This window comes from Aedes aegypti, chromosome 2, assembly GCF_002204515.2.
Source record: "Aedes aegypti strain LVP_AGWG chromosome 2, AaegL5.0 Primary Assembly, whole genome shotgun sequence".
In the NCBI taxonomy this organism is placed as follows: Eukaryota; Metazoa; Arthropoda; class Insecta; order Diptera; family Culicidae; genus Aedes; species Aedes aegypti.
In genome coordinates this window covers 318,275,533-318,505,211 of record NC_035108.1, presented here as the reverse complement: position 1 = coordinate 318,505,211, position 229,679 = coordinate 318,275,533, and the positions used below count along the sequence as shown (strand labels likewise).

Genomic DNA, 229,679 nt, shown 5'->3' with positions numbered 1-229,679 from the left:
ACACAACGGTATCTACATTACATTTTCAATACTTTCAATACGTCGTGACCCATTGGAAGCCCACACAATAGAAACCTCAGCCAGCGCAGTTGTTGACTAGTGTAGTGTGCTATTTCCATACATAAAAAACAATGCGCTCTCAGGCTAGGCATTGGATATATAGAAAGCGTTGTGTTTGGATGGGCATCTAATTCTTCCGAAAGAGGTGCACTTTGCGAAAGAGGACCTCGTGATTATTGAGCTGAAATCGAATTCAGGTTAACTTCTGCGTTCATGGGTCCTCTCATGGCGTAGTGGTAACGCGCCCTAACTAGAGATCAGGGAGTCGTGAGTTCGATTCTCACTGAGAAGACGTGTAACTTTTTCGCAAAGCTTCACATCAATTTGTCCATTTAATCCAATTGCAAAATATATGTAATGTTTAGCTTTCGGTAGTTGTTAAACTTCCACTCGGCTGGTTAGCCGTAAACCACGATTCTTAATTAAAAAACAAATACTTTTGTGTAAAATTGTAAGGTCCGCGTAATTAAACTGATTAGTTTACAAACCAGTTTTTATATATTTTTTGTTAAAATTTGGAATTTCATTTCTTTTAATATATATAAGGTCTTGTTAAAATTTCATCGAAATTGTTTTATAGGTGACTTAGATCTGCCCTGTAGAGTTGGGCATTTTGTGTCAATTGTCGAGAGAGTTTTAAATGTATAGTCCAATGTACTGCCAAAAATTAATGAATATTACTGAAAAAAGGTAACAATTTTCGTAAACACAGAAATTTGTTGAAAATATTAAATTATCACAACAATCTTGTATTTTAACTTCAAATTAATTGAGTATTAAGACTTGAAGTTTTATAAAAATAAAAACAGTTTTCATACAATCACTGGCATGTATTTAAAACTTATTGTTTAACTATCCGCATCTTATTAACAAAAAAAAAAAACAATATTTTTAGCAACATTATTTTTAAAACAATATGGTGGTGTTCGCCTATCCATGTATGTAAGTATAGTTGCAAGCTAGGCACTACCATTTATTGAAATGCACGGTTTTTTATAAAAAATATATTGAAGTATTGATGACAAATAAACTTCGAGTGATATTGTTGAATACGATTTTCTCCAAGAAAAACTCGAATTATTGGATTTTTCCGCTTTTGCCTTTTTTTAGTGTTGACAGGAATCCGTATACCTACCGTATTTTTGTCTTGCTCAATTGTAGATACCTTAAGATAAGGCGAAAATAATCACTTAGTACCATTAAAAACTAGTTTTTGATCGAGCACGTTTACGCATTTTTAATAATGAGTTGTAAATATGCAAATGAAACAGTTTTTTTAGGCGCGGATTGGAGTTCCTAGGCGCGGATCAAATTCCTGAAGTCGCGATTTTCGCGGATACGATTTTAAGATTCTTGTAACAGCCCTGTAAAAGCACTCAGAAAAAAACTGGCGCACGACCCGAAAAGGAAAAACAAACTGACAACAGCTCGGGCTTTCTTAACGCACTGCCCAGGAGCAAGCGTCAAGGTCGAAGGATCAAAAAGAACTAACCGATCGCGGCACTTTTCACTTATTCTAATAGAACTAACTGATCACGTCACTTTTTCTCTTACTAGACCGACGCGCGACATGTTTGATCCTGTCCTAGGTTTGAAAGCGAGAATGTTTAGAAAACTAAGCAAAAATTAATGTTATAAATAGAGTATAGCTGATACTTGACTAATAGTATATCTTATTTTCTAACATAGAATAAAACTTTTCAAGTACTGGAATAAGTCAACTAGCGTTTTACATTGAAATTGTGACTATTTATTATTTATTTCTTCCATCTTTTACTGTGACTTGTGACTGTTATATTGAACAAAATCAATTAAGTTGTTTTAGCTATCCCAATTTACGAAATAAATTCTCGAATGACCCTTTATCATGAAAAGATTTAGAGTCATATGCAAAAATCTTTCTTGGACGTTCGTATTGTCGAAAAGTGACACATTTACGTAATAACTTTTTGATTTCTAGAGGAAAACGAATTAGCATCAAAATCAGTTATATTTTTATGTCTAATGAGGACATTAATGAATATGACATGTGAAGTAAATTGTACGATGTCTATTGTTTGAATATAAATGGGTAATTCTTAAAATTTAACTTCTTGGGAAATCCTGGGAAACAGAAAATTATTTGCCGGGAAATACTTCCCGGGATTGAAAACTTTAGTTGCAGTTGAATTTAAAAACAACTAGCTTGAATACTCACAGAAATCGTAAAGGAAGTCCTGGAGCACTGTCCATAGAAATCCCCCTGTAAAACGCTTGGCAAAATTACTGTGAAAATTTCTTAAGGTATCCCAGAATTTTCGAGATAAATTTGTGGAAGAATCTCAAGAGGTACGTTTGGTGTATTCCATGAAACAGTTCTTGTTCTGTAAAAAGTTCTTGGACATTTTTTTTAGATAAACTACTGCGGTAATCTCTTTTTTAAGATTAGGAGGAATCGTGACAAGATTTTTGGAACAATCCTGGATTTCAATAAATAATCGATGTACCACTGAAAAAACATGGTATAGTCTATGAAATATTTCATGAAGTGATGTCTGTAAAAATATCGGTAGTTATTTTGGAAAAGTTCTGAAAGAATCTAAAGTAGAATTTCTCAAAAAGTCATAATGTGACCCTTTGAAAATTCCGGAAAAAAAATATTTGAGTGATTCTAGAAGAAACAGTTAGTGCACTTCTTTCAAATATTTGCAAAGCAATTCAAGGAAAAATCATTAAAACCCCCCTAGAGAACTCTTGGAAAAAGTTTCTAGATAAAAACCAAATGAAATTCTTGCTGAAATCCGTTTTGGATTTGCTGAATAATCTCCGAATCGAATTCTTCAACAATTTCATGGAGTAAATTCTCAAGGGAACTTTGTGGAATGCCCTTGAAAAGTTTCTGAAAAAAAAAAATCCTCAAGGAATCCTTTCCTCTCAGAAATTATTAGAGGAATATCTGTATGAATTCATTTTTAGACAGAGTTCTTTGTTTTATTTATAGAATAAATACTTCATAAATCTGTGGAACACCATGCTTGTCAAATTTGTTAAAATTTCTGAAACAGCCTCTGTTGCGGCGTGGAAGTGGGATTTTTGCTCGGGTGAGCGTCCGTCAACCTGTTGCAATAGGGGACAGGACCGATAGCTCGACTGGAGGGGGCTCTAATGACTCTAGCCATGGTGGAGGGAAAGGCGGTTTGGAATTTTTACTCTCTAGTACTTAATGGTATAAAGGTTGAATGAAAACTGAAATACGCGGCGGCTCGAAGTTAGACGGAACAGGGGTGTGAAGGACTTACACGCTATGTCTGAACCAGACGATTATAAAAATCGAATGTACATCGGATTTTTTCTTGCTAGAGATCAGTATTTGGTCTATTTTTTCATAATCGGAAGGTTTTAAAATATTCTATCGGTGAAATTTTTTCCATACATTTTGTATGGGAAGAAATGCGTCAAAAACTTGATTTTCATGGGATTTAGTATGGAAAATGGCTAAAAAGTGGAAAAAAAAATCAATATTTTATCGATGAAATATTTTAAAACTTTCCTATTATGAAAATATAACCCAAATATTAAACTCTAGCGAGAAAAAATCCGATGTACATTCGATTTCTATAATCGTCTGGTTCAGACATAGCGTGACTTATAAATAACACGGAAACTTCGCTTTGGCGTGAACAGCCTCTGAAGGTTGCTAGAAACTTGGATGTGAACGATAAAATCCTACCAAATATTCAAGGACAAATCCAAGCAGAAATTATTGAATGAATCGCTGCTGAAACTCCTGGAATGGTTTCCGTGAAATTCTCGGGAAGAATTCTCAATCGATCTACGGCTCCTGGTATCTAGGATTTCTTAGAAATATCTTTTCAATAATAGATATTATCCTTGTAAGAACTTCAAACGTAAGGCTTTTTTTTTTTCATAAAAATAATATCAATTTTTTCGAGATGGATACCCTATTCGGCGTCCGCGTGACGTAAAACGAATCAGCAGCGGCGCAGAGGTATAGTACCTTGATCATTGACCAGACACCCCTGCCCCTCCCCCATAAATGACCACGTTGTTTATGAACGACCCCTTATGTAAGTATGGAATTGATAAAAAAAACATGATTAAATAATGAATGATAATGCTGGAATACACCAAAATAAAAGCGAACTCCTGGACCTTCACCAATAAAAATGTTTCCCCCATATAAAGTCTCCTCTTTTTCTAATCTTTCTCCCAGTCGAACAGCCTTCAATACGGGCAAAACCTTTGACCACCAAGGTTGAGCCTATTCACCTCACTGGATTAAATCTTATCTGCACCTTCAAAGTCATTCATTACTCTTCTTTTTTGAGAAGTCCCTTCTGTCACATTGCTGCAAACGCACCGGTATAGCTGTAGATAAGTTTCCAGATGACCGCATCGGTAAATATCCAGCTGTTCAGCAATATCAAGCTGCGAGTCGTAGGTTTGAATCACACCGGTCGAAGATCTTTTCGTAATGGAAATTTTCTCTACTTTCAAGAGTGTATAGTATCTTCGTACCTGGAATACGATAAACGAATACAAAAATAATTAATAGGCAAATAAAGTTAATAACTGTGGAAGTGCTGATAAGAACACTAAGCTGAGAGGCAGGGTCTGTCCCAGTTGGGATGTAACGCCAGAAAGAAGGAAGGAGATGTGGGATTCCTAACAATGCCTATAAGTAGAATCGGCACTGATAACAGACTCATCTAAAAAAAATGTGTATGGTTTTGCGAACAATTCGTGGAAGTCTTGGTGAAGCTCTCTAGTACGGTAATGCAACCACGCATTTCAGCGTGTGTAAACGTAAACGAGGGGTAACTCAATGGAATACCTGCTGGCTTTCGAAGATTTATTAGACTTCGATGTTCGGACCGAGCTCGATTCATCAGCTGTGATCTAGTTTTAGAATATTTATGTTTTTACTATAGTTACAAACAAGCTGAACCGCGATTTGGTTCATAGTCTTGGTTGCAACAAAGAATGGTTATCAATTGCCGTCGAAGAGACTCGTTCCTACTACGACTGTTACAATTAAAACGTACGTAGGTACTTGAACCGGGTTTGATAACGCCTGCTGGCTTGGTAAGACACTACATAGTCGTCGTTTTCGAAGCCGGGCCCGATGAGCGTATTGGGAGGAGGGATCAGCCTGGTCCGTAGACCAGCTACTTCAATCGTTTGGTGAAAGTCTTACGGTGCGGTTGCAAATCAGCTCCGGTTTTCCGAAGTGTTGCTCGAAGTGTTCTACGCGTGGCGAGGCGTGATTACATTCACTGGCAGTTGCACACCGGTTTCCGGCGCTTTGGCGTGAACGAGTCTAAGTTTAAGTTTGTGGGCATTTGTGGTGTGGTGATTTGTTGGAAAAGTGGGAACTAGTGGCGGTTTTGGATACTTGCTGTTGTCGTACCTGTGTGACGAAGAATTATTTGTGAAGAAACAGTGCGTTAATTAGTGATTTGGAAGATCTGAGAGATCGTCAAAGGTAAAAAAGATCTGTATGATCGTTAGTGATTCAGTGTATTTTAAGAAGTCATCTGGAAAAGATCGTTGACCCAATTATCGCTTTGATTTGTGCTTAGTGTTCCTACTAACAGGTCTTATCTGGTTAAACCGGTAAGTACACCCACTCCATAAGATAACAAATATACACACTCGTCCGGCAAATAGCAGCATTTGAGTCATGCAGAAGATGCGTGATCCACCGAACGAATCGTCCCTGGAACTCACATTCAAAGAAAAAGGTAATTAGCCAAGGTTTTTGGGGATCGAAGTCTCGAGCATAGACTTCAATTGCCCCGACTGATAACTAGGTATCATTTCTCTTTCTCTCCAACGATAACACAAAAATGTTTTATTTATTCCTTCGAAAACGCAAACAACGATCCCGTAAGTGAACCTGTGTCAACCGGCTTCCGATGCGGTTAGAACTGGTTATGGGCTGTTTTCAGAAAGTACACAACACTCACAAGAAATTATAGATTGCTGTTTGCCCTCCGTTCGATATCCCCACGTCGTCTATGACTTCGTCGGTCCACAAGAGTGGTTGTTTTGATGATGCAGTCTGTAAGGAAGATTGTAGCCATTTAATTACAACGGTGACGCTTGTGGTGTTTATTCGAATTTTTCGGCTGATATCTGGATGGTTCGACCAGCTTATTCAACCGAAGCGACTTGATGTCTGCACTAAACAGCTAGGGTTATTTGAGATAATTTGGAACCTTTGATGAAAAATATGTTACAAAACTGCACTTAAGGCTCAAGAATCCATTGTTGAAATCATCAAAACTTCAAAAGCAATTTTACGGTTCAAAATTGAAATTTATTCGATTCAAGTATGTGCACCGGTTGGAGAATACAATAAATGAACACTTATTTTTTAAACTTGCTTCAATGAAAAAACTGCTATTTGAAATTTTAAAATAAATGATGGATTTTGTCCTCTTTATGTCTAGAAAATTTGTACATTGTGATTTTCATTAAGTTTAAAAACTCTTTCAGATTCCAAAATCTTTTTAAATACCATGAATACTTCTAAATGTCTGTTTGAGATGAATGATGGACATATTGTGAGGTTTCAGACGAATTATTCATTGTTACATCTAGCTGGATTACAAATTCGAATAGCAGAAAACTTAAAGATCATTACCAAATCGCTATTCACTGATTAAAACACCAGTGCTTCCTACCCCAGATGAACACATTATACCCTAAATCACCCTATGAACTAAATATTTACCATTGATATACATGAGTATAGATTGGTTGCACGTGTGTGTAACGAAAACAACTAGTTGTGAAATTGATACCTAATCTCCAGACGAATTGTATAACGGTGTACCAGACGGTCTGCGCCATGATGATCTTGACCTCTTTCTGGAAAACAAGGAAGGACATCGGAATGTTGTCGAAAAGTAACATTTCAAAGACGCTACAACGTACATATGTTGTAAATTACTGCGTTTTATGATCTTTTACGCGATCTCGCCGAATTATCCAAGGAATTATTAAACAGAGGACACAAAAACGATTTGAAGCAATTGCAAAGATCTAAATATATTTCTAAAGATTATTGAATCTCTTCAATTCGGTCGCACAAAATGAGGTATTTCTCCAATAGAAAAAAAAACTGTACAAAGAATCGAAGCGCATATTGGGCTTCAAGGAAAACATATAAAAAAGTATTCGGCACCTTCCGGTTGTTTTTTTTTTTACTTTTTTGATTTCCATCCAAACTTTCGCACATTTCTATTGTCTGTTGTATCAGCTATCTTTAATTATAGAATTTCTCTAAATCAGATGGTGTTTCAAGGGGTCGTCCATTACGTACGTCACGCAAAAATAGGGCCCTAAAGACCTCTCCCAATTTTAGTATCAAACGTTTAAGTTTAGGCCAAAAACACATGTTTACTCTATTTTTGAATGCTTCTCGTTGAGTACAAACATATTTTTTTCCGAAAAGCTAAACATTACATATCATTTGCAATTGGATTAGATGGACAAATTGATGTGAAGATTTGCGAAAAAGTTACACGTCTTCTGAGTGAGAATCGAACTCACGACTCCCCGATCTCTAGTTGGGGCGCGTTTCCACTACGCTATGAAAGGACTCATGAACGCAGAAGTTAACCTGAATTCGATTTCAGCTCAATAATCACGTGGTCCTTTTTCGCAAAGTGCACCTCTTTCGGAAGAATTAGATGCCCATCCAAACACAACGCTTTCTATATATCCAATGCCTAGCCCGAGAGCGCATTGTTTTTTAGGTATAGGAATAGCACACTACACTAGCCAGCAACTGCGCTGGCTGAGATTTCTATTGTGTGGGCTTCCAATGGGTCGCGACGTTCTCAAACGACCGGTTACGGAACATGAGTCCGAGGAGAGGACATGGCGTAGTGGTAACGCGCCCCAACTATAGATCGGGGAGTCGTGAGTTCGATTCTCACTGAGAAGACGTGTAACTTTTTCGCAAATCTTCACATCAATTTGTCCATCTAATCCAATTGCAAATTATATGTAATGTTTAGCTTTTCGGTAGTTGTTAAACTTCCACTCGGCTGGTTAGCCGTAAACCACGATTCATAATTAAAAACAAGTATATTTTTTCCGTTTTTTTTCAACTTTTGTCACACTCTTTGGCTTGAACTTAAATTTAATCGTGTCCCCTCCGAAAAGTCAGATAGGAACAACCCTAGTTTTAAAAAGGCGTTTTTAACGACTAGTGAATGTCAAACATGATCAAAAGGTGATTTCGTTATACGTACATTTTGGTTGTCTGGGTAGACAATGGGGTCCTAAAATTTTTAATGAAATTTTGTTTTTATTTTACAAGACGAAAGAGTATGTTGCAACCACTTTAGCAATTTTTCCTGATCAAATAACGGTTATATCACATTTAAAATTAAATTTTAAAAATAGGTTCAATTTTGAACCTTGACACTTAAGATCATGTTTGACATTCACTGAGTCGGCAAAAACGCCACAGGGGCTCATCTTTTTAACACTGGGGTTGTTCCTATTTGACATTTTGGAAGGGACACGGAAAACAAAATACACCCAAAATTTGAGTTTAAACCAAAGGGTGTGACAAAATCTGAAAAAAATGTTTTTTGGCCGTAAACCAACGAAAATCATTTAAAAATTAAGTAAACATGTGATTCTGGCCTAAACTCAATCGTTTGGTACTAAAATTAGGACAGGGCTTTAGGACCCTATTCACTAAATCGGTCGAGATAAATATCATTTACGAATTACTGTCTAGAGGGGGACGGACCTGGTGTAGTGGTTAGAACACACGCATCTCACGCCGAGGACCTGGGATCGAATCCCATCCCCGAGATAGTCACCGACAAAAAAGTTATAGTGACGACTTCCTTCGGAAGGGAAGTAAACACGTAGTAAGTAAAGTAAAGTAAATATAGAATATAATGCAAACTTGTGTTGGTAGTTTTTAGCGTGCTTGCAATCCAACCGAACATTTTAGTTTGTCCGGAAGAAAGAAAAAGACTATATGAACGATAGATGGCAAACGGAGAAATAGAGAGTGAGAGAGAGAACATTATTTTGGATTGGATTTGGATTGGATTTGGATTAGATTTGTATTAGGATTTGGATTGGATTTGGATTGGATTTTGATTGGATTTCACACACGGCATGGCAGCAGTCGGCCGTTCTGGTCTATCACGTTGACGACTGCGGTTTTGGAGGACGTACGTAGTTGCATTGAAGCGATGAACCTAAGTTTTCACTCGACACTACTAGATTGCTGGACATTGTATTCTGGTGCGGGGATACTCGGGTTTCCATAGTTGGATTGGACACGTTGTTTTTTAGGCCTTAGGTTGCTTTATCGTTGTGAAGTGGTATATGATGTCGCTTATGGCATCTCTGGTAAATGGTTGATCAAGATCACTTGCTGGAAGTGTTCCCTTTTCGAAAACAGTTGAAGCAGGCACCAAATGTCTATACCAGTGGTTCTCAACCTTTCTGCAGCTACGACCCCCTTTGAAGTTCCACAAACATCTCGCGGACCCCTGAAGTGGATGATCTCGACATGAAAATTTATGGAAGCTTTCCAAAGATCTCATAATGAACCAGCAGATATCCTTAGCAGGCACACCCAAAAGTCACGTCTGTAATTAGTTAAAAATAGAATTGAAACTATGATTGAGCATTGATGGCTGCTTGGGCACGTCAGGAGTTAATCATCAATATTAACCTCCTTTTCCCGAGCAGCCTAGATAGCCGCGTAGTGTCGGTAGCGGTTGTTTCAACTGGCTAAGAATTAACACTACGGACTGTCTGTTCCGGTGGTAAAAGTCCACCTCACAGGTGACCCTTAATTTATGGTGTGATGCGTACCGTGCCTAAGAATGAATGGTTAGGGGGGTCTAAATAAAACCTAACCGCAAACGGAGCCTGTGGGGTACCAGGGCGCCCTCCACAGTATTGAGTCCTTCCTGTGCTACCCGGAGCAATGGTGCAGGTGACCTTGTGTTTCTCCGAGATAATCGGCTGCCCTTCTTCAGTCTCTATCTTGAGGCTTAATAAGGGTGGGATTATGAATATGTTGACATTTAATTTAAATTATCACCTATATGGATTCGCATTATGCGTTTTACACAGTGTATTCTGTGCTCTTTCGCCTTTGGCGACTTTAAATAGATACCGATCTGGTTTTGTCGTTGCTGGTCTTTTTCGTGCTGAGATTGCAAAAAGCTTAATCCTGCCTAGTTTGGGTAGTGGCTACGGTTAGGTTAGCTCAGATCAATCTTCAGCATAAAAGAACAGCAACGATCAATCTTTGCAGACTCATGCAAAATGGTGCAGCCCAAGTGGCGCTAGTTCAAGAACCCTACTTTCGTAGAGGGAACTTCTATCTAGGTAACCTTGTGGACCCAGTTTTTGCTACTTTTAGCAAGCTTGAAATGGCAAACTCGCGCTCCATGCCCCGCGCATGCGTGCTCGTTAATAAAGCAATCGTTGCTACATTCACTTCTGAGTTATCTACCAGAGATGTATGTGCTGTCACAATCGATGTTTCTGTTGGTGACCTCAACAGGAAATACGTCTATTGTTCGGTATATTTACCACATGATGAACCATCCCCAACGGATGACTTCAAACGAGTTGTCGTACACTGCGTAACAAAAGGCCTTCCGCTGATTGTGGGCAGTGATGCCAATGCTCATCACATCATCTGGGGCAGCTCGGATATCAATTTGAGAGGCTCCAGTCTGATGGAATACTTAAGTAGTACAGACCTTGGACTACTTAACATAGGCAATCGCCCAACCTTCATGGTTTCTAATAGAGAAGAAGTGTTAGACATAACGCTCTGCTCGAATAGAATCAGTCACGAGTTGACGAATTGGCATGTATCAGATGAGGAATCATTATCTGATCATCGCTACATCTTCTTTGAACATTCAAATGTAACTGCGCAGACTTTGCGTTTTAGGAATCCCCGGTCAACAAACTGGGAACTCTACATTGAATTGGTTGCGACCAAATTTCATGGATATTCTCCGTCCATTGAAAATCCAAGTGATCTGGATGATGCCGTTGATACTACAACATCCTACATTATGGAAGCTTTTGAAGAAGCATGTCCTCTGCGGTCTGTAAAGACTACAAGAGGGACCCCATGGTGGAATTCCGATCTGACTAGACTCAGGAAACAATGTAGAAGGAGTTGGAACAGACGCCGTTCAGCTGGATCAGAGTCGTTCAAGTCAGCTCGCAAGGCTTACAAGAAGGCTCTTCGTTCTGCTGAACGATCCGGCTGGAAAAACCTTTGTACAAATGTTTCCAGTTTGAGTGAAGTCAGTCGGTTGAACAAAATTCTTGCAAAATCTAAGGATTTCCAAGTGAACGAAATTCGCTTACCTAATGGTGACTTTACTTCTTCCGATGAAGAAGTTTTAGAATGTTTATTCAATACACACTTCCCCGGATGTGTGGACATAGCATCTACGGATGAACCAAATGTCTTTTCATGTAGTTACGAGTCTCTGGCCTCGGCTCGCAGTATCGTAACTACTGAATCGATTCAATGGGCACTTAATAGTTTTGCTCCTTTCAAATCTCCAGGAGCGGATGGGATTTATCCTGTTCTGCTCCAAAAGGGATTTGAGTCTATCAAACATGTTTTGAAAAAGCTACTTGTAAGCAGTTTTGCTACCGGGTACATTCCCAAATCCTGGCGTGATATTACTGTAAAGTTTATCCCAAAAGGAGGACGTGCGTCGTATGAGGAAGCGAAGAGTTTTAGACCAATCAGTCTGACCTCTTTTCTTCTGAAATGTCTGGAACGCATTATCGATCATCACATCCGTGATGTTTATTTGGCAAACATGCCTCTTCATGTGAATCAACATGCTTACCAATCTGGAAAGTCCACTGTGACTCTTTTACACAAAGTTGTATACGATATCGAGAAAGCATTCGCTCAGAAGCAATCGTGCTTGGGTGTTTTCTTGGATATTGAGGGTGCCTTTGATAACGTGTCTTTCGATGCCATATTGGAAGCAGCACGAAACCATGGGCTACCTACAATGATTACCAATTGGATTCATCAAATGCTCAAAAACCGACATCTCTTCTCGACATTGCGTCAAGCAGCGATTCGAAAATTGAGTGTTTGCGGATGCCCCCAAGGGGGAGTCTTGTCACCACTTTTGTGGAATCTCGTAGCAGATACGCTATTGAGGCAACTCAATAATTGCGGTTTTCCAACTTATGGATTTGCCGACGACTATCTAGCTCTGATAGTTGGTATGTGCATAAGCACCCTATTCGACCTGATGCAAAGTGCTCTTCAGGTAGTCGAGAGTTGGTGTCGCCAATATGGCCTTTCGGTTAACCCGAATAAAACATCTATTGTTCTTTTTACGGAAAGACGAAACCGCGATGGAATTCGACCTTTACGTCTTTTTGGCACTGAGATTAATGTGACTGATCAAGTAAAGTATGTCGGAGTCATTCTAGATTCCAAACTTTTATGGACAGCTCACATTGATTTCAGAGTCAAGAAAGCTTGTATGGCCTTCGGTCAATGCCGGCGAACCTTTGGTATAACTTGGGGCCTCAAACCCAAATATATCAAATGGATTTACACAACAGTTGTTCGACCAATATTGGCATATGGATGTCTTGTGTGGTGGCAAAAGGGCGAAGTGAGAACAATCCAATCAAAATTGGGCCATCTCCAAAGGATGTGCTTGATGGCGATGTCTGGTGCGTTCTCTACAACTCCCACAGCAGCGCTCGAGGCCCTTTTCGACGTTGCGCCACTACACATATATCTTAAACAAGAAGCACTTTCTTGCTCTTACCGTTTATGGGTACTGGATCTACTGGAGAAAAATCCAGTGAATCGTAGATCTACACACACTTCGTTGTTTCCACTTTTGGTGAATTGGGACAAAATTGTCCTTGCTCCAAGTGATCTCACAATTGCTTGTAACTTTCCTTACAGGACATTTACCACACAATTCCCTTCACGGGAAGAGTGGACGTCTGGCTATTTGGAAAGAAGTATATCAAACAATATAGTATGTTACACTGATGGCTCCCTTCTTGAAGGTAGAGCTGGTGCAGGAGTATATTCTCGTGAGCTAAGGCTGAATCAGTTTTACTCACTTGGTAGAAACTGCACCGTTTTTCAGGCGGAAATATTTGCTCTTATGTGTGGAGTGCAATCAGCACTTCAACAGCGCGTAATGGGTAAAGTCATATACTTCTGTTCAGATAGTCAGGCTGCTATAAAAGCTCTCGCTTCGGCCAACTCAAGGTCGAAGCTTGTTATCGCATGTCGAACTCAAATTGAGGAACTGAATTCAGTCAACTCTGTAAACCTTGTATGGGTACCTGGCCATTCTTCCATCGCTGGAAATGAATTGCCTGATGAGCTAGCTCGCGATGGAGCATCGCATGACTTCATTGGCCCTGAGCCGGCTATTCCAATTTCGAAGTGCTGGGTGAAGCTTCAAATAAACTCTTGGGCGGCAACTCAGCACAAGCAATATTGGAATAGTTTGGAGTCGTGTCGTCAAACAAAATTGTACATTACTGAGCCATCTACAAGGGTGGCGAAGTATTTAACAAATCTGTCAAAGCAGAATTGCAGTCTCTTGGTCAGAGCGTTGACAGGCCACTGCCGACTCAACTATCACATGGCAAATATTCAGCGTGCTGACTCATTTGTGTGTGATAGTTGTGACTCCGATTATGGAACTTCGTATCACCTGATATGTAACTGTCCAGTTTTTGCGCAAATGCGATTCCAATTACTTGGTAAACACTTATTAAGTGAAACTGAATACAGAAGCCTGAATCTTCAGGACATCCTGTTATTCTTAACCCGCTGTGGTAATGAGCTATAGGCTCTCTTTACGCTCATGCGTTTTGCAGTGCCTTTTTTAGGGCGCTGTTCGAACCCATTGTGGTATGGAGCTACATGCTCTCATTTCGCTTATGCGATCTTCCCTCTTCAAGGGACCCTACTCCTATTTCCTCCCATCTTTCCCTTCCCTTTCCTCTCCCATCGGGTAGATGATGAAATAGGCTCAAATATGGCGATGGCACAAATCTCCCAACTGGTGGGGAACGTGCCTTTGGAGCCGGCCTTCTGATACCTGATACCTGGTGCGGGGATACTCGGGTTTCCATAGTTGGATTGGACACGTTGTTTTTTAGGCCTTAGGTTGCTTTATCGTTGTGAAGTGGTATATGATGTCGCTTATGGCATCTCTGGTAAATGGTTGATCAAGATCACTTGCTGGAAGTGTTCCCTTTTCGAAAACAGTTGAAGCAGGCACCAAATGTCTATACCAGTGGTTCTCAACCTTTCTGCAGCTACGACCCCCTTTGAAGTTCCACAAACATCTCGCGGACCCCTGAAGTGGATGATCTCGAAATGAAAATTTATGGAAGCTTTCCAAAGATCTCATAATGAACCAGCAGATATCCTTAGCAGGCACACCCAAAAGTCACGTCTGTAATTAGTTAAAAATAGAATTGAAACTACGCAACTCGCTAACATTCATAGGTGTGATACATTTTTAGACTCATTAATTAAAGTTTCCCCCTTCCCTTCCGTTTCTTAAGTCATCGATTTGGAACTAAGCCACTGACTCTCACACAAGATTGGCCTATCAACTGGCTACGTCGTTGAAAAGGCTGAGAAATAAGAAAGTGTGATCATCAACTTAAGATAGATACAGAGAATTCTACAAATTCTTATGCGTGTGTACAAACAGATAATGCAATACTTCTGCTAAAACCATCTGGAGTCACTAAATTTACTACGAATCTTGCCAAGAGTTTACTAAACATCTTTCTGAGAGTTCGATAATAAACTTTTGAGAAGGATCTTGTCAAAATCAACAGAAAATCAGTTGCTTCCAAAAAAAAAAAAATCCTGTGGTAGAAATTACTATTTTAGCTGACTACGCCCATTCATAAAACTACCATGGAATCACAGAACAAATTACTATGTTTATAGTACATCCCATAACATCACTGGTACATTTGACAGAAATCATTTCCATCAATAAGATTTCGACTACATACATGATAGAATCAAGCGCATTTGTAGTCTGCTGAAAACTGACAGTGCGACTGCTTAACCCCATAAGTTAACCCCCTAAGATGGTAGTTTCGACCGCACAATTTTTGTGCGTGTATTCTCAAGTTTTCCATCATAATTTTCGAAATTTTCGCCAAGAAATTTTCCAAAGGTTAGGTGTCCTACATGCAAGCTGCTAGGAATAATTTCATAAATTACAATGGACGAATAAGGGTGAGGTTAAATTTTGCAAAATCTATTTTGAAAACTCAAAATTGGCGTTTGCCGCATAACTTTAATTGTGATGAAAATGTGGAAAAATGCTTTTTATTAGTATCTTGACAAACATTAGGTTATTTAGGCGACAACAAGTCAGAGTTAGCTTATTCAATTTCCAAACTTCCCGAAACATAACTCAACTTTTATTCATCAATAAGTTTTTCAGAAGCTAATTGAAGGCCGTTGCAATAGTTCGTTAATTTTTTTCCAGAAATACTTTGAAAGTCTTTAAGAATCAAGAAGGTTTGCAGAAAATTATAAAGGATCCCTACGGCAGATACGAGTAAAAAATTTCACTATGCTAATAAATACGAGAAGATTGGTATGATAATTTAGAAACAAGGAAGAATTTCAAATTTCTTCAGTTTTCTCAATAGCTTGCTAATAAACTTTCAAGAAATTTTCCGGATTTCTCGCCAGGAAGCTGAAAAAACCTGCTAATAATTAAGCAAAAATTATGTCACGATAGGTCCATACCTCTAGGAACAAGATTTGGTTTGTTATCACACATGAAAAAAAAATCATGCAAAGTCAGTGAGGTTAAATTGGAATGGTAATCTCTTATTGGCAGAAAAATATTGCAAGTATTGATCAATTATTTTGTGCTTAAAATTTTACTTTATATTTTATAATTCAAATATAAATAATCTGAGCCCTGCTAGTAATGCTCTGAGCAACACAAACGATGTGAGTATTCCTTGAATTTATTTTAATTTAATTAATCAATCATGAAAAATGACGCATTTACAATGGCTTCGCGGACCCCCTGAGAAGTCGTCACGGCCCCCTAGGGGTCCGCGGACCACCGGTTGAGAAACCCTGGTCTATACCTTTTCCGTCCTCTTAACGATTGGCAGTTTTGTAAGCTACTGCATTGGTAGTTGCGATGAGGTGCTTGGAAAAAGTCGCAAACACTACTTCTGGATGGCTCGGTTGCATCTGCAGGCAGGGTCGAATCGGATGTAATCGTTTTGGACCCCTTCGGTGCTGATTGTTTGGGTGAGTGCTCTGTGTTTGAGTTGAATGCCGTCTCACAGTTTTCCAGCACTTCATATCTGGTCTGAAGAAATGAGACAGTCTGTGCATACAACGGTAGCTCACCTTTCTTTTCTGTGACTTCCAATGCCATCTTCGTTGGTTGATCCATTGCGGACGTCAGAATGTGGGCCAGAAACAGGTCGGAAACATCCAAGAACTCCTGCTCGAGGTATTTCAGACTCTCGACATGGCGGGTACATTCGTCGTGAAGCCGTCTCCTTGTAGGATCCTGAAACCATTTTCTGGATGCCTATTCGGCCACAATGTGCGTCTCTACGATGATTCTCTCAGTCCCATGCTTGGTAGTTCCTTTCGCTCGATATCAAGAACTCCAGCCACTTCGCCTACAAGTGCCTTATCAAGATGATACATCTCGATTGTATTGGAGTCTCCAGAGTTTGCCATCAAGTCCTGGAATATGGCCTTGAACTTTGGCCAATTGGCGTACATTCCATCAAAGGTGGAGATCAGAACCTTCAATGGTTGCTGGGGAGTTTGTCGCGTTGTCAAGCATCAGCTCGTCGATGGTCGTGCGGACATAGTTGCATCGCTCTTTGAATGAGATGTAGATCTCCTCTTGTTGTCGGAAGGCTTCGTGCGTCGGGAACGATGACGATGAGTTTGCACCGAAGCGTCCTGTACTCTACCGTCACTATAAGATTGCCGTCAGTATGAAAGCACATTGAAGCCTCCTCTATTTTACCTGTGTTGGTAGCAAAGCTCAAAGCTTTGCGCAAACCCTTCTCCAGTAGAGAAGCTCACGACCTTCTTTGTAGCGCACTGATCGATAGAGTACAGCATGATATTGAAGACTACAACCGCTGCGTCATTAACATAGTTATAGTTCCATTTCACGGAGGGAATGTTGAAACCGCCAAGAACCATGTCCATTTCATTGAATACCCATGAGATGGATTCTAGATGGGCACTTATTAATAAGTACTGGATCATTGGTACAATCAGATGGAAGGTACATTACGCAACGATGCGGAATCCACGATCCTTCAGCACATTGGCGGGTGTGTCGATGAAGTTGAGTTTCACTTATCAATCTTCCAATCGCTAGTTTTTTTTTACGTCGATTGTTTCTGGTCTGAAGATTTTCCTTTGCTTGATTTTTACGGTTTGTTTGCAGAACCTGACACCAAGCCTCTAGATTTTTGGATTACCATTCCCTATCACAATGTTCCAGATCAGGGATGCAGGGTCCAAGAGTTCCTCTCGTAACACACATGAACATTCTGTGAACACCTTTGCACATCTTTATCAAATAAATTGTATCTATGGAGCTACCATTCAAATGGATACAAAAAACGTATAAGTTGCTCTGTTCTTTCATTTGAACAAGGAAACGTGCAATCATGGATTCATTTATCATCCCCATCATTATTCAACGCACCGTGAAGTGTCTTATTACCATTTGTATAATATGATAATTCGTATTTCTCTGTTGACTAGCAGGCAACAAAGAAATTCTCCGATCAAAATAATAGCACCGCAAATGATGCTGTGAAATTCTCAGTCATTGCGCTATCGACGATGTCGGATTATCAGACCGCAGGATTGTTCACTGTGGAGGTTGTTTGGTTACAGGAAGCGTCTCCACCAACCATAAACCCGTCTTTGCAGGAATCATAGCGCCCACTGGTACTGAGACTCTGGTGCTGAAGGATTGTCGCGCGTCGTCTTGTACCTGATGCAAAGAGATTGAAATATTATCCCTTTCACATATTACAATACCTGGTTTCAATGTCGGTTGGTAATTCACACCATTACCGGAGATATATCGTTCGTCAGAGTCCCGCGTGTTAATATTTGCATAAACGCTTTCATCAGATCGAGCTCAATCTTCCTGGTATGGAACATTTTTATTGGGCTTATTATCATAATAAATTACCTATTGTTGAACAGTGCAAAAAGAGCAAAAGTTACTCGCTTCTTTTCAGCACCGGCACTCACTCACTCACTCACTCATTTCAATATCTCAAGCATTAATGTTGATTAATGAATGAAAATCCACTTAAGGTATGAGTCAGACTTTAGAGTTCTGCTACTCTGAGCCTTGCGTAACACTTTCGACCTTACCTTAGTTACAGCGGGGCTTAACAACTCGACCAGTAGCGTCGTCGGTACGGTTAATTATTATTACGTAAGTGATTTCAATTTAACCATTTCTGGAACATCATCATCCAATCGATCCTTTATTGTGCTTTGTGCGTGCACAGTAGGGTGGGCCAAAATCATGAAATTTCAACAATCTTATTTTACACCCACAAATTTGTTCATATGAACATATGTTTCTTTATTGTCAAAAAGACTTCCTGTTTGCTGCAGACACTTTTCTACATACATTGGAGAATCTACAAATCAACAATAAAAGAAACTATTTGACTAGCGCCATCTACAGTTGAAAATGTCATTGTAACCGTTTTTCCAATATATTTGATTAATTTTCTCCATACAAACTGCAAGCTCATTTAATTCCTTCCAAGAAATAAATAAATGAATCCTAAATAAAGTACTATACATAAAAAATAAATCCGTCCTTCCATCCGTGAACAGCAGTCATGAACTCGTGAATTAGCAAAAATACACCGTGAACTAGATCATGTTTGTATGAACGCGTTGCCCAGTTCCGAGAACGTTCATGTAAACATGATGGTGTTCGCGATGTATTTTTCACAGTTCACGTTTTCTAGAACTTTTTTGAGCGTGTAGGGGAAGACGGGGTAAGACCGCCCACCTAAGCATATTAATTCATATGTCAAAATCAAGAATTAATAAATCCTTCTTCGACGCAGCATGTCGTTTTTTGAAGCCCTAGGCATGATCAAAAAATATCACAAGTGTTGTATTTGTAAACAATTTTTTTTTCTTGACGCTTGAAAAAGTTATGTCTTATCACGATTATATTTAGCGACGGGGTAAACCCGCCCACCCACGGGGTAGAAGCGACCGCCACGATTTTCGTACACCATTTTGCGAAAAAAAAAAAATTAGTTCCCTATGATTCTGGAAAGTATAATGTTTTATGAATTCTACATTGATCTACGGGGATATTGGAACATTTTTAGGTTTACTTATTTTTACCTTGAGACATCCATATTTTGTAAAAAATATACGGATTTGGCTTGTATTTATAACAAAATTGATTTCATTTTACTTCAACAGTAATGTAAATCGTAGTTAGAACTTTCAAAATGGTTCAGACATTTTATTTGGTATAAATTAGGGGTGGTGGTCTTACCCCATCAGCAGTGGTCGGTTTTACCCCGCTAGCGCAATTTTCACAACTATGGCCTCGTTTCAAAGCTTAATATTTACAATTCATATTCTACTTCACTGAAGCATATTTCACATTTCTGTTGATGCATGGACGGGTAATTTGTTATATTTGTACAAAAAAAAAATCCTTCCGAAATGCTTAAGTAAGCATCCGTTAAATTTAGATCAAATTCAATATCGACGAGCAGAAACTTTGTTTTTGATATTTGTTATGAAAAATTGAATGTAAGTACCATCCTAAATGGTTCGGAATGTCAAAAATCTTGTGTTTATGGAAAGTGCTTGGTGAACTTTTAAGAAAACCCCCATTTTCATGCCAAACTGAAGGTCTTACCCCGGCGGGCGCTCTTACCCCGTGTTGCCCTACTATCCACTAGAGTTTTAAGTCGAGTCTAGTATACGACACGAAAGACGGCTTTACAGTTGAGGTCGAAATACTCGTATCTGTCAAAGGATGCAAACTCTAGTGCAATTAAATGGTATAGTTCCAAATTCGATTTTTATTTATTTACATATTGGTATTCCACTAAACAGTTCGAAGGTTTATTACCCTTCTTAGAGTTGACGGACTTCGCTCAAACTTTGCAGTAGCTTCTGGAAGTGCAAATGGACAATTTTAGGGGGTGTAACTTTTTTTCAAACTTGATTTCTTAATACAAAATGGGCCACCCTGGTGCACAGGTATTGGCAAACTGAGAACAACGAGTTGATCGCTTTGAATGATTCATCAATCATCTGAAGACTTAATTGCGGGATCTCAATTACGCGGACGGACGGGCCTTTTTGCCAACACTCTCCCTGAGTAAACCGAAAGTCATTCGCTTGTTGATTCATCACTTATTCCATCGAGTGATTTACACGCTTGATTTTCTCTCTGGGTGGGCGCAAAAAATAAAAGGTGGAAACATTTCATCTTCCAGCTGAAACGTAAGCAAATTGACGCGGTTTTTCCGGTCAGATGTCAAATGAAAGGCAAGTGGCACTTTATCAGGCAACGACGACGATGATAGCAAAGTCTTCTAGGTGGCGTAAGTGATAGACGATAAATGCAAATTGCAATTAAGTAGCTTCTCCAGCACCGGGCTCGAGGGTGACAACTGTGCAAATATGTACAGGAATTTAAGTTTTCTTTACGCTATAGTTGCGATCGCCGGCCGGTTAATCTTGCGGCGTGGACAAGCGCGGTTGGTTACAAACCGTTCATCATGCACTGAGAGGAGTTTGATAAAATCGCAATTCACAAAATCAGGGTTGCATCATTAGACGTTTTGACACGAGCGAATGTTTTCAACAAAGAATTTATCATCTTAGAAAATACTTGAAGAATTACTGCATATTGAAATACTTTCAGTAATTTCCCTAGGGTCTTCGATAATTCTTTTTCCAAGATTTCTTCCAGAAAAAAAATGTTTGAATTTTACTGTGCGCCCTGTTTTCAAGTTGCTCGTGAGAGATAGCGAAACAGCACCTACACACAGCGCACAGTAAAAGTCAAAAGAAAAAAAGATGTTAAGGCACGTACACAGGCTCATTTTCAACAATGGGTTGGTTCTGATTTATGGTTATTTTTATGGCATCCTTACAAAGTTGTGATATTTAAGAACGGCGTCATATGATCTTCGAACTCAAGAATGATCTGTCTATCAAGAGTTCAGCCTTTTTTACAAGGAAATCTGCAATCAGACCCCTGAGAAGGTAGGTAGCTCAAGGAGTGATAGGATGCCACACCAATGACGACCCACTAAAATCAGCCCGTACACTGTACTTGAGCAATTCTTGTTGAATTTTTCAAGTGGTGTATAGAGCACCGAAATTACCCTCGGCTCCAGATCACCCACCCTGCAATTCTAACATAATGTGAGTGACAGCCGTAGTTACTTCATTCCAGCACCCGACATCCGCACACATTCTCTCTATTATACTGCCGGGGGACGTGTTCCCCTCCGCATGTTGCGTGCATGCGATCTCTCATAACAATGAAACGGGGGCAATCGAATTCCGCTGTGTCCTCCACACCAGCACAATTGGAGCACGCAGAAGATTCTGAGTGGCCGAACCTATGTAGGTATTGTCTATAGCAACCATGTCCTGACGCGTCAGGTAGAAGTTCACTTCCCCATGGGTTCTTCCATATCAATCTGACACATTTGGTATTAGCCGATGGGTCCATCAACTTTTAGTGTCGTTATTCCAATCCTGCTGCCAACCTCTGAGCGTTGCCTCTTTACACGCGTTGCGGCCTCCTCTGGTACTCCTTTGGTTGAAGCATTGAACATCTTCCTTGATGATGAGCCCGATTGGTGTCATCCTGGCTACGATGCACACGGCCTTTTTAGAAACCGTTTAGTATGCCTTTACTACTCTTAAGCACATGATCCTATACGTGCTTCCCAACCGCTTTAGGTTTCTGTTTGTTCTAAGCGTTTTTTGACCAGATAGGTCCTCAGCATCTCAATATGAATAGCGCTACGCTTGCCATGCTTGCGTTTCCTGGCAATTACAGCAGGGTTGTTAGACATCATCCTCGATAGCGCCGCTATAGACGTAGATGCCTTTTTACGAGCATATTCAACGTGGCTAGCGAAGCTAAGCTTGTCGCTAACATGGCTAAGGATCGCTTGGACTCTATGCTACAATCACCTACCGAGATAAGAACCCGTTGCTCGGACTTGCGGTTGATGACCACCCCTACCTCCGTCTTGTGGCGGGCTAGTCCTAGCTTCCTAGACTTCATCCATTCTTCAACTATGGAAATAGAGTGCGCTGCTGTCAACTCTACTTCCTCCATCGATAGATCAATAGGATGATGTCGTCGGTAAAAGCCAACAATCTTGACACCCATCGGAAGGGGCAGTCTCAGTACGTCATCGTACATCTCATTCTATAACATCGGGCCCAGGATTGAAACTTGAGGTATTTCCGCGGTAATTCGAACGCTTTTCTGACCCTCTTCTGTGTCTTACAGTTGAATCCTGCCATCAAAATAGCTTTCTAGAAGCTTGCAAAACTTCACCGGTACTTTGAGGCGGTGAAGTGCGTGGTCTATCGCTTCCCAGCTTGCGTTGTTGGACGCATTCTTCACATCCAGAGTGATTACCGCGCAGTAACGGATGCCGCTCATTTTATGATCGATTGCCACCTCAGCTGTCTGAACGACCGACTGGATAGCGTTCAGAGTATATTTATCTTTTCTGAATCCAAACTTATTGTTGGACAGATCGTTCGCGCCTTCCGTATACGGTGCTAGCCTATTGAGGATCCACCTCTTCAACATCGAATCGTATCTAGTAGACAGATAGGTATATACGCCGACGGGTCACCTGGGGGTTTCCCCTCATTTGGTAGTAGTACACATTTACGTCGCTTCCGTACAATCTTGCGTTGCATAGCGGTTCTGTATTCACTGCCGCTTTTAGGGCAACATTCGGGGTACCATCGGGTCCCGGTGTCTTATTTGATGCGAATGATTTCACGATTTCTCACAGATCTTCGTTCATTACCCTCGCCACTTCTTCTCCTTTATCTGACACATACGGCGCTGGGGACCTTGGGCTTGTGGGGTGATGCGCGAAGAGTACATCGATGATCGATTGCAGCAGCTCGGGCAACTTTTCTTGAGGCGCATGGTACCTTTGGTCTTAGCCATTACTAGACTACCTATCAAAGCACGCCCGTTTTTGACTCTCGATTTTCTTTTCGAGAGCTAACTTTGCCTCTCTAAATGCTGCATCACGTTGTTCTTATTGTGCTTCTGTGCGTGCACGTTGCATTCTTCGTCTAGCCCGAAGGCAGATTGCTCGAAGATTCGCAATTGATTCGCACCACCAGTATACCGGCGGTCTGTTATCTCTGGGAGGGACTTTTCTCGGCATGGAAGCATCACACGCTCGTGATATCACAGCAACTAGCTCTTCACCGTTTAGGTCCAGAGTCTTCCGTACGCGCATCAGGGCTTCAATGAATACATCGCCATCGAAGCGCGATGTTTTCCAACCTCAGGGTCGAGTTAAATCGCGCTGCCTTCCGCCCCACTGATGTTATACAATGCGGGACTACGGTTTTCTGTGAGAAAAACAAGGAAAGATATATTTTTTACTTTTGTTTCACGCACACGGTGACAGTTCCTTACGAGATTTTCCATAAGTGCGAGTGCTTTGTAAAACTCTTTTTGTTTCGTAGTCGCGAATAGCGAATCGATTGATAATCACTATGAGTATAACCGTCATCAACGCGCCAGTTCATGGTACCTATAAGGCTAGGACTACAAAACGTCACGTCGATAATCGACCCTGCACCATTTCTGTGGAAGGTACTCACCGTACCCACATTTGCCAGCTCTACATTTTTTGCGGCCAGGGATTACAACAATAGTTGGTCTCTTTGGATGGTGCAGCGGCTACCCCACACCACTGTCCGTGCATTAAAGTCACCAGCTATCACTACTGGCTGCCGATTAGCTAGTTCGGCTATCATCTTGTCGATTATGTGAGAAAATTCCTCAATCGACTACCTAGGGGACGCGTAACAGTTACAATAGAACACGCCGTTGATTTTTGCTATCGCAAAACCGTCGTTCGAGATAGAGACTAATTCTTGGACTGGGTATCGTCCTGTCGTACCTATAGCTGCTAGCTATTGAGACCTATCCGTCACCTAGTTCCCGTTGTTGGCTGGTATGCGGTATGAGTCCGATAGTAATACCACGTCGGTATTTGATTCCGAGACTGACTGCCAAAGCAGCTGCTGGGCTGCATCACAGTAGTTTAAATTTAACTGTGTTACTTCCGTTTTGGCTGCTTTGATACTCCGCTTGTGCCCGGACATTTGGGTCAGCCCGTTAAGTGTCCGTTATCTACTCTGTCGACACATATTAGGCACTTAGCGATTTACTTACAATTGCTTGCCCTATGGCCTTCGGTGCCGCATTTTCTGCACATCTTACTTCTGTCGGGACCATTGCAATTCAACGACTCATGGCCCTTCCTGAAACACTTGCAGCAAACTTCAGAAGGCTGTTTTATGCTCAGCCTGCAAGCCGACCAGCCTACCTTGAGTATTCTCAAGTTTTTCGCTTTGTTGAGCTCTTTGAACCGGCAGCCTGATCGCTGCCACCTGTGTGCCCTTACTAAGGTGAAAGGCCTTAATGGCTTCGTCGATGTCACACTGCTCTTTGAGGGCAGCCGAGACCTCCGCTGCATCGGTGACCTCATCCAGATGTTTACACGGGAGAGTCGCTTCTGTAATGAGGGATCTTACATCAACCTCGCCGCCAAATACTTCTTGTGCCAGGGGCTTATAGACTGCCTCCTTTTGCTTGGCGTCCTTCTTCAAGACTAGGATCATTTCACTAATCCTAGTCTGCCTTATGCTCCGCACGTCTGCGCCCAATGGCGATAACTTCTCCGTGCTTCGCATCGCCTTTAGGACTTTGGCGTATTTCGCTTCCTCTGTTTTGATAACGAGGGCCTCGCCTAATTTCCTACGTGGCGCTGTTTTCAGTTTAGCATTCTATTTTTCTCTGTTTTCGGGTTTCTCCTTTCTTTCTTTATTCCGACTCGTATCCACGGGTTGGTGTTGCCTTGTGCCCGTGGTTCTTGTGGATGCTCTGCATGGTTCGGACTATCCCGTGGCTCTTTTTTTTTGCCTTTTTTGCCTTAGGCATGGTGTTGGTCTCTTCAAAGTTTCCGTGTCATCTTGATCGTGGAGCTTGTCTCGTGTCAGCTTTTCTGCTTTGGAGCAGTGTTGATAGACTCACACTCAAAATCTCAATCAATACGCTCTCCCGTGAGAGCAAACTCATTAGAGATCTGCTTCGCAAATCTCACGCTTGAGATTTTGATGCAAAATCAACTCAATCAACTCAAACCGTAAAAAATGATTCAGTCGCAAAACCCGTCAAAATCTCTAGAAACCCGAATGTTGTTGTTTACGTTAGAAAGGATTAACATAATTTTACCAGACCAAAAAGAATTTATTGCCGTGTGTGAGTAAACTGTGGAAATACGAGACAATGAGTTAAAAAGGTGATCCAACTCATCCATGATTTTTTGACTGCTGAGTTGCATGATTGACAACTCACGCATGATAAATCTCAAGCGTGAGTTGTGAGAAATTGAGTTTTTCTGAACACTGCTTTGGAGGACGGCCGCGTAGGTCACTTTTCCCTTACCAACCATTCGTCTTTTCGACAAGTATTCAGCATCGGAAGGTCCCCTCTTTCGCATCGCGTATGGAATAATATCATCAGATATATTCGCGTTGTCTGTGAAGGAAATACTTCGGTCTGACACGACTTAGTGTCTCTTTTGCCTTCTAACTTGCCGAGTTGTTCCTTGGCTTTCTCGTAGTCTTGCTTTGCAGCTAGGACTGATTGTCGCAATTTCAGTAGAATTGTTTTCAAGTCTTTGCTGATATTGGTTTTGCTCTTAACAAGCTAGATGATTAGATCGAGTTGCCCAGCAACTACCTGCATTTTCGGGAGGTACTCCCTAATACGATCCATGGCCTCGATTGGTCCCGGGCCATCGGTCACCTCAAATGATGCACTGGAGCGGCCAGTGCCTACCGTTATCACGGTGTCTGGTTTTTTGGCCACACTGTTCTCACTCAAGTTGATGATGGTCGCCTCTTTTCTTGGCGGGAACCTTAGCCGGTTACTGATGGGTCCAGATACCTCTCCTTCACATTCCGCTAATTCATCTCTTATGGGTCCCCCTATGAGCCACTGTCCGCATCCGCTGGAATAGTCGCCTTGATCCCATGATTATCTATGCAAGCAGGGAGACCATGCTAGGCTAGACATAGTCCTTCATGGGGTACTATGTTCAGAGCCGGATCGACGCAAGTGAGGTAATGGTATCTGGGCCTACCCCCGCCCAGCTGGAACAACCAGGCGACGGATTTGGAAAGTTCTCTAAGGCGTGCCATGGTTCTAAGGGGCCGGGAAGTGTGCGCCATTAACCCACTCGCCGTTTCGGGCGAGTAGTGGTGTCACCCGACCCTACTAAGGGAGTAGAGAGTTCTGTCCGGTTGCGGTTTGGAGCTGATGGGAAAAAGAAGAATAAGAATAGTTTATGATTGGCAACGCTGTCTTTTGCTACATTCTGTAGTAGACGCGAAATAAAAGTTTAAATTGATAGTTTTATGATGATTTGGAAGGACCAAATTGTGGACAATCGAGGCAAGGCGAGAGCAGATGGTTGACAGGAATTCAGAGTTTGTTGGTCCCTCGTTTTATTTTTATGACAGCTTCGACATTGTCTAGTCAAGTTGATTGGATTTACGGTCCCATTTATTTCGGATTAAAGTTCTTTGAACTAGTGGGATACTAGAGTTTTTTTTTGTGTTGAAAGAGTTGAAATTAGTTAGTGGAGTTTTTCGCGATTCTTTTCAAGTGATTGCGCTAGAGTTCGCTCGAGTGCTTGAGATCGAAGTAGGCTTTGCTCGCGCGTGGAAGTGTTTTCGTTTTATGACAACAACTTTTATTTCCGGGAGATTTCGTTTTATAATTCTTGAACTATGTGCTGGACCGCAAAATCTTTCTTGTGCAGTTCCGGGGAATATTGGAAGAACTCAAGAATCTACCGTGGTGTTCATCGTGAAAGATTGAATAATTTTGCAGCATGGTGCTCGAATGTTTACTTCCCGCGTCTATCTGCGGATAAACCCTGAAACCCGACTGGAATTGGAACGGTCAACTTCACCAGCCCATAACCTTTTTGATAATTCGGTGAGTTTGTTCCATATTACTTTATACAATAGCAACACTAAAATACAAATGGCAGTACTACAACAGGACGTAGAAAAAAATCCCTTTTTTTCGGTGAAGCCGTGTTTTGTCGGTCCGGTTTACGATATAACATGCAGCTCGATGCACTAGTAAAGCTTTTCCCCGTATCTCCGTGTTTTAAACTATATGATATGATGCGGATTTTAGTTTAAGTTCGGTGTTTTCGTTTTTTGTTGTTTTTTTTCTAAATATATTGTTTCGGAACAAATTGATGACCCTGGAGGGATCGATTCTGCTCATACGTATTTTTGAACAGAAATAGTCGGTTAATCTATCAGTAATACGTGAAACATAATTATACAAACAATAAGTAACTAAAATCTTTTAAATGATCAGATATCAGGAGATTAAATTTTAACTTTTAACCAACAAATGTCATGGGTCTATCGCTGGCTTTTCAGGCGAATCCTGACGTTATACCTCACCCAACCTCCAACTCCGTAGCATTTATGAGGGCGTCGCTGAGTCGGTGGCCTTTCATTAAGTTAGTGTTACATCAACATTTCCTTCCCCTATCCCAAGTTCCGGTAAAGATGGACGTGGCCGGGAATAGCGATGTTTATGCTATTGGCATTTTTGTTTAAGATTGGTGCAAGGTTTACTCCCCAGCCTTGTTCCTGAAAGCAGTCTGAATGAGAATATCAAAAGAAACATAAACATTGCTAGTATCCAATCTACGAAGTATACCGTAACTACGCTAACGCTAACGCTAACCCGACCCTACTAAGGGAGTAGAATGTCGCCGATGTCAGCCTCAAAGCATATTATCCAGTACATATACCGTTACTTATCTTTAGTCGTGCGCTACATAAATGCCACCTTTTCCATAATTGGAGCCACCTTGTCCGTTTGTATCACAACCAATATGCCATAATCAGAATCTTACTGGCATCAATCCTGATGTACTATTTGGTACTCCTGTTAGTTTGGGCTAGGGTGCTTTGATACTTTAAGCGGCACCGGACGCTTTGACAGTGTTGCATTCGGATTTTTGTGATTTTTATGAAGGTTTATCAGAGCCCACTGTGAATTTCACCACATCCTGGACAACACCCCAACTCGCTGAGATTTGACGCCGCGTAAAGGTGATCTCCCTGCGTTACGGGATAACCGAGTATAGCCTACAATCTTTAATAAGTAGTCGAGGCTCCTGGGAACCGGTAGTCAAATCGCAGACTCGACCTTGACACTTGTCCGACCAGCGTTGAGACATCGATTGGGGTAGGCACTAATCATAGCACCAGAAAATGATCATCGGGCGCATGTGAACTGGAAGTCACTCTCCATCACAGTACCGACCTCCACTACACTCGCTTTTATCAGGGTGTGAAAGTGTAGTTTCGTTAGAGCACTACGGTAAGTGTACCAGTTATAGACATACGTGTTAATTTTATAGTTTTCAATTTTTTGATTTTTTTTTATTTGTTTTAGTAATAAGATATCAATTATGTCTTCACGTTAAACTATTCAAAAAGATTCTAAATGTGAACAGACGGGGTTGGTGGTCTGATGGCTACCGCTTCTGCTTCATATGCAGAAGGTCATGGGTTCAATCCCAGACCCGTCCCTTTCCTCGTACTTTGCAGTTGTATATCTCTCACTTGCTTCTATCTTCCATTCTAAATATATCACACTCAAACTATTCGTTCATAGCAAACGCTAGAACCAGAGACGGACAAGAAACCGTTTCCCTAACGCTTCCTACTTCCACGCGCACGCCTTTCTTACGCCTGATACATAGGCAGTCTGCTAACCACAAAAGCAAACCTCTCTGCCATGCCTTTCTCCCAATCCATACACTCCCGCATGAACTGACGTGGATGCAGTGGAATATACGGTCTACGTGGGAGTCAGTTCAATGCATCATCAATTCCTCCCCCTTCCCCTCATTGGTCTGCATTGTGACGTGGCAGGTGCCATTGTTGCCTAAAAATAGAAGATCACCAGCACTTATACACTGAGGATGCCTGTTAGTCCCAAGCAGTCATTCGGTTGGTTCCTTGTGTAAGTGCAGCTGATCTGGCGATACTGGAGTGCATCCACGGGCGGCCAATCAAGCTCAAGCTCAAGCTCAAGCTCAAGCTCAAAAAGATTCTAAATGTGAATATTTTCGAAATTTCACATATGGCCAAATAGGGAACCACTATATCCATAACTGGTACATTTTTCCTATATAAAAAATCTGCCTAACAGTCAGGCATTCAATAACCCCAATGATGCAAATTTTAAATGATCTAATTTCAGAAGCAATCGATAAACCCAATGCACAAAATTGAATTGCTAGTTGGATTAGACTAAAACGACACTTGACTACATCCCCTGGCAGATATCATTAACACCTGTCTGCAGGACTTCAGCGGAAAGTGAACGTAAACTTTGCAAATATGTTGCACATACAAGCAGAAATCGCACGAATCACACGATTAGCATCTTCTGGAAATGGCTATTCCAATGCGATAGGGTGGATTTAAATAAGACGTCGTGAATGAACGTTCACTTTTATCAGTCGTGCTATCTCATCGATTTGTTTCCTGTTTCCAACCTCGCACCCAATAGCCTAAAACCGTCCTGCACCGGTATCGGAACGATATCAGCAGCGATGTAGGACTGCAGTTGGACCATGATAAAGTATGTATGGCGACAATAGCGTGTCCAGTGGCGAGAAACGCGATCAGAATTTTCATCAAGAACTTCATAAGTTTGATAATTCATATCGTCGAATTCTTGTCTGATAACGCACCGGAGTGATCAGACCCCACTGATAAAACGACACGAGTTAACATACTAGATCTAATTTCTTCCTCGTCCCCGAAGGATTAGTCTACTAATCACATCCTAGGTACTTTCTCCATTGTTCTAGACAGACAGTTTGTAGTGGCGTTTTACGACAGACGCTTATCAGTGTTTATGATTGAGTAAATATCTCTCGTGTCTCGCATTAGGTCACATTGTAGAATAAACACAGGACGGAGTCGGTACAGGGGTTCTTATGTCTTGCTTTGCTAAACATAATTAATTGATTAATTGCTAATTAGATCTGGCGTACCTTCGTTCTGTGCATGCACTAATTCTCTCTGCTCTTGTAAGTTTTTTAACCACCTTAAAGCAATAAAACAGTACTTTTCAGTGCTAAAAAATTGTACTTTTCGGTCTATTTCTTCTACTATTGATCCCTTTAAGATCCTTGTTTGGATCCGTACCGGATTTTTCATTGGACACGTTAGCGAATGCTAGCGGTTGTAATCCTTCTTGGACACCGTATTGAAAAAAAACCTGTTAGATGGTCTCGTCATCTTCCGAGGGTGAAATGGATAATGTTGATAATTGCATCGAAATGAGTGCCGTTGGTGCCATAAGTGAGGTCATGGTACAAAAAAATGTCGCAGGGATGCAAAATGCATGATTTGCGGAGGTTCTTCTCACGCCAAGGACATCTGTCCAGTGAAGGAAGATACCACAAAGTTCATATGCGCCAAATGCGGGGGCAATCATAAGTCAAATTTTTGGGCTTGCCCTTCGCGTAGGCGAGTCGTCGAGGATCGTGCTAGGCAGATGAACAGTAATGTTCGTTACGATAACGGTCGTTTCCGGAATTTCCCTGGAAGAGAATCGAACAATGCTCATTTTTCAGTTAACGATCGCTTGATTAGGAAAATCTTCTAATTTCGAATGTATCTACCCACGGAAAATCCTTTGCCGATATTGTAGCAGGTAATTTGAACTCCTCCCCTATTTGTCATATAAATACCCATTCTACTTGTTTCAAATCAAATGAAAAAAAAAAAAACCCTGCCGCCACAGGTAACTTCTACTCCGCCTCTTCTTCCACCGAAAATTCTTACGTAAAATGATCAGATAATGCACCCACTTCAAGTGATATGTCTCCTACAGATTTTAATTTTCTAACTGAACAATTGAATCTAATGATTGATGCAATGTTCAAAGCCACCACTATGACTGAAGCAGTCCAAGTTGGTGTAAAATTTACTAATCAATAAATCGTTATTAGATTTTGTTTTTCTAATGGATCCAATAAATAATAATTTAAACATTTTAAATTGAAATGCTCGTTCTTTGAATGGTAAAGAGGACGAGCTGTTTAATTTTCTTACAGCTAAAAACGTGCATATAGCAGTTATTACTGATACGTATTTGAAACCTGGACCCAACCTCAAAAGAGATCCTAACTTTTTTGTTCATGGTAATGATCGACTTGATGGGGCATGTGGGGAATTTCATGCATAGGAGTATAAAACATCAACTGTTTTCGTCATTTGAAACTATAGTTTTTGAAACTTCAGATGTTTCTGTTGAAAAATATACTTTCTTGGTAATATACTTTCATTGCTCATAGCTTGGTAAATATACTTTCATTGCTGCCTATTTGCCTTTTTAATGCTCTAGACAGCAAGTTGATTTGCTCCAAACTGACTTGCGAAAATTGACTTGCAATAAGTCAAAATTTTTTGTCATTGGTGACTTTAATGCCAAACATCGGTCATGGAATAATTCTCAAAGTAATTCCAACGGAAAAAATTTATTTTGATGAGTGCTCTTCAGGATATTTCTCAATACAATACCCTGATAGCCCTACATGTTTTTCCTCTTCTAGAAATCCATCTACGATTCATTTGGTCTTAACTGACTCTAGTTATCTTTTTAGCCAACTGAATACTCATGCTGATTTTGATTCTGATCATGTCCCTGTTACACTTCAAATATCCCATGAAGCGATTCTCAATCCTATCAGCTCCACTTTCAATTATTTTTGAGCCGACTGAAATACATATGAAACATACATCGATAGTAATCTTGATGTTTCTTTGCAAACAAAACTGGATATTGACAATGCTCTTTTAACTTTAGCGAATTATATTGTTGAAGCAAGACGCATTGAAATATCAACAAACTCTTGATTCGTCTTAAAAACGTGAGAAAAGAGCAATTTCAACGCTTTTGCGATCCTGCTATCAAAAGCATATGGCAGGATCTGCAAAAATAAATTAAAAAACTACCCAAGAAACAATTTTTGCTTTGAGAAAAGTTTCTCAGAGCTGTTATATTAAGCTGTTAGTTGCCTAGTTATTGACTTAGTTTAAAATAAACTATTATTCAAGCCTTATTCGCCCAGAAATGGAGAATCTTTTCAACAACAACCATTTTATTAACGTAATCTAGTACATGTTTATTCAATGACCTTACCTCGGCTGTTGAACAGTAGTAACATTATAAATATTCTTTATAATGTTTATTCAACATTTAATCCACCAGGTATACAGCGAACATCCAGAGATGTTTATTAGACGTTTGTTTGACAGAATTTCATGACGTGTTATTTATAAATTGTCGAAAAAAAGTTCAAGATACCATTATTACCATTTCGTACACTAATAGTAGACTTTGTTCAGCATTCGTTCAACAACAACACATGCTGAGCACGGTTTGTTTAAGTGTTTTGTTCAACTGAATTAGACATCATATTTATTTATAGAATTAATTGTATAAACGTACAAACGATGTTTCTTCAACATTTACTTTATAATGGAAATAGCAAAAACATCAATTGTTAATTGCGCACTTTGTTTAATACTCGTAACTGGATGCCTAGGAATTTGACGTTGCATTATTAAATTTCAATTAATCAAACATTGTTGCGATGTCAGGGTTCGAACTCAGGACCTTCCGATTTACAGGCGCATGCATCTCCACTACTCCAACCAAAGTTATATAGATCAGCAGGTTAAGAGCTGTATTTAAAGATAATAAGATAATCGAACAGATTATCGTACATATGTTGTTTAAACATTGTCTAAGTATTTTGCTAGCCATCGGTGTATGTAAACATCGTTGTTGAACATTGCTTGTGAAAAAGTCTCAAACGCAAGTTTCATTACAGTTTAATAAAAGATGAATAATCTCCTTATGAAAATATGTTGTTGAATTAACACTGTACAAAGGCTATTTTTGTAATGATGGTGATTATAGGTAATAAGGACTTTTTCAACTTTTCTTCCACGATTTAGTTATTACTCTTTATAAATCCCTGTTAGACAAACGCTGAACAACCATTTCTGAATGTTCGATGGATAACTGGTTGTGTGATTGTTGAATACACATTGTAGAGTCTATTCAAAATGTTATTACTGTTCAACAGCCGATGTAAGGTCATTGAATAGACATCTACTATATTACGTTATTTAAATGGTTTATTATTCAATAAATTCTCCATTTCTGGGCGATTGAAGTTTGAATAACAGTTCTATTTTTACTAAGACAATCATTAAACAACCAATAGCTGAATAAAACGGCTCTCAGAAACTTTTCTCAATGGAGAAATTGTTTCTTGGTAAGTTGAACAATACTTGTGATTAAGTATTTGAATCTTAATCGGTAATAATAGTTACTACCGCACTTCTGCAATGTTTGAACAACGATGAGCCGACAACTGTGTTTAAGAGCTTTTATATTACGGGTGGTTGAAAAGTTGAATTCAAAGCTTCTCAAAGCAAATATATCATCACTGCCGTTTCGACCCATTTAAGTATTGTTGAAAAAGTGACGAAACAAGTGTTTCTAAAAATTGTAAAAGCTTGTTATTCAATTGTATGTCGCATATGGAACAACAGAGTCCGGATCTATAGAAATATCTCATCTTCAATTATAACAGAGAGGCTTTTACACAACCAAACTAAATTATCAACCAACGTTGCTTCAACTTTAGTTCTACTTACTATTAGAATTCCATGCACTTGGAACTAAAGCGCTGCTAAGAATATATGCAACATTTGATCATCACTTTATACAACTTATGCTTTTGTTCAACTAACACGGCGAAATCTTTACGTAGTTCTGCACACCATCCATCGTTGTTCTAATCAGTGTGCATAATTCGGTGCCTCTATTTATACATACCGTTTTGTCTCAAATTCCGAACAGACTCATATTCCGAACACTCGGTTTTTATATGGCGATTTGGTTGAAATCTTTCGCTAAAATATGTCACCATATAACAAGAAAATGGCAGTCAATTGCAATTCAATTTTGACTTCTCCAATATAATTTATACCGCGGGAGTAGTGATTATTCTCTAGTTTGAGACCAGTAGAACAAGCTCAGATCAATTTATTTGCGAAAATCATTTGAATATGATTTATTCGTGCTGTTCGGAATTCGAATCAAGGTGTTCGGAATATGAGACAGAATAAACACAGTGTTCGGCATTTGAATCAAAATGTTGTTCCATACTTTTACGTAAAAATAATACTAAAACTAATTAAATCAACATTATTATTGGTACATCCAACAGATAACAGTCAGACTTTGCGAAGAAATTAAAATTTACACAAATATCAGCCAATTTATGCCAATCAGATGCATTTGAAGTCACTGTTGGCCTTAAGTGTTCGGAATATGAGTCAAAACGGTATATTGATTCTAATCTTGTTGTTAACATTTCTTTATAAACAAAACTTTATATTGACAACAGTGATGGAAAGTGGCGATCATTTCTTTTGAACTGGAATAAAAACAAAACCAAACGCTCTCGAGCGTCAGAGCGCTGGTTTACTCGCATCTATCGTGCTCCCGAGTAACCGAAGCTAAAAGTGATTCGCGAACGTGTTCGGAGCTGTTCAGAGTCAGATTGTGCTTTTGGGAAAAAAACTACTTCCCCTTCGAGATTTATGATTTCCAAGGGTTTTAGACTACAATCTAGTAGTTTACTGTCGATTTGATGGTTATACAATTAATTTGCCTGTCAAAAACATAATAAATCACACCTTGCTTGGTTACTCGCGACTAAACGTTCCCGAGCTTGTTGCTACTTCGTTTGACATGTTCTCCCGAGCAGATGGGTGCGGACTTACTCACACCTAGCTAGTTCCCGAGTCTGTGGTTTCCAGCGCGACTGGTGGTCGCGTATTTGTTATGAGCAATGACGGTGTACATCTGATACCGCGACTGGTGGTTGCAAATTTGTTCCTAGCATGTGTTATTTATGTTGCTAGCGCGACTGGTTATCGCAAATTTGTTTCAAGCAAGTGGTATTGATGTTGCTAGTTGAAAATTTGTTTCTAGCAAAAGTGATGTTCACATTCGTGCGTGACTGGTGGTCGTAAATGTATCCATAGAAAAAAAGATGTAAGCCAAATGATGTGTAAAAACTTAAATTGACAATCAAATAGAACAAGATATGTTATACTAAAACAAATAACAAAAGTCAAACAAGTCTTCGAGAGAGTATTTCCGTAAAATAAACGGCGAATTGTATGTCTAGCAAGATGATGCTACTCTGTTGAACGCGCATTGCAGTCCATTAATAAGAATACTTCGTCCAAAAATACTTTGTCTTAGATGCAGTCGTAGCATACAGTTAGCCTGTCGGTTCTAATGAGTTGAACGACATTCAAACGATTCAATAACTTCAACGCCGTTCTGATTGCGTGCGTTCCATACAGCGGAACAGTAGAGGTACTTGATGCAGAATACATCAGAGAAGTGCTTAGCGATGTGTAAGATATATTCTTAACTTCTAGAAGCTTCCACGATGATTCTTGAATGCTAGGTGGGCATCCAGAATGATACCCAAATCCTTCACATCATCAACTCTTTGAAGTATTTTTCCGAATAACTGGTAGTTGGAAGAGACATGTTCTTTTATCCGAGCGAACGATGAAACAGTACACATTTCAGAGTTCACCACCATGCAAAACTACACCATCCAGCAAAAGCATCAAATTAATTTGCAGAGTCATAGCATCACGTATGGAACGGATACGGCGATATATTTTTAACAAGTAATTATTTCAAGTAGTAAATTCAAGAATATTGCTTCGAATTTTGAAAAAAATAAACCGGTATATAAAATCCGTAAAACGATTATTTTCCTCTTGATATTAGAAAAAGATCAAAAACGAATTATATGTATACTTTTGTGAAACAAGGGTAATAAATGCACATTTGAACAATTTTTTTTTTGCATTTTAATTCCTGAGAAAAGGGAGCACACATTGAATCCGCATTATATAGCCAAAGAATATGAAGATGACATCCGGTTGTTAATCAGGCAATCAAGTAGGCATCCCGAGGAGAAACAAATAACTCGCAACAATCTATACATACCACATTTTGGTACCATACCATAAAAAGATATTTTTCAGTTGTTAATACCACATTTTGGTATTATAACGGTATTGAAAAAAAAAATGGTTAAAACAACAAATTCATTTTGGTATTCGATAGGTATTGAGGTCTGCTGGAGATATTGAACTACTACTGAAAAGTTTAATTTTTATATGAAAATCCATCATGTATTTTTTAAGTATTATAATACCAGATCTAATTATTGATTTGGTGTTTGTAGAATATGCATGAGATATTAAATGAGGTATTTTACCTCTTATGCAGGGCCCATTTATACCTCATTTAGGTTGTAAGTATTGGAAATTATCTGGCATTGAATACCTCAGTTCGGTATTCATTAGCACTTTTCTTCTGATAGGGATAGCGAACAAACCAACACTTCACTCTTCCAGTAACGTCATAAGCAAAGTGTCGAGCCAGGTCCGTCCCACTCGGGCTCAGATTGGGTACCACTTCTAGTACTGCATTTGGTCCCTCGGTAGTGCAAAAGGTACCCAAGTTTGACAAATCGCAGTACACTTTTCACGGCATTCTAGATTACCTTATGAGCCATAAAATTTGGGCAACTGCAAGGGACATGGAGGCTTTTAATTTGTCTTTGGTCGAGCTTTTGGTGGTGCTCCCGTTTGCATGCTACAATTCCAAACTCCACATATATAGCTAACAAAATGTTAATAAATGCTTTGTTTAGTTTACACAAACTAGAACGATAATGTTTTCTAGCACAAAACACCTAGATATATGTAATTAATGTAATGGTTGAAATGATATGATACTAATCAAGGATAAAAAAAATCCGTTTTACTAAAAATGTTCATCTTTACGCTCTGTACTTTGACAACCTGTTAACCAAAGCAAATTCATGTCGTAGTTCATTTACTCTAGATACATATGCAATCCTATATTATCTCGCGTAAGCGCAGTGGTATTCACGCTTCTTTGTGAGAAGAGAATAACTTTTTTCTCCATTACCATATATTTTATGATACCAATCAAACATCGATTCTACTTCCTATAATAAAATCAATTTCTTATTAGCCAACGCTGATTAATGCACATAAATAGTCAATAAAATTGTCATCATCTCTCAATCAATTGAATGCTCTAAGCACAATTCTAATTGAAACCTAACTATCCTTCACCAGAGTTATGACAGCTACTTCGCAACAACTTTCCTTATTTGACCCCGTGTGAGCGTCCGTAGGCGCAAACTAACTTATCTCAAGCGCGCCTCGGAGTCGCCTGGTCGTCTCTCGCTCTATAATCAGAACCGTAATTCCTCGCGCCTGACAGACAGAGATCAACCGTAAACGCATTCCGCTATGGGCATATGCATAGCTCTTAACAACCGTAACAACCATCGGGATCACCTTTCACGTGTCGCTATAAATCTACGCGTGACTATACGCAGCGTGTCGGACGTTTCCTTCCGAAATCGAAAAGAAAAAAGGTGCCATCGCACAGAAGTCCAGTTTTTCGATAAAGCTTTAGGTTTAGTTCAAAATCAGCTAAAACACATACGAGCCTTCAAAGAAAATAATATATCTCTTTATGTTTGGACGCTAAATAGCAAAACTTGTTATAAATTTTAGTTTTTACTTCTCTGAAAAAATCCTCCTGCAGAGCTTTCTTCCTGGTATTACAATAGCTAGTCCATATTAGTACAGCATACAAGGTGACTAGCCTGAAAATTTTAAGTTTAAATTGGTTTGAATATCAAAAGCTTGCTCTTAAGACATTTGGCGTAGAGTTCTGATTCATCCGCAAACAAAGATTTGTGACTCAGGTAAGTCAGATGTGAAAATATTATATAATGTTTGTTCCAAAATGCTGCCATGAGAAACAATAGCTCTTACAGGAAGTCTTTCAGACTTGGAGTTCTGATAATTAACCTGAAGTCTACGATTTGACAGATAACTAACATTGTATGTTGGTTTTTAAATTGATACAACCTTGGCATTTTTCTATTTGTCAGGAAAATATACCAACTGAAAACATTTGTTACAAAACGGCTTAGATTCAGGGTCCAATTGAGAAATATTATTTTCAAATTGATGTTTCTCAATTAATATAAACGTATTTTAAAGTCTTTTTGGCAGATTATGCTATATAATTCAAATTTAAAATAAACATAAAATAAATAAATACCAATAATGTTAAATATTCGACAAGATTTTTCAAATCTCGACCACTGTGCACCGGTATCTTCTGGAAGATCCCGCCAGAAACGACCTTCGGAGCCCTTTGCCGATGTCAATCACCTTCCAGCTCTCGGCGTTACTCTTGTTACTTTTTTGTTTGTTTTGATCCCATTTTGCTCGATGTGACTCAAATCGGTGCTTCTACGTTATATATTTTTTTGCGGTTCCACATTTGCAAAGGACTTTGAACTTGTGCACTTATCGCATACGGTTGTTTTCTTCGATTGTTCGTTCAATCACAACTCGTAGATTGGTACCGCAGAACCTTCCGCGAATAAACTTTAAGAGATTAAAATAAATAAATTCAGAAAAAGGCTCAAGTTTCTAAATTGCATCAGATTTCTGCGAGTGGTTTAGAATAACGTTTTTTAAATTATAGGAAAGTTGACTGAAAGTAAAGATGGGATGCATCTTGTAATATGAGTTGGCGAGTTTTGTTTTTCAAAAATTTCGACTTTCTTTCTGATATATCAGTAAATAATTAGGTATTTAAATTCGAATTCCTTTTCGCCGAAAAGAATTGTTCTCCTTATCTCTATAACTCACATCGGTACAAACAGTCAGTCTGACGGGTCGATTTGATCTTTGGAAACACGCGCGTCTGTCCCGGCTCTGGGTAATCGGAATTTGCGCCATTAAGTATTGCGCATTCGATTTATTCTGACTCCCTATTGACACTGGATCTGCTGACCCGAAATGGTTCCCATGCTAATAATAATCTGGACGCGAACGTTGGCTATAATCTGTGTCGTGCGCCGCCGGTGATTACCTACTTCACGGCAAGTCATTCAATTTGAACAGTATTAATTTAGAACAGTTAGTTTGCTTCGAACGATAATGTCTTGGAGGTCATTGGGGGAGGGGATCGTGGGACTTGTTACTATTATTGACAGGTATTTTTGAGCTGCGATGATATTGTTTGGATGGAAAACTCTAGTAAATGTATATTCCATACCCAGAGTATTTCAATCAATTCAGCTACGTCTCTATTAATTTTTAATTATTAAAATACAGTTGTTTTGATTCGAATTTTAAGCAAACCTACAAGAAAACACATTATTACTCTCATTGTCGAAGTTTGCTTCGACCGAGATGTACCGTTCATTACTTTGACTGATAGGGTAATTCTTCCGTTTTGGTAACCTCCGGAGCAGGGATTATTTAGTTAGCTCTTTTTTCGGGAGATTCCTTATTTCCTGTACAAGTGTGACAAAAGTGTATATAATATTTCAAAGATTAGTTTCAAAACTTTTACAAGCATATGTTTGAAGAGAAAATTCTGATATCATTATATAATAGATATTAGGCACATACAAATTTATTTTTGACATTTTGTCCCATCGGACCAATTTTAATCGGGGGGGTAGGAGGTTTCAAAAAATGAAAAAAACATTTTTTTTTCGCAAATATTTGTTTTTATTGATTGAAATTCCTTTTGGTAAAAAACATTGTATATCCATCGAGTATTTTACCGGTTTTCAATGTATCTATGTTTTCTTTGGCCTCCCTCGCGGTCGTCGCTCAGCTTTTGGCTCAGTAGTTGGAGTATTTATTAGCTGACTTGATTTTGAACAACATTTTGCGCAGAAGAGCAGCTTAACTTCCTTTCTTGTTACTGTTGGATCCAGGCATTTAGCACACAAGTCTTCGTAACCTGGCAAATGTGTGCTAGCTTGGTAATAATGAAGACTGATAGGATCGAAACAGGACAGTTTAGTGTTCTGAAAAACTTCTGGAAATGATTCCAGATGAGAACCGCAAACATACAATTTATCTTCCAAAAATTGGCCCAACTTTGTATATTCCTTCTTATCTAAAGCATATTTGGTATATAACAGTCTCGGGAAATAGCACTCAGTGCAAGTGACTTTCATACGAGCCCTCGTGAAGGCTAAAGGGAATGTTGGTTTGGGCAGCATTTTTTCCACGCTTTCAGTAATCGCGGTTCCTTTTGCTTGGAACGTGTTCATCTAAAGGCTCGTTGCCGTATACAGAATCGAAGCTTGTATACTTCATATTCGCATCAGGCGCTGGTGTCGGAAGCCATACAATCTGATCAAATGTAGTCCTCGACGATCGTACTTTCTTGTGGTACTTACAAGATTTGTCAGCACATTTCTTAACCTGGAACGCATAAGATGTTGCCTTGACGTGCTTTTCAAAGAAATCTTTAACACGATTTTATTTCAGTAGTTGATATTTGACAATATTGGCGTTGAAATCAATTCCACCCAATGCAGTGGAAACTCTATGTTTGCACGCTTCAATCTCATCATCTGTGGCAGGGCAGCCCATTCTCACTTGCTTCCTTTGTAAGAAAGACTTTCGAATCGAGCACTCAAAAGACTGCGGGCGTCTTTCGTTTCATCAATCGCCAACTGCCGATAGTTTGTCTCTGGATGCTTTTCTTAAGCATCGCGCCATGGCTTCTTAGAAACCAACGAGCGAACTTTCTTTTCATTTTTACCAAGATCATTTCTTGCAAGAGCTACTCCAATCAAGGCAATGTTTGCAGTACTCATGAATCTTTCTGCGGGATTTATCACCGAAAAGTTTGGAGGAGTGCGAACCGCACATAAAAAATCGAGATCCAGTTCCAAAAACAAAGCCACATAACTTAGCATAACTTGAATCGATGTAACGTTGTGATCAGGTCCTCCATCAGTTCCAATAAATATTATCGGCTTCTGTGTATCTGGTTGCTCAATGTTTTTGATCAAATCCGCTACATGCCTGAATGCCGAAGATGCCTCGAATATTGCGTCTTTCAGTATAATCATCGGTTTACCTCTATACCACGTCTCAGACAGCTCTTTAGGAGGATACAGTTTTATCGCAACCGATGGAATCAAATGCTGGGGGATATTATCGTGAGCCATGGCATTAAGCTCTCTTCCGTCAAGTCCTGCCATTAAGACATGACGCTGCCTTCGAGTTGCACTTACCGGTGCATTTTCGAATCCAACAGGGATAGACGCTTTATCGTCTAGGAAAAAAAACGATGGATTCGTCAGAAAATTTTCTTAAAGAATAAAAAGTAAATCAATTTCACACAAGAAGGAACACATTTTTTGAAAGTCTTACCGGCCATGATCTTCAAGAATTCAAACTGTTTTGCTCCGTAGTGCTGGTCTACATGTGCCTTATGTAACGTACGTTTTTGAAGACCGAATTTCACATCAAAGCGTCCATAACAGCGTTCCGATACCTGAGTGTGGCTGTTTCTTGGTACGAATTGCAGACGAATATATTCGTATGATGGTATGAAATTGTCATCTGATCTAGGGAACATTTCTATCATTTTAGTTTCGCACTTGGACATCAAATCACGCATCGAAACGCACAGTGGTGATATCCAAGTCGTTTCACCATGTCGCCTTTCTTCAGCGACAGTATAATCGTTGTAGGAAAGGACCTTCGAAACTGCTGCCCAGAAGTTGGCAAACTTGTTCAGTTTTGCGGCCTGCGCTTGTTGTTCCATATGCACTGCTTCTGAAACAAAAAATCCTTCCTGCAACAACAATTAAAACCCTTCTTAGCTGTTCTGAAGTTGTTCTGGAGGGAGATCTTCATCTTCTGTAATATAAATACACAACTGGAATTTGAAAATAAAAACGATAAATGAAAAAAAAAAAATACCAGTGATGGCATTTACAATTTCACCAACTTTTTCTTTTGTCCAAGTAGAAACGCTTCCATAGGCCTGCGATAATCTTTCTGATTTGTCGGTGTAAATTCGCTCGTGTATATTTCGTTCGATATGTGATATGATCACGGCTGAAGAGGATTCATCTCCCTGGGTGATCTTCCACACAAATGACGCATTCGGTTTGAAAGTCTTATAAATTTGTATAGGGAAGTCGAAAACCAGCCCAGTTATATATTTATATTTGGCCCGTCTTTTTGAATTGGAGCAAAAAAGATCAGATTTTGCTCGGTGTAGGCCGGGACGGAATTCAATCGGTCTTCAAGAGCTTTATACAGCAATTGTACTAGGCTTGTACGATTTTGTTTCGGCGGAACTGTTTTCAATGAACGCTTATCGTCCATAATAGATGCCGGTGCTGCCTTATATTGCTCATCAGCCTTGTCCAAGTGATGTATGTAGTCCGCCAACGAAGCTTTCAGTTGCATTACATCTGCTGACACTTGTTTCCATCCATCCGATTTGAGAAACGTACATAGTTCGTCCAGCTTCTCAAAATCTCCAATCAAATCTTCTTTCTTCAAAAGTGGAAGGGTCTTTTTTTTGTGCGCGCCATGGGACAACACACGAAAGGACTCTTGGTCAACTGGTTTGAAATGGAGATTTTCTGGAGGCTTCGATACATTTGCCGCCCCTAGCAGTTTAGCCCACTGTCCATCCAAACGCCACAGAATGGATACCACAGACGACATGAAGAATTCCATATCTGACTTCTGGAAAACTTTGAATCCTGCTCCTCGAAACTGCAAATAATCCACAAGCTTGTTGTATAACGCGTCACGCCCATCATTCTCTACATTTTTATCCGGAAACGTCGTTAGAGATGCTCGCTGCATAAGCAAATCGAAAGCATTTCTTGTCTTCTCCTTTCCCGAAGTAATTTCAGCCTTTAGTATACACAGATCTTTCGTACATGTGTCAATTGCTGTGGCGACATCTCGGATAGTACACGAGGGAGAAATTATGAACATATCATGCCTTTCGAATGATTTACATCCAGCGTAAATAGCTTCGACCGCATCCGTCCCATTTACTATCGGTCCGAAGACCTGCTCAATTGTTTCCAGCAAAGAATATTCAACAGCTACTGATGTCACGGATTGGAAGAGAAGTTTTCCTTCGCGCTCGATTCTCACGGCGATAGGAGTTTTAGAGTCCTGGATGATAAGAAGAGTTTTTAACAACAAATCTTTAAACATACCATTGTTGAGGATGCTGCTGCAGATGATTTTGGTGGAACTGGTGATTATGAGGTAAACTGTACTTGCTCTAAATACAAATTTGCGATTCTGTGGAAAACAACAGACAACTCAACACTGCTAGTTAAATATGAAAATGTCAAATTCGTGCACTCGAAAGAGGTGGCTCTCTCGCTCTTTCATACATTGACATTGATGAGATAGAATGTTGTCTTGTTTACTTTTATCATGTGAGTAAATAGGAGAGATAAATACTGGCTCGGTTTTGACAATAACCATAAACATTTCCAGTGAGTGTGAAAAGTATGTATACTTTGGCTCAGATACATTCGTGAGCCAAATTTTCATATGCCCACTGGTGTTTTTCAACGCGAATGAAAATATTTGCCCCCTGCAGGTTTTTCCACTTCATGAAGGGGGGGGGGGCAAAAAGTGGAAATAAAATTTGTATCGGCCTTATTGATCAACTTAATCATCACTTACGTTTAGTTCCCCTAATTCAGATTCAGCGGGTGGTAAAGGTATTTTACTGTTATAACGGAGCTGCAATAATATGTTCAACCATTTTTTGAAGAAATTTCATAGTTTTTCATTGCCTAACCGGTTTAAGTTCAACGTTAAAATTGAACGTTATACTCTTAGGTTAGGCACTCGTCTAGGATGCTTTGTCTGGTTGTTTTAGGTTTTTATAAGTAGTTCTTATAAAAAACCTAAAAAAAACCTTAGGGGGCCCAGATAGCCGTAGCGGTTAACGCGCAGCTATTCAGCATGACCAAGCTGAGGGTCGTGGGTTCGAATCCCACCGGTCGAGGATCTTTTCGGGTTGGAAATTTTCTCGACTTCCCAGGGCATAGAGTATCTTCGTACCTGCCACACGATATACACATGCAAAAATGGTCATTGGCATAGTAAGCTCTCAGTTAATAACTGTGGAAGTGCTCATAAGAACACTAAGCTGAGAAGCAGGCTCTGTCCCTGTGGGGACGTAACGCCAGAAAGAAGAAGAAGAAGTAGTTCTTATTAGTTTTAAGCTCCGGTATAATAGATTGTAGTTTTCCTCGCAGCGCAATTTGGAATTCAATTAGTTTAGCAGTAGATTTTAAGAGTTATCACTACGAATATATTAAGTATCAAGCTAATGTCATAAACGTGTTTACAACTTTCTCATATTTTTTTTTTTTATCTTCTTCTGTACTCACGGACTGTGACAGAAGGTAGTTTTGTCACTCCTTACCAGGGTTGCTAGAACCGCAGGGGCAGGGATGCTACTGAGGTACTATCAGAAAGGGCGCGTGCTGTCCATTAGTGCAGTCCACACTCATTTTGTGTGGTCATTTTTCTGGCAATGTCCATAAAGTACGTACACGGACATAGAGTTTTCGATTCGATGTGTGTTCGAAATATGGAACAGAATGAACATAGTTTTCGGCATTTGATTCATTTAGATTTCCATACTAAATGTGTGCCTCGTGGCCGTGCGGTTAGAGTCGTCAGGCATTTAAGCGCATCGTGTCATGGGGTGTGGGTTCGATTCCTGCTTCAGCCATTGAAACTTTTCGTCAGAAATGTTTCTCGGCTGAGCCACTGGAGCATGCTTGCCCATTGTCTAGTGTTAAGTTACAGTCTGTGCAGCTAAATGGCTGAAGACGGTGTCCGTGTCTTTTTTTATACTTTTATGAGAAAAATAGTAAAAAATCATTTTTTTTAAGAAAAATTCTATTTGAATTCAAATTAGTGTCTGTATTCCTCAAGCTTTCGAAACATTATGCAAAATGGTACTTATTTTATCGACGATATTCTTGGGCATTGATGGTTATATGCACAAATTGCATAAGGTAATAAAATTAGTTATGAATTCTGGTTCATGCAGCAGTCACAATTTCAACTCAATTCAAGGTGAAGATAATGCGCCAGAATGTACCGTTTGTCAGAAAGTACCATTCTCCAGTATTATTTTTATTGTCAATTTTGATCAATTAATTCATGGGGAACCAAACCGGAATCCAAAGAAGACCGTTCCAATAGTTGACAAGTGCCCTCATTCACATCTTCAAGAGTACTAAATTGCTAATAGTACCTCTTCATTCTAAGCTTTTTGCTAGGGCACAGAGTGGAGACAATATGACACTGTTATTCTACATATCTTACAAGATTTTTGCCTATGAGGTTTTGATACAATTTTCTAAACAGTTTTACCTATTTTTGACTTCGAGAAAATTTCATTTCCTTTTACCACGAGCTGTTCTTTATGAGAATATTGTATTTCACACAATTTTTCGTACAACTACCAGGTAATGTCTCTGCGAGTACTGCTTTTCAGTGGGCATTTTCTTAGGGTTGTGCTACTTTCTCCCAAATATCGGTCTCCGAACACCAGTTTTGCGAATGTTAGTTTCCTGATTGCCACGTTTTCATAAGTGGTCTATTTCCCCGAAAAATGTTTGGCATAACTTCGTACATTTCAAGGTGATGAACGGTTCATTTGATATGCACCCTTCTTTTATGATCAGCGGTTTTTTAAAGTTTCACTGAACTCATCATTTGTTTTCTTTTCTATATCGTTCACCACTCTGTCACTGTAGATTGTTTTTTATCCATTTTGAACTGATCTATTTTAAGGCTGTCCATAAACCAGGTGGTCGTTAAAAAGGGTACAAGGGGGTTGTTCTGTCCAAATACCACGATCCATATAAATTTCGGGTCATTTGAGGGAGTAAATTTCGGGAAAAATGGTATTCGAGTTGCTGGCGTTCGAGAAAATGACATTCATGTTTAGAATTAGCACAATCGGTTGTTAGTGATGTTAGTCACTTAAATAGCAGTAGGGAAGGTGTACCAGTTTTGACCACTCTAAGAAAAAATAGTGTTTATACATAAATCAAAAGAGCTTTATTAGCACGTTAAACGCAGGAAATATATAAAAACTAATCAGAAACTTTGTTTTTATGTTAGAAATTGGGGTGGCGAATACTGGACCACTTGTATCAGTATTCGCCGCGCTTTTAATTTCGGTTCCTGAATTTACCACCTACGTTCATTTCGAATGGAGGGTAGCTAATCAGGAACATGGCGAAGTAAGGTGCAAAGGAGTAAACATTTCAAGGAAAATAATTTATTTCTATTATTTTCTGAGCAAATTTGGGGGTTTCTAAGAATATTTCCGGATCATCTTAAAGCAATTTAGCGAACACTAATGGTTGTCGTAAAACTATATATAATATATAATCCGGGGTGGCGAATAAATAATTATGATGAAAATAAGGCAGAATCTCTTGTGAAATTTTCCAAACCATAATTCTTTGTACAACTTATATTAAAAAAAAGCATTTTAATAGAGACTGAAAAATTTAGATAAAAATATTTGGAAATTGCTATTAACTATAACATAATAAATAATCTTATGGTATAATATCTCTGTTTGATATCGATAATAGTTGCAACGTATATCACAACCTCGTAAATATCCAATGAACTACTCATTAAGAAACAACAAAACTTTGAAGAACAGCTTATGATGAAAAGAAGGTAGAATCTCTTGCGAAATCTTCTAAACCATAATTGAATATCGTATCTTTACATCAGTAAGCAGTACCTTTCATACATAGTGGAGCAGCTTTCAATGAATGAAATTGTTATTCTTCTACGCTCCTTCCGGATTAAACAACGTCTGTTCAACCTCTGATAATGTTACAAATGTTGATGTTGATCACTGAATACCCGAGAAGTCGATATTTTTTAGCAGTAAGGAAGTCGTTTGTACCTAGTTAAATAATTAGAATACTAGAACCACACTACCCAAAACAGATATTCGAAGCATGCTTACTAAGAGACCATAATCTAAAAAAAAAGCTGTTAACGCTCTGATTTGGTTTCTTCTCCTAAAATTGCAAACTTGATTTATCTGGAAAAAATAAGAGGATAGTCTATTCTGGGGAATGGTTTTTTGGCGAAAGGTACATTCTGGCAAATGGTTTGCTTGCATATGGTACTTTCTGGCGGATGGCATTCTGGCGAATAGTTTTCTGGCGAATGGTTTTCTGGCAAATATCGCACAATCGATTACCCCGAATGCCATTAACTCGAACGCCATTACCTCGAATTCCAATACCATGGGGAAATGGGGAAAACCTTCGCGAATGCATTTTGACGGAAATGTAGGTGAAAACTCTTCCGATATCTGCAACCTTTTTGCAGATTTCTTCCAAGAAGTGTATACCACCTACTCAGAAGAAGACCGCGACCGCAATTTCTTTTCTTTTTTCCCAGAAATTTCTAATAGTATATCTATTGAAAAACTATCACAACAAGAAATCTTATCGGCACTAAAAAACCTGGACGCAACTAAGGGAGCAGGACCGGATGGCATTGCACCCGTGTTCTTCAAAAATCTCTCAGAAGAACTTACCCTTCCCTTAGAACGCCTTTTCAACATGTCTCTGAATAATGGAAAATTCCCAGTAGTTTGGAAATCCTCATATTTGGTGCCTGTTTTAAAATCAGGTACAAAATCTGACATCCGGAACTATCGCGGAATTGCCATTATTTCATGTATTCCCAAACTCTTCGAATCTCTCGTAAACGACAAAATTTTCCAGCAAGTAAAAAACCAAATTACTTGTAGGCAGTATGGCTTTTTTAAAGGCCGCTCAACATCTTCCAATCTGCTAGGATTTGTTTCTTTTATTCTTAACGCAATGGACAATGGCAAGCACGTAGATGCCCTCTACACTGACTTCAGTAAGGCATTTGACCGAATAGACATACTATTATTAATCTTCAAATTGCAAAAAATAGGAATGGAGCCAGGACTCTTGAGTTGGATCCAGTCATATCTATCACATAGGAAACAAATTGTGCGCTTTCAAAATAAATTATCAGCACCCATTTCTGTAACCTCTGGAGTACCTCAAGGTTCTCATTTAGGCCCACTTCTTTTTATTATGTATGTAAACGACATTTCCTTTTTACTTAGAAAAATAAAATTTCTTATATATGCAGACGACATGAAGCTCTTCATGGAAGTAAGTAATTCTAGCGAAGCAGAAGAATTCCAGAATGACATTAACTTATTCTTCACTTGGTGCCAAAAAAGTTTACTTCAGCTCAATATCAAAAAATGTAATTCAATACCACCAATTGAAGTATTTTTAGGAAATCAAGTAGTGCAGAAGTGTAAAATTGTAAGGGATTTGGGCGTAATCCTAGACTCTAAACTCACTTTTGTAGAACATTATAATTCCATAATAAACAAAGCAAACAGCATGCTTGGCTTCATTAAGAGGTTCAGCAACAATTTTCAAGACCCATATACTATTAAACTATTGTGTACTACATATGTAAGACCAATTCTGGAATACTGTCACCTAGTATGGAACCCGTATCACGTCGTACACGAAGAACGCATAGAATCAGTACAGAAGCAATTCCTTTTATACGCCCTTCGGAAATTGAATTGGACTGTACTGCCACTTCCGTCGTATGAAGCGCGCTGCATGCTCATCAACTTGGAAACACTCAAGCAACGCCGGAAATTCGCAATGATTCTCTTTATAAACAACATTATTGCGAACCGTGTAGACTCTGCTGCACTTCTTTCTCAACTAAATTTCTACACACCCTCTCGGCATTTAAGAACAAGAAAATTATTTTCAGAAAAATCATGCAGAACGCATTATGCTCAAAACGGACCAATAAACCGTATGATGCGTCAGTATAATGTACATTGCGAATTCATTGGCATTACTATGTCCAAAGAGCAGCTTAAAACACAACTAAAGAACAATAGAAGTAATCCACAGCATGTAAGAAAGTATTGTAATTATTGTATGTAGTCTACCTATGCTTGACGAAATAAATAAATAAATAATATTCTTCATCGTAAATAAATAAATGTCTTTAATATCACATGTAAAGATAATTGTAAATTCTGGGAAATAGCATTCGGGGTAATGGGGTAGAATCTAAGAAAATCTTGAATTTACACGTCGTCTGGTAAAACCTGGTCTGGTCGACCTATGCGATTTATAAGAAATGTGAGGGACGCCGATAAAAATGTCGAATTTAAACACTCAAAAATCATCATTCTGCAACTTTTTGCGTAAACTGCTATTTCAATACCTTAACTGTTTAAAACATTGTTTTTTGAATAGTTGAGGCATTAGTAGTTTACATTTGTAGTTATCAGTTTAAGCAATAGTAGTTTACGCAAAAAAGTTGCAGAATAATGATTTTTACAGCACAAGCTGTACATTTATTGCAATTTCTGAAAAATGTTGTGTAATGATTCATGATTCATCCAAGAAGGCTCTGGACATCATTCATATGTATCAACGTACTTATTTTTTACTTGAATTGGCTGCTGTGTGGTTTCTATTAAAAAATCGGATTTTCAACTTCAAAAGGGTATATTCTGGGGTTGGCTCAGTAGGCACCTTGACGAGTTCAATCGAGGTATGGGTAGAGGCAGTAGCGCAAGCAGGTTTTGGTTCGTGGGGGCCGGGGAGGGTGGTGGTGTTGCAATTTTGAAAGTTGTGCTTTTTTAATGATATGTTTTGATAAAAAAATAAGTTGTAAAGTTCCCGAGCAGCGGATTACAACAAAGTTGTTACAGATTTTGTCACTCAGTTAACGCGTTTTTTTCTAACAAAATATGTTATAATTTTGGCTGGTTGGCAGTTAAAATAACAAAAAGTATAACACAATTTCCTCTACACTAAACAAAATTGAAACAAAATATGTTATAGTTTAAACAAAAATGTAACTCATTGTGTTTTGAATCAAACAAAAATATAACTCATATTTACATAACATAACATAATTATAACAAAATTTGTTATACGCAACTGAACTAAATTTTTATAACAAATTGTGTTATAATTATGTTTTAAATTGAAACAAATGTTAAACAGACTTTGTTATTGGAACTGATTTTGTTTTAATAATGTTATATTTTCCTCCATCAACTCAATGTTCTTCTAACAAAAGTGAAACAAAATTTGTTATTTGTATCAAAACTTGATATAATTGTGCTACAATTTTGATGTAATCCACTGGTCGGGTTGAAGTACATTTAACTTTTATAACACGCATAGGAAAAAATGTATTAAACAACATTACCATATATTAGCATCGCTTCAATCGCTCCACAAATATGTTGTTCCTTAGGTTGTTCTACTATGAGCATGATTATTAAGCGCAAAAAAAATTGCTGTAGAAATCATGGACATAATTGTTGCAGTGGGTTAAAAGTAAATCAGCTTTACAAATTTCCTTTGTAAGTACAATGCTTCCATGTTACAAAACTAACATTCCAGTAAAAAAAACGTGTTTTGTTTTCATAATGATGATTTTATGACCAAAATTATGTTAACACCTTAAAATTTTCAATCTTTAAAAACCAAATGATCGCTTCCCTGGAAATCTATATAATCTGAAGGTCATAAAATTTGCCTAAATGCTGAGTCAACCAAAAAATATTTGATGCCCCAAATGCTGCATCAATTAGTTGCCAAATAAATCCCTATATATCTGAATGTCTGACTACCTTCTCAAACAAAACCTTCATTATTTTTAGAGAAGACAAGAATGTTTTAAAGTTATTATAGTAGTTATTCGCAGATTAATTTTGTTTTTGTTAAACTCTTCACTGCCGTCTGCATGTTCATTAAAATTGAGTCAATATCAGTTTTCAACATACATATTACGGTTGTTAAGAAAATTTTTCGGTTTGCGGTAGCCGCAGAGTTCAACCGCAGCTGTCAAAGTTCTACCGCAGGCTTCGATATCATTCCATCATTGAAGCAAACAGTTTAATCATAGTATGCTTGAAATAGAAAACGCTATGAAAAATAGCAACAAACAACGATCATCAAGACGGTATCCAAGGTATCATTGAAGCCTACTGATGATTCACCAGTGCAAATCAGTGATGTGACAGCTGCGGTAGCTTCTCGTTGCACCGTAAAACGGAAAGTTTTCCCTTAAATTGCAATATATTCCTCATTTTGTTCGGTAGAATTGAAAAAAAACTTACATTTTCCTGTCTTGCAAAACAACCGCATATCAATCCCACTACAGATTTGCGCACTGTGTAACATGAACATGAATCGTGTTTTGGTCATTTTTGTATTTTTCTCGGAGAGTTAAAAGCAATTTGTGAAAGCTCCATTCAAACAAACATATATCTTTCATCTGGATTTTTTTTTAAATATTCTTATGGAAAACAAGTTTGAAAACTTGTCAGCCCATTTTCGCATCTCAAAACATTTTACAGATTTTACTGACTTGCGATTCACGACAGTTCAAGGGTCGAAAAACTTTCAAAAAATACTCTTCTTCAAAATAAAGTAAAATATAAAATTACTATAAATAAACTATAAAACCCACTTAAATTCATAATGGCAAAACGGCAAAAAACTCAATAACTGATCTGCAATTGTACGATTTGTAATAATTTCAAAAAAAAAAAATGGTAAGCTTTAGCTCTGAGGGGGGGTTTGGTTGACCCCCAAAACCTCCCCTTGGTTGCTTCACTGGGTAGAGGTGAAACGATACGATCAAGGTATCGATAATTTTACTAGAAAGTAGTATTGGAAGAAAGTATCGATACCATAATAAATATCGAATCAAAAGTATCGATACCTACTAAAATCATATCAGTTATTTTGGACACAGAGAAAATATAGAAAAAAAAAATGATTTCGATTTTTTTTTTCACAGAATCACACTCTTGATGTATAATAAAATTACAATACTTTAAAACCAAAATCTATATAAATAAAAATAGCATGGTGTTTGTATGTCATAAAATAGCTCGAGAACGGATCAGCGGATTTACATGATTATTTCACAGTTAGATTCTTGAAGTGTTCCGACGTGATTGTGTGTATAAACGAATTTATGACAAAAGGTCGAAAGGACAGAAGGTCGAATAACAAAAGGTCGAAAGGACAAAAGGTTGAACATCTTTTTTCAAATAAGGTACCGCGGGGCAAGTGGGTAAATGGGGTAAGTGAAAATAATTGGTATATTTTACTGACTATGTGAATTAACGTTTTAAACTCATGCGTAAACCTTTGAGGCCATTGAAAACATTACGAAAGATAAGAAATTTCTGAAATTTTTGAGCCATTATTGCATAATAGAGCGAAATATTGTTAACCTGTCAACTATCACTCCGTAACAAGTTGGCGGCGTGCAATCTTATATTAATATTTTCAGTGCAAAAAGTTGAGGAAAATAATTTTCTGTACCATTTCAAAGTTGTTCCCTCTGACAGTTTCGAACCGCAATAAAAAAAGTTTTAGAATTAATTAGACATAGACCTAAAAATAACTAAATTGAAACATTGTCAATTTTCTAATCACGTGGGGCAAGTGAAAAGTTTCTCATTAGAGATTGAATTTGTGTTTTCTCTTTAGGTAGCTATAATTATACAATGTTAACAATTATCATAGAACAACAGAACGTGCTGATAATTCAAGAAACACTATACTCAAAGCCTTAAATGCTATTATTATGGCTAAATCATGGAATTTCTCCAAAAAAAAAGGTTACCAAATGTTACGATATTAAAATGTTCACTTTGGACAGCCGATTGAAAGGAAGACGTTGATTGAAAAGATCCAATATAAGAGAACGTACGGAAATCTTGTGGAATGTTTATGTAAAGCTAGATCAAAACATACAAAATGGGGTATAGGTGTATTCACATAAAAAAGTTTCTAAATACTTTATTGAAGGATTCCGTTTAATTTCTCTTGAAGAGTTATCCGACGTCATATCCGATTTTTTTTTAAAAACAAATGACGAGCGGTGGAAATTCTACAGAGCACAAATGCAATTGCTGTCCAATGAGGTAAGAACTATCATTGGAAATATTGCAGTTATAATGTTGTCGAATCATTTCAACAAACATAACTGAACAGAAGAAAATTCAAGTAACAATAATAAAATTTTCTTTGTTTCCATGTTACTTATGTCATTGTTCATTGGGACGCCTTAACAAATGTTAAAGGTAATAGAAATCGTAAATGCAACTGTTAGTTTTTGAATTTATTGTTCAAAACGATAAACTTTTCACTTGCCCCACCTGTGGGACAAGTGAAAAGTAAAGAGACATTTTTCAAAAACTTTTTCTGTATTTTTTTCTTCAGTTTTACATAAAAATCAATTTCAGTATACTGCTTATATTTGGTGGGAGTCATGCTAAAAAATGTACACGACCTCATTTGGTTTAATTCAAGGTCTCTAGAATTTGAAGAATCTCAACTATGTGAAATCCATTACCCACTTGCCCCACGGTACCTTATGGAAAAATTACCCGCCAAGCAAACAATTTTCGACCTTTTGTCCATAAACCGTATAAACAACTCATGATATAGGGTAAGTGTTCCCTTAGTTGTGGGTGTTCCTATAGTTGCGGTAGTACCGTTTTCACTGATTTTATTACATTAGCCACAGAGCCGACACTGACAATCGACGTATTGTCTTGTTGATACACGGAATAGTTGAAAAGAGCGTTCAAATTGCTCTAAAACTGATGAAATATCACTAAAATTGCTAAAAAATTTCTTACTTGTACCAATAGTTGCGGTGAAGTGTTCCTATAGTGGAGGATCCCATAAGAAAATCACGGATACCGCAACTATAGGAACACAAATTAAAAATATACCACAACTAAAGGAACAGTGTACCAATAGTGGAGGTATTATTTTTCACTGACATACCGTGGATTACTGCGATGAAATCATTTTTCTCATAAAGTCAATGATCGTTACTTCCCATTACAACAATAACATGTACATTAATTGCGCTTCTTGAATTTAGGCGGTTAAATGAAGTTCGATCGTGCTTAGTACCTCCACTATTGGTACATCTACCCTATACCGGGAAAGGGCAGGCAACAGTGGTACTCCTGGCGGGAAGAATAGATCAAAGTAATCCAGGCTACTATGTTCTACAGCAAAAAAGCAGTGTTGCTCTGAAAGTAGTTGAATGATCATCTCAGCATGATGTAGACTTTGTTATCAATAATAACAAATTATCCTTACGTCCCATCAAAATGTGATCTTAGGCAAAGTTGTAGCTGGGAAGTTTTCACATGAGATGAGTGTGTTCACTTCTTCATAAAATGTTATGACGAAGAGATAGAGGGCTGAACCCAAAAGATTGGCGTTTTCCATAGTAATCTCCATATAAACTTCAACTGGCGTGTGCATAGTCAATTTTTTTCCGAATCACTTCAAATTTTGGGAGGATCATTTTCATCATAATTGACATCGTTTAAGCATAGGGGAGTAAAAACTTCAAAATTTGCATCAGTCTAATGTATATAACAATCTTTTCAATCGATTCAACTAGTTTCATCCGATACGTACTTGGTATCGCACTGAAACGTATCGACTCCAATTTTACTTGGTATAAAATGAAAAGTATCAAGTATTTACTTGTATTAACTTGGACCGGTTCAACCCTAGATATGGGATGTTGATTGTAAGTGTATTTAGTAACCCTTTATATATAAAAAAAATTCCATCATATAGGTTTTTACCGATTTTCGTCAAAACCATACAGTACAAAGTACTTCAATCGTTATCAAATTCCAAAGATGAAACATAGCCTCCAATTTATGTTATCAGCGTGCATTGACCTGATTAGTTATGCTCGAACGCTAAAAATTAAATTTGCCACAGCTCAACCCCTTTCGTTGATGCTATTCCCAATCTAATTAATGAAATCCGTTCTCTGTTCATCCAACCAAAACTATCGTATTGAACAAGTTATCGCAAATATTTCAGTGCCCCATTTTTCCCTACCTTTGAAATTTTAGACGCTCTAGACCACGATCATCACATCATTAAGTGACATTTAAGCCGGTTTGAGTTGAGTTCAATTGTACAGATACAAATACAAATACAGTGTACAAATATTGTACAAATTTGTCACATCTAACTTACCACAGGAATATAAAAAATACTTATTTGCAGATAACACAGGTCTCTCTGCTAGAAAAGGAAGCCTGCGTGTCCTCTGTAGTAGGCCGGTCATGTTGTATGCTGTATAAATATGGATTAGCTGTTGCAATACCAGCTCTACAGAAAATTAAAAATAAAGCTCTCAAGATGATTCTGATGCTCCCTTCCTGTTATAGTACTAATGAATTACATAGAATATTCAATGTTGAAATATAAGAGCAAATGACGAATAAAATTAACAACAGTTTTAGACAAAAATCTTTGAAATCTTTTCTGTGTGAGCCACAACTCAAACGTGGAAAATCTCAAATGAGAATTCGAGATTTTTGCAACGTTGATTGCAACTTATTTCTTTATGGAGTATTAAACTGAAACTTTAGTTTATTGAGAAGGTTGATTCAATGTACATGTAAAAAATCTAAACTGCTAAGGCAAATTAAATGTAATATATTGTTAATAAAAAAATAATTAATTAAGTTTTAAAAAATCGCGTTGATATTTGTGCCAACAAAGAACACCGATGTAGATATAAAAAATATTTTTTAAATTAGACTAGTAAAGAAATAAAAAACGGACTGTAGTAAATTTGTGGAATGCATTTGGCTTTGAGTTTATATCAATAAAAAATCTCTTGCAAATTGTAAGATAAGCATAACAAACTTTGTTCACGAAAATTGCCGATTCTCATGACAACGAATTAGAACCTTGAAATTTTTTAATCGTCCTGTACTGAGAATCCATCCATTTATCAGGTCGCTCGTCACAAGATTAGCTAACTCATAGCATATGAAGAAATCGTCCCAGTCATATAACGTTGTTACCGACGTCGCTCACTACGCTGCCTTACGGGACGGCGTGCGCCGATCAGAACAAAATCCCAACCCGATCCAGCGGAGGTGTGTTAGTGGTGCGGTACTGACCTGCTGCCTGTGAGTGACCGATGATCGTGCCTTTTTTTGCACCTACCTTACCGACGACGACGACAATTGCTGATGCCTGGATTGCTTGCTGTTGCCTCTGTGAGCCCAGCTCAGGTCGCGCAGCTCAGCTAATTCCACATCTATACACGATAAACACAACACGTCGCGAGAGCAGTTCGGGAATAAAATCATTGCCCCGTTCTCCGTTACCAATTAGTATCAGCTCAGTGCTCGATCGAGATCGATCTCATTAGGCAAACCGAACTCGTACATCTCCGCCGAGGAATTGCTTCCAAGTGTGATCCGGAGAACTTGTTTGCTCGCGAAGTTGTTGTGCAGTTTATTTTCGTTTAACAAAAACGACCAACTATCAACCCCCCCTAATCAGAAGTGCATTTTGATCGATCAGATCGGATCGAATAGTGTGCTAAATACTCGTAGGCGATTAGAAGCTGCTGAAAACGTGCTTTATCCGTGGGCAAACGCTGCGCTGCAGGAGACGTTTATTGCCTTTGTGTGGCGCGCGGTCCTCGCAGCCTCTGGTGGTGAAGGCAGGCGGCGGGCGCTGATAGAGAGGAGACGACGCCGTGTCTCAACGTTTCTTCCGCTTTGGCGGGTACTCTTCTTTCGGTGGGACCACCGTGAATTTGAGTGAAGTTTTTTTTTATGGTAATTGTTGACAACGGGAGCAGTTTGTATCTGTTTGATCGTAAAAAAACAGTGATTCAGGTTTAAAGTGTAACGAAATTGTATAGGACGTCAAGTGACAATTGAATGTGAAGAATAAAGAGTGTAAATCTGTTTTGTGGATTGTGAAGCAGTACTAGATCATCAGATATTCGGGCCGGTTGATGTTGTTACAAATTAAAGCATACTATTGTAAGTATAATCTGTTGATATGTTTTTCATTATTGACGAGGCGCAATTTAGTAAAATCGAGTGATGTTCTTCTGATCTTAAGCACGATAATAGCTACTTCATCCATTTCAAATCTTATTATTGTGAACTCCTTTTACCAACTTGATGAGAAAGTCAAAAGAGAAAGAATTTTCTCATTCAAACGGAACAATCGTTTATCGCAGCGATTCACAAAGTGATTGAATTTGGTGAATATCTGATTTCGGGACGCAAAAGTTTGTAAAATTGAATTCGGGTCTGAATAGGCTAGAAAGGAGGTATTAGTGAAAGAAATTGAATACAAAGATTCGTAAAATTTCGATGAAGTGTCTTTCAGAATGGAAGATCATACTCTAATAATCGGACGAAGAATCATTTTCATCTCCTACTTTTTAGCTATAGTGTTTGTTCTTCTACGCATACTCCTATTCAAAAAATGATAGACGAAACTTTAACAAGCGCTCGACATAAACAAAATGTTATGCATTTAGTTTCTGCTCTTAAGCATTTAAAACATTGATCGACAAGTTGTAACATAAAATGTGATGAAATTATTGTAAGAGAATTTTATAATTGGGTAGCTAATGTCTCCAATGTTGGTATTCGATAAAAATGGATTTGATTAAGAATCTAAGTGTCTTCGGATTAAAAAATCTCGAAAAACTTAACTATGATTGCATTGAAACCGTAGAAAATCACTTAAACGGCAGCTTTTTAAACTTGGACTTACTGTTGTGGTCTAAGACCCCAAAGTTTCTAAATCATCATATTTTATTTTAATACGAAATAAAAGGTTTGGTTGGCTAATTTTTGTCAAATCGCTTGAGATTGTCACCTAACACTGCCACTGTCATCTGATTATTATGATTTTTAGTATTTGTCCAGAAGGGAAGCCCTGAAATTTAATTTTTTTTTAAATTATGTTCCTTAACCCCTCTATCGGCAGCTTCATGTTTTGTTTCATTTGATTGAGCATTTTTTTTTCAAAGTAAAAAAAATAGACATCGAAATGGACCTATATTTTGAAGCGTAAAACGTAAGCTAAGCAAAAAGTTAAGATATTTCAAGGTATACATTTTTCAAAACTGTCCTGGAGGGCTTCACCCCATTATCCCGAATGCCAATACCCCGAACAGATCTACAACTAATGTGTGGTGTATTGTTTTGTGAGCAAAAAATGTTGAAGATTCTATGACCAATTATGTATGCATCTCTAATGTAAACTGGTTATTTTGTAACACATTCATAAATAATGAATCATTCTTAGCATGAACATGAAGTGTGTAGATGTTTAGCATGCCAAATATTCATTGATATCGGTGATATATTAAATTTCTCAGAAATCGACCGTAGTTTGATATGGAATTGTGATCTAGTTAGACTGCTAAGGCCAATAACATCACAATTCCGGATCAATTTACAGAAAAGTTCGGCCTTTTAAATACCTTGACTTTTCATTAATGAATTGTGTTAACATTAAATTTCATGGTAACGCTGCAAATGCGGTCCACGCTCCTTTCCAGTGTGAAAGCAAACTGTGTGTTTTAGGTGCACTTATTCCCTGTAATTCAAGGAACAAATGCAGTGAATGAATCGGAATGATCTAATGCTAGCGTGTAGTTTTATCACACTTTTCTACACCCTGCAAATTGTGTGACCCTCCACCGTACAACGTGGGAGTGTGCAATAATTTGTACAATCACGATCATTTATCAATAAATTACTGATTCGTAAGTATTGTGCCGCTGCCTGTAAATTTCAATTCAACAAAATTCTAGTTGAATCATTGTGATTTCAGTCAGCATTACCAGTCCTCAACTTTTTTGGCTGAATGGTGTAAAAATTGTATATATTAGAAAATACATTGCTCCTCCCACTTTTCAAATACCTATGAGTGTAATCGTAATTAAAATAAATATAAACTGCTTCATTTCATGTTGGATAAATACAGTGTATACACTAAACGACAATACCCCGCCCTTAAATTCGCAAACCTGCACTTCTACCACACTTATGATGTCGCGTTCTATAAATTATTTGTTTGTGAAGAAAATAAAATGTGGGTATTGAAAATTTTATTGCAGTTTTTAATCATATAAGCTCAAAACTAGTCAAAATCTATCATTTTTGCTTGTAACGGTCATATTCGAAAGTTAATATTAGAAATGATTTCAAAGCTACTGAAAATAAACATATTTACTCCGCTTAAGGGGCTTAGTAAAGGTTATATATAAACGTGAAATGATATCGAAAATAATTAGTTTTTAATATTTTTAAGATTTTGATCAAAGGTTTATTTTTTACGTTCTCTTCATACGGAGGCCGATTGTATGTAATTGACGTAGTTAAGTATTTTCTAGTTCAAAAAACACTTATACAAACTTATTGAAAAAGTAAAAAGCAATTGCATTTGCATTGTCCCATCTAGTGAAAGCTTCAATTAATATTGGCAGGACTTCATTTAAATATCTCGTTTATATTCGTTGAGTTTTCCTTCCATTGATGGTATTTTATGGCAACGAACGAACTTTTCTGTAATTATTACGATATGAATAAAAAATAGGCATGATAAACATCTACACACTTCTTGTTCATGCTAAGAATGATTCATTATGTATGAATGTATTACAAAATGTTCGACTGTATTTGAGTTAGAATCTCAAGAAGTTGAAAAAATCTGTTTTATAAGTAAAATTAAGGGATGATTCAAAACACATGTACCGTGATTTCGGGTGAAATTGATCACTTTTCACTGTTTTCCACATCTGTTTTCTAAGATGTTGCCAATTCCAAACAACTTAATGCATGAAAACAAGTACGACGGTGAGCTTCATTGGTTTATATACTCAAATTTTCATACAGTTGTGATTTTAGTGCTGAAAATTGTCTCTAAACTAAAAAATTAAGGAATTCCATTTCGGGATGAAATTGATCACCTGTTGAAACAATTATTGTTAGTTTTGAAAACAACTTTACTTATTTAATTTGAGCCTCCTGAATCCAAATATGCTTGCCAAATTCTTAACAATGCAAAATTTATGGAAATAATTAACAATTAATTTTCAGCACTACCGCAGAAAACGCCTAAATGTAGGCAATTCCTTAAGGAATTGGATGATATCTATACAAAAATTCAATTATTACAACAAAATGAACAAATTGGTACGAATTTTGTTGATAAAATTCATTTTGGGGATATATTTCAAGCATCCTTACAAATTTTCAGGTTGACACCATGTCTAAATCCTTGTTTTAAACTATAAGTTTATTGATGTATGCCAATACCACACAGAACACGATGATGGAATTTCTTATTATTTTAATAGAAATAAACATTCCATAACACAAAAAGCTTCACAACATGCAATTTGACAACAGTTAAGACAAACAACGTTCATTTACATAGGTTGCATTGGTTTCTGTGCTCTATTAGAGGGAAATAAAATCGTGTGACACAGTGATCAATTTCACCCTACTGATCAATTTCACCCGAATTTACGGTATTAGAGAAAATCGAAAATCACCATCACTAAAGTTTCTTAAAATATACTTTAAGATATGCTTATTCAAGTAGCGGAAAAGTTTTTGATTTTCCTTGCGCCATTTTGAAATGTTACGCTTGGAAAAGTGGATGAAAAAACTACAAAAACGCTTATATCTTTTCATTCGGAATATTTAGAGGTATGACGTCTTGAGAGAAAATGTGTATTTTGCTCATATCTAAAGCTCTTTAGAACATAGTAGGCCTGAAAAAATGATATTTTCGTTAGTATTGTGGAAAAACCGATTTTTCATCATAAAGTTCTTAAGTAACCTATATCTTTAAAACTATCAGATATAGAAAAAAATGATGTTGTACAAAGTTTCCATATTTTCTATATTCTTCAATATTGTAGAAAAGTTTGGGAGCGAATTTTGAAAGCTATGAAATTTGGCGCTTAGGACACTTTTGCGTATAACGCGCCTTGACTATACAAACAAATGTTCAAAAGACACAAAAACCCTATCTCTTATATTTTTCAAGTTATTAATTTATTCCACTTAATTTTGTTCCGTGGACCAATGTGCAATGTGACAAAACAACTTGGTATTTTTTTCGAATTTTCTAGAACTGTCTCCCAAATTTAAATAAGTTGATCGAAAGTATTTGTCATTTGATGACTCTCCCCGGTATTAAATCGAAATTGTCAAAAATGTCGAATGTGACAAATATGCAGTTATGGGCAGTGTTCTCAGAAAAACTTTTTTAATTTACATTCATCCATCATGAAACCTTGTCCCAAACATCTTCTTCCTATAACGATTCGATGGTAAAAATTAAAAAGTATAAAAAATGAGCTTTTATTGTAATTTGAAATTTAAGTTTTATTCTCAATTCGTCATGATAAAAAAAAAAATTTCAGAGTATATTTTTTTGTGGTCTCAAAGGGTTTACTATAACTTCTCCATAAAACATTTTTTTTTCTAAAATCAACAATTTCGGAAAAACCTAGATATTTAAAAAATAATTAAATAATATGCAGAAATTCATAGGCTATTTTTAACCTTCACAGTACCAACATAAAATATCTTTTTTTTTTCGTTAACTTGCTACAACTTTCTCAATTTTCAACTTATTTTGATGATTCCAACACGGCTAGATCAGGAAACTAGTAAAGTTTTCAGAGAGTTGTGAATGATCTTGAAAACTGGCGTAGTTTCAAAATAGGCGTGTGGGGTACCTAAGGCAGCCAAAACAGGATACTCAATAATAAATACATCGATACAGGATACAGGATATTCAATAATACACCAACGATCAAATAATTATATGATGGACCTCTAGATATAAAGATACTATCCTGAACATCTTAGGGGGCCAGATAGCCGTAGCGGAAAACGCGCGGCTATTCAGCATGACCATGCTGAGGGTCGTGGGTTCGAATCCCACTGGTCGAGGATCTTTTCGTAATGAAATTTTCTCGATTCCCAGGGCATAGAGTATCTTCGTACCTGCCACACGATATACACATTATTATACACATGCAAAAATGGTCAATCGGCAAAGAAAGCTCTCAGTTAATAACTGTGGAAGTGCTCATAAGAACACTAATCTGAGAAGCAGGCTTTGTCCCAGTTGGGACGTAACGCCAGAAAGAAGAAAAAGAAGGCTCAAATGGGATGTTTTTCAAAACGGCCTCCACGAATACCTCAAGGAATTTCTCCAAAAATACCTCCAGAGTTTCCTTTAGGACTACTGCCAGATATTCCTCGAGGACTATCTCCAAGGATTCCTCCAAAAATACCTCCTATTTATCTAGGAATACCTCCAAAAGCTTCTCCACAAATACCTTCAAGAATTCTTCCAGTAATACCTCAACAGATCTCTCATGGAAAACCTTTTGGAGTTCCTCGAAGAATATCTCCAGAAATACCTCCAGGTATTCCTCTAGGAATACCTCAAGGGATTGTTTCAGCTTCAGTGCTTCCTCCAGGGCTTTCTCCAGGAATACCTCCAGTGATTCCACCAAGAATACCTCCAGGGATTCCTCCAGGACTACCTTCAAGGATTCCTTGAGGAATATTCCCATCAATTACTCAAGGAATATCTTCAAGGATTGCTCCTGGATTGTCTCCTACGATTCTTTCAGGAATTTTTCCAAAGATTGCTCAAGAAATACTTTCAGGCATTCCTCCTGGGATTCCGTTGAGAATTCTTCTGGGAATTTCTCCAGGGGTTTGTCTGAGGCTTTTTCCAATAACTACTCCAGGGTTTCTCTCTGCAGTAATTTCTCCAAAGATTTCTTCACTAATTCCTTCATTGATTCCTTCTGTAGTTCCTCCAAAGATTCCTCTAGGGTATCAGTGATTCCTTCTAAGGCTCCTTTAAAAAATTCTCCTATGAATTTCATCAAAAGCCTGATACTATTAAAATAAATGTTGTTATTTTCTATTGCAAATAAATTTTGGCCATTTGTGTACAAGTCGGACTCGATTATCCGGCAACTCGATTACCCGGGATTCGATTATCCGGAATTTTAGACTCGATTATCTAGAATTTGGTTTTTGATATTCATGTTTTTCAGTTTTTAATCAGCATAAATTTGAGATAATATAGTATTGCAATATACAATATAAATGGTTTTGCAGTTTTGGACATAAGTAAGAAAAAAGGGGGCTTAAAAAGGTTTTTTTTTGTGTATGACGGTAAAAACAAGTTTTTTCTTTTCGTAGCCAGAAATTATTTCTAGGAACGTTAGGGCACCACGATAGCTTGTTCAAAAAATATCCCATATGAGCCCTACCGGAACCAAATTCAGAATACCCGGATGGATCCAAGTCTGCCATTAAACTTAAGCCTGGGATTCCGTTGAGAATTCTTCTGGGAATTTCTCCAGGGGTTTGTCTGAGGCTTTTTCCAATAACTACTCAAGGGTTTCTCTCTGCAGTAATTTCTCCAAAGTTTTCTTAACTAATTCCTTCATTGATTCCTTCTGTAGTTCCTCCAAAGATTCCTCTGGGGTATCAGTGATTCCTTCTAAGGCTCCTTTAAAAAATTCTCCTATGAATTTCATCAAAAGCCTGATACTATTAAAATAAATGTTGTTATTTTCTATTGCAAATAAATTTTGGCCATTTATGTACAGGTCGGACTCGATTATCCGACAACTCGATTACCCGGGATTCGATTATCCGGAATTTTAGACTCGATTATCTGGAATTTGGTTTTTGATATTCATGTTTTTCAGTTTTTAATCAGCATAAATTTGAGATAATATAGTATTGCAATATACAATATAAATGGTTTTGCAGTTTTGGACATAAGTAAGAAAAAAGGGGGCTTAAAAAGGTTTTTTTTTGTGTATGACGGTAAAAACAAGTTTTTTCTTTTCGTAGCCAGAAATTATTTCTAGGAACGTTAGGGCACCACGATAGCTTGTTCAAAAAATATCCCATATGAGCCCTACCGGAACCGAATTCAGAATACTCGGATGGATCCAAGTCTGCCATTTAACTTAAGCCATCTTTCCTATTCAATACAACATGAAATATCATGAACTTCGAAACGTCAGAATACTCTTCGACAAGTGCCTCATTCGAGGCCTATCGGAACTGATGTCGGAACATCCGGGTATGACTATGTCTTGTTATTGGTCTATGGCACCGTGTCTATTTACTTACAATTGAAAAACCGACGAAAGCCGTCGCTACAAATATGTAAAATTCCCTAAGTGTCCCCTTGGGTTCCTTATTGGAACCTGTACCAGATAACCATGTGAAAACAATAGTCCAATATGATCCTGAGCTGATCAGCATAGTATCTTTATATCTAAGTGTCTATCATATAATAATTTGAACGATGTTTTAGAGTGATTCAATACATTTATTGTTGAGTATGCTGTTTTGGCTGTCTTAGGTACCTCACGTGACTTTGGCCCTATTTTGAAACTACGCCAGTTTTCGAAATCATTCATATTTCTCTGAAAGTTGTATTAGATTCCTGATCTAATCGTGGTCTAATCTAAAAAATGACAAAGTTATTGTAAATTAAAGAAAAACAAATGTTCGATTTTCATGTTGGTACTGTATTTTACCATATCGCAAACATGTGCAAAATTTACTGTATGATCGTCGAGATCTGTGACTGACAGATTTGACATGGAATTCGTCATTACGATTTTCAAACTTCTAAAAATTCGGAAACGAATTTCCTTCAGACAGAAATACTTCAAAAATGCTGTTTCAAAAACGAAAGACATTCTGATTTTGTTTTACATATTTTTATAATTAAACAAGTTGGCACCCGGCAAACGTGTTGCCTACTGTGATATTTTTTTTTTGCCCAAAAATCAAATGTATGAGAAAAAAAAAAAATTCAAAACTACCATAATTCGAGTGAAAATAACTATGTTTTTAATCTCTTAAACCTTCTATGCGTGAAAACTAACTTTATAAATGGACCCGGTACAAATTGGATAAGCCATTCTGAGGTTATGCGCGAACAAACGATTGACGTCCATATTAAAAAAAATAGATATAAATGAATTTTAAGACACTATAGTCTACCATTTTTAACACAGTCACGGCTTTGTTTTTCACTTGTCCCAGTTTTATCCTGTTAGCTTATGGGCAGCCCAGTTAACGATCAACGCTCCTTCATCGTAATCATCGTCATCATCGACACTTCAAAATCAGATTTTCTGTTTAAAACTAAGAATTATTCGATGAAAATGTGTTCACTGTGTTTCGGTTGGAGAACAGAATACAGTGAACACATTTTCCTGTAAATTTTCTAGTTTTTTAACGAAAAAACTGCTTTTGAAAATTACGAAATCAATGACGGATCCTGCCCCCTTAATATACTGAATACCACTGCTTAGAAATAAAAGTTTGACAATTAACTTTAAAAGTGATGTACTGTTCAAAAATATATTTTTCTCAGAACATTTTTAATGAATTTAATACTAATCTGGAGCTGGAAGCAAAAATTCAGCTAGCATGAAAACCAATAAAAAACGTGTATTACAATATAAGTAACCATTCATGCAGCACAAATGGAACGCTTTAATGATTCCATTACGCCAAAAACTCCCAAAATCGGCAACCCGAAGAACATCACTCGATTTGCATAGCACTTCTTTTCCCACGCCACGCACGCACAAAGTAACCTTCCCAATTAAGCGTATAGAAATTGTGTAGCCTAAACAAAGAACTCCATTATCTCACCAGACACCAGACCGGCTGCCAATTCCCGTTCCACTTCATCGCTGCCGACGAGCTGTTCAAGTTCGCGCCACCGGCCAAGCGGCCATTGCACCGGACATTAGAGACCAACCCAACCCAACGCAACCTCGCCAGCCTACTCGCGCACAAACGACCTTGATCTTGGGAAAGTGCACACCCCGCGGCTGCCCCCCTTTCAGCATCGGAACTTGGATTTGGCGGCACAGCTTCCCCCGAATTCGGACGATTTTCGTGATCTTCGGTCTTGGTCGGCGAATTGTGATCCCGGTTTCCCTAGTGAGGAGAGCACAGCTCTCTGAGCATCTCTCGCGTGTGCCGAGAACAAGTCGGATTTCATTTCGCGAAAGACACGCACTCCGTGTCGTCCCCATCCTCTGCTGGTAGATATACGAAAAGCCGCGAATACAAACGAAGAAACACGCGGCCGGCGAGCTCTCTAAGCAGTTGCCATTGGCCATTCGCACTCGGTCGGTGAATGAATCAGTGAGAAAGAGAGAAGACCTCCACCTTGTGTGGTTGATGATCGCCGTTTGAGTTCTGTTTGACGGCCTCACTGTTTTGATTTCGATATTTCGCGATCAGTTCAAAGTAAAAGTTGATTCGAGCAAGATATTGGTGCAACGAGTCGAAGTTGTTTGAAGAAGCCAGTCACAGGGCTGAGGTGTGAAAACAGATTCGGCTGTTGAAGTTTGTCATTAGATTATCTAAATTGTTACGCCTATTTTTGGAAGTTCGGTTTCGCTGCGATAATGATGAGTAGAGATCCGTCGTCGTTGATGGACCTGTTGTCCGAGGGACATTTCGGTATCCAACAGCAGCAGAAGCAAAAGTCGGGTCAAGTGTCGCGTATGATTTCAAATGATTCGTCGTGCGATTATCGTGATAACTGTCGCAAGGATTCTTCGAGTACCGGTGAACTGTGCGTGAGTTCGAAGAAACCCCTGGACGCCGAGTGGTTCTACGAGGATGAGGAAGTAGATCTGAGTCAGTTCGAGAACGAGCAACAAACGAGGGAGTATTTCCGCAAGAAGTTGGCGATCTTCGAGGCGTCGATGAAGACTCCGATGGCTGCGAATCGTCGACTGGCGGCACGTAGGATCGAGATGGAAGGCGGTTTTGGGGGTGAACAGGAGATGGAGAACGACGAGTGCATTCCACCGAGGCAGCTGCTGATGTACTTGGTCAGGTAGGTTTGTTGTTGTTGGAAACACATCTCTTCTTGTCAAGAGGGACAGGACAGGTGGGGTAGTTTTATAATAAGTTGTTGGTTGCCGTCGACAAGACTGGGTGAGGGTGGCGTAGATGAGCTTAAGAGTTGATTATGTAAAGCAAATCTATAACTCGCTGGTACGATGGAGATTGTGTGAATAATTAAGTTACGATCATCCAATGGTGCTGAAGATTAGTGACTTAGTTGTGGAGCTTGAGAGTACTGATGCTCACCATTGCCGGTAGACACATCCAAATCTAGGTGAATTGTTATTTACTCTTTTTGGGTTAGAAAAAACATCGAGTTGTAGCTTTAAATATCACAACAACAACAAGAGGCGAAGACTTTTAGAGATTATGGAAACTGTTCATTAGCAGGTCCATTATCACGTCACCAGCTGATGGGTATTGCAAAAAACATTCGAATGGAAGGTGTTGTTTCTTAGCGTAATTGCACGAAACCCATTGTGTTATTTAACGACACTTTTTGTTTTTGTTCTGTCGAATATTGAATTAAATCATGCGAATGTTTTACAAGGTATTTTAGGATGAATTTTTATATCCATAATATTAATATCGAAATATAGGAGGAAAAGCTTTGTTTTGATGATTGATGGTAAATTCTCCAAAAATTAATATGCTTTAGTCGAATTCTTCTTTTCCTCTAGGTTCTATATTCCCACTTCAACACTCAGTTTTTAAGTGGAAGCTCTCTTTGCTTAGCAAGGCGTTTGGCATTTGTTAGCATAGCATAGCATTGCATAGACTGGCTGTACATGCCAATGGTTGCTACTCCGTGATTCATCGGAACTGGTAAGAATTGCACTACGATCCAAATTAATAAGGGATGGGAGTTTCCGCTTACTCTCGAAGTGCAATTTTAGCAGATCTAATATTATTGATCAATAACGGCGCCGGCCAAGTCCTTACAGTCAGTTGGGATGGGGAAGGAATGTTAGGGTGTAATGATTGTTGCTTCTAGAGACCGAGAATACCTCTGCATCTCCACAATCACCACGGGAAGGGTGTTCATTAGTGAGTGAGGAAAAGATCTGGGAGTCACCTCTGGTCGGTGATGCGATCCATGGACAAGGGGGAAATATACGACTTGTATTTAAAGCTAGTTTTGTATTTTTGTCTCGAGAAGTTTCTGGAAAAAATACGTCAACATCTATAATGTCGAACAATTCAAAAGACGTTTTTATTAATGACGAAAACTGAAAATTACATGTATATATTTTAACTTATATGAAACAGGAATAATGCCGACACTTGTAGCGACGAACCATACATAGTCTGTTTGAAAATTACATATGAGTATTACTGTGCATTTTGTCTCGATATGGTAGAAGTTTTAGAAAATACGTCAACATTCACAATGTCGAACAATTCAAAAGATAATTTTTAATAATGTCAAAAAGAGAAAAATATATGTATATTCAAATTGTATAAGAAAAAAACATAATGCCGACACCTATAGTGACAAACCATTCAAAGTTTGTTTTAATATTACATAAAAGTTACGCTTTCAAGAAAATATGTGTTATCATAAGCATGAAACGAACTCACCAGTTCTCGACTGAACACAAAACTGACACTGACAGCGAAACTTCTTGGCGTCCCGAAAATAAACCGTCTTGCTTGGGCCTTCCCAAATATGTACCCAGCAAGACGCTCCAAAACAGGGGAAAAAAAACTCCGGCGACGAAAACACGCGCGAAACCGTCAGCAAAATCTATCGGACGACGCAAAACCGAACTGTCCTGCTTGGGCTTCACGAAGCACGGCGTTTGGCATTTGTTGGTGGATTATCTTGTTTAAAGTTCAATGGAATCATTAGGATGTCTAGTTTTTCGAGGAATTATCCTTGTGGGTCACTGGGTCAAATCGTGTTTAAATGTCTTCAATATTTTACCAACCAACTGGTAAAGCCTGGCTGCTACTCAATTTGTTTTTATAATTCCAACTATGGGTATCTAGTAACCCAATAAAACCAAATTGAGTAATTTTTGGGAAATTTTTTTTTGTATTTTGATCAGCATACTTTCGGAAATCCTGTCCGTAATTTCTTCCAGATATCTCAGGCAGATTTATTTAACAGTCTGTTTTATGGAAATCCATCCGACATTTTTCAAAAAAATTCTCAGGAATTCTTCCGAAAACTCCTCAGAAATTATTCGGAAACCCTCCTGACTCTGTTTTAGAAATACTTCTTCAATTCTAACAGAATCCTGCTTTAGATTTTCCAGAAATCTTTTATGGAAATTTTCAAATATCCTCTTGGAATTCTGATATTCTGATACAATCTGTTTGTGATTCTTCGGGAAATGTTCTTGATTTTTTTGTGATATATCAGTTAATTAAAAAAAAAAACACATCCGGACAGCCCTCCGGGACTCTTAAAAATTACCACTGCGATTCTTACGGAAATCTTTCTAGTACTCTTATAAAAGTTACCCTGAAATAGTTCCGGAAAATCCGTTTGTTCTTCCGTAAATCTTTCTGGAGTTCGAACATATCTCTGGATTTATTCCGGAAAATTTTCAGTAATTCATCTGGACATCTTAGTCAAATCTTCCAAAAACGCTAGGAATTTCCTGAAAATCTTGCAGGGATTCCTCCGAAATAACATCTGGGATTCATTTAAATATCACTATGAAATACATCCAAAAACCTATTCGTAAATCTTACTTAAATCCTCATGGGACTCTTTCAGATTTTTACGGAAATCCATAAGTAATTTTTCCAGAAATCCCCTCAAAATTAATTCAGAAATCTCTCTGTGATTCTTCTGCAAATTATCCCAGAATTCTTCCGGAAATCTTTCTACAATCCCAAAAAAATTCCCAGAAGAATTTTTAGAAGAATTCATGAAAGATATTCGGAAGATTCCTAGAATTATTGTCTGAAGAATATCAATGTTATTACCACAAGAATACCAGAACGATTCAAGGTAGAATCCCATTAAAACTTCCGGTAGCATCCGTGAATGATATCTGGATGATTTGGTATTTCCGGATGAATCTCAAAAGGTTTTACGGAAGAGCAGGTATAATTCCAGAAAAAAAATCCGGAAGTATCTTTCAAAGATATTATGAAGCCTTCCAGTAGGATTTCCGGAAGAATCTTAGGGAGATACTCGAAATAATAATTACACGAACATTTCTTCAAAAACCCAGGAGGAATGACCAGAAGCATCCTAGAAATAATTTTGGAAGAGTCTGGAGACGAACCAGCCACAGGCTGAAAGTCTAGATAATAAAGAGATCAATAATTTTAATAATTTTGGAAGAACTTTTGAAAGAATCTTCAAAAAAAAAATCTGGTAGGAAGTGTTCCGAGGATCCTCAGACTGATTTCTGAAAAAAATTCGTAAGATAGATATCTGGAAGAATTTCAACAGGATTTTAGGAAGAGTTCCAGAAGAATTATATTATAAGAATATTGAGGCAGAAAATTACAGAGGTTTTTCAGCAAAAGGATTTTCTAAAATATTCCAAAAGAATTTTCGTAAGTAGCGGAATTTGGGGCAAGTGTGCCAGAGGGGCAAGTGTGCCACCCCTGATTTTTGTAAAAACTACAAACTATATTTTTTAGTTGAGCTTAACAATATGTTTCCTTATAGTCCATAATACAATGGTCAAAATATGACGCAAATTGCTCTATTTTTCACATATTTTCATCGACTTTTGTGAAAACCATAAAATTTCAGTGATTTTTTATAAGATTTCGTTGTTTCTAAATAGCATGGTGAGAGGTAAATTAATAACGAATTTTTCAAACGTACTGTACATTGTGAAGCTATACAAATGTGTAAGTAATTGTGGCATTTGAACGAAAAAAATATTTAGATTTACATACAAAATCCATTTTGGTTGAAATATATACTTTTTGGGGCAAGTGTGCCACCTATTTGGTAAACAAAAATGGTTGGGGTGAAATTCATAAAAATGTAAACATCATCAACAAAATCATGATAATGAACCAAAATGAGGCACCAGTAGAGGTTTTTGAAGCGTAGAAAAGGAATAGCGAACATTTTTGCTCCCACAATGATTTTTTTCTCCAAATATTCGATAATAACATGGTTTTAGGCGTTTTAAGAACTATTTTACTTATTTTCATCAATATTTTACCTTTATTTAGTGCTGATCTAGTGTAATATTATACAGATCCTCCATAATGAAAGAGTAATTCATATATCGCATTGAATGGAGACAAAAAAAACGATTTTAGTTATTCGAATTGACTAGTAGAGAGTTCCACATGTGATGAACCTTGTTATAAAGCATCCCCTCATGACGGTAAACCTAAAAATATTTTTAAAATTGTCAATTAGGCTCTGCTTTGTTAGCAATATTAACAAGAAATAATGAAAATTTCATTACAAGTTGAATTACATGAATGTTCATTCGATGGCCGTCTTGCCCCATAAGGGTGGCACACTTGCCCCATAGTGTTGAAAATCAGGGTATTTTGGATGATATTTGAGGAGCTCCAAAACTAATACTTTTTGAAATTATTTTCTTGTTAAATGGCACAGTGCTTATGAAAAGATGTGAAACTAACATCGTGAGGCTGAATTGGCGGGTTTTTTAAGCTTTAGACAAAGTTAGAGAACAATTTGCTTAAGGTGGCACACTTGCCCCAAATCCCGCTATCTCAGATGATTTTCGTTAGAGCTCAGATACATTTTCGTATGAATCCTATGAGTTTTACTGGTAAAATCTTAGATACATTTTAGGGAGAATCTTAGAGTTCGGAGGAATTCTAGGAGAATTTCTATTGAATCCCTAGGAAATCTTTGGAAGAACCCTCTAAAAATACCTAATAGAGTTGCAACAAGATTTTCGGTAGAAACTTCTGTAATATTGCTGAAAAAACTCTAAGAATTCAATTTCCAAGATTATAAAAGAAATTCCAAGGAGATACACGCTAAAATGACAAAGAAATTCCTGCAAGAATCCCAATAACATGCCCAGAATAATCACAGAGGGATGTCTAGAAGAATCTCGGAAGTAATACCGGAAGGGTTTTATAAAATTGTTTGGAAGAATCTCAGAGTGATATCTTCAAAAATACTGAGGTTTAGAGAAAAATCTATAAATCATTTTTCAGGTGAATTTTAGCACATCCTTCAAAGAGTAGAATCACATTCTCATTAAGAATATACATATATTTGTTATTTGATGATAAATACTTGAAATATATTGTATCAAAAATTTACAATAAATATAAGTAATATTAATTATAAAAAAAATATGTATTTAGTTTGGATGATTGATTTCAGAAGGAATTTGGTTTTCTATGAAACATAATTCGATATTTTTTGCAGTAACTAAGAATTGAAAATAAGCAGCCTTCTGCAATCGAATACTTGTTGAACTGCATGTCTAGTTACACGATATTTAAAATAATATTTGTTAAGCCGAACATGTTAATCTTTCCGCATGAACCAACAACGAGCACGGCTTTAAGATAAGATTTTTTGTTTTGTTCATTCAGCAAACACCTCCTCCCCGTTCTGTTTATGTATGTAGTAACTAGAATTTCAAACCATTTCAAATAAACTAGTTTGGATGTCTACTCTTAATAATAATAACCAGTCATTTTAAATCGAGTGACAGTCTCTTTCCGTGCGCGCGCTTTCTGCGGAGCCGTCAAAAACGACTTTTTTGGCCTTCTTTCTTTCACTCTCCTTCACAACTCAAAAACTCAGCACGATCCACCTCGGGATGAATTGGTGAGCTCTCTGATTGTTGCAGATAAACAACTTATCGTGTAGCGCGACATCGCATCTCAACTCACCAAAGAAACGGCCAGTTGAGATTAACAACAGCCCTATTATTGTCCATACGATTTGACAGTTCTCGACTACCATTCTTCCATGCATTTGTGCTTAAGAAATTTGAGAATCCAGCGTAGCGCGATCAGTGAATGGAATACAAACACCAGTGACGCCGCTTGGTGGCCATTGTGAGAAACTAAATGTTCGAAAGGATGTTGTCTGTACCTTTTGCTGCTGGCGTCAACTGTTAGCGTTTAAGAACGAAATAAACAGTCGTTACCCTATTGTTGCAAAAATTTGTCTGTAAAATACTTCATAGATTTATCTAGTTTTTTTTCTTGTTTCTAGAATTCCTCTACATACTTTGCTTCAATAAAACATTCAGTTTCTCAGCAGATTTCTTCGATTATTTTTTCTTGAATTCCTTTAGGAATACCATTCAGCGTTTGGAAAATCGTGTTAACTGTGCGGTGACCTATTTCGCATAAAGACGTATCGCATAAACGTATCGCTATTTTGCGTAATAGACATTAGTCATAAAGCAGTTTCATATTCAACCAAGTAGCATTCTAAAGCAGACACATAATTCTCTTTATGCCAAACGTCCATTATGCAAAACGTACACAAACTTGAAAACGGGCCCTACGATTTATTTAAGATTTTGGTCATAACTGCTATTTGGCAAATTGCTTTTTATCAGAGGGCACCGTAGTTTATCGTTAAACCACAAGACAACCTGATACATAATGATAGAAGCATTTAGAATTGATAGATTAAAGATGATTCTAAGTCTTACGTCTGTTTTTCTACTCTGCAACGTTAGGACAAATCTCCCTCGACGCAACTCGTTCGATCAACCAAACAACACTTATTTCGAGCGTCTGCCTTCGCCTCACGCAGACGCAAAGAACTGTGCTCCAAATCGAAGTCTAATTTTCCTGCGCAGCGATTCCGTGAGAATTGAACCAAAACGGGAGAAGTTATTTGGGTTTAGGTCATTGATTCCGGCGTAGTAGTTTTATGAGTAGCGACGATCAAAAACGCACCTCAATATCATCAGCACGGGAGCAATCAAAGGCGAAGGAGCTATTAGTCAGCAATGCATGAAAAGCTCCGGCCTTTGGCAAGCTTTGCGTGATGACAGGTTTTGCCGAAAATTCGCATGTGAATTGGGGAAACTGCACAACCCTGGGCGCTCTGGCTGATTCATAGGTACCAAACGAAGGGTACAATATATTGGCAATAAGCAAACTGCTTGTCAAGTCGTTTGAAATCGGCTTGTTGTCGAGTTCATTTACACCGTCATCAGAAGTTGGTGGGTTTTTACGAGTTTGATTATGGGCAACGGAGGGTACGGAACCGTGACGGAGATCGGGTTTAATTGGCCCATCAACATGAGTGAGAGGTGCTGGTTTTTGTTACTTTAGGTTTAGAACAATATCGTTCTTCTCTTACATTGAATGGGCTATTCTTAGTCTGGATATAGCATCATAGAATCGAACACCATTTCTAAAAAATATTGTAGAAAAAGACGATGAGAGGATCCAATAAACTGGTAAGTTGAAGTTAAGTATGCAGGGCTCATGCTAGAAAAAAAATTACCTTCAAAAATCACATTGAGGGCATTCCAGTCAAATATAACAAACATGTTAAATATCTTTATCCACTAATTAATAGAAAATCAAATCTTTGTCATAAAAACAAGCTTTTGATCATCAAACAAATTTTCAGGCCAGCCATGTTGTATGCTGCTCGTAATACTAAGAAGAAAGTTCTGCAGAGGATTCAAAATAAAATTTTGAAAATGATTCTGAAGCTCCCTCCCTGGTATGGTACTAATGGATAATATTGTTGAAATATTCGAACAAATGTCGAATAAAATAATTTAAGGCAAAAATCACTGCATTCTTCTATTGCCACGATAAAAACGTCAAATATCTAGGTTAAGTTTGGTTAAGTAAATCGAAAGCGTTTTTTCTCTTATAAACAGGTGAAACTTGTAAAAAATCTGAACTGCTACGGCAAATGATATGTTGTTAACTAAATGTTAATAAATGCTTATCTTAGTTTTACTAAATTAGGATGTTAGTGTTTTCATTTTGAATGTAATGTTTGGAATGATGAAAATAAAGAATTAAAAACGAAGTGTAGAAAAATCGTTAGAAAATAAATACAAAATGAATGCCATGTCCCGATTGTACCCCGTTTGGCACAAGGTCGTTTGGCATAAAGCCGTTTGGCATAATGGTCGAGGCAAAAGATTTTCGTAGGTTCTCCAAGCTATGAATGTCAAAAATTGTAGTGACATAAAAAGCATAACTAATAAAACCCATGTCGAGTCTGATGGAAGATCTTTTCGGAATAATAATTTTCTCCACATCCCAGAGCATAGAGTATTTTTGAGCTTGTTTGAAAATAGTACATTGGCAAAAAAAGTTCACAGGTAATATAGACGGAACGCTCATAGAATATTTCGCTGCACGTAACACGTAACACTTGATGAAATTTACTTGATAAAAGGAGAGAAATTGTTTTTGCAAAATATTAAAAGCTCTTATCCAAAGATCTATTATTGCAGTATTTTGCAAATATAGCCTATATACGAAAGCAGATTATTTTTCGTATTAACTGTTTAAGGCTCTAATACAAAAAAAAACCTTCTCACAGCATAACTCAAATGAACAACACAATTTTGAAAGAAAATATGTGTGGCAAAACTTTTGAACGATTCAATATAAATTTTAATTTTGGAAGCGTACATCAAAAGCACTGTCTATTATCGAAAGAAGGGTAAATTTGTGATTGGAATAATAATTTTCCAGCATATCATGTGTTCTCAAAAAAAAAAAAGTTGAATATTGGCAGGTTCTAAAGTAATTATTATTCAAACAGCACGTCTTGTAAGAGTTGATAAAACAGCAATATATAAAAATGGTTAACATTTAGCTTAACTAGGGTCGATGTACCGATAGCCGCATAGCTAAGAACAAAAAATCGTATAAAATCGAAAAATAACGCTATCGTCATTATTTTTCATCATCTGAAAGCTTTTTATTTTGGTTTTGTTGGAAAATATGAAAACCACGAAAACTCAAATGTTTGCATTTATTATCGCGTGTGCCACTATAGGAATACATGTGCCTATAGTAGCACTATTTCTTATTTCTGTTCCTATAGTAGCACTAGCATCACGGCGTTGGCAAAATACTTATCAAAACCGTATTTTTTCAAAACTTTTATATTTTTCCTACAAAGTGTGGATCAAAAGCTCTCGTTTGATGTAAAAAAAGTTCTTAATTCATCAATTATTTTGTGAAATAAAAAATAGTTTCTCTCAGTAGTGCTACTATAGGTACAATAGGTTTACTATAGGCGCAAGGGAGCTCAAATTTTAAGCAAAACTAATTATTTCGATCATTTTTTGAACAAAACCAAGCTGTGTATCAATGGTACTTAGATAAATAGCTCCTGACCTTCATGTCAAAATATGTTTTGAAAAGGTTTATAGCAAAATGGCCGTAAAAAGCTACTAGTGCGAATATAGGGGACTGTCCACTAAGGGAACACCGACCCTAAATAATAAAATTTAAAACAGTGTAAATATAGAGAACAGCCTATTATTAAAAGAAGGCAAAATCTATGGTTGAACCAATAGAAGATTGGATGCCAAAAATTATTACGGCATAATAAAACGGAAAGACGTCAAAAATTGGGTTCAGAATCATCGAAGTGATTGTGCCACTTTCCCAGAATGTCGTTTCTCTGAATGATCCGTTTTCCAGAAAAGTGGTGCAGATTAAATAGGTGCTATAATAGTCTTCAGTGGCTGGATGGTGAACGAGAAAAAACGATAAGCAACCAAAGTAGGAGGTATTCTGTCATTCTCGGCTTTACACATGTTGGGAAAAATGCTGAGGACGGTAAAACTCGAAAGAACCGCCAATTAAAAAAAGAAGGGTACATTTCAGATTTCCAGTTCGTTCACCACCCTGAAAGCCGACAATTATGAATACCACAAACTTTCAGGGGAAGTGTGTTATTCGGGGAAGTGGGATATTCGGGGAACTGGCATTCGGTGAACTGGTGTTCGGGGTATCGATATTCGTGGAACCAACATTGGGGGAAAAATAGCACAACTCATCGAAGTAAATGCAGTAATCGATTTCGCTGATAACTTGGGTAGATCAATGTTATCGATTGCCACCATTTTGTCAGTTGGAAACAAAAAACTATCTAACAAATATAGCTCCAAAGAACAGCCTAACTTTAGAAGAAGGTAAAACTGATTTTAATTTCAAATCAACAGTTTTATACCTATAATTATGGTTACATCTTATTGTTTGAAGGAAGGGTAAATTTGTGCTCAATACAGTGCAAAAACTATTGGCAATAACTTTCGAAATATGCTCTAGTTTATTCAAGAGTATATGATTGTTGAATAAAGTGACATTTTGTAGAAAATTGACTCCACAACAAGTTTGTTATCATCAGAAAGATTCAATAGAGACGTAAAAAACAAATATCATCTTAAGAAACTCTTGGTTTCAGACTCATTATGCCAAACGACTATTATGCTAAACGACCATTATGCCAAACGACTTTATGCCAAATGACCATTATGCCAAATGACATTCAACCCCATGTCGCAACGGATTTTAGTTGGCGTGATGAAAAACAGACTATTACGATGAGAAATTGCATAAACTTTTATTCAGTGTTATCCAAAATAAGGATGGTCCTCAATATCGCATACATAATGAAACAACTTGCTTATTTGCGAATATAATGGGGTCAAAGTTGTAGAACGTCGAATTTTAATCAAGTTCGTCAAAAAAGGTTTTTTGTAGCTCAAAATTTAACCAAATTGGAGCATTTTTTCCCAATCGTGTGCGAGCAAAGAGTTTTTCAACTCTATTTTTCTAATTTTAATTTGGGCATGTTTTGGCTTAATCAGCTCCCTTTTTAAGTAGTTAACCGAACTTTACAGTTTACATGAAGTTCGTTTAAGTTTGATTGTTACCTTCAAGTACAATAGAAGTTCAGTTCGAACTTGTTCTGAACTTTCAAGTTGTTGATGAGTTCATAAGTTACTTCTCTGAGAATGAAGTTCATTTAATATCCATGGTTTCTCTTAATCAGCGAAAAAGTTTCACTGAAACTAGATTTGTACCAAAAGCGAACTCTGGAATTCACTGCTTAAGTACAATCCGAACTATTGGTTGCTTGGGGGGTTACTGAATCTAATGCCGTTCTCAGAAATGTTCCAGCACGTCAGGATTTTTAGCTACAGGTCGCCATGGTTGAATAAAACACTGGTTTAATTGATGTTTACATGAAATTTTAAGTATGGTGTATCAAAATTTTTCGTGATCTAATCCATCAAGCATGCAAAATAGGCCTTTAACTTTCATTTCAGATATAATTTGGTTGAAATTGCACGGTTAAATTTCGATTAAATCGATTTATCCAACATACTAACAGTCTCCACACAAATCTCTTAATTTCTCTTATATGGCAATATACAATACTTTTCTAAACCATCAAAAACTAACTCTTGAGCTTCAAAAATATTATGAACTTTGTTGATAAGTATTGTTATTCACATGAAGTATGAGTTCTGAAGCAAATTAAGCAAATGAATTGCCATACAAGCTGGGAAACTTGCATGCAAGTTGTCTTAAATAGTCAAATTTAATATTTTCAACATCCAATATCTCGAAACCTAGACGTGCTATGATGTTTCTGAAAACGGCAATAGATTCAACAACCCTTAATTAAGTAAATAGCGGTATTATGGTGCTTGAGAGAAAACCGTGTTCCGCAGTGTTAGTCTATGTACGAGTTTTAGAACTTAAAAAATGCAAATTTTCATGCATAAAGTATGTTGATACAGTACTGACCGGATTTTATCAGCTCCCGATTTCGTCAGCCTTTTTTAAATTGGTCAAAAAATTGTAATCGTCATGTTTTACCACGTTTACATTAAAGGTAATGATGATGTTTGATGTCATGCACGCATGGGCGTAGCCAGAGGAGGCAATGGCAATGCCTTTTATTAAAAGCGAAAAAAATCGATAAGGAAAGGGGGAGCCCCTGATAAAAAAATCTGGCTACGCTACAGGAACAAAATAAAATGACCCGATTTTGCCAGGTTCCCCAATTTGTCAGTCTAAAATTCATCGAGGGGCTGACAAAATCGGGTCTATACTGTATCTATTTTAGATCAAAAGTTATTGAAGTTATTCTGATACAAATCCTTTGTTTTCATGGCACAAAAATAGCACATCTGTAAATTTTTGTAATAATTTACAATTTCATTTTGTCTTTTGAATCAAATTTTTATTTATGATTGCCTCAATCAGAGTTATTCAAAGTCAAAGTACGCAAATTTTTGCGAGAAAAACAGCAATAAGGGAAAATCCAAATATGACGTCCATCGTTTTTCGAGATTTCTAGACCCCCCTCCCCTCTCTGTCACGCTTTTTACAATATCTAGTACACGCAGTGTCACATTTTCCTAAAACCCTCCCCCCCCTCAACCCTAGTGATGGACGTCATTTTTGAATGATCCCTAAGTCCCAAACGAAAGGGGATAACAAGTTCCTTCGCTCACCAAATTACTCATTTTTCAAAGCTCTAAAAATGGTTTAATAGACTACTTGGTCAGATATAGGAATTGAAAACGCTAGAGTAAGAAAACCAGTTTTTCTTTGGACCAGAATTTGTCACCGTAAGAAAAAAGCTCTAAATCGGTCAATTTGGAAGATACAAAAAAAAAACTTGTTCACGCAAAGATGCGCTAAATTGAATGGTCTACAGCTTTGCTGAAGCATGTATATAATAATTTCTACAAATAAGAAAGTTAGGTACACCATTTCTATAAAAATTTGAAAACCCTAAATTTGAATAACACCAATACAAACAACTTTGTAAAAGATTGTTTTCGTCTAATATTTTATTTTAAAGCCCAAATTGCATCTTTCTACGTAAAACTAAATTCTGGACCATAATGCACTGAATTTGCCCTAGGAAGCCGAGAAAACGTCCCACCCAAAAAGTTCCCTGACTGGTGAGATTCAAACCCATAGCGTGTTTGACCGCGCGTTTACCGCTACGGCTATCTGCGCTCATGGGAATTAAAGTGTATTGATTTTTTCAGTGTTAAGTATGTCTATTTTTCAGTGTTTTGGGTAGACACTTTTTATTCATTGGATGCAAATCTTCTGTTTACATTTTCGAATTCCTCGAAGCTTCCCGTATCTGTAAATCTCGCGAAACATTACTAAAGGACCTATGTACAAATGAGAGATTCTCTCCTCTCTCGCTCTCTTTCGATTATAACAGTGGAATACTAAAGCTTTTGGGAAGTTTTTCGCTACAGATCGAAAGACAGTTTCCATGACTCGCGTGTCATACAAAAAACGCAACAGAAGGGGTTAATGTGACTCAGTTATTAATCAAAGAGAAAGTAAACAAAAAAAGCCTCTCATTTGTACATAGGTCCTTTAGTAATGTTTCGCGAGAAATGTTTGCATACGAATGAAGCCTGAAAGAAAGGTGAAAATATGTTCAAAACAAACAAAAATGATAAATGTTGGCGCCTTTTTCGCACACGCCACTTGACCAGTGAAGGAAAAAGGACATGCAGACGGTGGTGGTAAGGTCAAAGAGGGGCCACCCCATGCGGAACAGAGAAACGAAAACAAAACCACGTAAACGACGATAACGTGAAATCGGTGACACCTGAGTGGAATCCGTAATAAATATCGCCACCGCACCGGGCAGTCGGAACCTGACAGGAAAGCATAAGTGAATCGACTTGCGCGAACGGTTTAGTGGAGGAAAGGTGCGCGACGCAGTAACGCACACGCCTCTTTTTCTCCAGCGAGCCTTCTCTCCATGTATGTAGTGTAATTCTGCGACACCGACCTGAAAGCCGTAAGCCGTTGTCAACGGCAGATTATGCAAATTAGGACTAATATATCGGGTTGACTGTGCGTCTATGTAAATAACCTGTTTCGCCCAGATTGTACCGGACTATGGATATCGATTCGATGTGCGGTTGTGTATTCGGGAGAAATATTGCAAAATCGTCCTAATTTTAGACATGGGGGATTCCAGTGATGTTTGTTTTGGTATATTTGGTCGTATTTTGTGTCATAGCATTATCAATTTCACAAGAGTTATGAAACTTGCTACATTCTCGCATTATCTTTGATCGTTCATTGGCTTTAAAAATGGGTTGAATCGAACGGTGTTCGCATAGGAAAGAAGGAGCGACTACCTTGCGATATCAATCTAACTGGCCTTTGCTGGAAAGGAGACAAAAGCATTGTCGTAACTAAGTTCGTGAACATATTATTGATTTGTTTTCCTGCTAAATTTATTATGATGAAAACTTTCTGAAAAACTCCTTCTGAATCTGGAACCGCATGAATCAATTTTTGGCAAATTTCGAAAAACATAGGTTTAAATAAGTATCAGCTTTTGTGGAGGAATTCTTAACAAACAGTTAACACAAATCCTAGAAGAAATTCTAACAGGAATGAACACTTCTTTGACGCAGTAGCAATTTCTGGTAATAATTCAGAGATACTCCTCCAATAAATTTCGTTAGGAAATAGTAAAAAATTCCATCTGGAACATTTCCAGTAATTCTTTGATACAGATAAATAATCTTGTCTAGTGGTACACTAGACAATATCAACTGGATATATTAACAAATTCGTCATCTAGACCAAATAAGTCGGCTTGCTCTACGAAAAACACATTGTTAGTAAGCATACGAACCAAAAGTTCCAGTTTGTTGACCGCATCCATTTAGTTGTTGATTCATCGCATCGCAAGTCGACAACCACTTGAAAAGGCGCACTAAAAGCGGGGCGCGCCTCACTCTGGCCGGAGATCAATAAATCTTGTCCCGCACAATAATCGTTTACTTCTAATAACATTGTTCGAACGCCGGCAGCAAGGTGCTTTGAGGTTTGAACCCGCGAACCGGGAATTCTCTCGACAAACAACAAAACAGTTGCCGTTTCCTCGTTGTTTGTTGTTATTATCCATCGAACCAACCAACCGAGCGAACAGCACAAATATCTTTGACGGATTGGACACGAGAGTTCAACATTTTGCGTAGCAGGATTCGGTTATCCAGAAACGGGCTGTTCCAACCGCCCTCTCGCAATTCCCGTTTCTGCCCTGACCGAGGAATCAGCTCTAAAAAACTGCTTGCTCATCCTCGCCAAAATATGTAAAAAAACAAACTCGTAAAAGTATGCAAAATCACAACGATGATCGTAGAAACGATACTACGCTTTTGAACAACTGAAAACGGTGATAATGGGTCTTGCTTGAACGCTTCTGTAGAAATGTGTCATGGATATGTGAGAAAGCTGAATCTGCAGACCGTCTCTTTGTCCAGTTGGCCGACACTGGCGTCGAGGGGATGCCAATCATGTCTCATCGTTCAAAATAATTTTATTTTAAGGTTGCTTTTGTAATACTAGATCTCTACTTACGGAATCATGTTTTTAGAAAATGTAACATCCAGATTTCAAACAGATCCAAAATATTCGACAAAGTGCAAACATGCTCCGAATGCACAGAACTTCGGCATTGGCTACACTGCTCGATTGTTATAAACAAAGCCGATCAAGATATTATCAAAATTCGCAATTGTTCAAATATTACGTAATGCAATTTTCGATACCCTCCTACTCCCATGCAACTAATCGTAACGCAAATTTTAAAAATGTTCTTGATAAAAAATCAATGATCAAACCCTTATTTTGGAAAACTTAATTGTAGACTTCTTTTCTAGGTTGAGAAAATTGAAGCTGTAAATGGGACAGAAGACAGAACCTACTTCTCAGCTAAGTGTTTTTATAAGTACTTCCACAGTTGTTAACTGAGAGCTTTCTTAGCCAATTGACCATTTTTGCATGTGTAACGGGTGTTCAATAAAAAATTGCATTTTTTTTCAATCTAGTACAAAACAATTTGTTTTCAAAATAGTTTTTTTTTGTTAAAAACATAAAGTTTATTCTTAAGAAAAACTTCAATTAATATTGAAGAAGGGGCTATGATCAGCCGTACGACGCAACTTAGATGCTCCAGGCTTTGGAAAATTTAACGATCATTGACACACGAGCCATTATTTCATCCCATTTATCCGCCTGCATTCATACAACACGCATGGCATTTATCGTTCTTGGAAGATAACGAGCCATGAACAAAAACAAGACAGCCACACACCATCCACTGTTTGGTTCAGATCACTGCGTGTCAACACTTGTAACATTCGCTGACCCACTCTCATTCTGATCAAGAAACAGAGGAGAATATTTTTTTATTTTCTGTGCTATGTTTGCAACCAAAGGTGTTCATTGGAGATTTCGGCTTTCAATCACGATTTAAGCGTTGATTGTTTTAAATCATTGCCAACGCTTAATTCGTGACTGAAAGCCGAAATCTCCAATTATCATCATAAAAGTCCAGTCAATCTTCTTCAAAGGGGTGTTCAATGGTCCAATAAATTATAATTAGGTTGTCAAAGGCTGCATTACCAGAAAATATGAAATTTATTTCCAATTTTATGAAAAACATGCTAGAATGCAGACCAATGTGGGGAAGGGGGAGGAAATTATGTTGCACTTATACTAGCCCACTGTAGACCGTGGAGTCCGACTGCATCTACGCCAGTACATGCGGAGTGTATGGATTAGGGGAAAGGCATGGCAGAGAGGTTTGCTTTTGTGGTTAGCAGACTGCCTATGTATCAGGCGTAAGGAAAGGCATGCGCGTGGAAGAATGGAAGCGTTAGGGAAACGGTTTCTTGTCCGTCTCTGGTTCTAGCGTTTGCTATGAACGAATAGTTAGAGTGTGATAGATTTAGAATGGAAGACAGAATCAGAGATAAACAACTACAAAGTACGAGGAAAGGGACGGGCCTGGGAGTGATCCCATGACCTTCTGCTTATGAAGCAGAAACGGTAGCCATCAGACCACCAACCCCGTCTCACAGCAATAACTACGTGTTTGCATTCAAAAACGGGCAATTTGTGAAAAACACATAGTGGAATGCTTCCAGTTAAGAAACCACCCCTCTACAATAAGGTTTGTAACTTCAAATACCTTTAAGTCACCGTGCAGCCTCCATTCACCGTGCACATATACAAATTCCTACAGAACATTCATACAATTTTCACAAATTATTCTTTTGTCAGCAAGATAAGATAAAACTGATGAAATGAAGTAGTTTTTGTCACGACGCGTTTTGAAAACCTAGTTTATGTAGTCAAAATCATGTGAATTTTGTTTTATAATGAAATTTTTCAACACTCTTAGTAGAAACGCCAAAAATTCACATTTTTTCATTTCAAGAAGAGAGTATGAAATTGTTCAAAATTTCAACAAGTTTTCACTGTGTATACTATTTGTAAGGAGTGTTTCATCGTATGAGCCATGAGATATTATGCAAATTAGATTTTTTTTCGAAACCTAAATGCACGGTGAATGGATCCTTTACAATATATATGGTTCCCATTACCGTACATTAGTATAAAAGGCATGAAATTATTCGGTTATATTAGATTTATTGTTATATCATCATTAAACTACTTCATACTTAGTTTTTGAGTGAATATGGAATGGTTTGGACAATACAATCAATCCTCCAACAACGATTTTAATGAAAAAATCATTATATAGCCTCACGCTATGTCTGAACCAGACGATTATAAAAATCGAATGTACATCGGATTTTTTCTCGCTAGAGTTTAGTATTTGGGTTATGTCTTTATAATCGGAAAGTTTTAAAATATTCCATCGGTGAAATTTTGATTTTTTCCAATTTTTAGCCATTTTTCATACTAAATCCCATGAAAATCAAGTTTTTGACGCATTTCCGCCCATACAAAATGTATGGAAAAAATTTCACCGATAGAATATTTTTAAACCTTCCGATTATGAAAATATAGATCAAATACTGATCTCTAGCGAGAAAAAATCCGATGTACATTTAATTTTTATAATCGTCTGGTTCAGACATAGCGTGAGCCTATTTTTAAACTTTTTATGGTTTTTATTGTAAAAGAAGATTTGAGTAGTCTTAAAAATGAGTGCGCATACTGCTAGCAACAAAGTTGCACCATCGACAACGTTTTGGGATTTTTTTTAATTTCCGTACGGGTTTGGGCCGAAAGGTCTCAGATTTTCATGAAACTTTTTCCACAGGCAGGGCTCATCAATATATGAATAAATAAAATTGAGAAAAATTCAGGGTCGCCTATTTTCCCGGAAAACTCAGTTGGAATTTTTTTTCCCTTACACTACTTACTTTGAAAAATCATAACACAAGAACGTAGCATCATAGAAAGAAAGTTTTTTAATGAAAATGAAAGCAAATTTTCTCGGGAATAAAAAAAAAATTACTGGAAAAAGTTTTCCACAAAATTTTTCACCGTTGAGAAAATTCGTAAAGAAAAGCCGGAAAAACTGTGCTCCAACTCGTTTAAAATTTTCAAAAAAATATTTTTGAGGAGATATTTTCATAAGCTTTAATCGCTGAAATTTTTGAAATGTACTTTTTTTTCGTTTTTGAGTTATGGCCAATTTTGTAAAAAATGTGCAAATGTGCCATTTTGAGCCTTTTCTTTGAAAAATCATAACTCAAGAAATAAGCATCGTAGAAACAAAGTTTTTTTTAATGAAAATGAAAGCAAATTTTCTCAGAAATAAAAAAAAAATATTAACTGGAAACAGTTTTCAACAAAATTTTCCACCGTTGAGAAAATTCGTAAAGAAAAGCCGGAAAAACTATGTTTCAATTAGTTGAAAACTTTCAAAAATATATTTTTGAGAAGGTAATTTCATAAGCTTCAATCGCTGAAATTTTTGAAATATACTTTTTTTTCGTTTTTGAGTTATGGCCAATTTTGTTGAAGATGACCATATAAGCCTTTTCTTTGAAAACCCATATTTCAATCGAAGCAACGAAAAAACAAAGATTTTTTATCAAAGCAATTGCAAATTTTCTAAAACATCTAAAAAAAGATATGGGATTGGTTTTAATGAAGTATAAGTCGGAATGGATGATATCTTTCATGAAAAATTACACCGCTAAGAAAAACTGAAAAAACTGTTTCTTACACTGAAAAGGGATTCTTTCTTTTCTATGGAACAAATAAGATTATTATTATTATTTTTAATATTATTTATTCAATTATTCAGTTTACAACTTACATTTTCATCTTAATACTATCTATTTTTTTAACCGGGAAGATTGTCTTTGGTTGCTAACACCAGAAGATTTTCGTTTCTTTGTATTATTAAGAACAAAGCATGCTGTATTTTCTTGGTTTTCATGTGCATCTGAGAATTCACTGGCAAAAATGCTTCGTTCGTCTTTTGGTATAAATTAATGATATTTTTTGTTCCAGGAATTGGAACAAGGTTAGAAAATCTTTCCTGAAGAAATTTTTCAGCCTCTGAATAGTCATTTTCAGTTGCATAGATAAATTCCCAATCTTTTTAAATTGATCTTTCACCTTTTGTGACACAGCCCAGTCGAAAAATTGTTTGGCATTATTAATTTCTGCTGACTTTCTATTACTAGCATCTCTAGCCATTCGCTTAATGTCAAATTTCAAAAATGTATGCAACCATGAAAATGATTTTAAAATTAAAGCAGAATGGCACTTTTTCCCAACTTCACATGGAAAAAGTCCTTGTGATGGTATCGGTGGCAACACTAATTATCTTCTCAAAAATAGTTTTTTGAAAATTTTCCACGAGTTGGAGCATAGTGTTTCCGGCTTTTCTTTACGAATTTTCTAAGCGGTGGAAAGTTTTGTGAAAAACTTTTTCCAGTTAATTTTCTTTTATTCCTGAGAAAATTTGCTTTCATTTTCATAAAAAAAAACTTTGTTTCTACGAAGCTTTGTTCTTGAGTTATGATTTTTCAAAGTAAGTAGTGTCAGAGGAAAACAAAAAAATTCCAACTGAGTTTTCCGGGAAAATAAGCGACCCTGAATTTTTCTCAATTTTTTTTTATTCATATATTGATGAGCCCTGCCTGTGGAAAAAGTTTCATGAAATAACAAAAAATCCCCTTCTGCAAGATACTAAATTCAATCATGCCAAACTATACGCACCGTTGATCAATAAAAAAGTTTGCCAGGTTGATCAAACTTTTCTGAGCCAGATTAAAATGTGACTAATTACTTTTCGATGGAGTCCTCAAAAATTATTTATTTTTTTAATGAAATGCTTAAGATGGTTCCTTATTTTATACCCTGATAAATGGTTTAGTAATGCATTATAGTGGTTTCATGCTTCATATAAAACCCTTATTTGAAGAGGCAGATTCACTTTTTGCAAGAACATAGAATGTCTAAGAAGAAAATCCCCATTAGAAATTAATTGTAGTTATTTAATCAATCGAATGAGGTAGAATAAAACCACTTTCGATTTCCTCAATGATCAGGAACACTGCTAGTTAATTAGAATCGACTCCATCTAGATCGCTTGAAAATGACTCTGCTATCGATGATCGATTCAGTTCCTTCCCTTTCACACCTCCGGCAGTATTCACAGCTAGTATTTGCAATGTACCCCGCAACAGTAAATGCATTTGAGCTTGATTTGATTAGCATTGCCCACGCACTTGCAAAGCCGTCAAGCCAATATTATCATTAAAAAGGCATTAGTAAACCACTCTTGGAACAAACACTCAGGTTCAGGAAGAGCATCGAAGGATCCCTTTGATTCTCGAAGTACCGATCGACGAAAACCTTTCCACCCGGCCCTCTGCTGCCTACCATTACCTACTCTAAGGTAGTACCGTACTAACTTGTAGTCTTGGGACTCCTTGCGACCCGATCGCGTATGCCACCACTCACGATTCTAATCAATAGGTTCTATCGACCCGTCACCAATCTATGATGATGGTGGTTGCTCGATTGGCAAACGGTTGTGAAACGAAAATAAATAAAATAATTTAGAATTGCGGAAGTTGTTGCGATCAGCAACGTTGTCGTTGTCGTGAGTTTTCGACCAGGAACGAGGAGGAATAAACACAACATGCGTTGCACAGAGGAGTTACACGACCAATTTCCGGGTCAAAATGTTTAGAGACCTCTGAATATCATGTTATTATCACAACCTGCTACACTTTCAATTACAGTAGAAGCTTGTTATAACGACATCGCAAGGGACTGTCGTAATAGAGAAATGTCACTATAGAGAATAGTTTTAATATTAAAATATTTTTCAAGGGATCGAAAACTGTCGCTATAGAGAGCTTTCGTCACTATAAAAGTTGTCGAGAGCTTCGCCTGTATCTCAGAAAAGTAAAAGGCGTGAAAAATTTCCAAAATAATTTTTTACTTATGGCCAGGAATATGTCCTAGTTACTCTTATGTGCGTCGTTGAACTGTTGAGAGGGCGGGCTAATGCCTGAGGCACAGACAATCAGACGTAACACTGATAAAATTTCAATTGACCACGCTTCAAACGATCATTTTAAATTTTCGAGGTTTCATATCAACCAGAAGCGCGCGCATCGTATTTCTTCGTTTTTGACGTTTCTAACCAGTTCCATCTGTAGGCCTTATTGCACATAATCGTATTTCATGCCACATGGCCACTGATGATGATGATGATGATTGGGTGAAGTCAACGTCTGCTTATCTGTGGCTAAGGTGTCATCGTCGTGGCGAGTCAAGTCTAATTGACCGTTCTACTTTTTTTTTCGGGTTTGGCTCGTGTCTAACTTTTTTACGCACCGCGTTTCGACTACTACCCATTGCGGTACAGTTTGTCGAAATGCCTGTTGCCGGAGGAGCTGTTCGAGCGAACTAGGGGATCAAGGTCTGGATCAAGTTCGAACACTTGAAAACGGCTGTCGATGACTTGGGGCTATTTAGTTGATGGGTGAATGTAGGGTTGAATGATTGTTTGTTTCGGACAACTAAACGAGATTATAAGTTGGATCGATGTATTTACATGTATGCATATTATGGGAGATAAAAGGTGCTTGAATTGGATGATTTTGAAATTTAATTTAATTAGTATTTTCGTTAAGCAGGAGGCTTGAAAACGTAAACATGATTCAGACTATCGTACAAAGTCAAATGAGACAATTTTTTTGTGTAGCTGTGAAATTCATTATAAAATCATACTATGTAATTACCGCAAAGAATTATCTAAAATCAATGGCATAAATTTATGCAAATAATTTTTACCAAGATATATATAAATGGACAGCCCCATGGTTCCATGAGTCGATATCGAGTAATGGAACATCGACTCATGGCGGGATGACTGTAACTGTAAAAGGGCTGATGAATTGTTAGAAAACATAGAAGCTTAGAAGCAGGCTCCTTGTGTGGACGTAATTCCTGGTAAACATTAGTTTAGCAATGATTTTATTGTAACAAAGTGAAAAATGCTTTTTTGCCGTCATAATTCAATATCGATCCATAGAGATTTGTTTGTAATACAAAGTAAATATTTGAATGTAATTGGATTGATGTACAAGCATAAGGTACTAGGGAAATTCTGTGCTTAGCTTGGACTGACTTCACATATCAATGGTTGCTATTTCGTGATTGACCGAAGTCAGTGAAGATGCACAATGAATCAACTAGAAGTTCGCCTGGGATTAGCCATAATCTGCTTCAGTGTGCATAATTCAGTGCCTCTATTTATACATGTTCAAAAACGGCACTGGGCACGTCCTTGCTGTTAGGTGGAATTGTGGGAAGGAAGGTTAGTGTGTAACCTATGCTATTTGGAAACCGTGTTTTCCTCTGCATCTCCACAAAGGTTATTGGGAGGGATGTTTGTTAATGGGAAGGATCGTTGGGTCACAGAATTCACTTTGATAATCAATAAGACCATTATAAACGAATATTTGTGAGACATAAACATGCTTAGGAATGTAATATTTTCAATTGATATGCAAAAAATCCAAATAGAAGAAAATAATGTCGTAACTTGAAGTGCCGAACCATTCAAAGTTTATAGCGAACTAAACTAATTCAGGAACCGAAACTACATCTCTGACCAAAATTGGTTGTGGTGGCCTATATTAACCAACGTGATTTTCAAAGCAAAAAAATGATTTCAATCCAATTCCGTATTTTTCATTCATAATATAGATTATAAGCTTGCGTTTGACATATTTGTAGTATAAATAGGACTTCCCATATAATTTTTAAACACATTTTCTCTTAGGCTGGCCAAAATTGGTGCGTTAACCCTACTGGGTACCCCAGTTGGTTTGACTGCTTTTAATCTTAACAGAGAGATCTATGTTCTTACAAAACTAGCTACATTATTTTGATTTCTTAAAAAATATCGCGAAAATTGTTGAATGGATTTTGAAGTGTTGTTCAAAAGTAAATTTCCGGTTAAAATTTGAAATAAGGATGAAAATACCATTTCTCAACCGATTCTTTTCGTTTTTCTGCGACGAACTACAAATTTTCTCAATTTTTGATAACTGTTAAAAAGTTGTGTGAAAACTATTGGTTCAAAAGTGACGGATAGATTGAATTTTGACATAAAAAATGCACCAAGACACAAAGTGATGTAGCGGAAGAACTACGCGTCGTAGCATCTTGGTGTCTTTGGCGCATTTGTTCATTGAGTGATAAGGACCAAATGCGCTAAAGACACCGAAAAGATACGACGCATTGTTTGTCTGATACATCACTTTTCGTCTTGGTGCATTTTTTATGTCAAAATTCAACCTATCTGTAACTTTTGAACCAATAGTTTTCACACAACTTTTTCAACAGTTATCGAAAATTGAGCAAATTTGTAGTTCGTCGCAGAAAAATGAAATGAATTGGTTGAGAAATGGCGGAGATATAGCTATCTGAAGTTGACCATTTTGTATGGGAAAACGGCTTCGGTGCATTTTATATGTCCGATACTGTATCTGTATTCTAGTCAATTCTACTTAATTTTTTCCTATTCTAGTCTGTTCTATTCTATGCAATTCTACTCTGCATAAATTTATTCTATATGTGTGGATATCTTACATAGTTTTCAGTTTCATGCAAAAAGCGGGTAGAGGTAATGTATAATAATCGATTTTGCGTGAAAATCGTGAATGAAATTTTAGGAACCGGTCTTCCCCCCTGACAAAAAAAATCCTGTCCACTGCCCCCTTATAAGCCCATGTAGGTTGTAAAAGCGATTCACAAGCAAAAAATAACAAAACAAAACGGAAACAAAAAAATGAACCGATTTTGTCAGGTTCCCCATTTTGTCAGCCTAAAATTCATCGAAGGGCTGACAAAATCGGGTCCCCAGATTCGAAATTCACTATGCAGTATTCTTTCCACACACTTCAAAAGGGCGTATCTAAATATCCTGCCCAAGAATTCATACATATTTGAATGCTTTGGACAATTTCCTAAAATCACTATCAAGCGTTAGATTGGTAAAAAAACAATTCGTGTATTGGCTGATTGGTAATAACTAATCATAGCATTGGTCCTTTTCAAATGTCGGTCTAGATAAATTTTAGGAAAAAGCATTTTTCAATATCCAAAACCAGATAAAATAAATAAAACTTCAAAATTTTATTATAATTTGTTTGTTTAACCAAGTTGAAGTGGCATACATCATGTGATTTCTTTCAAACTTCAATAGGGCGTAACTTATAATTCTAATTTAGAATTATTTTCAAATTCGGTCCAGAGGTGCAGAACAACGTCAGGAATCAACAGCCGACTGCCATTTGGATGGTATATTTTATTTGATAATAACGGTAATTGGAGCACCGTACGTAGCGATAATTTAAACATAATTTTGATTTAATAAATGAATAAAATGAACATTCAATGCAATTGTTTCAATGATTATTCTACTCTTCTGCTAATGTCATTTCCTCGAACGCCAGTTTCCCGAATGACCCTTTTCCCCAAATGCCATTTCCCGAAAAACGAAAACAAAAACTGCATGAACAATCTTTTGTGAAAGGGTGGTGAACTAATAAAAAGGATAAGCAATCAAAAGAAGGCGATACTGTTCTTGACTTCAGCCAAATATGCCGAGAACGAAGAAACTTGAAAGATCCGTTTATACAAAATGATGCATATATATCAGATGGACCGGTTCATCACCCTGAGATGTATCAAGTCATGACAATTATGAGTGCTAAGAGCTTTTCGGGGAAATGGGCGTTTCCGGGAAACGGGCAATTTGGCGAACTAGGATTCGGGGAACTGGCGTTCAGGGAAACGACTTTCGGGAGACACACACACTCTAGAAAAGTAGCGCAACTTTTTGAAATAGATTGAAGTGAAGCATTTAACTTGTTGCAAGTTAACTTGTTGCACGGACTACCTCTCAGTTTGAAGCAAGTTCATGATCATCATGAAAAATTCATGATCATTCCTATAAATTTTGGAAAACGGGGTTAGCAAACTTGATGGGAATTGAAAACGAGGGTTGTTGTGGAGCACTTTAAAAGAGAAACAAGTGATTCGACCACTGTCTGAAAATAGCTGACAAAAAAAGAGTCGCATTTTTTTTCAATTTAAATTAATTTGATTGGCCATTCAACATCATGGTCTTATGAAACATCTGTCTCCAATAAGTTTTTCACTCCTGGGATAATTGTTTCATCTAAAATTGGCCATTCAAATTTAAACAATATCCAATGTACATAATAGTTTTCAACTGATTTCGTCACTAGTTCTCGAAATATCATTCGTTTTGGATGTTTTTTTGTTTTGATCGCATAAAATGTTATGAAATATAGTTCGTAAGTAAGTAATCTTATGCTTATCTTGTTATTTGTTTTATAGCTGTAACGGTCATGCGAATCAAAGCTAAATGGAGTCTATAGAACCAAATGATGGAAATGAATAGGTGGATAGGCGTCGCAAGGGACCGACAAGATTGAAATTTAATTAGGTTCGGTTAGGTTCGGTTTGACTTTATTAACGAGATTTTTAGCCCTGGGCTAGTTCATCTCGGGACCAACGGCTTTACTTCCCTTCCGAAGGAAGTCGTCACTATAACTTTTTACGTCATAAGTGACTATGTCGGGGATGGGATTCGATCCCAGGTCGAAGTCACTATAACTTTTTACGTCATAAGTGACTATGTCGGGGATGGGATTCGATCCCAGGTCCTCGGCGTGAGAGGCGAGTGTTCTAACCACTACACCAGGTCCGTCCCCTTTTAATTAGATGGTGAAAATTGAGCAAACCATTTCAAAGTCAGTAAGCATCGAATCGTCATGTATTCTACCTAGCTTTTCTACTGGAAAAGGGTTGGCTCAATTTTTACAGCCATAAAACAAATAAAATGAAACAATCACGGTTGATACCTTCTCCTACTTATGTTTATCTTTTCGCGGGATTCTAGTTTATAAAAAATATGATAAAGGATCTTTAGAAGAAACTTTTTTCTGAATTAAATAAGATAATAAAATTATTTGTTCTGTTTCGTGCAGCAGTCTTAATTTCAGCACTAGTATTGCATAGATATTTTCTTATTTTAATAAACTTATATTGATCCGATATTTGATTTTTTGTCTTTTAATTTTATACAAGAGCTATATCTATATAAATAAAAATGGAGCGGTGTTTTTATGTCACGAAATGGCTAGAGAACGGATGAACGGATTGACGTAAGTTTTCCACTGTTGCACTCGACAAGAGATGCGAAGTGTTCGTGTGGAGAGAAAGGTTGAGATAGTTTGCGGAATAATTGGGAAAACTGGAGAAGACTAATGGGTAATTTTTAGGGGGGACTACATGACGTTTTACAACAGCCTACTTGATGGCAAGACGAAATTTGCCGGGACCACTAGTCTTGTATAAAATTAAAAGACAAAAAAAGCTCGAAAGGGCTGATTCTCTGATATTGGCTTCAAAACCTATTCATGAGTTAAATGGTAGCCGAGTGAGTTGAAAATAAAAACAATATTCTTCAGCGAGCCAGCATTTGACAGGCCTGTTTGCCAAAATGAAAAAAAAACTTAAATTGAGTTGAACTAGCCAAGTGCTTAACATCTTGTTAAAAGCGATGAATAGGAAAAACCAAAAAGGTGAAAAAATAGCAACCAACAAAACAGAAAAATAACTATAAATATCTACTGGAATAATATATAATGAATATAGAATTTGGAACGTTCTTCTAGAAAACTGCACTGAGCTTGTTTCGTAAAAATGAGCTTTCGAGAAATTCTAGGGAAACGTCATTTTACTTCCCGTTTCCTAAGATGCTGATTCCTAGGAAAATTGCAAAATTTAGGTTGTACTATTACTAGTTTATCAAAAATAAGTGATCGATACAAAAATTTGGTTTGTCTCCCTGATAGTGAATTTTCGCCCTTAATGGAGAGATCGCCACAAATTCCTGAAAAATTGTATAAAAAATATTAGTATAGTTGATTGTTTGAGGGTACAATAAGGAACGTTGAAATATCACATTTTTTATAATTCAAATAAATTGCTTCAATATTCTGATAAAAATTGGCAATTATAAGCACTTTTTTGGGGAAAGGCGTTCAATATCGGCAGAAAGGAATTTGTTTTCCAAATTAGGTGTAATTGTTGTAACATTTTGCTAAAAGATAATGAAGCCGGCTCCATTCAAATTGTATGGGAGCCAAATACTCTAGGCCAATTTAGTAAATCTGTAACATTGTTTATTCAAGTAATATTTGATTCGTTGAATCCGAAATCAGGATTATGTCCCGTTCGCGCAGTTACCGCACTATCGGTAATGGTCATCCGTGTTTATGCTCAAGTAGGGAGCCGGATCCTATTCTTGGCACTTTTGATTCACTTCGGCAGTGGGGTTTTTTTGAAAGGTACAGAACTCATATTTGGCCACAATATGCGTCGTGCTGATGCGCTACTTATTGCAAAGTTTCGGCCGAGAAAAACCCCCCATGCCAAAGTGAATTCTCCACCCTATTCATTTCCAATTATATCTTTGTTGTTTAACAAAACGAATTATTTCCCTTATCCAAACTTCCAGTGTTTTCTTGTGGAAGTGCAGTAACACGTCAATATTTCCCTCCCATTCCCAAATTGACCTGCATTCAGACGCAGTCGGTGCCATTATTGTTTGTTATAATGATGAGAGCTCCAGTATACTAACACATTTAAGGTGCTATTGATCCTGACTAGCGTCTGTTTATTCCCTGTGTAAGTAGGTAACGCTGTTCTTGCAACAGCTTGCATTATACTCTTGCATTATAAGAGTAAAAAGTCGAATGACTTAAGTTTTAGAAGGAATAACAGTTGGTTGAAACTGATGATTACTTTGTGGAAATTCACGCTTTTTAAGCATTGGGGTATCGACCTTTGTCTATTTACTTCTTACATCTCTACCTTTTGATTACTTTTTACATTTCGACCTTGAATGTTATGTAGTTTTACTTAAAAATCTATTTTATTTAGTTTTTTTCTTATTTCTTCATTATGTTTTTAATTTAATCAAAAGGTTCACAATATAATATTATCGTACTTAACGTCATCACATAGTCTAAGATAGATTAAAAGTTAACACACGCTTATAGCGTGCATCAAGTTTCCGAACTGGGCTAATCAATTGTCTAATCGGCAGTTAACATCTAGGGAAGGTGTACCGGTATTCGCCATGTACCAGTTATTCGCCACCCCAGATTTTATACCGTTTTACTTCATATATGGTTGCCAATTGTTTAGTGTTTGCTAAATTGCTTTGAGATGATACGGAAACATTCTTGGAAACCGCAAAATTTTCTCAGAAAATAATAGAAAAAAATCATTTTCCTTAAACTTTTTGCTCCTTTGCACCTATTTTTCGCCACCTGTTCCTGAATTCGCCACCCTCCATAAGAAATCAACGTAAGTGGCGAATTCAGGAACCGAAATTAAAATCGTGGCGAATACTGGTGCAAGTGGTCCAGTATTCGCCACCACCATTTTTAATACAAAAACAAAGTTTCTGATTAGTTTTTATATTTTCCCTGCTGAGCATGGATTGAAAGCTTTCGTTTAATGTCCAGACAGTAACCAAAGGTCTTTTGATTTATAAATAAACAATATTTTTCCTTAGGGTGGCCAAAACTGGTACACTTACCCTACTGCTAGTCGTACAAACTTGCAAAACGGGAACTTTTTTATTTCCAATCGGCAGCAGCCTGTGGTGCATACAATCTGCATCCGAACGAGATCAGTATTCATCTATCTCACGCGCGCACGCGCCCTCACCCATATACTTAAACCAGTCGTCCACACATCGCACCACCAAAACGGAAGCTCGCGTGTGCATATAAATCTCGTGAAAAATTCAAATTACAGTTACTTTTGACCTTGAGCACCGTTTGCAGTTCACGACATACGACATTTAAGTCCCGACCGACACACCGGTACCGTAGCTGGACGAATTACGGATGGGGATTTTTCCATGATGAAGACTGGTGCCGAATCTGAGACCGTGAGGTAATATAAAGTTAGAAAAAACCGTTCTTGAGGGCAAACGCTCAGAACATTAATCCGGTCCGGATTCGACTCCACACGGTAGCTTGCCAGACTGAATCCAACCGGTGCCGTACTACGTCATCACCATCATCATTCATCTTGAACGTACGACGACGTCGCGTAGGATGGATGACGACGTCTGCCGATCGAGATCATAACATTTGCGCGCTCACATTGTCGATTAGGGTGCAGTGCAGAGACGTTTCATCTCGTCTATCGGCTGATCGTCATCGCCTTAGAGCTCTCCCGAGCATGGAATGAAAACTAGCTGAAAACTTATTTTAATGTTGTGATATGATAATATGAGATCATAATAGTGTGTGAAACTTAACAGAAAACATAATTCAGAAATTGTTATTAGTTAATTAGAAAACATGTTGAAAGCTTCCTGTTCTTTTTTCTCATTATGACCTATCGTAAATTTCTAGTTTTGATACTTTTTAATTATGATTTCATCGTTTTTCGGATAACCAGCCGAATTGAAGTTCACAATTAGATTAAATGGAAAAATCGATGTGAAATTCCCGAAAAAGTTACACGTCTTCTCGGTAAGAATCGCACTAACGACTCCCTGTTCACTAGATACGGCGCGATACCCCTACACTCATGGACGCAGAAGAGAATAGGGAACCGTAATTTATATTCTCACCGAGAAGACGTAACTTTTTCGGAAATGTCACATCAATTTTTTCATTTAGTTGCATTGCGAAGTATATGTAATAATTAGTTTTACGGTAGTTGTTCATACTTTCCCTCGGTTGTTTAGCAGTTAAACCGATAAATGATAATTAAAAAGTACTTATTATTTGTTTTTATGCTAGAACAATAACAAACACTAATTATATTTGATTTTAGACAGAAATACCTACAATGCTATGGTGCACTTCCCCCACTGAAACTTATAGGTTACAAAATTTGATAAATATTATTCTAATAAAACTTTGAAATCAGATCTTGCTCGGGCTGCGACACCAGAAACAAAGTCATCGTCGATCAGTTAGCTGTTGGGCGTCCGCCTCCTGACAGCCGCGTGCGTTCGAAACGCACTGCGATACAGCGCCCAGGTCCGGTTGATTTGATTTAGATCTAGGCGTCGAATTGACGATGTTGCCTGATGATGGTGCTTGACACGACGACGAGCATCAGCTGGCACATGTTTCCAAGTGATTATTAGTTGTTGAATCACTTCGCTTGATTGAACCCGATCGAGTTGTGTGTCAGGTTCGCTAATATGACTGTTGACACCTCGCACGCTTTTGGGCTAAACGAGAGCACTTCAGGCAGAACATGACATATAGTGTGGCGCAAAAAGGTCCATATATTGTTTGTGGTCGCATATTAGACCCATTCTTGATTGACTTCCGTTTCATATGGAACAGATATGCGGTAATAGACAGCACGGATGGTCAATAGTAGCGTTGATTTAACCCGTTGTTGCGTTGATCGATCGTGTTGACATGATGAATCAACCATCTATTTTGCTCGTGCGTCATTTATCTTAAAACCCCTAAAGATAAAATCAAACTTCAGGGAAAGGAGGATATAGACATTTTTAAGGTCAATTGTATTTCATATGCGAGTATCTCTTCTTAAGGTTATTGGTTATGAGCAACTGACACAGTTTGGCAGCATTTATTAAGTAACGTTCAAATTTGAAATTTTTCAACGGTGAGAACAAAAGTGAACTTTTGTGGAATGGGACTCATTTCACTCTTTTTTTTACGAAACAGCGTATTTTTATTCATTAATCAATTTAACTTCAGCTTAGTAAAATTCATAAATATCGCCAGTTTTCTTTTCTATTTGGTAGAAAAATCTGTGAGTATAACTTAAGTCAAGCTGGTTGGACACAAGAGCTGTCTTCAATAAGTCGATCGAGATTTTCAAGACTTTTTGATTGCAGTAGGGTGCAGAGCTACTTGGGCACTTCCATGATTCACTTTGGCATGGGGGGTTTTTCTCGTCAGAATTGTCTGAAACTTTGCAATGATAAGCACTTTGGTATGACGCATATTGTGATTAAATATGAGCTCAGTAGCTTTCAAAAAAAAAAACTCACTGCGGAAGTGAATAAAAAGTGCCAAGAATGAGATCCAGCTCCCTATACTATTACACTGCGGAACACGTTTTTGTCTCTAGCACCAAAATACCGCTATTCACTTAATTAAGGGTTGCTGAATCCATTGCCGTTTTCAGAAATATCATAGCACGTCCAGTTTTTGAGATATTGACTGTTGAAAATGCAAAAAATGACTATTTCAGCCAACTTGCATGCAAGTTTCCCAGCTTGTAAGGAAATATATTGGCTTAATTTGCCACTGAATTCAAACTTTATGTGTATAACAATACTTATCATTAAAGTTTGTATTATTTTCGATACGGAAACGTTATTTTTTGATGGTTTAGAGAATTGTTGTATTTTGCCGTATAGAAGAAACGAAGAATTTTGTATGGAGACTGCAAGCATGTTGAAAAAATCGGTTTAATCGAAATTTAATCGCGCAATTTCAATCAAATTATGTCTGAAATGAAAGTTCAAGTTCTATTTTGCATGTTTGGTGGATTAGATTACAAAAAAGTATGATAAATTGTACTTTAAATTTCATGTAAACATTAATAAAAGCAGTGTTTTGTACAACTTTGTCGACCTGTAGCTAAAAATTGTGACGTGCTGGAACATTTCTGAGAACGGCATCAGATTCAGCAGCCCCAAATCTACTAGAGACACATAATTTGGTTCTTGAGACACGCAAACATGTCATTTTTGTTACGCTGTGTTATTGTATAATACAAAAAAGGGTTCCGCAATTTCTTGAAGCTCTACACATAAACAAAAAACTTCTACTGTAATTCAAAGATATTGAATTTCCTAATTACTCATACAACTTTTCCCTGCAATTTCGTACGTTTCTTACACAAGGAAATAACAAGAGTAAAATATTGATAAAAAAAAATCTTAACCTGAAGAACTAGTTACAAAACTGATGTTTTTGCAATTGTTTTTAGGCCGGAATATGTGCTTTTTGTCTAATTAGATAGAAGTTTCACCCTGAATTCCATATTCCCATATCCCACCACCCATTACCCCATATTTCAATGTCACGCGGCAATTTCCTTCAAAGTCATTGTACATTAAGGGAAAGGTATTCAATATCGGCAGCAAAATCTGCGAATAGAGATATGGTGAGGGATAAGTGTGGTATATTGGACTAGAGTGACTGTGGGGCTTGGGGATGCTACAATGGTTATTACACGGGTAGAAATCAGAATCCAAAAACAAGATTATGACTCATGATATCATGATTCCAGCGTGTTTTCGTCTTATGAAAATACACCATGATTTGGACTCATGATATCATGAGTCAGATTGCCGTAACGCAACACACGCGTTAGGTTTTTGTAGCTGATTGCTCGGAATCATGATTCAAATGCCAAAAATGCTGAGTCGCGCATCCGTTTATGACCGACAAAATAAAAAAAAAAGTTAAAAATAGCAAGCATTGAGATTCGAGCCAAGAACCTTCCAATTGTGAGCCACGTACTCTATCACTCAACCGCTTCGTCATCTTGAATTGAGCGTGATCGATACGTATGAGATGAAGCAAAGTGCGCCGCTTAGTGTTTTCACACTGGATGTTACGCTTATGAGGAATCATGATTATGACTCCAGGAACCATGATTTGTGATCCTGATATCATGACCTAACCAATTTATGAATTTCATGATTTGTAAATCATGGAGTGGGGATCAGATTTTTATCCGTGTAGCCAAATACTCCAGTTTACCGTAGCGAAGCTGTAGTATAATAGGCCACATATTTGTTCAGCATAATGTTACCACAATTACACTTAGTTTGGCATACATATCTCCATCTGCCGATATTGAATATTTTTCCCCTAAAAGTAAAAATGATTTTATGACAATTCCCGGAATGCCGTTTCCGAGAAATTATTTCCCGGAATGACCCATTTCCCGGAAACCCACTAGTTCTAACACAAACTTTTCTAGTATAAATAATAGATCCTTGCGATCTCGTCTTCAAGTCGAACACTCTACACTGAAGAAGTATATAAGTTGCAGACGAAATAGGCCTATCTATCAAGATAAGCTGCATTAGAGTTTAAAGGTATTTGCTCGCCTTACTAGTGATTTTTAGTAGTTTTTTTTCTTTTGCAAAAGTGAACTGAAGTGTTAACGTTCAATTAGTAGTTTTTTTTTCTTCGTATAGCGATTAACGCGCAACTATCCAGCAAGAACTCAGATATGCGTCGTTGAAATGCTAATTTAAACATTTAGCCGTGAAGCAGGCTCTGACCCAGTTGAAACGTCATGTCAGAAAAAAAGGAAAAAGATGATACCTTAAACAAAACCTGTCAGGTCAAAGCAGAGTTCCTCGCTGTCACTATCAACGCTTAATATTTGCTGATTTGTACAGGCCGACTGCGATACAATTCGGATCAATCTATATCACATCAACATCATGCTGTCTACTCCATCACAAGTGCATTGATGGCGATAGACAATGAATATCACTGATGGGTTAAGTTTAACCTTAAATTAAGCAGTTCAAATAGAAATTTATCAGTACGATATTTTTGACAGTGCTGCAGATAAATTGAAACTATGTGTTGTTCACTGAAAAACATTCATAGCATGGTTGGTTTGGTTGGTTTGACTTTATTAACGAGATTTTTAGCCCTGGGCTAGTTCATCTCGGGACCAACGGCTTTACTTCCCTTCCGAAGGAAGTCGTCACTATAACTTTTTACGTCATAAGTGACTATGTCGGGGATGGGATTCGATCCCAGGTCCTCGGCGTGAGAGGCGAGTGTTCTAACCACTACACCAGGTCCGTCCCCCCATTCATAGCATGGATAATTACCACGTGATCACTCATTCCGCAGTGATTATGATCTAGAGTGCGATGTCACATCACTGCTCTGCCCATAACTGCATATTTGTAACATTCGACAAAAGTAGGCATTGAGTAAATGGAATACTAAGTGTGCATTTTGTGGCAGTATGGGAGGAAACTAAAATTTCTAAAAATTACCAGGAACTCAAAAATGCTTATTTGAGGCTAATATTTTGTACAACTCATATCGCATACTAGGTGAATTGTCAGAAAATAATTCTGATAGAAATTTCATTGCTATCACATTACGAGGCTCATTTATAATCTCAGTGTGACTGTTATGCGGTTATAATTACCAATGTGACAAAACAACTTGGTATTTTTTTCGAATTTTCTAGAACAATCTCACAGATTTCAGTTAGTTGATCGAAAGTATTTATCATTTGATGACTCTCCATGGTATTAACTCCATTTTGTCAAAAATGTCGAATGTGACTGTTTTGCAGTTATGGGCAGTGCTGTTGGTTGTCAAATCAAAGTGATATTGATAGTTTGTAGCATCAGCCATCAGTTGCTATGATTGATATTAAACAACTCTGGGTCCAAGTGCAAAAATGAAACCATTTGCCTGACAAAAAAGACCACTTCTCGTTGGTCGTTTTAGCAAAGGCCTACTTCCACTTTGTTGAGTTGAATTGCAACTGGACATTTTGTTGGTATCCCAGTCGTGTTGCTAGTTTATAATCTAGAGTTTCTACAAAATGTTTTGAAATTTTTCATCAATCTATTTTATTTCTAATCCACTTGAATATAATGTTGCATAGCCAACATGAATCAGATTCCTTAAATAGCTTGCATTCTATAGCGCGCTAATTGAATGATACGTGCTCAAAAAACACCCAATTATGAGCCTCAGAATTCAAATTTGTTCATAAGATTTCTTTACTAAAATATGGGTAGCACTGGATTTTTTTTGTGTATTCGGGTGAAAAACAGGGCACTCGCAGCTGAGCTGTTACGCGCTGTCCTAGTATGATATCAATTAAAACACTATTACAGCAAAAAGCTCATGCCAATGTCTCATTCCAAAGGTGGGAAAGGTGTTGAGGGAAGTGTCACAAGCCCTGCAAAATTGACTAGGTGGGTATTTGATCAAATATGTTAAAACTATGCGTGAAATAATTTGTGTATAATCCAATGACTCAACAGAATAACTTTCTTTTTTAATTTGTTCTAATAGCATAACTCGAAAGAACAGCCTATGTATGAAAGAAGTACAATTATCATACCGTCGTTGGGGGTGACAATGGGTCAAAAAGGCATATGTACGATTTGTTTATTGAATAACTATCGCAATTTAGCTCCAATAAACTTCAAATTTGGTGTGTATGTACTTTGATGGTACATTAACAACTGTTCAAAAAATTATTGAAAAATATTTATTCACAGCGGCATTACAAGTGAATGAAAAATGACCCAATCTCACCCCATAGAGGGGGTGACATTGGGTCACTATTATTGAAATAACTTATTTTTGAGAATATGGTTGCAAAACCATTCACAGCTGAAAAATATTGATGAAATACGATGCAAACAAGACAAAAAGATATCTCAGATGTTTCACAAGTATGATAAACCCACTTAAAAGAACGATGATACCAAAAATTTGAAGAGCTATGAGAAAATATATGAGACCCAACATTTATCGTCAAGTTTACATAAATTTTTTTGTTTGTTTCCCTCAAATTATCTTCATAGTCTCATCCCCATTGCCATAAAGCCAATTCAGTTTTCCCAGAGGTGTACTGAAACAGTGATTATTTTAAACCTTCGCAAATAGTTAAATTTCGGTGCGACATTCCTCGATCAATATATTTCAGGCAGATTTTGACTCCATAGTACCGGTATTTCAGCGATCCAACTCATTCGTACTTTCGTGAGATGTTTCTGTAATATGAAAACACTAATAAATAATTAAATTTCTAAAATAAACAATTGATAAAATTTTACGATGTTGCTGTGCACGAAACACAGTTGCTGGTTTGAGAAGTTGTCAAAATTCGTTGCATTGTTATTCGGTGCACGGAATCCTCAAGTAGACTTGTTTGATGTTTCAGAGATGCTGTATTTAGAAAGAATAAACACATCTTAATGATGAATGAGAACACCCGGCACCGTAAAATGTCAAAAAAGTGGTCTTGCAACTTAATTTACTATCGTTCTTGCTTGACCCAATCTCACCCCCATTTTCAATGTTTTAGACACCGTACCGAAAAAAATATTTTTTTTGTGGAAAAATCATTTAGATTCCGGAAAATACTTGTGAAGTGTAATGAAAAGTCTTTCAACCTTCTACTAATACAACGGTAGAAGTTAAAGTACATGCGTTATACTTTGCACAGGAGAAATTTTATGCTGTATATTTTATCTAGTTTCAACGTACAAGTTTATTCATATAGTAAACAAAAACAACTATTTCTAAAAATGTATATTGTGATGAATTACGCGTTATAATATGTTCCCTAACATATGAAATATTTATTTTAGTAATATCAGCGTTATTAGCTGAAATATTTCATAAATCATATTTTTCCGTTTTGACCCAATCTCACCCCCTAGACCCATTGTCACCCCCATCGACGGTATAAAAAATGTAGACAGTATGGACAATAATAAATGTACCAGAATAACATAACAATGGAGCGACTGAAAAGTTCCTGACAGATAGACAGTTCTTTAAACCTCTATAGTCAGCTAGAAAATTTGTTTAGTAATCAGAATTCACGTGAGTCCTTGAATCACCAGTACTTACAGTCCTTGTTGAGTTAATACTCATGAGTGTTATCCTGGCTTCAAGTGTAGTCTCGGGATCGACTAACTCCGAGTCTTTAACCATCTGCTAGGTAAAATAGATTAATTTTCAGAAACTGTTGCCAGTAACAAGGACTTTGTACCGCGAAACCTTGAATTACCAGAACATATTACCCTAGCCCGACAAACAAGATGAGACTAGGGTTCAAATTGGTAACCCGTAACGCACCACGAAAAGGTGATCTACCCACGTTTCGGGTAAATATATACTTTACTACGTATATCAAAATCAACACACTTTGCGAATGTTGAATTACCTTTCAACTCAAACAGCAACTGCAAAACGTACATTTAGTTCAATTCAATATTTTTTTTTTTTGTTAATCAATAGAATCAAAATCTCTGCGGTAGTGCTCAATGAATATGGCTTGCAAGAATGTACTAGATAAATATGAACATTTGTATAGAATCAAGACAAACTCTAAACTTCGAGTGCTCTTTTAAACGTCTACTTTTTTCCACACGGAACCGTTATGCTTTTATAGGCAGCTTAATTTTTAACATTGAGTGACCGCTAATTGGTTTGAATTACTCGACTTTTTACAGCGATTTCTCAAGAAACCATAAAAATTTCTTCACCAGATGATCAATTCTTCTTTGATTCAAGTCTTCTATATATCAAAATTGTGAACATTTTAATTCTTACCTTTGAAAATGCCACTGTTTGGAATATGAGTCATGTTAGGAATTTGAGACAAAACACTACCGGTTATTGTGCTGTTTCGATTCATATTATGGTCATTCAAATGGTCAGTGAAGCATTATGATTTGAATTGTAGTTAAGAATTTGTATACCGTTTTGTCTGAAATTCCGAACAGACTCATATTCCAAATACTCGATTACGAATGAAGATTTTGTTGAGATATTTCACTGAAATGTGTTATCATATTTCTAGAAAAGATGACCAATTATATTAATTTGAGCTCAACGCATACTGAAATTCGTGCCGGCAAATATTCGGCTTATAGGTATGCGGCTGAAGAGCGTAAGAACTCAGTATCCATAAACAATTTGATCTCATTTGTAATCGGGAGATACAAACGCAAGCGTGTTGGGGGTTTGGCATCTAAGTCCGAAAGGGACGTGGATTTGCGAAAAGAGTCGGGCTAATAGTTAGTACTCGGATTCAGTTTGGCTTTTTTATCTGCAGAGTCATAAGGTGTTCTGTAGCTTAGTTGGTTAAAGCGCCGGTCTAGCGTACACGGAGTCGTGAGTTCGAGTCTCACTAGAACGCGTTTTTTTTTTCGCAAATTCATGTCCCAATTTGTCAAACAAACATACGGTGTCTTCTGATTACAAGTTCCCAAAAGTATGACCAATTATATCTTAATTTGAACGTCTTTAAAGTTATTTTGAACACAGGAAATTATTATGATTCTTACGATCGAGGCCAAAAAACTAGCTCTGCATCTGCATACCAATCATTTATGCTGTACGGAATTTGAATCAGGGATATCGGAATATGAGACAAAGTGAGGACAGTGTTCGTCATTTGAAACAAAATGTTGTTCGACAGTTTTGAATAAAAAAAAATGATGATTAATAAACATTATCCTTATTTTTATCAGCTCATCCAACAGTTTGCTGTTGAACCTAGTGAAGAAATAGAGCTTACCGCAACTAAAGGAACAGTATACCTCTACTATTGGTACATCTACCCTATGTAGGTTTCGAAAATCATTTCATAAAAAAGTCGTCAAATTGATCCGTATGATAGTATTGGAACGTGTAAATTTATATTACATTTTATTTAAGTTTGCCTTCATTTTAAAAACAAATGGAAAATTGTGGTAAATGCGATGAAGGTCATTTTGCTACATGCAACTCGATGTAACATTTTTTAATTGTGAACAATAAAAGTGGATTTAAAGTGGGACAGGGTGATGTAATAATTCATAACATTAGCTCGAAATTTACAAACTTGCGCCATGAAAACAAAATTTACTTGGGGGCGCCCAAAGGAATGTTTGCCAAGGGTGCCGTGAGGCCACGCTACGGCTCTGACTGTACCATATTTATGGAAAATACATGTGAAAACGAGACCCCGAGGAGAGAACCTTTGAATGACAAATGTTTAAACAGTGCTGCTTCCACCTTTCGATAATGGTTTGGTTTGGCCAATGCAAACATAAATTTGTGAAACAAGTTGGAGTATTTATCCCATGATGGGGTAAAATGGCTCGACAAATTGAATCATTCCTAGAACGTTTCAATTTGTGCTCTTTGCCAAACAATGTTAAAATAAGTTTACCCACGAGTTGCCACTACAAGCCCTGCAGATAAACTACTCGTAGATTTTCCTTTAATTTCCCCGCAAAATCAAATGGTCACTCACGTTTTTGCCTAAATCGTAAGCTTTCCGATGATTTTATTCACGAATAAGCGTTCTAATGCCACAGAGTAAACTCGTGGAGAAGCTTGGTTGCTGACTCTTCATTCTCCATACTAAATGACGTTCTCTCCCATTCATTAGATCATTTTGAACCACCCCCATTTTCAATCAATTTTTCGACACCATTTAGCACCGTGAAATAGCTCAAATTGAGGAAATGTTTTTATGGTCGTAGCTAGCAAATATTGTTTAGTTACTGTGCACAATGGCCTCAAAATGTGGATCTCATTACGAGAAAACAACAATGATTCCAAAAGTGTAATTTTGGACTATTTTATCCTAATAGGTTACCACAATCCTATATTTTTGTGTGAGAGATACAATATAATCTAATTATAATTTCGACATCAGAACATAAAAATTTCTTCGAACCATTAAATACTTTATTTTATAGCGTATCGCTTCTTAAATGCAATCGCCCTATGCACAAAACTATTCATGGATCACGACTGCAAACCGGAAAGCTGCTAATTGCCGGAGAGTGTGTGTATTTATTTTAAAAAGAGTAACAAGCATGTACACCATCCGAAACAAAACTGACCGTGAAAATGTTTTCTCTCTCCATCCAAATACCACCCTCTCCCACATTCGTACCCGAACCCAAAACCAAAACAAACAGTCGCTACAGCAGCTCCGTCTACGGTTGGACACCTGTTTGCTCCCCACTTAGCGGGGGCGCAAACCATCGCCACCCCACGAAACGAACACAATCAGAAGGCGCACCCGAACGGACTTTTCTCTCTCCACCGCAACCGGTCTCCGCTGAGCCATCGGCGTTTGTATTCGTACGAACACTGAGAAAGCGCGAACCAGGTGAGGCGCGACAGGGATTCAACACATCACCCACGTTACTCCAAGACACCGCCGACGGTTGCCGCTGTCATCGTCGTCGTCTCCGTTGTTGTTGCGATTGCTGACCGGTAAAGAGTGTGCGAGAGGGAGAAAGTGCCCCAAACTCACACCGCGATGGACCTATTTGTACGGACCACTTGCGTCTTCAGCACCAGGCGTTTCAAAATGCTACTACTTATTCCAAGGTAATCGTCATATTGTACGTTAGGCGGGTTCGGAACGTATATCACATTGTTAATCAACAAGATGTCATATTATATTATATGGTATCAAATATGCAATAAAAGTTAAAGGTATGAAAATTTCGGTTCTCTCGGCCGAATTGCCTGAAAGTTTCCAACAAGAAGCACAGTAATAGGGCGCATATTGTGGCCAAAGTTGAGCTCAATAGCTTTAAAAACACCCCTCTGATAAAGTGAATATGAAGAATCAATAGGATCCAGCTCCGGTTTTTGGATGGACGTCTTGTAGGCTAAGTTGAAATCAAATTTCTCATGTGAATGTTGTAGATTTTTTTGCATTGACAATGAATCACTGTTCATGGAGTGAAAACATTCAATGGTGTACATATTCAAAGAATTCAAAACGTTTCTCAATTGTATCCGGTATAGGGCACCACCCTTAAAGATTGGTTAATTTGGTATAAAAATACATCATCCAAATTCTATGTCAAAATTCGTATTTTTAAATTAATTTTTACACGTTAAAAGAATGATAGTATTTATCAAAAAATGAGTAACAAGACCGCATAGAAACAATAATGTTGGAATTATTAATTTATCGACCTTATTTTATCGGTGTCCTGTACGGGGAGATCTCTCCCCAACAACTTTTCAAACGTTGGTTCTTTCTTCGTGTAAAGCTGTGAATAAGAGTATTATCACCGGTATCATTTAAAGTGAACATAACTATTGGTCAGTTTGCTGATGGTGACCTTAGAATTCAAAACGAGCGGTGCGCTTATGGTGAAAACATGCTTTTTAACAAAATTCAATATGGCGGCAAAATTCAACATGGCCACCATTTTTAAGCTTCAAATGAAAGCTGCATCCTTCATCTATCTATACGATGCACAAATTCCTATGAACATTCATTCAGATATTTTTCAAGATTTTTCTCCTACAATTACTTTTGGTGGTGTTTCTTCGAGTACTCGTGGAGAAAGGGCCTGTTGCAATAGTAAGAGTACAAGCCGAGGACTTGGGATCGAATCCCATCCTCGAGATATTTTCTTACGACGATAAGGATATAATGAGGGCGTTGGTTCTAAGAAAAACTAGTCAAGGTATAAAAATCACTTTAATAAAGCTAGAAAAAAAGTTATTCCTATATAAATGTTAGTAAGACTTGAGGGAAGCATTAGGAAAAGCCCTAGACAAATCTTCAAAATGATTCCTTATGTATCCTTGGATGAATTTTTGTTTGAATATTTGGAATGATTTTAAGGAAAATTATTATAGCACTTTCTAGGAAAATCACATGATATATTTCTAGCGAAATCAATGCGAAATATTCTAGATAAACTTTGCTGTAATTTCTAGAGAAAGTTAAAATATTACACTTAAGATACTTCAGGGCAAATAATTCGAATATTTTAAACAGTTTAAAGCTGTAATAAACTCTGTAAGAATTTTTGTGGTACTTCAGATTTTGAAATTTTGGTGCGTCAGAAATTCTTCAATGTTTATTTTTTTAATTCTACTTCAAATACCCGGTTTTTGCATTTGAATCTAGGGAGAAACAATTAGCACACTAACAGAGAGAAATGTATTTATTAGGATATTCATAAAAAATAGCAAGGATGTTCTTTAAAACATTTAATGCAGAATCCATGTGCAATTCCATGCTGGCATTCTTATAGGCCTTCTGAAAGAATTCTGGGGAATCCAGAAGTCAAGGAAGGACTTATGCTAAATATCATGGATAATTTCTTATCAAAATTCTGATGGAACTTCTTGAGAAATTTGTTTTATTATTAATAAGAGAGGTTTTAAATATCCTGTAATCATTCACATCTAAAGAAAAAATATATTATATTATCAATAATCATTAAATTATTATTGACACGAAGGATAAATGATTTAAAAAAATATCGTTCGTCCATGTCTGTTGTTTCTACCTACTTCAACTGTTAGTTGTTTATCCTTACTTCTCATAACGTTTTCTTAAGAAACTCCGTACATTTTTTCTCCATTATTCAAAAAAGCAAAACTTCAACAAATATAAAGGAAGAAGGTAAATTGTATAAGTTTGGATAGATAGTTTAATTTTCATACGTATGATTTCCGATTCCTGAAAGTCCATCAGAAATTCCTCAAAAAATGTTCAAAGCAACACCGTTTTGACTCATATTCCGAACACTTAAGGCCAAGAGTGACTTCCAATGCATCTAATTGACATAAATTGGCTGATATTTGTGTAAATTTTAATTTATGCGCAAAGTTTGACTGTTAGCTGTTGGGTGTACCAATAATAATGTTGATTTAATTAGTTTTAGTATTGTTTTTAGGTAAAAGTATGGAACAACATTTTGATTCAAATGCCGAACACTTTGTTTATTCTGTCTCATATTCCGAACACCTTGATTCAAATTTCGAACAACACAAATAAAGCGTATTCAAATGAATAATTTCGCAAATAAATTCATCTGTGCTTTTTCTACTGGTCTCAAACTAGAGTATAATCACTACTCCTGCGGTAAAAATTATATTGGAGACGTTAAAATTGAATTGCAATTGACTGCCATTTCCTTGTTATTTGGTGACATATTTCAGCGAAACATTTCAACCAAATCGCCATACAAAAACCGAGTGTTCGGAATATGAGTCTGTTCGGAATTTGAGACAAAACGGTACAAAAATTTCTTCCTTGAGTTAAGTGTAGTAAATCTTACATTACGAATTTTGCCATATGACATCTTCGACAACGTTCTTTAAAATTACCGCCATTTTTTTCGTGTTGAGCTTCTACGGTTTTACCAGAACAATTATCCAAAAAAGTTTGTTCCGAAAACTTGTTTCTTTTTTTTTTGTTTTTTTGTTTTTTTTTTTTGAGAAGGGACACTGACACGTGAATGCTTCCAGTGGACGATTTGCCCTTTGAAGGAAGCACCACACTAGACAACGGACTAGCATGCAGCGCCCAGGGGCGCAATTGTTTTTTTTTTTTGGAAATCAATTCTCAAAAACTTATTCAAATAGTCTCAAGTCAGAAAAGTGAACAAACTTACTTTATCGACCCTACGTGTTTCGCAGACGAAATTCCACACGTTCCGCTTATACTCAACTTGATTTTTCACTTTTAGAACGATTAATACTGGAATTACAAAACGGCGATAGTTAGAATTTCAACTTTCGCAACCCAACCGCTACTTTCACCGCTCCGTTGTATGGGGAGACAAAGTGACTTAACCACGAATCAAAACAAAACACTACTTGAGCCGATTTTACACTGGTATAAAAACGTCGAAAGTAACTGAATGAAAAATAATGGAAACTACCTAGTTTTTGAACGCGAACTGATTGTATGCAAAATTTAAGCAATGTACACGGTAAAAAATGTTAAAAAAGTGATTCATTTTAAAACAGTTTTAGAAGACAGGTTGTGATTCTTGCTAATTAATTTTCTCAAAACCGTATGAAAGTTACTTACGTCGATTTGAAAAAGTAATCGAGAATTTGTTCATAATGAGGACTGTTCATTTTATAAAGTGGACACCTTGTGCATGCTGTATCTTTTCAATTTATCATTGAAATTTCAATCCATTTTCTGCACATCGTTCGACTAGTATTGTTTAATGTTGTGATAATAAAAAAATCTCCAAAATAATTAAATTTCACACGAATATGGAACAACAATTAGAACAGTCAATTTTTGGAGGTTATCAAAATCAATGATTGTTAGAAATTGGCTGGAAAATTCGACAATTAATATTTTTTATCTTCAAAAAAGGCTTGTTCTTCGAAAGCATCATGAATCAGAAGCCTGATGGAAAAAATCAAGTAAGTTTTGGAATAAGAGTTTTACAGTTATAATAAAATCATTTTTTCCCTATATTTTTTAAAACACTTTTTTAAATTTAAATGAAACTGATATGAGAAGAATGTTTTGGTTAAAAGTTTGTCCTGACGGAAATCATAATATTGTATTTATATGAAAAAAAAAATAACGCCTTCATAAAGTTACTTATTTAGTCCCCACGTCACATTTAAAGCACAATAGAAACACAATTGCTTTATTCTTAGAAGACTTTTCAAAGTACATTGACAATTATCAAAATTGGCAACACTGCTGTAATAAAATCGATTTAATTTTCCACATATTATTTTCATAATATGTTATTCTGAGATAACCAATTGAAATATTCGGAGAAAAACGTTTACAATTTGCTGTAGATCGATAAATATGCGTACACGATTTTAAAAGTATGAGCCTTTTTAGTAAAACTACCATAAACAGTAAAATTTGTACTTAAGACTATTGTTTAAATGCACGATTTCTCTAGTAAACCAAACAAGTTTTGAACACGCTTTTTCCTTTCCTTTTTTTCTGGAAGTGAAAGGATGGTGTATCAGCAAATTTGCTGAACAAGATTTTTTGTAAATCCTACTAATACCACTTAAGCTTTGCTGTGGGGTTTATTGCCAAAACTTTCGTCAAAGAGTTTTAGAAATTATCAAGAATGAACTGCTCAATCATTTAGTGCGGCTCAAAAAACAATTTCTGGAAAATGGACGAATATCTGAAGATATTTTCGGAAGATCCCAGGACAACATCTCATACGAAGCATTGATATGATTCTTTGAAGTAAGGGGATTTCTCGGGAAGTTTTTGAGTATTTTCACGGAAGACTATTTGAAAGAAAAAAATTAAGGTATTCCGCTTAAAGTTGTAAAGTATTTTTTGATTTTTTTATTTTCTTTGGTAGGCATCTATTATTATATTGTTTCGAGTGAGTATTAAAAGTATGCAGAAGAAACATAAAATTGATTTGTAGAGACATTGGAAATTCTAAGAAAAAATTCTGTTAAAAATGTAGGTTGATCTGTGAAAAATTTATGTGAGAAATCGTTAAGAACATTTTACCACTTGATTATAATTTTTTGTTGCGACTGTTTTAAGTTATCATTGACGAATTTCCGAAGATGTAGATTTCTTGGATTTTGAAATATTTGTTGAAGTTATCTGAACAGAAACTTTAAAAAGAACCTCTAAGGGAACGATGGAAAAATTATTGATGAACTCTTTGAGAGTTGTCTGGTGAGGATTCTTTGCTTGGCGGTCATGAAAACAATTTTAGTAGTATTATTTATTGAAGAAATCATCAGTAATTTCAGAAAGTCGTAATCACATTTTCAATTGAAAACTAAATTAACTTAACTTACAATTGTATTTATATGCACAAAGTACGTAGAGGGCTTTCCTGAAGAAATATTTGAAATAATGTCTAGAACAAGAGAGATTTTTCGAGAAATTTTCTGGTAAGAATTTATGGTCTTACCAGAAAATTTAAAAACTTCAGAAAAAATCTTTAAAAACTTCAGAAAAAATCTTTAAAAACTTCAGAAAAAATCTGTTGAATAATGAATACTAATTCCGGGAATGATTTTTCGTGGAAATCCTTGGAGGAACTCATTGAAAACTGGTTGAGAAGTTCTTGAAGAATTCATTGAAAAATTACCGATAATTCATGGAAAAATCTCCGAGGGAATTCTAAGAGGAATCTCTTAAAAGCACTTAGTTGAATATGTTGAAAGTTCGTAGAATAATCACAAGGAATATACTTCGTCAGTTCGCTGGAGGAATTCTAGAAGGATTTCTTATTGGATTAGACAAAAATTGAATATTTTCCCAAATGAGAATTGAAACCTACAAGTATCTCAATACAAATCTATCCAACTACGAAATTTGTGAAAATCTCGAATATCGCGACCGATAGTTTTTAAAAAAAAATCAAGATTTGCTAGCCTCCTCTACAGCAAAATCCTAGCTACGCAAATGACGATTGGTTTACGAGGAGTGGATGTTTTGGAGGATAATAGTTTTCAAACAACTTTGTAGCTGCAGCTGTTACTACTAGGCTAAGAATGGTTCTTTCAGACATTTATATATTTTTGAGTCATGCAATTTATCAACTCTCATAAAATATTTTTAGTAACCACATTGAATATGTTAAAATAATAATTTCTCCAGGTTGGACAATACCATTAACGGGTTGTTGAAAATGTTTATCATTACAAAACAGGCAATTTTCCATATGAGTATTTAATACTACTTCAATGGGAACATATTCAGTACAGTTGAAAACATTGCTACCGAGAAATTGATATAATAGTTGAGATAATGTTTTAGCACATGGCTTGACTGTATTCGGTATGTTTCGAATCTAAAATATTTTTTGGAGAACCATTCAATCATACGCCAAAATAAAAAAAAAACATTGTTCTTTGTTCAAATTGAAAGCAAACTTTATGAAAATTATTTCCCTGCATTCTAGATGACAATGATAGATTTTTACGATCATTTATTCAAATTAAACCAAAACAAAGTGATTTAGACAATTTGTAAAACCACGACGATTTCTTCCTCATAAATTCTAGTAGGATTCAAATGGGTCCTTCTATCACCAATAGTATTGATTAAGTGATTTTCTTCTTGTTGGTCCTTTATTTAAATTATGGGTTCATCATTATAGTAAATTAGTTGTACAAAGGAACTTGTACTGCTATTTTGATTGAGACAGTCCTTGTGCTTTGATGACCATTTATTGATGTTTAATATACAAAAGTTATACTCATAATGATTTTGATTCTGATCATGTCCCTTTTACGTTTCAAATATCCCATGAGGCGATTCTCAATCCTATCAGCTTCACTAAAATATATATTGACTCTAAACTTGATGTTAACATTTCTTTACAAACAAAACTTGATATTGACAATGCTCTTGAAACTTCAACAAATTCCATTGTTGAAGCCAGGAGCATTGCAATTCCAAAATGTGAAGTAAAATTTGAATCCGTGATTATGGACGATGATCTTAAACTTTTGATCCGTCTTAAAAACGTGAGGAGAAGGCAATTTCAACGCACTCGCAATCCTGCTATGAGAATTATATGGCAGGATTTGCAGAAAGAAATCAAGAAACGTTTTTTAAATAAAATTTCTCAATTTAAGCCCTTTTGGAAATTATCTAAAATTTTGAAAAAAAAAACCTCAGGAGCCAATACCGACATTGAAAGAGGAAAACAAATTATTACTAACGTATTGCGGAAAAGCTAAAAGTTTGAAAGCGCGCACAATTTTAATTTACGACTTACTAGTTCAATAGAAAATCAAGTTACTCAGTAGTAATTACTCCAAAAGTTGCTTATCATTCTTAGTTGATAAACAGTAATTTCTCGATTATATCACGGACCCAATTTTTTTTGGCGTGACATTCCAAAGCGTGATATAATGAAAATGTATTTTTCTGTCACATAATTTTCATCAAAATTTGAGCTTTATTTGCAGGCATAGAGTTAATGGCATGAAAATCATGTTAGAGATGGGTCAAAGATATATATGTTGAATGTTAAGGGTTTAATGTAATATGTGTGAATTTCATACAATTATTGTGGCGTGATAAAATTGAACAGAAAACCGTGCTTAAATCGAGAGTGAAATAATGAAGCGATATTAAAACGAGCAGTGCTAAAATTGAGAAACTACTGCATTTAACAAATGTTTTCAATTAGCATATTTCCCTGACAAATGGAAAAATGCTGATGTTGTACCAATTTAGAAATTAGACAAAAATCCTGCAGAAGATTCTACCTTTTTTTTTGTTAAAAACTTGTTTTATTGCATTAACATGTTTACATTACAACCTTAAACTAAATTTATAACTATCTAAACTTCTTTCTTCAGTTTTTGTTTCTGTTATGTATAGTAGATATTTTGACAAAAGACGCATAGTTTCTTCTTGTTTAGTACTATTCAGAAAACTTAACTCAGGAATAGCTTTCGTCCAATCAGTTTGCTTTCCTCCATCAGTGAAATTTTTGAAAAGGGCTTTTTGTGAACAGAATGATGGTCCACATCAACGAAAATTCATTTTTTGCCAATGAACAGTTCGGATTCCGCCATGGACATTCGACCACTCATCAACTTTTACGTGTAACAAATTTGATCCGTTCCAACAAATCTGAAGGCTACTCTACTGGTCTTGCTCTTCTAGACATAGAAAAAGCATTCGACAGTGCACAATGGTCGGAAAAACACGAAGTTTGGCCAAAACAAGTTTTATCGCCTCAATCGATGAAATATGTAATCTGAATATGTTATTTGGCGTTTTTATTGTTTCAGAAGGGGTTATTCACATATTACGTAACTTATATTTTTTAAGTTTTTTTATATTAAAATGCAATCAAATTTGACTGGAAGCACACAATTTGTTTGTATTTTAACGAGTTTGATCAAAATATGTATGAAGAGTGGTTAAATATATTTTATACCAACTTTGTATGAAAAATATCGTCAAAATGTATGAAAATATTGAATTATTCAAATAGCTCTAACTTGCAAATCAGCAAATTTCTGCAAAAAATTTAAACGTTTTTTGTGAGATCTAAGGATGTACTTTAAAGTGCAATATTCGAAATGGCGGCGACATGACGCGACAAGAGTTGTTTTTCATGTTCAAAATCATCAAAATTACTAAAGTGTAATATTGAATAGTATTAAAGCTTCAACCAAATATTTTTTTCCATCCTCATTCTCGATAAAAGTGTTGAACCATAAGCTTTCAGATAGTGCGTAACTTTGGGAAAATATTGCATTCCTTAAATATGAATTTTGTACCTTATTTTATTGTTACATTTTTCAATTTTTTGACTTCAGTCAGTTTGACGTCATAGAAGTCAATCAAATTTAAATTTTAGTTCAATTTCAATTTAGAATCATAATAATATAATACATGAGGTATATTTTAAAATGATAAAAACCATAAAAATCTCAAAAAAGTGTCTTGGTAGTTTTGGCCGCTCCTTTATATGGAGCCCGACCATTGTGCAGTGTTTGGCATGAAGGTTTGATTGTAAAATTAAAAAACTTCAATTTTACAACATACATAGGCCTTTTCATGTGGCAGATCTGTCTATGCATTTGTTAACATCGGTGGAGGACCGATGCTAACACGAGCCTGTCATTTTCATAGAACAACTGTCAAAGTGCTTCCCGATCAGCAGATTTGAGACTTCATGTGAATAGGCCTATTGTTAGAATAATTCAAAGTTATCTGTCAAATCGTACACTTCAGGTTAATTATCAGAACTCCAGGTCTGAAAGACTTCCTGTAAGAGCTGGTGTTCCTCAAGGCAACATTTTGGGACCAACATTATACAATATTTTCACATCTGACTTACCTGAGTTACCTCAGGGATGTCAAAAATCGTTGTTTGCGTATGACACAGGCCTCTCCACCAAGGGACGAAGCCTGCGTGTCATCTGTAGTCGATTGCAAAAAAAGTTTGGTTATATTTTCTTCATACTTGCAAAAATGGAAGATTTCTCTTAATGCTTCCAAAACTCAACTAATAATATTCCCACATAAACCAAAAGCTCTTTATTTGAAACCTTCAAGTAGACATGTTGTCACGATGAGAGGGGTTCCAATAAATTGGTCAGATGAAGTTAAGTATCTAGGACTCATGCTAGATAAGAATTTAACTTTCAAAAATCACATTGAGGGCATTCAAGCCAAATGTAATAAATATGTAAAATGTCTCTATCCCCTTATTAATATAAAATCAAAACTTTGTCTTAAGAACAAGCTTTTGATATTCAAACAAATTTTCAGGTCAGCCATGTTGTATGCTGTACCAATATGGACTAGCTGTTGTAATACCAGGAAAAAAGCTCTGCAGAGAAATCAAAATAAAATTTTGGAAATGGTTCTGAAGCTTCTTTCCTGGTATAGTTCCTATGAGTTTCATAGAATATCCAATGCTGAAACATTTGAACAAATGTTAAATCAAATAATTGATAATTTCATGCAAAAATCTTCTATTGCCATGATTGATGCGTTATATATTCAGGTTAAGTTAGGTTAAGTAAATTGAAAACGTGTTTTTTTCTCTTATGAGCAGGTGAAATCAACTCACTTGTAAAAAATATGAACTGCTACGGCAAATGAAATGCAATATTTTGTTAACAAAATGTTAATAAAATCTTAAATTTGTTTTACCAAATCAGGATGATAGTGTTGTTTAATAACACAGAACACCTAGATATAAGAAATGGATGTATTGTTTGGAATGATACTTATAAAGAAATTCATTAGTCTTCAAATATTTAAATCGTTTCAAACGTAGGAATAATTGTAATAGTAAGGAAAAATGCCATAACCGTAATTCATTATTATGTTATGAATTTATGAAGCCGGTTGGAATTTTCCACATTTCTTGATCTGATGTGAAAAGTTGATATCGTCTCATTGGTTTGAAGTTACCTCTCCAAAATTTAATCACTCATATTTTTGATGATGCAGTAGAATTTGTGCGGGCTTCGTTAAATGCGGCCCTGCCCTTAGTTCTGTTTATCGCTACGGCTATCTGGACCCCTTCACATATTTAAAAAGTTGATAATATTGAACTGAGTTGAATAAACTTTTTATTGGCGAATGTGCTGTCGTAGTTTCATTCCAAGCAGATAATAATTTAGTATTGACGGATTCCACAGAACTCGACCATCTTCGATTTGGATTAAATTTTGCACATGATTTTGGTATGGTAGAATAAGTATTTTCCATAGAAAAATTGATCATTTTGACTCAAGTGTAACTTTTGAAAATGGCCTATAATTTTTTTTGCATGCAACTTATTTGAAAAATTCTAACTCCGAAACTGTTGATTTTAGAGAAAAATGTTCTATGAAGAAGTTGTAGTGAACCGTTCGGACTAAAAGAAAAAAATATACACTGAAAAAATATTTTATTTATTTTCATAGAAAAATCAAGAATAAAACTTGAATTTTAAATTACGCAAAAACCCCATTTTTAATAATTTTTAAAATTTTACCATAGAATCTTGATAGTCAAAAGATGTTTGAGACAAAGTTTCATGATGGAGAAATTTTTAATAAAACAGTTTTTCTAAGAACAACTTTTGATCGATTTTCAAAATTTTGATTTTTTGTTAAAATAAATACGTTATGATGATACAATAAGCATCTTGAAATGATTCTTAGCCATAATGATCATATGAATAATTTCTCTAAAAGTAGCCATTTTCGAATTATATCGAGTTTAATGCAAAAAATCATGGGGTAGGACACTCATTAATATTGATATTAATATCGATTAATATATATTAATATCCGTAATATCATCAATTTACATCAAAGTGGCTGTGACTTTTTCGTACACAAAAAAAAAACTGACATATTTTAAGTTTACGGTAGAATACAAGATTTTTTCAAAGTGGTACACATAGTGAGAATTTTGTTACGATATGATCCTGATTACCACAGCAAAAAAGTGAACAGAGTTTCACCAGATGTCGATGTTAGGACACCGAGGATTAAGAATAACGATGCCTAGTCAGATAACTCAGAAACGATGGATGATAACGTCAGATAGCGATCTTAGTCGTCCTCGAAACACTCGGCCGCATCTTAGCAATTTAATACATAAAAATTCAAATAAAAACTTAACCTTGAATTAGCTGAAACATGTATGGTGGGGAGAAAAACTTATTTTGACGTCTTGTAAACAGATTTTGATAATTAAATTGCATGGTCCTTCAGTATTATCTCTTGTGGTTTTACTTATTTTCCCCGTACACCTTAAAAGCAAATTTGATTCACCATACCTATTACTTGAACAGAAGCCATTTCCTCAACTCACGGGAAATCCTTTTTAGACTAATACGTGGTCAGTACGTTCATTGTTTTCTGGATTTTAAAACACAACCAACCTGCCCCCCCTGTCTGTCGCGTATGTTCTAATACCTATTATACACTTTCGTAGGCTCAACTCATCTGAATGATGGACGCAATCGACTACATCTTTCATACTATTTTGAAAAAGCAAAAGCAGAAGTAGAGCAACTCCTAAACGGGAGCTTTGCAATTAGAAAATTTGTTTTCACATAAATAACAAGGCACCGTCAAATAGTGAACTCGTGCATTGATCCATACGTGAGGATAATTTAAGCGTTATGATTGGTGCATGCAAACATTCAGTTTGCTTTGACAACCACAATCAATAGCAAAACTCCATGCATACCTGATAATATTTTTAATACCTGTTTTAATATCATTAATATATTTTGATACCAGACCAAGTGTCCTACCCCTTGCAAAGAATATTGTTTAAAGATTAAAATAGGCCATTTCCATAAGTTATTCGCGTTTCTCCATTGATAATAATACGTTAACGAGAGTAAAGACCATATTCTTTTCAACTTACTTATTTTCCTTTATGGAGAACCACTAATAACTAATGAAAATGGCCTATTTTATTATTTAAATAATATCTTTTGCATTAAACTCGATATAATTCGATATACTTCTGGAGAAATTATTCATATAATAATTATGGCTTAGAATCATTTCAAGATGCTTACTGTATCATCATAACGTATTTATTTTAACAAAAAATCAAAATTTTGAAAATTGACCAAAAGTTGTTCTTAGAAAAACTTTTTCATTAAAAATTTCTCCATCATGAAACTTTGTCTCAAACATCTGTTTACTATCAAGATTCTATGGTAAAAATTTAAAAAATATTAAAAGTGGGGTTTTTGCGTAATTTAAAATTCAAGTTTTATTCTTGATTTTTCTATGAAAATAAATAAAATATTTTTTCAGTGTATATTTTTTTCTTATAGTCCGATCGGTTCACTACAACTTCTTCAAGGAACATTTTTCTCTAAAATCAACAGTTTCGGAGTTAGAATTTTTCAAATAAGTTGCATGCAAAAAATTATAGGCCATTTTCAAAAGTTACACTTGAGTCAAAATGATCAATTTTTCTATGGAAAATACTTATTCTACCATACCAAAAACATGTGCAAAATTTAATCCAAATCGACGGCTATCGAGCACGATTTTTATTTTTTTCGACTCATTCTGGATGGAATTCGTCTATACCCAATTTCAAAGTGCCACAACTGTAACATCAAACTGTATAATTTGTTTTATGAAGGATGTCCTCAATGCAACCGTGAACCAGTCTACTGGAGTAGTACACCAACCCGCGGCAGGCAGCTATGCTAGTCGTGTGTGCACCGCGATCGGTTGCTTGTCTACATATCCGCGTGTGTCGTTTGCTATTGCCACCCTATAAGATCATCCTATCCGTTCGGTTGGCTTCGTTGGTTGGTTGTGTCCAAAAAATAGAAACAAACGCGTGTGCCAAAAACCCTGTTCGAGGTATATCTACGTGTGTTTACCCACATCGCCACCCATCGTTGGATCCGTCATTCGGAAAGCCCTACTACCCAAAAGGGGGAGCGTGTTTTCGTGCCACGGTTCTGTGCTTTGGTGTATGTTGCTCGTTCGCCATTCATACCAGGAAGTGTCGTCCCTTCGCCCCGTACAAAAGGTGTGTGAGGTGGATCTTTTAGTGGCAGTAGTATAGTTCTATAGCTGTAATCCTCTGATCTCGCTATATCCATGTTCGCATCTTGTAGTTTATATCGATGCCAGGCATCGTCAGAGCTCGAATCCGTGAAACCAGTGCGACTTCACTCTCGGACGAGTGATGCTGTAGACGAATTTTGAAGAATCAGTGCACGAAATCTACTACGAAATTGGTGCAAGTTCATTGCATGGAAATGTTCAAGCTAATAGCTAGCAAGCTACGAGTGGTGCTGAGGACGCGGATGGCTCCCTACCGGACCAAGCGGCCCCACCCGGAAAGGTATTCCACCTGGATCCTTGCACAGGACCAGTTCCTAGAGAAAAGTGGATGACCTTACAGGTCATCATTGTCATGAGTCGCTACTTGTCGCTGAATGTCCCGCTCACTACTGTTTAGTGCTTTGTGCTCGTGTGGTGTACTAGTCATATGATTGTGTGATTAATATACGTGTGCTTAGGAAACCATACCGCACTATGGAACAACAACGTGTGGAAATCCTCCCGTAGCCTTGAGCCGATTATCATTTAGTGATTACCGCGCGCGATGTCAGACGTGATGAAAGTTGAATCAGAAATCTCAACTGGCATCTCCGGCGCGGGGTAATAATAAATGCGAAATAAAAAATCACCGAACCATTCGTGTCTCGTGCTGAGTCCGTGTCGTGAATGATTGGTTTTGGCATTGTGGAGCCAGGTTACGAATCATTGCTCTGTCACAGTGTGCGACGCTCACCCCAGTTGAGCGAATGTTGTTGCAAAAAAATCGGTGAGCGAAGGGTGAGAGAAATGCTACGCAGTGTTGCCGGCTGGATTGGAAGGATGTGCTTTCTAATTGTAGTGATAACGTTTGAACTGTTACCTTTTCGGGTATAGGGGTCTGTGTGTTTTTAAGGTAATCGGATATGGGTCCAGTGTGTATAAACTTGTTTTTCGCTATTTCTCATCAGCATTTATTGTCCTGCTCTGAATTATGTAGTGTCCTATGCGTTCATACGGAACTAATTTCAGTTACGTAATGATTTATTACGAAACGCTTTTTTACTTTGTAATTTATTGAGTTGCTTAATGAATCAATACATAATCATTATCAAAAATTGCAAAATAATTGTGAACACTTTTCGATATGATTTCTTATACTTTCAAGAGAGTTTTTTTTTACAAAAATGCAAGAATGTTGTAAATGTCGTGTTGCTGAAACGGCGTTTTTCGAATTATAAAAAAAATGTTGTATGCAACTCGTTGCAAAACTCATCATTTTGCAATTTGTTGTATAACTAACTATTTTCGTATATTTAATTTGCTCTTAATGATTTTTAAATATATATTTTTTTACTATATCATGAGAATAATAGAATTATTTAGTAATGATTAGCAAAATATTGTGTATTTTAAATGATATATATTAACGTAAACATATATCATTTTTTCTCGAAATTAAACCCTTTGTTAACGTTTGAATTATTAGGAGGTGTGTAAATTTTCTTCGCCATCTGTTCGATATTTGAAAATTTATCTCACGAAACGAGATTTTATTGACATTAAATCACCAGTCGGGGAAGTGTACCAGTTTTTGCAACCCTATGGAAAAATATTGCTTATTAGGGTATCTGCGCAGAAACAACAACTAATGTAACTTGTCCAAGAATTTCTCTAGAGATTCATCCTGGACTTTCTCCACACAAAGTTATACTAGGAACCAAAAAATATGGTTTAAAAACCTAAATAAAATTTCCAAAAACAGGTCAGCCTAGCCGTCAGAGTTTCCAATCGGGGTTGTTTGGGATTAACCCAAATTTAAGTTTGTTCAATCCACTAGAGAGATTTAGAAAGTTTCGGCTAAGTAGCCCGTCATTCATATCAAACAAAAACATCTACAGCCGGTTTGGGTGAACAGAATCCAAAATTCGGTCGGCTTGAAAAAGAAGAGATTTACTCCAGAGTTCTGTTTAGGAATTACAGCAGGGATTTCTCAAACAATTCCTTCCGTTTCTTTTATAAAACGATCGGGGTTTTATAGAGGAATTCATCGATCGAGTAATATATCCAGGAATTCATCCTGTAATATAACCAAGGCAGGGTTCTCTTCAATTACCGCTTCAGCAAATGTTTCTTCGATAATTCATCCAGTGTTTTCGTGAGAAATTCAATTTAGGATTTCATTGAGTGTATTAAGAGAATCTTTGTTCCATGGTTTCAGAAATTCTTTCTGTAATGTATCAAGATATTTTGTCAGGGCTTCCTAAAAACACTTTATATACTGATCCATGTGTTCCTCCAGGAGTTCTTCTAAAAGATCCCTAAATCTCCTGGAACTCTTTCTCAAGCTCTCAACGAAATTCTGCCAAAGGTTTCACTAGGATTGCATTTCACCAAGGATTCCTCTAGAGATGTTTTCAAGGAGTCAAAGTTTATTGCTGCTTGATTTCATCGACCTTTTTATCTAGTATTTCTATAAGAATTCCTCGATGTGACGTTTTAATATTCTTTGAAAATATTAGATAAGGCTTGTGAAACAGCTGGTGCAGTTTTTGAAAAAAGAGCCAATAGCTGATATAAGTCGGTTTATTCTGCACACGTTCTGCTGGGCAGTGCTTCGTTGAAATCCAAGCAGAACAATTCTTGTTTTAGCGTCATTGTCGAGGTTTTTTTTTCTCGTTTTAGTTTGCACGCGTTCTGAGTGCAATCGAGTTCGGGTTTTCGCGTTTTTTGTGGGATGAGCATGCTGATCAAAGTAGTTTACAGCTGCTCAGTGAACGATTGGATGATTAGTTTTGTGAGCTCGTTTCATGCTTTTATGTTAAACTAGTGGTCCCGGCAAACTTCGTCTTGCCATCAAGTAGGCTGTTGAAAAATGTCATACAATCTCCCAAACAAAATGGCACATTAGTTTCCTCCCGTTTCTAAGACTATTCCGAAGACTTACCTAAACTTTTTCTACGCACGAACACGTCAGAACCCTTGGCTAATACAACAGTGAAAGAGTTGTGACAATCCGTTGGACCGTTCTCTACCCATTTCGTGACATACAAACACCATTCCATTTTTATTTATATAGATAGATTTATATAGATATGCAATATATTATCAAACGGATTTTTATCATGACAACGGTAGGTTTATTACTTGGATGAATTAATTTAAAACATAAAAAAACAGTTCGTCTTTCTAAGTGTTGACATAATGTCTTGTATATTAACATAAAAAACCCCATACCTTTCCTTTCAGCTTATTTTTATCATTATAAAAAATAACCTTTGAATGGTTCGACGCTAAAAGTGTCGACTTACCGTATATTCACATTGTCTTTAGAGTGCTGATAGGTGATATTTTGAACTGAGGTTGCATGAATCGCATCATTTACCAAGGTGAATTTTGAACATGCAGCTATAATCCTTCCCCACTAACAAAACTCCTTCCCGTGACAACCATGGAGATGCAGAGGTGATTACGGTCTCTATTAACAATGGATGTCACACTAACATTCCTTCTCTTCCCCGATGACCGTAAGGACGTGGCCGGCGCCGTTATTGACTTTATAGTATTTGGAGTTCTCAAAAGTGTACATTGAAGATGGAAAGCTCCCAAGCTGCATTTCTCGGTTACTTGTTAAACTTCGATCATTCTGGTCAATCACGGAGTAGCAACTACGAATTGTACGGTCATCAATGCTTATGCTTAGGAATTCCATGCATTCCTCGATGTATGCTCAAATCTGTTAAGAGTATTCATGAGATCCTCTAGAATCCATACCAACATCAGTTCAAAGGCTTTAGGTTTGTTATTTTAGTATATACCATCGACAATCATGGAATTTCACCAATATAGGGGTTTGATAGGGGTATAAATGGGGTTTGATTAGTGGATTTGGTAGGACAAAAAGTTTTTAGTAAACTGTTATGTAAAGAATTTACTGAGCATGAAAAAAAAAACAGGTTTCGACCTTTTGTCCACTGCATCCGCACTTTTTGTCTCTTGCCTGTTACATAACACATAACACATAACACTTAGATAACACTGCGGAACACGTTTTTGCCTCAATCACCAAAATACCGCTTTTACCTCAAATAAGGGTTGCTGGATCCATTGCCGTTTTTAAAAATATCATACCAAGTTTAGTTTTTGAGATATTGGCTGTTGAAAATGCAATATTTGACTATTTCAGCCAACTTGCATGCAAGTTAACCATCTTGTATGGTAATTTATTGGCTTAATTTGGCATAGAATGCAAACTTCATGTGTATACAATAGTTATCAATAAAGTTCATAATACTTTCTATGCTGAAAAGTTAGTTTTTGTTGGTTTAAAAAAGTACTGTATTTCGACATGTAAGAGAAACAAATAATCTTGTATGGAGACCGCCTGTGAATATTTTGTTTGATGAAATAACCTTTAACGTTGAAATGTTTGATTTTGAAAATCAAACTGCTTTTGTGTTTTGTTGGAACTTAACTAGTAATGATTATTTTTATACAAATCCTTCGACAGTGTGAGTTCAAGTACTTTGTATCTAAGGTGGTCTACAAGAAGTGTTGTTTACAATTTTATTTGGCTTTGCTAGAAAACATTTGACAAAATGGTAAAATTCTAAAAAAAATGCTTATTTTTCTCTCCACATAAGATAGTTTCACGAAATCATAGCTTTTCAGGTATTTTTAACATGAATGAAAATAATTCATTTATAATATATTTATGTAACATATCTATACTTTTGGATACGCAACAAAAATTTTAGATTTTTACATGTTTTAACGAATATATAAGAATTTGATTTTGATCCTTTTAAAAATCGACCAAAACTGAAATCGGATTTTTAATTTCTACTCAAATTTGATGTACTGTTTATAATTTCCAATGAAATAAGTGATATTCTTATCATTTATCGTATCGGCAAAGATAAATATTTTTTTCAGATTTTTATTGTACGTTCATTATGACCTAGACAAATTTTGTAAAACAAAGTCGCCCTGAAATAACGCGAAAAATTAAATAAAATTCAAAATCTGCTCTCGATAAGTGTACTAGTTTAGGAATGTCAGTATAGAAAAGTCATTCCCATAGCTTCAGGGACACCCTATAAAATGAAAGTTCAAGTCCTATTCTGCATGTTTGGTGGATTGAATCACAAAAAAAGTTTGATAAATTATTCTTTAAATTTCATGTAAACATCAATGAAAACAGTGTTTTACACAACTTTAATGACCTGCAGCTAAAAGTGACGTGACGTGTTGGAACATTTCTGAGAACGGCATCAAATACAGCTGTTAGCGACGGTCACTCGGTGTATACTGGCCTTGAACCGATCACAAATTCTGACAGGACGACTGACATTGACAGGACAAATTATAATGATGAGACAACTGACATTGATATTGAGAAAGAAAACAGAAAAGAAAGTAGTAACTGATATCACATGTGCAAATTAAAACTTATATCTTATTAGTACATATTAGTTAAAATCTTGATTGAATTTGTATCCTAATCGTAAGTAAAAACATGAATTTATACGTCTATGAATTAGCTAAAATGAACATTTATATGAAATAGATTACATGCAGAAAGTCGATTCCATAAGACTGACACAGTGGACTTTACACGTGAAGAGGATTAAAATTTGTAAGTCTAACACATTAAAAACACTTAAAGTTAATCTAATTATCACATAATAAAACATTTCAGCTTAAAGCATTCACACACCAACGCTGGGTTTGCTAAAGAAGATCCGAAAACTCACAGAAGTCCATATCGTCAGCAACAACAGCAATTCCAGATCTACTAGAGACACATAATTTGATTCTTGCGACATGCAAAACTGTCATTTTTGTTACGCTGTGTAATAGATTTCGAACCTTACCTTAACTGAGAGCTTTTTTCGCCAAAATTTCCATTTTAGCATTCGTATATTGTATGGCATGTACAATGATATTCTTCCTCAGGGAAGTCGAGGAAATTATCATTACGAAATCTTTGTTGTTTAGCCGCATAAGATTTTTGAAGAAGCCTTTCTTAGTCGAGTGTTTAGAGTCCGCGGCTATAAAGCAAAGCCATGCTGAAGGTGTCTGAGCTCGATTCTCGGTCGATCCAAGTGTCGATGGAAGTGCTCATAAGAACACTAAGCTGAAAGGCAAGCTCTATCCCAGTGAGGACGTTATAACAAGAAAAAAGAAGAAGAAGAAGAATTTTCTTGAACTCAAAATGATTCATGAAAAATACCGGAACGTGATGCGACATAATGGAAGCATATATAAATCGTAGAGAAAAAAAAAACCGTCATACCGTAATGGACAAAAAGCAACTTTTAAATAAGGTACTGATATAGCTCCAGATCTGAATAGCGTACACTGTATAATGCATTCTCCGGAAATCTGCCATCCCTGCCCATTCTAGCTGTCGTGTCCACCCACTCTGCGCCTGACAAACAACAATTTGCAAAAATGCACGCTCCTCACCCCGGACCATGTGTTTACATTCTTTCTACCATAGAGAGGTTGTTGTTAGCAAGTGGTGATCGACCGCAGATATGCTGGCTCATGACGATAGTCACGCTTCGCTTCGGCGACTAGACGACTAGAATCATTCGCATCTGAGCTCTTTGAGTGTTGAAGCTCTCGGTTAGTTTGGCGTTCGGTCCATCGATAGGTTGCTGTGTTGAGTTTGCATAGTGGTAGATCCCAAAACTATTACAAAGTGCCGTCTCTCAGATTTTGAGTGTGTTTATGTTGTGAGCCTTCTGCTACCATCAGTGTGTAGATAACGAAGCGAGGGATTCATTTCGAAAACATATTTAAATGCTTAAAAAAATATAAACAAAAACATTGCATAAGTAGTTTTGATGCGAGTGGGGGTGCTGCCGTGATGTTGAGGCAATCATCATCATCATCATCATAGGCGAGAAAACAGAAAACAAAGTTTTGACCTCGGTTGGTCAATGTCGTTGTCGAGTGGAATTCAATGAAACCGAAGGGACAAAAATGTGAAACTCTGATAGAGTTGAGCGAATTATACGCAGTTTCTTTGCAATTTTTTTGCTGCTCGTTTCTCGTTTCCTTCCGATTGATCGATACACGTGTGGGGTGGCAAAGAATGGGGCAAAAAAGCGACGGTATTGCGTTGTACCGTTGCTGGCGAGAAGTTCGAGTCACGTTCTTTGCGATTGGAGGAGTGGTTTGTTTTCTTTTTCACATTCGTGGCACTTGTTTGTTTTGGCTTATATTTCTTCGTCATGGTATTACATTGAATCTGAAACAGAGCCTGCTTGCGGTTGAAAGTTTTAAGAGGAATTAAATTATCATTATTTAAGATTAGTCTAATCGACGCTGTGTGTTTTCAACATTCGCTTATTATCTTCTTCTTCTTCTTTGCATTACGTCATCACAAGGACAGAGTCTGCTTCTCAGCGTAGTGTTCTTATGAGCACTTCCACAGTTTCTAACTGAGTTCTTTGCCAAAGTTGCAATTTTTCGCATTTGTATATCGTGTGGCAGATACGATGATACCACAGACAAACAGACGTCACACTCTCATCATTGTCCATCGACCACCTTTTTAACGGCCGATTCAAAAATATGTTAGGTGGCCAATCCGCCACCCGCAGCGCTTGCTTCGTTTGTGTTCGTGTTTGACGTTTACACACTACCACCATCTGTTGGCCCGTCGGCCAAACACGCTGATTTTAGCACTGAGCGTACATGTCCTCGTGAGTCGTGAATATGATTTTGATCGAGATTTGTTCTAAGTGTTACGTCTGTTTGTCTGTGATGATACTCTATGCCCAGGGAAGTCAAGGAAATTTCCGTTACGAAAAGATCCTGGACCGAACGGGAATCGAGCCTAGACACCTTCAGCATGGCTTTGCTTTGTAGCCGCGGACTCTAACCACTCGGCTAAGTAAGGCCCCATTATCTAGAGATATTTAATCCAATGTAGCTTCCTTTGAAATTCCACTCATAACAACTAACTATATGTAGGAAGATTAAGGGCATAATGGACACTTTAAGCGAAGCATATTTCAAAACTACAAAATGACAACTTTTCCTCAACATTAAGTCTATTTTCAAATCGTTAATCAGTATTACAAGATTATAAAACTCATGTCGAATCTGTTTTAAAGCTCGACAGAATATTATGAGTATGAGCATGGATGACCGTTTCATAGTTGCACTCCGCGATTGACAAGAACAATCGAAGTTGCACAGAGATTTAATGAATGGGGCTTGGAATTAGCTAACCATTCTCAACGTGCACAAATCGTTAGTTCAAAATTTAAAAGTCATTATTTATTTATTTTTTTTTTTTCCACTAATGATTTTCAATTTAAAATACAAATCCGATACGATTTCTTACAGAGACATGAAATTATATTATTTTAAAGTTAGCAGTAAATTTCAAACGATTTTTATCTGAATTTTCAATAAAAATCGTTTTATAGGCCAATGGTTATATCAAAAACTTTAAATCCCTCTACAGCTTTTTCGAAAGATACTGTCAAAATGCAGCTCGCTATGTCCTGGAATGATCTTCAAAAGACGACGATAGTCGGTAATTCATACACATTCTCAATTTCACTATCAGGGTACTGAAACTACTATTTTATCGAACACATCTGAAGTTCTACCGGAAATTCGATATTTCCATATTGCGTTTACTCTTTTTGTGCCAGATTTTTATGATTTGGTATTAATATTTTCAAGGTTTTGTTTAAATATTATAATTTTTACTAAGAGCCTTGAATTTACAATAATTTTTACTCAAGTTTACATAATTTGTTTAAATTTTTCAATTTTTACTATGTGCTTAAAATTTATCGTAATTCTAACCCGAATCTACAGAATGTGAATACAATTTTATTTTTCCGATTCCTAAATTAATAGCCTAAATTAATTATCTAGGTAATTTTGTTATGGACTTCATACGATTTCAGCTTGAAATAGCCCTCGAAACTATATCATCATCTGCAAGTTGTCTAAGATGCATAGTTCTTCCAAACTGTTGTCAATATCTGGAACATGAATTATAAAGAATGAAACTAAGACATGAGCCTTGGAGAAGGCTCATATAGCTAATTCTGAAACATGTTTGTCGAACAAGAGTGAACCTACATGAATGGCCTGATTCGCTACTCACCGCACAGTAACCCACATGCGCTAGTGTCTCTGCACGAACAATCGCTAAAAGGTTACGCGAAACATTTTGTATTACGATTCGCATTCTCAAAATTGGGAACTATTTTCCAAAAAAAAATATTTGGTGCTGGTTGTACGTGACTTCGATTGATGCTTTTATTTATGAGTAATTTGAAGTTAGATATCCCCATACAAAATAACACGCGAAAACTTCTGCTGATCAACTGTGGACAAGATCTGTTTAGACAATAGGGTGCTCAGAATACTGACAAGTATTCCTCACTAGCGAACGGAACAAAGACATTAAACATTGAATGTTTTTATACTGCTTTGCAACACGAAACATGAAACCGAGTGTTTTAGATGCTTCAGAGGTTACGAAAGCAACGTGTACTTTGAAGAACAACTTAGAGTCCAATAACACACCCAGATCTTTAACCACTGATTCGGCATGAAACCATGTTGGTGTTCCCATATGAAATGAAGGCAATTGTGCAGCAAGAAGTTGTAAACCACTTTTTCGAACAACTTAGAAACAGCGCAAAGAGCAGATAAGTAGCCGGATCCAATTCTTGGCACTTTTGATTCACTTCGGCAGTGGTGTTTTTATAAAAGCTACTGAGATCATATTTGGCCACAATATGCGTTGTATCGAAGTGCTTCTTTTTGCAAAGTTTCAGATAATTCGGCCGAGAAAAACGCCTCATGCCAAAGCGAGTCATGGAAGTGCCCAAGTAACTCTACACCCTATACCGCGACAATTTTTGACATTACGTTTGTTGCATTTTTGGAACACCGGAAAGACGAACGATTTATCCAACATTCTGGGAATGATCTTGCTTGTAAAAATAGGTTGAACAGTTGTGATAGAACCACGGCTAGAATGCTGGAGCAATTCTTCAAAACTATTGCAGACCATAGCTAGTTGACGCTTTCATAACAAAGCAATTCTTGCAGACAATTTCTGACGAATTTCGACGAATGGGTGATCACCAACTGGAGGGTAATCGGGTACATTGTTCGCTGCTAAGACAATCTGTTGTTCGTCCAGATACTCCGATGTAAAGACGCTCGAAAACTGACTAAGAAAGAGATTGCAGATGCCTTCTGTACACGATTCCTAAACGCTGTCTTCGATCATGGCCGTTGGGAGACCAGATTCATTCCGCTGTTCGTTGACGTGATTCCAAAATGCCTTGGGATTTTGACGCAGTTTCTGTTGAATATTCCGTTGATGCGAAAGCTACAATTTCTCATTTAATCGTTTATAGGGAACATAGGGCGATATTCAAAACTGAAAAGGCAATAGATGGCTCTTTATCAGTGGTAGTAAAAACGAAATCCTGAAGCAAAGAAAGCACCTTGGAATATGAACTAAACACAAAAAGTTATGTATTCACATCACGCTTGATTTCTAATCACTACTTTTTCGATCCAGTTTCCTAATTGCTTGTGATTCACGTTTTTCATTGTTTTCCATACGTTTTGACAGTTCTCCACTACCATTCTTCCATGCGTTTGTGTTGGAAGTTTGAGAAATTTGAGAATCCAGCGTAGTGCGATCAGTGAGTGGAATACAAACATCAGTGTCGTGCTCGGCGGCCAGTGAGAGAAACAGCATGTTCGAAAGGTTGTTGTCTGTACTTTTTTCCACTGGCGCCAACTGTTAGCGTTTAAGTATGAAATAAACATCCGTTACCCTATTGGCGGCATGATAATCTAGCTTACAGATCAGGATTTTAAACTTCGAATAATTGTGTAAGGTAGACCGTTTCAACCTTTTCAACTGCTTCAAACGGTGATTACTCCAAGGTGGATTTGTTGGAGGTCTATGGAATCGCTTAGGAACAAATTGGCCTATAGCATTAAGAATCATGTTGGAGAATGTTGCAACTGTTAATTCGAGATCCTGATTGATAACATCCAGCCAGTTAATATTGGAGAAAAAGGTGTTCATACCAGAATAATCACCATGTTTAAAATCGTTGCAAAGCGATTCGACTGGTTCTACGAAAACACAGGGCGTTGCACCTATTACTTCGATCAGCAAGGACGGGAGATGCGTTGTCGGTTTAACAAGAGAAGAAAGGGTCTCGATCAAAGAGAAACGCACGTCTCCATCAATGCTCCTAAAGCACAAATTTAGTAATCAGTTGTTGCGGCTTAAAACGTAATTCAACTGAGATACTTGTTCTTAAACCAGGGATTGAATCCTGAGAAAATAGAGAGAATCTCTCACGTATCGCTCTCTGTAACTATCATAACATGCTGCACTTTATGAGAGACTGTTTATCGTATACTGCTACAACTTTGATCAGATTGGGGGGATAGTAGTGCATGATAAAACCCCTCAAAACATGCTCCAAGCCTGGGGTGCACTATTGCTATTGGAAGTTCGTGGATTGTTTATCGTGCAAGTAAAGAAAAACACCTATCCCCAACAGTAAACAAGCGAGAAAAATGGATTTTATCATCGCTCTCTCTTTGGGGCTCTCGCTCGCTGCTTCCATTTATCAGACTTGTTACACCTTGCGATACAATGACGATCGTGGACCGCAACAGATGGGATGTTTTTCTTTGCTTGCTTTGATCGTGCTTCATACTCAAATGAGAGCGAATTCTGCAATGCCTGTCTTAAACTATCAATGAGCGTAGCATCTGATGATCTGATTGAAGAGCTTGTAACATCTGGATAGAGATAATTTGATATGCTGAATTTCCAATTATTTCCGGGTATGTTGCAAGTTGTTCATGAAGTCGCCAAGTATCAGTAAACATTCCCTAATTTTTATCTTACCAGTGATCCAATTGAACGCGCTAACATGTATATCAATTACATTCATATCGTGAGAGCGGTCTGGGGGAATGTAAAGGACAATGCGGCAAAGTTGTATGCTCTAGGGTCATCACTGTTGATGATGACTCATCAGATGAATAAAACTCGCAAAATGTTGATCTGAATGATCCCCAGATCTGATGATACGGGTGGTAAATTCTTTAGAAACTTGGAGAATGGTTGAAAGATTCTCGGTACCATTGATGAGAGTTGTCAGATTCCCAATGAGCTGCAAATTAGCTTCACTACTTAAATTTGGTGCAGCATCATTCCTCGCTTCGGCTCGACATATACCACTGTCAAACTTACCTGGTGTAACAGGAAGTGCCGCTAAGTAGTACGCACTTGGGTTGTCAGCGGACGAGAATTTGATAAACGGTTGTGGAGACACTAGGTGGCTGCAAATTTGAAACGCGAATTAAATTTGGTACAGCATTCTTGCTCGCTTCGGCGAGACATATACCACTGTAAAACTAACTCGATAAGACAGGGAGCTTGTCTGCTTGTCTATATTGTACAACGTACAACATGGCTGGCCTGAAAATTTGTTTAAAGAACAAAAACTTTTTCTTAAGGCAAAATTTTTATTTTCTTTTAATGAGTAGTTAAAGACATTATATAAATTTGTAACATTTGGATTGAATGCCCTCAATATGATTTTTGAAAGTTAAATTTTTATCTAACGTGAGCAATAGACACTAAACTTCATCTGACCAATTTATTGAAAACCCTTTAGACGTGACAACATGTCTACTTGAAGGTTTCAAATAAAGAGTTCTTTGTTTAATGTGGGAATATTACTAGTTGAGTTTTAGAAGCATTAGGAGAAATCTTCCATTTTGGCAAGTATGATATATAAAGATATCCAAACTCTTTTGCAATCTACTACAGATGACACGCAGGCTTCGTCATTTGGCGAAGAAGCCTGTGTCAGCAATAAACAAAGATTTTTGACATCCCCGAGATAACTCAGGTAAGTCAGATGTGAAAATATTGTAAAATATTGGTCCCAAAATGCTGCCTTGGGAAACACCAGCTCTTACAGGAAGCCTTTTAGACCTGGGGTTCTGATAATTAATCTAAAGTGTACGATTTGACAGATAACTTTGAATTATTCTAACAATGTACGATGGAAAATTAAAGTTTTTTTTTAATTTTAAAATCAAGCCTTCACCCCAACCACTGTCGGATGTTTTTCTATGACTAGAATAGAAAGACCAGTAGAATAGCCTTCAGATTTGTTGGACCAAACATATCCTTCTCTTATTGGATATCCTCGATGATGACAATTCTGTCGCTCCCACGCTGACCTCGTTTCGCTGGCCACTCCTGTATGGATTAATGATGGAGCATTTACCAACACATTCATTCCCAAGAGTGGCGACATGTAACAACATTTCATATATTCTGCGATCAACTCAAACTGATAAACACCACCCTCTGTAAATGAAACAATCCTTTTTACCACACACCCCTCCCAAGTAAATTCGCTTTGCATATCGCTCCGCACAAATAGCTTTCGATGACCTCTGGCTAGAGCGTTTTTTTTCTTTCTCAAAAAGTACAATGCACTAGTTTACGTGAGAATTATTCATCGCCCTTACAGCGAGTAACCCTGAACGTGATGCAAACGAGATGTCACCTACCTAGTACCCAGTTGTGGCGGATTATTTTGTTGTGCTGATCTTTGCCTCCGTTTCTTTAAGACTGTGCACGGTGTGTCTGAAATCGTTATAATGAGAACAATCTTAACGAATTCGGCACCCACCATTCAAAAGATATAATATTCTAGCATTGGGGCCTTCCTTAGCCGAGTGGTTAGAGTCCGCGGCTACAAAGCAAAGCCAAGCTGGAGGTGTCTGGGTTTGATTCCTGGTCGGTCCAGGATCTTGTCGTAATGGATATTTCTTGACTTCCCTGGGCATAGAGTATCATCGTACTTGCCACACGATATACGAATGCAAAAATGGCAACTTTGGCACAGAAAGCTCTCAGTTAATAACTGTAAATTGCTTATAAGAACACTAAGCTGAGAAGCAGGCTCTGTCCTAGTGAGGACGTCATGCCAAGAAGAAGAAGTTGGCACGGTTATTTCTCCTACAGTTGCAAACTTGGTTTATCAGAGTAAAAAAGAAATATCGTACGTGTGTACTATAGATGCAAGGGAGCTTATATTTTGATCGAAACTATTTATTTCGATCATACTTTTGACAAAATCGAGTGGATCAATACTACTTAGATGAATAGCTCCTGACTTTTATGCAAAACATATTTTGCAACGGTTTACAGCAAAATGGCCATAAAAAGTCACTCGTGTGACTTTAGGGATCTACTACAGTCGCCTCTCCACATCTCGATATCGAAGGGACCATCGAGATAGGGAGAAATCGAGACATACAACAAATTTTTAATGAGTGCTAGATTGAAAATCACTCCGTTACCAAGTAAATTAAAAACAAACAGACGTCATTTCGTCTTCGCAAAGTATTTTGAATCCCTAAAATCTAGTCTAGTTAGGTTTAAATGACCCAATAGTGGAGATATTGAGTAAGTGCCATTCACATTTTATAATTTCTGAGATTAATTAAATTAATATTGCTAATAAATTTTACTTGTATCATGTTCAATGATGTCTTGCGCATCTTTTCTAATAATCGAACATTCAAAAAATCACTATATGTACTTGTAATTTGCAAAATATTGAACGAGCTTATTGCTCCTATAGTTGCGGTAGTGTTGCTATAGTTGCGGTATAGTGCGGTTTTGAAAACAATGAGTTCTAAAATATGATTTCAATCGATTTAATAGAGTTTTTGAAAATAGTTTATAAACATTGCTTTTTTAAAGACAACTGATGAAAAATATATTTGTTATATATTTTATTTAGTAGGTATTTGTAATACACTACAAACTGCAAAATGAGTCTTGATTTCGACAGCACGAAATCTGCAATCATTCTTGCCCATCATTCCACCAGTCCAAAAATTAGTTGAGTAATATCAATTACAGCTATAATTTTTTATCATACGTAAGCTCTAGATCAAATCGCGAGAACATGTCAATCCAGGCACTATGTAATGGTAGTGTGTTGATGCCTTCCGTTATTCAAATCGATAGTTAAAAAATATAGTCTATGAACAACAGTGACGAAAGTGTGAAGTGAAGTTTATCTGTGATTTTATGATAAACAAATAAATGGATCAAGTTTGAATCTCATCACGTTATTCGCAATAATTGCATGTCAAAGCAATCAGAACATTAACCCGGTCAACCAGTCAGTGATTTCCGATAGCGATCGATATCGATTTGTTTTGAACCGTTAGCGATCGTCATCGTTGAACAAAGATTTACAAAGAATTATGAAGACTGGTTGGTCGGGAAGCGATCAAAATAATTGTAAAGAACATATGAAGAAGTTTTTGGTAAAATTAAAGAATATGAATGCGAATGCAATCCAATTTAAAATGTCATTTATTTGAATATTGGAATACGAATAAAACGAGATGTTAACCTTAGTAAGATAAATACAAAACTTTTAACAAATAAATTCTTAACGTTTTGAGTCAGCTATTTTTCAGGCGATTTTCCTGTCAGAGGTTTCAACGTTCCTGCTTTCTAATGGCCGATTTCTCTCGGCTTTCGTCGACGTGCTCGCAATGCTGTTTTGAGCTGCTCAGCTTCTATTTATCTTTGAGCTCGCTTTTCCAACTTGCCTTTCCTCTGTTGAGCAGTAATTTCTTTTTGCTTTTCCGCTTCCTTTTCGAGCAGTTCGATTTTCAGAATTTTCCTTACGTTGTTTTATGGCATCTTGCTAATCCTCCTCCTCTCAACAAATCTCTGCCAAACGTTTGCCAGCCGTAAAATCAGGGTTAATTTTCTTCTGTAGTTGCGATGTTGGCTGCTCCGCTTAGAAGCTTCTGAGTAGTCCAGGAAGTCAGAAATGGTACAATTTCTTTTGAGATCCACTCTATCATTTACGGTACGTTTTTCCGAAAAGGATTGGGTCTGGAGGTGGTTTTGGAGTTTAAGGTTTCCTTTACAACTGGGATGCCTCTCTGTTGTCGTTCCTCCAACCACACAATGTGTGTATCCTCCTCATCTTTGGATGGCACTGTTGCAGGGCCTTTCCGAGTTTTCTTGCTACATTTACTACTTAACCTGAATCGGATTGTAGACTCCGGGATACCAAATTGACTTAGAAGCGTGGTAAATAGGCTGTCTCCTTGTTTTCATGTTCAGTATGGCACTGCACTGCATTTTCATCGTACTGGATACGCTTACCACATCGCCGCTTCATTTTTGATCCAATTTGTCTTGCGATGCCACTCCGAAATAAGCTGGAAATATATTTAATATGCAGATGAAATTAAAGCCGTAAAATTACTTACTCAAGTAACTCAAGAAAAAGCGGGTTTCACGCGAAAATCATTCACTTTAAATGCCAAACTGCAGATAACGAAAACTTAGCGCAACTAAAGGATCACAGTGTGCTGTGGTGTACCAATAGTGGAGGTACTGATTTTATCGTTATTTTGTCATTATTAGCTATGTTTCAGTTTTTAAACGATAAGCAGACATACTACTTAGGATATTGAAACATTTTCATTGAATATTTGGGCCAGAAAATTGTGATTTTCATTGTTTCGTGCAAGCTTGCCACTATGAAAATGTTAGTGAGAGGCGCGTGTTTGAACTGGCACATGGAAAATTATAGTTTTTGAAAGATACGTTCACATTTTATATAAAAACTTGTGTTCTAAACTACTTTAATTTAGAAGATTTATGAAATCCACAATGTCCCAGAAGGTCAGTTACAAATAAGTAATTTATTCCATTATAAGGCCCATACCGCAACTATTGGTGCTACCTTAACTAATGGATCATTTACCCTACCTTTGATAATGGACATATTGACATTCGGAGAGGAAGTCGAGAACGAAAATCACATCGAGATATGGAGATATCGAGATGAGGAGGATATAGAGATATGAAGAGTGAAAATGTATGCAGATTGATGGGACCGAAAAAATCATCGACATACGGAGAGATATCGAGATGTAGAACATCGAGATATGGAGAGTCGACTGTAACGGCACACCGACCGTGTACACTCCCGTGCATAAGTTTGGGTTCACCCTCTAAAAAACATACAAAAGTGTTCAGTCCATATCTCTGTGATTATACGTCCAATTGAAACTCTCTCCTGAGGAGGAATAAATAACTCCCCAATAACTTATGCATACCATATTTTGGTATCAACCAAAATTAGGTATTGTTCAGTTGTCAATACCTCAATTTGATATTATAATGGTATTGAAAAAAATCTTCAAAACAATTATAAATACAGGCATTCAAGTCATCGTGCAAAAGTTTGGGTTCACCCCTCAGTATCGTGTATCGTGCTAAAGTTTGGGTTCACCTGAACTTACTTAAAACACAAAAAATCTGTGGAATCTCAAACCAATCATGTACGCGCCATTACATGCGCTCGAAAAAGCTTTAAACTATTAAAATCGGTTGAAAAATGGCAGAGATATTGACAAAAATGATGTGCGTGCGGCCCAGGTGAACCCGAACTTTTGCACGATTTGCATCATACTGAGGAGTGAACTCAAACTTTTGTACGATGACTTGACTGACTGATTTTGACATTGATTTTGAATACTTTTCAGATTTTTTCGCCAAAATTTCGTGGGGTCTCTTTAAAGAATATAAGATTACGATTCTAATGACATTTTGATTTATAATTTTGGTCGATCCAATGCTGAGGAAAGTAGACATGATTTTTCAGTGTGTTTTTGGAAAAATACATACGAAGTAAGAATAACTCTTTGCCTTTCAAATGCGGCTAAGAGAGTATCAATTAGGACGTGTAATCACAGAGATATGAACTGAATACTTTTGTATTATTTTTGGGGGGTGAACCCAAACTTTTGCACGGGAGTGTATGTGCCAATCTTATATAATTTCTGATTCTCTCGACGAAATGATTCCGAATTCACATAGAAGATGCTTAGATATCACATATTTTACATGTTTAACGGGAACCTCATGATTACTTGTTTGGTTTACAAATTGATACAGGTGCACTGAGAGGGAATATATGAAAGCATGTGAAAATCCCATCAAAATGGCCCAACACCTTCAAATCACGATTACTCTTCAATTTTCTTGTAGAAGTATTTTCAAATTTACAGGTGAGATGCCAAAACACTATATTCTTTGAATGGTGCACATTTTTCGTTTATATCGGTTTCAGCAACACCGTGTGTGGTTATTTTACCCCATCTCGCATCTCGACTTAACGCGAAAGATGAAATGTTTTATTCACCTTTCGCTGACTGAGTAGAAGGCACGTCATTAGCTATTCTACACGTGCGCGACTATTCACCGGCCGATACCTCGGCGGTATCACTTTCTTTAGAGAGGATCAACGGATGGCTCCCGTAGGTTCTGGCAGTTGGCTGGCGCCAGTTGATGCGGGAACACTTACTTTCGAATCGAGGAATTAAGGTGAAGATGAATCGAAGCCACATCCTAAATCTTCAAGAGCGCAAACCTGGAGAGCCAGATAGTTGTTTCAAATGATTGTTTGGTTTTCCAGATTTGTGCTCTTGAAAATTTGAGGTATTCGATGCATCTTGAACTTAATTTATTTTTTTTATTTTTTCAAGCTTTAAGTTTGTTTGAAGTGTACTTGTAATAGTATGATTAAGGCAAATAGAATGTCAAGCGAGGCTCAATGTGAGGAGCAAGCTCCTACGGGCGCTAAGAAAAAGTCGCACCTGCAGCGAGTTATGCTGCAAAGGTAGTTATACGTTTGTATTAGTAAATGTGATAACTGCTAGTTCAATAACAGCTATTTTGGAGTCCAACAATCTTCAACCACTATTCTCCTCGCTTCTATCATTTCAGAATGGGCTCCTTCACGTCGGCGCCCCAGATCAAGAACGTCGACTGCCAGGATGACAAGCTGGAAATTTCGGACGGAATGTCCATTCCGGATCTGATCGAGTACTGTCGGTTTATGCGTGGCGAGGACCGGCCCCAGCTGGTGAAGCGGAAGTTTCTCCGACCGGACGAGCGAACTGGGCTGCAGCGGGACCTTGCCGAGGGGTTCCGGATGCTGAAGCTGGATGCCATTTCCAAAAGTGAGTATGACGGGGAATGGGACGTTACTTCGGGAAATTGTGAATGTATTTTGTTACCTAAAAGATGCCTACCACGTTGCAGCATGCAGTGAACCGACGAAGGCCGCCGCTGCCAATTCGGCTCAGATCAGGATTTTCCAGTGGAACATGCTCTCGCAAAGTGAGTTTATTTAGTTAGGGAAAGGGTTAAGGTTAATGCTTATTTGATGCGATTCTAGCGCTTGGTATGCACAACGATGGTTTCGTAAAATGTCCCATAGATGCGCTTACGTGGGAGTGCCGACGGTATCAAGTCATACAAGAAATAGTACAAAACGATCCAGATATTATATGTCTTCAGGTGAGTAATGATTCAGGATTTAGGTAAAAGCATCTTATTAGGATAAATGATTTTGGTACTTGTGAACCGAATAAGGTTCAGCTGATAACAAAGCATATGGTTAACTAACGTCCTGGGTTTTTAATGTTGCAGGTTTTCTCGTTGAGAGGTCATCCATAAATCCATACCTCACGCTCTTAGGGGGAAAAATGTTGATAGAAACATGACGACCCATGCAACATACTAGTCCATATACAAAGTGTGACATGGGAAGGTGGAAGGAATTTCGCGTGTCGTAATTTATAGATTTTTTTTGAAGAAAATCAATCTGTACTTTTGCTAAACAGGTTTGACATTCAGAAGTCAATTATCATGAAGAGTAATCTACAATTTATGTTATTTACTTGTATTTTCCATTGATTGCCATTGAACTGTTTTGTCGCGTTGATATGCCGGGATTTACCAAAACCGCGTTGCACCACATCAGAACTTTAGGAGTTTAAAAGTAAAAACCCATCATGACTCAGGAAAATGGAAAACACGTAGATAAACAAGGTTCAATATTGGCGAATAATTAGATGCAAGACCGTGAAACAATCTGTAATTTGTTTTGTTATTTTTTTCATAGCAACAATTGCAGTAGGGTTGAGCTATACGTGTTTATTTGGACGTTCTACAAATTACAGATATGTTTTGCGCAGTTCATGAAGAACAAATTATACTCTTAAAGATTTGTTAGTTGGCTCCTATATTAAATTAACGTTATAATTGTCCGTCATGCAACTGATAAGAAGTAGCCACAATAGTTCGTCTATCTGGGATTACTTTACACCTTAGTGGTGACGAGTACTTTTTATTTTTATTGGCATTACTTCCCACAGGGGCAAATCATACTTCTCAACTGAGTGTTCTATGAGCACTTTCTTAGTTTTTCACCTAAAGCTTCTATTATTAACACAGCAAAAAAATTATTGTCGGTCGACATAATTTTTGGCTATGTACCGATAATCGGACGTAAGAAAATTCGATCACATTCATGTTACAACACGATAAAAAGAAACAAGGTATTATATTCCGAAAAATGACATTTGGTAGTGACGTCATTCCTATCGCAATCTCGAACGAGTACAAGAGAAAGCAAAGCCTGCTCTCTTTTACTATCCTTCTAGCCCCATGCTTGGCGATAGGAATGACGACACATGCTTTTTTTTATTGAAAATCGTTGTTTACAGGTGGAAACAGCCTACCTTGTTGTGTCTACCGTGATGTTACAACAATATTCCGCTCAACACGAAAACGCAACCTAAGAAACCCGTTTCTTGTAGCAACACAAAACTTGTAGCAAATGAACTTAGCTCCCTCGATGTGGTAAGATGACCGAGAGGTATCGAACGTGACTCTCGCAAACAGGGCTGACAAGTTCTAATCTTAGTGTCCAAATTTCAAGCAATACTGAAAGACAGCTGCATTTGCATTTAGTTGCACGGGGCGAGAACCGACAGAGACCTTTCTTTTCCTTTCTGCGTCCCGGCTGGTTTGATGTTGATGCCGCATTTCGGAGTTGCTTGAATGCATCTCGTTTCAAGCACAGACGAGCCGCAGTAGCAAAGTAGAATCCGGCGAAGGAAGCATGTTTCAAACCCTTAGATTAGCAGATAATGCTCCTCCCTTTCGTGCTCTTCTCTTTCTAGTCGACCAATCTGGACAATGAGTATGTGCCAATAATGAGTTGGGCTTAGAATTACATGAAAAACACGGAAAATGATAATGCCTGATAAATTGGTCGAGCATGAATAGTTGGAAGGATTGACATTCCCTAAATATTCAATAGTTAGCTAATGACACTTAATAGTTTTCTTCATCATGAAGGTAAATTTCTAATCCATGGGTGCCAATATGATGAAAATTGTTCAATGAGAATTTCTTTTCAAAATAGCAATAGATAAATAGCATTGCGGGATGTTATCAGTTGATTTCCATGGTCAAACGGGGAATCCCCAACGCAAATGTATAAATTTGAGCAAGTTATTTGCTTATACGACGAACCAGCTGAATGTTTCGTGACGGTGATGGCGCACAACAGCAACAGGTGGCGGATCACCGGACTTGAGTGCAAATCTGGAAACGTTGCTCACTCTTGAAATCTTGAGCGTTTTCACAAGTCCGACGCTCGATTAGCAGCAGCTCATCGGATCAGCAACTTTGTTCCTAACGGGCTTGATTCTTTACTGCACTACCGACGCGGAGTCGAAATCTGGAAGGGCGGGTCAAAAGCTCTGCCAGCGATGATGGTGACTAGGGCACTTCTCCAAGCGGTAAACTGCTCCGCAAACAACCGCTCCAAGCCTGCGTCTTCCTCTTCCGATGTCTCAAACAGAACTGTGACGCAAAGCGAGAATGACTCGCCAGACCGTGTTCACAGTCCGACCGCAAAAAGAAGACTGATGGAAGAAGCAGGGATCCGTTTGCTTTTATAGTGGGAAGCGAAACCGTCGAAAAATGCTCGAACGGGAATGTTTGGATAAGAAATGGGTCAACATTTATCAATGTTTCAATAGTTTAACAACAAAATTCACTTATCGGAAGTATTACTATCGATGCGTAGATACATTTCTGATCGAATGATGCTAAAATCATAATAATTGGTTCATTAAAAACTGAGTTCTTCTTCTTCTTTTTGGCGTTACGTCCCAACTGGGACAAAGCCTGCTTCTCAGATTAGTGTTCTTATGAGCACTTCCACAGTTATTAACTGAGAGCTTTCTTTGCCGATTGACCATTTTTGCATGTGTATATCGTGTGGCAGGTACGAAGATACTCTATGCCCTGGGAATCGAGAAAATTTCCTTTACGAAAAGATCCTCGACCAGCGGGATTCGAACCCACGACCCTCAGCATGGTCATGCTGAATAGCTGCGCGTTTACCGCTACGGCTATCTGGGCCCCAAAACTGAGTTATTAACGTTCAAAATCTCCCCTAATTTCGTCACATGCCTCATTTTCCGTACTTTTAAAGTGCACCCCAATATAGAAAACAAAGACGTAGTCCTACGTCAAAAGAATAACATGAAAGGTTTTACAGAATAGGGGGCTTCCTTAGCCGAGTGGTTTGAGTCCGCGGCTACAAAACAAAGCCATGTTGAAGTTGTCTGGGTTCGATTCCCGGTCGGTTCTGCCACACGAGATACGGAAGCGAAAATGGCAACTTTGGCAAAGTAAGCTCTCAGTTAATAACTGTGGAAGTTCTCATAAGAACACTAAACTGAGAAGCAGGTTCTGTCCCAGTAACTACGTTAATGCTCTTCTTCTTGGCATTAACATCCTCACTGGGACAGAGCCTGCTTCTAATTTAAGTGTTCTTATGAACACTTCAACAGATTACAAAATACAGGTCGGACTCGGTTATCCGGAGTATCGATTTTTTCACTCAGGATAATCGAATCCTCCGGATAATCGAATCACTAAAAGAAAAATTAAAATCTGCGATAATAGAATTTAAATATTGTGTTTTCTCGTTGTTTTATTTAGATGATTCAGTGACGTAGCCAGAATTATTTCTAGGAACATTAGGGGTCTTGAGAAGAAAAATAAATTTTTGACCGTCATACATAAAAAAAACCTTTTTCGCACCCCCCTTTTCTTACCCACGTTTCAAAACTGCTAAATCAATCATATTGTATATTTAAATACTAAATTATGTCTAAAACTGCATGCATAAACTTATGCATTAAACTAAAACACAAGAATATTCAAAATAATATTCTGGATAATCAAGTCTTTAATTCCGGATAATTGAATCCCGGATAATCGAGTCCGACCTGTACTGCTTTATTTTTTTAATTTTATATTGTTTAGAGAGATTTTCAGCTAAAGGCTGGTGCATCTCTAATATTGCTTCATAACAATATAACTCAGAAACAAACTTTGTTTAAAAGAAGGCTACCGATTTCTCTTTATTGATTTTTTTTTATTGGCTGATAACTTGGGCAGATTAATGTAGTATTTTGTCAGGAAGTTCAATATCAGCTTCGAAGCCAATAATCGCTTCAAAGAACAGTCTATGTTCGAAAGAAGAATTTTTTTTTCTAATTCGAATTAACAGTTGTAACAACTATAATTGTTGTAACATCATAATTCGAAAGAGCAAACAATATTTAAAAGAAAGGTTCTTCTTCTTTCTGGCGTTACGTCCCCACTGGGACAGAGCCTGCTTCTCAGCTTAGTGTTCTTATGAGCTCTTCCACAGTTATTAAATGAGAGCTTACTATGCCAATGACCAATTTCCAACCCGAAAAGATCCTCGACCGGTGGGATTCGAACCCACGACCCTCAGCTTGGTCTTGCTGATTAGCAGCGCGTTTACCGCTACGGCTATCTGGGCCCCTAAAAAGAAAGGTAAATCTATGATAAATATATCAAACGTTTTGGTGCCAACATTTATTTCGATAGCTCAACTCAAAAGAATAATTTATATTTGAAAAAAAGGGTAATTTCTGGAAAAATAATAATATACTAGTTGCAATATTTTCTCCAATCAATTTGTTTATTCAAGAGCATGGTACTGTTGAATGAAGCATCATTTTGATTTGTACCAATTAATTACAAAATAAGCTTGATGTCGTCAGTGGCAAAAACGTTAAGACGAATATCACCACAGGAAATCCTCAATTTCAGACTCATAATAGGCATAGTCTATTTTAGGCATAGTCACAAGTTTTTAGTTCTCATAGAGCAAAATTCTAACACAAATGCTGTTTTTCATACATTTTTTGGCTCTCAACTTGTTCGAAAAACTGTCGTTAAGCCAAACTTAGGCAAGAAAAATCTTCTTTAGTCGATCCCTTAGTTTGAAAAGTGCGTTTGATCAAGATTTCTCCGCGGGGAGTGGCAGCGAGCGATTTGTACGGTATAAAGAAGCTCTTCTTTAATTATTCAAAGTACCTACAATAATAAGTATGAATTTAATAAGGTTTACCATAATTGGATATAAATTTTAACTCGAGGGTGCTGAATCTATACGCGAATGAATTGTCGATCAGAACAAAAATATTCTGCGATCCAAATTTGCACAGCTTTTGGTGAAAATGAACTAATTCTGATAGTTATAAGCAAAATTTAAGGTTCTGCTGTGCTGCATGTGCTGCTTCTTTTAAAATTATCGTAGGTATTCTTAATTATCTGATATATTAAATGAATGTTTGACTTTGTTTTTCAATTCAAAACTTAGTTTGTAAATTGGGGTTTTGCAGCTATTTCAAAATCTGGACCATTATGTACCGCTTCTTTCAACCGCTCAATCATGGAGTAGCATCTACGAATTGTACGGTCATCATTGCTTATGCTTATGAAAGATCATATCTATATGAATAAAAATGGAGTGGTGTTTGTATGTCACGAAATGGCTTGAGAACGGGCTATCGGATTTTGAAAATTCTTCCATTGTTATATTCCTAAAGTTTTACGACGTGTTCGTGTGTATAAAAAGTCCAGGATATATAATTTTTTAGTAAGAAAAACAGGAGTGCACGAAACTAACATTTTGTACGGAACGTTTCATGTCGTTTTTCATCAGCCTACTTCCCAGGTAACAACTTGAAACTGTTCAAACGCTTTTATAACTAATTCTATTCAGCATTTGTATGAACAAAAGCTGTTCATAGCCTGCCTACACTGTTGTTAAGCTGTTAAACATCTGATTCTGGCGATTTTATTCAGCCTTAAGCTTAATTGATGCTTTACAGAAGGCTGAATAAAGGTCTATCATGCGCTTGTTCAACCCCCTTTCAATTAATATATTAATAATTCTATTTTTAGAACAGATGGCAGCCTTCAAAAGCTTATCAATCGCTTATTCATCCATTATTCAACAGTAAACCAAAAAATGTTAAAATATTTACAGGTTCATAGTTTTGGATTTTATCAACGCAACTTTCAATTTCCAACACATAGGGGAGATGTGTGCTGGAATTTAAAGATGATGGATTAGCAAATATAACAATTGAGAATTGAACTGGGATCCACTGACTTATACCCACTTACCTTGACATCTGCTCCACATGAGACTGTGTTAGCATTATTAAAAGCATGGGAATAACTTGTTGACTTGTCTGAATAAAGGCTATTTTAAAGGTTGCATTGAGGCTGGAGAAGGGATATCAGTGCTATGCAAAAACACTTAAGTTAGTGTTTTGTGTGTTGGGATTTTTGTTTTAAAATTGAATTCTCGATAATTTTCAATTACTGCTGTTTAACTGTTGTCAACGAAAGTTGGTAATGATTACAATTCCGTACAATTAAATGAAAATGAAATCTTTGTGAACGAGTGTATTGTCCTATCTTGTTGTTACTCAAGCTCGTGGAAGCCGAATTCTGGCGTTTTTCTTTTTCGGCAAACGCTGGACCCGTGTGTGTTTAGGACATGTCCGCTTCGGGATGTGAAAATTTGTTGTTCGGTGAGTTCGATGAAAAAGTTTTTTAATAACTAATTTAGTGTTTTGCCCAAACGTGGTGTGTATATTTTTGTCAACCTACAGCTAGACAATTTTTCGACAATGGCTGTTGATTTGAATAAAGCTTTAAATAACCTTTAATCAATATCATTCAGGATTGCTGAACAAAAGTTAAAATTGTCGATGGAAAATAGCTTGTTCAACTTGATATTCAGCTTTGAGTATACTGCTGAATAAGAGTATTTAATAAGCTTTTCTTCAAACTATTGTTCAGCTGTCACGGTGTTCAGCCTTTTACACCATTAATCAGTCATTGTTCAGTAAATACTCTTGCTGTTCAGCTTTCAATGTGACTTGGGTTTATAGCAAGACGAAGTTTGCTGGGTCCACTAGTAATAGATAAAAATATAAAAATGGGATTTTAAATTCACAACATTTCTGTAGAAACTAAGGATGACCCCAAGATGCCTTAGCTTTCGAACCTTCTGATGAACAAATGATCGACTTATCAATTTATTAACTCTATCTCATCTCTTTCAGGAAGTGGATCACTTCAAATTTCTCCAGAAAATTTTGGCCACACAAAACTACGAAGGAGTGTTCTTTCCCAAACCAGACTCCCCTTGTCTGTACATAAACGACAACAACGGTCCGGATGGGTGTGCCGTTTTCTACAAAAAGGACCGACTCGAGCTACTGAACCATTTCACCCGGATATTGGAGGTGTGGCGGGTTCAGAGCAATCAGGTGGCGATAGCTGCCCTCTTCCGGACACGTGACACTAACCAGGAGATCTGTGTCACCACCACTCACCTGAAAGCCCGCAAAGGAGCTCTGCTTTCAAAGCTGCGCAACGAACAGGGTAAAGATTTGCTGTATTTCATTGACGGAGTGGCCGAGAAACGCCCGGTGATCCTTTGCGGAGACTTCAATGCGGAGCCCATAGAACCCGTTTACAGCACGGTGTTAAACTACAAACCATTAGGACTAGGAAGTGCCTATTCTGATCTGCTGGCTCAGGAATTTCCTCAACTGGCGCAGGAAAACGACCAGAACGTAGTGAACATGGTTCCCGTTGTGCAGCACCGAACCAGCATAGATTCGAATCACAGCGTCGAAGACGACTGCAGTGTAAGCTGCTCGGAAAGGACTAAGGCCGAACTGTCGGCTGCTTACGAACCACCCTACACAACGTGGAAAATACGCGAAGAAGGCGAGGTGTGTCATACAATTGACTACGTTTTCTATTCCAAAGATCAAATCACGGTGAGTAGTTTTCTTCGAAGCAATAAGATAGTAGTTTGTTATCTAACAATTCTTCCCACACAGGTCAAGAACTGCCTTATGTTCCCCGCGGGTGAGGAAATCAGCCCAGACCGGACGCCATGCTATCAATACCCTTCTGATCACTTTTCGTTAGTCTGTGACTTTGAGCTGCAGTCAACGAGTAGCAGTAGTGAAGCCACCCAACAGGACGGTGAAAGTGGACAGTCACAGCTCTAAGAGACGCTTGCCCAGTTTAACTAAAAAGCACGTGAGAAGAACCGTTCGGTGGACGCTAACAGGAACACAGACATCACTTACAACCGTACCGAAAGTATCAAATTAGCATATAAGTTTATTCGATGAGGATGTAGTTTAAGCTACGCTTAAAAGCCTAAATCCAGATTTTAACGAAGAAACATTTTAAAATCTTCCACGATGGACGTGAATGCAGGAAGCTTAGATTTAGATTACCTTACAAACAACGCACGGAAGAGATGTAGCAGTCGAATCGAGCGGATCGGTTTGAGGCTGTTTAAACTAATCGCATGATCCAAGGAAGGAGAAAACATACATTTGTACAGTTTGTGATATACATTGTTGTGATATTAAAAGAATGGAGTGCTTCCCCCTGGATGGGCAGGCTAGACGAGCAGGAGGGAGAAATGAATCCCGATAGATTTTTTCTTTAGGTTTAAGAAGTGACTCGACTTACTGAGCAGCAGGACGATTTTCTACCAACAAAGCTGGCATACTTTAGTTGTAAGAGATTGCAGCCCTGAGTTTTATTTTTAATGTGAGCCATCAAAATCATAAGGTTTTAGGTTAGCAGGTTTGAAATGAAATCTAAGATTTTACTAATGGTTGAACAATGTTAAAGCTGGGCTATGAACATACTTGACACGTGTCAATTTAACTGGTAGATAGATAGAATCGTCAATTTGGAGGAAGGTATAATTAAGACAATGAAAACTATTGTAGGACGTCTTGAACAAATAAATGTGACAAATTGAGGTGAATGTGTTGTTAATATTAGAAGAACTCCTACTTTTTCATGTTCATGATCGTCGTTGCTCATAAATAATATAGACGAGCTGTTTTTACCATACACTTTTAAATAATTAATGGGTGGCCCCTACGAGTTGGAATGGGGATACCGTTGCGCCTTTCATTCAGATGTATCATCTATCGCCTACAGGTATAAAACTTGCTTGTAACTTGTATGCAAGTTATCCCATATTGTTTACAAGGCATTGCAGATAGAGTCATAAACAGATAGATAGGCAGACATGACGACATTCCACGACTTTTATATGTAGTAGATTTTACATAAAATTTAAAGACGGGTTATGGAATATATGTAGGCAATAGGCAAATATTTTTTTGTCTTCGTCCATCGTAATGTTGTAACGAGTTTCCCGTTAGCTCCAAAACGGACAAAACTGAAACGCAGTACTGAGACTTGTGCACCAACAAAACAGAAAACAAATAAATCATTTTGAACAATTTTATTAATAATCCATCCCTCCAATTGCAAGCTAATGATCCCTCATGAGTTTCTCTATCTCCTAGCTCTATCGCAACATAAACGGTTTTACAATCAATGGCTTACATCTAATTTGGGTTTACTAAGCAGTTGTCCCAAATTTTTAACCTTTGGGCTGTCGCGCTGTAGTACTTTGTACAACAGAAGTGATTTATAGGCTATGATTTTGTAACAAAGATATCTATCGACAGCAAACCGAAATGTATTTCTCAATAATCTTCTTAAGAACTATACTCAATAGTTTTTGTTTACAGTATGGCCCTTTATAATGCGTTAAAATCAATAAATGTACAAAGAAGTCGCATAATAATGAACGCACTATATACGGTTTGAGTAGACCACAATTTAAAATCGGTGTATCTCGAAATCCAGAAAATTTCGAAACAGTTTCTTCAGTAAAGTTGTTCTGGAGGTATAACGCTATCTGATGGTATCTAATTTAATTCGGAATTTTACCGCTAGGTGGCACTAGTGGGCATGGAACTTTGACTTTTGTTTGCAGATATTTCAGGATCCTGACCATTTTGACGGATGGCATCTTCGGCAAAGTTGTTCAGTAAGTTAAGGACTATCATTGTTCTTGCTAGTAGATTCAAAATATTGCCACCAGGCAGCGCTAGTGAGCATGAATCTTTTGTTTTGCGGATATTTCAGGATCCTGACTGTAGTATCCGAATCCGATCTTTCACTTCTACTTTCAGCCGATTCCGCCATCGACCGAATACGGATGTGCTAGGTACAAGCCAGCACAACCGCTCGCCACAAAATCTTTCACTAAACTGACTTCTCGACCACGCGATGAAGTTCAAATCAGTTTTCGCGCTCTATTCTCTTTCGAGCTGTCAATAGTGGAGAACACGCTCAAAAGATTCTTATCAGATGAAATATATTGTGCACTGATAAACGAATCTTATACACTGAAATAAATGCATGACGTAATATAATCTTCACTGACATAAATTATTCAACATTTAAACTCTAGCTACCACATTGACCTTTTAGAAAGATGTCATCTTCGACAAACTGGATGCGTCGCTCAAGGGCTATCATTATTTAAGCTAATCGTGAACTTCAAAGATTAAACAAAGAAAGCATTTGAGCTACTGAACAACTTTGCCAACGATGTCATCATTCTAAGTGGTCAAGATCCTGAGATCTGCAAAACAAATGTTTCATTGTCACTAGCGTCACCTGGTGGCCAAATTAAGAATCAACTAACTCGATCAATGATAGTCCTTGAGCTACTGAATAACTTTGCCGAAGACGCCATCTTTCTAAGTAGTCAGGCTCCTGGCATATTCGTAGAACCAAGGGTGTTGTACAAAGTACAAAGCGCGACTACTCGCGTTACAAAAATTCGCGCGAAAACCAAAAGGTTAAGGTCGCCAGGTCATCTTGCCTACCTCAACCTGGTTCTCTGATGAATATTATTTTCGCGAGTCTGTCTTCCGATATTCGCACTGAGTGACCAGCCCACTGCCGTATTTCATAAGGATATGCGAAATACCGAATGATTCCGTCAAACACGCTTCCAAACGAAATTCCGCGGAATTCCACGGAACTCATACAAGCGGAATTTTTATTTTACGATTTCGATTCGTTTCGCTAAATTGTAAAAATATTTCCGCGGAAAATTGAATACAAACGGAATAAAACGGAATTTCGCGAAATTTCGAGTTTTATTTTGAAAAAAAACGGCATAGTAGCACGCATCGAAGATGTGTGCCACCTGAGTAAATCCAGAACATTGATCAAAGACAAAAAGTGCCAGTGAAGTGCAAGTCGGTACGGTTGGAATTCGCGAATAAGATTCCGGGGGATTTGTATAGTATCTTATAAAAAAAAATAAAAGTTATTATGAAAACCCGTTCGATGTCTATGATCGTGTTAACTTATGACGATATGATGGAGCCGTTGGTTTTGCAGCCAACAGAACAGATGAATGTAAGTTTTTACATTGTGGTATCAGGACTCTTTGAAATTAAGGTGGAGGTGAATCAAAGCCACACTTCAAATCTTCAATAGCACAAATCTAGGGAGCCAGACGTCCATTCAAGCTGTAAACTAAATCTTGGCCATTCCCTGGCCATTCGACAATTTTTCAACATGTGTCCTGACAACCTACTCCACCCTCCCCTCTTTTAGCATAACACAATTATCACAATCGCAATACAATTACTTATTATTACAAGTATTGGATGCAAAATACCGCAAAGCATGCCATACCATTGCAATGGTTTTATCCTTTACAATACTAAGTACCGACATTAAAGTTTCCAAATTTTCTAGTTTAGCCGATTTTGATCGATTTTGATGAAATTTTTAGGAGTTATATTTTTGATTTTTGAATTTGTAATTTTGAATACGATGATGTTTTCGGATTAAGGTCCAAATTTGTTGAGGTAACTAGGATATTTCGAAATGGAAAAAACGCCGCTCTAAGGGGAGGGAAGTAGGGTCAAGCGTTACGGCTCACGGTGTGCTGGAACACACATATTATCGAACTTGCATGAACCTCCGATCTTTTTTCACTAAAAGTTAGCCTTTATAGTCAAGAAAAGCTTGCAGAATATTAAAAAATCTTTCATCGCCAAAAAATTGAAAAAAGTTGATTTTTGTATTTTTACCCTTCTTCCATATATGAGTTCATAGGAGAATATTAGAGTTACACTAATTTTGATGCATTGCAGACTTATTTGATATACCTAGATCACGAATCGATTACAAGACGTTTCAAATTGAGCATAATTTCTACTTACATTCACACAATGTGACCAGCCCATGGTGGTATGCCGTTTATTAACGACATCGCATTTTTACATAAATTTATTAAGGTAAACATACTACAACTTATCAAGTTTCAATCAATGTTTCCTATTCTACTGAATAATTGAAATTATTGGAGTTCGTTATTGAACATGAAGCTTTTTTAAGATAACAGACAATTGTATAATTACATGCAACCATTAAATAAACCGCCATACAATTATATAGGGCAATGTACTGTTTCAATTCTGTATGCTATGTTCACTCTAGCTGATCTTGTTATTCACATTTGTTTTGATTGAAAGATATTCCTTGTATGAGTAACTTTTCAAATATTATATAATATATATTTGAAAAGTTGTCATGCCGATTTATATTTAAATCTTGCAGCCGCTGGTTGGGTGCGTTTGCTAAAACCTCACATCATTAACATATCCTTAGTTACCTTCATATACTTAAAACTAAATACATACCATAAAACGGGGTAACTTTGATAGTTTTTTGAGAGAAAATCGATTTTTTTTTTATTTGTAAAACAAGCACTGGTTTGTTAGTTATCGATTGTACATGAAAGATTGCATAACGGTTCGATCTTAATGAATCTATAGTTTTTCATATACAGTCGGAGCTTGTTATAACGACATCGCAAGGGACCGTCGTAATAGAGAAATGTCACTATAGAGAATAGTTATAATATTAAAATATTTTTCAAAGGAACAAAAAATGTCGCTATAGAGAGCTTTTGTCGCAATAAAAGTTGTCGTTATAACGAGCTTCGACTGTAATCGAAAGTCAGTTTTTGGTAATGGGGTAACATTGGTAATGAGTAGATAAGCACATGAAAATCCAAAACAAACTATTGTTTGACATCATCACAGTTTGAATTGGATTGGAGAATGTTAATAGAGAAACTGGATTAGATTTTATCAATTAAAGTACAGAATATGTTGAACAAAAAACACCTTTAAAAGGGTTTTCAGTCAAAACAAACATAATAAACATCATTATAAGTTGATAATAATGGGTATAAAAATATATCTCTGAATAGATATCTATCGATAATCATGTTTCGACATTGAATTCACCATAAATCAATCGTTTTTGGAACATGAATGAGTATAAATCGACTGAATCCCGTGAAGTACATGAGGCGTTGCATACCTCTAGGTTTTTAATGTTGTATGGGAATTTGTGACTTTGATTACAAAAATGATTCCAAATTGTAAAACTGTTTTTCGCTATGAGGTTTGATACCGGATTCATGTTCTACTATAGCTAGGCCATCAAGCATACGTACCGAACTCATTATAGTTTCATGAAATAGTGATAGTAAAACAGATTGTTTGTGAGCGTTTTGAAAGTACCAAAATCTCATCATTTTTTAATATTCGAGTATAAAGCCTCACATACTCTTGATTGGCACGAAAACAGCTCAGAGGTGAAGTGTCACACTGATACTCCTTAGTTTCGTATTCGTTTTGCTTAACTGAATAACATAATTTTGGTTATTTTGTTTAGTGTACGTTGCGGACCCCGCACTATCAAAGTAACCCGCATTTTCAAAGATACCTCGTTTTACGATAATAAAATTTATGTGTCCATGTTGGTTATTGAAATTGTTGTGTCTATTTCGCAAAATGTGCCCTCCATAAGTGCGATGTCGTGAATAAAAGGGCTGGATTACGTTGGATCGATTTGTTACCGTCGCCACATATATCCGAAGTAATCCAGCCCTTTTACTCAAAATCAGGCACTTCAAACCCCAAATATAATGTGCGCATTGCATATGAGTAGATTAGTGACTGCACAAAACTTGTATCACGATGAGCTTGAGACCACCTTAAGGCTATATAAGCCATTCACTGTTAATCATGTTATAGTGAACCCGCTTTCAAGAAGTTTGCGCGTATAAGCACATGAATACAGCTTATACTGCCATGTGTATCAATTTCTGGGAATTCCTATTCTGATTAGAAAACTATACCACATACGTAAAATATTACTGATTTGATTCAGAAAGAAGAATTCAAAGCGTTCGTATGAGCATTTCTGAAGTGAAAAATGAAATTTCCATTATATAAAATACGGCATACCACCATGGGCTGGTCATATTATGTCAGTGTATGTAGGAAATGATGCTTAAATCTAAGAATTCATTCATGTTAAAGATATGTCATGTCAAATTGGTCATTAGGTCGTTAAAAGTCATCATATTAGTGTATCTCTAATATTCTCCTATGAACTCATATATGGAAAAAGGGTAAAAATACAAAAATCGTCTTTTTTCAATTTTTTGCCGATGAAAGATTTTTTAATATTCAGCAAGCTTTTTTTGACTACCAAGGCTAACATTTAGTGAAAAAAGATCGGAGGTTCATGCAAGTCCGATAATATGTGTGTTCCAGCACACCGTGCGGCTCTAGCTTAGCTTAGCTTAGCTTAGACTGACTACACATATCAATGGTTGCTATTCCGTGATTGACCGAAGTCAGTGAAAATGCACAAAGAATCAACTAGAAGTTCGGCTGGGATTGGCCATAATCTTCTTCAGTGTGCATAATTCAGTGCCTCTATTTATACATGGTCAATAACGGCGCCGGCCACGTCCTTGCAGTCAGGTGGGATTGGGGGAAGGAATGTTAGTGTGTAACCTTTGCTATTTGGAGACCGTGTTTGCCTCTGCATCTCCACAAAGGTTACTGGGAGGGATGTTTGTTAATGGGAAGGATCGTTGGGTCACAGGATTTACTTTGATAAGCGATTAGACCATGATAAATAATTATTTGTGAGATATAAACATGCTTATATGTTTTGTGATTTGCTCTCGACTGTAATTCATCAGTATTTTAACGGTTTTCGGCTCTTTCATCTACTTTGAAAAAGGCGTTTTAGCTGCTTATCTAGACTGAAAGAGCCGAAAACCGTTAAAATACATGCTTATATGTAAATATAATATTTCCATTTGATATGAACAATATTTATGTAGAAAAAAATTATGCCGACACTTGAGGTGACGAACCTTTCAAAGTTTGTTGAATAAAGTGAACCTTTCGGAAGTCTACACTTGAAGGGTCGAACCATTCAAAGTTTTATTTTTAATTAAAAAAAATAAAGGTAAAAAGAAGAAGGTGTATTGAATAAAAAAAAATTTAGACATAAATAATTTATGAATCAGAGTTTATGTCGACACTCACAGTGACGAACCATTCATATTTTTTTGAAACATCATATTTACATATCACCGTTGTAACGATTAAAGGTACAGTCATACATATTTTATAGATTAGGAACAGTAGCATGAAACGAGCTCACCAATTGATCCGTCATCATTGAGCAGCAACAATCCTCTTTCAGCTTCAGTCGTTTGCTCGGCTATATAAAAGCACTCAGAGAAAATAGGCGCGCGACCCGTGAGGGAAAACAACTGACGACTACTCGGGCTTTCTTGAAGCACTGCCCAGGAGCAATCGTCAATGTCGGAAGATCGTAAAGAACTAATCGAAAGCGGCACTTTTTCACTTTACTCGATCGACGCGCGACATGTTTGATCCTGCCCTCATCGCCGGCCCCCGCAGGAGCAAGCGTCAAGGTCGAAGGATCAAACACAACTCAGTAGGGTCAAGCGTTACGGCTCATACAAAAATGTGAAATTGTTCATACAAAAAGCGTTACGTAATAAATGGACGCTGCCGAAGCATAATAGTTTTTTTTTTTCGATTTTTCGCACATCTAAATCGCGAGAAAACAACAAACAAGGCAAAAATGAAATTTCGCTCATAGACAGATGGATTGTCTGAACGAACATAAATGAACTTTTCAATCTATTTTGCAGTTCCTCTGCGCTATGTTGTTCAGGTTCGAAACTGTTTTCAAAACTTTCAAATATTTTTTAAATACTTTCTAGGCTATTGAAACCTTGATTTTGTAGGCAGTTTTAAGCCAAGAATCTGAAAAAAACTACACTCCACAAAAACTCAATTCTCTTAGAAGTCGTCCAGATATTCGTTCACAGGTTTTTTGAAAGGATCATTTCTCTAGTATTAGCTTGAGAAAACTAACAGAAATAGCTCCAGTGATTTCTAATTTGTTTGTTTCAATCATTAATCCAATAATATTTACGTGGATATGGATATTCTTGGATTCCTCCATCAATTGATCCACAGTTTCTTCAGGGATTTTTCCTAGGAAATTTATTAGGAACTACCAAATAAACTCGACCAGGATATCTTTGTTAAGTTTCTCCAGCAATATCTCTAGGAATTTATTACTCTAGCAGTTTTTCCAAATTAATCTCGATCGACTTCTCATTATACTTCATAGATTCTTTAAAATGTAGTTTAATTTAGGGATCTACTTTGTAAATCGAGCAGATTCATGTGATTCATCTGTAATCAATGTCGATCAAAGTAAGCAGGTATATTTCAGATGCCACACGTCGACTGCCATAGTAATCCAGTCACATAGAGTGACAACTGTCGGGAAACTCGAGTGACAGAGCTGTGTCGAGCGATTTTTTTGGTCGACAGTGATTCCAGTCGAGTTATTTTGATCGACTCGACTTATAAAATAGGGCCCTTAATACTCTAGCAGATACTAGAGCAACTATTTCGGTAATTCCTCCTTTCTTCGTCTTTTTCTTTTTAAAATTGTCAACTGGCTGTATGTTCCTACTGGGACAGGGCCTGCTGCTCAGCTCAGTGTTTTCATTGGGTGTTTTCATCCACTTGTGCCCCTAATAACATTCTTTCAAGCCACAAAGCATACAGCCAATAAAAAAATCGAAAACCATCATTTCTCGCGGAACATTACTAAAGGACCTATGTACAAATGAGAGATTCTCTCCTCTCTCGTTCTCTTTCGATTATAACAGTGGAACACTAAAGATTTTGGGAAGTTTTTCACTATAGATCGAAAGTCAATTTCCTTGACTAGCGTTTCATACAAAAAACGCAACAGAAGAGATTAATGTGACTCAGTTATTAATGAAAGAGAAAGTAAACAAAGAGAGCCTCTCAATGTTAGATAGGTCCTTTAGTAATGTTCCGCGAGATTTAGTGTTTTGTTGTGGCTATTGACATAACGTCACCACTACATGATTTTTAGATACATTGTAAAGCACTTTTAAAAGTGTACACACTTAAAAACGATATCGCTGTTCGGTAAATTATTTTACGGTTCTTGTTCAGTAAATCACAAAAACTACTGAGATTCCAGTATTTCTTGATAAAAATACTGATTTTTCAGTAATATATTTTTTTATTTACTGAACACGGTAAACGCTTGTGCTGATAACACCGTGAAATTACAAATTACCGAGAAAATGTGAAAAGTCAGTAAATGTTACTACTGACTTACCAGTACCGCATATTTTTTACCGAGTTTTCATTAAAACGCAACGAAAACAAATACCTAACCAAATTTGCAATATGTCAAGCGAAAATTTTATTTTTGTGTGAAGCTCCTGCAACAGAATACCTCTCGATGAGGATTTTCTCGGAATGGACGGACGGAAATTCCATTTTATTAGTGTTCTGCCCTATCAAACGATCGCCCTATCGCTGCTCACATCGAACTGGCGGGAAAGACAGCACATCTGTTATTGTATAGATGTATCATCTTCCTTGAGATCACACCAGCAGGTTATAAGCCTTCAATTCCATATATGGTATACTTCCGAAAGACCGTTCCGATTCCGGTGGAAATATTAAATACATTCGCAATGAATTTTCGATCTTTTCTTGTATGCCTGCACATCCCAAACTTTTAGCGGCGATCCAGCTCGTCGGAGGCTAGTTTAGTCTGCATAATTGAGCGAACTTCCGACAAGCCAAACGTCGTGAAAATGGAGTTGTAGGCACCAGATTCCAATCACGAGCAGTCGACAGAGGCGAAATATGAGTATTGTGGAAATATTGTGGAAATTAATGAAATTATGGTCAAGTTTGGGACAATCGGAATGGGATTGGGGCTGTCGAAAGAGCTGAAAAAATCAGCAATAAAAAGTAAACAAAAATAACTTTACCGAAAAAGACAGTAAAGTTTTTGGAAGATTGTTACTGGCTTTATCGGTAATGTTTTGACAGCTCAATATTTTATAGTTTGCGGAGTTTTCGGTACTCACAAAGTATTACCGACTTATCTCTGCTGTTCAAAAACCCAGTAAAATTTTACCGACTTCGGTAATAAAATCTTAGTGTGTAATTGCTTGTGGGTTCAACTCAATATTTTTGAGATTGTGTTAAATGTTTGCGATTACTTTCCGATCCACTTCTCAGTTGTAACCTTTTAGAAACACTCACCTATCCCATTGAGCGTTATGAAATTTGTGAATGGGCATTTATCAAACAAGACATAAGGTTTGTTATTGAAAGTTAAAAATGAAAATGAAATGAAAGATCCAAAATCAGATCGGGATTCAAACCTGTCACCATCAGCAAGGTTTTGCTGAATACCTTTGCGCAGCGACAAACATTGCGCATTTAGCAGAAGCAGTAAATATAATGTTGCAATATTTTCTTTGATTGAAATTTTCATAGTTGCTTATTTTTCTTGCAAGAAGTGCGCAAAGTTGGGCCCTAGAGACGCAACGTATAGCGCGTACATGGTAATTTAGATAAAAACGTACGGAATGTTTATTACAGATGGAGGAACTAGTGTATTTTTTGCAGTTTAGTTCTCTTCTTCACTGCCCATAACTGCATATTTTTCACATTAGAAATTTTTAATAATTTTGAGTTAACACCGAGGAGAGTCATTAAATGACAAATACTTTCCATCAACTTACTAAAATCTGTGAGATTATTCTAAACAAATTCGTAAAAATACCAAGTTGATTTGTCACATTGGCACATTTGGGACACAAATTGTAACCGCATAAAAGTCACATTGAGCTTATACTTGAGTCTCGTAATGTAGTAGCAATGATATTTCTATCAGACTTATTTTCTGACTATTCACCCAACATGCGATATAAGGTGTACAAAATTTCAGCCTGAGTTCTTAGTCATTTTTAGGAAATTTAGTTTCCTGCCATACAGCAATAAAATGCACACTTGGAATCCCATTTACTCAATGCCTACTTTTGTCGAATACAAATATGCAGTTATGGGCAGTTCATGCGACAAACTAAAAATAAGATGCACTTAATATAATAAAAATATTTCAAGTCCGATGGGTCACAAAGCAACCCCCCCCCCTCCCATGTTTCTGACAAATTGAATAGAGCTGTCAAAAGTACACGAAGCTGTCAAAAGTACACGAAGTCACTCTACGGGTGTGTATACCAAAATTCTGGACAAACATTTGAAAAGGGCCCAAGAGGTCTTGAGCCTTTTTTCAGAAACGTTGCTGTAGAGCCCTTTTTAGCCCGCCCACGCAAACTAACACCACTATCAGCAAGATTGATGTTGGCACTTCCTGATAGTAGTATTGGTGAGCGTGATCGAGTTAAATTGGGCTCAACAACGACTTGCAAAGCTAATGTTTACCAATGTCGATGTGCCCTTTTGAAATGTTTGTCCAGAATTATCACTACACAACAAAATTTCGCGGAATATTCAGAAAAAAATCGTTTCGTTTCGAAACATTTCGTGAGAATTACAATTGCGTTTCGGTTTTACGGAATATTTCAATTATTCGTTTCGTTTCGCTACGAGTGGTGCTGAAAATTCTGCATATCGTTTCGTTTCGTATCGCCATGGAAAATACTCATATCGCATACCCTTAGTATTTCACAAGCTCAAAACAATTCGCATCTTAATACATCGCTTGATTAATATGTCTGCGCCACAAACCATTGTCTAGCTTCACACCGAGTATTGTCCACAGCACTTAAAGCTCGAAAACACTGAAAGCTTTTCGGTCTGCCTCTTCCAACGTCCCCGCTTCGTGCCAGTAGAGAGCCACCGGAAAAATCAGTGTTTTATACAAGGCGAATTTTGTTTCCGTTTGCCAGTTGCAGGATCTAAGCTGGATAGTCCGTAAAAAGTTCTATTCGCAGCCGCAACATGTCTTTTAACTTTACGAGAAACGTCGTTGTCATATGTCACAAATGTTCCAAGATTAACAAATTATTCAACGACCTCAAACATCATCAACATCAAACCCTACCTCAGCACCTACACCATCAAACCTACCTATATATCTACCTGCAATGATGTACTTCTTTTTGGTAGAATTATTGGGCAGGCCTATTCTCGCTGTCTCCCTCTTCATAAGCGCTCGTCCCCACCAGCTAGCATGTACTTTGGCTTGGTCGCATCCACCACCAGCCCAACTTTCGCTGCCTCGCGTTTCAGGTGGTACAGGTCTGCCACCTTTTCAAATGTTAGGCAGACAATGTCCATATAATCCGCGAAGCAAACAAATTAACTGGATCTCGGAAAATTGTACCCTCTCTGCATAACACCTTCCAGCGCAATATTGAACAACAGGCACAAGAGTCAATCACCTTGTCGTTGTCCTCGGCGGGATCCAAACGAACTGGAGTGTTCGACTGAAACCTTCACACAATTTTGCAGACCTTATCAGTCTCGTGAGCTTCTCGGGAAAGCTGTTCTCGTCCATGATTTTCCCTAGCTCTACGTGATCGATACTATTGTATGCCGCCTTGAAATTGATGAAAAGGTGATGCGTTGGGACTTGGTATCCACGACATTTTTGGAAGATTTGGCGTACAGTAAAAATCTGGTCCGTTGTCGATTGGCCGTCCACGAAACCGGCTTGATAACTTCCCATGAACTCGTTTACTACAGCTGAAAGACGACGGAAAATGATCTGGTAATTCCTTGTAGGCTGCATTTAGAATGGTTATCGCTCGATAGTTCTCAAAATCTAACTTATCGCCTTCTTTGTAGATGGAGCATATTACCCTTTCCTTCCAATCATCCGGTAGCTGTTCTGTTTCCCAGATTGTGCTCCGATACCATCCTTACCAGCAGCTTTATTATTCTTTAGCTGGTGAATGGCATTTTTAAAGACACGGACACCGTCTTCGGCCATTTACCTGCAAAGACTGTAACTTAACACTATACAACGGACAAGCATGCTCCAGTGGCACAGCCGAGAAACATTCCTGATGAAAGTTTCAATGACTGAAGGGGGAATCGAACCCACATTCTATGACATGATGCGCCTAAATGCCTGACGACACAAAACGCACGGCCACGAGGCCCACGATAGGTCCTGACGTTGATAATGTCGGAAAAGTGCCGTCCATCAATCAGAACGTGGTCGATTTGTAATTCTGTCTGCTGTAATGATCTACAGGTGTATCGGTATGGAAGGCTTTGCTGGAAGTAGGTGCTACGAATAGCGATGGACGATTTTGAATCGATGTTCCGAAAATCGATGTTTTCATTCCGATTAATCGATGTTTGGGGCATCTGAAATCGAGTGAATCGATTCTCTTAATTCGATTTTTTGATTTGATTCATTTTGTTGAAAATTATGAATATTTCTGAATGGCATGATGAAAAATAATTCAAATTTTTAATAAGCCTTTTGCAATAGTAAATCTGTTCTATTGAGTTTCAGAACTGATTTAATTGAGGTATATTAAAATTGAATGTAATTGCATTTGGTCTTATTTCAAACTATATTTTAAATTTCAATTCGATTAGAAACGATTCAAAAAACATCGATTCAAGAGATTCGATTAAATCGGTGAATCGATTCAGCAGTTCAAATGTGAATCGATTCAATAACATCGATATTATAGACAATTTTGCCCAACGCTAGCTACGAATAGTCATATTCTTGGAGGCGGCGAAATCAATTACTCGTTTTCGTTCGTCAGCCGGTGAGCGCTAAACTTTGCAATAGTCGCTTTAAATTTGTCCTCCTGTCCAACCTGAGCGTTTAGATTTCCTATGACGATTTCGACGTCGTGCCTTGGGCAGCTGTCGTACTCGAACTCTGGCACTCGGACGATAATCAGCCGCCTTTGACAAAGGCAACAGACGCTGTTGTGAGCCGCTTCTAACATGGAGTACAGACGCTCCAGGTTTGCAAAAGCAAAAACAAAAGCAAACTCCCCCTTCCCTGTCAGCATAAGGCCAGAGTTCCCACCGGGGTTGATTACTCCATCTTACCTAAGGTTACTCGTACCACGAAAAGATGGGGATAGGAGTTTCTGGGCAAGAGGCTAAGGACCACACAAAGGGGTCTATTTTATTCCTGCAGGTACCAATGGTACGTCATGCCCAGCCATTTACAGTGCCAGTTTCCTCCCGTCTGGAAGGGTAATTCAGTTGGGTATGGGCCTACCTGTACTCACCAAGTCCTTATTTGGGTGGATAGTGACAGGCGAAGTCATTTCGGCAAGTCTAGGTACCAATTACACACATGGCAGTTTCAGATCATCTATTAGGAATTAATGGAACGGTTTTGGTCCTGCGAGAAAGTGGGAGCCGTCAGCAAATGTAGAAGAAGGGCACTGCGAAGAGCAGTACGAGCGAGACTCGGAAGGACAATACACCATTCCTCTTTCCAAGGACAACGAAGTTATGGCAAAACTTGGTGAATCGAAGGAAATCGCTCGGCTGCAAACGGTGGATCGAAGGTTGTCAAGAGACGTACAGTTGTGTTCAGAATAATAGTAGTGAAAGCCGATTTTCATACAAAATGCTCAACTTTGGCATGCTGTAACTTTGTTTCCATGTTATCAATCGGTATGAAATTTTGGCAGTAAACTACAAATATACTCAACTTCATTATTACAAGATTTGAAAATTTTCACACTACCGGCTAAAAAGTTAAGCACCAGGTGAAATCGCTCAGTAATAGTAGTTTTAATAATTTAAATATCTGCTGTATTTTGAGTTTTTGATTTTTTCTTTATTCATCGATTCAAGCATTTCCACCCAAGCTATAAATGTATAAACAAACCAATTTTTTATAAAATTGTTGCTGAACAAAAATTTACAAAAGAAAAACTACTATTAATTTGAGCGATTTCACCTGGTGCTTAACTTTTTAGCAGGTAGTGTGAAATTTTTCAAATTTTGTGATAATAAAATTGAGTATATTTGTAATTCACTGTCAAAATTTCATGCTCATAAGGAAACAAAGTTACAGCATGCCAAAGTTGAGCATTTTGTATGAAAATCGGCTTTCACTACTATTATTCTGAACACAACTGTACGTCTTCGGAAACAGTATAACATCGATTTCATGACCAAATATCTTGAGCTCGGTAACATGCGAATGGTAGACGAAAGCGAGGAAAGGGCAGCTAAACGGTGTTTTCTGCTCCATTAATTAGTTATCGAAGAGTTGAGTACCACAACGAATGTGGTCTTCAGGTGTAACGTTGAACTACGCACTGTATGTATGCTGGATCAATCATTCAGCAAGATTTGAGATGGATTGTTCTCCGCAGTAGAATTGGTCAGGAGATGGTAGTAGCTGATATCAAGAGAATTTTTCGGCAAAAATGGACGAGTTTGGAGGACACGCCGCTACAATGCTACAACAACAACTGGTATTAGATGAGCAAGAAAGGTTTCCATTAGCGACAATCGAAGAGGACGTGTACATGGACGACGTTATCTCTGGAGCTGACGACGTCCAATCTACGATTGAATTGAGGCGACTAGTCGACGCAATGATGAACAGCGGTAGATTCAAATTGCGAAAGTGGGCTTCCAACCTTGAAGTAGCGTAATCCGGGGGCAAATTGATCACTGGGGTGAATTTGATCAGGTTGGTACCAAATAGCATTTCCTTTCAAGGATGCTTAATACTTCGTTGGCATAACAAACATTCCATATTTTCTTGTTTATAATGTCTAATGATAATTTTAAACTATTTCATTTTTATTAAGTTCAGTTTTGCATAGAAATATTCATATTCACATCACAGGTGTCAGCAATACTGTTGAAAATGTCGGTACTAAACAATCCGCTAGTGCTAAGCCTTCATACGAACTTTGAGTGCTAAAAATGTTGTGTAAGCTTCAGTGTGAACTGCTGAACTCATTTTTGAAATCGTACAGCATTACAAGAACAGTTGTTTGCTTATAAAAGCGTTTATTGTTCAAGAACATGCTTATTTCAAGGGAAATTGCATACATTTAGGCGTATTATGCAGATTTACAAAGTTTAATTTTGCAATAACATGATGAGATACACAAGTTGTAAGAATTTTGACATCATTTTCAGATTCAGGAGACTCAAATTTAGTAGATAGGGAAATTTTACTTTCTAAAATATGTGATCAATGTCGCCCCAATGTGTCATTTTCAATTATTGATATAAAAACTAATTTTATGAAATGTTAAAATTTATTTCATCAAAAAACGATTACATAATGTGATAGAGATCAATGAAGTACAAGTTTTACCGAAATAAATTTGACAATATTTGAATTCCCAAGAAAAACATGACAAAAAGTTGCGAAAAAGTGATCAATTTGCCCCCGGATTACGGTACTTGAAAGTATTCCAGCATGCAAAAGTGAAGGCATTGAGCCTAACGTGGTTTCCCAAACTTTGATCATTTTCGTTTCAAATTTAAGATACCTCCTATTATAGAAAATCGAATACGTATAAAGCGACAGGTGTTGTACTACATAGCTAGGCTTGTCGACACGCTGGACCTGCTAAAAGCGACGATCACATCAGCAAAGGTCTTCATGCAGTGACTCTGGTGTCTGAAGAATTAAACAGGCAGCGTAATCAGTCCAGGCTCAGTATCTGTAGAATATCACTGCTTCTCGGACGCTTCGATAGCTGCGTACGGTGCGATAATCTACGTTCAGAGGGAGGATGGTTAAGTTTCGGTACACCTGCTCACTTCGAAATCAAAAGTGGCACCACCACTAAGGAATCAATCTCTACCACGGTTGGAGCTTTGCGGCTAAAGTGGCAGAATCGCTAAAGCAGAAGATCAATATCATTTTTGGACGGATTTGACCTGTGTGCTTTACTGGATCAAAAAGCCACCTGGAATGTAAACCTTGATTTCGTCGCAAACAGAGTAGCAAAAATTCTAGGTATGACCGAAGCTGGTCAATGCATATTGGCCACTCTTTGTCAAAAATGTGGCGAAAAGGATAATACCGTAAAATCGGGTGTAATTGATCAGAAGGGTGAAATTGATCATCGTATCACACGATTTTATTTAGTCGTAATGGAGCACAAATATCAATGTAAGCTGCAGTGAATGCACGGTGCTTGTCGTAACTATTATAGAATTGTGTGTTGTGAAGTTTTTTGCGTTAAAGAATGTTTATTACTATGAAAATAACGTAAAATTTCAAAATCATGCAAGGTGCAGTATTGACAAACAGCTATGAACTTCTATTTAAAAGCAAGGATTTGAACATGGTATAAACCTGAAAGTTTGTGAGGATGCTTGAGATATATCCCCAAACCAGATTTCATCACCAAAACTCGTACCAATTAGCTCATATGGTTGAAATAATTGAATTTCTGTTAGATATCATTGAATTCCTTAGGAAATTGCATACATTTAGGCGTTTTCCGCGTAATTCTTGAAATTTAACTATTCGTTATTTATATAAATATTGCATTGTTAAGAATTTTACAAGCATAATCGGATTCAGGGAGCTCAAATTTATCATATAGAGTTGTTTTGGAAACTAACAATAATGGCATTGACAAGTGATCAATTTTTTTTTTGTATGGTATTCAGTTGGAGCTGCCTGACAGCTTAACTTGTCAAGGCTGAACCCTCGGTCTGGCTTTTGCCAAGTTTCCCCTCTACCAGGACCAATACTCAGACGGACTAGGCAATGGCGCCCACATGAACACTGTTTTTTATTAGTATTGTGACGTGGTAGTTTTTGAAAAGTACCCATATTCCCTTGCTTCTGAGAAAAGGAAGCATTATGAAAATCAGCAGCTCCATTAGAATTTGTTTGAAATAGTAGTGCATTACTAATACTGTCTAGTCGAAATGGTTTTGAATAATTTGTCATTCAAGTGCTATTCTGATTACTATTGTCTTTTACGTAAGATTAGAGTCTTAAATGTCAAGTGTCGTCAAGTCTTAACAAAATTAGGCTGTTTAGTAGTAGTTCTAGTTAATTTCATTTTTGTTGTTAAAAGTATTTATTGGTCATTACGTTCATATATCCTTAAAAAAAAAGTCAAGGAAAGCTGTCTGTTCAACAATTTTTCGAAACTAGCAAGTGTGTCCTAATGATCGATCTCAGCGTCTTACTTTCCATAGTCATTTTTATAGTGAATATTGAAGAGTAAAGTTACCTTAGGCTTCTATTACAGTCTCCTACAAGATTCACTTTTCGGTGGCAAATGCAATGCTTCACAACGCCTACTTTCTACTTGTAAATTTTGCGAAAATGAAGCTGGAATTAGATTATTTATACCGCTGTTACAAAAGAGGTATTTCTTATTATGGCTATGTAAAAACCATATTTAAATAAGATTGTCGCCACTTATTTCTACTCAGTGAATCTACTAGTCATTTTCCTAAGAGTTCCTAAGTATTCCCTACGTCGTATATAATAACGATGTATCTAGCTAGCTAATAGTAAGAGTGGCTACGGATCATTCTGGTTAGCAAAAGGCAAACTGAACGTCACCAATAGTATTAATGTCCACTTCGAATAGATTAATTATTTGAAATGGGCATCAATTCTATCAATGACGCAGAATGTCCGTTGGATCACATTCGAGATATTATTGCGTCTATGCCATATGAATTATGACGCGGCTTTAAGCAAAAAATGCCAAAATGTGATACCACCACTACAGGTTACGCCTTTGGTTTCCATCATATGGGCTAATGGATTATGCCCTCCCATCGCGGCAAGGTCGCATAACCAAGGGGAGGGCATTGACAAGTGATCAATTTCACCCCGAAATGAGATCCTCTGATTCTTTATTTTAGAGGTATTTGTTAACACTAAAATGTCATTTGTTAGAAAATTTCGGTACATAAGACGATGAGGTTCAGCTTCGTACTTGTTTTTCTGCATTTAGTTGTCTGGCATTGTTAACATTATAGAAAACAGACTAGAAAAACCGTGAAAAATGATCAATTTCACCCGAAATTACGGTACCTCAGTATCAAAAATGCGTTCGCGCAAAACCTCAACTATACAACAACAAATGGGTGAATTAGCGGCAGTAAGAGTCACTGTTTTGAGACCGTTCTCGAAGTCTGGCGTCGATTAATTTCGACCGGTGTATCTGCGAGCTGGTCGTGTGTGTATTGTGATTTCTTTCATATGGCTTCCAAATATTCGACTGTTTGTCTTGTGTGTACATATTAAATTTATTCACTTGAATGATAATAAAATATACGCTTTGAGCGAATCGTTTGGCCTGTAAGAAATTATTTGCTACTTGGTCATTGAACAACAGATAAAAACAATTACTCGGGCTCGCTTATTAAAACTATCTGGAGAAAGTTCCTCCTTCTAAATGAGAGCCTCGGAATTAAAAGCTTAATATAATCTAAAAACAAGTGTGCTGTATTCAAGAATAAAAAATATCGCCCGTACATGCAGTGACAGAATGTGCGAAGACAATTTGTCCGAATTGTGCCTGCTGCTCGAAAGTGGAATCTAAATTTTCAAAAGTTGACTTCAATTGATATGTGGGCCAGCGGTTCCAATTCGTTAGGCTATACTTGCAACTACCGCGCGCGCAGCTTACTACCGGTGCTGTCAAGGCCATTTTATTTCGTATTCAACAATACTTTCCTCGTTTCTTAAGCATTTGATTGTTCGTCTTTTGGACGTTGTATCTACTAGTAGTAGCTCCCATTTTCACTACCAGTATACCAGTAGCTAGGCATCTGCTTATAAATTCTCAATCTCACTACTTTGGTAGCAAAAGTTCTACAGTCTATGCGGGGTTTTGGTTATTCGCGTGAACTGCTCGTCTAGTGTAACAGCCGTTTGCCTATCTATTAAAGTTTTGGTTTTGGTAAGATCTGCGGTTACGAGAGATGTACTATGGTAGTTCTAACAGAAGATTGCTTCAGTTGAATCTAGGTAAAATACTGGCGTCTATTGAAAACTGTAGATAATGTCCCGGACGCTGGTATAGGTTCCGGCAACGAGTCCAATGATGCCAAACAAAATTAGAATGATGTCCTTCCAGAGAACGAGTTTTCCCGGTCCCAGCTTGTCGGGCCAAAGTACGCAAATTTCCATGATGGCCGGGAAGGCGATTCCCAGTGCCGACAGACAGAGCGCTCCGAAGAGTGAGATGAATAGTCCCAATCGTGGAATTGCCACCGCCAGCAAGACTGAAAAAGGATATTCAGAATTATATTGAAGAAGTTTTATAAAATTTGCAGGGAAAGCCTAAAACTTACATGTCACGATGACAACCACAATGCGCACCAGCATCTCATAAACAAATTTGTTGTTGGAATCCTTGTACTTTTGTACGAGATAGACGTTCCAAATAATATCAACGGGAACGTAGCATTGCAATCCATACGAGATGAAAATGGCCACAGCGAACAGAATTCGAATGGTTCGTGACAAACTGAGAAGTGCAAACATACGATTATCAAACGAAAACAAACTTGTTGTCTGAAGGCTTCCTTACATATCCATTTCCGGTAGATTCAGCGTCAAGCTTCCCAACGCTTCTGCACCGTACTTCCAATATCCTAGGAAGCCCATTCCAGCGTACAAAGCCACAATGACAAACATTCCCACGTTCAGCACTCCAAAGGTTCCACCGAAGGACTTTGGCGTTGCCATGTTGTTCTCGAGGGCTATAATCTGGGAAAAAATGGGATAATTTTTTTAGTATCAACTGGTTCTGAGTGATGACTGCACTAGATACGTACCACTCCAACGGCTTCTAGTGCAAACAACGTTGTTCCAAAGAACAATGGAAAACGTCCAATGTCGGTAACCATTTCACGTTCGGACAGCGAAGGCAGGTCATCCAGAACATAGTACAAAATCATACCAAGACCTTTGAACGGGGAAAATAATGGAAAACAGATCGAATTGGAAAATGAAGTTCGTTACTTACCAACAAACGTAATAACATTAGCCAGGGTCGAGAATGGAGCCAGGATCTTAAGGTTCCGGATCATGTTGATGCCAATCAGTGGGACCAGTAGAATCATGCAATGGATTTTCACGTCCAAGTTGAGATAAACGTCGACAAGCTGAGAAAGGAGTGGGATGGTGTTTGTATTTAATTTTAACATTCTATAATAAGTATTTGAGGTCTTGATAAGATCGCAATGGCTGATTGTTGCCTGATCGTCTGATGTTGAAAATCATATTTGAAACATTTCTTGAACCCCAAAAACATATGAAAAATTAGGATACAACCTTGTTTTCAACATCGTACAATTAGTTATGATTAGTTCGACTTAAATTGTTTCAGAATATCCTTGATTAAAAGAGTATCTCTGGACCGATTCATATCATAGAGATTGAACACAACTGAAAATATCAAAAACATATCGATATACCATCATGTCTCAATTACCTGTTTGATGTTCGTAGCGACGAATACTATGTACACACAACATATCCCCAACTGGTAGACAATCATGAACCCGTCCACGATAACCCTGCAAGGAAAAACCTCGTTAATAAAAATGGAACATTCATCAATACCTTACCATAATACTGACACGGCATAGGGTGAAAACCGCCGCAAACAAGCCGGTCCCTCTTCGAGGGCCATCTTCATCGAAATCGGATAGGTCAGAATAGGAACTCGATGCCGCTTGCACAGAATGTACTGAGCCTGGACCAGCACGTGCAGACAGTAGGTACACAAGATGCCAATCAGGATGGTGTTCACGAAACCGGAAATGTAGCCGGCGTTGTAGAAGGCCTGCGGCATGGCCAGAATGCCCGTCCCCAGCGATCCCTTCAGCAGATGTACCAACGTCTCGAAGTTTCTGTTCGAGATGGAAAAATAAGTTCCACTACTTAGATTAAACGAATGCTAATAGTTACGTCGTTGGATGGGGCCGATTCCGGTGGAGATGTGGATCATAATTATCGTCAACTATCATGTCGCCGTTTCTGGTCGGTGAGGACTTGCTAAGCAGTTGCATGTCCAGGTTGACATCTTTCTTCGGACTTCCAGAGGACATTTTGGTGGATTTTGTGTGACTGCACTATGGGTATCTGAAAATAAATCGTTTTCGAAATTGAAAGTCAATGTTCATACCTTTGAAATTATAAATAATAACGGAATTTTTCGTATATATTGAACTGTTCACTATTGCCTTTCTACGCCTACTTGTTCCATATTCAATCTTTCTAGGACTATCGCCCCCATGAGTCCAATAAATTCCAAAATTACACCCCTGGTATTTTACCTTTTTTGTAAGAAAAGCCAAACTATGCTGAGATTAGCCATAAATTTAAGGTTCAATGATCCATCATTCAATAATCAAAACCTATAAACCAAAATTCTTTCGTTCAAATTAAAAAATGTGCGATAATCATTTTACGGTATTCCAGATAGCAAGTGCAAAGTCGCGATAGATTTTTACGAAAATTGCATCGATTTTGAGCAAAGAGCCTGCTTAGCGATGTCTGCTGCTTAACGAAGTAGCCCGCAAAACGATGGCGGTTATTTTCCTCTTAAGCATAGCGGATAATTTATCGATTAAATTATCTCAAGCAAATAAATCTGAAAAATTGCGAAGGTTTAAACAACTTTTGAAAGCTGGTGTCCATAGCCAAACAGTTTATTTTCTTGTGCAATATTCGGCCAAATATTTTTGAGCTTGATTGACAAAAAATCATTATCATGTCATAAATTGCATTGCTGACCAGTTCCATATATTACTGTGGAATTATAATTCCAACAAACATTGTTAGAATTATCTGTCAAATCGTACACTTCTGGTTAATTATCAGAACTCTAGATCTGAAAGAGCTTGTGTTCCTCAAGGCAGCATTTTGGGACCAATATTATACAATATTTTCACATCTGACTTACCAAAGTTACCTCAGGGATGTCAGAAATCTTTGTTTGCGGATGACACAGGCCTTTCCGCCAAAGGACGAAGCCTGCTTGTCATCTGTAGTCAATTGCAAAAAAGTTTGGATATTTTTTCTTCATACTTGCAAAAATGGAAGAATCCTCTCCTTTATCGGCTGCTTGGCACGTCAGGAGTTAATCATCAATATTAACCTCCTTTTCCCGAGCAGCCTAGATAGCCGCGTAGTGTCGGTAGCGGTTGTTTCAACTGGCTAAGAATTAACACTACGGACTACCTGTTCCGGTGGTAAAAGTCCACCTCACAGGTGACCCCTAATTTATGGTGTGCTGCGTACCGTGCCTATGAATGAATGGTTAGGGGGGTCTAAATAAAACCTAACCGCAAACGGAGCCTGTGGGGTACCAGGGCGCCCTCCACAGTATTGAGTCCTTCCTGTGCAACCCGGAGCAATGGTGCAGGTGACCTTGTGTTTCTCCGAGATAATCGGCTGCCCTTCTTCAGTCTCTATCCTGAGGCTTAATAAGGGTGGGATTATGAATATGTTGCTATTTAATTTAAATTTTCACCTATATGGTTTCGCATTATGCGTTTTACACAGTGTATTCTGTGCTTTTTCGCCTTTGGCGACTTTCAATAGATACCGATCTGTTTTTTTCACTGCTGGTCTTTTTCGTACTGATATTGCAAAAAGCTTAATCCTGCCTAGTTTGGATAGTGGCTACGGTTAGGTTAGCTCAGATCAATCTTCAGCATAAAAGAACAGCAACGATCAATCCTTGCAGACTCATGCAAAATGGTGCAGCCCAAGTGGCGCTAGTTCAAGAACCCTACTTCCGTAGAGGGAACTTCTATCTAGGTAACCTTATGGACCCAGTTTTTGCTACTTTCAGCAAACTTGAAATGGCAAACTCGCGCTCCATGCCCCGCGCATGCGTGCTCGTAAATAAAGCAATCGTTGCTACACTCATTTCTCAGTTGACGACCAGAGATGTATGTGCTGTCACAATTGATGTTTCTGTTGGTGACCTCAACAGGAAATACGTCTATTGTTCGGTATATTTACCACATGATGAACCATCCCCAACGGATGACTTCAAACGAGTTGTCGTACACTGCGTAACAAAAGGCCTTCCGCTGATTGCAGTGATGCCAATGCTCATCACATCATCAGGGGCAGCTCAGATATCAATTTGAGAGGCTCCAGTCTGATGGAATACTTAAGTAGTACAGACCTTGGATTACTCAACATAGGAAATCGCCCAACCTTCATGGTTTCTAATAGAGAAGAAGTGTTAGACATAACGCTCTGCTCGAATAGAATCAGTCACGAGTTGACGAACTGGCATGTATCAGATGAGGAATCATTATCTGATCATCGCTACATCTTCTTTGAACACTCAAATGTAACTGCGCAGACTTTGCGTTTTAGGAATCCCCGGTCAACAAACTGGGAACTCTATATTGAATTGGTTGCGACCAAATTTCATGGATATTCTCCGTCCATTGAAAATCCAAGTGATCTGGATGATTGCCGTCCTACATTATGGAAGATTTTGAAGAAGCATGTCCTCTGCGGTCTGCAAAGACTACAAGAGGGACCCCATGGTGGAATTCCGATCTGACTAGACTCAGAAGGAGTTGGAACAGACGCCGTTCAGCTGGATCAGAGTCGTTCAAGTCGGCTCGCAAGGCTTACAAGAAGGCTCTTCGTTCTGCTGAACGATCCGGCTGGAAAAACCTTTGTACAAATGTTTCCAGTTTGAGTGAAATCAGTCGGCTGAACAAAATCCTTGCAAAATCTAAGGATTTCCAAGTGAACGAAATTCGCTTACCTAATGGTGACTTTACTTCTTCCGATGAAGAAGGTTTAGAATGTGTATTCAATACACAGTTCCGCGGATGTGTGGACATAGCATCTACGGATGAACCAAATGTCTTTTCATGTAGTTACGAGTCTCTGGCCTCGGCTCGCAGTATCGTAACTACTGAATCGATTCAATGGGCACCTAATAGTTTTGCTCCTTTCAAATCTCCAGGAGCGGATGGGATTTATCCTGTTCTGCTCCAAAAGGGATTTGGTGTGATATTACAGTACAGTTTATCCCAAAAGGAGGACGTGTGTCGTATGAGGAAGCGAAGAGTTTTAGACCAATCAGTCTGACTTCTTTTCTGCTGAAATGTCTGGAACGCATTATCGATCATCACATCCGTGATGTTTATTTGGCAAACATGCCTCTTCATGTGAATCAACATGCTTACCAATCTGGAAAGTCCACTGTGACTCTTTTACACAAAGTTGCATACGATATCGAGAAAGCATTCGCTCAGAAGCAATCCTGCTTGGGTGTTTTCTTGGATATTGAGGGTGCCTTTGATAACGTGTCTTTCGATGCCATATTGGAAGCCGCAAGAAACCATGGGCTACCTACAATGATTACCAATTGGATTCATCAAATGCTCAAAACCGACATCTCTTCTCGACATTGCGTCAAGCAGCGATTCGAAAATTGAGTGTTTGCGGATGCCCCCAAGGGGAAGTTTTGCACCACTTTTGTGGATTCTCGTAACAGATACGCTATTGAGGCAACTCAATAATTGCGGTTGTCCAGTTTATGGATTTGCCGACGACTATCTAGCTCTGATAGTTGGTATGTGCATAAGCACCCTATTCGACCTGATGCAAAGTGCTCTTCAGGTAGTCGAGAGTTGGTGTCGCCAATATGGCCTTTCGGTTAACCCGAATAAAACATCTATTGTTCTTTTTACGGAAAGACGAAACCGCGATGGAATTCGAACTTTACGTCTTTTTGGTACTGAGATTAATGTGACTGATCAAGTAAAGTATGTCGGAGTCATTCTAGATTCCAAACTTTCATGGACACCTCACATTGATTTCAGAGTCAAAAAAGCTTGCATGGCCTTCGGTCAATGCCGGCGAACCTTTGGTAAAACTTGGATCTCAAACCCAAATATATCAAATGGATTTACACATCAGTTGTTCGACCAATATTGGCATATGGATGTCTCGTGTGGTGGCAAAAGGGCGAAGTGAGAACAATCCAATCAAAATTGGGCCATCTCCAAAGGATGTGCTTGATGGCGATGTCCGGTGCGTTCTTCACAGCAGCGCTTGAGGCCATTTTCGACGTTGCGCCACTACACATATATCTTAAACAAGAAGCACTTTCTTGCTCTTACCGTTTATGTGTACTGTATCTACTGGAGAAAAATCCAGTGAATCGTAGATCTACACACACTTCGTTGTTTCCACTTTTGGTGAATTGGGCCAAAATTGTCCTTGCTCCAAGTGATCTCACAATTGCTTGTAACTTTCCTTACAGGACATTTACCACACAATTCCCTTCACGGGAAGAGTGGACGTCTGGCTATTTGGAAAGAAGTATATCAAACAATATAGCATGTTACACTGATGGCTCCCTTCTTGAAGGTAGAGCTGGTGCAGGAGTATATTCTCGTGAGCTAAGGCTGAATCAGTTTTACTCACTTGGTAGAAACTGCACCGTTTTTCAGGCGGAAATATTTGCTCTTATGTGTGGAGTGCAATCAGCACTTCAACAGCGCGTAATGGTTAAAGTCATATACTTTTGTTCAGATAGTCAGGCTGCTATAAAAGCTCTCGCTTCGGCCAACTCAAGGTCGAAGCTTGTTAACGCATGTCGAACTTGAATTGAGGAACTGAATTCAGTCAACTCTGTTAACCTTGTATGGGTACCAGGCATTCTTCCATCGCTGGAAATGAATTGGCTGAAGAGCTAGCTCGCGATGGAGCATCGCATGACTTCATTGGCCCTGAGGCGGCTATTCCAATTTCGAAGTGCTGGGTGAAGCTTCAGATAAACTCTTGGGCGGCAACTCAGTACAAGCAATACTGGAATAGTTTGGAGCCATGACGTCAAACAAAATTGTACATTACTGAGCCATCTCCAAGGGTGGCGAAGTATTTAACAAATCTGTCAAAGCAGAATTGCAGTCTCTTGGTCAGAGCGTTGACAGGCCACTGCCGACTCAACTATCACATGGCAAATATTCAGCGTGCTGACTCATTTGTGTGTGATAGTTGTGACTCCGATTATGGAACTTCGTATCACCTGATATGTAACTGTCCAGTTTTTTCGAATTACTTGGTAAACATTTATTAAGTGAAACTGAATTCAGAAGCCTGAATCTTCAGGACATTCTGTTATTCTTAACCCACTGTGGTAATGAGCTATAGGCTCTCTTTACGCTCATGCGTTTTGCAGTGCCCTTTTTAGGGCGCTGTTCGAACCCATTGTGGTATGGAGCTACATGCCGTCATTTCGCTTATACGATCTTCCCTCTTCAAGGGACCCCACTCCTATTTCCTCCCAACTTTCCCTTCCCTTTCCTCTCCCATCGGGTAGATGATGAAATAGGCTCAAATATGGCGATGGCACAAATCTCCCTACTGATGGGGAACGTGTCTTTGGAGCCGGCCTTCTGATACCTGATACCTGATAGAATAATTCAAAGTTATCTGTCAAATCGTACACTTCTGGTTAATTATCAGAACTCTAGATCTGAAAGAGCTGGTGTTCCTCAAGGCAGCATTTTGGGACCAATATTATTCAATATTTTCACATCTGACTTACCAAAGTTACCTAAGGGATGTCAGAAATCTTTGTTTGCGGATGACACAGGCCTCTTCGCCAAAAGACGAAGCCTGCGTGTCATCTGTAGTCGATTGCAAAAAAGTTTGGATATTTTTTCTTCATACTTGCATAAATGGAAGATTTCTCCTAATGCTTCCAAAACTCAACTAATAATATTCCCATATAAACCAAAAGTTCTTTATTTGAAACCTTTAAGTAGACATGTTGTCACGATGAGAGGGGTTCCAATAAATTGGTCAGATGAAGTTAAGTATCTAGGGCTCATGCTAGATATGATTTTAACTTTCAAAAATCACATTGAGGGCATTCAATATTAATTTAATTAAATAATCATTAATAGAAAATCAAAACTTTGTATTAAGAACAAGCTTTTGATATTAAAACAAATTTTCAGGCCAGCCATGTTGTATGCTGTACCAATATGGACTATCTGTTGTAATACCAGGAAAAAAGCTCTGCAGAGAATTCAAAATAAAATTTTGAAAATGATTCTGCAGCTTCCTCCCTGGTATAGTACCAATGAGAATATCCTCATTGGAACAAATGTCAAATAAAATAATTAATAATTTCAGGAAAAAATCGTTGCGTCCTTATTTTCCGATTCTAAAATACCATATATTTCTTCATGTCTGCCTTATTGATAACTATACATTCTAACACAATCAAACACTCTAAATATTAAGACTGTGAAAAAAAAAACAATAATATCGATTTCACCCCAAGTTGGACCATCACAAAAGTGTGCACGTTCCTTCAAAGTGTGATAGCAGCTCATGGTTACGTCGATTAATGTTTTTGTGCACTTGTTGCTTGTAGTTCATGGAATATCTTAATACAGTCGCCTCTCCACATCTCGATATCGAAGGGACCATCGAGATAGGGAGAGATCCAGACAAAGAACACTTTTTTGATGAACACTAGATTGAAAAACACTCCGTTGCCAAGAAAGTTATACACAAACATACGTCATTTTGCGCTCCTAATTTGTTTTGAATCCCAAAACTTTGGTCTAGTAGCCTTCGATATTGGTCATATCAACATACGGAGAGAAAATTGAGAACGAAAACTCAACAGAAACTCATCGAGATAAGGAGATGTCGAGACAAGGAAGACATCGAGACATGGAGAGTAAAAATGTATGCAGACTGAAGGGACTTATGAAATCATCGACATGGGGAGAGATATCGAGATTTAAAACATCGAGATGTGAAGAGGCGACTGTAGAAATGTTTACTATGGAATAATGTACAAGAAAAACCTATCAGAATAAGTCATTTTTTCGAATATTGCAGTGCAGAGGCCTATAGGCCGTTTCATAACAGATAGGCGTTCTGGAAAAAAGTAACTTTTGCCCTACTCTACTATTGAGCGAAGTGCATAGACTCAAAATGTATATGAACTGTAGGTACAATCATTCAATCAGTAGACCGCTATCCTGGTTGCTGTGAACAACAAAAAACCGATTGGTCACGAGTGAAGATCAATTTCGAAAACCAGATTGAATCGGTCTTGGAAACCAGATCCATCCCATCAAACCGATTCACATGATTTCGATTGGTTTCTAATTTAAACCATTCTTACAAAGTATCCCATCCAACCCTCATCCATATTGCACTTTGGCGATTGGATGCTATTTTTACTCCGAGGACACTCCCCATTATATCTTCGAAACCCTGTGAGAGGACCAGTAACAGATTCCAATCCCGTTGTAAGCAATTTATTTTAATCAAATTCAATTGAAAGTGAACGAACCGTAGTCACCATGGTCGTAATAAGCGATGAGCTTTTCGTCATCGCCAAAAACCTCCCGACGGGAATCGAGATGCTAGAAAATGGAAATAGCTAACAGGACAGTTGGACTACGATCATCGGTCAGAGTTTTGAGTTTAGTGGGAAGTGAATACACCTGTTTGGTTGAAAGCTGGGTAAAAATATCCCCATGACATGTGAAGGGTAATTTGTTTGGATTAGAAAGTAGTTGTACCTATTACTAGTGATCGGATGCAGCTGCAATATTTGTAAACAAGCCACAACGACATATTTTGAAATTTAACTGAAGCAATGATTTTGAAAGTGTATACCGTAAAACGGGGTTACTTTGATAATGCGGGTAACTTTGATAGTACGAGACCCACAACATGCTAAACGAAATAACAAAGTTTCTGTTAAACAGTTAAGAATAACAAATGCAAAAATAAAGAGTATTAGTATGGCACTTCATGTCAAAACTATTTTCGTTGGAATCAAGTACATTTGAGAATTTATATGCAAATATTAAAAATTTAAAAGTTTTTAGCATTTTTGAAACGCTCACAAACAATCTGTTCTACGATCACTATTTGATGAAGTCATAATAAGTTCGTCATTCTTGACAGCCTAGTTATAGTATAACATGAACTCGGCCTCAAATCTCTTAGCGAAAACCATTTGTACAAACTGGGACAATTTTTGTAATCTAAGTCTGAAATTTCCATATAGCGTTAAATCCCTAGAGGTATGCAACGCCCTATAAATGTTTCGTAATTCATTCAACTTTGTTTAATTTATATTCCACTATCAAAGTTACCCCAAAACAGAAAACCGAATTTCGATCATTTGAAAAATTATATATCCATTCAAAATAAATATTTTGGCTATTTATCAACTGTAATCGATAGTTAGGATACCAGTACTTGTTTTAAAAATATAAATTATAATTTTTTGAAACAGCATGCATAAATATTCAAGTTTTCTTCGAAAAAAAAAAACTATCAAAGTTATCCCGTTTTACGGTACTTCGAAATAAGACAATTTGACACTAGACATACACTTTTTTTTGTTGAAAAGACACATTTGTCTTCTATTTATTTCACACATCAGTGACCAGCTGCTGTTTTCAGTTCAATAAAACAGTACTAGACAGAATAGGACAGAACAAGGAATGAATTGGCCGTTATCCATACAAAACGGTCAAATTTGAAAGTTTGAATCTCGGCATAGAGTGCTTCAGTTTTAACTGCAGCTTAAAAATATTCTGAAATTTACTGAGCTGAAATTCACGTCTTTTCAAAAACAAACTGTTGAATTGCACTATGGGCGATGAGGTGACAAATAATCGAAAAATGAATTAAAGGACCTTGAATAATTTATCGGCACATATATGCACTGTGTTGATAAAGGGCTTTTTGAGTTTTTTTTTATATTTTAAGCATTGTCCTATAATAACAGCTAGAGATAATTCCAGGGGATTGTACTAGTAATGACTTACATCATAAATAAATGTACACCCGATTCTGTTTTTGCACTGATTATTTTCACACGGCCTTGCAAAAAAAGTTTCCATATATATTTTTTTCCGTCAAAACCTTATTTTTGCGTGAAACGTCAACGACTGGTGTTACTTTTTTTTTGCACGGTTTTTAAAATTTTGAACTGAAAACTTTTTTTGCACGGTACGCATCCCCCGTGTAAAAACAGAATCGGGTGCATGTTTAAATGTTTAAAATGGGTTTCACAACGTTTATCGCTTGAATGGCCAATGTACACCATTAGTAACAAAAACTCATTATTTCGCTATAAGCCCTTTTCAAGTTTGTCTCAAAAATTTGTTTGTCAAAAACAAAACATCAGGTTTGTATTACAAAACTCATACATAAGACCAGAGATCGCAACAATATTTTGGCTGCCTGTCTATTAGAGTGGTTCAAAAAAATCGTTTTTGCTCCACACCGCTCATTCGATTCTAGATCCAATTCTGAGTGTCCTCTCAAAATTTGAGCTCATTTGGATGAGAACTGAGAATGCGCAAGCCCTTTAAATTTTATATGGGAATTACTATGAGAAAAGCAAGCAATTCATTCAATCGGTCATAGTGTTTGCCCATGTGCTCTTGGGGATTAGAGCTACGTTGATACTGTTAGATACATTCATCAGCTACAACTTTGCCGAAGATCGTTTTCAAATCAGACGCCTCAGTAATTAGTTATTGATTTATATCCAGTCACAAATTCTTCAGCTGTGCTCATTTAACTTCTGAACAGGCAACATTGATGCACCTGGCGTGAAAGATAGCACGCACAAATCATGGCTTCTATGTTTTACTGCATATATCCAGTGATGCCTGCAGAACAGCCTAATAATTATTGCCAAAGTTTTACAACTCATTCAAAAATAAATAGCTTATGACTGGGGCGTCCGATTTGAAAACGGTCTTCGGCAAAGTTGTAGCTGATGAATGTATCTAACAGTATTTTTTGAACCACTCTACTGTCTATACTGCCCATATTATGGGGAAAATGGTGGCCAAAAATCGAGAAATTTACTTGATTTGAATGATGTGTTTTGTATACCATTTGAAAGCCAGATAGTTCAAATTAAGATTCCCAAAATGTCATTCCTCTATGAGAAAAACTCATTGCGCCACAGACATCAGACTTAGCAAACATGTAGAAAAATGCATTTCAAACAAATTCAGTGAATAACGGTCCAATTTTGAAATTTAGTACACCGGTGAAAACGTTATTGTAAACTTTGAAATGGGTATGTTGTTGAGGTTACACGGTTAATCAAAATTCCTAAAAAATGGCAATTATTGAAAAAAACATTTTTTGCCTAAGTCGGAATATATCAAACTAGCAGGGCCGAGCTTGGGGTCTATACGATATGCGCAACGAGAATCCAGCTGCGGATGAGTGCCATTTTGGCACAAGGTCGAAAACATGTTTTTTTTGTTCATTACGATTATAGATTATGCGAGCCTAAACCAAAAAAAATGTTTAAATTAAACACTACACATTGGTCCACGGAACAAAATTAAGTGGAATAAATTAAAAACTTCAAAACATCAGAGATAGCGTTTTGGTGTCTTCTGAACATTTGTTTGTCTGGTCATGTCGTGTTATATGCAAAAGTATCATAAGCACCAAATTTCATAGCTTTCGAAATTCTCTCTCAAACTTTTTTATTTTAAAAGATAGCACGGGCCTTCCTTAGCTGAGTGGTTAGGGTCCGCGGCTACAAAGCAAAGCAATGCTGAAGATGTCCAGGTTTGATTCCCGGTCGGTTCAGGATGATTAAAATCATTTGTTTTTCAAAGCATTTTATTAGAGTTACAAAAATAGCACATCTGTATTTTTTGATATAATATACAATTTTATTTTGTCTTTCAAATGCTGTCAAAAGATATTTTTCATGTTTGACCCAGTCAGAGATGTTCACAATCAAAGTAGGCATGTTTTTTTTGTGAGAAAAACAACATTAACTGCAAAACGGAAGGAGATTGCGAGTTTCTTCACTCACCAAATTACGCATTTTCAAAGCTCTAAAAGTAATTCATAGGCTACTTTGATGAGATATTTGAATTGAAAACGCTAGAGTTAGAAAACCAATTTTGTTCGGACCACCCTATGTCACCGTGGGAAAAAAGCTCTAAATCAGTCAATTTAAGAGATACACAAAAACTTTATTTGGCATAGTTGCTTGAAATTTAATGGAATACAAATTTGCTGAAGCATATATAATATTAATTTTACAAATGAGAAAGTTAGTTACACAATTTCTATGAAAATGTGGTCCACCCTAACTTTCAATAACATCAAACAAAGGGCTTAACTAACACAAACAACTTTGTAGAAGACCGTTTTCGTCTAATGTTTCATTCTAAAGCTCAAAATGCATCTTTCCACGTAAATCTGCTTTCTGGACTATAGTGCATTGTAGAATAATAGTTGAACGATAGAAAACCGATTACGGTTTTATCAATAAATAAAAAAGATAAAGCAAACACAAAGTGTTCACTTTAAAAAATGAACAGTCCTTATTGAAGATTTTTTTTCTAAATTTTTGTAACCATGATTTTTAGCCCTGGTCTGGTTCACCTCAGTATATTGAAGATTGAAAATCGGTTTAAAAAGTCAATAATCTGTAGTACTATAGATTGTACCCCGTTTGGCATAAAGTCGTTTGGCATAAGGTCGTTTGGCATAAGGTCGTTTGGCATAAGGCCGTTTGGCATAAAGTAGTTTGGCATAATGGTCATTTGGCATAATCGCCGTTTGGCATAATGATTGACTTAAAATAAATATCGGTATTTTTTAAACTTTTACCGAGATCAACACCACTGAGCCCGTAGCAAACAATTTTGGTAGGTGGTGTTCGTTCAGAGATTTTTCAAGTTAAGAATTTCAAAAATTGTTGTGACATTAGAGAGCACTACAAAATAAAACTCGTGACGGGTATCTACATCTCAGATCATAGAGTATTTTCGAGCTTGTTGCGATATACGTATTTGAAAACAGTGAATTGGCAAAGAAAGTTCGCAGTTATTGATCAAAGGAACGCTTATAGAATATTTAGCTGCAGATCAAGCTCTGCCCCAGTTTCGACGTAACACTCATTGAAAATTAATTGATAAAAGAATAGATTTTTATGTTGCAAAATATCAAAAACTCTAGTCCAAAGATCTATCAATGCGACTCAATGCAAAAATAGCCTAAATACGAGAGCAGATTATTTTTCGTTTAAAACGTTTAAGGCTCTAACGCAAAAAATCTGTTCACAGCATAGGTCAAATGAACAACACATCTTTAAAGGAAAACATTTGTGGCAAAATTTTTCAACGGTTCAATATTTATTCTAATTTTGAAAATGTACATCAAAAACACCGTCTTATATCGAGAAAAGAGAAAATTTGTGATTGAAATACCGTCAAACGGGGTAACTTGCAACAGGGGTGAAACTTGCAACACTTTGACATGTAACCGAATTAACGTTTGGTTTAGCATTAAGTTAAATTATTGTAATTTGTTTCGCCGTTTATTGACCTAAGGTATAAAACAGAAGATTTTGTCGAGTGTTTGGTTATTGTTTCTTTTATGGTTGGTTTGCTGGAGGTGAAAATCATATTTCACGTTGGATTGTATGAAAATAATGCTGAAAATCGTTCCTCGTGCCACACAAATGATAGAAATATGTCATTCGAGGCATTTGCTATCAGTTACAGTACTTAGTAGTGTACAAATTGACAATATAAAAGTTTTGATAATTTGATGCTTAAACACTATAAAAATTCAAAAACGTTTTTGACTACCCTTGTGGGGTAACTTGCAACAGCAATTTTAATCTCAATTGTTCGATATTTCTTGCCGCACGTCTTCAAAAACACATGAAATAGCAAAGTTTAACATATATTTGTTCAATAACATTAAAATTTGTGTACCTCAATCAATTCAATACACGTTTGGTACAAAATATTTCAAAATTTACAATACGGTTCATTATAATTATAATTATTTTTATTCACTTCATGAAAATTGTGAATAATTTTGAAAATCTGTATTAATCTGTATTATAAGTTAATTTTAACTAGTGGATCTGCCATTAGGAACTTTTTGCATGAAATATGGTGATAATTATGTCAAAACACCAACAGAGACTATTTCAAGGCATACATATCAATATGTGATATGTTGCGTTGATTGAAATATGTATAAAAATATAAGTTATGCGAAGTATAACTTAAAATTCCATTACATTTGTAGAAAAGTTGGCTTTCCAACTTTAGAGACTTATGATGTGCTAGAATTTCCCCGTGTAAACATCCAATAGAGTTTTCAATCGAATTGGTTTAATACTCCTAATTCAAACAATAATAATTAGTTTACTAAGAGTAGATTACTCTGTTTTTGATTATTGTCATGCTTTTACTGCATAAAATTATTATATATTCATAATAACACGATATAGGTTAACTTTTTAATAGTGAACTTTTGGTAGCACTATGTGTTGCATGTTACCCCACATCAAGGGGAGCTTGAAAAATGTATATTTTTCGTCTCTCCTTATCCCAGAAAACCAAATGCTGATAAATTTAATACCGCGTGGTATTCTTTACGTGGCGATTAGGATACCACATGATTTTTGTTTCATCTGAATCCTTAAATTTTTTTTCTACATAGCTTTGAAGTTGAAAAGTGTTGCAAGTTACCCCGTTTGACGGTAATATTTTTTCTACCATATCTCGGAAGGAGATCTCACGCGTTTGCCCCAAAAAAGTAGATGTTGATTATTGGCAGGTTCTGAAGTAATTATCATTCTAACAACACATCTGGCAAGAATTGATAATACAGCAAAATAAAAAAAATGGTTAACACTTAGCTTTACTTAATAATAAAATTTAAAACAGTATAAATATAAAGAACAGCCTATTTTGAAAAGAAGGCAACATTTATGATCAAACCAATAGAAGAATAGACGCCAAAAATTATTTCGGCATAATAAAACGAAAAGACATAAAAAAGTACGTTCAGAATCATCGAAGTGATTATGCTACGTTTCCCCGAATGACTGGTTTCCCCGAAATGTGGTGACAAAAAAGAGCGATAAACAGTCAGAAAAAGGAAATATTCTGTCATTCTCGGCTATACAGATGTTGGCAAAAATGCTGAGGACGGTAAAACTCGAAAGAACCGCCAATTAAATGAAGAAGGGTGCATATTAAATGGTCAGTTTGTTCACCTCCCTGAAATGTATAAAGTTACGACAATTATGAGTGCCAAAAACTTTTCGAGGAAGTGGGCTTATCGGGGAACTGGCATTCGGGGAACTGGCGTTCGGGGAAACGACATTCGGGGAAAAGTAACACAAGTAACTGCAGTAATCGATTTCTCTTTTCGCTGATAATTTGAGCAGATTAATGTTATTGATTGCCACCCTTTTGTCAGTTGGAAACAAAACAAAAAATAAGCTCCAACAGTCTATGCATAAAAGAAGAAGCCTATGCATAAAAGAAGGAGAAATTTATTGAAATTTTGAATCAACAATGTTCATACCTATAATTATGGTTACACCATATTTAGAAAAAAAAGAACCATTAAAAGAAGGGTAAATCTGTTCTAAATGTATAAAAATATTTAGTGTAAAATTTTGTCTCAATAGCGAAACTCAAAAGAAGTATTATTATTTGAAAGAAGGGTAATTTCTGGATTAATAATAAAATACTATTGGCAATAACTTTCCAAATTTGCTTAAATTTATTCAAGAGCTAAACTGCCCATAACTGCATAACAGTCACATTCGACATTTTTGTGGATTTCGAGTTAATACCGTGGAGAGTCATCAAATGATAAATACTTTCGATCAACTTACTGAAATCTGTGAGATTGTTCTAGAAAATTCGAAAAAAATACCAAGTTGTTTTGTCACATTGGCAATTGTAACCGCATAACAGTCACATTGAGATTATACATGAATCTCGTAATGCAGTGGCAACGAAATTTCTATCAGAATTATTTTCTGACTATTCACCCAATATGTAAAATAAGTTGTACAAAATTTTAGCCTCAAATAAGCATTTTTGAATTTTTAGTGATTTTTTGAAATTTTGATTCCCTCCCATACTGCAATAAAATCCAAAGTTGGTATCCCATTTACTCAATGCCTACTTTTGTCGAATGTTACAAATATGCAGTTATGGGCAGTAAATAAAGTGTCATTTTGTATCAATTGACTCCAAAACAAACCTGATGTCATCAGAAAGAATCGATAGAAACGTAAAGCATAAGCATAAGCATAAGCATAGATGACCGTACAATTCGTAGTTGCTACTCCGTGATTGACCAGAACAATCGAAGTTGCACAGGGAATTAATGAATGGGGCTTGGGATTAGCTTACCATTCTTCAATGTGCACAAATCGAGAGCTCAAATTTAAAAGTCAATAACGGCGCCGGCCACGTCCTTACGGTCATCGGGGAAGGGAAGGAATGTTAGTGTGACTACCGTTGTTACTAGAGACCGAGATCACCTCTGCATCTCCACGGTTGTCATGGAGAGGATATTGGGTTAGTGGGATAAGGTAAAGATCTGGGAGTCACCAATGTTTGGTGATGCGATCCATGATATAATCACGCCTAACCGGATTCGCGAAATAATTCGATAATCGCATTAAACGCCGAACAAGTGTTCGTCACTCGCCCACGCAAGAGCAAGCGACGCGATCAATAGATCAAACACTACTAGCGATCCACGGCGCTTTTTCATTTCTCTGAGCGAACGACGCGCGACAAGTTTGATCCTGCCCCCATCGCCCGCCCCCGCAGGAGCAAGCGTCAAGGTCGAAGGATCAAACACTACTAACGAACCGATCACTTTTCCACCGCTTCACTACCGACGCGCGACATGTTTGATCCTGCCCTCATCACCCGCTCCCGCAGGAGCAAGTGTCATGGTCGAAGGATCAAACACTACTAACGAACCGATCACTTTTCCACCGCTTCACTACCGACGCGCGACATGTTTGATCCTGTCCTCATCACCCACTCCCGCAGGAGCAAGTGTCAAGGTCGAAGGATCAAACACTACTAACGAACCGATCACTTTTCCATCGCTTCACTACCGACGCGTGACATGTTTGATCCTGCCCTCATCACCCGCTCCCGCAGGAGCAAGTGTCAAGGTCGAAGGATCAAACACTACTAACGAACCGATCACTTTTCCACCGCTTCACTACCGACGCGCGACATGTTTGATCCTGCCCTCATCACCCGCTCCCGCAGGAGCAAGTGTCAAGGTCGAAGGATCAAACACTACTAACGAACCGATCACTTTTCCACCGCTTCACTACCGACGCGTGACATGTTTGATCCTGCCCTCATCACCCGCTCCCGCAGGAGCAAGTGTCAAGGTCGAAGGATCAAACACTACTAACGAACCGATCACTTTTCCACCGCTTCACTACCGACGCGCGACATGTTTGATCCTGCCCTCATCACCCACTCCCGCAGGAGCAAGTGTCAAGGTCGAAGGATCAAACACTACTAACGAACCGATCACTTTTCCACCGCTTCACTACCGACGCGTGACATGTTTGATCCTGCCCTCATCACCCGCTCCCGCAGGAGCAAGTGTCAAGGTCGAAGGATCAAACACTACTAACGAACCGATCACTTTTCCACCGCTTCACTACCGACGCGCGACATGTTTGATCCTGCCCTCATCACCCGCTCCCGTAGGAGCAAGTGTCAAGGTCGAAGGATCAAACACTACTAACGAACCGATCACTTTTCCACCGCTTCACTACCGACGCGCGACATGTTTGATCCTGCACTCATCACCCACTCCCGCAGGAGCAAGTGTCAAGGTCGAAGGATCAAACACTACTAACGAACCGATCACTTTTCCACCGCTTCACTACCGACGCGTGACATGTTTGATCCTGCCCTCATCACCCGCTCCCGCAGGAGCAAGTGTCAAGGTCGAAGGATCAAACACTACTAACGAACCGATCACTTTTCCACCGCTTCACTACCGACGCGCGACATGTTTGATCCTGCCCTCATCACCCGCTCCCGTAGGAGCAAGTGTCAAGGTCGAAGGATCAAACACTACTAACGAACCGATCACTTTTCCACCGCTTCACTACCGACGCGCGACATGTTTGATCCTGCCCTCATCACCCACTCCCGCAGGAGCAAGTGTCAAGGTCGAAGGATCAAACACTACTAACGAACCGATCACTTTTCCACCGCTTCACTACCGACGCGCGACATGTTTGATCCTGCCCTCATCACCCGCTCCCGTAGGAGCAAGTGTCAAGGTCGAAGGATCAAACACTACTAACGAACCGATCACTTTTCCACCGCTTCACTACCGACGCGCGACATGTTTGATCCTGCACTCATCACCCACTCCCGCAGGAGCAAGTGTCAAGGTCGAAGGATCAAACACTACTAACGAACCGATCACTTTTCCACCGCTTCACTACCGACGCGCGACATGTTTGATCCTGCCCTCATCACCCGCTCCCGTAGGAGCAAGTGTCAAGGTCGAAGGATCAAACACTACTAACGAACCGATCACTTTTCCACCGCTTCACTACCGACGCGCGACATGTTTGATCCTGCCCTCATCACCCGCTCCCGTAGGAGCAAGTGTCAAGGTCGAAGGATCAAACACTACTAACGAACCGATCACTTTTCCACCGCTTCACTACCGACGCGCGACATGTTTGATCCTGCCCTCATCACCCACTCCCGCAGGAGCAAGTGTCAAGGTCGAAGGATCAAACACTACTAACGAACCGATCACTTTTCCACCGCTTCACTACCGACGCGTGACATGTTTGATCCTGCCCTCATCACCCGCTCCCGCAGGAGCAAGTGTCAAGGTCGAAGGATCAAACACTACTAACGAACCGATCACTTTTCCACCGCTTCACTACCGACGCGCGACATGTTTGATCCTGCCCTCATCACCCGCTCCCGTAGGAGCAAGTGTCAAGGTCGAAGGATCAAACACTACTAACGAACCGATCACTTTTCCACCGCTTCACTACCGACGCGTGACATGTTTGATCCTGCCCTCATCACCCACTCCCGCAGGAGCAAGTGTCAAGGTCGAAGGATCAAACACTACTAACGAACCGATCACTTTTCCACCGCTTCACTACCGACGCGCGACATGTTTGATCCTGCCCTCATCACCCACTCCCGCAGGAGCAAGTGTCAAGGTCGAAGGATCAAACACTACTAACGAACCGATCACTTTTCCACCGCTTCACTACCGACGCGTGACATGTTTGATCCTGCCCTCATCACCCGCTCCCGCAGGAGCAAGTGTCAAGGTCGAAGGATCAAACACTACTAACGAACCGATCACTTTTCCACCGCTTCACTACCGACGCGCGACATGTTTGATCCTGCACTCATCACCCACTCCCGCAGGAGCAAGTGTCAAGGTCGAAGGATCAAACACTACTAACGAACCGATCACTTTTCCACCGCTTCACTACCGACGCGTGACATGTTTGATCCTGCCCTCATCACCCACTCCCGCAGGAGCAAGTGTCAAGGTCGAAGGATCAAACACTACTAACGAACCGATCACTTTTCCACCGCTTCACTACCGACGCGCGACATGTTTTGATCCTGCCCTCATCACCCGCTCCCGTAGGAGCAAGTGTCAAGGTCGAAGGATCAAACACTACTAACGAACCGATCACTTTTCCACCGCTTCACTACCGACGCGCGACATGTTTGATCCTGCCCTCATCACCCGCTCCCGCAGGAGCAAGTGTCAAGGTCGAAGGATCAAACACTACTAACGAACCGATCACTTTTCCACCGCTTCACTACCGACGCGTGACATGTTTGATCCTGCCCTCATCACCCGCTCCCGCAGGAGCAAGTGTCAAGGTCGAAGGATCAAACACTACTAACGAACCGATCACTTTTCCACCGCTTCACTACCGACGCGTGACATGTTTGATCCTGCCCTCATCACCCGCTCCCGCAGGAGCAAGTGTCAAGGTCGAAGGATCAAACACTACTAACGAACCGATCACTTTTCCACCGCTTCACTACCGACGCGTGACATGTTTGATCCTGCCCTCATCACCCGCTCCCGCAGGAGCAAGTGTCAAGGTCGAAGGATCAAACACTACTAACGAACCGATCACTTTTCCACCGCTTCACTACCGACGCGCGACATGTTTGATCCTGCCCTCATCACCCACTCCCGCAGGAGCAAGTGTCAAGGTCGAAGGATCAAACACTACTAACGAACCGATCACTTTTCCACCGCTTCACTACCGACGCGTGACATGTTTGATCCTGCCCTCATCACCCGCTCCCGCAGGAGCAAGTGTCAAGGTCGAAGGATCAAACACTACTAACGAACCGATCACTTTTCCACCGCTTCACTACCGACGCGCGACATGTTTGATCCTGCCCTCATCACCCGCTCCCGTAGGAGCAAGTGTCAAGGTCGAAGGATCAAACACTACTAACGAACCGATCACTTTTCCACCGCTTCACTACCGACGCGTGACATGTTTGATCCTGCCCTCATCACCCACTCCCGCAGGAGCAAGTGTCAAGGTCGAAGGATCAAACACTACTAACGAACCGATCACTTTTCCACCGCTTCACTACCGACGCGCGACATGTTTGATCCTGCCCTCATCACCCACTCCCGCAGGAGCAAGTGTCAAGGTCGAAGGATCAAACACTACTAACGAACCGATCACTTTTCCACCGCTTCACTACCGACGCGTGACATGTTTGATCCTGCCCTCATCACCCGCTCCCGCAGGAGCAAGTGTCAAGGTCGAAGGATCAAACACTACTAACGAACCGATCACTTTTCCACCGCTTCACTACCGACGCGCGACATGTTTGATCCTGCACTCATCACCCACTCCCGCAGGAGCAAGTGTCAAGGTCGAAGGATCAAACACTACTAACGAACCGATCACTTTTCCACCGCTTCACTACCGACGCGTGACATGTTTGATCCTGCCCTCATCACCCACTCCCGCAGGAGCAAGTGTCAAGGTCGAAGGATCAAACACTACTAACGAACCGATCACTTTTCCACCGCTTCACTACCGACGCGCGACATGTTTGATCCTGCCCTCATCACCCGCTCCCGTAGGAGCAAGTGTCAAGGTCGAAGGATCAAACACTACTAACGAACCGATCACTTTTCCACCGCTTCACTACCGACGCGCGACATGTTTGATCCTGCCCTCATCACCCGCTCCCGCAGGAGCAAGTGTCAAGGTCGAAGGATCAAACACTACTAACGAACCGATCACTTTTCCACCGCTTCACTACCGACGCGTGACATGTTTGATCCTGCCCTCATCACCCGCTCCCGCAGGAGCAAGTGTCAAGGTCGAAGGATCAAACACTACTAACGAACCGATCACTTTTCCACCGCTTCACTACCGACGCGCGACATGTTTGATCCTGCCCTCATCACCCGCTCCCGTAGGAGCAAGTGTCAAGGTCGAAGGATCAAACACTACTAACGAACCGATCACTTTTCCACCGCTTCACTACCGACGCGCGACATGTTTGATCCTGCCCTCATCACCCGCTCCCGTAGGAGCAAGTGTCAAGGTCGAAGGATCAAACACTACTAACGAACCGATCACTTTTCCACCGCTTCACTACCGACGCGCGACATGTTTGATCCTGCCCTCATCACCCGCTCCCGCAGGAGCAAGTGTCAAGGTCGAAGGATCAAACACTACTAACGAACCGATCACTTTTCCACCGCTTCACTACCGACGCGTGACATGTTTGATCCTGCCCTCATCACCCGCTCCCGCAGGAGCAAGTGTCAAGGTCGAAGGATCAAACACTACTAACGAACCGATCACTTTTCCACCGCTTCACTACCGACGCGTGACATGTTTGATCCTGCCCTCATCACCCACTCCCGCAGGAGCAAGTGTCAAGGTCGAAGGATCAAACACTACTAACGAACCGATCACTTTTCCACCGCTTCACTACCGACGCGCGACATGTTTGATCCTGCCCTCATCACCCGCTCCCGTAGGAGCAAGTGTCAAGGTCGAAGGATCAAACACTACTAACGAACCGATCACTTTTCCACCGCTTCACTACCGACGCGCGACATGTTTGATCCTGCCCTCATCACCCGCTCCCGCAGGAGCAAGTGTCAAGGTCGAAGGATCAAACACTACTAACGAACCGATCACTTTTCCACCGCTTCACTACCGACGCGTGACATGTTTGATCCTGCCCTCATCACCCGCTCCCGCAGGAGCAAGTGTCAAGGTCGAAGGATCAAACACTACTAACGAACCGATCACTTTTCCACCGCTTCACTACCGACGCGCGACATGTTTGATCCTGCCCTCATCACCCACTCCCGCAGGAGCAAGTGTCAAGGTCGAAGGATCAAACACTACTAACGAACCGATCACTTTTCCACCGCTTCACTACCGACGCGTGACATGTTTGATCCTGCCCTCATCACCCGCTCCCGCAGGAGCAAGTGTCAAGGTCGAAGGATCAAACACTACTAACGAACCGATCACTTTTCCACCGCTTCACTACCGACGCGCGACATGTTTGATCCTGCCCTCATCACCCACTCCCGCAGGAGCAAGTGTCAAGGTCGAAGGATCAAACACTACTAACGAACCGATCACTTTTCCACCGCTTCACTACCGACGCGTGACATGTTTGATCCTGCCCTCATCACCCGCTCCCGTAGGAGCAAGTGTCAAGGTCGAAGGATCAAACACTACTAACGAACCGATCACTTTTCCACCGCTTCACTACCGACGCGCGACATGTTTGATCCTGCACTCATCACCCACTCCCGCAGGAGCAAGTGTCAAGGTCGAAGGATCAAACACTACTAACGAACCGATCACTTTTCCACCGCTTCACTACCGACGCGCGACATGTTTGATCCTGCCCTCATCACCCACTCCCGCAGGAGCAAGTGTCAAGGTCGAAGGATCAAACACTACTCAGAAAGAATCGATAGAAACGTAAAAACGAAAAATTGAGAAATTCTTGGTTTCAGACTAATTATGCCAAATGATTATTATGCCAAAAGACCCTTATGCCAAACGACCATTATGCCAAATGACTTTATGCCAAACGGCTTTATGCCAAACGACTTTATGCCAAATGACCTACCACCAGTACAGGTCGGACTCGATTATCCGGGGACTCGATTATCCGGGATTCGATTATCCGGAATTTTAGACTCGATTATCCGAAATTTGATTTTTGATGTTCTTGTTTTTCAATTTTTATGCACTCATCTGAGATAATTTGGTAATGGTTTTGCAGTTTTGAACGTATTTAAGAACAGGGGTTTGAAAAAATGGTTTTTGTGTATGCTGGTCAAAAAAAATGTTTTCTTGTAAAGACCCCTACTGTTCCTGGAAATAATTTCTGGCTACGCCACCGCATCATATAAATAAAACAACAAAAAAAGATAATATTTATGTTCTTTTATCGAAGATTTCAATTTTTTTCTTAGTGATTCGATTATCCGGAGTGAAAAAAAATCGATACTCCGGATAATCGAGTCCGACCTGTACTATACACTAATATGCTAGAAAACTGGACTGGACTGGACCGACCGAATAGAACCCAGACACCTTCAGCATGGCTTTGCTTTGAAGCCGCGGACTCTAACAATTCGGCTAAGGAAGGTCCCGGCTATAAGCTGCATCAATACGATGATAAAATGAATGCCACTATTCAACACTACAGTTAGTACGCATAAATCACCAAAATTCCTCCTAACGACTGCACAATGAAACATTCACTTACTTTTCAATTCACTTAATCGATTTGAACCAATTATCACATCATCCGCAAACTACAACGGTCGGCCTGCTTCTTACTTGACCTAGACCCACTGACTAAATTGAGCTCAATTCAAGCGTCCTATCGTTGAACCGAAAATACAATGCATTGCCGAAAGTACCGACTTCTACGCTCACTGCTACCAACAGATTTGAGTAGCTACCGGTGGCACCGCGCTGTCGAGCAGAAAATTCAATTACTCTCTGACAAACAAATTTCACCGCTCCCACGCACTTCGTACAATTTATAACGACGAATAGTTCTGAGTATTGAGACCGGAAAAGTGCAAAGCTTCGAATCAAGTTCAGCTATGGGAGGGTGAATTTATCTTCGACTTCCGATCCGAATCACCGTTTGTATGCAACTGTGAAAAAAATTGCATCGCAAAGATCACCTCTGCAGCCAGGAAAATCGATCTTGTGACGTTCGCTTCAGTAGGGTTGGCACTCGTTCAAAAAGGGTGATCAACTATGTCTACAGTACTGGGTACTAGGGTAATCTGTTGGTAAATGTACGCCTATAATTTTTCTGTGAATACATTTGAACTTCACAAATTCAATTAAGTTAAATTGCAGGAAAATACAGAGGTGTTGCGAATTTATTTAGGCGTTACCCCAAGAAGTTCAGAAAAATGACGTTCACTAAGTATCATACTACAAATATTGATTTCAAAGCTCAGTATTTCTTCCTTCCATCTCAGGCCCATTTCAAAATCAACTTCACTAGCCCGAATGTTACTTGGATTAATGCCATAGATAGTTTATTCATCCAAAAATCAATTTTACCAGTGATTTTTCTTTTTTTAATCAACGGCTATTTCTTCAAGATGTTTAACCTAGTAGCGCCATGAGTACATTTTTAACATATGATTTTTATTCGTGTTATTATAATATAATAATAGTGCTGTATGAATAGTGACATTCGAGCTTTTCTTATTCGAACTTGTGTCATTTGGGTTGTTCCGAACTCATTCAAATCTGGGACAAAACTAAAAACCCCTGGAAACATTTAAATAGTAGGGGTATTCACTTAAAGCTGCGTAACGTGTGATTTTGCGTAATTGTAGCGATGAAATATTTCGAATGAAATAATTCTCTTCTGACTCAGTGCGATGTCAAAAGAGTGATCAATAATCTAGTTACCCGCAGCAAACTTATGTCATTTCAACGATTGTTGTTGTTTGAACTTGAAAAATGGAATGGAATAAATGTAAAAACGGAAGGATTTTGTTGCTTTTTGCAGATTTGACTGCTGTTTTAAATAATAATTACTGAAAATCATGAATGTGATAGTTGAATTTAAGAGATGAAAAAATGGGTTGCGCAAGATCAAGTGTCGTTAAGTTGTAAAATTGTGTTGCACAGCATTAAAGTGATTGAATGGAAGAAAAGCTTGAACCGAATTCTATTAAAAATTGGATTCGGATTGTGTTAAGTTGGGTTGCATGAATGGGGTATTTGAGAATATAAAGAATTAAACACACTACTCGTTTTTGAAGCGCAAACACCGTCGTCAGTTACATCACTATCTGCTCCCCTCCTACAAAGACCCTCCTAATTATTAACAAGATTTAGTTTCCATGACTGTTCTTCAGGCATTTCAGACCTCTTAAGAATGCCTATCAAACAAAATTCTTACTCGTGAATCTTATCTCAAGATTTGCTGACCTCATTTCCTAAATTGGGAAAAAGTTTGTTTGTTATTCTCATCATGACAACGAAACAAGGATAAACAACGCCTTCCTAGATTGAAAAACTGACGAATTTCAACAATTTGAAATGTTTCCTTCACAGTTTACGCGATTTCGTGAAAGATTTGAGTTTTTCAGTTTGCCACGATATACGCGGGGATTTACGCCGTTAAGTGAATACCCCTATTAAAGTATTTTTTACTCTTGACCTCCAACATGAAGATGGGCAATAAAACCACCTTTTTCAGGGCTGTTCTGGATCATAATCCCCTGTTCTGGTTTACAATGTGTTGACATGGTGATTGGGAGGAAATTCTCCCTTCACACCAATTGGCAGTGAGCTAAATTAAGCCGGTCACGTTTCTTTCGATGAATTACTTCAGCTTTCGGTTTGATGCATTCCTACAAGATCTGTATCATCTATATTTTTATCGTATTTATTGATAATTTAATGAATTTCTGCTCAGTATGATCATGTCTTTACGTTACTAAGAAGATTACATTCAGAATGTAACTACAATGCAAAACCTATTCTACGGAGATACTATCAATGAAAACCACAGCAGCCATTTAATGGCTCAATTGAACAACAAGTGTCCAATAAAACAAAACCAATCACGTCTTTTCTCACTTGTGCGAATGAATGAACGTCACCACCGTATGCCAACAAACCATCACGCTCCACTTCACCGACATTCCCCGCGAAGAACGCCATCAGTTAACCTTTTCTCCGTGCACTCACTGTTTGTGCACTTTGGAATGCCACTGGCCCATAATTCCCGCCAATTGAATCTGTCCCCAGAGCTCTGGCACCGGTGCTCTTAACCAGTGATTCCGAACCTTTTTGGAGGTGTGCCCTCTTTTGAAGTGTTACAAACACCCTGCTACTTTAAAAATGGAGCTTCTCGAAATAGAAGTTCATGGAAGTCTTCCATAGATCTCATTATAAATCAACAAACTCGTGCCTTCAAATTATCAAAGTTTTTGAGAGGATTTTGGAAAAACACCCACAAAGATTACAAGATTCTGCAGATTACTGCGGGCATAACCAAGGGTTCCATTAAAATCCGCGAAATCCTCAGCAAGACATTTTTCTAAGATAGGTAAGATATCCACAAAGCATCATCACAGCAAGCAGCTTTGAAGATTTAAAAAAGGGTTTTATAGGAACTAAACGACGATCGTTCAAAGAATTTGTTGAAAAATTCGCCAAATACTCTTGTAAAACCTTGTCAGATATCCGTCAGGTCCTTCTTCGAGGTGTTGTTTCAAGGCTCCGTAGTAATATATCAGTGAAATCTTCTAAAAAGTTCTACTCCTGGTTTGCCTTATCAGTGCTGTTGAAACCAGTTTTTTCGCTCTGAATCAAAATAATGTTCATACATAATCATCATTCCACTGCACTTTTTATCTGGAATGCAGAGAAATGTCTCACAAAGGTTTTGTTTAACAAAAAACCTGTTTTTACACTTTGTATGCTATTCATGCATTGTTTTCAGTTCTTTATAAATTTGCCTCATATTTTGCACCTTTGTTACATACATATTCAACAAAGAATTATAAAAATCTATCCATAATTCTTAGAGTTAAAAATTCTGAGCATTTTATAATGTTGAAAAAAGGCTTCGTGCACTCCCTCAGAAATCGTCACGGCCTTTAGTAGCCTGCGGACCACCGGTTAAGAATCCCTGCTCTTAATAAATAGGTATAGAGAACATATGCATCGTGCATCACGCGAGTCCATCATCGTGGACGTCACTTGACTAGTGCAGTCAGTTCAGTGGGCCGACCCTACAGACATCATCTATTGCTAGCCAGTGGGTAATTGTGCCTCGGTGAGATCAATTGGCCCGTTTATGAGCTAGCAGTGTCATATTCCTTGGCGCGACACGAAAGGAAACCGGTGCTGATGAAATTTCGCTACGAGAATCGAGACGCATCTCGTTAGAAATGTATTCAGCGTGTGAGAAGGATGTAGTCAGACCTCTTCCGTTTGAAATTTACGTACCGTGTAGTCTTTCGGTATTCGGTGATTGAATATGTCTTGTCACGTACAAATTGAGCAGATACCGGATGACAGTGCCTTCAAGAACTCAATTGATACATTTAATAACTTGAACATCGCTGACAAGGGCCCAAGGGTTTTGGCAAATGCTGCATATGGCGTACCTTTGGTACTTCGGGAAACTGAAGGAATAAAATAGACTACCTTGTGTGGTCCTTAGCCTGCTGCTCAGCAACTCATATCCCTACTCCTTGGCGGTACTGTCGAAATTATCAAAGGAGATCAGGTTGACCACATGGAGAAGTTCAGACTGACTATGGAAAAGTTCAGTATAGCATTCCGTACCGACGAAACCTGGTCGATTTGTGATTCTATCTGCTGTGGTGATCTCTAGATGGATCATCATAGGAGAATTACAATTCGACCACGTTTTGTTTGATTGACACACATTTCCGATGTCAGGACCTATCGTGGCGCTTAAATTTCACGAGCCGAAAGGGGCTGAGATAAGGATGGGAGCATTTTGACGGACGAACGCGAGGTGATCGAAAGGTGGAAGTTGCACTTCGAAAAGCACCCAAATGATGCTGAAAGCGTAGGCAATACTGCAGAGGATGAGAACCAAACCCCCTCCCCCCAACCGCCTTTGAGGGATATGAAGGATGCCATTCGCCAGTTCAAGAATAATAAAGCTGATGGTAAGGATGGTATTGGAACTGAACTCATGAAGATAGGCTCAGAGAGGCCGCCCAGTGACCATTTGGCGTCACATAAGGAAGGGATAGTATCCCCATCTACAACAAATACAACACGTAGAATTGTGTGAAAATTCAAGCGATCAACACTCTAAATGCAGCATAGAAAGGTTATACCTTATCTTTAATTAGTCATCTGTCACCTGTAGTCAACGAGTTCGTGGGAAGCTATTGACCTTCCAGTCGTCGCGCGGTTTGCCATCGTCAGAACCACCGCGCTGCTGTTGTGAACAAAAAGCGAGGTTGTGCAAAATACAGCAGCGCGATGACTGAAGTGTTCTTCTTCTTCTTTCTGGCGTTACGTCCCAACTGGGACAAAGCCTGCTTCTCAGATTAGTGTTCTTATGAGCACTTCCACAGTTATTAACTGAGAGATTTATTTGCCGATTGACCATTTTTGCATGTGTATATCGTGTGGCAGGTACGAAGATACTCTATGCCCTGGGAATCGAGAAAATTTCCTTTACGAAAAGATCCTCGACCAGCGGGATTTGAACCCACGACCCTCAGCATGGTCATGCTGAATAGCTGCGCGATTACCGCAACGGCTATCTGGGTCCTTGACTAAAGTGTTAAGTTTGGCGATTATCCCAAATCGTTTGAATCCCCGTGGAAACTTCGGCTATATGCAAGATTTTCGAGCCTGTTTTTTAATGTTCCGCTTGAAGGTGTTTCGCGGGAGCCGGGTTTAACAGCCGAAGTACGGTTTTTAACAGATCCAGACAATTTGTTAGCTTTGCGGAAGATATGGAAATTGTCGTTCATCATCTGTGGAAGTTACACCGGTTTCAAATACACTGGTATTGAAATAAAATGACCATGTACAAATACAAATTTTAATTATTTTGTGTGGACAAAAACCTACTAGGGGCATGGCTGATTTTGGATTATGGGGGCTCGGGTCAGATCTTATGCGTTTTGTCAAGCCATAAACTGGTGTATTGAAACAAGTTTTTGAATAGAAAGTTCTATTCAAATTCATAAGTGTGTAAACTCTTGTCACCTTTAAATTATGACAAATAGAATAAATGCACTAGTTCATTTCTTTTACTTTATAAACTGAGTTTTTTCAGTTATTAACTGAGAGCTTTCTTTGCCAAAATTTCCATTTTCACATTCGTAGTGAGCCGGATCCTATTCATGGCACTTCTGATTCACTTCGGCAGTGGGTTTTTAAAAGCTACTGAGTACATATTAGGTAGGCTACAATATGCGACGTACTAAAGTGCTTCCTATCGCAAAGATTCAGACCATTTGGCCGAGTAAAACGCCCTATAAAAGTGCACCCTTTATCGTGTGGCAGTAGGGTGGCTTAAAATTTAAAAAAAAAGTAGTGATCTGTGAAATTTTCAGCTTTATATGTGCCCGAAAGCAATGTAGGTTTTGCAATTACTATGTTTACTGTTTGTGTACGGTAATAACTGTGAAAAAATATTCCTAACTCGTTAGTAGTGGGATGTAAGTAAAAACTCCCATTTGAGATACTGCTGCGCCTCAACATTTGGTCCGTCCGAACCGGATACCGTACCTATGGAGTGGAACCGGACTACAGTCCCCGGTTCAGTATCGAAGCGTTCTCGCTGGTCAACGAGGCGACCATCCGAGAAAGTCCCGCCAATCAAAAGGAGTCGCTCGGTCTTACTGCTGATCTTCCATGGTCATCGAGGCGACCAACCTAGGAATGCCCGCCGATCAACGTGGCTATTGTTGCCAATGGTGACATTCTTGCTGCCAGCAAGAATACCATAGAGAATACCGATCAGCGATCGGTACCGTCTGGAAGCCTTGTACTAGTAAACGAGGCGTACAGTAGAAGCAGGACCCGTTTACCCAGCTATTCGAGGCGACCAGTCCAGGAATTCCCGCCGATCTGCGAGAGATCGGTACGAAGCGTGATAAATCCCGGTCGCCAAGAGCTGTGACACCCCGCATAAATGAGATACAGAAATTTATCCATCTATTAACGCGACCAAGTCATCCGTAACCTGGAGGAGGCGCAGGATGGCCTATCCAAGACGAGATCATCCTTGCTACGAACGAACGAGAAGCAGCTGGATATATACCATCGAGAGTACACCAGTCTTCATCGGGAGATCCTGTAACGGGTTCAAACGACGGAGTACGAAGAGCATGATAAGCTGCATCCAATGTTCGACCAGCTTCACACCGAAGTGCTGCTGAGGATCGAGCAGCTATCCGCCAGTTTGGCTGCATAGGCAGCGGTCAGAGTACGGCCATGAGAATGGAGTCCAAGCACTCTCATCAGTCCAGCAGGAAGCAACCTTACCGCACTGGAATACCTAGCAAGCCACCAGCCAAATCGCGAGATAGACTGCTGTCAGAGTCCACTCAGAGAGAGCTCTCTGACACACCAAGAGTAAAGACGAAATTGCTACCAGGCGTACTCTGCTCAGAGAAAGTGCTCCAACCCATCTTGTGCAGATGGCTGAGTAAAGCAGTGGCACCTGCTTGAGTAGCCAAGTCCCATGCTAGTGAAGTATCCCGACTACGAAAGGCATCTCGGATTCATCGTTTGCCAGTGCCCACCGAAAAAGGGGTTTCCGAGTCATCAGGGCCGACTCACTCGAACGCATTCCTACCAACATTGGATCGAGGAAGCCCAAAAGGAGAAAGTATTCTCCGATTCGCCCAGAGTAGAGTCAGCGAAAAGTACTGTGTCGCACAACATGCCAGCAATCAGGGCACATCAGCGAAGTGATTGCCTTGAACACCATCAGAAGTCGACTCGAGAGGATGCGTCCGAACAGTCAGATGTCGATTCATCGATCGGTGGAGTGACATGTGCCGACCAAGTGGAATTTGCTACCAAGGAGCAGTCTGCGTATTCCAGAGAAGAGCAGTTACACCATACAGCCGCGGATCCAGGTTCTTCACGAGGAGACATGTGATGTACAACCGGGTTATGGCCGTGCAGAGAGTTGCCTGGCATCCAGTGGAAATCCGTGAGATAGCACTGTGGCTAATACCAACCTGAGACGAGACTCGCGAAGACGGTCTTCTTTTTCTGTGATTGCTGAGTTTTTTTCTTATTCCACTTTGTGTTTATACCTGTTTATACCAATTATGCGCAAGCCGTTCAAATCCTCACATGAACCTCTCAGCAAAAAATGATTGAGTTTGCATCACATCGAATCATAAATAGCCGTTTGAGTGAAATTTCATGCCAACAAACGTAGCAGACATTAGAAATAATTAATCTTCTGCTTAGATTTATCAGTAACTTTGGAAAAAACTGCTCCGCTGACTAAGGTTTTCAATAACAATTTACTTTGAACACAATACTTTTCACTTTTTCAGCCATAAAAACGGTGGGCTGCATTTGACGTTTCGTGAGAGGGGAATCTGGGCTGCATATGACGTTGATATTTTTCCTCTTCGCGAGTCTCTCTCAGATACCAACCAAATGGAGTTCATTCCAGAGGAATACTCTAGGCTGTCGTATGTAAAGCCATGGTGTGTTACGACAGCTACCAACCTAATGAAGCTCGCTCAGGAGGAGCCTTCAGAGCAACCAACAAATGTGAAGACATCACCAAGTCAGCTGATGCTCTTAACTCATCCGAAATTTGATGTAGCGGCTCGTACTCGTCGAACCGAAAAGGAGTGCCCTACTTCTGAACATTGAGAGGTGAATGCTGACACTTCCAAAACTTTTGAGTTCCTGGAAAGAAGTTGCAACGCTTCGGATGGGGTTCCGAGTCGCTATCAACCAAGGACAACGAGAAAATAGCACATCCAACCAGTCAAACCAGTGACTTATGCGAGCCATCTGAGATCTGCAGAACACACTAGATTGTTCAACTAGCGAATGTGCCTCCCTGAACTGTACAACGCAGGTTCCACGAACCAACATGTTGGAATGCACGAATATGTTCCTACAAAATGTTTGCTAGCAGTTCGTGCAAATATTACACAGTTCGCGCAATCATTCGTGCAACTTGTACAAATGTTCGTGCATTGCACGCACTGTGTAATCAAAGCTTAAGGCTACATGTACACAGTAACTATAACTAGAAATGAGCTATTCCTGAAGGTCCCACTTACCCCGGATTCTCACTTGCCCCGAGGTACCTTACACATGCTTCAGCCCAGTTGTAAACCATTCAATTTTAAGTAACTTGGCAAAAAATTTTTGTTGTTGCTCCTAAAATGAACGATTTGGAACTTTTTTTCACTATGGTGGTATTGTGTGGTCCAACGATAATCAGTTTTCTAGCTCCAGTGTTTTAAATTGCGAGCTTCATCGCTATGCGGTTAGTGTAACCAAGCATTTAGCCGCATCGGGTCAAGTAGTGTGGGTTCGATTCCTGGTTCAGGCCGGAAAACTTTTCGTGAGGAATGTTTTCCGTTTGTGCCACTGGGCGTTGCATGCTAGTCCGTTGTTTAGTGTGGTGCTTCCGTTGTTTAGTGTGGATAAATCGTCCACTGGAAGCATTAACGTGTAGGTGTCTTTAAAAAAATCTAATATCTCATCAAAGTCGTCAATGAAACTTTTTTAGAGTATGAATTAATACCCAATTTTGTAAGTAAATGAACTCGTTATTTCTTTCCGTTTGGGAGTTATTGTTGTTTTTCTTGCAAAACCACGCCTACTTTGGGTGTGAATATCTTTTATTAGAGCAAACTAAGATTTATCTTTTGACGGAATTTATAAGACTGAACAAAATATTATATTATATCAAAAAATAACAAAAAATAACAGATGTGTAATTTTTGTAACTCTAATAAAATAATAACTTTTGAACTAAAATAGACATCAACAATTTTATTGCATGAAAATCTGCGTTCTTTTTCAAATTCTATAAATCGTTCATAGACTACTTTGACGAGAAGTTAATATTAAAGAAACTAAAGTTAAAAACATATATTTCTTAGATCACTCTACATTGATTGGGGGAAAACGCTCTGAATGGGTTAAATTGTGAGCTTGCAACTTTCCTCTATAATTTCTACAAATAAGAAAGTTAGTTATACCATTTCTATGAAAATGTGAACCACCCTTATTTTCAATAACACCAAACAAAAAGCCTAACTAAAACAAAAAACTTTCTAGACTGTTTTCGTCCAATGATCCATTCTAAAGCTCAAATTGTATCTTGCCGCGTGAAACTGCTTTCTGGGCCATAGAGCATTGATGAATCTATTAGTGCAAGTTTTAAGATATTCTCTGTCTAGGGAGTCTTAAATCGTTCAGAAACATTTATAAGTGATTTGTGAATTTCGTTCAATATTATTTCTTAGCTTTGGATTGATCTTAATTTTAAGGCAACGCAGTTTTTAAGATAAACGAGGTGCTTGTTCGCCCCTCTACTTTTTTTTTCGAAAGAAAATTATTCCAGTGATCATTTAAATTTGCAATTTTTTGTGTAGACTTTGAATTTGATTTTTTCAGTTTAGTTCTCCGCTGTTAAGTTGTGCGCATTAATAGATATAATAAATTTAACATCCTGAAATAGCTAATTTACTGTTTCTTATAAACTATTGGTAGAACAATGAAAACAATGTGGCAAGCTTCAAGAAGGCCAAGGAATAGTTTTGTTACGTTTCTACTTATTATGAAATTCTTTTCACAGAATTTCACATTCACCCCAAAAAGTCAACTTTCTTGAAAAAAATGGTATACTCATAATTGTCATAGTAATTTCAAGGTGATGAACGAACATCTGGTCATCTGGTATGCACACTTGCTATATTTTATTTTCAATTCTTTCAAGTTTGACCGTTCTCAGGATTTTTTTGAAATATACTTCGAGAAGGACAAAATACCGCCTTCTTTTGATAATTTATCTTTTTCGCTGGTTCATCATCCTGCACATTTTAAAACCGCACCACGTTCCGGGAAAACGATTAGTTCAGGGAAACGACGTTCGCGGAAAAGTAGCACAATCGAAAATAGCGGTCAAAGTCACCACTTTGGGGACACGATCCGTCATCAATTTGAAAATTTCCGAAAGCAGTTTTTCGTTCAGAATCATGAAAGTTAACATGAAAATGTGTTCACTGTATTCTACTGTCCAACCGAAACACAGTGAACACATTTTCGTCGAAAAAATTCAGTTTTGAACAGAAAAACTGCTGATGAAGTTGCGATGCTGATGATGATTACGATGACGGATCGTTAAAGTTGCCTATCACTGCGATAGTTAAATTTCCATTTGAAAGCTAAGTAGTCAAAATAAACATTAAAACAAAGTGTTGCAATGACAAAGATTTGTTAAAAAATATCCTTGGAAGAAAATAATCTTTTGCTGGACTTTTTTTTCCATTGTGGTTCAAACTATTGAAAAATCTTGTGCGATTTTCGAGAAGCATTTGAATATGTAGTTTATAAACCAAATAAGAGAATTTCAACTGATTTGTTTTAATAATCTTCAGGACTTTTACTTCAAATTCTTGCAGCAGAGTTTTGATGAATTTCAATAGGAGTTCCTTAAGTTGTCCCTGAGTCCTGAGAGCTATTCCAAATAATTAAGTTTAATAGTTAGAAAAAAGTGGAAAGCCAAAGCTGCTTGGAACCCACGTTACGGCTCGGGTTCTATTTAAAAGAGCGCTCCTATTTTTATATTTTTCCTCCTCCCAGAAAAAAATGAGCAAGTTCCGTCATTCTTTTGTGCTCAAGCATGTTTTTCAAATTCTTAACTGCCGCAAACATAAAGGCAAAGTTCCTCGAACAGCAACATCGAAACGAAGAAGTGCAAACTCGTTCGACGAAACAATTGTCTGGGAGATTACTCGTTTCGACCCTTCCATTATCCTAGATTCCATCACAACAACATACAATCAATGAACTCTTCAAAAATCCCATCCAACCGTTCGCCGTTTTGATAGCGTGATTCACCCAACATAAAAACACGCCATGCATCCTTCATATATGTGTACACATGTTTTCCTTCTTGCCGTATAGCGGAACCGCGTGGTAAAAATGCGGCGATGTAATGTGCGAGTTAAAGTGCATCCATCCCCTAGTCCTTGGCGATGAATGAGTCGAGCGGGCGCGACTGTCAGCGAGGGGGGTGTAGTGGGTGATGGTGAAATTTCGCTTCCCTTGCCCCAACACCCCCATTTTGGGGATGTATTTTTAGACATCCACCGCGAGGGCTCACCCCAGTCCAATGGTGAAGATGAACGTGATTTCTAGTAACCATCTTGGCTTCGGTTTGCCAAATCGAAACACTTGGACTTTGAGTAGACATGCATTCTTGAGTTGACGGCAATTTGTTGCCGCGAAATGTGTTTTACTCACTTGTCTTCGAATCTGACGAAATGCACTTTGCACCAAATTACATAATACACCCCGTTAAACTCGTACCAGTTGGATCAGGATTATCCTTCGGAACGATAGGACACTTGTAAGCACTACGCAAAAGAATCACCTCCAGTCACTGTTATTCTCGAGAGCTCGAAAAATGGACAATTACCCAGTAGTTCAGCACACGGATCACGCCAGACAAACAATCCTCTAGAATCGCACTTGAGACGAGTTTCACTACACAGTTTATCCTTTTATACGTGCCGTCCGTGCTGACGGCGACCAACCAGATCAGTACGGTTCGGCTGGTGTGGTGAAACTGTGAGAGAAAATTTCCCGTACTTGCCTTGTATACGTCGACGGGCAGGATGATGGGGGAGAGCTGGGCTGTACGCTTCAGAGTAGGGAAATTGCATTTTGTTCGGAGATATCCTTTCGGTTAAAATTGTCGTAACTCAAACAGTTGGTGTTTTAATTGACAACTCTCCAATCATACCACCAATAGTTTACAGATGTGTATCTGTTCCCATTGCAACGACCACAATGGCAACTCATTTCATTTACAGTTTAAGCTCAAGGGACCGTTATAATAGAGAATAGTTATAACATTGACCTATTTTTTCAAACTACCGAAATATTAGTCCGAGTAATATATTTATCCAACGAAGTTTGCCGAGTCAGATTAGCGTTCTCAAAAAAACAATCTATTACGGACGATCGACGGAATCAAGACTAATCGTGCCCGGTTTGCGTTGTGCGAGTGCGTAAAGATGTAGGTAAACTAGTTTTAAGCTAGAGTAATTTTCCTTCTTATCCATGGATCGCATCACCGACTATAGGTGACTCCCAGATCATATAGCCCAGATTCCTCCTTTACTCCTTTTCTAATAGGACTTGACTGGCGGCGTTTTCATTTATTTAACTAATAGCTAAACATATTACACTTAATCAACAATATCACGCCACAATACTCGGTTTGTGGCCGTCTCTCTACATCCTTGGTTCTGCGCCACGGTCGCCAAATCGATACGCACTTGATCCGCCCACCTAGCTCGCTGCACTCCACGCCTTCTTGTACCAATCGGATCTGAAGCGAACACAACCTTTGCAGGGTTGCTGTCCGGCATTCTTGCAACATGCCCTGCCCATCGTATCCTTCCAGCTTTGGCCACACCTGCACACCGCCAAAGATCGTCATAAGCACATGGTGTTTGAAGATTCCAAGTACTTGCAAGTCCTCCTCGAACATCGTCCACGTTTCATGCCCGTAGAGGACTACCGGCCTTATGACCGTTTTGAACATGGTACATTTGGTGCGGGTGTGAATCTATTTTGACTACAGCCTCATGTTAAGCCCATATTAGGCCCGACGTCCACTGATGATGCACCTCCGTATTTCACGGCTTATGTTATTGTCAGCTGTCAGCAAGTATCCAGGGTAGACGAACTCGTCGACCACCTCGAACGTATCCCCGTCTATCGTAACACTGCTAGCTAGGCGAGCCCTGTAGCACTCGGTCCCACCAGCTAGCATTTACTTTGTCTAGTTCGCATTCACCTCCGGTCCAACTTTTGCTGTCTTGCATTTCAGGCGGGTGTATACTAGAATGATGCAAATTTTGAAGTTTCTGCTCCCCTATGCTTAAACGGTGTCAATTATGATAAAAATCATTCTCCCAAAATTTGAACAGGTTTAGAACAGATCTGGTTGTGCACAAGCCATTTGAAGTTTATGTGGAAATTACTATGGAAAAGGCAAACGTTTTGTGTCCTGTCCTCTAACTGTTTGTCATAATAATCTATGGAAAAGTGAACAAAATCTTCTCATTTGAAATTTTTCCAACTACAACTTTGCCGAAAACCATATATTCATGGGACATAAGGATAATTTGTTATTATTGATAACAATGTCCAAATCATGCTGAAATGATCATTCCATTACCTTCAGAGCAACACTGCCTTTTTACTGTAGAACATAGTAGTCTGGATTACTTTTAACTATTATTCCCGCCAGGAGCTCCACTGTTGCCTTCTGAACAGTTGGCAAAGTATGTAAAATGCAAAGCCATGATGATGATGATGAATAACAATTCATCCAGACGTCCAATCAAATTGTGGTCTTCGGCAAAGTTGTAGCTGGAAGGACTTCATATGAGAAGAGTTTTTTTTCACTTTTCCATACAATTTTATGATGAACACAAAATGTAAGCGTTTTCCATATAAACTTCATATGGCGTGTGCACAGTCAAATTTTATCCAAATCATTTCGAACTTTGGGAAAATGCTATTTACAAATAGAAGAAGAAACGGAAGAAGAAACATCTTTTGCTGGCGAAAAAAGGCGGGATTATAAATGTCAACGCGAAAATGTATGCCGTATGACACTTATGCACCCAACATGTTTCTGAGCGAGAACAAAGGGAACACCAGCGACATTATTCTTGTATGGTTTATTATTTCTATTTATTTACAATAAAAGAAATCCTTTAAGCATAGGGGAGCCAAAATTTAAAAATTAGCATCACTCTAGTGTAAACTGTACAGGTCTGCCACCTTTTCAAATGTTCGGCCGACAATGTCAATATCATCCACGAAGCAAACAAATTGACTGGATCTCTTAAAAATCGTACCCCGGCTGTTGAGCCCGGTTCTTCGCATAACACCTTCTAGCGCAATATTGAACAACAGGCACGAAAATCCATCACCTTGTCGTAGTCCCCGGCAGGATCCAAACGAACTAGAATGTACGCCTGAAACCTTCACACAATTTTGCACACCTTCCATCGTCGCTCTTATCAGTCTCGTGAGCTTCCCGGGAAAACTGTTCTCGTCCATAATTTTCCATAGTGATCGCTCGAAAGTTCTTACAATCTAACTTGACGCCTTTTTTGTAGATGGGGCATATCATCCCTTTCTTCCACTCCTCCGGTAGCTGTTCTGTTTCCCAGATTGTGCCTATCAGCCAGTGCAAACAAATGAGTTCAGCTCCGATACCATTCTTACCAGCAGCTTTATTGTTCTTGAGCTGGTAAATGGCATCCTTAACCTCCCTCAAAGTGGGGGCTGGTTGGTTTCCATCCTCCGCAGTACCGACGAAGGCATTTCCTCTGTTGCCCTGACCTTCATTGCCTGTGCTCTCAGCGCCATTCAGGTGCTCGTCTAAGTGCTGCTTCCACCTTTCGATCACCTCACGCTCGTCCGTCAAAATGCTCCCATCCTTATCCCTGCACATCTCGGTTCTGATAGAACTTGCGTGTTTATTAAGACCGGCGCAGCTGTTCCATCTCCTCGCACTCCGTTTCCTTCAGGCGGCGTTTTTCTTCCGAAAGAGGCGGGTCTGCTGTTGCCGTTTCCGTCTATAACGCTCCACGTTCTCCACTGTCTTTACGTTGTGCCGAGTCCCTTGCTGCAGCATGACCGCCCGCGCTGCGTTCTTCTCCTCCAGAATCTGCCTACATTCCTCGTAGATCCAATCGTTCCGACGACTCTGTCCCACGTACCAGACGTTGCTCTCAGCTGCATTGTTGATGGCTGCCTTCGCTGTTCTCCTGCAGTCCTCAAGAGGGGTTGCATCCAGTTCACCCACTTCCGGTAATGCAGCCTCGCGATGCTGCGTGTATGCGATTACGACATCCGGTTGCTCAAGCCGCTCTAGGTCATACCGGGGTGGTCGTTGGTACCGTTTGTCATCACCAGATAATGCTCATAGTTAATATTAGCGCCTCGATTGGTCCTGAGTCCATAATGTCGGAGAAGTGCCGTCCATCATTCAGAACGTGGTCGATTTGTGATCTCCAGGTGTATCGATATGGAAGGCTGTGATGGAAGCAGGCTTTATTTTGCTCATCTTGATCTGATAGATGGAGCGTCCTCGTACGCTTACAACAATTATGAGTCAGAATTCGATGTTGGTTGAATAATCCGTGGCTGAAAGAGTGGAGAGAAACTTTGGCTCTATCCAAATGCACATCTTACATTTGACAGCTCTAGCTTACTGTGAAGCTCTGCAAACACATCATCATTGCTTTTGGGATGAACTGAGGTTGGTTTCTCCGTCAACGCAAGAGCATGATTTTGCTTTCCTCTTTGCCTTTTTGGGCAAAGAGCTACAAAGAGACAACGAAGAGCTGTCTGGAAATGCTCTTCCCCGAACTGAGAAACGGGAAAAAATGCACTCCCCCTAACTGAGAAAGGGAGAAAATAATCTCTTTCTCTTTTAAGCACTGAGGTTGTCAAAACAAACTCTTTACCACTGTGGGAATGAAAATAAGCAAAGACAAACGTGTAAACTCTTCATCCCGCAGATCAAGTACGCTCAGTTTGTGTGTGGGTTAAATCGCTTCTCTTTTGTAGTTGATCATTAAAAGGGGGAGAAAAAGGATAAGTCAAGAGCAAGGAAAAAGCCTGGATGGAAGTAGGTGCTAAGATTGGCCATGTTCTTGGAGGCGGCGAAATCAAGTAGCTCTAAGCCGTTTTCGTTCGTTAGCCAGTGGGCTCTGAACTTTACAATAGTCGGACTGAACTCCTCCTGGCCAACCTGAGCGTTTAGATCCCCTATGATGATTTTGATGTCGTTGCTTGGGTAGCTGTCGTACTCGCGTTCGAGCTGCGCGTAAATAACGTTTTTATCATCATCGGTGCTTCCGGAGTAAGGGCTGTGCTCGAAGAATCGGCCTTTGATTCTCAATTTAAACAATATCTCATTGATCGGCCACCACCCGATCACGCGACTCTGCATTCACCCATCACTATGAAGGCTGTTCCCAGCTCGTGTGTATTGCCGCAGCTCTGGTAGATGGTATGATTACCTCTGAAATTTCGCAACATTGATCCCTTCCAGCAACGCTACGATGCCGAATCCGCGGCCCTTAAGCACACCAGCGAGTATGCGATGAAGTTGAGAGATTAACAGTTCCACATACCGAGCTTCCAATCGCTAGTCCCTTTACGTCGCTGTGGTCTTCGCCGATTGTTCTGGTTCGTATTATCTATTTGATTATTCGTTGCTTGATTTTTGTACGGTTGGCTTGCATGGCCTGACACCTACGCCCTAGATTTCCAGAGGACCATTCCCCCTAAACGTTTGGAGGGCCAAACTGTACAGTCTAGCTAAAAGTCCTTCTATGGCACTCAGACGGTGATCAGCCGCCCCTGACATGGGGAACCGCTGCTGTTGGGAGCCGCTCCTAACATGGAGTACAGTCGCTCCAGGTTTGTAGAAGCAAACCCCCCTTCCCTATCAGCATACGACCAGAGTTCCCACCGGGGTTGGTTACCCGATCTTCCCTAAGGTTACTTGTACCCCGGCCAGTATCGCGAGGAGGTAGGGATAGGAGTTGCTGGGCAGGAGGCTAAGGACCACACAGAGGTGTGTATTTTATTCCTTCAGGTACACGAGGTACCAATGGTACGCCATGCCCAGTATTTACCAACCATTCAGTTAACATCTATACAGATAACATGAAATGTTCAAACCTCGCCATATCGTTGTGCACTTGGTCTGCCAATCTGCTTGTACTAACCATATCAGAATAGAGTATCAATTTTTGCAGGCTTGTCACCCGGAATTCTAGCTACATTCCTTGTTTATCGTATACTTTCAGCTCTCGTACACCTTCTGAGCGTTGGGTTCGTCGGAATCTATGACAAAAAGTCGAAAAAACAGAAGGTTTCGCCGTAGAATTAAACGAACTCGTTGTTCATCTTTCACATTACATTACATTTGCATTACTCATTTTTACATTAAAATCGGGCAAGGATTCGCCCCTTGCGTCTGATCGTAACAACGATTCTGTACCATCTGTCTGCTCGGTGGTACTCTTCGCTCCAGATGACCTTCGATGACCGTCCGAGATTTAGTGGTGGTAGGTAATCGAATGTCCGAGTTGATGTGAACCTATTAACTACCACGCTCAAGAGTAACAACAGTAGCTCAGTTCCGAGCCCATAGTTAGGTTCAAGCTATCGCTGCGACCAGACGTATTTTCAAACCGCTCCGTATCGCTTTGTTTCGAGTTTCATTCGTTTATTCTCGCACCTTGTTGTGCAGAATTTCAATCGCGTCAGTTTTCTGTCTGACGACCATCCAAACCCGTGCTATTAAAAATAGCAACCATGGCTGCCGTACGTGCCCGTGAGAACACGTTCAAGGTGGACTTATCCAACTTCCCGAAGCGACCTTCCTTTGAGGAAATCCATTCTTTCGTTCATGAGACCATTGGACTAAGTATTGATCAAGTGCTGAGTTTGCAAATGAACCACGCGCAAAATTGCGCGCATGTGAAATGCCGTGATATGAAGACTGCCCAGGATGCTGTTGATCATCACAACGGTCGTCACGAGTTGGAGGTGAACAAAACGAAGATCAAAGTTCGCTTGATGATGGACGATGGAGGCGTCGAAGTCAAGATCCACGATCTATCCGAAAACGTTCGGAACGAAGACATCGCTGCTTTTCTCAAGCAGTACGGCGAGATTATCTCGATTAAGGAGCTTGTTTGGGGAGACAACTTTGCGTTCAAAGGCGTATCATCAGGAGTGCGGGTGGCTAAAATGATTTTGCATCGCCACATCAAGTCATTCGTGACAATTATGGGTGAGGAGAGCCTAATCTCCTACAGAAACCAGCCGCAATATTGTAGGCATTGTATAGGCTGACCATAAGCTAACCAGATAAAAACGGGACAAATGAGGAACAAATACGGGACATTCTTACAAAAACATAAATAATGCTCTCATAGACTATGTACATAGGGACCTTCCTTAGCCTAGTGTTAATGTTCACGGCTGCAAAGTAAAGCCATGCTGAGATTGTCTGGATTCGATTCCCTGTCGATCCAAGATCTTATCGTAATGGAGTTTTCTTTGATTGCCGAGGGCATAGTATCTTTGTACCTGTCACACGATATACGAATGCAAAAATGGTAACAAATACAAAAATGACAAGGTTTAAGTTAATAACTGTGCATGCTCTGTGCCATTAGGGACATAATGCCCATGAAAAATAAAAACAATATTAAGACTACATTTTCTTATGTTTCACTTGAAAATAGTTCGGAAGCTAGAAATTTATATGATGATTTCTGAGAAATAGCGTTCTTAAGAAATTTCATTTCCAAGAAAATTATTTATAACATTCAATGCGATTTTAAGGGGAATTTTCCTCTTAGGTAAGTAAGATGGAAATGTTTTAATAATAACGACCATACCATACGTAAATTGTTATAATTCTTTGAAAAAATCCACTCTTTTCAAACGTAAATCTAATCGATATCAATAGTGAAATCGTCCTTTAATATATTGCTGTGTGCGTTTGAAACGCAAATATCAAATGCGGAAACACTAAACGCGGTAAGATTTTCCACAAGGAAGGCGAAGTCAAAGTTTGATTTTCTTTGCTAGGTTGGCGGTGATTTGGATCCTGGTTGCTAAGTATCCTTTGATTGCTTTGTGTTACCGCATTTGAAGCCAAGTTAGCCAAGGTTTGCACGTCAAACGCAAACAGCAATAATTCAAAATGATGGTTAGATAGTATATCTATGACAAGATCTATAGGTTTTAGAAGATAGATTTGAAAAGTGAACTAATATATAGCAATAGTAAATTGTAGGTAACTTTTTTCTCAATAATTTTTTTCTTGGGATTATGTATTTTAAATATGTTTATAACACACGTCGATATCGATGGTCTCCAATTTTGGTCGATAATATCGACGAGCATTTAAAAAAAGTGTTTGTTTAGTTTCATTCTAAGTTTCGTCAAAGAAAATTTGAAAGGAGATTGTAAATAGGTTCGATTGTTATCCTTATCTCCAAAATTGGTCTTCTTAACATTTTCTTTCCCACAGCTTTTATCGACATTTTAGCTGTCAAAACGGCGTCATTATTCAAAATCATTTTTTTAAATGTCATTGAAAATCAATAGTTAGTTGCTTTTTTATCAATATTTTTTTTCGTTGGGTAACTTTTTTATGTCTAGTGAGACAAATGATATAAATATAAATACATTCCAATATCTATTGAGTAAATCGTACTAATTCGATTCAGCTAGTGTTCGTCGGAAATCGGCAGATCATGGAAAAGAAATGGTTAAGTTCAAGTAAATCAGCCTTAATTTTAGGTTCGAGTTCGGGAAACATTGCGATTCCATACGAAATTTTAATCAAAATTTTTAGGAAAATATTTTTTTGGTCTCATATGATATTTTTTTGTATTTTTATTGAGATTGTGAAATTTATTTCATAATCATCAACAGGCATTTCATAACCCTGGGCTAGTGTTTGGTTTTGGTATTCGATCCCAGGTCCTCGTCGTGAGAGGTTTTGTTTCAATCACCACCCTCTGAAAGAATAATAATGGCCCAAATTTTAGAAAAACAGTCGAAAATTAGAGCACAAACCCAAAAATATTAATCACAAGCATATGCTTTCTAAACATCAAGTTTAATTCTGAATGAGAAACTAATAACTACTAGAAAACAGATGATTGAGATATAATATTTTCAAAAATAATTAAGCGCTGTTTGCTAGATTGCTGAATTTTATTCAATTGTTGTTTAATATGCTGTCCCAATTATCAATTTCTAAAAATACGGGACAATTTGAACATTTTGAATAATACGACGGGACAGCTCGTTCCAGTAGTAAAAACGGTACAGTCCCGTTAAATACGGTACGTATGGTCAGCCTAGCATTGTACCAACCCAGCCCACCCGGGATTTACGTGCGTTGAAAATAAAAAGCTGTTGGGACAAAAGACCGACCTCAACAACAGACTGAAGGCAGTACAGAAAAATACAAGCTACGCCAGCGTTCTGGACCGGAGCAAAGTAGTGACCTCACTCATGCCTGAGTTTGTGGGTACAAACTTAAATGAACTCAATGCGAATGCTCGATCCACTACATCAACCGCCGCTGTCGAAGAAAGGGGAGCGTCCGGCGACTCGCCTTCCCCTGCTCCTGCTGATGACGAAAGGATGGAAATAGGCAAAACTCAAACAAACACCTCGGATGCTACGGACGATGTTACTGCTGTTGTTGCTACTGCTGCTGCTGCTGCTGCTGCTGGTGGTGCTACCACTATCGTTTCCAATGCAGTGTTGTCTCCACTGCTGCCCCCTCTGCTGCCACCGTTGTTTCACCCTCTGCTGCGACGACTGCTGATTCGATACCTGCGCCAGTGTATGATCGTTCCACCCAGCAGACCGATCCAGACCAACTGAAAAACAATATCGCTGAACCCAGTCACGTGAGTGCATTCAAAATTCCTCTAACCAGTTACCCTTCCAATCCCTTGTCCATGGAGATTTCCGAGACTGAAAGCAACGAGTCGTCCACTGAAGGCGGTCCGTTCTTAAAAGTGAAACGGCCAAGAGGGCGTCCGAAGAAACTTAAAACTGGCACTCAATAGACGGTCGAATTTCTTAATAACATTAACAAAATTTCCAAAACCAATCCGTAATACTAACTCACAAAACTAAACTTAAAACCTGCTCCGATCCTTAAATTAATCTCGAGTCGGCCGCGAGTACTACGGCTTAAACCCCATAACTACATGTGACTATATGTGATGTACAGATCAGATATCCTTAGCTACAATATTGGGTCTATCAATACCAATACTGTTTCCAGTGATAATAAAATAGCAGCTCTTCGTTCATTTGTGCGTTAATTGGAATTCGACATCATCCTCCTCCAAGAAGTTGAATGTGTTAGGCTTTGCATTCCTGGATACAATATTATATTCAATGTAGATGAGTCCAAGCGAGGAACAGCCCTAGCTCTCAAGTCACACATCCCGTTCTCAAACGTACAAAGAAGTTTAAACAGTAGAATTCTAACAGTCAAAATTGGCGATTCGTTAACTATTTGCAGTGTATATGCCCATTCTGGTACGCAAAATTACTCCGCTCGTGAAAATTTATTCAAAGAACAATTGCCATTCTACCTACAGGCTGCTTCCGAGCATATCATCCTTGGCGGAGACTTTAATTGTGTTATTTCCAACAAGGATGCCACTGGGACAAATAATCATAGTCCTGCTCTTAAACAATTGATAGAGAACATGCAACTCAATGATACTTGGGATTGTTTAAACAGAAATGTCATTGATTATAGTTTCATTCGCTCCAATTCTGCTTCTCGCATTGATCGTGTTTACGTCTCTAGGTCGCTTGTTCCGCATCTCCACTTTTCAGAGCTCTTTGCTACGTCTTTCACAGACCACAAGGCTTACAAAATTCGATGTGGTCTACCACATTTGGGCAAACCATTTGGTCGCGGGTATTGGTCTATGCGTGCACATGTTTTAAATGAAGAAAATCTTGAAGAGTTTGAGCAAAAGTGGTCTCGTTGGCTTCGGGAAAAACGAAATTTCAATAGCTGGATGTCTTGGTGGATTGAGTATGCAAAACCGAAGATCAGAAGCTTTTTTAAGTGGAAAACCAATGAATCGTTCCGTGAATTTCATGCTACTAACGAACTGTTGTACCGTCAATTAAGAAATGCATATGATCACTTGTACCAAAACCCCAACGGCATTGCCGAAGTTAATAAAGTAAAAGCTAAAATGTTGAAAGTTCAAAGCAACTTTTCGAAAGCATACGAACGTTTAAACGATAGGTATGTGTGTGGAGAAAAAGTATCATCCTTCCAAATAGGTGATCGCTATCGAAGAAAAACAACCATTAACTCAATTCGTCACCAAGATCGTTGCATCACTGTAGGATCAGAGATAGAAAGGCATGTTCATGACTTCTTCCGAAATCTATACAGTGAAGAGCAATTGCACAATTTCGATGGTTTTCCTATGAATCGTATTGTTCCACCTGATTCGAACAGCAACAACGCTATGATGAATGAGATCACAACGACAGAATAATATTTCGCAATAAAATCAAGTGCCTCTCGAAAGTCACCAGGCAGTGATGGAATTCCAAAAGAATTTTATCAAAAAGCGTTCGAAATTATTCATCCCCAGCTCAATATGATAGTTAATGAAGCTCTGCAAGGAAATATACCCGAAGCATTTGTTGAAGGGGTTATTGTACTATGCAAAAAGAAATCAAATGACCAGACAATTAAAGCATACAGACCGATCAGTCTGCTTAATTATGATTATAAGCTTTTGTCAAGAATCCTCAAAGACCGTTTGGAAAAAGTTATGGTTGAGAACAACCTACTGAACGCAAGCCAAAAATGCTCGAACTCAGATAAAACTATCTTTGAAGCTGTGCATGCTATCAAAGATCGAATTGCCGAATTGAACTGCAGGAAAAAGCGTGGGGAACTAATATCTTTCGATTTCGATCATGCTTTCGATCGTGTAAATCATGATTTTCTCAAGGTCGTGATGCGGAATATCCATCTGAACGAAAACTTTGTACAACTGTTAGGGAAGATTATGTCCTCCTCAAAATCTCGTTTGCTAATCAACGGAAATCTCACTCCAAGCATCTCTATCCAACGTTCTGTTAGACAGGGCGATCCCTTAAGCATGCATTTGTTTGTCCTTTACCTACACCCCCTCCTTGAAAAATTACGATCCATCTGCAATAAATCTGCAATGGAACTCGTGGTTGCATACGCAGACGATATCTCCATCATTATAATAGACGAACGCAAGCTGGAAATCATACAACAAACGTTTTTGGACTTCGGGCGCTGTTCGGGGTCGTTATTGAACCTTAACAAAACCTCTGCAGTGAACCTAGGATTGCGTCGGGATGAAGACGACATAAACTGGCCGAGGGTGCAAGACTCAATTAAAATTTTGGGAGTGACATTTTTCAATTCCCAAAAGCAGATAATCGATTACAATTGGACTGATGTTATCAGAAAAACATCCCGGTTGATGTGGATGTACAAGGCAAGAAACCTCACACTGCACCAGAAAACAATCGTGATAAATACTTTCATAACGTCGAGGCTCTGGTTCCTAGCTTCGATAATCAGCATACCGAATCACGCTGTATCACGAATTACGTCGTACATTGGGAGTTTTATATGGGAACGTTTTCCAACAAGAGTTCCAATAGAACAGCTCACTTTGCAGAAAAATATGGGTGGTTCAAATCTGCACTTACCAATGTATAAATGCAAATCCCTGTTGGTAACGAGATTCCTAAAAGAAATGAGAGAAACACCATTTGCGAGTTCTTTCTCGCACCATCTGGAGAACCCACCAAACCTAGCTGGTATTCCTGCCTTATATCCGTGTTTGAAGAGCCTCTCCAAAGTTCTGCCATACATCCCAGGAAGAATAAGGGAAAACCCGGCTGCTGCAGCACTCCACAATTATTTCCGCGAGAAACTAAATGAACCAAAAATCATGCAAGAAAATACCAACATTGCGTGGAGGAGAGTTTGGTGCAACATCAGAGTCAAAGGATTAACATCGTTGGAGCAATCAATGTACTATCTCCTAGTCAATGGAAAGCTTCCCCATGCCAAGCTTCTCCATCGACAAAACAGAGTAGCAAGCCCATACTGTCAGCTGTGCCCCAATACAGAGGAGGATTTAGAGCATAAATTTTCCATCTGCCTGAGAAGCAGAGATCTATGGAATCATCTTCAATCTAAGTTGGAGACAACCGTAGGAAGGAGGATGACTTTCACCAGCCTGAGGTTTCCCGAATTAAAGGACATGAGCAGAAGATGCCGATACCAGGCTCTAAAAATGTTTATTAGCTATGTAAATTATGTTTTAGATGCCAATGACCAACTTTCAGTAGAGGCATTAGATTTTACTATTAACTGTGCTTTTGTGTAGAAAATCTGTATATGTAATCGTGTAGTTCCAATAAACGTGTTAAAAAAAAAGCCCATCGCACACGGAGTTACTCGTACGGCGAGTATGCCTATTAGAAGTTAATGTAGCTGTTCTCACTGCAACTTTTGTTTGTTATTCTCGAATGATTCCATCGTCGCCCGGGTGTAATTTCTGAATTCGACCCATCTTCCAATGTGTAGGTGGTTGATTAGATTTAACATGAAATTATCGTGGTATATTGAACTGCCTCCGGGAATTAGGAGCAGATGAAATATCGCCGAACGAACCGCTGCCTCCCATAAACCTCCGAAATGTGGAGCACTCGGAGGATTGAAGTGCCAGTATATGCCTTCGTTAGCACATTCTCTTGGTACCATCTCACAATGTGCACTTTGTTTCAGCATTATCCCATTTGTTGCTGCATGATTGATGATTTATCCCGAACGATTTTTTTGCCAGATTTCTGTCACTGAGTGGCCAGTAACCTTTCCGAACTATCCCTAAGAGCAATTGTGGCCCGGCCTGGAGCTACATTTGGTGGAAATGACAGAGAACCAACTCGTTGAATGCGTGCCTTTCAGGTTAGACGATCTGATGTTTGGTTTGCTGCGACGCTTCTGAATAAGCTAATCGACTACCGACTCGTAAAATGCCATTTTCGTCGATTCGAGGGTTGAACCATCGTGCCACAGATGTTCCATTCGTTAGCTTGCTGATCTCGTCGGAGAACGATTCCGCCTTAATCTTGTAGACAATTATTTTTTAATGCGTTGTGTAGCTCACATTAGGAAAGGAATCCGATTCATTTTTCAGTTTCAGAGTACCGTAAGTTGTTCAAGAAACGTAACCAGTATGCGGTCATCCAAATAATTCTATTAAATGACGAGAATTTTGCTACAAAATCCGAAATGACCAAGGCTCCTTCGACGCAGTGCACTCCATCATGTTGCGTCGCCTTTCCAGTTTCTCTTCTGGGTGGGTTTCTACGGATTTAGGCAATTTTTCAGGAATTTTCAATAGTCAGGTAGGTCCATGCCACCACATATAATGTCTGACGATGTTGGTTGGCAAAACTCCACGCAAAACCAGGTCAGCAGGTTTAGTATTTCCTGGAACATGGCATTGATGAGATTCCGTCAACCCCTCGAATTTTCACAACTCTGTTTGCGACTAAAGATGTCCATGATCCTGCTAATAATTTGAAGCAGTGGAACACACAGGTCGAGTCAGTTTAAACATAAACCTTCTCTTCTTCTTTCAACGATTCTACTGCCTTTTTTCCAGAGTTGCGATACCAGAGGCGCGCCGCAGAGCTCCAAACATGGTAGAGCACCTTCACTGATGTCACCTTTGATTTCGAAGTGAGCCGCATCGAAGCTAAGCCGTCATCCCTCTGACTTCGAACGTACATTATCGCACGGTAGGGCGACTATCGAAGCATCCGAGAAGTAGTGACATTCTACAGAGGCTGAGTTTGGACTGATTACGCATCGGAGAATGCTATCTGCTTCAGACACCAGAGCCATTGCTAAGGACTAAGGTCATCGTCGCTCCCAGCAGACCAAGCGGGTCGAAAAGCCTTGCTATGTAGCACAACACCTGGTGCTTCAATTCGATTGCAGATTCGACGTCGTGTTCTCCAGAGATCACTGTCCATCTTGCGTCGACTTGTCGCCTCAATTCGATCGCAGATTCAACGTCGTTCATGTAGTTACACGTCTTCTTCGAACACTAACCGAAGAAATCAAAATGTGATTAAAATAAATGTCTATTACTTTGTCAAAGATACCATACCTACTACTAGGATGAATATCAAAAGCACTAGCGGCTTTGGCCGTCGAAAATAACGATCTGCTCCAATGAGTGTCGTTTACAGATAAGAGACTGTTAAACACAGCTGGCGTTCTGGGCTTGGTTGGAACGAACGTAGGGAGTCGATGCCGGTTATGGACCTCCTACAGAAAAACATGAAATTAACACTCAAAGCAATTTTATTCCTATGAAAATCCACCGGGGGAACTTTGATTGCATTGTTAGTCAGCAGTTTCAGGAAAAATATTTGGTATGAGATGTATAAATACAGATAGGGTGCCGGTGCCATTTGTAGACTACCTAAGCTAAAAAAAATCATAAAAAACTTTTGATAAAACTTTTTTTAGCATAAAATCGCTTGAGCCACTATTGGTACACGTGTTCCAGTAGCTGCGCTAGTGCTCCAGTAGTAGACGTTCGGGAATGGTACAAGGAATTTTAAACAAAATATAAAATTTTAACATAGGCTTAAAATTTTTCCCTCGGAACAGCAACTGACATCTTTTGAATGAAGCATAAAGATCAGCTCTGGGACTTTTCTCCATTTTTTTTACATCAACTTTAAAAACTGCTTCCATCCGTTGATCCACTATTGGAACATGATGGCAACTACTGGTGCAAGAGAGCAAAAGTTTTGCGTAAACTTAATTATTTATATTACTTTTTGAAAAAATAAAAAGCTGAAATTTGGCAAATCGACAAAACTAAAGGCGATCTATCCACCAAAAATAGCACATGTCGTTTTTATCGTAAAACCATTGATACCGGTACCCTAGTTGAACAGTTTTGTAAATGAAACCACACAAGAGGGTCCAGGTCCATAATTTGTACAGTAATATTCCGATTTTGTCAGCCCCATGCTGCATTCAGGGTTGACCAAATCGGGAAAGAGCTAAAATCGGGGAGAGAAAATTCGTCTGATTTAAAGTTTTGTTTTAACTTAAGACATCAGTTCTATGATTTTGTCAATATAAATATTGTTTTTTTTACTTCCATTTTTTATGCATCGTAATCCAAGGTAGCATTGATCAATTTCTTGAATAATTACTAAAAATTTAATTTTTTGAAATTTCTGTCTTTAGATGATTGTTATAGACGTAGCCAAGGTCATAATTGACTTTATGGCCCCAATATTGCCAGTAATATGTGCTTACTCTGATTAAAATAAATATCACTTTGAGGTTGACAAAATCGGGCAAAAAATGATGCTAAAATCGGGGGTAGACAAAATCGGGTCATAAAGGGTGTTTAAATCATGGGTAGATAAAATCAGGGGTAGACAAAATCGGGGGCTGGCAAAATCGGGTCATTACTGTATTTCCAGGTGGGTCCATAATAGGCACGTCGGCAGCGGGCCGGATTACATGGGAATCAAATGGAGGGTCCATAATAGGAAACATCAAATTTGTGAACATTCCTATTATGGACCCCGGGAGGGCCCATAACAGGCTTCCGGACAACAGTTTTCCAAATGCATATTTCGCTGGAAAAATCAAATGATTTAATATGTTTAATAGGCGTACTATGAAGTAAAAACATTGAACCTGTTGTTAGACTCCACAAAACATATATACGTCTGAGATTTCATTGCAGAAATGTGTCGAGAATGAATTTCAGCTACTAAGGAGTCCATTAGTAGCATTGAAAACCTATATCAGACGTATAGCTGAAGCAATGATAGCGATCAATAAGACGTTTGCAGCAGATGGATCACGTTGAATTTTCTTGTTGCAACTTCCCTTGTGATTTGAAGTTTTTATCCTTTGTCCTTCCCGTGGTTTCATATGTGGACGGCACGATTTAAATGATTATTTTTATTAAATAAAAATTAATTATAATAAAAATAAATAAACTTAAATTTGATTAAATTTGTAAAATGAACAGCCCGTTTGTACCAACCATCCCTCACGGCAGGCAACCTTGACAAGGAGTTTACAAATGGTGTAAAATACGTTTGCATTATGCGACATGAAACCCCTAATCCAATCGAGGCGGGAGGAATCTACTCGCTTTCGAAACAACCCACAATCCAACTTATGCACAACAAACTGAGAGGGAATCGTGAGCGTGAGGGGTAGCATTCAGTCAGTGAAATATGTTTGACAACAATCAGCATCGGCGCACTCTCAACGGATATCAAACACGCTGGCGGTTGTGGTGAGTAACGAGAGCTTGGTATTCATCGCGAGTGAGACGCGAGATAGGTGTACCGCGTGGCGGTCGAGTTCAAGGCGTACGAAAACGGCGGTGGTGGGTTATGCGCAGAAGGGTGGCGAATCCGGCGATGTTTTGTTCATGGGATCTTTCATGTGTGCATGATTGATATTACAGTGGCTAACAAATATTTGATCAAATCGAATAATTGAAACTTTGTAAAAAGCAAATTATCATCACTAGATTCCTGTAATGAAAGAAATAGTCCTAATGATGGCCCACATCAATAAAAATTCAAATGATATTCAAACATAATCCAGAAGCTCTTTGTTTGAAACCTTCAAGTAGACATGTTGTCACTATGAGAGGGGTTAGTTGGTCAGATGAAGTTAAGTATCTAGGGCTCATGCAAGAAAACACTTAACTTTCAAAAATAGTGTTTAGGGCATTCAAGTCAAATTTAACTAATATATGTATAAAATGTATGTATCCACTTATTAACAGATAATTGAAACTTTTTCTTAAGAACAAGCTTTTTATCTTCAAATACATTTTCAGGCCTGCCATGTTGTATGCTGTACCAATATGGACCAGCTGTTGTAATACCAGGAAAAGAGCTCTGCAAGTGATTCAAAATAAAATTTTGAAAATGATTCTGAAGCTCCCTCCCTGATATAGTACCAATGAGTTACATAGAATATCCTATGTTGAAACATTGGAACAAATGACAAATAAAATAGGTAATAATTTCAGGCAAAAATCGTTGCAATCTTCTATTGCCACGATTAATGCGTTATATATTTAGGTTTTTTTTTCTTGTCGGGTGTTGAATCACTGCGTCCAATTAACATGAACTATTGTGATATCCCCTTTTTTTAGGTTAAGTTAGGTTAAGTAAACTGAAAACTTTTTTTCTGTCACCTGCTCATAGGTGAAATCAACTCATCTGTAAAAAATATGAACTGCTACGGCAAATGAAATGTAATATTTTGTTGACCAAATGTTAATGAAAGCTTAATTTAGTTTTACCAAATTAGGATGATAGTATTGCCTAACACAGAACACCTTAATATAAGAAATTGTTGTAATATTTGGAATGATACTAATAAAGAATAAAAAGAATCGTCTTGTAACTGATTTATAAATCCAATCAGCTGGAAAAACACAATTGTGGTAAAAATATAAAATGCGTTTACTATTTTATAATAATTTAAACATATTAATTTATATTGCCGGTAGGTTACCTTTTTGCGATACGTTACAGAGTTCAGGTCTATCACGATTGTAGCTGTAACTGTTTAACGGAGAGAGCAGGATGCGTTAGTCATTGAAGGAACACTATTTAAGGCAAGGTTATCAAAAGGATAAATTAAATTACAGTATGGCCCATGAAAAAATTATAGTATATTCCGACATAACTTCGCTATCCAAGACAATTTTTGTCATGTTTTTCTTACTGCCCTACATAATGTAATAAAGCAAAGAAATTTAAAAGTTTTGTCCGCTCAAAGTTAGAAACAGCGTCTGATTGTCGTATACTCTGGTGATTAACTTTCCATCTTAAAAAATCACACTTTATTGTTGAAAATTTTAGTTTGTTTGGTATCAGAGGATGGAGGCGTACTTAGGGAACGTGTTTTTCATGATCACAATCAAATATTTTGCCAGGATCATAGTTTTGAGAGCATTTATGTCTTTTAGGTTTGATATGCCTTAAGTTTTTGTTAAAGTTGAAGAAAAAATAAATACGGAACTCTATAACAGTTTTTTGATGATGAAATTCGTTTCTTCGGTTAGAGACAACTTATATCAATACTAGCTCATAGGTTTTGAGCAAAACAGAGCCGCTTATCATACTTATATGAAGGTTCAACCAAGGCTCTCCAAAATGAGCCGTTTTTTCGAAAAAGTCTCCAATGACCCAGGTATGAACCAATTCTATCATTTCATACGGGCGAATGTTGGAGACAAGGTGAAAGTAACAGATAAAAATCATATCCAAAGCGCAAAACTGAGTCTAAATAGATTAAACAATACAAGTAATGAATAACATTTATGTTCCGTTTACATTTTCTAAATAAAAAAAAACATGATATGACGATTTTTGCATTTTTTCTGGGCCATACTATACTTAAATTACGTTAATTTAATTGAATTCTTCAATATACCTTGATTTAGGTTAGATATTCCTATAGTGGAGATATTATGTACAATTCAACTGCTCAAAATCCAAGAAGATCAATAAATGCATAAATTATTGTTGAATCGGATTCAAGAATTCACGGTACAATGTGCTTGGTACTGGCAACTATTGGTTTTTTCTCGGAATTTAGCAGTCTCGAGACTACACTTGAAGCCAGGATAATAATCATGATTGTTAAATCAACAAGGACTTATAGATACATGTTATCCAAGGACTCACACGTGTACTGGTTACTAAACAAATGTTCTATCACAGACAAACAGATGTCACACTCTCATCGATGTCAATAGACCGTTTTTTTAACGATCGATTTATAAGTAGGGTAGGTGGTCAATCGACCTTCAGTAGAATTGAGCATACATGTTCTTGCGACTGTGTTTTTGATCGCAATTTTGTCTGTGGTTCTAGCTTCAGCTGTGCTGAAATTAATAAAATTGTTTTTTGATGATAGAATTATGCACGGGTAGAAATCAGAATCCAAAATCATGATTATGCACCCGGATATCATGATTCCTGTGCGTTTTCATCTTATGAAAATACACCATGATTTGGACTCACGATATCATGAGTCCGATTGTCGTAAGGCGACACAAGTTGCAGCTGAGTGCTCGACATCATGCATCGTATGCTCGAGAATCATTATTCGCGCATCCGTTTCGGATCTATTTATAATTCTGTCAGTCAACCCGATAAAATGAAAACAAAAAAAACGAAAAGTGCTAGAGCAAGAATTGAGCCAAGAACCTTTAGATCGAGAGCCACGTACTTTACCACAGTACCAATCTATCGAGATGAGTGAAGGATGATCGATGCGAATGACTTGAAGCAAAGTGCATCACTTTGTGTTGTTGTTCTGGATGTTACGTTTATTAGAATCATGATTATGACTCCAGAAACCATGATTTGTCGCCCTGATATCACGACATGACCAATTTATGAATTTCATGACTTGTAAATCATGGTGCGGGAATCAGATTTTTATCCGTGTGTAATTTCCTGGATCTTTTCGAAAGGGGGAAGGAATTTTGTGTGTTACCTATCTAAACCGTTATACTTTATTCCTTATTTGCAGGTTATAAATAGTTTTGCTGGGCAGTGTTTCGAAAAACCCAAGCAAGTCGATTTTTTTTTGTTTTTTTTTTTAGAGCTGGTGAAGTGTCCGGTCCACGTTTCGCGAGTGCGGAAAAATTTTCGTGTTCAGTCGAGGATGAATTACGAACCGGTGAGCTCGTTTCATGCTTATGATTACATACTAGTATCGAGGCAACGTTACGTTTTTGTATTTTTCAAGCAAACTATGGATGGTTCGTTACTACAAGTGACGTTTGAGCGTGTTATTTATGTGTCCATGGCAACGCGTGAACACGGCATCGCTCAAACGTCAAATTAGTGAATTCGTGCATGCTATGCTCTTTGCAGGTCGTAAAAAGTGGATGAAAAAATTTTATGTTTGATACGATGAAGTGGATCTAAACCAGGGGCCGATATGATGGCCATATTTTGTTGCCTCTTATCGAACGCAAGCAGCGCTCACCAATACTATATTACGCTATAAGCAATGCAGCTGGTGTGAATGTGGGAAAATGAACCTAGGCACACAAAATCTACCCATATTGTTCGTTATTATTTCCATAGCGTAGCTCGCGGTAAGTAAGTAAGTTTCATATATATTATCATAAAAACCACAATGAAGTGTTGTTTCCTTCTTTCGGTGTCATAATCAGAAGAACAATCATCACGATGATAACATTTCGCATCACAAGTTTCCAACTAATATCGATGCGCGGGATAGATGGCTAAATGCCATTACGAACGCGGATTAAACCACTGATAAGTAAACCGAAGACTTTCAATGCACATTCTCACATACCAGCTTTGCGCAGTTTTTGTCTTGTTTGGCGCATTTTGTACCATTTTCACTCATACGGAAGGTATACATTCAACAAATACATGAGTGTGCGTGAGAATTTCAACTGGAGTATAAATTTATGCTCCCGATAAGAAGGCACAACAAGACTTGTCAAATACCATAGTGAAAAACTATGATGCCATCCCTCTGATCTAAACCCTATAGAATTAAATTTGTTTTGTCACAAACGTTATCGTCGTGCTGATCGTGTATTCTCACTCGCACTTATTTTAGCAGAAATCAATCGCTTTTCTTTTAATTTGCAATCGTGTTGTATATCATTCAATTCCTATTTTATCAGTGCATCGAGTGAAATTAGTAGCGGATTAGCATAACAGTCCTCTGATGATACTCCCGGTCTCTTTTTCATCATCGAAGAGTAAATTAATCAACAAACGATCAACACCGACGCTGCCATCTCTGATTATTGAGGTATTTACACCGTGTTACGCCGACCGCCACAGCACAGAGTGTGCCATCTGGTCTTGATACTGTGCATTACATACACTACTTGTCATAAATACGGACTCGCTTGAAAAAGATTTACCTAGCTGAAAATGAACGATCAATGTACGGCATACAATGTGGAATTCAACGCTGAAGATACAGTTGTATGCTGTGAAGGATTTTGCGAAGAGTTTCGTTACTTTCATGCGAAATGTGTTGGACTATCGTATGATGAGGGCTGTGCATGTCTACACCAAAACATATTTTAGATGTGTGACAATTGCAAAGATATAATTGAAAAAGGCCGTTATCGGGAGGCAATCAAGGAGGGCGAGAACTTTGCAAAGAAAGAGGAATAAAATTCTTTGAAAAACTTATTGGATCACATTAGCCGAACTGTTTCTCAAATTGAAAACCTTCTGACTGAACCGAGGGAAACTTCTAAAATTCCAGAATGTGTTGAGGGCCTTGAGGCTACGAATAGCTCTCCATTATCATCAACTAAACTCAACGCAATAGATGAAAGCCGCTGCCCCTCTACTGATGAGAATTTGCAACTGTATGTATCCAATATTGCAAACGATGTACCTGAGAATGAAGTAAAGCTGATGGTGTGGGAATCAATACGTGCTACAGATGTGTTAGGAATCAAACGCTTAGTTGCATATGGGACTGATATCACAACGTTGGATTACGTATCGCGTATTACGTATCGTTGACGCGCGATTCCGAAGTACTGCAATGAACAGATCATGCTGGCCGGATGAAGTACGTTGCCGGGAATTCAGATTAATTTCCAGAACAACTTGGAGACCTTCAACTACTCGACATTCGATCTGATTAATTCTCGCTGTGATCAACAAAAAAAATTTAATTGTTCAAACTGCTTGTTATGTTAGTGTTTCTTCTCTTGTGTTGCTTTTTTTGTTCATATTTTGTATCTGCAATATTATGTGTAATAATTTAGGTTAAATAAGAGTAGTCTGTATGAATCAATCGAAGACGAATCAAATCAAATAAATTATAAATTTGTTTGCGATTTGGCCGTGTCCAGTAACCGGGAAAGATAAAGGGAAGGGAACACACCTCTGCATTTCCACAGTTGTCATGGAAAGGATAGCGACAGGGAGGTATACGCAACAAGGTACGCCTACCGTCCATATTTTGTGAGTGTGTTAGTGCGGCTAATAATGCTGCTAGATTTCCTGCTGCTTGAGTGTTAAAAGTATTAGCGTTTGCTGTCTGGCTTGGTCCGGGCTTTCGATCTGTGTTGTTAAGGCCGGCCCGCGTGAGAGATGATAGTTATGTGTGCTTTGTTCCTAGTTGACAGCCGTATATCCACCCTGGATAGTGGTCTATTGAGATAAGGTAAGGATTTGTTAATGTTAAAAATATGTTTTGACGGTTTGCATATATTTTTATATATATTTTCATGTGCGCACATGAAATTGAGCAGTTTGAACGAATACATGACGAAAATTTTTCAAACTAGTGCTGTGTCATATTGAAAAATAAAGGCATAACAGTATCTATATATAATCAGATTCAGTTGTGGACAGTAGTTTGTCATATATGAAAGTAGCAAATCCTGGTTGTGTCGAGTAGCTGTTTGGACTAATTTATAAAAAAGTTTATATTTCACAATGTTTTGGTTCACTGTATAGCCTTTAAGAATAAGAATATAAGCATTGAAAAGTAAGTTTAAAGCGAAAAAATATCTGAACAATTGTTTAATTTATTTCCTTGTTTATATAGTTGAAGGAAATTAATTCATTTATACAGAATTAGCACCCAGGCTAAAACACAGTTCATATCCTTTTTGTCCTTTTTGGATACATTTTTCGAGCATCCTCTTGGGAATTAACAGTTATCAAAAATAACTGGAAGCACAAGTCGTCGTTAGTTGCTGTCACATTCCATAATGTTTCGTCTTTTGTTCTCTTCATTTTTTTTTTCAGTTCATAGATTGGTAAAACATCCATCTGAGTCTATTCCAAGATCCTCGACCTCTGGGCCATCTGAAGGATCGGTCGAAAATTACATGCCGCTCTTCGAGTAAAGTGAATCGAAAATGGGCAATGAAACCGCATTGTCTAGCCTTTTAGATGATACTTCGAGGTGTTCATCCTGCGGGGTAGATTCTGCATGAGGTAAAACATCGTGGACATCTACATTTGATTCAGGCACCTGGATTTCGTCTTTAATTTAACTATCACTTAAATAGCATTTCAACAGCTCAAGCGACATTACGTCTTGTTTAGTTGATTATTAACTGAGAGTTATTAATTCGTAATGACAGATTCTCGAAATATAGGGGAAGGGGTGGTAAAATGAACACCTTAAGGAAATCATCTTGTTTCTGATAGAAAAACGAGAAATTTGTATAGTTCTATCGTACAACATCCAGAATATGGATGTAATCTCTAGCAGCGACACGAATTCAGACTGAAATAGTTAAATGTTCACATATTTTTATCGCTAGCTAAAAACAATGCAAATGTTCATTTTACCTGCATTACATCCATTAATGATTGCAACCCTTTCAAAAAGAATTCAAAATGTATCAGATTTGACATCATATCATAACGATATTCACCTTACCAAAAAACCACCAGTCTTCCGAGCTAAAAGTTACGTCAGTTCTAATTTTCAAAAGTGGGTTTCTAAAATCTTACTTTTCGTTGATATTTTCACTTTAATTGTCCTACGTATCAGCTCTAACACTCAGATTTATGCTCTAAATCGTCCGTGCGTGATAAAAATTCATCGAAATTAGTTTTTCCTCGGTAAAAGGCACGGTGTTCATTTTACTACCCCTGTCCATTTTACCACCACTTCCCCTATTGCGTCAACGTTCTGAGCAGGCCGTAAGTCTGCTATGGCTTTATTTATGTTACATTGCAATAGAATAAAGGAGAACTTTCTTCAATTTTATGGTCCTATAATACCTAATATTTCAGTAAGAAAGTATTCAAAACACATCTTGACACTTAGTATCGAACACGATGTTGCTCTGCTGGATATTTATACTGGCATTATCGACGATAAATGGGCGATTATTCAACTATCAGATATTCAACTTTATCGTCGAATTTCTCGATCGAGAGCAATTCCATATGAGACAGTT

At 38.1% G+C, this 229,679-nt stretch overlaps 2 protein-coding genes across 12 annotated transcripts; one reads left to right on the top strand and one right to left on the bottom strand.

The window, feature by feature from the left end:
- The first annotated feature begins 5,212 nt into the window (after positions 1-5,212).
- On the top strand, positions 5,213-149,532 carry LOC5570471 (nocturnin). 7 transcript variants are annotated; one of them, XM_021845787.1, is made up of 7 exons: positions 5,213-5,676; positions 107,527-107,944; positions 140,253-140,488; positions 140,553-140,648; positions 140,707-140,828; positions 147,797-148,522; positions 148,586-149,532. In XM_021845787.1, the coding sequence occupies exons 2-7, from the start codon at positions 107,874-107,876 to the stop codon at positions 148,757-148,759; spliced, it is 1,425 nt and encodes a 474-aa protein (XP_021701479.1). In that variant the 5' UTR covers positions 5,213-5,676; positions 107,527-107,873; the 3' UTR covers positions 148,760-149,532. The 7 variants fall into 7 exon arrangements, with proteins under 7 accessions (XP_021701479.1, XP_021701473.1, XP_021701474.1 ...); XM_021845781.1 differs by lacking the exons at positions 5,213-5,676; positions 107,527-107,944 and adding exons at positions 56,817-57,545; positions 66,273-67,473; XM_021845782.1 differs by lacking the exons at positions 5,213-5,676; positions 107,527-107,944 and adding exons at positions 56,821-57,545; positions 66,273-67,473 and having other exon boundaries at positions 140,571-140,648.
- An 18,537-nt stretch (positions 149,533-168,069) lies between these two features.
- Positions 168,070-205,590, bottom strand: LOC5570472 (proton-coupled amino acid transporter-like protein CG1139). Of its 5 annotated transcripts, none has more exons than XM_021845775.1 (10): positions 205,430-205,590; positions 205,255-205,367; positions 170,769-170,942; positions 170,438-170,710; positions 170,290-170,374; positions 169,822-169,960; positions 169,631-169,761; positions 169,384-169,562; positions 169,145-169,320; positions 168,070-169,075 (listed from the first exon to the last, which is right to left on the bottom strand). In XM_021845775.1, the coding sequence occupies exons 3-10, from the start codon at positions 170,906-170,908 to the stop codon at positions 168,834-168,836; spliced, it is 1,365 nt and encodes a 454-aa protein (XP_021701467.1). In that variant the 5' UTR covers positions 170,909-170,942; positions 205,255-205,367; positions 205,430-205,590; the 3' UTR covers positions 168,070-168,833. The 5 variants fall into 5 exon arrangements, with proteins under 5 accessions (XP_021701467.1, XP_021701468.1, XP_021701466.1 ...); XM_021845776.1 differs by having other exon boundaries at positions 205,255-205,339; XM_021845774.1 differs by having other exon boundaries at positions 205,255-205,590.
- Positions 205,591-229,679: the final 24,089 nt, after the last annotated feature.

Excerpts from the sequence above, each read along its gene's own strand:
- LOC5570471 (XM_021845781.1), top strand. The coding sequence starts at position 67,037 with ATGATGAGTAGAGATCCGTCGTCGTTGATGGACCTGTTGTCCGAGGGA. Across the intron at positions 140,649-140,706 it reads GTGGAACATGCTCTCGCAAA|CGCTTGGTATGCACAACGAT; the intron begins GTGAGTTTATTT and ends ATGCGATTCTAG. Across the intron at positions 140,829-147,796 it reads CAGATATTATATGTCTTCAG|GAAGTGGATCACTTCAAATT; the intron begins GTGAGTAATGAT and ends CATCTCTTTCAG.
- LOC5570472 (XM_021845774.1), bottom strand. The coding sequence starts at position 170,908 with ATGTCCTCTGGAAGTCCGAAGAAAGATGTCAACCTGGACATGCAACTG. Across the intron at positions 169,762-169,821 it reads TAATGTTATTACGTTTGTTG|GTCTTGGTATGATTTTGTAC; the intron begins GTAAGTAACGAA and ends CCCCGTTCAAAG. Across the intron at positions 169,321-169,383 it reads AATCTACCGGAAATGGATAT|TTTGTCACGAACCATTCGAA; the intron begins GTAAGGAAGCCT and ends TGCACTTCTCAG.